Source organism: Dermacentor albipictus, chromosome 1 (assembly GCF_038994185.2).
Source record: "Dermacentor albipictus isolate Rhodes 1998 colony chromosome 1, USDA_Dalb.pri_finalv2, whole genome shotgun sequence".
Lineage (NCBI taxonomy): Eukaryota > Metazoa > Arthropoda > Arachnida > Ixodida > Ixodidae > Dermacentor > Dermacentor albipictus.
This window is the reverse complement of record NC_091821.1, coordinates 73,469,839-73,716,718: the sequence shown is the minus strand read 5'-3', so window position 1 is coordinate 73,716,718 and position 246,880 is coordinate 73,469,839. Positions and strand designations below refer to the sequence as shown.

General features: G+C 44.8%; 3 protein-coding genes and 1 long non-coding RNA gene across 11 annotated transcripts; 1 reads left to right on the top strand and 3 right to left on the bottom strand.

Moving 5' to 3' along the window:
* Nucleotides 1–25,820: 25,820 nt before the first annotated feature.
* LOC135903954 (histone acetyltransferase KAT6B-like) lies at nt 25,821–169,925 on the bottom strand. 6 transcript variants are annotated; one of them, XM_065434459.2, is made up of 22 exons: nt 169,598–169,925; nt 164,383–164,687; nt 147,313–147,786; nt 141,080–141,188; nt 139,138–139,253; nt 137,551–137,632; nt 131,305–131,440; nt 131,141–131,194; nt 117,627–117,727; nt 103,002–103,093; nt 97,433–97,551; nt 97,266–97,338; nt 96,530–96,760; nt 92,428–92,521; nt 92,185–92,331; nt 92,007–92,100; nt 91,769–91,916; nt 90,205–90,494; nt 80,241–80,476; nt 52,507–52,808; nt 49,539–49,745; nt 25,821–30,359 (listed from the first exon to the last, which is right to left on the bottom strand). In XM_065434459.2, the coding sequence occupies exons 2-22, from the start codon at nt 164,569–164,571 to the stop codon at nt 27,552–27,554; spliced, it is 6,102 nt and encodes a 2,033-aa protein (XP_065290531.1). In that variant the 5' UTR covers nt 164,572–164,687; nt 169,598–169,925; the 3' UTR covers nt 25,821–27,551. The 6 variants fall into 6 exon arrangements, with proteins under 6 accessions (XP_065290531.1, XP_065290532.1, XP_065290533.1 ...); XM_065434460.1 differs by lacking the exon at nt 169,598–169,925 and adding an exon at nt 169,412–169,580; XM_065434461.1 differs by lacking the exon at nt 169,598–169,925 and adding an exon at nt 169,136–169,254.
* LOC139054913 (uncharacterized) lies at nt 123,444–126,113 on the bottom strand. Its single transcript, XM_070532655.1, has one exon. The coding sequence runs from the start codon at nt 126,111–126,113 to the stop codon at nt 123,822–123,824; it is 2,292 nt and encodes a 763-aa protein (XP_070388756.1). The 3' UTR covers nt 123,444–123,821.
* Nucleotides 169,926–177,059: 7,134 nt separating the features above from the next.
* On the bottom strand, nt 177,060–228,220 carry MICU1 (Mitochondrial calcium uptake 1). 3 transcript variants are annotated; one of them, XM_065434456.1, is made up of 12 exons: nt 227,739–228,220; nt 226,021–226,201; nt 217,714–217,876; nt 216,331–216,368; nt 216,135–216,179; nt 207,979–208,087; nt 204,241–204,323; nt 200,522–200,716; nt 199,678–199,821; nt 183,306–183,414; nt 179,015–179,104; nt 177,060–178,652 (listed from the first exon to the last, which is right to left on the bottom strand). In XM_065434456.1, exons 1-12 carry the CDS (start codon nt 227,972–227,974, stop codon nt 178,498–178,500), a joined length of 1,548 nt encoding a protein of 515 aa, XP_065290528.1. In that variant the 5' UTR covers nt 227,975–228,220; the 3' UTR covers nt 177,060–178,497. The 3 variants fall into 3 exon arrangements, with proteins under 3 accessions (XP_065290528.1, XP_065290529.1, XP_065290530.1); XM_065434457.1 differs by lacking the exon at nt 216,135–216,179 and having other exon boundaries at nt 227,739–228,218; XM_065434458.1 differs by lacking the exons at nt 226,021–226,201; nt 227,739–228,220 and adding an exon at nt 222,768–222,921.
* On the top strand, nt 218,446–223,692 carry LOC135903953 (uncharacterized). The gene is made up of 2 exons (XR_010564971.1): nt 218,446–218,500; nt 223,396–223,692. It is a non-coding gene; the product is annotated as an uncharacterized lncRNA (long non-coding RNA).
* Nucleotides 228,221–246,880: the final 18,660 nt, after the last annotated feature.

Genomic DNA, 246,880 nt, shown 5'->3' with positions numbered 1-246,880 from the left:
TTTTCCTTCCGAATTGCCGCAGGCTGCCCCGTTCCGAAAGGAATAAAAGATGACTGCCGCCGATCGCTCAGGCACTGGCCACTCGCACCTGCCGAGGAGCATGGGTTTATTTGCGTGTAATAAAACTTTTTGCGTGGCCGTGTAACGTTTTCGAGCACTTTCGGCACGTTTACGACCTCACAGTGCCAACTCTTTTTTGCTGAGGATCCGTTTTAGCGTCATTCTTAAGCTTCCGTTGCATGCCGCCGCGATTGTCGACGAGCCATCGCCAGCTAAGTAAGGGAAAGCGGACCAATCACAGACGCCGGCACCACCCTCTTATCTGGTTATCGATTTTCAGTGCAGTGGCTCGCCACCATCGAATCCCTCTCCACTTGAGCGTGCTCCTCGCCTCTTGCGAGCCAATTAGATAAGACAAGCCGCTCTCTGTAAGCGATGTTATTCGTTTTTCAAGCAAACAAAAGTGACCTCCTAGGGAACGAGAAGAGCGTTTGATTGGTCTGTTGAGACAACCCTGCGGGTGACCGCCTGATGCTTGCATTGATGGTTACGCAAATTTGACGTCAGGAGATTGGAATAAAAACATTTTGGAATAGTTTTACGTTATAGGGCCCCAGGTCGCGGAATTCGATGGGAACGAAATGTAATAACACTCGTGTACTTCTGTTTAGGCGCACATTAAAGAACCCCAGGTGGTTAGAACTGAACAGGGTGCCTCAAAATCATATCGCCAGACGTAAAACGCCAGAATTTGTTTGGTTAAAAAAAGAAAAGAAGGTAGCTATGTCCCTCAGCTTTTTTAGAGGGGTGTAAACGAAATATTCTCGAGTCTGATTTCTGAGAAAAACATGTTACGCTTATCTTATATTTGATACCTAAATGTAATGCCGTTCCCCGTTCCCAACTGTACATCCGCTTAACTATATAAGCAGCTTCTGTATTATAAACGGCTGCTTCAGTATCATAAGGACAATAATGAAGCAATTAAAGGAACGGCATGCCTCACATACACGTAGAGGTATTTGTAAATATGCTGTGTTCGTTGAAGAAGATAAGTGTGGTACCACTTTGAGCACCCATTTTTAATGGGCTTTAATAAACGCCCCAAAGAGAGGCGTTTATAGTGAATGGCAACTAGGAACTTGTTCAGCAGAACCGAGTAGCACCCCTGCGTTAATGCTCTCAAGAACCCGCCTATTTCATTCTCGTGTGCTGTCCTCTGCCGCACGCAGCTGAAAACGTTTTGGAAGGCTGCCGGGGCTTTCACCGGTTGATTTGCGTACCTGCGCCCACGTTGAGTGCGCGCCGGTTCTGTGTTTCGTGGATCGCGAATCATTATTAATGGCTTCATCGAGGCAGGACGCCGTTCCTCGAAGCCACGTAGCACTCGCCGACTACTGGGTGAGCAGGCCTGAGTGCGCTGTTCTGCAAACAGTGCTGCCGATAAAGGCACGCTGAGTTCCATTTGCCGACACGGCTGCCTTGAAGTTTGTTGTCGCTGATTTCTGCACTTGGAGCTCGCTTTTTGTATTCTTTTTACACATTATTTAGGCATTTCGCATACTCAAGAAGTCTTCGAGCACAGCCTTCTGCGTCGGATTTATCAGAGCGATGCACTTGTTTACGTCGACACCCATAGCCGCATCTTCATAACTCACGCTAGTTGAGGGAAAGCGATAACTGCAGGCACTTCTCCTAGCTTGCGAACTTCACGCGTTACCGCGAATCGAACCCAGTTTGGTGCTAGGTGAGAGCCGTCGCTTCGATGGGTGCCGCCATGTTTGTTGACGCAAAGCTTTTGGGAACGCTATTTGAGCTCCCGCTAAATCGGTGAAATAGCGTTCCCAACGCAAAACCCAAACGCAGTTCGCGTCTCGCGCATGCGCTGTGGCTTCGACGCTATTTCTTTGGGGCCCCAAAACGTTTGGGGCCCCTATTCTGAAACTCTCTATTACTTCCTTCTAGTGCCCTCTCCATCCTCAGCATGTACACCATAAACAGCAGTGGGGATAAAGGGCATCCCTGCCTCAGTCCCTTGTTGATATCCACTTTCTCCACGCTCCTCATCCATTCCCATTTAACGCAAATGGTATTTTCTAGGTAAATCTCTCTCAAAAGCTGTAGACAATTGTCACCTGAGCTTTCCCCTTCCAGAATATCCCACGACATGTTGCTGTCTATGTTGTCATACGCTACTGTATGTCTAAAAAGGCCGCATATAACTGTATCTTTTCTAGTCTTGATATTTCAGTACACTGGGTAAGAACAAATAAGTTATTATCCAAACGCCTACCTATTCTGAAGCCATTCTGAAGTTCTCCCAAAATGCCATTATTCTCTGCCCAAGCTTGAAGCTTTAATTTGATTGCCTGCATTGTTAGCCTGTATATTACCGATGTAATGGTCAATGGTCTATAGGAGTGAATTCTATCTTTCTCCTTCTTGCCTTTATAAATTAAATTCATTCTACTTTGTCGCCAACTGTCTGGTATTCGTCTATCTTTTAAAGTTTGTTCCACTGCTTTCACCAGAGCTTCCTTACTTTTTGGTCCTAGTTAATTAATCAGCCTAACGGGAACCTCGTCTAGCCCTGTGGCTGTGCGCTCAGGAATTTTCTCTTTCGCTTTCTTCCAGTTGAAATTTGTCAGCACGAGCTCCCTTTCCACTTGGGTCTCTTTCATGCTCTTTTTTTCTTCGAATACAACCTCGTCATTGCCTTGGAAAGATTCGGCTGTTATTTTTCGGATGTAATTTATTGCCGCTTCTCCTTCCAGTCTGTTTTCATCTTCGTCTAGGATACGTTGTTGTATTGCTGTTGACTTCCTGCCTAATAATTTTATGTGGTTCCAAAATATTCTAGGTGCGGCCTTCTTTTTCTCACGTATTTCTGACAACCAACGTTCACTTTCACCTTTTAATTTTGCTTGCACCAGTATTTGAACCATAGACTTTTTCTCCCCGTATATTTCCCATTTACTGGTTACTTCATCCTGCGGCAACTGCGCCTTCTTTACCTGCCTGTGCTCGCGGGACGATTTCTGTCGCTCGGCGATCGCTTCTCGTGTCTCCTTGTTCCACCAGCTTTTCGGTTTCTTTTTTCCTTTCCAACGAACATGTTGGTTCTCTTTCCGTATTTCTGTCTTTATTACACTTATAAGCTCACCATATTCCCACTATTTACTTGACCATATGCCAAGTTCTTCCTCGACTCTAGTGACTATATTTGCTATTTGTTCAGCCTTCAAATTTGGACTGGCCATTTTGCGCTCCTCGCTTTCTTTCCCAACTACACATCCCATTTTTAATAATGATGCGTTTATGGTCACTCCCTATGCTGCTCTGCCCTTCCTCATCAATGACCATTTCTCTCAACTTATCATGAATTCCTTTTGTCATCAGACAGTAATCAATGGTCGATTGCCGGTTTCCCAGTTCCCACGTGATATGCCCATTCACACTTAGGCCCCGTATTCGCGATAACAAGGTTATGCTGCTCACAAAGGGCTAGCATTGACTTCCCGTTGTTGTCAGTATAGCCATCTAAATCCTGTATGTGAGCATTCATGTCACCTAATAGGACAATTTCAGCACCATTCCCGAAACCCTTAATATCAGCGCTTATGCATTCCACTGACTCTTTATTCTTCTCTGCAATTATTTCCGGTCCACAAATACGTAACGCCCAACCAAGTTTTTTTCCCCACTCATTGTACCTGATAACCAAATATGCTCTTGACATTTTGAATTTACTCTTTTCCATTTGGCTCCCTAATGGATGAGCATTCCGACTCCCCCTCCCTTTTTTTCCGACTTGGTTTTGTTGCACCCTTCCCAAACATAATTCTCAATAACTGGCGGCTCTTCTAAGTCTCTCAGGTGCGTTTTTGTAACCGCATACACCCCTATTTTTTCTCTATTTAACTGCTCCTCAATCTCTGCCCACTTTTCCTTTCTTCTGCCGCCCTGCATGTTTATGTAGCCTATTGCATGGCGAGCTCTCTTTCCTCCTTTTCTTGCTATCGACGGCTATGCTCTTCTGAGGTTCCCCTAGGGGACCTTCTTCATTACTATCTACTCTTCTATCTATCGGTTTGCAAAATAGTGAGCGCCATCTGGCGCACAATAGGCAAAGCTGCAGCGCTCTGCGTGCGAGAGTGTGTGGTTAGAGAGCGAGCTTCGTTTCTCGTTTTTCGCTTCTGCCTGGCCTCTGCCTCGGCAACCGTGTATGTTCATTGCGGCAAAAATAATTGAAGACGCCGTCACTCCGTTCCAGTTTTCGTACATGACATGGACATCCGACTTCTCGAAGCGTACCATTCAAACCGATCGCGTGTGGCAGTATCTGCTTTCTATAACTGCCACTATTCGCCAGGCTCATCGAGGCTCGGCACTGAAGGAAGAAGATTGCGTTAAAAATACCGTATATTCGGAGGCTGCTGATGCCATCACGGGACTGATGCGAGCGACATGCACTCCTTCAACAAAGAGCGGAGTGCACGTCGTCGAAACACACTGCCGATGTGTCGCCGAGTGTCCACACTTGGTTTCGCAGGCTGTAGGGGTTGAAGGACGGACTTCGGGATGAAAGCAACTTGGGAGTATTTATTTTACATTATATACAGAGAGGTGAGAGTCAATGAACCGTCGTACAGTCATTACGGGCCGGCAGCAACTCGGACGCTGCGGCCCGCGGCAAGAAGTTCGAGAGAGATCAATCAAGGGAATCAGGGAATGCTCTGGTCTTTCTGGAATGCTTCTTTTAAATCCTTCGAGGACTGGAAGTCGCGTCATGTTTGGCCAATGGGAGAGTCCGCTCAGATGACGCCATTTTCAGCCAATGGTTGGCGCCCGTATCGCATTGTCCGAGGGCCCACCTGCTCCCGGTGCTACGGCCCCGCTGTGGTAGCAAATGCCTTCTTCAAAGGCTACCGGTGCGACGCTGCCAGGCCTTCTCGGTACGTCACAGCAGTCCGGCTGTCACGGCGCATTACCGCCGTCTTGGTTTGGCACCCACTTTACTTCCAACAATGCCGTGCTATCCCCTCGCTTTCTGGAAGAGTCAAGCAGAGAATAGCTACCGGCGGCTTAAGAACTTGTTGGCTCGTGCGCTCCTCTGGAATGTGCTGCGATTCGATGTGGTCCAGGGGATCTCGAAGTAGGCGCAGGAAACAGCTCCATGTCTAACAAGGCTGGCCGCGCGGAGCGCCCACCGTGCTAGGCGGCTCGCCTTTTTTGCTCTTTGCTGCCGACAGAGTGTAGAGAGAACGAAATCTGTGTTCATTCAACCTCGACATAATTGTCCAGACGCTAAAATGCTCACGAAAATAAACGCTTTATGACTCGCGGCGTTTTCCTTGCAAGCGCCGTTGGCTACGGCTTCGACAACCGGGAGCTAGGCCTACCGGCTCAAGCGATCGGCGGTTGCCGACATAGTCAGCGCGCCGAGCCTGATATGCTCCGCTCAGGAGAGCTTACCGTACTAATATGGCCCATCTGCAAGAAAGCAAAGTTTCAAGGAAGTGTTTCTCTTATTAGGGCGGTCCTTTTCCGCGTACGGTAAATACGGGAAGGTCTCAAACGGCGCGCCGTTCTCTCGACTGTAGGCACTAACTGCCACCGACGAAGACGGTAGGCCTTGCTCGCTGGCCGTGGGCGTCGCCGGTTACGAAGCTTGTGCTACCAATTAATTGAACGCATAGTCTTTTACGAACTCTTTAACGCATGCATAAATATTAAGAGGCTAATTAAGTCAAAAATACATTTGGATATCTGTACACCGTCGGCAGAAAAGAGCAACCAGGAGAACTCCGTCGCACAGTGGTCGCTCCGCGCTGCCCGTCGGCGACACCAACTGTCCTCGGATGGTGTTTCGATCACTTCAGTGACGTAGTACTTGGCGCTGATTGTCATATGAGGCGCAATTTCAACATCGCTTTATAATATTTATTATAATTATATGTCAGTTACAACTGATCGTGTGACACCACTGCGCTTTGCGCTGTCCGTCCTCGTCCATTTTGAGCTTTGCGCATTCCCGGCAAAATGCGGCTGAGGGGGTCTCGAAGCTTGCAGGCTAAAATAACCTCACGGCGCTGGCATATGACAATTCAGTGGCGGCAAGTAGCGCGATGAGAACCGGCTCTGCGAGGAGCCATCAAGTTGTGTGCTGCATGTGATGGCATCTCCGGCCGTCGCTTATCCATGCTGCTTTCCTCGCCGGATAGCTCTTCTAGGACGGAAACCAAAATAAACTCGTGCTCCGTTTGCTAGTGAAACAATTTGTGCACAATACTCAACACAACTAGCCGGCCTTTTCACGAAAATAACGGCCGTTATCAAAACCACCACAAACCGGCGTCTCAAGGCACGCTGGGGCTGCGTTGGTTGTTCGTCTGCTTCTCGTATCGGAGCAACGCTCGTGACAGCCGTGTTCGCGCATGCGCAGCAGTATTTTTGCAAACCGTCCACTGCTTGTGATCAGAAATTTTCTGGAATAAATTGTCATGCTTAAACAAGGCCGTCCATTGTACGCGGCGCTGCCTCCAGATTAAAAGACATCAAAATTGACATTTTGTTTCATACCGTCTACCTTGGGTCAGCTTTTGGGCGCTCTAAGGTGGGGGGGGGGCAAAGGGGGTGCAGGCGATGATGTCGGGGGGGGGGGGGGTGTGGCCGTCCCCCCTGGCGCCGCCCCTGATGCAGCCACTGTGTCCTACGCCCCAGGTGCCACGCTTATGTTCCTGACAAAATTGCTGACAAAATTTGGTGCACGTACCAAGCTTTTCAGACGCCTGGCAAAGTGAACGCCTGAAAAACAAGGTTTCCTGAAGTGTTTCAAATGAAATGAGAAAGGACAATAAATATGCCTTTCTTCGAAGAACAAGAAAAATGACTGAACGTAACTGGAGCCTCAGATTTCAAAACAATTACCTGTGGTTGGAAACATTTGTTCCCACTTGCATAGGTCACGAAGTGAGAAGCAGTTTCATACATGATGGTCTCTCCGGCGGCGGCGGCGGCGTCCGCTTACCCCGACCTTTGTGTCGACAGCGTCTGCTCGTCTTTTGAGTTGTTGGTGATGAGGAATTGTTGTTATTGTGGGGGAAGGGCACGGCAGATGTCGCTACCTTTTTATAGAGGGACCTTAAACGACATTAATGTGCCTCGATGCGCGCGCTCCCCTCCGCCGCCGTGCAGGGTGAAGACAACCGCGTCGTCTGCTACGGCGTCCGCCATTATGATGCCCGCTCCGTAGGCAGTCAACGGGCGTCGCGCAGCTGCATGTACAGTTCGCTTTGATAGCGTGTGCTGCTTTAATGATATGTCGAGAACACGAAATTTTCGCATCAGCAGTGTGAAGGTATCACTTTAATATTCTGTCATCTTTATTTTTAAAGCGGAATTTCCAACTGGACTTGCTGGCAGCAGAAAACTGCCGTCCACGCAAGCCGCGCAGACCTTAAAAGAACGTCTTGTTGGGCTGGCTGGTGACTGTTCATCTTGGTTAAAGGCACGAAACATACGCAGGCACGAGTCCCGCCGTCTTTCGTTGTGTCTGAGTGTGAGTCTTGTGCCTTTAACCAAAGCGTAAAGACTGTTTGGCTGCCAGCTGAAACCCGAATTTGTTTAACAAACCGCGTGCCGCCACAGGACAAAAGAATAATTGTCATCGCACACCCTACTTTAAAATCTTGTTTTCGAATCAGTCATCAGTTAGAACATTTACGGCTGAATGCTGCAACGCTGAGTAGAAAGCAATGATCGTAACAGTCAAATAACCACTCTGCGGTTGAAACGAGGCCGTGTGTAAGTGATGTTCTACCTAAAATCCCTCAATAATTTCAAAGTATCGACAGGCTTTGATCCAGCCGACGACGCCAGTGGTAGGCTGAACGGTGACATGTGACCTTGCTCCGCCCCTTTGCCGCCATGAATGTTCCTGCGCCGGGCGAAGTGCGCGCGTTTCGCCTGTTGTGCTATGCACATTGCTGCGATAATTTCGTTCCGGGAGGGCCGAAATGCCTTGTTGCTGTGCGGTTGGGTGCCGAAACCGGACGAAGGATGGCAAGAAGTTATTTTGCATCCCGCGCGGCAACCAGAACCTAACCAGAAGAAAAGCGTGGTTGCACACAATTTAACCGAAGGACTTTGAACTGTCGCTAACTGCACGACTATGCGAGGCAAGTAACGTAGAACGATACGAAGGTGCGATAGAAAATATACACGTGCGTGTGTCGAGCTGTGATAATATTTCACTCTCGTGCATGAATGTTGATGTCCGAAGTTTGTGGTGAATATTTATTTTAGTTCGTTATATATGAGCCCGCTGAATAGCTCAGTATGACCTAGGATGCGAAGGAGCGAAATGCCTTGTTGCTGTGCGGATGGGTGCCGAGATCAGACGGAGGACGGCAAGAAGTTATTTTGCATCCTGCGCGGCAAACAAAACATAACCAGAAGATAAATGTGGTCGCATAGAATTGGACGGAAAGACTGAACCGTCGGTAACTGCACGACTATGCTAGCTAGGAAAGTAACGTAGCGATACGAAGGTGCGAGAGAAACTATACACGTGTGTGTGCAGAGCTGCGATAGTATTTCATTCGCGCGCATGAATGTTGACGGCCGAAGTTTGTGGAGATTATTGATTTTAGTGCATTATGAGCCCGTTGACTTAGCAAGTGCAGCATGACCTAGCATGCAAGTAAATAGTGTGGCAGAAGCGCATTAACTCGCTGACAAATATCCGCATTGCGTTACGTGCGCAATTTCAGCAAATTTCACAGCGAATTCTACTTTTATACTTTCCTGTCTTTGTGCGCGCGTTATTAACTGCGCTTCACAGTATGTCCAAAAAGTCATCCAACTCTGCATATCCTAATCGTATTTGATGCATTGCATATGTGAATAAATATATTCCTAAGTGCTTGCATTACTTTGCTTTTGAAAACAAATTCTGCATAGCCACTGATATCGGTCATCAAATAATAAAGTGTAATACAATATATCAAAGCAGATTACATACAGCTGCGAGCCCTTTCCTTCCAAGTTTCCCTTACACTCGAAGATGTTTCAATAATCGGCGAAGCCATTTTACTGATGAAAAACACGCAACTGCAAATTAACATAAGAAAAACGCCAGAACCGATACAGGATTGCCAGCAAAACACAGTGCAGTAATAGCTAGGGCAATCCGCGCGCGTTTCGTATAAGGGCCCTCTAATTCTTAGGGGGCTTTAGTGGTGCGCGGAGGCCAAAAGGCATAAACACAACAATGCGCGTCATAATTCAAGTTTACGTGGCGACGTCGCACGGTTCACGAGAAAAGTCAACCGCATTCACACACGCACACACACTACGCTCGATGTTGGTGTGCCGCGAGATTAGATCGCCCTGGCAGCCCGAACACGATCGAGGAGACTCGCTGACACGATACCACCGCTTCTGATTGTCACGACAGTTGCACTGCCTCGTAGCATTGAACCGCAAGACACAACAGTCATCGTGTAATCGCTACACGACAGACACACTCAGCGTCAAGAAGACTGTTGGCGCACTCGTTTTCACACACATACACAAGAAGTTTAGTTACCGTGAGGGTCGCACGTTTCAGCGACGTTATGTCGAAAGTTTTTCGGTCCAAGTGACTGTCAGCCTTCTTTTTTACACGAATTCTTCGTTCAAAGTAACAGCTATGTGTACGCAGCACACTTACAAGCAAAATAATTAATAGAGCAAACAGGATTAAGCGCAAGCAATCACCAAGGCTCGCGCGGTGATTGAGCGCAAACGAACGAAATGTAAATATGCGGAATCGAGGCGATCAAGCCCTCATTCCGCTCTCTTGAGCGTTTTTCTTTCAGCGCTCGTTTGAAATTAAAGGACTATATTTAGCAGTTCGGGCCCTTCTTCCGTTTTTCACCACAGTCAGGCACCAGTAGGTTTTATTTCCGCGCGTGTGCAGATATTTTTTCACCTCACGAATGCCGCGGCGCCGCAGTTTAGCGTGGGCGCCGTCTGCTACAGGAACTTCCTAGGTGGCGCGTGCGGCAGATGTTGCTACCTTGAAAATTATAGAGGGACCTTACTTCCCCCATGGAGAATGCCTTCCCCTTAACCCCGCTATTACATTAACGTTAAGCTAAACTTGCCAAGGTTGAAGACTGGGCGTGTTGGTATAGCATATTATTAGAGGTTGGATTGCGTAACATTTTGACGAGGCACACAGAAGAGAAACACTCACCACAGAGCGCTTGTGTGGTGTGTGTTTCCTTTCTGTGCGTCTCGTCAAAATGTTGCACAGTCCAACCTCTAATAGACGAGAAAACCATGGCCAGGCGGCGCTACTGCGCCTCTCCTGACAGCGCCCCAATGTGGAAACGCCAAGCAGCGCGGTCGCGTCGTGGCGTAGTCTCCGCTTCGTTTACGTTGGGCCGTCCGCGCTTTTCTTCGCTGCTCGTTCTCACGGCGCTCCGTTTTCGACGGCGGCAGATCGCCTGCTTGCGCAACAGCGATGCAAAGATTGCCGTGCGGTTTCAAGAAGGTTGCCGACGCCGACAGCTTTTTTTCGTGGCGGCAACCTCACGATAGGGGAGCGTCTGCTTCCGAACGTGTACGGCGTTGAACAAATTGTGGACGGTGATGTGAGAGTGAAAGCGAAGTGCGTGTCACAGGTGTCCGACAAGGTCGTAGACGACGTCGAGTTAGAGGTACGCACCATGTTCAGAAATTTAGCCACTTTTATTTCAATTACACCATAAGTCACACTGGCAGCAGGAACTTCTGTAGTCATACTACTCGATCACTGCAGATCCATTGGGCTGCTTCTTGACGGTTCCGTCACTTCACAAAGGCATGTTCTGGAGTCTGTTTCACACGTGTCTTGCTGCTGCTCAAGAGCTGCGTCGCTGCAGTACGAAAGCACATGTCCCGGTGGTGCTGACTGCTGAGAAGACTGTTGTGATTGCCATTGGTCTGTTTGGCGCCACTTCCATCTGCATCGAATATAAATGAAACAGTATGTGTGCCTATTTGTTGTGGGGATTAAATTACTCCCAATAATATGTTTGCAAAGGTAACGTTCCTGTGATTGTGTGCATATATTATTCTACAAGAGTCGTACCACTACAAGTTATGATACTTGCACACTTAGATACTTAGAAAGCATGGGCAAACAACAAACATAACGCGCACGTCTCGAGCGGCTGCTTTCCGATCTGCCGCTTCCCGACGCACGCGACGACCGCGGCTTGCATTAAATACGGTCTGCTACCACACAAAAGTAGCGCGCGGCCCCTTTCGTTACCTGCACAACTAGTAATTTAAGTTGCAGCGTTTGGAAAAGGGAAATAATTCTCTTGAGCTCGTCCATGCCGATCGCGAGGGAAGGCACAGTGCAATAAAATAAATTCGGGGGTTCTAAGTGCCAAAACCATGCCAAAACCACGAAATAATTATGAGGCCCGCTGTAATGGGGAGTCTCAGGAATAATTTTAACCTCTGGGGGTTCTTTAACGTGCACAAAAATCAAAGCACACGGTAACAAGGGTGTTCTTGCATTTTGCCCCTTTCGAAATGCTGCCGCCGTGGCTGGGAATCGAGCACGCGTCGTAGAGCTTAGCGGCGCAACACGCATGCATTTACCGCTAACAAATGGCGGGTGCCACCACAATTCAACAACGCGACACGACCAAACAAACGGCCGTGCACTAAAAACAGGCATATGACTATTCCGCTTTCAAGATATTACACGCGAATGCGAAAGTATGAGATCAGAATCAAGATCTGTCAGTGGATCTTGATTCTGACTCGGCCGCGCACTGCAGTTATCCATGCTTGTTGTCTGTCCTTCTCGTACCACTTCCCAGGAAATCTGTAGAACTTCACGGGCGGCGTAGGACCTTTCGTATTTTCGAGGCTGCTGTGGCAATCAACAACACATCAGTATTGCGTGCCACCTTTCCTGGCTGATGAGGTCGCACTCGGCATCGCAAAAACCACGCGCACGAGCGCTCCCGCCGTACAGAACACGGGCGCGCGCCAGCGCAGCGACGACCCTCGAAACTTCCATCGGTCCGCTAGGGGAGCATTCGGCGCTGGTGCCACGCGGGCAAACTTTAGGTTGCCTCGTCTATATGCTAAGCTATAACTGTCTAGCGTTTCCGAGGATTCCGACGCGCCCGATCTGGCGCGGCAACGTGCGCAGGTTGACGCAGCTCTCGCTGCCGCCCCTGTAGTAGTGGTGGTGCCCGCTGCGCCGGCCGCGGTCTGTGGCGAGCCGGAGCCGCTGACTTACGCCACCGCCGGCGTTCCCTGGACGCTGAAGGTTAGCAAGAAGCGTAAACAGCGTGGTAAGCACTCTGGCTCGGCTGCCAGGGAGGCGGCTGCGCAGCGGGCGTCAGACTCGGACGGCAGTGGCTCCCAAGGCTCGGAGCCTGGCCCTCTTGTACCTAAGCGCACTGCTGTGGCACCTTCAGACTCAGATTCGGAGACTGACGTTCCGTCGTAAAGTGAGGATAATTGTCCTTGTGAATACTGTAAGGGCTTCGGTTGCGACTGCTCCGAAATGCCAGATAACTCGTACGCTTCTACCAATGCGAGGTCTCCAGCCTTTGAGAATACCTCATAGGCAGTTTATTTATTCGACGAGTATCACTCAATACTAGCCTATTTTTCCTTTAGCCTTTTTCTAGTTTTTCCTTCGTTTACTTTCAGCTTTCCGGTAAATTTCTTCCACCCAATATGGCATCTTCTCTTATTATAGCTACTTTCAACTCTAGATGTTTGTATCGAGCATCACAGCAGCTAGAGTTTGTCAATTTAGCTAAATCCAACAAGGTAGATATTTTTGTACTCCAAGAAACTTATGTCCACAGGTTAGGTCAGATCAGCCACTTTGACAGGATTTTCCGCACTAGGTCTTTTTGGAGTTATGGCCAGTCAGGCTGTCAAGGTAGGGCCATCATTTTGATGGCGGATTTTAGCAGCCTTGTTCAACGTCATGGCAGGGATGCCAAGGGCCGTATCTTGTCAGTGGATCTTGATTCTGGCATTAGAATTAACTTTTACGCTCCACGCAAGGGTAAAGATCAGAGAGAGTTTGTCGCTGCATCACATTCACACTTTCTAGGCCCCTCTCGGTTTATTCTTGTGGGAGATTTCATTTCTGTCTTAGAGCAGGTAGATCGTGTATCTTACAGAGGAACTCCACAATTCAGAAATAGGGGTGGAGATGTAGTACTGTGAGATCTCGTCGATGGGCTGGGACTGGTCGACGTTTGGCGGGTGCTTCGCCCTTGGCAGTCAGGAATGACTTGCACAGGGAGGGGTGTGCAGAGCCGCACACTGATCGTTTTTACGTCTCATCGATGGCTACCAGTATAAATTCTTGCCGGTTGGTTCCTTCTGCTCTTAGCGACTACTGCTTCCTGATTCTGCGGTTTGCCGATTCGAACTTAGTCGCAAGGGAAGAGACCGTGGCTCCTAAATCAATGGCTCTAAAGGACAAGCAGGGAACCACAGGGATATCGACCGTTCTGTTTCGCTCGCTTCACAACAGAGAGAATCTAGAAGGCAGAGAATGCGTTGAAGGCCAGTGTGCGTGAGTGCTTCATGTCTTGGGGCAAGCGTCGAGCGCGCGAGGAGATTAAAAGCGTCTCCAACGCAATCCTCCTGCTCTCGAGGCCACTGTCTTGGGGGCCTGGTGTTGCTCCGGCGCTGGCTTCACTCCGAAAGGAACTTCGGATTCTCCTGCAGCGACGCTGGATTGGCTTGAGAGCCACAACCCGAGCAGAGCGGTGGGTAATGGAAGCGTGGTGCAGCAGAAATGTCTCCCGCAGACATATTTCAATGAAGAGCACAACTTTCTTTTCCTTAGTAGATATAAAAGTGATGGGACCGTAGTCGATTCACTGGATGGAGTTCTTAGACTGGCGAGGCAGTTTTACATGAACTTGTATGCTGAGCCAGCTGCCACTCCAGCTGTCCCTCCATTCGTTTAACCAGCTGAGACGCCGGAAGTTTGACTCAGCCATAGTCGAAGACGAGCTATCTTTCGGCTTTGAAGTCTATGAAGCACAATCGCAGTCCAGGATCCGATGGTTTGACAGTTGAATTTTATGCTAAATTTTGGAAACTGTTAGGGAAGCTGTCCACATCACTGGTGAACAGGCTACTCAGTGAAGGGACTTTGTCAACGTCTCAAAGAGAGGCGCTGATCGCTCTACTTTGTAAGGATGAGTCGAGAAGCACCGATCTAAGAGCATGCCGTTCTATCACACTTCTGAACTGCGATTACGAGCTCATAGCGAAGTGTATATGCGACTCACTCCAGCGCGCAGCACTGTTTTGGGTCCATACCATGTATATGTTATGTCCAGGGGTGCACCACTTAGCTGCACGGTTTAGCGGTAAGGGACCTTCCCATGTGGGCGATTGCCTGGAAACTTCCAGTTATTTTCCGCTACTTCGATCAGGAGAAGGCTTTCGATATCATTAGCCACAGGTATCTGTTCCGGGTTTTGATGAGGCTGGCTTTAGCATGGGTTTTCAGCGAATGGTCCAAGCTTTGTATTCTCGACCGACTTCTATTTTCATACATGATCGCGTCTCGGAGGCTTTTATTGTGGGGCGTGGTGTACGGCAGGGGGATCATCTCTCGCCTGCCATCTACGTACTCACTTTTGAACCGCTTCCCCAGAGGCTGCCCTGTGACAGTAGAATTGGCAGGTTCCTACTCCCACCAGGTTCCCCTCCAGTTGCACTTTTTGCCTATGCAGACGACTTGTCTATTGTCGTCCCGGACGAGGCATCAGCTGGCACCGTCTTCAATGTCATCGACGGTTACTGCAGGGCAACCATGTACTTGAATTCCACTCCATCCAGTCCGCAGCAAGTTCATGGTTCACCCGTGAAAACGCGGTTGCGAATTCGAGGTTTCCATTACGATCCAGACGGTCTGTCTCCTGAAAACTGGCGGCACGCTGAGGAGAAGCTTGAAACCAGGATTCAGGAATTCAGGGCGTTGTCATGTCGATTGACAGCTTGAGCGACAATTCATCGCTCACTTCTGTTTTCCTTTCTCACGTATGTAGCATGTGTGTCTCCTGTTCCAACCCGAACCAAGCTTATCTTGGAGAGGGTTCTCTTTCGTTTTCGTTGTAAAGGGGCAACTGCAGCTCGGCAGGTGCGTGCTTAAGTTGCCCAAGGATAGGAGAGATAACTTGGAACTCCCGACCTGGGTATCGTGGCTACTGCACTACACGTCAGGTGGACCCAGGTCGCTCTTAACTCGGACATGCTCCCGACTGTAAGCCTTACTTCCGTTATTCTTAGTACTCGACTCCGTTTATTTTCGCAAAGCACATTTTCTCACTGTGGGCCTTGCTCAGGTTCCCCGTGCACTATTTATGCAGCGGCTGCCAACTCTCTGGCACGCCTCCGTAAGGTTCACCCCGGCATCAATGTAGTTTAAACTCCAAGAACTAGTCGATATCCTCACCCCAGGCCTCCTCCCGCATTGCCAAAGGTACGATCTGTCCTTCCACAGGCAAAGCTGGAAGCTCATTACGGCGAGCTTCCTCGACGCCAGGCGATCTTTGTTCATGTACCGCTTGGCGCAGGGATGTCTGCCGACGAGTTACAAGCGCTTCACAGCTATCCCAGCTCGTGGAGTGCTCCCTTTTTGTGGTGGTCGGGATTATTCGGTTCATATCTTTTCGCAGTGTTTGCTTCCCGCAGCTATTTTTCAATGGATTGCTAGTCTTTTTAGTCTCCCAGGTGTTCCATATCAGACTGTTGGTTTTTTACACCCTTTGCCTAAGCAGGCGATCAACCAGTTCGTGCTTATTCTTGACGAGTTCTCATACCAAATTTGGTTAGCACGCCGTGGTGCGGTTTTCGGGTCGCGGGTACCGGGCCTCACTGAAGTGCTTGCGAAAGCACGGAAGGAGGTCTGATTCCATCTCACCCGGGAGCGGCATCACTTAGGCGACAAGTTTCTTGAAGTGTGGGCTCGCCCTGCCGTGATTTTTGACGAGTGAGGTGGAAAGCTCTCCATTAAGTTATGATGCATGCGTCTAAGGTGGCTCGACTTGGCCGTGTGTGCCAGTCGATCCACGGGGTTTTGTTTGGCTCAGTGGAACCCAGAGCCAGAACCGTTCATGGCGCACCCTCGTGCGGTCGCGCTGCCCCGCGGAATGCTTTGGTGGTCTCCATGGTTGTATGCCTTGACCTTTTCTGTGTTAAGGCAAACTGAGGGTTTGTTGGGCTCGGGTCTCGTAAGACCGACATGGCTCTTTGTGTGGTGAGCGCAGTAGCTCAGTTTGTGCTGCTCCACAGCACCGCCATGTCCGGGAAGGACCCTTGGCCCGAATCAAAGCCCCCCGCCCAGTCAACCCGGGTAGAGGGGAGGGGGGGGGGGCGACGCCGGTGTCAGTGTACTGAATGATGCTGGGTTGATGAGTACATGTAAGCAGTGGCGTAGCCAGAAATTTCGTTCGGGGGGCTCACTTTGCAGCTCGGCCTCCCCTTAATGAATTAGTCGAGGAATCAATATATATATATATATATATATATATATATATATATATATATATATATATATATATATATATATATATATATATATATACCTGTCATTCAACAGCCTTGTTTACATTTTCGTACATATGCAACGACCAGGGGAAAATCTCAATGACGCTGTCCTTTGTTAGAATGTATTGCACAGGAGCAGCGGTCACCGGTTGTGTATTACGAGTAATTGCTCGGAAATTATAGTCGCAACAGAGAGCACATATAAAAAGCAGGAGTTCTGCAAAATACACGAGGGTGAGTCAAATGAAAGTGAGACAATGCGAATATATGACACACGGGGTACTTTATTCAAAAGTAGTCACCATGAGTATTTAGACACTTGTCCTACTAACGAGTCGCGTTATTCCCGTCTCATAAAACTCCTTGGATTGCTGCCTCAAAAATCTGTAAATGATTACACGTCATCTTCCGACACGAATCTGGTTCACTTGAGCAGTTTCTTCAAATTTTACCAAATGTGGAAGACGCAAGGCAACAGGTCTGGGCTGCATGAGGGATGTTGCAGCGTTTCCCACTTGGACTTTGCCAGATTTGTATTAACCACATCAGCGACGTGGGAACGGGCAATGTCGTGAAGCAAGATGTTCCCAATTCTCAATTTTCCACCTCGTTTGTTCTTGATTGCGACACGCAGCCGATACGACCATTCACAATATCTGAAACGATTTAGAGTCTCCCCAGGTTTAGAAAATTCGATCAGTAATGGCCCCTAACGATCTAAAAAGAAGTCAACATATCTCCGGCAGAAATGACAGCCTTTGTTTTCCTTGGGAGTGGTGAATTCAAATGTTTACACTGTAAGCTTTGCCGTAATGTTTCAGGCTAGTAGTAGCGGCACCATGAGTCATCCCCGGTCACAATTGCAGACAAAAAGGCGTCACCCTCATCTGGGGTTCTTTGACGTGCACCTAAATCTAAGTACACGGGTGTTTTCGCATTTCGCCTCCATCGAAATGCAGCCGCCGTGACGGGGATTCGATCCTGCGACCTCGATCGTGCTCAGCAGCCCAACACCATAGCCACTGAGCAACCACAGCCTTTTCAATTGTGTTGGGGGTGATTGCACGGTGGCTTTGGCCCGGCCATGGATCGTCTTTGTAGCTTTCATGTCCTTTGAACAGTTTGCTACAACGCTTCACAGTGGCCAATGAAACGGAATGTTCAACGCATACGGCAGCCATACGGCGAATAATTTCTTTTTGGGAAACATCTTCATTTATCAAAAACCTCACGACACCAAGCTGTTCAACTTTTGGAGTGTCCATTATGTCACGCAACCATGTTCAACCCAGTGTATCAGAGCATTAAAGAACATTTAACCTCACCTCTGCATGTCACTTGTAAATGAGATGCGTGTGTGCTACGCGCATGCCTCGAAAATAATGAACCGAACCTTTATTGCGCGGGGCGGGTTGTCTCACTTTCATTTGACTTGCCTTCGTACATTAGAAATGCGGAGATACAATGGAATATACAAATGTGAAGCAACAGCTTGATACAGGGCAAAAAATTGTCACTGGAAACAAAGTTCACTGCGCATATACACAAAACCTCGCAACAAGATATTTAAATATACGTATAAGTCTCCAATAAATCTACGTACCTAAGAAAAAGTCACTATATATAATGCGTCAAACAAGGCAAATAAACAGGTTGCGCAACCACAGATTCACAGATCACAGCACCCCCCCCCCCTCCTTCCACTCCCAAAATGTATCGCGTGCGACGGAAGGCGGCGCGCTTCCTCCCCGCTTTTCTCCCTTGCGCACACAAGACTCATCGTCGGCTCCCCCCCTCCTCCTCCCCCCCCCCCCACGCTTTCATTCGCACATAGAGCATGCGGCTCGCGGTCACGATGTTATCGCCCTTGGCCTTTATTTATATGGAACATGAGGGCAACGGCAGGAATGCGCCTGGAGTCTTCATATAGCTGCTATTGCAATAATATAATAGTATCCGGCAACTGAAGCGTCCCGTGGCCCATTACTTTCCGCAAAAGAAGAAACAAAATCGAGCTTTCACCATGCGACAATTCGCTGCGCCGCAACAATGTCTTTTTTTCTTTTGTGGGGCGGGGGGCGGCGAAATAGAATAACGCAAAGGAAAGCATGTTGACTACAATCGAATGCCTACTTTGGCCACCTAGTGAGGCTACCGAAGGAATATCGAAGAAAACGTGTGACGCTTGGTCCACAGAAAACCATACACATACTGCTTGGTATCCTATACCGGCGAGACAAAATTTTCCGGAGAGGTTGCGCTCAAGCGAACGCGTTGCAATCCGTCGAGTCCCCGCAGTGCTGGCGGTGAGCGACTATGCATTGTTTCTTTTTCTCGTCTGCTAGCCAGAAAGCGTCCAAAACTCTGCCATGCGAAAATGCAGTCGGCCAGAGAAAAACGAACGCGCATCCAAGTGCGCAGCGCGGTTGTCGATGCAGCACGAGAAAAACGCATGCGCTCTGCCTGGATCGGCAGCCCGCGGGTTACAAGAACAAAAGGAAAAAAAAAAAGAGAAAGAGGCTCAATGTATCCTCGCGAATAAAAGTCTAGGTAGAAAAATAAATAAGAACTTAGTTACAATGGTGGATTTAGTGTCTTGACATGGATGCTTTGGCCCAGGTGGAAACAAAAATGTTCATATTCTTTTCTGTGACCTGACGGCACAAATGAACCACCACAACGCTTTGTCTCATCGGACCTCGCTGCGTGCTTTGTCAACTTGTCTGATAGTATGTTGATTTGGCTTGTCTCGTTGTATGGCCCGATGTGCGACTTTAGAAAAGTCGATGCACCTTTGGCGTCAAATGTTTACAACAGCTTTAAACTAGGGGTGTGCGAATATTGAAATTTTCGAATACGAATCGAATACGAATAAGGCGAAAAACTGTCTTCGAATATCGAATCGAATATCGAATATATGTGTAGTATTAAAAAATTGCAAAACGAGGTAACCATAGCTTTATTACCCTTTTAAAAATAATATTGCATTTTACGAGGCTGCTTCAGGTTAAAGAGGCACTCATTCTAGGTAATGCACTCAGGTAATGTAAGGTAATGCTCTGTCAAGTAAACGCTCGTTACAGATTATCGCGAAGGAAAATCGACTGCTCAACATGTTCAGAAAGTAAAGGCTCTCTATGCACTGTGACAAAATTGGTCCAGGTAACATTTTCTAGGTGCATATTTTATTGCGCATACTTACAAAGCCCGAAAGTACATCATATATTGTTATGAAAGAGCCCTGGAATAAAGCTTGGTGAAAAAAAAAATCGAAACTGATCGTGTCTCACGGGCCTGATGCAGATAGACTGGAACAGAGCGTACACATTCATAGTAAGGTTCGTTACAGCACTTACATCACAGCGCTGTAACGCTGTGTCGTCGTTTTGTACCTTCTTTTGTCCTTGTTTTGTGTTGCGCTGCAACGAACCTTACTATGAATCTGAACAAACTGGCCCAACTTGCCATCTTGATGCAAAGCATACAGATAATGAGCGGATCATGTGAAGCTCTCAGTGAATAAACATGTTCTTAGGAGAATGTGGAGCAAGCGTATAATTCGTTAATTGCTAAGTTATTCACAGTCTGTCCGAATATTCGCCGTTTCGACCATTATTCGGCCGTCCTCGAATATTCGGGAATTTACGAATATGCATTTCTCGAATCGAATACGCTTCGAATAAGGAAAATATTCGATTCGTATTCGAAATTTCGAATATTCGCACACCCCTACTTTAAACCCACAAAGTTCCGTAATTGAAGATCTAAAGCACGACTTTGGAAATGTCAGTGCACCTTTCGCATCGAAATGTTATGAGAACTTTATACCCACAATGTTTGAGACTTGAAATCCAAGCGCTCCGTATCTCCGCGGCCTCCGCGAGATGCCGACACGAGCCCGCTTGCCATCAAAGCGCCCTTGAAATTTTGTGCTCGATGGTGCTCCTTGCGTTACGATATGTGACTCCCGAAGCATGGGCGTTGCCGCGAAATCCAGCCCGATTTGGCAAAGTTCGCGCTAAAATGTTTTTTCGAGCGTGAATTAAGGTCATTCTAGACAAAATCGAGCATGATTTCCGGCGCCGGGAGTTTTTTTTGGTCGGCGGCGCATGACAGCACGAAAGAGTTTCGGGGTGGGGGGCTGAAGCCCCATAAGCCCCTCCCCCCCCCCCCCCCTGGCTACGCCCCTGCATGTAAGCTCTGGGACGCGGCACCTCCGGCTGTCAAGTTCTCTTCCCATCTGACAACGGCACTTAGCTGAGAAGTTCCTCGAAGTGTGGGCTCGCCCTGCCGTAATTTTTTACGATGAGTTAGGTGGAAAGCTCTCCATTAAGTTACGAAGCATGCGTCTAAGGTCGCTCGACTTGGCCGCGTGAGCCAGTCGATCGACCCACATGTTTTTGTTCGCTTTAGTGGAACCCAGAGCCAGAACCAGTTGTGGCACACCCTTGTGCTGTAGCGCTGCCACGCGGACGGCCTTGGTGGTCTCCAGGGTTATTTAACTTGACCTCTTTTATGCTAAGGCTATCCGAGGTTCTGCCGGGCTAGAGTCCCGCAAGACCGACATGGCTGTTTTTTTTGTTTTTTTTTGTTGAACACAGTAGAGTTCGAGCTGCTCCACTGTACCGCCTTGTCCGGGAAGGACCGCTAGCCCCAAGCAAAGCCCCCGCCCAGTCAACCCGAGTAGACGGGGGTTGCCGGGGTCACTGTATCGAATGAAGCTGGGTTGATAAGTACATGTAAGCTCTGGGACGCGGAACCTACGGTTGTCCTTTTCCCGTCTGACAACAGCAGCTTGCCCGGATAACGGCTCTGGCTTTTGGCTCAAGGTCACTTGAAGGTCGCCGACAACGGGAGCTAGAAGCATTTTATGCTTAAACAATGGCGAGGGTGTCGCCATTTAACCAATGTACATACCCCATGCTTTCCGTAGTCTGCCTTCTCCGCGTAGCGATAATACACTGAGCCACTGATAAGCTACGGTCCATCGCGGATTAAAAAAAATCCAGATTCCACGCACAACGCCACGAACTGTAGGAATCGATGCAAGCGAAGTTTTATGTTTTATTGCCAACCGTTCCCCCTTCTCATTCAGAACCACTTCTCACATTGACGACACTTGGCGGTAATGTTGACGGCATACGGCAATTGTCGCGAGATGTTAAGTGCTACCTTGCCTGTACCACTTATTTATATAAGCGTGTGTCTACGTAGTACACAGCACACTCAGTGAGACGTGTTTTCTCGAGGCGTTGTTGCGCGCCATTGTTCGTAGCCCTCGAGAATGTTAGCACAGTCATTACCTCACACGGCGCATCGCATCGTGGCTGAAGTAGGGTGGCTAGTAGAAATCCAGCTACCCAAGCTGAAGCGTTGTCTGGCTGGACGGCCACTTGTGTACTGTTTTCACGCTGCGGTGCTTTAATGCGGCTTTACGTCTGCACACGCTACGTCAATTGTCCTCATCGACAAACTTTCACGGCGTTTGTTTCTTAGAAATACCGGAAGCTTGCCGTACCATATCTTTAACTAAAATTTTAACAATTTGTCCGCAACAGTTGCCATGTCTAGTAGTGGCGTTTCCTTTATCGAAAACACCTCAAACGAAGCATGCTTTCTGACGGCGCCCATTTCCTTGTACCGCGATCCTCCCATTTATGCAACCTGGCGCGAGCGAAGAGTGGAGAGGCTGTTATTCACCTGTGTCGTCACGGCGTTGGCTTTATGTGCATTCTCTGTCTCCCCTTTCTACCATTCTATCTCCCCTCTGGGCTGTTGTGAGCACAAAGGTAAGTGCTGCAGCATCTGCTGCGCTTCAGTGGGGGGGGGGGAGGCTCATGCAGGTAGCTCCAGACACTAGCTCATTTTGGCGACACCTACGGAGGTGGAATGATCTCAGACACCCGTCCCGCACCACTGCCATGAACAAGGTCGTCCACACAGCGCAGTGTCCCTGCGTAAAGTCCCTCAATAAGCCCGCGTACCGCGGAGCGCCGGCTCACTGCGCGGCCGCGCATCGAAGCTAAGCGGCGCAGATGCACAGGGGCTTGAAGGTGGGGCCCGGTGAGGCTTCGTGTATTCGTTTAAAGTGCGGCCACACTGCGCCGTGTTCGTACTAAGAGTGGGCGACCCTGTACGTATACGTCGTAGGCGGAAATTCTTCCGGGAGGAGGTGGGGGCTCAGGCCCGACCAGCTTTACGAACTCCACATATATATATATATATATATATATATATATATATATATATATATATATATATATATATATATATATATATATATATATATATATACACCTCTGTCTGAGAGCGCAAACTCTTAAGCAAAATTACACCCCGAGTCGTATCACGCCAGACAACAATAATCGTCATCTGTCTTGTCCGCATTTTTATTCCTTAACGCTGCGAGCCCGGTACTTCCAAGTCACGAATGACATGCGCGTTACCAGCATGACAGAGCATTCTCGGCGCGAAAATAGCAGGCGCGGCGTTTTCAAGGAAACCAAGCAAAGCAAGGCAGATGACGATTATCGTTGTGTGGCAAGTATACACCACAAAGGGTGTACCTTTGTCTACGTTATACTCTCTTAGAAAAATTTACACCCTTTGGGGCGTATCTTGTCCCACAACGATAATCGTCATCCGTCTTGCCCGCGTTTCCTTCCTCTAACGCTGCGAGCCCGGTACTTCCCAGTCACGAACGGCATGCGCGTTATCAGTGTGACACAGCATTCTCGACAGGAAAGTAGCCAGAGCCGAGTTTTCAAGAAAGGAAACGCCAGCAAGGCAGATGACGATTATCGTTGCACTCTTAGAAAAATTTACGCCCTTTGGGGCGTATCTTGTCCCACAACAATAATCGTCATCTGTCTGGCCCGTGTTTCCTTTCTTTAACGCTGCGAGCCTGGTACTTCCCAGTCACGAACGGCATGCGCGTTATCAGGGTGACGCTGCTTCTCGACAGGAAAGTAGCGAGCGCCGAGCTTTCAAGAAAGGAAACGCAAGCAAGGCAGATGACGATTATCGTTGTGGGACAAATATACACCCCAAAGGGTGCAACCATTTCAAGAGTGTGTGGGACAAATGCACACCCCAAAGGGTGCAGCCGTTTTAAGAGTGTAAAATGTTTACGCCCTTTGGGATGTATATCTGTCACACAACAATAACCGTCACCTGCCTTGCTTACGTTTCCTTTCTTGAAAATGCCGCGCCCGCTACTTTCCTTTCGGCAATGCTATGTCATGCTGATAACGCGCATGCCGTTCGTTACTGGGTAGTACCGGGCTCGCAGCGTTTAAAAAAGGAAATGGGTGCATGGTAGTCAACTGGGACACCCTGTATGTATGTGTGTGTGTGTATATATATATATATATATATATATATATATATATATATATATATATATATATATATATATATATGACCTGTGCTTGCAAGTGACGATGTTTCTATCTCTAACAAATGTTGTAGATCACTATAATAGTTGTTTCTTTCTTGAGCCGTTAGCATTGCTCACAGGAAAGAGGTGCAATACTGGGAGACATATCATTCATGTGCATTTCACACGTCGTTGATAAGACTCTGCCGAAGGCGTCACTGAAGTCAGCAGTATTTTTTTAAGGGTCAAAAAAGCACGCAAAGCAATGTATAGTGAGGTGAACATACAACATATTCATTCTCTAGGCATATGCTACCAATTCATACCTTATAGACAACTTTTAATTGGCTACCTCCTCTTTCAAAAAGCATAATTAACTTTGTCCGGTGGGCATATTTAAAGATACTATGTATGTGCATGATGTTTACAGTGTAAATTTAAAACGATGTTGAAGGGAAAAAGTATGGATGAGGCAGCCACTGCTAGTACTTCTAATGCACTTGTCCTTTTATTGTCAGGGTTTGCTGAAATAAGGCGAAATTATGAATTATAAACTGTGTATTACGCGCCAACAATGATGCAGTAAGCTATTACCCACCGCTTCGTTTTGTCCCTTCTTTCGTCTCGTGTGTTCCTTGTGGCAACTACCCAAATCATTAGCCACAGTAATATTTTAAGTGGAAAGGTCGAGGCAAGTCAAAAGAAACCTCAAATGATGTCAGTAACCAAACTCTGGTAATGACATTCTAGGTGTGTTTGTGTGTGTGTGGGGGGGCAGCGGGGGGGGAGGCTTGGGCACCGCCGGGGGCGGGGGCTTGGGCCACGGAACCACCCCATAGTTGGCGCCGATGATACAATTTACATGTTCTCAACCACCCTCCGACACGATGTGCAGGACAGCAACAGCAGTAACAGAAAAGTTGAAGAGACGAGGAAAGCTTGGCTTTAAAGAAACAATAGTTACGAAGCTAGGGCAGCTTGTGGCATGATGAAACACGCTGCGCTAAGGACGGGCTGCTTTGTGGGCCACTGTATAACTGCAAGAACCGAAATATAGGTCGACCCCCCAAATTTAAAATTCTAAAAAAGGAAAAGCGGTATAAACCTATAAAAGATAACCGGTATACAAGACGGGTGTCGACATTTTCCTGTGGTCTTATGAAAGAAAAGTTCGACCTATATACCGGCGTTCACGGTATTACTGCGCGAAGAAATCTGACAGCATATGACACGGGGGTGCCAGCAATTCTGGAATGGCAAAATCTTCCACTCTTTCACAGTGAAGCTGTTTATGGCTAGGCTCTGGCGAATCTCGTCTCCATGGGCATAGGCTTACGTGGGCCGATCCCGAAGATAGTGAATGCCAGGCCAAGCCGCAGCGGCGGTAAAACAGGCGTTAAGAACTCCCCATACGGTAAGGTAGTGCAATACCATACATAAGGTAGTGCAATGCCGGGGCGACCTGCTGCGGAGGAGCAGTTCACCATTAAGGGGCCCACATTCACAGCTTCGCTGGTCATCCTTCTTCAGAGTGGGAGCGCACTGAATTTTTCACGAGAACGTAGCCATGTGCACGGCTCGTGTTGCAACCCATATAGAGTGCCGTAATACATAATGCGAATCATTGCGCAAATCGTTGCAGTCCGAGACGTGCTTTACGCTAACTGGACACAGCACTTGAAACTCTGTCAGCTGGAACCACACGCCGAGTCTGTCGTGCGTGAGAACGCGTCGCGGCGGCCATGGTGTAGCTGTGGCAGCTAATATCCGCTCCACCTATGCGCGAGCAGGGCAACCCGTCTCTGAGTGTAATTTGTGCACGTAGTTTTCAAAAAGCACTCATGTTCAATAGTGGCTTCAAACAAAAATGCTTTCCTCATTTGCTTTTATTAATTTGAACTGTAGTAGCTGTGCTATTACAGCAAAACCCGGGTATAAGAAACAGGCGACTCAACAATATTCAATTTGAGAGTCTGAGTGAAGGGGAGAACCTGCCTAGAACAGATGAAGTGCAAATGACACAGAGCAACAAATCTGCACTGAAAACAAAGAGAGATGACAGCCACTCCATTAGACCTGTTTCAACAATGACACATTCTATGCTCTCATCCATAATATTTCCAGTACACTTCACATCATAACAGTCACAGTGCAGTAAAGGGGGCAAGATAAAAATATTAAATTATATTTAAAAGGTAACGCAACCAAAATGGTTACATGATCACTGCAAGCCAACTATGAGCGTCACGACAGCTGCGAAATAAATAGTCACAGAGGAGCAATTAACACTTTGAATCTACAAAAATACACTAGCAAAGAACCGATTTTTCATGCATTCCTTAGGTGGACCAACCATCTGCCATGTCACAATTTGGCTGACTGTTCCCTACGGCTAGCACACTCTTATATACAAATATCATGCTCAAGGGGTCCGTAAAACAAATGATTATGTGCTCGACTTAGTGTGCTAAGTTACCAGTGTAAGAATACAAACATGGTTCCTGCACAACTATGCTTCCTGGTTAGTTCTCTACAGTTTTCTTAAATCGCTTAAATCCAACACCACAAGGCTGTCTGAATATGCAAGTTTTCAGCGTTGCACATTTCACAAACATCATGCAGATTAGTGCAGTATAGATGACAGAGAATGTCTCACCTATTGCAAGCAAATACTTTACGATCTTTTGAAATTGAACTTATTGAACACACTTGTCCGTATCCAGGCTTGTCAAAAATCAACAAGGCACTTGTGGTGTACTTTTAGCAAGTGAAGAAGTACCATTGCTTTTACAAAAATTAAACAGTGAGAAGTCAAATTCAGGCAACCCAATTTATAACTAAAGCGAAGTAGAAAATGACTGGCTGATTATGTGCTCGGTATAACACTGAAATGCATGATTTTGCCGAGACACTGTGTTTCCAGCCAGAGGTAGACATCACCCACCAGAGTATTGATAAATCAACAAGTGACTTATGCTCAACTGCATGTGTGACAGTGTTATGACCTTTATTGACAAGAAAATGCACAATTCTCCAAGCGCCGTTCCAAGAAGGGATTGACACTTTTTGGACAAGACTAACATAGAAAAAACTAAAATGTCATGCCTTAAGTAACAAAGCAGTAAAAATTGAAACAGCACTAGATGTGGCTACTGCAGCTGATCAAAAAAATAATAGAAAAATAAAGAAAATGGAAAGGCTGAAAACAGCCAGTAAGCATACTACAGTGCAAAACAATGCAAGCTTAGACAGCAACATGCATACTTAGTCAAGGGCCCCCATCGTGTAACCACTGCTGGTCTTAAAACAATGTCTGATAAATGGACAGCTTGTTTACCCGCAAAATACAAGTCTGCACATAAACTGGCCAATATGCCTGGTTCACTGCCAGGTTAACGCCAGCCTTGCCACACACCTCCGATGGAATTGATCAAAAACACAGAGGAGGTGGTTGGTCCATCCGAAGCTGCCAACTCAACCAGCACTAAAGCAAACATCTACATATGTACATATCTATGCCAACATGCACACTGAAGGGGCCGGCAGACAAGAGAAATCACAGGTGTATATATACAGGGCTTCAGCGGCGCATCATGGAGTTGAGAGTCTGGGGAGGCAAGCTGCCACTCAGGTAGCTATAGGTGTACATGGGGTTCTGGGTGGGCTCCTGGTACTGAGGCTGCACCATCTGCATGGGGGCTGGCTGCTGCAAGTAGGGCCCCGCAGGCGTCCCCTGCCGGTAGCCGTTGAGCGCTCCCTGGTAGCCTGAGAGCAGGGGTGCGCGCTGGTAACGTGGCGCGTACTTGGTTGAGCCGGCTGGTGGGGCCGCTGGAGGGGACCCATAGGGTTGGCCGTGAGATAGGGCCCGCGATGCGGCCGGCGCAGCAGGGGGAGTCATGGCGCAGGCTGCGGCAGCTGCGGCGGCGGCGGCTGCACTCTGCCCCGGAGAGCCCGGCGCTATGTCCATTATGCCGTTGGTCAGCTGCTGCAGCTTGGCGAGGCTGCACGAGGCGTTGGAGGCCGGCCCGTAGGCATAGCCGTGTGAGAAACCTCGCTGTGGGGGACCCGAAGCAGCCATCATGCCGCCCACGGGCACACCCATCACATAAGAGGGGGCACCACCCCCGGGTCCAGAGATGCTCATGTAGTTGGAGGCCGGTGGCATAAGCACCATGCCCTGCATCATGCCTGGCACCCCAGCTGAGGCCTGTGCCTGGGCCTGTGCCACGGCTGCCTGAGCCGCCACAAAGGCCCCCTGCGAAAGGGGCGCACTTGTCACCGGCCGGCAGTAGCTCTGCTGCGGTGTCTGCCGATGAGGCTGCGGCTGCTGCCGGTGGTGCGCCTGCGGGGGCCTTGTGTGAGTGCAGTCGGGAAAAGGGCTGCCCAAATGCTCGAGAGGCCCCTGAGGTTCCCCAGCCGCCAGGGATGAGGCAGGAGAATCCAGGCGCCGCTGGCCCATCTCCCGCAACTGACTGACGTCACACAGTGGACTGGCTTCACGCAAGGGATTCATGTCGCGCAGCTGGTTCATGTCGCGAAGCTGGTTCACTTCGTGCCTGTTTGCCTCACGCAACTGGCTTATCTCGCGCAGCTGGCTGGCTTCACGCAACTGGTTGACTTCGCGCAGCTGATTGACTTCGCGTAGCTGGTTAATGTCACGCAGCTGGTTGACCTCGCGCATCTGGGCAACTTCACGCATTTGGCTGACTTCGCGCATTTGGTTCACATCGCGGATCTGATTGATCTGGTTCACTTCGCGCATTTGGCTCACTTCTCGCATCTGGTTTGCCTCGCGCATTTGGTTCACTTCGCGCATCTGGTTCACTTCACGCATCTGGCTCATCTCGCGCATCTGGTTCACTTCGCGCATCTGGCTCACCTCGCGCATCTGGTTGACCTCGCGCATCTGGTTCATTTCGCGTAGCTGATTAATATCACACAACTGATTATTAATGTCACGCAAGTGGTTCACATCGCGTAACTGGCTAACATCTCGCAGCTGATTGATGCGAGATGTTGCTTCTCGCAGATGGTTGACATCTCTCAGCTGGCTGACTTCCCTCAGCTGATTAGGTTCTCTCAGTGCATTCATATCACGCAGCTGGTTCACTTCACGAAGCTGGCCAGCTTCTCGCAATTGTTCCATATCCATTGGAGTGTAACCACCACTAGACATAACACTGCTACTAGAGGAATCTGGAGTGTATACACCAAGACAACTCAGATCTGGTTTTGATGGGGCCGCTAGCCGGCCTGGCCGCATCATCTCCATGCGCGCCGTTTCCATGGGGTCCCCTCGGGGGCCCCTTGTCACCTCCCGCGGCTCCTGGTAGCGATGGGGCTCCACGGGTGGGGTGGCCTTGAGGCTGCTGGCGTCCATGGAGAGGTCATGAGGGGAACAGCCCATCATGCTGGCTGGGCTGTGGCCCAGCATGGAGTCGTAACTGCCTGCATGAGTACCTTCGTCCACACCACAGCTTGACTGATTTGAAAGGCAGGCCTGTTGAGATGGTGGATTAGATCCAGGAGTCTGGGGAGTGATTGGTGTTGGAGGCATTTGCACTTGTGGTGATGGGTTGTCAACCACAATGTCTTGACTCTCTTGGCTGCTTGTGCTTACTACAGAAGCATTATTTGCTATTGCATCACTTGGGAGCAATGTTACTGGAGGCTGAGGCTCCAAAGAGTCTACGAGATCGTTCTCAACACACTCTGGCACACTTGGCACATCTTGATGACTGCCACTTTCTTTTGGGCTCTGTTCAAAGCGGCAGGTTTCAATGACAGCCTCTTGCTGCTCCTTGGGTGTTTGCAATTCCCTATCGTTTTGCTCTTCTGGCTGCACCTCTGGCAGCGACGCAACTAGTACATCTGGACTGTCTTGGGATTTTTCCGCTACTGTTGGCTCTTCTTGTTCTTCACATATGAGCTGCACAGGACTTTCAGCACTCTGAGCTTCTGGAGAGGCCGCCTTATCAACAGCTGCTGCACTGCTATTATCATGCTTAGCTTCTTCAGCGACTGCAGCTTCCTCGTTGCATGCCGTTTCCTCTGGCTTCACACTGCAACTAACGATGTCGCTCTCTCCAGGTGCATCATTTTCAGAGGGCTGCTCCACGGCATCTTCCCTTTCTTGGTTACCTTCACTACTGGCCTCTGCGCTGGTAACGGCTGCAGATGGGTCGGTGCCCTGCTCTTTCACAGGAAGATCACTTGGTGATGATGGCTTAGAGAGAGCGTCTTTTGGAGAACATACATGCTTATCTTCTTCAGTCATGACTGGTATGTGCGTGTTCTCAGCTGAGTCATCAACTATGCTGTTCAAGTCATTGTTCTCTGAATTCACAGCATCTTCTGCCTTAGGAGATTCCACTGTAATGTACTGTTTCTGGGGGAGAAAAAAAAGCAAAATTTCAGATGCAAGGCAATGACCAAGAATCAAGGTTTGTCAATGCAATGAAAATGCCCATTCAGGCATGCCTGCCTGTTCTGCATATTGTCTATGTTTCACCTTTCCACGTAACTTCTGTTGGATGATTTAGGCAGGCACAACAAAAGATGATGTATTACATCTTAAGTTAACCTGTGTTGCAGAGAAAGTATATTCTAATTTTCCTTTGCAAGATATACTAAAAACTAATTTTTCACTTAACGTGACTCAAAAGAAGAGAAAACGCTAATGCAAGTTCAAATTGCACTAAAAACAACCAACAGTACTTACTGACACCAAGCAGCTGGATACTATCACAAGTGACAATACAAAATTCCGACATCTTCGGTCCAAATCTAAAGTATAAAGGACAGTACTCTCGGCAGACTGTGCAGGCAAAATGGGCAACCATTAACTACGATCATGAAACCATGTATACACATAGTTTGAGAAATCTCGAAAACACTTCCACATTCTTTACAAACATCAGATGTGTCTGTTGAAAAGTAATTTTAGTGCATTTCTTGTAGCATCAGCATTGCCTAAAACAATGATCAGTCGAACTGACTAAAAAAATTTTGTTTTATCCAATGATTTTTACTGTATCCAGTAATGCAGAGAATCCAACAGTTTCGAGCAGTGCAACCTTGATGCGGCCACTTCCATCGCAGCGTTGGAGACAGTAGTCTTTGTTGCCGTGTGCCTCTCTGCAAAGCATGCGCCGCCCCAGCTGCTCGTCCCACCCAACCATATTCTAGTACAATCTAGCTATACAGCGAGTTGACGTCGCCATCTTGTTCATCCTTCGAGACAGCCTTTTCTGTTGGATTACACTCAGAAGATCGCAACTCCGCTCAAATTGAGCAAAATACTGAAGAAGCCGTTTTCGAACATCCAAGACAAAGATTGCGTACTGTGACAGTGTATTGGCACGGTGCCAAGCTAGAACCATAAAATTGCTCTTGTTGCACTCTTCGATATCTGTAGAATCCTGTGACATTTCATCCAGCAAGATGTGTGCAGCCAGTTTATTAAAAATGTGATCAAATTATGTTTTCATGAACAATTAATTTAAACATTAATGGCATGGTGAACATAAAAACTGAGTTCATAATTGATATGAGCACATGAAAATACATAATCACTGAAGTTTTGATCAAAACACTTTATGTCTTAAAACCTCTTCCCCCCTTAACCACTTCATCCCATTCAAGCTGTTTTACGTTGGAGCAACTTTGTGCATTAGAAGATGAAAGTAACAAAAGATTTTTGTTATGTCAGCTGGCTGCTGCAGTAAAGCTATTGTTACATGTGGCAGGCTGAGATACTGTATTTATATGATCAAACCCCGCAAGCTCTCATTTGCATGCACTGTATACGTTACAATCAAGGTAGCCCAAGGATATCTTTCCTTGTGTTGTGTAACATTTTTTGAACCACACCTAAGGTATCCATGAATATTGCAATTCAACTGTTTTTTTTTTCAACAACCGTTTGAACAGCCGCATGCTTAAGCTGCAAGTTGCTTGTGTGCTTGCTGGACCTTTTTGTGATTAAATCTATTGGCTCCATTGTTACGCACGCAAAAGCTCCTATACATTTAACCTAGTCCACAATAAAATTTTGCACATTTATATTCACGCTCAAGAAAGTTGGATTGTGAGAAACCACACAGTGCAAGCACAATCCATGAGCCATATCATAAGCGAGTTGGTTTAACGTAATTGAAGAAAAGAGCACTACAATGACGCGGACTAAAAGAAGAACATGTTTGACGGACAGTGCCTGCCTGTCGTACGTTTTCTTCTTTTAGTCCGCGTCTTCGTAGCACTCTTTCCTTCACATTCATAATTGCACTCAAGATGTCAAGGATGGGTTTACTGGAATTGTTGATACAGGGAACCTACCATATTTTTATGTGCATAACCGGCACCAAAAATTTAAGCAAGTTGGGGTGCGGATTATATGTCAATTTTGCCTCTGGCTTTGGAATTTTGCCCCTGGAAAACTCGATCATGATAAGCTGCGCTCAACAGCCAGCACAGTGCAGCAGCATCACTGAAGAGGGAGGGGGGGGGGGGGGGGGCAGTCACAGAGCCTTTGGCCGAAGGTACAATAGGGATGAGCCATGCATCTGTGAATGGAGACTGTTTTTGCGAAGATTTGAGTGTTGTAAGCAGTTATTTGCGTGGCTTATCCGAATAATTCCTTTTTCTTTCTGGGGCTGTTGTAACTTGGGGTGCAGGTCACATATGTAAAAAAAGTACAGTATGTAATTTTTGAAAAAATTTGAGTGTTGTAAGCAGTTATTTTCGCGGCTTATCCAAGCAATTCCTTTTTCTTTCCGAGGCTGTTGTTAATTTGGGGTGCGGGTCACATATGTGGAAAAATGCAGTATATAATTAGTGCCAAGCTTTAAAGAAATATGTGCAACTTCTCGGATAAATAAAGAATGTACCAGGAATGTTTTTGTTCACAAATTTGGTTTTTAACCAGAAAGGGTCAGTGAAAGAAAATTTACCGGACAGCTAAGATGGTAATGGGAGCAGCTGAAAGCCTACATGGGCTCAATGCAAGGAGCCTCGAAAGATGAGGGTCACACATCTGCCTGCTGCCCAAGCAATCTACTTTATTTTCTTATTTGCATCCATTTTGCCTGTCGCTGTGATGAATGCTAGAAGCAGGGAGGAATAGTTGTAGTTGTAAATGGTGAAAAAAAGGCTGGACAATCAAAAAAGTAGGGTGTGTGCAGGTGTCGGGGCCGCCCTAGCCCAAGTCCTTTCAGTCTTTACGCTGTGGACATTGTGGTAGATTTACTTTGCCAAGTATACCGATGCTAACACGGAGTTTATCTACCTTGTCATTTTTTTCTGTATGCATTTGTTGGACCTCTTTAAAAAAAGAGTTCCACTCTATTTGTGCTCAGACATCAACTTCACTCTCTTGATTCCCCCATAGACAAAGCACTGTATAGTCTGTATCCTTACTTTAGACTGCTTTTTGAAAACTTTTGTTACTCCCTGTAGTGGATGCAACAAAAGTATTGAAGAGCATGATTCGCAGTCAACAGCCTGTTTAAGGACGAACAAAATTAGTGAAGCAGACACACACAAAGAGAAAGTGGTGAACTTGACATTGAAAATTATCCACCAAAGAAGGTGGAAGTCCAAGTATATATATACACACTCAAACCTTGTTATAACAAAGTAAATGAAATTCCCCTTGAAATCCCTGTAGAGACCCATGCATTTAAAACATCAATTTAACGAAGTGATAATGTCCCACCCAGTAGATCTAACGAACTAGAGTCATCTCTGAAACAAAAAAAAAAATACCCAACTGTTGCACCTGAAATACATGGCTTTATGCGGGGTTGGGCTCTCATTCGCCGCGGCTGTTGAAAACTCATGCGTCCTCATGTCAAATACAAATACAAATACAAATTTAATCGCATGCATGGCTGTGTAGTAGCTTTGCGGGCCGCAATGCCATCTTCCTATTTTCATGTTTACAATCGCGCACCTCATTGGACACATACTGCAGTATATGACAATTATGGATATAGCATAATTATGGATAATTATGGATATATTTTCCACTGCCACTTCCAACTTTGTTATAACAAGGTTCGAGTATTATACCGTATTTACTCGCATAATGATCGCACCCCGGAATATTGTTGTCAAAATCCGATTTTTAAAAATTTCTCCTGTAATGATCACACCCCGAACATGCCACGGTGATATGTTATGTGCCAAGTCTAGCTAATAATGATCGCGCTTACCATCTCTCAAATGCTACTCGAACGACTCTTCAAGACAAACCAAGCGGTCTCCACGCACCAAACATTCTTAAAGGGACACTAAATGTTACTATGAAGTCAAGTTAAAGTGATAAAGCAATGCTCTAGAACGTCTAAGGCATCAATATAAACGCGAACAGAGCTTTAGTAACCGAGAAATTGAGGTAAATGCATGACACGATTTGAGATCTCCAACAACATTCCGGTACTAGCCCGACGACGAAGGCACTCCTCATCATAATTTGTCACTAGTACTGAACTACTTGTATTAAAAAGATCATTTCCTTAGGTTATAAAACGGAAGAAAATGCTAGTTATCTACTTCTATTTGATTCTAACAAGAAATAACATTTTGACGTTACCCTTCAGTAATATGGTTAGTCGAAAGGTTACGTTTTAACGCGACAGCGTTAAGGAGCTCGTGTCGCAGAAAAGCCGGTGGCGTCGGCATCAGTGGCATTAACCGTGAGCGATAAATCCCAGAAGGCACTTCATAAATAAAAAACATCTTCCAAGATGGGCTGGTGGGAATCGAACCAGGGTCTCCGGAGTGTGAGACGGAGACGCTACCACTCAGCCACGAGTTCGTTCCTTCAAAACGGGACAAAATCGCCTCTAGTGAATGTGGTGTTGCCTTAGAAACGTGCCGTAGAAAGTTATACTGCGGTGCATATCGGTAATTGTGACGATGTAACTTACAGAAGTCGCAGTTTCACGAGTAGCGAAGTACGTTTCCGCTAAATTTCTTCTGCGCTCTGCGCACACGCAGAGCCATCTTGCGGCAAACACAGAAGACCCCCTCCTTGCAATGTACGGCGCTGCCCCGACACGTGGCATGCCACTCGCCCCATAACTGCGTCCACCTTCATGGCGTGTCGGGGCCCGGCTATCTCTGCCGATCGTGACGTTTGGCTGGCGTAGCGCGTTTGGGTAGGCGGTGCGAACGGGATGCGATAACGCTATCGCGTTCCACTCTTGAAGGCGAAGCTTAAGCGTCCACCAATTTTTCGCTCGACTCTGCACGCTCGACTCTGTGCCGCACGCACTTTGGAGTTTCAGCTGTTTCGTTATCGCGTTGTGCTGCGCTGGTTCTGCTGGCTCGCGAAGCTTGCATTTTGAACAAGCAGCAAGAATGCCACGTCCATGTGATGTCATGGGATGCGCGAATTCCGCGGAACACGGCCAAGGGCAGTTGTAGCGGCGAATCCAACATTACTTATCACTGTGTGCCAACGAATGAACCTCTCCATTTGAAGTGGTTAAATGCCGTACCTCTGCCACAGGGCGTTGGCAAAGAGCCGAAAAATCGTATCCTGTGCTCGCTGCACTTTCGTCCAGAGGATTACGAGTTCAACGCTGACTTACTGAAGTCGTGTGGAGTGCTTTTCAAAGCAATGCTTTCCCGTAGAGCTGTTCCCTCGGTCTTGCGTGCATTCTCCGAAGTGCAAGAACAACTGCAGGTCGAAGATGGGGCAGTGAGTGTGGCACTTGGTTTTCACGAAGCAAAAGCTACAAATGTGCGAATGTGTATAGCCATGACATACAGTTGCCGTCGTAGTAGTACGCAACGACGCCGGCAGCGCGAGCCCTCAGCAGCAGGTCATGTTCATCAGTGCTTAAATCGCTGAAGTCAAGCCCAGCATTGCGAGCCAATGTGTCGTTGTCAGGGTCATCCATTGGAACGAGCGTCAAAGTTGGCGTCGTAAAATAAAGAACCAGCTTATCGTCATGCGCTTTCCCTTCCGCTAGCCACCATAGTTCCGCTTACAGTGTACTAGAATAGGGGCAGTGTGCTCACTGCCGCATCTTTGCACCATGTCGCCGTGGCGCACTCAGCGTCGACTGCTCTGGCGCCCGCCAGAGGCACTGCCGCCTGTTTCTACTGAAAACTTCCCCTCGCTTCGAGTGAAGTGTGTTCTGTTGAATCGACGTGCTGTTGACAGCAAGTCCCGCCGGCGTTTTCAGCAGTATCCTCTGTGCTTGCTCTGTGCTTGACGCTTCACTCAATGTGCACTGCGAGTGAGTGAGAATGGCAAGCCGCCGTCGAAATTACTACTTTGCACCCGGGTGCAGAACTGGCTAGAGTTGCGTGAAAGATGCACCAAAGGCGTCTTTTTTCAGCGTTCCATGTGATGAAGAAAGGCAAAAGGAATGGGAGAGGAACCTCCACCATGTAGATAAGACACTGTATGAATCTTGCGTGGTTTGTGAGTTGCACTTCGAACCGCAATTCATAATTAAGGACTTCGTGCACCTTATAAACGGCAAAGAGGTGCGCATTCCTCGTGAGAAGCCACTGCTATCAGAAAATGCTGTTCCCTCGATTCTTCCGAATTTACCACAGTACCTGACAAAGACGACACCGAAGTCCAGGAACAAAAGGAAGAGGTGTGAAAGTGACAAAGTACCTGCGAAGAAAACAAGCCGATGTGCACTGGACAATAACCATTCGGAGTTTTCACCGTCTGCTCCCGGCGCTTCCGGGATAGACCACGACTCAGCACAAGAGAAGGGCGTTATGGCAGAGCTTCAACACTGTCCGTTGTTTCTTTTTGATCTAAAGACTCCTTTCAAGTATTGGAGTTCACATTAACTCCCCAACCTTGACAGCGTGCATTATTGCACGTCGACCAACCTAAAAGAAGGCGTTGTCACGTCCGATAAAGTAGTCGTGTTCCTCTGCGACAGACAACCCGATGTTTACTGCAAGGTATACATGAGGGGACAACTGATTAGGGACTCAGCCTGAAATCTCAGGAACAAGCAGAGAACGTGCTGAAAAGCGTGGATGGGGCAACGTAAAAATGTTTGCTTTAGTACAACACACTTCTGCGCTGCACGCGCCTTACCTGCCAAAAAAATAAAAATGAAGTGGTGGGTAAATTCGGCACGGTGGTGCTGGAAACCCGAATGCGCGGTCGTTGTGGCAAAACCAGACTCGCAATTTTATCTATTACCAGCAGAAAACACGCGAGTGTCCCTTGCTATGGTGACTGCAGCGGCCGTATCAAGCTATTAACAGTGTTAATAGCAAGGTTAGTTCATTCGTGCTTCCGGCAACAAAACATCGCCAATTATCTGTAGATCAACCGCAACAATAGTAATTTAGTTCAGTGCACACTGCGAAGGTGCACCAAAAGAAGCTTCGTGCGTTGCACATCGTGCATTTTACTTTTATTACGGTCAAAACAGCAACGCGCGATAGCCGCTTTACCGCAATGCGTAGGAAAGTTTCAGGTGAAGCTGCGAACCGCGCTGCCTGTCGGCGGCGACACGAAGTGGATCAAGCTCTGCCGCGTTGCGAGCGCACTATAACTTTTCTAGTACACTGTAGCTCCACTTTCGCGCTGCTATCGGCTCTTTCTTGGCTCTGTCTTGGCTCTGTCTCTGGCCGTGCATTTGAGTGTTGTGCAGAAAAGCCATTGCGCTGTCTGCGTGCACTGTTTTACTCACCGACGGCGCGACGTCGTTATGAAACCATGATGTCACCACTCCTCAATCGCAGGGCGGGCGATTTGAACTGCGCTAGAAGTACGCGGACGCTTTAGAACGCATTTTCTCTTAAAATAAGTCTCTTCTTGGCACGAAACAAGCGTTTCGAGGTTTCTGGGATGGTATTTCAACAGTCCACGTTGACTTAATATTGACATTTAGTGTACCTTTAAGTAGATGCCCCATTTCATTACTTTCATCACTTTCCGCACTTCCATGACAAGAAGAGGTACTACCAAACTTGCCTTTATTGTGTGTAGGCTTTATAAAGGTTGTGGTCAACAACAACGGAAAAGGCGCCTTTCGAGTCTTCTCATCTGCACTCGTGGGCCCGCAACAAATCGCGAGCGGCAACGATAGTAGCTACCTTTACCTGATACGTTAGAAGTGTACTCTATTCATACGCCGACGCTTGTAACACAGCTAAAATATTTGCCCTGTAGGGGTTGAAGGTCGGACTCCGGGATGAAAACCCAGAACTTGGGAGTATTTATTTTACATTATGTACAGGGAGATGAGAGTCACGTAACATTCGTACAGTCATTACGGGCCGGCAGCAACTCGGACGCTGCGGCCCGCGGCAAGAAGTTCAAGAGAGGTGAATCAGGGAATCAGGGACTGCTCTGGTCTCTCTGGAACGCTTCTTATAAACCCTTCGAGCACTGGAAGTCGCGTCATGTTCGACCAATCGGAGAGTCCGCTCAGATGACGCCACTTGCAGCCAATGGTTGGCGCCCGTATCGCGTTGTCACACCCGGCGGCTCCCTGCGGTCTTGCCTCGCAGTGGTGCAATGTGCTTCTTCAAAGGAGGAGAAGGGAAGGGGCGCTCATGCTCCATTGTCCGAGGGTTCACCTGCTGCCGGTGCTACGGCCCCTCAGCGTTAGCAATTGTCTTCTTCAAAGGCGATGAAGAGGTACGCTTGGGCCTTCCCGGCATGTCTGGCTGTCACGGCGCATTACCGCCGTCTTGCTTTGGCACCCATTTCACTTCCAACAATGCCGTGCTCTCCCCTCGCTTTCTGGAAAACTCAAGCAGGCAATAGCTACCGGCGGCTTACAAACTTGTTGGCTCGTGCGCTCCTCTGGAATGTCCTTTCCTGCTTCTGCATTCCTCAATTAGCTGTGCTGCGATTCGATGTGGTCTGGGGAACTCGAAGTAGCCTCAGGAAACGGCGCCATATCTAACAGCCCACCCTTAGCGGAAACATGCTGTATTAGGATAGTAGTGAAAACAGAGGTCGCAGTTTCCGCAGCATGCCAGCCATGTGTTTTATTTCAGTGGCAGCTAAGCGCGCCCATCTGTTGCTGTCCCCTCAAAGTGGACATGGCTATGTTCTTGCCGATATTAACAATATCATTCATTACTGATATGGAAGAAACTATTTCAATGCACATAATGTACTAAATATAAGAAAGAAAAAAAAAACGAAAAAAAAAAACGCATTCGGCGCGTTCGGCTTGCTCCGCTAGCTGCCATTTTTGTTTTGGTGTCCCGCACTACATACAGCGGCAGCTGCCCATTTGTTTACCGGTTTTCATCCCGCGGCAAATGCGGGATGAAGAAAAATTTTTTGCGGGAAATTTAACTCGCGTAATGATCGCACCACTGAATTTGCGTCAATTTTTTTTTACAAAAAAGTGCGATCATTATGCGAGTAAATATGGTAATTTTATCAATTTTTATATTTGGAGGCAATAGCTACATACCATTGAAAGTGTCTAACTCCACTGTTCCAACTTGGCTAGGTAGCATGATTAATATATTTTTGTATGTTAAAGTGCACAAAATCAAACATTTACACTGCTGTGGCCACGACAGCACCGATATCACATACAGTTAAACCTCGATATAACGAACCCCAATATTATAGAACTCTTTATATTAAGAAGTATTTGACTTTCTATAACCTTTGTCTATCGGACACTGCGTATTGAACCTCAGTATAAGTGTGTTTGTACACAATTTCAATATAATGAAATTTTACTGCCCCCCAAAGGAATACAGAGACAATAAATGGAAACTTCTGCAGATGGTCAAATGGTTTAATTACATGCAGCTGCTCGCAAATGCACCGCTCAAACTATGACCGAAGCAGAGCAGCACCATGTGTATAAAGTCTAAGTGCGATAAGATCCTATCATGCCCTGCACTGTGTGCATTGGATGCGAGTGAAAACTTGTGAGGGTGAGCCAAAAAGGATAGTGGTTTGGTGAGCGCAGTCTTCCCATGCGAGCAAGGAGAAAGAGGTGAGCAGCGAGCTTATGGCAACACGATTAAGTGGGTGAAGTGGTGGGGGCAGGTTGGCGTACACCTCCTTTTCTAGTGCGAGTTACGCTTGCATGGCAGTCAGCTTGGCTGAGTAACATGTGCAGGCCGCATGCCCTGTTCTAGCGGTAATCTGCCATACATGCAAAGATTGGGCGAATTCAGATGGTGTGGCATCTTGCGCTGTCTTCCCGCACGTTTAGTGCTGGAGGTTGTACAATCTCGAGTTTTGGAGATGCGCTGAAGAGAGAGGCAGGCGAAGCATTCGCCCCCCGCTCCTGGCATTTTTCATGATAGCATCGTCCTACTGCGGGCGACACCATCAGCCGTGGGGGCAGGCTGGATGCGAAAGTGAGGCTGGCTTCGTTTCGTACTGCAAATGCCAAGGTATCGTCGATACGGCAGGAAACTACCTTTCGTGGTCGACTCTCAAATTCAACAAATTTTTTTTTTTCTTATACAAATTTGCCTTTTCTGATGGCCCAATAATTCAGAAAACATGTAAAAAAAGATGCCCTGGCAAAAGTACTTATTTGCGTGAAAGATTGAATTGCAGTATAACAAAGCAAACTGCCAATTTTATCGACTACATTATATTGAGGTTTAACTGTACAATACAGATTAATTCACTAGACTCCCGAGCTGCCCTGGTGAGATAGGATTTTAATCACAGTAGTACGTGCGAATTACTTCCAGGCTAGTGCCCAAGATGGTTGATGCTGCAGATGCCCTAGTTAATGATAACAATAACCGTATTTACTTGAATCTACTTGCATCGTATTTACCCGAATGTCCGAAGCCAGAAAAAGGAAAAAAAAAAAAACCTTACCTCAAATGTAAGCTGAACAAAAAAGTGAGGACAGCATTGACAAAATGAAAACAGCATTTATTTAATATGAACATGCCGAACTCACTCTACATCATCATTGCTGCTAGCCTTGTACGCTTGCGTAAGTGCGCAAGCTCACGTCCGCACGGCGCGATCTCGGTGAATAGCTCCTGTCTGTAACTGCGCGTGTATCTTCCTTATCGCTGTCATCTCCTCGTTGCGATGCATGCGAAAAGTTGCCCCCTTCAACGATGGACGTTTTTCTCATCAGTGCCGAAGTCCCGCCTAGCTTGAGCATTTGACGATGCCTCTGCGACTAGCGCAACTTTTAGTTTGAAAGCAGCACTATAGTGGCATCACCTGTTTGGTGCCATTACGATAGTGCCACGCCGCACACCGATACGACACAGGTCCAATTGGCGACATCGCTCGTGTCCTTCAGTTGGCTACTGGCGTGGCTAGTAATGGCTATGATGCTGACTTTTCCAGATGGCACCATATTTATGATTTTCAATCACAAACTGGCGAATTTTTTAAAATCTTCGAATCTAAGCCAACCTTAGAGTTTCGTATGATATTTGAAAAAAAAAAATCATCGGCCTAGATTCGAATAAACATGTTAGCAGTCTGCAAAATCCAGGCTGTCTGCCTGGCTCTTGCTTTTGCCTGGCTGTCTGCCAGCACCACATTAGAACAACGCTTAAAACAAATCACCATTACTAAAAAAATCAGGCCCATCTGTTGCGGGGACGCTGGACTCTCTTGCACCCGCTTATTCATTTTCCCTGCATGGTCTAGTACCCATATTGATACTCGCATCTACAGTCGAACCTCGGTATATCGAACAGCGTGGTTATTGCAAAATACAGTCGAACCAGACTATATCGAACCCGTTTACATAGAACGATTCTATATATCGAACAATTTCTGGTCACGGTGTAGTTACAGTGAGTATATATAGTAAAGATTACGCTTGCATTGAACAAATATAGCAGCTACTCCCGATATGTCGAACGTCAAGCAGCAGAAAAGTGCCCCCAGAAGTTCGCTTTCCCTCGTGGTGGCATGGAAACCCAGCGGCGCGGCTCCATCCAACTGCTCTCCCTACCGTGACCGCGCTGCCTCGAGCTGCTCGGGCGAGCCGTCGACATCCCCCCACCGCAATAAATGATCCTGGCCCGCCTGCAGCGCTTGCTCAGACAGCCAATCAGAGGCTCTTGTGCTCTCATTGTGCAAGATGGCGAAAGGGCGAGTTGTCTCGCTGCATTGCAGGTACATTGTGTTTGCGTCTTGTGGCCCTTCTTTTGCAGTGTTGCCGTGATGAAGCGGCAGAATTTGCCTTTCGACGTGAAGCTTGAAATCATAAATCGGGTCGAACACAATGAGAAGTCGGATGTCCCCACAGCGTGCAAGATTCCGAGGACCACTCTCGGCACAATTAGGGCTAAAGCGGCCAGACTCGTGACTCGATGCCCGTGACGCCCGACGCGTACTCACAGCCGTGTACGAGTGGTTCTTAATACATGCTGGTTTCCGCGTTCTCGGTGATGACTGCAAATTTGGATGAAGGCGACGAAGCCGTTGCCATTGTTGCCAAAATTTGGAGCAAGCCGTCAGAATTTCTGGGACAAATCAACGGTGGACAAGTTTGTGAGTGCAGATGATAGTGTCGCGACCATAGGAGAGCCCAAAAACGTAGACGACATCGCTGATAAATCGTACCGAGCAAAAATATAAGTGGGCACAATGAGGAAAGCAACGACGATAATTTGTCCACATCCTTCGAAGTGATTGGTGCACTCGCACTAGTCCGGTGCTTTTGTGCGAATGCGGAAGGTTGCGGCCGCAGCTGTTCCGACTCCTTAGACAATGTGGGGAAGTGCGTACGTCGCAGGCAGCGAAATTACCCAAGCAGAGGAAAATGCAGGACTAATTTATGCAAAACTGTGCTAGTTTCATCAATAAAGTGATCTTATAAATGGTATGCACTTTTATGACATCCAATTATTTAGCAGGCTTATACAGAATTATGCTCTATATTGAACTGATAGGCGTTTTTTGAGAGTTCGATATAGCCGGGTTCGACTGTAGTTTGATATAGCCTGAATTCAATATATCAAATCATGTCAAAAATGAGTAAAAAAAACTTCTGCAAATCAATCAATGAACCAAGGGTGCGATCGGGGAACGTTGTTCGGAGCACGTATTTGGCTATGCTGTGCGCAATTGGCCTAGGCCAATCGCTATACAATCGCTTGCAGTGCAACTGAACACGCGCTCTCTGAACAACGATCTCCGATTGCACCCCAATTTTGGCACAGTAAATGCTCACTTAAAGGTAATTTATTTGGCTGAAAGCACTGCAGCAGTGTAGCCTGCTTCTTATTGACAGCCTTGTGCTTAAACACCGAGTCCTCATCATAGTCTAAACGATCCACAAGCAATAGACCGGCGGCGTTGAAGGGCCACAGCAGCTACAGCCTCAGTTGAAGTCGGGAGCGGGGCAACATCAGCGCTTGCGGGATCAACCTCAGCAGAGTCTCCGTTTGGCCGCGACTTCTGCTGCCATCTCCACGTCGGTCAATCGAAGCATTTTGAAACACGGTCAAGGCTAAACCTCATGAGAACGATTTTGAAAGCGACGAGCGATGGCTTCGAGCGACAAAACGAGCTGTCGCTTTAACAGATCGCTCGGTCTCGTCGCTTGATCGCTTGGTTCTGAAAATCGAGTATTCGTAGCCCAAAAGTGCTATGAGCGACTACGAAGCCAGAACTGGATGTACATCATTCAAGCACTACTAATTGTCATACAGAATGAGCACACGATTGAATTTTTACACCTGAGAAGAACCAGCTGCAAGACCTTCAGAAATATTGTATGCTGCTTTTTACAGTAAAACACAAAATTAATAAAGCAGCCGTCACACCAGTTTTAATGCATATTTGTTGCCCTCCTCTATCGGCAACACCGGGAAGACGTCGATCAAAATTGTCACTCCCATGGGGTACGACTTGTAGGCGACGAGCAAACGCGACAGCCATCTCCATCGCATCGCTTGTTGCTGTCGCACGCAAGATTGCTTGCATGGGGGTTTATACTTTAATAACAAAGTATTAAGCGGCGTCTGCCATGGCATCTATGAGTGAGCCCCCAGTGAGCGCGCGCTCTCGCTTGTCTTTGTGGATGCAAACCGGCAGTCCTCTGGACGAGCAGCAGGCGCAGAGTGCGGCACCTATAGCTGCACCGTGGAGTCAGTGCGACAAATGCAATGCGTCATTGACGTCGTTGAACTAGCCTAGCTGCTTCATACGTACGCCGCTGTGTAAAAATGGTGCCCTCGATGCGATCAGTGTGTGCAACTATAGTATGGTGTACTGGAATAGCTAGCTATACAGTAAAAGCTCGTTAATTCGGATCTCACGAGTCCGGGAAAAATGTCAGAATTAACCTATACCAAATTAATTAATGAAAAGGAAAAACAACAATAAAATAAAGCTGGAGAAACATACCTTTATTTACTGAAGGTATTATGCAATAGTTGTATGCTTTTTCGTGTGGATTCCGGCTGACATCACAATTTTTCTTAACTCTTCCGAGTGGCCAACAGCCTGCAAGCTGTCGGAAGTGCTCAGGCAAACGTCCTCCAATATCAAAAGCGCCTCCGTGACTTCTCGTGAGGTGCGATGAGGTCGCAGCTGCACCTCCTCACATTACTCTTCGTCTGAATCATTGTCTTCTCAGGCACCCGACTCTTCGTCTGAATCATTGTCTTCTCAGGCACCCGTGACATCATCAATAATTTCTTCATCAGTCAGGTGACTAATTGTGGCGACACAATCGTCAATCGCGATGTAGTCCTGAAGGGTCACATCTGTGGGAAGGACAGCATCAAAGGTCAGGCAGTCGTCATCGGTGGACTCGGTGGATGCCTCGTCGGCTATTGCCGCATGCTTGGGCCTCATAAAACTGCTGTGCCAAAAACAGTTGGCGATCACTTGCGGAGCTGTATTTTTCCACATGTGGGCGATGATGTGCACTGCGCCGAGTAAGTCCACTCCATACAGCTTTCCAACTTTTGAGCATAAGACCATTCGCCGTAGCAGATGCTTTCGGTACTTCGATATCGCGTAGTGAATGATACCCTGGTCGATGTGAGTACGAATGGGAGTTAGTGTTTAGAGTTTCGTTAGTGTTAGAGTTTCGGTACTTCGATATCGCGTAGTGAATGATACCCTGGTCGGCTGAAGGGCACATGTAGTGTTGAGCGGCAAAGAAATTACCTTGATGCTCTTCAATTCGACTGTACAGTTATGTGCACTGCAGTTGTCAAGAACCATAATTATCTTGCGGTCCTTAGACGTGAAGTGCCGACCTAACTGCTGCAGCCACCCTAGAAAAATGTCCGAGGTCATGCAAGCCTTCCTGTTCGCTCTGTACTCAGCAGGAAGGCTTTTGATGTTTTTAAAACAACGTGTCTTATGCGCCTTCCCGATGACAAGTGGCAAGCGCTCCGTGCCAGTCATATTGGCGACAAGAAGCAGTTATTCTTTACTTGCACTTCTTGCCACCAACGCACGGGTCCCCTTTGAAGGTCACCACCTTGTTGGGCAGAACTCTGAAAAATAGAGCAGTTTCGCTTGCATTGAACACGTCACTTGGCTCATTAAGGTGATGTGCTCAAGCAGCTTCACATTTTCGCACTGGTTGGTCACGCTTTCGTCAACGCTGGCCTTTTCACCGCACACACTTCTGAAGACGAGTTCGTGTCTCTCCCAAAACTTTGCAAACCAGCCTTCTGAAGCTATGAACGATTCAATGTTCACCACTGCAGTGTACTTCTCACCTTGTGCCAAGATGACAGGTCTGCTCAAAGGCAGATGCGCGATGTGACAGTCAGTAACCCACTGGAGCAAAGCTTCTTCGAGCTGGGGATGAGCTGTGGTTCGCAACCGCTTTTTGATGCATGAAACTTCTCGCTTTCGAAGACTTGAAGAATCTGTTGTTCATTTTTCACGTACCGTATTTACACGATTGTAAGTCGACCCCTTTTTTAAAATTTGAAAGCCTGAAGTTGGGGGGTCGACTTACAATCGAAACCAAAATATGGCCCCGCCAAAAAAAGCGATACAAACAAGAGCTACAACGTAGTTACAATTTTATGTTTGCTCTATGGCCCTACCCGTATCTTTTTGCTATCCCGCGTGTTTGTTCGCTTTTCGGAAGGGTTTTTCAACATTTTTGAGAGTCTTATTACAGTGCATGCAACACTCATGGGGGGGTGTCGATAGTTGATGGAAGCGCCGCTGTTCTCATTTGCGGCGGCACCCTCAGAACGGCGGCGCTTGCGGGGGGTATCGGTAGTTCATGGAAAAGCAGACGCCGCTCGCGGGTTTCTCTTTCTCTATTTAAAGGCATTGGAATTGGATTGACCAACTTTTTGACGTGTTCCACTTGACTGCCGGCTACGTGCTACTTCTATGCTTCCCTAGTCGTCATGAGTGCTGCAGGCCCACTAATCGTTCGGCACTCGTTCACAGCAGCGGGCCGCAATTTCGATGTTTCTAAATGGGTGGTGCGAGAGTGGCGACTGCAGCGAAGCGAAATTTTCACGCTGTGACGGCAAGTGACAAATTTCCCACGCGCCGAAGTCTGGACGCTTTCCGGAGCTGTAGGCTAAGCTTGCGGCGTACGTCGCTGAAATGCGTGATCGGTCCCTGCCATTGAAGTGCGACGTGGTCATGAAACAAGCCCGGACCTTCGCCTTAAGTTTAAGGTTCTGCTCTGCCTTGAGTACGAGTGGCTGGTGGCAGAAGACTGCAAAATTACGCCAACCGGACCTGTCAGAAGAGCCTCCGTGATGGCTGCGTGTGGTTGGGTGCATTTGGCGTGGGCTGCTGTTCTGCAAGATGTCCTGGTGCGGTCGTTTGCCAAATTTGAAATTTCGCTGGACCACGACGTGCTGTGGGAGAGCAACGATGACGATGGCAGCACTAGTGAAGACGAGTAGTCGAGTGACCATATCAGCTACTATTAAATTTTCGTTATCGAATACGCCCTCGGGTATGCTCTATTTTTTTTTTCCCCCGGTCAAGCGATATGGGGGGGTCGACTTACATTTGAGTCGACTTACAATCGTGTAAATACGGTACGTTCCCAACGTGCTCCGCTTCACGTGGTACTTGGTCGTAACGTGCTGTCACGATTCGTCGTTCTTCAAAGCCTGCAAAATTTCCACCTTAGTCTTGAAGTTCTTGGCTTCGTACTTCTGCTGCTTTGCCGGCGTTGCAATCACTGTAGTGCACGATGGTGGTGGCATGCAAAACACGGTCACAACAAAAAACAAGAACTCCGGAAGAAGAGATGATGCCTACTCGACAACACAAGCGAAAATGGCGTCGAAGGTGCAGTGGAGCGAAGAAAGAAGACACTGACGTTCGGCGACGCTGCGATTGATGGCGATGCCTCTCAGGTTTCAGTTTCACTCCTGTGGTGCCAGTGCTGCTTTACCACACTTTCGTGTAGCAGCAGCCGTCAGCATTTGTCCGAATTAAGCGGCGCGGGGCTGAATCAACGAAGGTTTGGTCCCATAGACTAACATGCACTTTGGCGGGGACCAATAGAGCCGTCCGAATTATCCGAATTTCCGTATTAACGGGTGTCAAATTAATGAGGTTTTATTGTAGTGTGCAGCAGTCAGGAACGCCCATCGTGCCACCACTATCTTTGAGTTGCGGGAAAGCTCACCGCCCGTCAACAGAGTGCATGTTGTCTGGGGTGGCGGAGTTTGATATATCCATTTCACGTCCGACCCCGTTCGAAATAAAAAGTAAAAAATGCATGCGATTTTCCAGGTGATATAGAAAGTGTTCAATATACGCAATAATTCTATATATCCATGTTCGATATACCAAGGTTTGACTGTACTTACTCTTGACGACAATCGCTCATGTTCATAGTCATGTGTACTTACACCAACGGGTACCCTCATTCCAGTTCACACTCACGTCTACCCACATTGATATGTATGGGTAGTAGTACTCACTCACGTCACATACGCTCACACTCACCAACACTAACTCCCATTCGTACTCACATCAACTTGTACCAACCGGCCCTCATTCACATTAAAGGGCCCCTCACCAGGCCCCATAGCAAATTTTGGTTATACGCTAGTTGTTACGTGTCCTCTAGGGAACGTTCTGCCGAAAAAATGTTTCAGGCCGGCTGATTAATAGCCGAGATCGAAATATTTCAGTGCTGCGAACTCATGATTTCAGCAGGCGCGCAACACTGCACAGCGAGACTCCCTCTCCGCTTGCCACGTCTAGCCTTCGCAAGCGAAATTCCTTCCCTGCGTTCTCCCATGCCAGACCTCGAGGATTGCGTGACACGTCACGAGCCCCGCCTTCACTTTCTTTTTTCTTTTTTCCGGCGATGCGATTTTCCGCTGGTGGCATTGCACGTGAGCTGCAATTGTTTCGTGCAGCGCACGATTTTGCGTGCTGTGCACAAGCACACATGACTAGCGGTATAATTCAGTGCTACACAAATACTGAGGCAGAACAAGCGGATCGCACAGCATGATAACGCGCTGGAACACGGTAGAAAATGGCATAATTTTGGTGCCTTTGCATGTGACCACATGACCGTGGGAACAAACAGTTGAAGCGGAAGTACATCTCTCTTGCTTTGGTGCGAAGTAAAGCAAATTACACGCATACATTCCGTTTGTGTGTTTTATTATTTCTCTAAACTTCAATTCGTAAATTCAAGCAACATACCACACAAATAAAAGTTGGTGCCTTGAATAATTCTCAAAGTCACGTGTCACCACGAGCGATGTCACACTGCGGACTAGAGTACGTAGGCGTAGGGACGCGAGGAGAAGGAAAAACGGCATTCGGTTTAAAATTTTAGATCTTTCCGAGGCGCGTAGCGATGTAATATTTTGCAGACACGATCATTATCACGCAATGTATACTCTGTGCTTGTCAGCTCAAAATGGCCAGACTTGGTGAGCGGCTCTTTAACACACAGGTGCTCACTCAGGTTCATACGTCCACGCCCGCTCACCGGCACTCACTCACATCCACTCACATGTACTCAGTCGTCTACCTAACAGTCACGTGCACTTACTCACGCTCATACTCGCATTCACTCATACTCTTTGTTGTTCACTCACACTCATGTCTTTGAAATGAGTGCAAGTGAGTTGAGTGAGTGAACTCATGAGTGCGTAGGCCGACTTACGGCAGATTGCACTTTCAAAGCTTGCATCAGTTGCATGTGACGTACATTCAGTCCAGGTGTCTTTCTCTCCCCCTTTTGTGTGCTAATGAAATCTAATAACTTTGATTAGCAGCGAAACTTCATGTTGAGAAAGCTGCTGAATAAGCCTGAAAATCATCAGCCTAAGCAAGTTCTGATCCTTTCTTAGTATTAACAAGCGGAATCATCCTTCAGCCATTCATGCACCTCAACATGCAAGCACACTTGGGTTATTGGGAATATTATGAAAGGCCAAAATGGAAGGGCAACTTGTGGTGGGAGGGTCATGCTGCAGCTCATGGATTTCTCGACAGCTAGGCAGGTCCACAGCAATGTTTCCTTATGGTGCTTAGGGAAGCGCTGAGCTATTTGCCCCACAACAAAGTTTAGGGGAGCTGCTGTCAGAAGGTGTGATTATGGAAACTACTGCCAGAAACTTGTCTCTTTCAAGCACCCTCAAATGAGTAGGAGACAGTCACCTTAGGAGGCCTGCCCCTTCGCAGCATTCTCTTGAGGCGCTTTGTACCCCTCCGTGTAGATGGTCCACTGGAGTTGCTGTTCTCAAATGCTTCCAACACTGGTGGCCTAGGAGCTTCTTCAGGAACAGGGCTCTTGACTGCTCTGACAGTGGGCGGTGGGGCATCCTCTGGAGCCAGCACAGGTGGTGCAGATTCCTCTTTGGAAACCTGCAAAAGGGCCAATGAAGGATTACTGATGGGAAAACGGGAACTCGACTTACTCAATAGTCAGATGTGCAGGGTGCTGTATCTCCTAGGCTCCTAAAGCCCAACAATATCTCGTGGACCTTTAGAGGGACCCTACACCACATGGCTTTACAACATTTGTTTCCCTGCTTGCCATCTCCTATCCCTCTCATTTCATTGCCACAAGTGCATCCAATCAGGCCCGGTGCTGTGCACGCAACACCCAAGATGTGCAAGTTACTCATTTGCAACAAAGTTTTAGGCCGCCATGGTTGCTTAGTGGCTATGGTGTCGGGCTGCTAAGCATGAGGTGGCGGGATCAAATCCTAGCCACGGCGACCACATTTTGATGGGGTTGAAATGCCAAAGCACCCGTGAGCTTATCTTTTGGTGCACGCTAAAGAACCCCAGGTGGTCCAAAATTCCGCAGTCTCCCACTAAGGCGTGCCTCATAATCAGATTGTGGTTTGGCACGTAAAACCCCATAATTTAATTTTTTAAAACAAAGTTTGGTGAATACGAGTGCTACAGCGTCTCTTTCAGTTCACTTAGGATTTCTGTGATGTTACGTGAAAAGAATGACCCGAAAAAACAATGAAAAAAAAAAAAAGAAAAAAAAAAGAAATTGCAGCCATTCCACTCTGTGAATGTGGGCTACCTGCGGAGCTGTAAAAAAGACAAAGCACGCCACTGAGTGTGGAAGTTTACTTGTTTTGGGCTTTTCCCTTCCACATATCTAGAATACTCTGCGAACATGCACAATTGCTACTAATAGCAGCTCAACCTGTCAAGGCGTCCATATTGGAACGCGCCAAGCATCTCAAGACGCTAGCTTGCCCGCAAGGAATTCAGAATGCCGTTCTATGCCGCTTGTTGATGCATGCATCCATGGGGTAATGGTTTCAATGTCGGGCTTCTGTGCCAGAGGCACCATGTTCAAATCTGGCCAGCAGATGATTTTAATAATGTTTGTTTGTTTATTTATTACAACATACTTTGGTGAAAATAACAAATATACAAAGTTGACGAGATGTTTTAAGTCAGAAGGACGAAGTTTAGGCAAATCTATGTAGTTCCCATTATTCCGATGCTGACTGAACTGCCCCGACTGCAGCTCCCGCAGACACTAGTGCCAGAGTTCCCTCTAGTAATTATTGTATGAAGCAATGTATTGGGTGGTTTCTTAGCTTCCTCTTGCTACACCAGGTGTCAGCACATGCCTTACTGGTTTGCTTTGCTTCCTCATAGAGGGCGCAGGAGCTTGGACTGGACATTGAAAAATGCATGAAAGGGTAGACATATGCAGCTCCGCTGTAAAATGACTTGATTTCAGCCAAAAACAAAATGTGAAACATCCTTACAAAATTGCACTGTGCCACAACATGCTAAACTCGCTTAATTCTTTTGCCTTTATTTTGTTACTTCAATATTGAATACTACTCCTGTTAAGTCATACTTTGCCAGTGACACCACTGTATTAATAATGCTGTTTATCATGGCCACAAAAGGTAGTGAAAAAAAATTATGGGTTTTTACATGCCAAAATAACGATCCGATTGTGAGGCATGCCATAGTGGGGGACTCCAGATTAATTTTGACCACCTGGGGTTCTTTAACGTGCACCTAAATCTAAGTACACAGGTATTTTTGCATTTCACCCCCATTGAAATGTGGCCGTCGTGGCCGGGATTTGATCCTGCGACCTCGTGCTTAGCTTCCTCCAATGAGGAAGTTGAAGGTAATTATTTGTTTCTTGGCTTGTATGCATAACTTTCACTGGTCATGATGAAATACTGTTACATGCTATTTGCCCAACTGAGGATACAGCCTTAAAACTTACGATTGTAATAACACATTTCTATTTCTTTTAAATCTTGATTGCCATGCACAAGTTTTCTTTTACTCGGGGACCCAATGCATACTTGGCAACCTGTAAACGTCAGAATTCATGTCAATCCAACAGACATGACAATGAAGGGTGGAAGGGGAATAGCACACATTTAAAAAAATGTTTACCTTGAGCACACACCTTCTGTGGGATACATACCCAACTTATACACACACACACAAACTTCAAACAACTGTGACTGAAAGCCAATGCATTGTTTTTACATCAGTGACTTCCCAGAGCTATTGCTGTTGATATCACCCGTTTCAGGAACTTGTCTGGGCCACGACTTTGTAGAGATGCCTTTTCCTGATGCTAATGCCCATAGCGCTTTTTCACTTTCGTGAGGGGTCAAGAGAAGCTCCGCCCTGGGTGGAGCATCAAACGCGGCCACTCACGAACACGAAAAGTGCCAAAAGGCATTAGCATTGGGAAAAGGTATCACTATACGAAATCGCGGCCCTGAATACACTTATCAAAGCAAATACCCCTCTGATGTCCTTTCACTGACTTCCAAGAGTGTTGTAGAGGATTGACGAGCGAAACCTTTCACAAACAGAATTATTTTACGTAAAACTTGACAAAACATTCGCAATATCATAGAGAGAGAACCAATTCCTCAAGCTTTTTAAAAAAATTGGAGCAGGTATCCCAATTCAAATATTTTTTTTTAGCAGTGCATTATAACTGGGACCCGTAAATCTGCACCTCATAAGAGGCTTTTCAAACAAGGACCCCCTCGTTACTTTTCCTTCACACTCATGCTGCATGCATTCCGTTGAAGTTTCACTTTTGTCCCCTTTGTCTAGTAGCCGACTATCAACACCAATGAAAGCAAGCAAAAACAACACTTGCCTCCACACTGCGGGTACGCCGAGGCCGTAGCTGAGGTTGGCTCTCTACACGGCTGCTTCTTCGCCTGGTTGTAGCGCCCACCAGCTGCTGCTGAGCTGCAACTGGAGACATAGTTGCTGCCTGTGCTGCCTCCTGGGTGCCCGAATCACTGGTGCTTTTCCCCTGCTGTTCAACAACAGGAGCTGCTTCATTTTGCTCCGGAATCTCCATGCCAATGAGACGGACACCACGGCGAGACTTTTTAGGCGGCAGCACCATGCCTTTGTGTCCAGGAATATTCCTGAGGTGGGTTGCCACTGTTTCTGCAGTACGAAGGAATGCATACGCTTTTGGCAGAACCAGCAAACTTAAAGCAACGTTAAAGTGCTCTTCAATGCTATAACATTATATATTAGAAACATGGTTTGTGTCATACAAAATTCTGTTCTTGTTTTTACACGAACGAGGGATTAAAAACTGAAGACTATTTACAATATATATTTATAAAAACAACTGCAGCGTTGGCCATTTCAGCCGACAGCTTGAGACCCAGGAGCAGTTCGTCTTTGTTGGGGCGCCCGCACGCATCGTCAAATAGAAACACGTAATATGTATGTAGCATTATCCCCGGTGGCAGAAGCACCATCCCGATGCATCTAAATATCGGTGCCAACAGGAGAGTAATAAGGTTTAAGACATGCGACATGCACATCAGTGGAATGCAGGGCATATGAGGCACTGGCATTAAGTGAGGCGATTTCATATGTAACTGGAGTCACAGCACGCAGCACTCGACATGGGCCTGTGTACCAAAACAATATTGACACAGCAATGCTAATAATATTGCTACGGGATAGTATTTCCAATGACGAAGAGCCGAGCAGGAAGAAGACGAAGACGACGATTGGAAGCTAGCGCGGGCTGTTGCCTCTTGGCCAACTGCGGCGTATTGCCTTGTAAATATACTTGTAAATAGCTTTTCATCGGTGTCTTCCTACATAACATATCTGGTGGAGGTGGACGTTCCCTGTACCTCGTCATGGAGCTTCGCAGTGGACGGTACGTCGAGCCTTCCTTCATGGCTCCCGGCGACGACAACCAGACTCCGCCGGCTCCTACACCTGCTGCCACTTCGACGACCTACATCACCCTCTCCGCTCCCTGTGTTCCTGGCGTATTCTCGGCTAAAGATGGGGAAGACGTCGAGAACTGGATCAGCCTGTACGAACACGTCAGCCGCAATAACCGGTGGGACCCTACTATCATGCTCGCCAACGTAGTCTTTTACCTCGGTGGCACACCTCGAGTTTGGTATCGGACGCATGAAGATGAGCTGACCAGTTGGGATTCGCTTAAGCAAAAGCTTCGCGACTTGTTCGGCAACCCCTACGGTCACCAACTTGCCGCACAGAAGGCGCTTTCCGGTCGTGTGCAGACGTCAACGGAGCCCTACGTCACGTACATTCAGGACGTCTTGGCTCTATGCCGCAAAGTTGACGCACACATGACTGAGTCCGACAAGGTCTCCCACATCCTCAAAGACATTGCCGATGACGCCTTCAACTTGCTCGTATTTAACAACGTGGCGACGGTGGATGCCGTTATAAAAGAGTGCCGCCGCCTGGAATTCGCTAAAAGCCGACGTATCGACCAACAGTTTGCCCGTCTGCCCAACACCCCAGCGACATCTCCTTGTGCCGACGCTCCTCGTCCCAACAACACTGGCAATGTTACCAGGATTGTCCGGCGTGAGATCGAGGCCGCCTATCCGGCTGCGTTCGACTCCAGCCCCTCCAATGCACCTGCAGTCACTGTTTCCCTGATCCAGGCAGTTGTCCGCCAGGAGTTCGCCAACATGGGTATTCACACCATCTGCTCGGCCCATCGCCCGTAACGATATGTACAAATTAGGCAAAGAAAAATAGGGCTTTTCTTCCTTTTAGTATTGAAATGCCAGCACGAAGAGAACATAATCATGACATTAGCTCTTTCATGAAGATCAGTTTATTTTGGGAGCACTAGAACTGAATTTTGTTAAGAAAATGGTAAACATCTAGTAAGAAAATACGTTTTCGGACACAGTGAGGTTGGGGCCAGCTGGGATGACCACCATCACGGAGTAAGACATATAGGAGGTGAAACTCCCGTCAGCGCGAGCGAGCGCGGGCGACCAGATAAAGTCACAATTGTTGCATGCGCCGACGCTACCCTATGCAGTGGCGGCACCATGCGGCGCGTCGTAGAAGCCGCAGCGGAAAAAAAAAAAAAAAGCAGCGCCCGGCAGGCGGCTCGGCGGCTTCGGCAGCTCCGGCGCTCACTCCGACGGCGCCCGCTCAAAGCAGACGACAACCAGAAGCTGCGTATCATCTTATAGCTGTCATGGAGAACGCGTTCTATTTTTTACTGTGCTCAAATGGCTGAAGCGTTGCAGCAGTTGCTCTTCGGGCTACAAGCGGTAGAGAAGCGCGCGAGAGTGCCCTCAGTAGAAGTCAGGCGCGCGCGGCCGAACGGGAGCAACACGCTCGACCGGTTGCCCTGGCAACCGAAACGGCGGTAATTTCTTCCCATGCCGCCAGGTGCCGCCAGCATGAAAATATATCCGCGGGCTTGTGACCTTTTCTGGTCGCCGCAAACAGCGGAGTTTCCACTCCTAAAGATTTCTTGCTCCGTGACCACCATGCACTAAGGGTCTAGCAGTCACTTTTGGTGGAGGCCAGCAAAAATGGCACCATATCCTAGAAGGCACAAAGGGAACTGCATGTCTTTGCACATCCATGTAATCTTCGCAGAATGGGGTTTTTTACTGCAGACAATACACTTCTGTAGAATGCAACTTTTCGCATGATGCTTGCAGTGAAGTACACATATTATAGTGGTTGGTCTACATAAAGTTTTGATTTTGTTATCTGGGCCACCTCGTTGATGGAACCTAAGAGCACATTCTACTAACGCAGTTGGCATGTAGAATTTGCACCAATGCTGGGAGTAGGCATTTGTCTGAAAGACCAACATCTGGATCAAGCACAGATTCGAGAAAAGGCTGACTATGTCACTTGGACTTATATATCTTTGTTTCGATTGTCAATTACACCCCATTGTATCAAAAATGGTTCAACACTGGCAAATTTTGTAGGATGGACTCCATATAGACAGCTTCGCAGTCATGAGAGGAACAATCTTTATCAGCCCTGTATCAGGAGGCTCACACGCAGTGTGAAGGGCTTTTCCCATGCTGGCTCTTTCTTTGCATGTTCTAGTAGGCTGTAAATCGCTGTCATCTGATTTGTCAGCAACTGCGAGACAATAGAAGTTCAATCGCCTTTCCACAAACTCCTAATACGAAACACCGAGCGTTAATTATAAAATCCAGCCCTTTAAGAACCTTCAAGCATGGTCGTCACTCTAAATGACCACCACCTTCAAAACATGGCAAACTGTAATAATAGAGCCTAGCACTACACTTTTTGCACGACATGAACTTTCCATGCATAAAATATGTTATCCTATGCATGCAACCTAGTAAGGACTGAACATGAGTTCAGGGTGTCTACCAAGTTGACATTTCCAAATCCTCCGAGTTTTCCAGGCTTTCCTTGAGCACCTTTGCAAAATTCCCTGAAGGAGCCCGAACTTTGTTTTATGTCAAGACAGGCTGACACCATATGTTGCCCAATGCTGTCACTCTCCAGTAAGCATGTTGAAAGAAAAAAAAAAGGACTTAATCCAGTTTGAATAGTAAGGAGTAATATTTATTTTATTTAAAAAGAAAACAGAAGGAAGGTGTTAGTAAAATGCACAGCGAAAAAAATGGTAAAGCCCATTCCAAATTGAGTCAAACATCTTGAAATACGAATGAAAAGGAGATGCATAGATAAGTAAATATTTTTGAATATGAGCTATTTCTATCAAGTGAGAGCAAGCCCATCGGTATGAGGCCTGAACTTTGTCACAACTAAGATTCTCTCTCAGCAGCTGGGAAGTCAACCTCAACTGTTCTGCCATACTCTCAGCCCGTACACGACATCGCAGTGTTGGGTTTCACTGCTTTAAAGAGTTTATTTTGGTTTGAATAAGGGACACCTGCATTTAGGCGTCAGCCAACACGTTGTTTTTTGAGCTCAAGCTCCTTCAAATAGGCGGCACGCTTGCTTTCCCGGTAATTCCTCAATGTGTCGATCCTTTCTGTTCTCACCATCGTTCTGCCACGTGTTCACCACATGGATCATTTGAAGCATCCTCTTGGTCAGTTGTACAGTCAACGTTTGATTTTTCGGACTTCCCAGGGGTCGCAAAAACATCCGAAAAATCGGGCAGTCCGCAAAAATGAATGCATGTCTTTAACTGCCCTTAAGGGCTAAAATTGCCACAGGCATGTGCGAAAAAGCTCTTAAGGCTTGCCAGTACACCTATTAGGCATATCGGTGCTCGTACTGTGACAGGGGATGGGGGTGCACGTGTGTATAATTAAGGAATACATACTGTGCCCCGTGACAATTGCCTCTTCCCACGCTTGTTATGCTTCACCTCACAACACTGTGTACTGAGGCTAAGCTAACTTTCGGAGACTGGAGTTACGCAACGCGCTGTGGTCTGCGAGCTTCGAAGCCAATCACGAGGATTACAAAGGCGGAGTCGGTGCCATTGCTGACAGCGGCTAATTCTTTCAATGAAAAACACGGCACCGCATGGCAAGAAGCTTAATAGCGAACATAGAAGCAGCTAGGCCTAACATTGACGTGGTGATGGCTACGACTGCCAGCGGATCTGCGTGCGAGAGTGCCGATTTGAGGTGGCGAGATAATCAAAATGGCGGCGGTGGTGGTGGCTTTGATTAATGCCATTTCAAGCCTGCAGTGAGGGCAATATACCTTGACTATATGGAGTACGTGGTGGTGCCGCAAAGCCACGCGAATTATCGGGCATGTCCGAAAAATTGGGCATCTGGAAAATCGATGAACTACTCTGCCAATACCTCGTGCCAACGACACAGCGTCAATGACAAGTCGTTGCGATTCCTCTGTTACTGGAGCTAGCATTAACACGACTCTCGTTCCCTTTCAATAAGGTTAAGCTATTTTTCCCTGATAGAAGCACAAATTCCCTGAGTTTTCCCTAATATTTCTAGACTATTCAATTTCCCTGAGAATTCCCAGTTTTCCCGGTTGGTAGACACCCTGGAGTTTCTTTTCCGACAACTAGGCTTGTGTGAATATTCAATATTTTCGAATATTTGGTTGAATATTATGCTATTCGACATTTGCTTTGGCTTGTAATTTCAGCATTCAAAGTTTTTGAAGCATTCGACATGAACGAATATGCATATTTTTCTGTGTATAAGGTGCTCCTATGATTACAACACTCCGGGAAGTAGAAGAAAAATCTGCGCAGTGGTGATCCAGCCAGTTTAGGATTTCAAGCAAGTTCTGGAGCAGAAAAAATGTTATTATGGAGCAGTTTAGGAGCAGCAACACCAGCATTTTGGAGCAGTTTCAGAGCAGAAAACTGTTTTTTTGGAACACTTGGAGTAGTACAGCAGTAATCTGTAGCCATTTGTCAAAGCTTGTTATTACTGTGCAATCAGTAAATGCCTCTGAACAATGAAGCAAGACAAAACCAATGGCAACCAATTATGCTTTGTTACGGTCTGCCTGTGGGGGTAGTGACCTTCGAACCTCTCCCAGCCCGCTGCATCGAATCACTTCGTGAAGCGAACAATGCATCTCCTTCAAACAGCCCCATGGCACCAGCGAGGCTAACCACGTTTGGCGGATCGAATATTGTTAGTTGGTTCGCTGTCGCCTTCACTGGCTAATTGGAGCAAGCAAACTCCTGGAAAAGGGTGTTTTACAGCTCACTCCCACAGACTCTGGTAATCGCCACGGTCATTTGACATACGTGGCTGCTAACTGCGGAGTCAGCTCTGGATTCAAGACGTGCCACCTTGAGTTAAGCGTGACAACCCGTCTACGAGGCCCCTCTCCGCTCGGTGTGTTCAGTGAAACAAAAGTGCAGAAGTGAGTGTGTGAATCCTCACCCTCAAAGGCGTGTCCTTCGACAACATTGAATGCTCCAATTGGACGAAGGTTGGATGGCAGGGAGGACAGAGGGGGTTTTAAGCAGCCGTCTTTAAAAAAGCTCATTGTTGTGCTTCCTTTTCAGTCATGCTAAACTGATGTAATGTATCGTTCCCCACCCTCGATGTAGATATTGTAAATAAATCCCGTATTCCTCGTTCTCGATGAGTCCGACAACGGCATAGGCCAGCTATGCCTTATTACATGCCAGACCGAAACTCTTACAGTAGGTCTCCCCACCCACAGTATATCATGCACGCTATGTTGCAAGCATTTTTACTTCGGTAGACAAGGAACTTAATTTTGTAAACAATAAAATTTTGTAGGCTAAAGAGAACAAAGATATGCACCTAAAGCTCTAAACAGCTCTAAAGCCCTGCCAGTACACTTACTAGGTGTGTCATTGCTCATACTGCAATAGGAGGTTGCAGGTGCAAGTGTGTACAATACGTAACCATACCGTGTCCGGTGACAATTGCCCCGTTCCCACTTTTGGTATGCTTCACCGCGTAACACTACTGTATTGAGGCGAAGCTGACTTTCTAAAACTAACATTATGCAACACATCGTACTTGGTACTTGGACACCATTGGCGAGGATTACAAAGGCGGAATTGGCGCCATTGCTAACAGTGGCGAACTGTTTCAATCAAAAACATGGCGCCGAACACCAAGCTTGGTGGCTAACGTCAAAGTAGCTAGGCCTAGCGTTGCCGCGGTAGTGGCTACGGCTGCCAGCGGATCTGCATGCGAGAGCATCAGTTTGAGGTGACCAGATAATCAATACGGCCACGTAGGTGGCTTCGACAAATGCAGTTTCGGACCTCGGGTCATGGCAAAAAGTCATGAAAACCAGACGGCGAAGTTTTTTTGTGACCGAAATTTCAGACTGTTTTATACATTGACTCTACGGGGTACGACGTGGTGTTGCCGCAAATGCGTCCGAATTTTCGGTCCTGAGCGAAAAATCAGTTGTTCACTGTATTTGAATGTTCACAAATCGTTTTGTACAGTAGAGTAGTCACATAAAACTACTGAAAACATTGCATTGACGCAAAAATGCAAATTATTGCACTTTTGCCCAGTTTGCACAAATTAAACTTAAGTGGGTGCACCAGGAGCAGGCAAGTCGAATTGTAGCAAAATGGCGCAAATGACACAGTTAAACCACCACTGTAAATACGATGCCAGGATAGTTGCAAAAACAGCTTCCCTTTGCGGGTGCCCACGAGTCATCCGCATCATATCTTCAGTTAGCTGCTCTCTTGCCCACCTCCTTTCTGTGATGCTGATGGCAGAGGACTTTGCCCTAAAAGTGGTTCCACGGTAGTGCGGGCTGCACTGCCTCGACCACACCTTGATGCAAAATTCTCGTATAACCTGCATCTTGATTTTACTGCTAAAAAAAAATTATACTTTTGTGCGCTTGCACAACCTCATAGGTTAAGTTCAGGTGTGGACAGAAAGAATCATGCCAAATTTGCACAACACAGCATAAACTGCTGGCATCGTGCAGTCAAGGTCACACTTCATTGCATCATGACGACACATGACAGGCAAATGCGTAATGCTCCAGTGGCCCCAACCACCACAATGGGAAAGGGCCTGTAAACAAATTTTTTGTGCAGCTGGAGTTCTAAGGAATCTTGAACTTGCATTTTTGCATTAAGATATCTGAATAACGGCAATTTGAAAACACACCTATTCTAAAAATGAACCTCTCCCTTTCTGCAACAACCAATATTTCTTATATTTGTCAACGTCTGACTTTGATGACACGGTTTTATGCAAATCCCACAATTTTTCAAACTATTTGCTTCGAAATTCTTCAACGCTAGTTACTACGCGCCTTGACTACGATTTGAACCAAAAAATTGATATACACAAGCCTACGTACGAGACTTTCGGTTTTAGCATTATCACATCATGGAAGTAATCGCGGTTGGGAAAAATTGTTGCCACGTGTAACACTGGATTCCAAAGGCAGTGCGCTACTGCTCTCAAAGTAGCTTTAAAAAGAGCGCCATTTCAAAGCCTACATGTGAGATTCTCACAGTGCTAGAGGAAAAAAATACAGAAAAGGTAGTCACCCCAGGTGACCACCATGCCGAAAGTAGTTTAAAACAGGGAGTAAACACAGCAGAACGATGTGAAGAATGCAGCGCTTCTCAGTTATGGGTGAAAGTTATTATAGCAGCTAAGGCAGAGGCTACAAATAATTACAATATTGCACTACACAGCTAAATCAAATGCGAACTTTTCTTCCAAGCTCATGTCTGCTTCATGCAAAATCTGTTCATATTGCAATACAGCAGTGCTAACAATATGTGCAAAGTAAGCAAAGAAAAGCTAGGTATGCTTTCGTTTTAGGAAAGCATACCTGGCTCATCAGCATCTCTGCAGACTATGCGTGCAACTGGTGGTGTCATTAGACGAAAGTCTCAGAACGTTGTGTCCAAAATTGTTCAATGCGCCGTGGCCACAGCTGGAGAAAAACAGAGACCAATCAGAGCATGTGCATCTAGGCTGCGAGAGGGCTTGTTGCTACACCCCGCGGTGATCACAGCATCTACGCTACGCAGTAGTGTGGCCCTCCGAGATTGCACGGGTGTGTCGCTGAAATCTCTGCGTTCATGCCAAGGAGCCACATGTTAGGTCATGCGCACTTCTGGGGAGTGACAATAGCGCTTTTTTCTTTTCTTTCTTTCTCCTCCCCCTTTTTTCAATTTCAGTATCAGAACTGAGTATATTTTGCAAGCTTTTCATGATGCTTCCACTCGCATTTCTAATGTCAAACATTGCATGGAGGCTCCTCTATACCTACATTATCTTACTTTTTTTGCATAGTCCAAAATGATGTTGCAGTTGGCCTTAAACAAAAACATTTGCATTCCAGCTTCTTCAACATATAAACTCAACAGTGCTTCCTTTATTAAGCAAGATGCCTGCTATGTGAGGACATAAATGTGGTCCCAATTCTTTTCCCTTTCCTTCTCTCTTCTATGGTCAGCTGCAAGCAATTGCAAACTCATCAAAATGATGAGCAATGATTGCGAACAATGTCTGACCAATTGAATGGATTAAAATGATGCTACTACATTCCTGCAAACTGAGTAATGTATTGTGATTTGGAGCAAAAGAGTGCCTTAGAAAAAAATTTAAGCTCCTCAAGCATGCTTAAAACAGCACTGCCTGTGAGCACCGTCTTCGTAATTCTTCTAAAATGCAGGAACCACTGCTTACCCAAAGAACAAGCGATGCAAAAAAAATTTAATTGGTAAAAACTCGTAAAAAAATTGACTTCGACATACAAAATTGTTCCTTATACATCATATAGAAACACATATCGGCTTTACAGTCGCCTTTACCCAAGGTTACAGTTGCTTTTAGCCCAGGTTAGCAACACTTTGCGTCAGTGGATATGTCAAGATCACTCGGGTCTAGCTGAAGAGGCAAAGAAGCTAGTTCACATTCTTTGGCAGTAGAGATTTTCTTTGTTTATTAACAGTCATTTAATTTGTACTTAAGAGGTGCTCACATGGCACTGGACGTCCTTTCGCCGGCTTGTCAACGCACAAGGGTGACTTCTGTCCTGAGAGACCCACAGGTACAGTCATAGTGGAAATATTAAAGGTCTATCTTGTTTCCTTTCTTGCTGTTTGAACAGAAACTTATCGATTTTGCTCATGTTACCTCAACCGAAAAATTGTGATAAAAATAAACTGCACTTAAGGCATTAATTGTTTTGAAGATGAATAATCAGTTGCCCAACCCTAATTGCAGGCCAATTAGAATTTAAAGCTATGGGATTTTTATGCAACTATTTGCCCTGTAAACCTTCAATATGACATCTGTACCTAGACATTTCTTGGCCCTTTACCAGTCATTTTGTGAACAGAAGTGGAAGTTGCAACGCTATCACAAAGCACTAATGGTGACTACTGTGAGCAATAAGGCAAAAACATCAATATAAAAATGTGCATTTATTGTAAAATGTGCATTTAATATAAAATGTAAATGTACAAAATGAGGCATGCTGCAAGACCAAAATCAGTGACACGAATTCTTCAGACAATTTTGGACACATTTGATTCTTACTGTGCGATAAAGCAAGGAGAGAGGGAAATGGAGCAAGTAGTCTGCACCAAGGTAGCTTGGCCGCCCCACTTCCATTCCTATGCAGAGTTGGGGAGAGAGGGCGTAGACCATAATCCTTTCAACAAGCTGACATGATGCAATGCTTCCTTAAATTTATGCCTGAATTCATGCTCAGACAGTCGAGCAAGAAGGACTGCTCTGCCACGGTGAGAGTTGATCCAACATGATTGTAACATGACCACCTGTCCTCCTGATCAACTATGGAATATGTAAAATCTGTTGCAGTCATACGACAGAACAAATTGACGATTCCACCCACAGACAAGTGGGATGTGGCCCAGTGGAACAAATCCCGCGGCTAAGAATTCAGTTCAGTTGAGCTAAAAAGAAATAAGTAAAAATAAATTGTAGGGTTTTACATGCCAAAACTATACACAGTTTCACACTACAAACTACACGGTTTCAAGTGGTCCATCTGCCTCTGTTACTTGGACGACGCGATTATTTTTTCTCCGACTTTTGCGACACAGCTCGAGCGTCTGTCGACGATCCTATCTGTTTTCCGTCAGGTGGGGCTACAACTAAATTCGTCCAAGTGCCATTTCGGTCGTCATGAAATTTTTGTGCTCGGGTATCTCGTCGATTCTTCTGGTGTACGCCCTGATCATGATAAAATATGGGCAGTCAAAGACTTTCCCGGGCCAACATGTGCCAAGGATGTTCGCAACTTCTTGGGCCTTTGCTCCTACTTCCGTCAGTTTGTCCGAAATTTTGCGAATGTTGCGCGCCCTCTCAATCAGCTCCTCAAGAAACACGCTGCATTCATTTGGGGCCCTGAGCAAGCTGGTGCTTTCACCAAGCTCATTGGGCTGCTTACGTCCCCGCCCATTCTCGCTCACTTTGATGTGTCAGCTCCAACAGAAGTTTGTACTGATGCCAGTGGCCACGGTATTGGAGCTATCTTGGCACAGAAACAACAAGGGCGAGAATGTGTTATTGCATACACCAGCTGCCTTCTTTTCTCGGCGGAGAGCAATTATTCTATCACCGAACGCGAGTGTCTGGCTCTCGTTTGGGCAGTGGGTAAATTCCACCCCTATTTGTACGGCCGCCAATTCACAGTCCTCACTGATCACCACGCTCTGTGTTGGCTTTCGTCCCTCAAAGGTCCTTCAGAGCGCCTTGGCCGCTGGGCTCTGCGCTCAGTTGTACATAAGACCGGCCGGTTACATCAAGATGTGGACTGCTTGTCGCGCCATCCTGTCGACCCTCCTGACGTTTCTGCGGCCGGCATACCTGTCACCGTTCTCTCTCTGTCTGCTTTTCATGACATTGGAGCCGAACAATGTCGGGACGCCTCCTTGCAAACACCTTATTCAACGGCTCACTTCAATGACGCCCGATCCTTCCCTTCGCATGTTTGAACTTCAAGATGGTATATTGTACCGCTCTAATATGCGCCCGGACGGCCCTGCCGGACTCTTCGTTGTGCCTGAGCATCTGCGTCAAGACTGTTCTCGCCCAGCTTCATGATGTACGGACTGCAGGTCACCTTGGTGTGTTACGGACTTATCACTGCGTTCATCGGCGCTTCTTTTGGCCTGGTCTATACCGTGACGTCTGCTGTTGTGTCGCTGCGTGATCTTTGTCGATGCAAAAAGAGATCACACTCCCTGCCGGTCGCCTTCAACCACTTAGCGTACCATCAGATCCATTCTTCCGTGTAGATGTTGATCTTTTAGGCTCTTTTCTTACGTCTGCTTCTGGAAACAAGTGGATTGCTGCAGCAACAGACTATGCCACCCGATATGCAATCACACAGGCTCTTCAGACAAGCTGTGCAACCGATGTCGCCGACTTCCACCTAGAAAACATTATCCTTCACCACGGCGCCCCTCGACAGCTCCTCACCGACCGAGGCCGCTACTTTCTTTCTAAAGTTGTCAATGACAATGTACACTCGTGCGCGACAAAACACGAACTTGCTACTGCTTACCATCCACAAACGAACGGTCTAACCGAGCGCCTTAACCGCACCCTTACTGACATGCTGTCCAAGTATGTCTCCGATGACCATCGCAACTGGGACGTTGCGCTGCGGTTCATTACCTTCACCTATAATTCGTCTCGCCATGATACCGCAGGCTTCTCTCCATTCTTCCTCTTGTTTGGCCGCGACCTTACGTTACCTTTCGACACCGTTCTGCCTGCTAGCCTGAATTCCACATCCGAGTACGCCAGTGATCCTCAAAGCACAAGAAGCACGCCATATTGCTTGACGTCGACTTGTGGAGTCGCAGGACAATCAGCGGTGCTTATATGATGCCTGCCATCATGACGTCCATTACACACCGGGCGCCCTGGTTCTCCTTCAGTCGCCGTCGCGACGCGTTGGCCTTTCGGAGAAGTTACTTTCACGCTACTCTGGCCCTTACCGTGTCTTGCGTAAAGTAAGTGATGTCACAAACGAAATCGCCCCTCTTGAGCCAACCGTGGCTCAGCATCGCTCCGACATGGTCCACGTCGCGCATCTCAAGTTGTATCACTCATCCGCCTCCTAACCAGCACCGAGCCGGTGCTTCAGCCGCCAGGGGTCATGTGACACGCTGATGAAAAAGATGTTTTAATCATCGTCGGAAGAAGACTATGTTCTGGTCTTTGCGCACTGTCTACCATCTTGTCAGCCGCTACGATTATTGTAAATATTCTGTAAATACAAGTCTTACTGTTTTTAACCCCGTAACAATATAGTTACGAGGCACGCCGTAGTGCAGGACCATCTGGAGTTCTTTTATGTTTTGTAGCACCAAATGCATGGTAAACAAGCGTTTTTGCATTTTGCGCCCATTGAAATGCATCCGCAGCGGTCGGGAATGCAGTCGAACAGCTCACAATGCAGTTCTGTGTCACTGACACATCTGTTTGTCCCTGAATTGGGTAAATGATATTGTAAGTCATGTGAATATGCCCATAGTAGCATGTTCTTGGGTGAATTTCAAATGTTGTCTGGCGTTACATCTCAACACCACAAAGAGCCACCACCCCTCCATTACGCAATAAACTGAACTAAGGATTAAGGGGGGTGCTACGGAACAACGACAGCGACCTGGGATTCGCAGTTAAGTAGACAACGCCAACCCCCACCAATCCATCAGTGCCTATACAGAGGTCAACGCAGCGTGGACAATGACTTTTGATGGGTCCACAAACGGCCACCACCCCCACTATTACCCGACAGCCTGAACTAAGGATGAAGGGGGGTCCCCATCCAATGCAACGCTACCGAAGAACGACGATACCATGCCCAGGCTCGCAACTGCGGAGTGTTGCGAGCCTGGGCGTAGTATCGCAATGGATTTGATGATTGTGATTTGCTGATGGACAGTCTTCAGGTTCCCTAGTTGACTCGCCTAGGGAAGACGACGGTATTAAAAGCGGAGACTTTTCGAGCAGGGGACAGAGGGTCCTGATGTGAATTGGGACGTTTAACTTGCTCCTGCATAGAGTGGACTTCCGTAAGTGGAGCCTTGTAACCATAGAGTTTCCTACAAAATTACTAGAGGGAACTCTGGCGCTAGTGTCTAAGTGAGCTACAATAGGAACGGTTGTCCCAGCATGGGAATTATGGGAAGTAAATGGATTTGCCTAAACTTCGCCCTTTTGGCTTCAAATGGCTTTGTGACTTTGTAAACTCGTCATTTTCAACAGTGTATTGCATAATAAATAATTAAATAAACATCATTAAAATTGCCCGACGGCAGGGTTCGAACACAGGGACTCTAGTACAGAAGCCTGATATTGAAACCATTAAGCCACGGATGCATGTATCGACAAGCGAATCAAATGCAATTATGAATTTATCGCGGACATGCCGGTGCCTTGAGACGCTTGGCGCGTTTCGATTTGGGCATATAGAAAAGCTCAATCGTTGCAATTAATAGCGATTGTACACGTTCCCGGCGTCTTATGCACTTCGAAGAATATAAATTGCGCTGAAATATACGACAATAAGATTTATATAGCGTAATATACAAAGCCACAAGAACGTCTGAATCCACAAGCACAAAGATCAGACAAATCCATGTACTTCCCATCATTCCCATGGTAGGACAACGACTGCAGCGCCAGAGTTCCCTCTAGTAATTTTTGTAGGAAACTCTATGCTTGTAACGAAGCCAATAAATCCTTTTTCCTTGATTCTTACAACCTCACGTAGCCGTAGATGGGCTTGGTGGATTCTTTGCCCTAACGCCACCCTAAGCCGCAACACTGCCTTTATGAATCTTTAAAGTGGTCCAGAACCATCCCTCTGGCTTGGTGGAAAACCACACTCTGCGGATAGCATACACTGCTGTGAACGTCTTAATCAAGTTTTGCAGTCTTGCGCGGTGCATGGTGCTTGCAAGTGGAGTGCAGTCACCTTTCTCTCAAATATTCTTTTCAACAGAAGCCTGCTCCTCACTCTTTTCTGAATGCTTTATTTCGTAATACATATAGCAGATCCCTATACACGGCTGCTATTGACCAATAGCTGACAGCACTCAAGAACTGTGTTTGGACCAGTGCGCTTCTTCCTACTGTTACTGTGTACATTGTCGCAGTTTAATACAGGCTAAAGTAACTGAAAATCTGCTTTCAAATTTCCATAATTATCGAAATGACCCTGCTTATTGGTGTCGTAGCCGCAGGGCCTTGCTACTTTTGACTAGTTTTGAGCATTCAATTAGCCTATAACCACACGAAACTTAAGATCAGACCACACGCATGCTTGCCAGCACGCTCGCCCCTGGTTGTTCCTGGTTACATGCCTTTGCAAACGTCGCTTCATACTGAGCTGTTGAAAGAGCTTCAAAACGCACAAGTTTGATTTGGCTACTATATGTCGGTCAAGCTGGTGCAGGACAAAGCCAGTCTGCACTATGTAGCAGGGCCAGATTAGAGCATGTGAGAGCGGGCGGCCACTGAAGCCCTGTTGTGCGCAAAGCGAATACTGCACATACACACTGCAGTTGCCTATAGCTACGGTCTGCTACGTAGCATAGATACCGCAACCGCTGTGAGGTGCCGTGATAAGTCTGCTGGCTGAGCACGGCTGAGCATTCTGACCATCATGTCCGATGTCATTGACCATAGAGATGTGTTAGTGTTACCTTCTGTGTGTTGTTTGACAAAAGGGATAGCCATTGTATCAGGTCTAGTGAGATTTAACAATGGTTCTGAGCTTCTCGCCGCAAGAAACAACACCCGAGAAAATTCTCCTTCCTAAAGGCGCCACTTTGGCTTGCGTAGTTGATTCCGAGCCTCTCTGCGTCGTTCCCCTTAAAGCGGCTACCTCTGAAATCACTTATGCTGGACATTGTCCCTCTACTTCCCCTCTTGCAGTCGTAATCAGCCCCAACTTGACCTCTTCGCAGACGCAACAGTTACTTTGTTGAAGAGCTATGCAACTTCATTCGACGCCCATTCTTTGGCATTGGGCCGACGTTCGTCACAACGCATCGCATTCAGACAGGCGGCAGATCCATCGTACGTCGCCAGCCATATCGGGTGTCTCTAGTCGAGCGCAAGATTGAGGAAAATGTCGCCGGCATGCTGCAACGTGAGATAATCCGCCCCTCTGCTAACTCTTGGTCGTCTCCCAACGTTTTGGTCAAAAAGAAAGCTGGCTCCGTGCGATTTTGTGTCAATTACCGAGCGCTCAACAACATTACGCGCAAGGATGTATACCCTATGCCTCACATTGACGATGCCCTCGATTCTCTGCAAGGTGCTGAGTACTTCTCCAGCCTTGATCTGTGTTCAGGTTACTGGCAAATTCCGATGCACGAAGACGACAAAGAAAAGACAGCTTTTGCAACCCCAGATGGCCTTTATGAGTTCAATGTCATGCCCTTCGGCCTCTTCAATGCTCCTGCAACTTTGAGCACATGATTGAAACTGTTCAGCGCGGCCTGAAGTGGAAAACATGCTTGTGCTATCTGGACAATATCGTTATTTTCTCATCTACATTTGCCCAGCACCTGCAACGTCTGGACGAGGTTCTCACATGCCTCGCTAACGCTGGTCTTCTCAACACCAAAAAGTGCCGTTTTGCAAGCAAAACGATCAAGGTGTTAGATCACATTGTGAGCAAGGATGGTATTCGACCTGATCTCGACAAAATTTTGACGGTGCTTTGCTTTCCTCGACCAAAAAAGACAAAAGAACTACGCAGTTTCCTTGGCATCACTTTCTATTGTCGTCGATTTATAAGCGACTTCGATTCTATAGCTGCTTCCTTACACAATCTACTTCGTTCTGGTGCTCCCTTCGTGTGCTCACCGGAATGTGAATCTGCCTTTGACCAGCTGAAGGGCACCCTCACATCTGAACCTGTCCTCTGTCATCTGAACCTGTCCTCTGTCACACGGACGCTAGCGGCTATGGAATTGGTGCTGTCCTCCTCTAGCGAGACACCTCTTTGTGCGAGAGTCGTTGCAAATGCAAGCCGCGTACTCGCACCTGCCGAGAAGAACTATACCATCATCGAGCAGGAATGCCTAGCTGTCGTTTGGTCTGTCCAGAAGTTTCGCCCTCATCTCCACGGCCGGCATTTTATCATCGTTACGGACCATCGCGCCTTATGTTGGCTGTCAACACTCAAGAACTTGTCAGGACGTCTTGGTCGCTGGATTCTTCGTCTGCAAGAATATGACTGAGATCATCTACAAGTCTGGTAAAGAGCACCAAGACGACGACGCTCTTTCTCGCTGCCCGCTTCCTACAGCCGCACTCATCAATGACTCCGCAACCACCTCCAGAGACGCAATCCCTGACGTCTCTTCAACGGCAATTTTGTCCTTTGCCACTCTTGACCATCTCACTTCGGACGACCATGAATCATTTTCGTCTCAACTCGCCGATTTGTACTTTTGACGTTGTGGGGATGCGCGACTCTCGCGCATCCCCAGATATCTTGTTTTCCCCCATCTCCTGCAATCCCGCTTCGCCGCGTGGCCTGCGTTACGCCCGCGGCGGTCGATGTGGTTGAGGCGCAGTACGAGAGATGGCGCAAGTGTTGCGCTGCTAACGCTGCCTCACAGCAGGGTTACTTGGGGGCGCAGGGGGGAACAGGCGGGCTCTTTCCCGGCGGGTCGGCGAACAGCGAGGAGGTCCCGCGAACAGCGCGGACCCATGCTGCTGCGAGACCGCCTCGCGTGGCCTGCCTTCGAACGCGCCACCGTTCACGTGACTGTACATGCGAACGACCAGGCGTTGGGATCCAGCATGGGGCGAACATATTTGCTCGCTATCCGGTCGCGGTGAGTCGGACTTCTAGATTTGTCGCGCGCCCATCGGCATGTTTTGTGGATAGCAACTCGGCTAGCAGGCATTGATCTATGAAAGGTGCAATAAATGCCCTTGTGATTGTTTGCACTACTGTGTTGTCGTTCCTTTGTCCCAAGAGCACGGAGGAGAACCTCGCAACGTATTATAGATCGCCTTCGTGGAACTTCGCGCCCGCCTAACGCCAGGCTCCGTCAACAGCTGACACAATTCAAGCTACAAAACTCCGTGCTGTACCGCCATATCCATCATCCTGATGGACAACGCTGGGTGCCCATACTGCCTCGCTGCCTTCATGCTCGTGCCCTTCAGGCCTTTCATGACGATTTGACTGCTGGCCACCTTGGCATCCAGAAAACTTATGACCACATAAGAAGCCGCTTCTATTGGCATGGCCTGTCTACCAGTGTGGCGAGATACGTCTCTTCCTGCGTCATTTGTCAGCATTGAAAGCGGCCAACATCAGCTCCTGCCGGGCAGCTACTACCGGTCTCGTGTCCTGCGGAACCGTTCGAGGTTGTTGGCATTGATCCCTATGAGCCACTTCCCATGACTCCAGCTGGTACTCAATGGATAGTTAGAGCCGTCGAACACCTCATGCACTATGCCGAAATAGCTTGTGTCAGTTCTGCATCTGCTTCCGAAGTTGCTACCTCCATTCACGGCGCCCCTCGTGTCCTTCTGAACGACCGTGGAAAGACACTTCTTTCAGAACTGGTAGGCAAAGTGCTCAGAGCCTCTGGCACAACTCACAAGACGACTTCAGGTTACCATCCTCAGACCAACAGCCTGACTGAGCGGTTTCATCGTACGCTCTCCGACATGATAGCTGCCTATATTCAACCAGATGACAGAAACTGGGACGCAATTTTGCCATTCGTCACCTTTGCGTATAACACCTCCGTTCAACACACAACCAGTTACTCGCGTCATTCTACCTTGTTTATGGCCGTTCACCTAGTTCCTTTCTCGACGTTTCTTTCTTTTCTGCCCCTGTCAGTCCATCTCCATCTTCCTGCGAAGAATATGTTTCCTGCCTTGACCATTGTCGCCAACGTGCCCGCTTCAACACCGAAGCCAGACAGCAGGATCACAAGGATCATTATGACGCATCTCATCGCGTAGTTTTCTACCAGCCCGGTGATGAAGTGCTGCTATGGACACCAGTTCACACTCCTGGGTTGTGCGAGAAGTTTCAGTCCCGCTTTATTGGCCCATACAAGGTCCTGGAAATGACTTCTCCCGTTAATTATCGTGTGACCCCTGTTCCCTCAACTGACTGCCGTTGCTCCTCTACCGAAGTGGTCCACGTTCCTCGTATGAAGCTGTTCACGCACCGTTCCCCGTACTTCTAGGCTGCGGCCAGGATGGCCGCTCTCGTGCGGGGGAAATTAGTGTGAGCATTTATTGTGCACTTCATCATCTGTGCATTATCATCATCATGTGTGTGCTCCTTTTCATTGTGCGGGTAATCGCATCATCATAGTGAACTGGGCCGAGGGTCCTTTGCCGCATCTCTCAGGCTCAATAAAGGTCGTCCCTTAACTGTGACGTCACAGTATGTAGGTAAGTTAGGTATCATGAGTTAGTTCTTTGCATACATCAATTATATGATGTCAAAATGATAAAATTTTGCTTCAAGCTCACTTAAAGGGCAATTTCTATAGCCTGATTTGGCAATACCAGTAGGAATCGTCTGCGTTTCAGAAGCACTGCGAATCAAAGCGAACGGAAGCATTTACTGGTCAGCAGTTGAGATAAGCAAGAGACTGTTAGAGTACTGATGGAGAAAAAAGAAAGAAGAGATTGATAACTGTTACAGGCACAAGTAGCTGTTCAATACTATATAGACAGCTTCAGTGAAGAACGAAAAGATCAAGATAGGCAAAATGCTAGATTGCAATAGATGTAAAATCTGGTTAGATCAAGGAGGCCATATGACTATGTCACTACCCCTACCTTGTTCAACGGAACGTCAATCAAAATCATAATTATGATCATTCATAGACTTTTCCTCAATAAAGATATTCTCAAAATTTAGCAGGCTGCTTTATTATTCATCAATGTGTGCAATAAACTAAGATTAATGAATTACTCACAACATTTTATATTATGGCCAGTTTTCTCAAAGTATCACCTCTCGAAAAGGCCATATTCCTGCAAGTTTTTAGTTTTTGATGAATATTTCCCCAAATATGCATCATGTTTTTTTATTCAAGTTTATTGCACAGCTCATAGGTAGCCCTACATAAACCCCAAAGAATTATGGGTAGAGCAAAGACATTAATTCTTTTTTTCAGACCTTTACGCCATAATTAGCATTAAAAGAGCCTAACCAGGGAGAGCAGTACCGTAATTTTATCTACCAAAATTAAATTTTTGACTGTAAAGTGTATATACCTTAACTCTTTCGTTACCGCGAGTTAATAGTAGCTTTTTAAAGGTCCCAGAAAAAAAGTTAGCACTACAAATAATATTCCAGCACACATTGCAGCATAGCATATTGTGCATAATGAAATGCTTTTCCAAAAACATACGTGGCCAAACAAACAAATTTATTAGGCAAAACATAAAAATTTTAGAAAGCGGCATTTTTGCTGCCAGTTGATAAAAACATCAAAGTAAATTCAGAATATACATTTCAGAGATAAATAACCCAGGAATACTGTCTGAAAAAATAAACGCTTAGTACACCGCCATCCTTCGGATACAAAAAAGAAACGAAGACTAGTCGATTCATCATGCGGTGAAGCAGTTCCTGGATTTTGTGTAGCATAGGTGCACATTGCACTTTTCCCACAAAACATCTGGTTTTTGTTTAACATTGCGGGCCTCGTAACACATTTTGCAGTTCTGCCGTTTCGGCATTTCCTGAAGATGGTCCGAAGAGAAGACCAAGGAACATACTTCATCAATCAGTCTAGAGTCATGCACCTCTTCCAGGACCGATCAAGCTCAGCATAGCTGGGCAACAAGATTATGTACCCAAGCTTATCTGTTAGCATTTTTGGATATTGTCTTTATCACCTCTGTAGAAAAGAAGAGTAGAAAGGAATCCCACGGCGGGTGTAAACTGTCTTGCGCTGATCCGTGGGGCTGGGCAGAGATGTGCTACAGGCGGCCTTCTTGGTGTGAACAGAAGTTTCTTTGTTGGCGATGGCAGCACAACATAACCAAGCAAAGTATGCACCTTGAAGATAATCGGTAGAGTTCTCAGGTCGTGCAATAAGATTGGCAGATAAGCGCACACAAGGAGACCGTAAAGGAAGCTCGCTGGTGAACAGATGCGGATGTCCTCATGCCAACTCAAAACATTGTCGCTGGCAGAGCTTGAATCTGTTTTGCTGTCATCTTATAACTCAAGTCCTCACCACTAATTGAAGTGCGGGTGCAACGCAGTTTCGCGCACATGACGCTTTCCTCGCGACGAAGCCATGCGGGACGACGCCGGAAGCGACTTTCGGTAACTGTGCAGTGACACTGGCAGCGCCCCGCCCCTTGCCTGGATTTTATGAGAAGGAAAACCGAAACTCTTGGAAACTGGTTGGAAATACAGTCAAACCTCGATATATCGAACATGGATATATCGAATTATTGCGTATATCGAACAATTTCTATATCACATGGAAAATCGCATGCATTTTTAATTCTTTATTTCGAACGGGGCCAGATGTAAAATGGATATATCGAACTCCGCCGCCCCAGACCAAGTGTGCTCTGTTGACAGGAGGCGAGCTTTTCCGCAACACTCTCGAAGATAGCAGCGGTGCGATCGGCGTTCCAGACTGCTGCGTACGACAGCTGCCCACATCGGTTGCGCCGAGGGCGCCATTTGAACGTAGCGGCGTACACACGCGACGGCTTGGAGCCAGCACGGCCGCCTCGATCACGCGCGCACCTATGCGCTCACGGCAGGGCAAGCCGCCTCGATCACGCTCGCACAGCGAGGCTTGCCCCCGCCGTGCGAATTTCTAGTTCCAAATCCATGATACGATTCTGGATTAATTTTGACCACTTGGGAAGCGCTACACATGAACTTTTTTGCATTTCAGCTCCATTGAAATGTGGCACCACCACTGGGATTTGATCAAGATTTTTTGTTGTAGCCATAAACTTTGTGGATAGGACATATATTGTTGTGGCCATGAACTCTGTGCAACCTCATTTGTATAGGGATGCCATTTGTGTGCCTTCTGTTCAACAAGGAACTAAAATAGAAATGTGAAGCGCGTGGTGCTAGCTTTCTGGCATTGCTTTCAATGACTCTGCATGATGTTGCAACCAGTATCCCAGTGTTATTTTTGCACAATGGCCATATATACGTCATGAACTTGTTGCTGAAAGATAGGGCTACACAATGATGCAATTCATATTACCATATTGCTAGGCCATTGAAAGTTAGAGTGAACTCATAGTTTAAATTCGTTTTTCTTAGCTTCATTTTTTAGGACACCACACACTGCCTTATGGGGGACATTCATATGTTCTTTCTAAGTACCAGCGAAATGTTTGGTTGGTATCAATATATTTGTGTCAAATGGATCTAGCCGGTGATGCTATTTATTTATTTCTAATAGTGTCGGCTAAACTTTAATTCCCACCAAATACAAATGAAAATTAGCAAAAATATTACAATTATGTTTACATCTGTTGTTTTTTGCGATTACAAGAGCACTGAGAACAATAAAAATAACATCACCGGCTAGAGCTACTCCCTGGTGTTCTGGCTGTATATAGTCACCGATAGATTTTCCAAACTCCAAAAATTCGGACATGCTCGATTACAGTAGAACCCCGCTGTTACGTTCCTCACTGCTGCGTTTTCCCGGCTGCTACGTCGTTTTCATCCGGTCCCGGCATAGCTTCCATAGGATCCAATGTATAAGGAACCCCGCTGTTACGTAGTAGCTGTGAAAACGTTCCCGCATGATGCGTCGCCACCCGAACCCGCCTGGGCTATAGTAGGCAACCGCTCCAACCGCCATTTTGGCTTTTGACGAGTTTTGACCGGGCTTGGCTATGGAACTGGCTGCAAGAAGCCGCACGCCAGTTCGAGAGGCCGCTACTAGGTGGCCATTCGTGAAAAATGCTCTCACTATCATCACTGTGATTACGGTCACCGCACGGTTTGTTGGATGGGTCAACTCACGGAGGAAGGAAACTCAGGAGAGGCCCTGACGTCACTCTTTGTGAAGCTATAAAGGGAAGCCGGAAGTTGGCATTGCTCCGCCTATCGGGCCAGCTCTCCTCTCTTGTTTACATTTCTCACGAAACCACGCCGCGCTACGCGCAACCGGGCTGCTCGGACGTGCGCGCTCCGCAGCAAGACTAAACAATCGTTACCACGTTAGCATGATTGCGCCAAAGAGGGCAAAATTTCCCGTGGATATTCCTTGGTCTGTTGCCATTGCCGTGGCGCGGTGACGACGAGGAGCACGAGCCGCATGACGCCGGGAAGTTGCGAAATCCTAGCTTTGGAGAAGCGGTGGCGGCTTTGGAACCCCTCCGCAGGTACGTCACACCTCACAGCGACGCTGACAGTAATGCGGCCTTCCAGGCTATTGAGAAACGTGTGGTGATTTCTAGCGAGCGAAAGAAACTGCAAGCCACCATTCTAGACTTTTTAAAGTCCTAAGCGCACTCTGTGGAAATAAATTGTCTATAGTTGAAGCTGCACTGTTTTCATTCATTTTCGGAGCTTTCCTCACTGTTGCGTTTTCCCGGCTCTTACGTTTTTTTCCTCGGTCCGGTGAAAAACGTATGAACAGGGTTTCACTGTATTCGGTCTGCTTCGCGGCACCGCCATTCTCCCCATAGACCATAATGTATAACAACTGATGAAAGTTCGGACACCTTGCAACCTGTCGTCTGATTTTTCGGACACTCCTTGAGCCAACTCGATCGAGAGCACCACGCACCGACTCTGACCGGTGCGTGGTTTGACTTGCTGAACGCCATTCTTGTTTTGAACGGAGCCTCCTTGCTGCCCCACGAAGTGGCGCTATTGCAAATCCCCGCTCATCATCATCGTTTCTGCCTGGTTCGATGGAGTGGCTCTACAGCAGTTCCGGTTTCAGCTTAGTAGGCCATGTCAAGACAATGCAGCAGCTCAGTTGTTTCTTCGCGCGCGACTCTGCGAGTAGGCCACGTTTTTCGTTTGTGCGACTGGTGTCGGCATGGTGGTGTTTGCTTTGTGTGCTGTGTCTAGGTTCCGGTGATCCAACGCGGCATACGGAAACATCGCGTCAAGTGTCTAATGGCGCTGACAGTGCCTGTGCAGACTGCACTGGGGAATGCCAGCAAGCGGGTGCCGGGAGGCCTAAGTTTTCTCACCTTCCAATGTGCTCCCTACCGACGCGGAAAATGTTCTGCCGAGACTTGCGCAGTGGTTGCATTGCGATTCCGGACATTGTCTCATTGGACAGTTTCATAGGTGCTGACACTGCTGTACTGACATGCGCAGAACTCGACGACAGCAAGATCATTCGTCAGGTTTCTGCTGCAACTCCGGACGATGATCGAGTCGGAAGATGACGCACCATGTGCTACGCTGCTGTCACATGCGGAGTGTGTACAAGCAGTGACCGTGCTTTCAGCCGCCTATAGGCTTATCAGGCTTATCTGACTTATTCAGGCTTATCAGGCTTATCTGACTGCGCGTAAACGGAACAGAGTGCAACGGCGCATTCACAATTTATTCAAGCCTACTGCTGAGCCCGAATAAGTGCGTGGAAATAAAGGATTTCATTTTTCCCCCTTAATCTGCTTTTTCGCACACCTGTTTATTCTGACATTTTCGCAGTCCTCGTGAGGTCCGAATAAACGGTCGGCGACTGTACTTTGTTTTTGCTTTTGACAAAGTTCTTGAAATGTCCCATAAGCAATTGACTGAATTTCCGGATTAAAAGCTTTGCATCATTTGTTACAAAATCTAATTACAGGGTGTCTACCAAGTTGACATTTCCAAATTCCCTGAGTTTTCCAGGTTTTCCCTGAGCACCTTTGCGAAATTCCCTGAATGAGCTGCAGAACTTTGTTTTAGACAGGCTGACACCTCATTGCCCGATGCTGTCACTCTCTAGTAAGCATGCTGAAACAAAAAAATGACTTACTCCAGTTTGAATAGTAAGGAGTAATATCTATTTGATTTAAAAAGAAAACAGAAGGAAGGTGTTAGTAAAATGCACAGCGAAAGAAATGGTAAAGCTCATTCCAAATTGAGTCGAACATTTTCAAATATGAATGAAAAGGAGATGCATACATAAGTAAATATTTTTTAATATCAGCTATTTCTATCAACTGATAGCAAGCTCATCTGTATGAGGACCTGAACTTTGTCACAACTAAGGTTCTCTCTCAGCAGCTGGGAAGTCAACCTCAACTGTCCTGACATACTCTCAGCCTGTACACAACATCTCAGTGTTGGGTTTCACTGCTTAAACAATTTATTTTGGTTTGGATGAGGAACACCTGTGTCTCAGCGTCAGCCAACACTTAGTTTTTTTTTAGCTCAAGCTCCTTCAAAAAGGCGGCGGCACCCTTCCTTTCCCGTTAATTCCTCAGTGCGTCGGTCCTTTCTGTTCTCATGCTCCTACTACCACGCTTTCACCACATGGATCATCTGAAGCATCCCCTTGGTCAGTTGTACTGTCAACATTTCATTTTTCGGACTTTCGGCAAAAAAAAAAAACGAAAAAAAGGGCAGTCTGAAAAAAATTAATGCATGTCTTTAACTGCCTTTAAGGGCTAAAATTACCACAGGCACGTCTGAAAAAGCTCTGAAGGCCTGCCAGTACGCTTATTAGGCATATCAGGTCTTGTACTGTGACAGGAGACAGGGTGCACGCATGTGTAATTAAGGAATACATACTGTGTCCCGTGACAATTGCCCCCTTCCCACGCTTGTTATGCTTCACCGCCTAACACTAATGTACTGAGGCGAAGCTAACTTTCGGAGACTGGCATTACGCAACACGCTGTGCTCTGCGAGCTTCAAAGCCAATCGTTAGGATTACAAAGGCGGAGTCGGTGCCATTGGTGATAGTGGCGAATTATTTCAATGAGAAACACGGCACCGCACGGCAAGAAGCTTAATAGCGAACATAGAAGCAGCTAAACCTAACGTTGCCGCGGTCGTGGTTACGGCTGCCAGCGGATCTGCCTGCGAGAGTGCCGGTTCGAGGCGGCGAGATAATCAAAATAGCGGCGGTGGCGGCTTTGATTAATGCCATTTCAGACTTGCAGTCAGTATACATTGACTATATGGAGTACGTGGTGGTGCCGCAAAGCCGTGCAAATTATCGGGCATGTCCGAAAAATCGGGCGTCTAGAAAATCGGTCGTTAACTACTCTGGCAATACATCGTGCCGATGACACGGCGTCAATGACGATTCGTTGCGATTCCTCTGTTACTGGAGCCAGCATTAACACGACTTTCGTTCCCTTTCAATAAAGTTACAGCTAATTTTCCCTGATAGAAGCACAAATTCCCTGAGTTTTCCCCGAGTTTTTCCCGACTGTTCAAATTCCCTGAGAATTCCCGGTTTTCCCGGTTTTCCCGGTTGGTAGACACCCTGAATTAGATATTTGCAATCAGCAGAAAAAAACTGAACGATACTGTTAAATACCATCCAGTTCACTCTAAAATTAACAAAATTGGTTTTGGAACCCACGTCTCCCTTTAACTTGCTAGGAGACATTTCATTACAAAATATTTATGCTAGTGCAGCGTAATCGTGTGCAGCATGCTTTGTTCAAGAGCGTGGCAGAAGGTGACAGCCACGGCTCTTTTCGCTACAACATACGCACATTAGTTCGCAAAAAAGTTCGTCAAAAATCGGAACATCGCCGGAGCGCGAAAATTTAAACTGATTCTGAAAGTTCAGTGCCTGTACTTACTACTGGATGGTCTTAAATGGATAAGAAACGGCTACAACATGTCGAAATTGGCGATGCAAAGCATCGGTCACTGGTGATTGATTTGAATAGGCTTGTAAAATTTTTGTAAAATATTTGCTCACATTATAGGCCTACTACACTATCCAGTTGTACGTTTCTGACAAAAAAACAAAAAAAGAAAGAAAGAAAGGAAAAAAAAAAGGCATTATTGTGTGCGGGGACGCTCCACTTTCACACGTCCCCGATATTGCATTCCCCGCATGGCTCACGTCTCATTATCCGGCTTTGCTGTGTAGCTTTGTCCTGGCTGTGGTCAGTGTGGTTGCAGCATGTTACAAGAGATGGCACGAGAGTTGCACCACTAATGCCACCTAAAAGAGGGGGCATGAGAGAGAGTAGGCTTTTCCTCTTTGACTTGAGGTCGGCGAGCGGCGCGGATGTTTCACGCACGCACCGACATGCTTCGTGCAACCGTCCGGAGAAGGCTCGGAAGCGGCGCACCGTGATGGACGAACACGATCATTCAAACATGACACAGTTGGTGTGACAGTACAATCGAATGATTATACTTTAATGTCCGGCATAGGAACGAACATATTCGCTCCTATCCAGTCATGGCGAGTCCGACTTCCTCGATTTGTTGCATGCCCATCATGTGGCATGTTCTATGGGTAGCGATTCAACTATAAGGCATTAGTGTATGAAAGGTGCAATAAATGCCCTTGCGATTGTCTGCACTACTGTGTTGTTGTTCCTTTGTCCAATGAACATGTTTGAAACCACACATGTGACAGGATAAGTAGAACCAGAGCTATCATAACTCCAAATAATAAAAAAACATTTCATGACACGTTCACAGTGATTATGGCAAAGACTAGATCAGTCAAGGCTGCTATAGGGTTCCAATCAAGCAAAAATAAATGCTCTATGCCATCCTGGAGCAAAGAAACGTGAAAAGATGTTTGGGCCAGTGTTCAGCTGCAAAAAGCAGTGTCGCCCTTTAATAAAAACCTGAGAACATACACTTGGGACTTTATAAATAGAAAAGGGCTACCAAGCAATTACTTGTCACACTTCCATGTAAATATGTGTAAAATGAGTTTGTTGCTATTCGTGTTTCAATTTCGGCTGACAGTAGATACATGTGCAGTGATCGCACAAGATGAAATAAAGTATGCAATGAAGTCTTCACTGACACTGGATATGTTATAGGCATAGTTTTCCGGTTTCAGTGAAATTGCGTAATTATGATCATTATGGTAGTGCTGACAACCTGAATTGTAATTCACTGTTGGTGCTCTCGGCCTCGCACTTATGCAAGCAAGCTCTGGATCACAAGCAGTGGGCCAGGGGTTATTACCAGTCGCAGCTCGTGGTGCTTCCACAGAGGTAGTGGGTGTCTGGGCAGGCTCCTTGGTCCTCAGCCTTCGAGCGGGCGGGTCTTCCCTTGGGGCATCTGGCTCAGCAGCCTTGGCTGCTTCAGAGAGGCGCCTTAGCTTCCGAGCAGGAGTCCTTGGCACCTCCGGGGTCACATCTGCTGGCTCTGAGCCATTCCCTTCCGCACTGTTGACGACTGCCTGAGGTACTCGTGGCACACTGAGAATAAGAAAAAAAGGGGGGGGGGGGGAGTGTCATATCATATGACACATTTAAAATGTGCCACACAGTGCATCAATGTACTTCGGTAAAACTGTTATGATGCCCTAAAATGCATGCCTCCTTACTTTACTTACTGTGTTAATGCCCAGGAAATATACTGAACCAAAAATGGCAGAAATTAATTCACTTGATGTGATGTCCAACGCAATACGTGTGCACTTTCAGGATACTGCCAAGTGTAAATCAGTGTGTTTACCAACTGGGAAAACTGGGAATTCTCAGGGATTTTGAGTAGTCTGGAAATATTCATTACTCATACTCATTTCTGTGTCATGTTTTTCATTGAAAGAATTCGCCGCTGTCAGCAATGGCACCGTCTCCGCCATTGATAAAGGGAAAATGAGACATCCACCCAAACGTAGCTGAGTCCTATAAAGGGAACCCATACGGGTTCCTCGAAAGGAAAGCTTCACAGTTAAAGAAAAATTCGTCCTGGTCCAGGACTCAAACCCGGGACCACTGCATTTCTGGGGCAGCCGCTCTACCATCTCAGCTAACCAGGCGGCTAGCAGATGTCAGGCGAAGTCGAATTTATCAACAACTCAGAAGCAAAGACCCGACTTTGACATAATAGTTTTGCAGAAACCCGCAAGGTGGAAAGAAGTAATTGATAAAGGGAAACTGAGACATGCACCCAAACGTAGCTAAGTGCTGTGCCTTTGTGGTCCTCGCAATTGGCTTTGATGCTTGGAAAGCGCAGTGTGCATCACAAAGCCAGTTCCTGAAAGTCAGCTTCTTCGCAATACAACAATGTTTTGCGGTGAAGCATATGCAAAAGTATTGCGGTGAAGCATAACAAGCGTGAGAAGGGGCAACTGTCATGGGACACACTATGTATTCCTTAATTATACGTACGTGCATCCACCATTTCCTGTTACAGTACGAGCACCAATATGCCTATTAAGTGTACTGGCAGGCCTTAAGAGCTTCTTTTGTATATACCTGTGGCGATTTGAGCCCTTAACTCTTTCGTTGCCACACCTATTCAAACCGATCACCGGTGATCGATGCTTTAAATCGCCGATTTCGACATGTTGGAATCGTTTCTCGTGCACCTTGTGCCATCCAGCGATTAGTCTAGGCAGTGCACTTGTAGAACAAGTTTAAATTTTCCGCTCTGGCGACGTTCCAATTTTTCATGCACCTTTTTGAGAACTAATGTGCATGTGTTGTTGCGAAAGGGGGCGTGGCGGCCACGCTTGAGAAAAAAAAACTGCCACTCGTGGTAATGCAGCATTAACATCAAGTTTTTGTGATCAAAAGACTCCCAGCAAGTCAAATATTGAATCATATTGTTGGCTTTGTTATCCGACGGTGTTGAGTGTTGATAATTACCCGAAAATGACGCCAGCTATTTACTAGTGAGCTTTGACTTGGAGTCCGTGTGGTTTTATTCCATGAAAACGCATTCCTGAAGGTCCGCCACATGTCCAACATGTATACCTGGCCTTTAAAGCCAGTTGGCAGCAGTTTTGGTTTCCCTTCTCTTGTTAAAAACGCCAGAGGACCGCATCCGGTGTTACTATATCATTACAACGCCAGTCGCTCCGGTCGCTGCCATAGCGTTGTCATCCCACGCGACTGCGTTGCACGGAAAGCGTTCTGCTCGAAAGTATTCTACACCCGCAGCTGATTTTAGTGACAAGGATTCGAGCTTCGAGTCGGAAAATGACAGTACCTCTGCTTCAAGCTCTGACAGCGACAATGTTTCCAGTCAGCCCGAGACATCCGCAGCTGCTCACCAGTGAGTTACCTTTACGGCCTTGAGCAGTCACCAGCGTCGCGCGCACTTATCTGCCGACCTTTTTGCACCAGCTTAGAGCTATTCTTGTTATCTGCAGGGTCCGTAGGTCGCTAGGCCAGGATGTGCTGCCACCGGCTCTGAAGAAACTTCAGTTCACGCCAACAAGGCCGCCCGGAGCACACCTCGGCCCAGCACTTCGGAGCAGCGCAAGACGTTTTACAATGGCGCGCGATTTCTTCCTCTTATTCTTCACCGCAGAAGTGATACATACTATCTCCAAGAACACGAACAAATATGCTTGGATGCATATTTTGGAGCTTCCAAGCTATGCTGAAAGAGATCGGACATGGAAAGAAGTGACTCCCAATGAACTAGTGCTGTTCATTGGGCTGCTCATTTATATGGGCATTGTGAATGTGCCACGCATCCACCTTTACTGGAATACCTTTCAGGGCTTCTTTCACGAAACGTTATGCCAAGGAGACGGTTTTCTGTACTTCTGCGCTCTGCAAGTGTCACTAATCCGGAGGTGACTACTGTAGCTTTGCACGGCAAGCTGCACCGCATATTGTGGCTTCTGCAACACGTGAATACTACTTCAGGAGAACTTTTTCAACCTGCGCGGAACCTCTGTGGATGAAAGAATGGTCAAATCGAAAGGAAGATTGGGTATTCGGCAATACATGCGGGACAAAATTGTAACAAATTGATACAAATTGTGGAGGTGCTTGCCGATTCACAGACTGGCTATTCCGTTCAATTTTAAGTGTACGCAGGCAAACGGGAACAGCTAGTGCAAGTGGACTTGCATTTGATGTGGTGATGCAACTGTGCAGTAACTACCTCAATCAAGGATACGTTATCTACATGGATAACTTTTACACATCTGCGTCTCTCTTTGCTCACCTGCTAAATCAGAAAACCCTCGCTTGTGGCACGACACGTAAAGATCGTTGGTGCTTCCCACCTGAACTGAAGGACGTGTCGTGGGAGAAGAAGGCAAAGAGAGGTGATGTACGGTGGCTCCAATGGGACAACATCCTCTATTTGCAATGGAAGGACAGGAAGGTTGCCCACATGATGTCTACAGCGCGCACTGCCAACAGGCATGTTACAGCCACAAGAAAAGAGAGAAGAGGAGGCGTGTGGACTATCATACCAATCGAGAAGCCGCTACTAATTGACGACTAATTGTGGGTTGCTTTGTGTTGATAAGTCGGATCAGCTGATTGCATCTTGTAACGTTTTGATGAAGTGCGTGAGGTGGTGGAAAGCACTCTTCTTTCATTGTACTGACATCGCTGTTGTGAATAGCTTCATTATTTTTCAAGAGCACCGCCAGCAACACCTCTTGACACCGGAATTTCAAAGGAGCACCCACTTCGACCAGCTTTTCAGATGGAGCTCACCCAACAGCTCCTCGAGCTTGATGATGAAGAGGTTGCCACCCAAGTAGATCCTGTCCCAAAAGAAGTGCCGCACTATCCGCAAAAGATGCTGAAAAGGCGAAACTGCAGGATGTGCTACCAGGAACGAAAAATCGACCAAAAGACGAACATTTTCTTTCGAAAACTGCGGAATGCGCCTGTGCCTCACGAAAACAAGGAACTGCTTCATTGCATGGCACGAGTGATGAAGCTGTTCCTGGTCTCTAGTTTTCTTTATGTAGCTGAAGAACGGTGTGGTACAGAGAATTAATTTTTTTAGTGTTCCTGAGTCATTGATCTTTAAAATGTATATTCTAAATTTTCTTTGTTAATAATGCGTGTGTAGATATTGTGCCTTTTCTTTCTGGTTTTTATCAACTTGCCAAGAAAATGGCTCTTTTCCAAATTTTTGTGTGTTCCCTAATAAATTGTTTGCTTTGTAACTTATGTTTTTGGAAAGAGCATTCCATTATGTGCAATTTGGCATGCTGCAACGTGCGCTGGAGTATTATTTGTACTGGCAAAAAAATTTCTTCTGAGACCTATGAAAAACGGCCATTTTCTCGTGGTAATGAAAGAATTAAGGGTAGTAAAAGGCAAGCATTCATTTTTTTTTTTAACTGCACGATTTTCGGACATTTTCGTGGCTCCTTGGGAGGTCGAAAAATTGGACCTTGGCCGTTCAACTGTCCAAGAGGATGCTTCAAATGGTCTGTGTGGCAAATGCACAGCGGAAGGAGGACAAGAACGCAAAGGACCTAAGCACTGAGGAATGAATGGGAAAAGATACATGCCGCTGCTTCTTTCAAAAAGCTTGAGCTCAAAAATAATAATAATAATAATAATAATAATAATAATAAATAAAAAAATAAAAAAACAAAAAAAAATAAAAAGAAAACTGTGTTGGCTGACGCCGAGCTGCAGGTGTCCAAACTAAACTAAACTATCCAAACTAAAGGAAACTCTTTAAAGCAGTGAAATGCAACACTGAGGTGTTGTGCATGGGCTGAGAGTATGTCAGGACAGTTGAGGTTGACTTACCAGCTGTTGCGAGAGCGTCTCACTTGTGACAAACTCATAATTACATTGTGAACTTATCAACACTGCCTTGGCGCTCTTTGGCCACACTTGGCCCTTGCGCCAATAAACACTACATATCATCATCATCATCACTTGTGACAAAGTTCGGGCCTCATTCTAATGAGTTGCTATCAGCTGACAGAAATAGCTCATATTCGAAAATATTTGCTTCAGTATGCATCTCCTTTTGATTCATATTTGAGAATGTTCGACTCGATTTGCAATGGGTTTTACCATTTTTTCGAAGATATCTTATTCGCCGTGCATTTTACTAGCCGCCCCCCCCCCCTTTGTTTTCTTCTGGAATAAAATAAACACTATTCTTTACTATTCAAATTGGATTCAGTAGTTATCTTCAAATTTTTTTAACATGTTTACTAGAGAGTCACAGCATAGCCCATCTTGACATAAAACAAAGTTTCCTGTCACTCAGGATATATTGCAAAGGAACTTGGGGAATACCTGGAAAACTCAGGGAATTCGGAAATGTTAACTTGGTAGACACTCTGGTAAGTGACAGCACATGGCTGTGGATATGCTCGCGTGGCAGTTTAGTCGCACTACACACACAGGAACTTGGTAAAGGTAGGCACTTGTGGTGTTAGCTCATTGGTCACAAGCAGATTCCACACACCACCACTTTCTGATAAGCAGCTAGCAGTAAAGACCTACGCAAATCTTCTGGCTAAAACTGTTATGCTGGTTACCGCAGCAGGTCATCAATACAGCAGTTGGACAACACGCAGTGCTTTACGCTAACACAGTTGCTCTCGTAAAGCTTTTTGACTTGTCAAGCTAGAAATGCAGCATTCAAAAACTGCAGTATGAAATCCAGTCTATATCACCAGTCAAGCTTGAACCCATCTGGGGTATTCCATGGCGAAACCATGATTTGATTATGAGGCACGCTGTAATGTGGGACTCCGGATTAATTTTGACTACCAAGGGATCGATCCGTTAACGTACCCCAGATGGCACTGGCGTTTTTGCATTTTGCCCCCATTGAAATTTGGCCCCCCTGGATGGGATTTGATCGCGTAACCTTGTGCTTAGCAATACAACACCATAGCCGCTAAGCAAATGTGGCGGGTAAGCTTGAATCAATCAACCAGACAACCTTTTACTTTGCAAAGGCATGTCCTTGTGGGCACTTTGCGAGGTGCTTTTAGCAGTACCCCGAATCATTGTAGGTTGTATGTTGCAGTTATCAGTTCTAGTGCTTTCTCTTGGTTTCTTGAGTGCTTCCAGCGTGTTTTTAATGCTCTCGACATAAAAACTGTAATTTACTGGTTGAAATTCTAAAATAAATATACAAACAAATCAAAGAAAAGATGACAAGTGCATACTTATCTAGCCTTCAGTCATGTTTTTGTTTGCACAGTGTGCATGGAGCATATACTAACAAGTCAGCACAACATTATAGTCTATAAACTGGCTGCTATCTCCAGACTTCTCTTGTGCTTTTTTTTTTCTTTTTTATTGTTAGTTAGCAATGTCACAGAGACACACACTTTCGAAATGTCAAAGGAAATGGTGGTATATGCCTTGAGCCATACCATGAAAGCATATTTGCAGTTAACCTCCTTTGGGACAATACAAAAATAGCCAAATTAAAAATGTTTATTTTAGAGCGCAGCTCTTAGGTGCCCGTTCCTGGGTTGAGCTCGGCGTCCCTCGACGTAACTACGCCCGTGCCACTGCTCATGCATTCGTCATCTTCTTTCCACAGCTGGCTCTAATGCCACTCATCATGCCAGCATTCCCATACTGCCCCTTGCGCTCATGCCACTGCTTGCCCGTTAGTTGTCCTCTTCTTCTTCCACAGCTGGCTCCAATGCCGCTAGCCTCATGCCATCATTCCCATACTGCCTTTCCATCCCATCTGCAAAGGCACTGATCGCACTGGCCCAATGCCAATCGGTACAATGATTTCGGTCTCGAATTCTGTGCCTCAATATACAGCGAAATAGAAATATGTATCGAGCTGCGCTTAAATTTCGCATTAGGGAGCACAGTCGCCGTCCGTTTATTCGGACCTCACGGGGACTGCGAAAATGTCCTAATAAACAGGTGTCCGAAAAAGCAGATTAAGGGGGAAAAAATAAAATCCTTTATTTTCATGCACTTATTCGAGCTCGGCAGTAGGCTTGAAGAAATCTTGAATGCGCCTTGCGCGCCATTCTGTTTGCGCGCAATCAGATAAGCCTGAATCTCGGAGAGGGTCGTACGGCATAGTCACTGTTTGTACACGCTCCACATGTGACGGCAGCGTAGCACATGGTGCTTCATCTTCCGACTTGGTCATCGTCCGGTGGTGCAGCAGAAACCTGACGAATGATCTCGCCGTTGTCGAGTTCTGTGCATGTCAGTACAGCAGTGTCAGCATCTGTGAAACTGTCCAATGAGACAATGTCCGGAATCGCAATGCAACCACTGCGCAAGTCTCGGCAGAACATTTTCCGTGTCGGTAGGGAGCACATCGGAAGGCGACACATCTTAGGTCTCCTGGCACCCTCCTGCCAGCACTCCTCAGCGCAGTCTGCACGGGCACTGTCGGCGCCATTAGACACTTGACGTGATGTTTCCTTATGCCGCGTTGGATCACCGGAATCTCGACACAGCAGACAAAGCAAACACCACCATGACGACACCAGTCGCACAAACGAAAAACGTGGCCTGCTCGCAGCGTCGCGCGCGAAAAAGCAAATCAGCTGCTGGATTGTCTTGACATGGCTTACTAAGCTGAAACCGGAACTGCTGTAGAACCACTCTATCGAACCAGGCAAAAACGATGATGATGAGCGGAAATTTGCAGTAGCGCCACTTCGTGGGGCAGCAAGGAGGCTCCGTTCAAAACAAAAATGGCGTTCAGTAAGTCGAACCACGCACCGGCCAGTGCATGGTGCTCTCGATCGAGTAGGCTCAAGGAGTGTCCGAAAAATCAGACGAGAGGTTGCAAGGTGTCTGAACTTTCAGCAGTTGTTATACATTATGGTCTATGGGGAGAATGGCGGTGCCGCCGCGAAGCAGACCGAATAATCGAGCATGTCCGAATTTTTGGAGTTCGAAAAATCAGTCAGCGACTGTAATCGTTGGACACTTTTTTTAAATCTAAATGTACAAAATACAGAGAGAATAAGCACATTCAAAGAAAAGAAAAAATGTGGAAACTTTATCAGCAATGGGAACAAAACTACGGAGAACACTGGAAGTAAGCTTCACCCCAAGCCACCTATGGCTTCATTTGGAACTTGTACAGACAGTTCTCATTGGATGTGAAACATAGTTGTGCAATGCATTTGCTTTAAGTAAGCTGTGTGATTGATACTACTGTAGCAAGAGGTCTTGCATTGGTCTGTCTTCTCTGGCCGTGCTTTCAAAATGAAGCAAGTAGTGTGCCAAAGTACTACTTTGTTATCCTCTGTTCCTGCTCTAATCCAACAAATGATGTTTCCTATCCTTCAATGTTGGCCGGATACATTTAGTCAGAAACTCCAGCCTGAATACTAAAACTAAAAAAAAAAGAACTTTTTTTTTCCAGCATACCCCCACAAAGGCAGCCACAATGGAACCACTTTATGGAAGAGTGTTGCCATAAAAAGTTAAGAGGAAAAAAAAAAATGAGAAAGGTAGGGGGCCTTAAGGGGGAAGAGGGGTTTAGAAACTTTTTCTTTATTTTTCTGGCTAAAATTTAATAAATAGTGTCACCTAGACAGAATTTTTCATGCTGATTTCAAAAATATAATTGATTTATTAAATTGACTGAGTGGTTCCAGATACAATTAAAATTAATCACCTATTGTTTATCTGAACAACTGTAAGAAGAGTATCAGCCAGAATGTTTATAAAGACATATGGCTGGATACTACAAAGTGTAAGCAACAACTGTAGGACTACTTTTTTTAAATTGCAGCTATTAGCAATTTTACAGCAATTTGAAGTTCGATCTCTAGACATGGCAATCACGTAGTCCAATTAGTAGCGAGGTTTTAAAATTTACAAAAGCAAAATTAAAAAAATCTTCTCCCAGCATTGTGTAGTACACAGATGTAGCTACATGCTGCTCTTAAAATTATGATTCTATGTGCCCTGAAGATTGAAAGCGCTTCGGCAAGATTAAAAAACACCAAAATTGAGATTCTGAGGAAACTTCAAAAAACAAAATGAATTTATTTTTATAACAGAACATCACAAAATATTTGCCTATTATTATACAAGAGCTTCTGCATTAGTAGCCTCCAGGAATGTAGTCTGTGTGGCTAGTGTCACTACGGTGATGCCTTCTGAGCACCCGCTGCAAGTTTTCGGCAGATGCATGCTCAGCAGACGTAGCCACCATCTCGTTTGTCCCGGCAGCAGTGTTGTCAATGTGATTTAGTAGTTCCGATTTTCGGTCAGTAGCAGGAGTTGGCGCTAAAGCTTAAGTTTTCCTTAAGCTCCACTGTCAATACACTGCAAAAATTCCGGCTGCAGAATAGTAGCATCGTGCCGAAACGTCGATGAAACGCAGCCGTTGTCAGGAGCGGCCTAACACGCCATCGGGATCTTCGGCGCCGCTTGATTGCTCGAGCTCACGGGAGAGCGCGCACATGTTAAGCCACGTTGGCGAGAACAACAGCGTCTACCGTTAGACCAATGGTTCGACACATTGGTGCAGACAGCGTAACCAGACGTGGCCAACGGGCTCCGACGTGCCTTGCGTTGAGCGACGCTCGTCCGTGCGCCGATAACGTCGGACTATAAACTCGCCTTATCGATGCCATCGGGAAGCGGCGTGGCGGAGTGTCGTTTCTCGACATTGTATGTTGACTTCCACTTCCTTTTTTTTTTTTCAATATTTTAACTTTGTAGCGAACTTCGGAGTCGAGGTCGGCATCGCTGTCAGCGTGGGAAACCTCGTTGGCACACACGGCGTGTGTGGAACAGCCGCGGAATGATGCAGACAACGCCAGTCTAGCCAATGCATAGCTAGCTGAGGGTCACGTGCCTTTGTCGACCAATTACAGCATGCATTGGGTCTTCCTTTTGAGGCGGAATTTCTTCACCGCCAATATTCCGACGGTGCCGGTGGTGGCGGGAAAATGAAGACGAGAGACTGCTTTTTGAAATGATGTACGGGTCGGCACAACCGAACGACTGCGGGGGCCGTCACGTGCCGTGGGAAAAGCACTTTTTCACGAAAACTTTGGCTTATATTTAGCCCACACTGGTGCCAAAAATTTATATTACGGCTAAAATATTCATTTAGAATGCGAAAAATTTGGCAAAGTGGTAGAACAATAGTTGGAAATTTCAAAAATACCGTTTTCAATATATTGTTTCTTTGCAATTTCTTGGTCTATAAAACCTGTGTCCCCCTTAAGTCAATATGCAGCTAATGTAAACTTCATGAAAAACGAAACCAGGGCACTCACCTTCTGGCTGGCTTCCTTTTTAGCCAGGGTATCCTACGCTTACGACGGCGGTTCGGTTTCTTTATGGGTGCAGGCTGTTTTTGTGCGCGTTGCTCTGCAGCCGCAGTAACAGCAGGTGACATCAACTTTGGTCGTTTCTTCTTTACCTCCTCAACTACAGGTGTATCTCTTGGGTGGTGACGTTGCTGGCGCTGCTGCTGCTGCTGCTGCTGCTGTTGCTGCTTTTGTAGCTGCTTTTGTTGCTGCTTTTGTTGCTGTTTTTGTGGCTGATGTTTCTGCTGCTCTTCCTCCTGAAAGGAAGCCCCAGCAATTTATATTATATAAGTGTAAACAAACATTACATGCCAGGAAATGCATATACTATAAGAACTCATGCACAATAACCCAAAAGTGCTTACTGCATCTGCCACTGCCCAAGACCACAGTCACGGCAGGGCTTCAATTCTAAACATAGTGCTCGCGAAAAGACTGACAGCGGAGCTCTCGTCAAAATGGAGCATGTTGTTACACAAGCAGACGGCGCTTACTGCGTGCCGGAAGTGCTTAAGTGTAGTGAGAAACTGTTCTTGTGCATTCTCTTTCTGTTACTTTCTTATTATACAAACAAATTATAAACACATTCTCGGTAATGAAACTTCAGCCAATTCTTTTATGGGTTACTGCCATACATGTCCAGCAGCCAAGTGCATGTTTAAAAGAAAGCTGCTTTTTAAAACAAAGCGCTGTAGCGATGTCATGGAGGTGCTGATACCCTCTGCGAGTTCTAATAAAATCATTCTATTGTGTTGTCACGTTTCTGCTTCATAAAATTTGGGCTGTGAGTATGCAAGAATACCATCAATTTCTTTTGCTTCCTCAGTTTTATGCATTAGAAGTTCGATTACTTCTCATTTAAATGTGCAACTTACACCAAGAATAAGCAAACCAACAAAAATGAAAAATAATTTGCCAAAGCTTTTGCCATAACACCAGGCAGAACCTAGAAGTGGGCTTCATTCCAAGCAACCTATGGCTTTACTTTGTTTGGAACTTGTACAGGCAGCTCTTGTCATGTGTAAACCATAGGTGCACATTGCATTTGCTTTACATCATGAGTGTCCTACCACTGCAGCCAGAGGTCTTGCATTGGTCTGTCTTCTCTAACTGGACCGTGCTTTCAAAAGAGAGAGAGCCGCATGCCAAACTTCTTCCTCATCCTGTGTTCCTGCTCTAAACCAACAAATGACACATGTTGCTTGTCATTAAGTGCTGGCCAAAGAGATTTAGCAAAACACTCTGTGCTCAATACGAAAACCAAGCAAGAAAAAAATTTCTTTCTGGTGTGTTGCCTGAAACAGTCGTCCATAAAGCAGCCTATCCTTAACTTTTTTCCCCCTTTGGTTCAGCTGGATGAGAATCATAATAATAATAATAAAAGAAGAAACTTGGCGCTGCTTGAGCTGACAGGAAAAAAGTGCATTAGATCATGTTAACTGTACTTAGACATGTGCAAACAAGATTAAAATTAGCAAAAGAAAAAAACATTGGGAAGGAAAAAAGCAAGGACATAAGAGCTCAATCAAACCTCAGGCTCTTCATCCTTGAACTGTGGCTGAGTGACCAGGGGCGTCCAGCGAAGACACTCAGGGTCCAAGATAATTCTCCGGTCCTTTCCAGAGTGAACCTTTACCATATGCTCACTGAGCATTTGTTTGTCGATGCTGATGACTATGCTGTAACAACACGGAGAGCAAACAAACCATAATGGTCAAACACCCCCAAAACCATTTTCTAGGGCAGTTTGCAGCAGTTAGTGCACTCACCGGCTTTTCTCACTACCAATTTTCTTGAACATGTTAAGATGCTGCAGTGTAGCTGCAATGTCATGAATATTAAGACCAGTTGACGAGGACAAACCTGAAGTGGATAGAAAAAAATAAAACAGTTAGACCCTCTCTCTCAAGAACAGAGAAACCAAAGAAAACATAGCAAGCGACGCACATTGAATGGAGATGTGGCTGTCCTTGTAGTTATTGAGGAACTCGAGCAGGATGCTTTTCCAGTAGGACATGTAGCTGATGCGGCCGAGGTCAGAGAGGGGTTTCTCGGGTGTCCCAGTCAACCCCTCCTTCCGAGACAGCAGGTAGCCTGCAAAAGTGGTTGGAATATGTTTCAGCTAAGCATTTTATGGGGCATGTATTGAAGTACAAAAAAAAAACAATAATAAAAAAATAAACATCTTACTAAAGTCAATGAGAAAGCGTCCAAATCCCTGCCTCTGGTACTGTGGCATGGTCATGATGCAAGACACATTGTATCTCTGCTGACAGTGCTTCTCCTTAAACAGAAAAAGAAAAGGCTGGTCAGTGCTTGGGAGAGCAGCAGGCACAAGAAGCAAAACATGCACACCCTATCAGTGTGTTATAGCTCCAAACTTGCCAACTTCTAAACTTTAAAATTCGTAAAAATCTCATGGTCAGGACACCCAGAGGGGTGGGGAATAGTACACTTTTATTTTTAAGCATGTCTTTAACACATGCCTATTATAAGACACACACAGCTTTGTTAACAGCAATTATCTTTATTTAGTATGATATGTGTTGTTCATTGACACATGGACCAGATAATTTACCTTTAGATGCAGCACACAAGCAGGAGCAAACTTGGAACAGAAGAGATTGAAAAGTAACACATTGTTTTATTATACAGCGTGTCTCAGCTAACTTTACCCACGGTTGAAAAATATGCAAATGCCACGTAGCTGTACAGAACCAAGGTAATGTTTGCTGTCGCTTGGCAGTACTCAAATTATTTTTTCATTCTGCCTAATTAGATAATTAGTCTTATTTAATCAACTTCTCAGATATTATAATTAGATGAAAAGTGTCAATGAAAAATTGTAGAGCGACATGAACTCCTGCTACAGGTTTCTGTTGCTCAATACGTGCCACTTAAGTGTTTTTCGGAGCATGAAAGAAGGCCGCAAATGCACGCAAAATTTCTGTGCGACTGGCCGCTCGAGGCACTTTGTGAGAATACCAGACTGCGTTGTGAGGCTGCGGAGATATTCAGATTTTCTCAAATCTTATGCTCCGTAAAACTTTATGGTTGACTACACCATGCAGCATCTCAAGTTTCAATTGCAACAGAGCTCAAACAATTGGGCCCAATTTTATAACAGGCCAGCAATTATTCAACCGTTCCCTAAGTAGAAAGCCTTCTATTTTCTAGACTTGATGAGTGCTACTTGTGATTACTTCAGCCTCAGCGCACACCAGCAGAGCACAGCAGAACAGTTGCTATGACAACGTGAATGCTGCTCCACGTGTGTGTGTCCATGCGATAGCACTGCAGCTTACATATTTGTACACCTTTTGTCACTAGCAAAGTACATTAACCAATATTTGAAAAAAAAAAAATGTTGAGTGCTATTACTAACCTACTGTCATGCCATCATGAGTATTTCTTGGTATAAGTAACTTGGCATCTTTAGCATGAAGCACAGTACAACAAAGAAAGAAGGCATAGTTCTGTAGTAACTAATTGCTCATACAATAAAAAGTGCATTCATATAGATTTAATGACCTGTCTGAAAATTACAAGACCAGAACACTGCACCAGCAAGTGAATTATAATCAAGGAACTAAGATGGCAGGGAACAATGTAAAATACTTATGAAAAACTGTAGTGGAACAAAAATCGTCGCATTGCGGGCAATTCACAGAGCTGTTGCGAACGGTGTACTTTACACTCACAAAGTCAAATGAGACAAGTAAATGTAAAGCGAGATGGGATGTGAAAATTTATCAAAGTGTCTGCCAAGCTGACATTTTAAAATTGCCCGAGTTTTCCAGGTTTTCCCCAAGTGCATTTGCAAAATTCCCTGAGTGACGCAGAACTTCGTTTTATGTCAAGACAGGCTGACACCATGTCGCCTGATGGTGTCACTCTCTACTAAGCATGTTAAAAAATAAAAAAAATGACCTAATCCAGTTTGAATAGTACGGAGTAGTGCTTATTTTATTCAAAACGAAAACAGAAAGAAGGAGTTTGTAAAATGCACAGCAAAAAAATATCTTAAAAAAATGGTCAAACCCATTGTCGGACATGCCCCAAATAGTCACAAAAGGGAGGTACATACAGAAGCAAATATTTTCGAAGATGAGCTATTTCTATCAACTGATAGCAAGCTTATTGGTGTGAGACTCAAACTTTTTCACAAATGAGATTTTCTCTCAACAGCTGATAACCTCAACTGTCCTGACATACTCTCACAGCCAGTGCACAAAGGCTCAGTATTGCAATTTACTGCTTTAAAAGGTTTATTTTGGTTTGTATTAGGGCCACCTGCACCTTGGCGTCAGCCAACACTTTGTTTTTTGAGCTCAAACTCCTTCAAAGAAGGGGCAGCGCACTTCCTGTCCCATTCAATCCTCAGTGCATAGGTCCTTTCTGTTCTCGTCCCCCTTCTGACGTGCGCTCGCCCAACGGACCATTTAAGCATCCTCTTGGTCAGTTGTACAGTCATTATCCCATATTTCGGACTCCCTAGGGGCCACGAAAACGTCCGAAAAATCAGGTAGCTGGAAAAATGAATGCACGTCTTTTACTGGCCTTAAGGGCTAAATATCCCCAGGCACATCCGAAAAAGCTCCAACGGCGAAGTTCTGCGTGCTCATACTGTAACAGGAGATGGCGGGTGCACGCATGTATAATGAAAGAATGGATACTGTTTTCCATGACAGTTGACTCTTCACACGCTAGTTATGCTTCACCGCAATACGTTTTTGTATACCTCACCACGTAAAATTGCTATTTAGAGGCGAAGCCAACTTTCGGGTACCGGCATTATGCAACATGCAGTGCTTTCAAGCTTCGAAGCCATTCGGAAGAACCACGAAGGCGGAGTCGGCGCCATTGCAGACAGCGGCGAATTCTTTCAATGGAAAACACGGCACAGAATAGCAAGAAGCTTAATAGCGAACGTTGAAGCAGCTAGGCTTAGCATTGCCGCGCAGTGGCTACAGCTGCCAGCGGAACTGCATGCGAGAGCGCCATTTGACGCGGGGAGGTAATCAAAATGGCGGCGGTAGTAGTTTTGATTAATGCCACTTTAGACCTGCAGTCGGCAAAAAGTTTGGAAAATTGGACAGCGAAGGGTTATTGCACCCGAAATTTCAGACGTTCTTGTACATAGGTTCTATGGGGTGCGTGGTGGAGGCACAAAGCCGTCCGAACTATCGAGCGTCCAAAAAATCGGTCGTTCACTGTACACTGGCAACTCCTCCAGCCGACGACACGCCGTAAAAGACGATTCGTTACGATTCCTCTGTTACTCGAACCATTCATTCCCGTTCAATAAAATTCCAGCTAATTTTCCCTGATAGAAGCGAATTCCCCGTGTTTTCCCGGTGTATTTCCAGGCTATTCAAAATTCCTGCGAATTCCCGGTTTTCCCGGTTGGTAGACACCCTGTTTATACCATTATGCAACAGCAAAGAACCAACAGTACAATACATGTAAGTGACTGGGCTAATTTACTTGTTCTCCAAGAACAAGTAAATTGGTCAGTAAATTGCCAGGAAAAGGTAAGCAGTAGGTACATGCTAAGTTCTGCTTTGATGAGCACAGGTGCTCGTCAAGGTACCACATGCCTGAATATCAATTTCTCTATTCTGCGATAGCAATTATGTTGACACCCCAAGCGCATTTCTGCCCTCGCCATATAAAGTCCAAACACCATAACATTGTCGCCGTGCGCTGTATGCGGTATATGTGAGTGAAAGCGGCTGCTGCTGCTTACAGCGCGTCCGCGCAGGCACCATATCTTGAAAGTGATCTGCAACGTGTGGAAGTGCGCCTAGTGCTGGTAGCTTCGCACACGCTGTGCTTTCGACGTTTCAAATACGTTGAAGTGAGAGACAGCATGAAAGTCAATTTGCTCGCTGCTGCTGTCATGATTCCTCACTACAGTCTTTTGACAGCGAGCGTGCGTGGTCATCAAGTGAGAGGTGACCACGTTTACCTGTGCGCACGTGACACTGTGCTTGTTAATTTAGTTGTAAGCGAATGTGCACAAGTTCATACAGCTGATAAAGCTAATATCCTTACTTCGTATAGCAATCTACTAATTTGCTATCGTAATCAGTGCTTCGCCTTTTGGGCGAAAGTGCGACATTTTTTAACAGTGACTAACCATCAAGAAATGTCTGCAGTACCTGTTATCTCTCTGTATTTATATGCATTTTGCTGTGCCAAAGAAAAAAACAAAAAAATACTTTCTATGCAACTATTTTGCTAACATATGTACAGCCAGAAAACAAGGACATGGAAAGCATATGCATACCTTCGAAAAGTATCCCACTAGGTGGCAGCCTTTTGCATCGTTCTTGGTGAGCACATAAAATAGAAAGGGCTCCACATCATAGTAAAGGGTCTTGTGGTCCAAGAAAAGCTTGGCTAACAAGCAGAGGTTCTGGCAGTAGATCTTGCTCACATTTCCATCGACCTCAAACACAGATACCTCACCCTTCCGGTAGATCTCCGTGGCAGGTGGGTGAAACCAGGTGCACTTTCGCTGGGTACAGAACATGCGCAGCAAAGAAAAGGCAAAGACATGTTTGGTAAAATTTTGCCATGTTACATGTCATCAGTTCATTTAAAAAAACATTCAAGAAAACAGGCATTTTTGGCCTTTCTGGGGCTGCCAATTTTTTCTCCAAACATGTACATGTCTCTGTGGTCAAGTGCACCACAGTGACACAGAGTGTGTGTGCTAGTACTGTGGGCAACATACTGCTCCACTTTAGCCTCCAGCATGTATGGTATGGATAAAGTGGGACAATTGTGAAGTAAAGGCAGTGCGACATCCTGATTATCAAAAAGTGCACTCTTACACAATATTCAAATATTTCTTACTGAATGACATTTGTGAATTTGGCCCTTTAATGCCAAATGAATTCGACAAATTTGTCCCATGTTGCTGGCCCTTTTAACAATTAATGGTATAGTTATGGAATTTAGCAGGGGAAAAACAAAAAGCCAACAGAAATGTTGGCCTTGCAGGAGACCATCAGTCTTACCAGGTGCCTTGACAATATGCTTCGGCTCTTCATGTACTTGAGGCAAAACTCGCAAAGGAAGAGCTTTGGAAGCCTGAACAAAATGTGGAAAATGTAAAAAGAGTTACTGCGGAGAACACTGAAAACAAAATTGACTGTAATAAATTTGCGATGGGCACTTGCCCTACCTGGCATACTCCTGGGGGTAGGGCGATGAGTACCAAGTCTGTATTTCGTACTGGCCGAACTCAATAGCAGCAGGGCACCTTGTCTGGTGGTCAGGTACGACTATATCCTGGCCCATTGTCTGTGAAACACAGCAGACAACACAACACCACGTTTTAGGCACAAAGAAATAAAGGTCAGTATGAAAAGTGTACAGCACTAAAATGTGAATTTGAAAATGTGAAAATGTGAAAGCTTGTTAATTCTGAAGTATTGGGCCACGCAGTGATTATTTCGGAGAAGCTGCAAGGCAATGCTAACATACGACGTAAAAAGCAGCACATATGAATATGTTGTTCTTTTTTTGTTTTCATGCCTAATGCAACGACATAGCATTGGCGTTATATTGACAGGACCCTAGTTGCTATTGTAGCAAATGTAGATTCTTTTACAAGAGTCGCTATGGCACCTGTAGCAAGCAATGGTTTCATTTTAGTTTTCTGCCAGGCAAAGTTGAATAAGTGCTACGGTACTATTAAGAATAGAAGGTGTTTTTATTGCAGGCTGTGTGCAACATTAAGCTCACCAACTACGATCTGATGGAGGATAAGTTGCGAGTTTGCTCAATGGTAGCAAAATAATATAGAAACAAGTATGGCAGTGAAGCACGCCTATTTGGATTAAAATGTGTGTCCTGCCACTGCCACACTATGATAAACGGCCCGAGGCCCCTAACACTTAAGGCTTATCACTGACAAAATTACACTTTATGTGCAGATTCTGCGCAGCAAAAATTAGAGCAACAACCATTCACTAAATTAAGCCATACTGATGCAGTAAACATTTGTTTATTTTCTTGGTCCATTTAATAATTTGAGATTCAGATAATTTGTACATTTTCCTCAGTCTTATATAATTTCAATTAACAAGCCTTTACAAATAGCTACCTTACGACTGGAAGAATGCACCTCAAGTGTGGTTTACGGCCGCTTGGGCTTTATGGTGTACCTTTTAATTATCCAGGAGCAATGCCCTCACACATCATCCTAAGCGTGCACTTTGCTCACCGAACATGGCATAGTAATCTATCTTAAGATAGAGAAAGACTGGAGACAAGAAGTATTAAGCATGAGAGTGTGAATATTTGAAAATTTCCAACACGAATAGAATAGTTTTGTTATTCGACAATTTGACACTGAAAATTTTGTCACATTGCGAAACGTTAATATGTACTTCGCTGCCCCAATAGTTTGCAAATCAAGGACTTTATACATATTAAACTAAATTTTGTGATTTCGGGCTTGTGCAATACAGCTTACTTGAACCATAAAAGTTCCTTTGCACAATTTTTTACAGATCATACCCGGTGGCATGACGACCCAACAGCAATCGATTGAGGTCTTATGGAGAAGCCGTTCAAGGACAGGGTTCAGTAACATTGTACCGACTGGCAGACATTGGATAAGTATTTATTTATTATTTATTATACATACTTTCAAAGCCCTAAGGCACTACAGAAAGTAGTGGTACATAACAAACCAATGTAATTCAGACAATATTAAGCGATAGCGTGGTAGACTGCTATTTTGAATGAAAATATATCCGTGATCTGAATGATGGAAGCAGGAAGGTGGTTCCAGTTGACACTTGTGCAGGGCAAAAAAGAATCATGATACTTGTTCGTTTGGCAGAATGGGACGGCAACTTTATATCTGTGGTCAGAACAGGATGAAACATAAAAAGATGGAATGATAAGCTGATTCTTGAGCACATGGTCAGAGTGATAAACCTTGTGGAATAGGCAAAGACGAGCAGATATGCGGCGCAATGGAAGATCTGGCAGATTCAGTTTTTTTTTTCATACTGTAACACTGGAATGGCGGGAACAGTTAGATAAAATAAAGTGAGCTGCTCGATTTTGAATTGCTTCAAGGTTTACGGTTAGTGATGCTTGATTGTTATCCCAAATGGCAGATGCGTATTCTAGTTTTGAGCCAACTAGGGTTTTGTAGAGCATCAATTTTACCGAAGTATCAGCTTACTCCAACCAGTTGCATCAAGCAAGCTTTGCTGAGCCAGCTGGCGAACTGGATCATGGCAGCATTGGACGAAATTCCATCATCCGTGCCGACCCATACTCAGTAACTTGTTTTCCATTGAATCTATTCTTATCCATCACTCTAGTGACCACTAGACTGATACATGCACTACAGTGATTGCAACGCCGGCAAAGCAGCAGAAGTACGAAGCCAGGAACTTGGAGACTAAGGTGGAAAGTTGGCAGGCTTTGAAGAACGGCGAATTGCGACAACACGTTACGACTAAGTACCACGTGAAGCGGAGCTTGTTGGGAACGTACGTGAAAAATGAACAACAGCTTCTTCCAGCTTTCGAAAGCGAGAAGTTTCATGCATCAAGAAACGGCTGCAAACCACACCTCATCCCCAGCTCGAAGAAGCTTTGCTCCAGTGGGTTAATGACTGTCACATCGTGCATCTGCCTTTGAGCAGACTTTTCATCATGGCACAAGGCGAGAAGTGCGCTGCAATGATGAACATTGAATCGTTCAGAGCTTCAGAAGGGTGGTTCGCAAGGTTTCGGGAGAGACATGAACTCGTCTTCAGAAGTATGCGCGGCAAAAAGGCCAGCGTTGACAAAAGCATGACCACCCAGTGGAAAAATGTGAAGCTGCTTGAGCACATCGCCGCATATGAGCCAAGTGACGTGTTCAGTGCAGACGAAACTACTGTATTTTTCAGAGCTCTGCCCGACAAGCAGGGTCTTTCAAAGAAGACCCGTGCATTGGTGGCAAGAAGTGCAAGTAAAGGATAACTGTGCTTCTTGTCGCCAATATGACTGGCATGGAGCACTTGCCACTTGTCATCGGGAAGGCGCATAAGCCACGTTGTTTGAAAAACATCAAAAGCCTTCCTGTCGAGTACAGGGTGAACAGGAAGGCTTGGATGACCTCGAACATTTTTCGAGGGTGGCTGCAGCAGTTAGGCCGGCCCTTCACGTCTAAGGACCGCAAAATAATTATGGTTGTTGACAACTGCAGTGCACCTAACTGTACAGTCGAACTGAAGAGCGTCGAGGTAGTTTTTTCGCCGCCCAACACTACATGTGCCCTTCAGCCGATGGACCAGGGTATCATTCACTACGTGAAGTCAAAGTACCGAAAGTACCTGCTACAGCGAATGATCTTATGCTCAAAAGTTGGAAAGCTGTATGGAGTGGACTTACTCGGTGCAGTGCACATCATCGGCCATGTGTGGAAAAATACAGCTCTGCAAGTCATCGCCAACTGTTTTCGGCACAGCAGTTCTGTGAGGCCCGAGCATGTGGTAGTAGCCGACGAGGTGTCAGCCGAGTCCACTAAGGATGACTGCCCAATTTTCGATGCTGCCCTTTCCACAGATGTGACCCTTCAGGACAACATCACAAATCACAATTGACGATTGTGTTGCCACGACTGGTCTCCTGACCGATGAAGAAATTATTAATGATGTCATGGGCGCCTGGGAAAACCATGATTCAGACGAGTCATGTGAGGAGGTGCAGCCGCGACCTCATCGCATCTCACGAGAAGTCACGGAGGCGCTTTTGATATTGGAGGATGTTTGCCTGAGCACTTCCGACAGTTTATGGGCTGTTGGCCACTTGGAAAAGTTAAGAAAAATTGTGATGTCAGCCAGAACCTGTGCGATAAACCAGACGACTATTGCAAAATACTTCAGTAAATGAAAAGGTGCTTCTCCAACTTGATTTTAATGTTGTTTTTCCTGTTCATTCGTTAATTCAGCATTGGGACATTTACCCAGTCCCGCGAGATCCGAATTAACGAGCTTTTACTGTATAGGCTTTTCTTAGCTGCGCAGATGTCTTCCAGCACTGTTATTCAGCTCTATGTTGTGGAAACCTGAACGGACCAGGGTTCACCGCATAATAATAAGGCTCATAGTGAGAGCACTGTTGAAGAGATGGCCACATGCCACCACCTTACGATTAATGGTAATTTGATTGATTCATGGGGTTAAATGTCCTGAAGCAACACCCATCCACCTTTGACTTGTGATTTGCCCGAACTGACACAAGAAAAAGAAAAAAGAAGAATGAAGGGACTGCCTATGCTGTAGGTGACAGGGTGCAGTCTCAGAATGCAGGAATCATGCCGACATGATTACTTCAGCCAGGATTAAGATGTCACAGCATGACAGCTATATAACTCTGGAGATGGTAGACGCAGAAATTTTATGAGGCCTTGTAAAGTGCTTGTAAAGGCAACAATATTCCTGCCTCATTGTTCAGCTTATAAATTAAAATGTTGGCTTTATCCTCTTCACTACCAGTGTCCACATTTGTGGACAGTTTTTCTAAAGCCAAATACTCCTGAGCGAAAACTAGTGGGTAATCAAATCATGCGCCTTTTCCTCTCTACTGAGCTTCCAAAGAAAGGCGCTACATTTCGGCTCAGACAGCTGTTAAAAAAAGAGAACAAGGCAGCAAGCATTCTCGCAAATCACACTGTTTGCTACCAGTATGCAGAACTAGAAACTTTTTCGAAATCCAAGTACACCTCAGCAAATAGTTCCAAAGCATTCAAATCGTGCGATTTATCAGGCAGCATCATGATTTACCCTGCTTTCAAAGAGGGCCCCATATGTTAGGAGAGGTGGCCATTAAAATAAAATGGGTGTGACCAGCTCAAGAGGCGTTTTTACAACTTGTGGACACAGCTTCTGGCTTCAAAATGCTTCTTATGTCACCAATCGTTTTCTGTGAGCCCCTGAAATAGTGCTAAATAAATTTTTAAGAACAGTTTGTTATTTCCTTGCCTTCATTGTTTTTGGTAGGGAAGAAGTTATAAGAACGCTTGCTTCATGCTGGCCAAACAGTGGGGCGTAATCAGTCTGGTCAATCATGTGCGTCTGCTAAAGTCACGGCAGTTGCTCTCCTCAGCAATTTCGGTTTTCATTTAATTACTTTGTACAATTGGCCACATCAGCTGTTTGTATGTCTAGTATAACCGGTTATGAATATTCTTCAAATGCATTGTATTAGGATCAATTGTCTGAATCCTTCAGCTGACTTATTATTCCATTTTTTATAATTACTTGTCTAATTACTACCCCATGGGACAAGTCAATTTTTTTGGTTAAGCAAAGGTTTCGTGGGGCAGCCGACCTGTGGGAATTTGAAACTCATTTTCTTGCCCATTTTCTATGACTCCCCCAGGTAAAACAAGAATTTACCTGACAATTTCATGACCTTTCCAGATTTTCAAAGTCACTAGACAGCCTGTAAAATGCACGTTCTTTCCTCAATCAAATGTCTTTTTTTCAATCGGCTTACATATAAGGAAAGTTCCTTTTTTTTTCTGGACTTACAAATTTCGGGGTCAATTTAGATTTGAGTAAATATAGCAGTAATACTTTACAGCTTCCCTGTTCAGGGACTTTTTTTATACAGCCAAACGCTTGTAAAGTCTGATAGCACTTGATGACATGAAATAGCACATGACTTTGGCAGGACCACCATGGCAAGGTCAAATTAACCTTTAACCTTATTAAACAAAAACATATGTTTCCTTACCTTTAATGCTATCTCTTGTGCTTTCTTGAATGTCTTCACATCTTTATCAGAGACAGATGGAGGCAAATCTGATGGTGTATCACGAGTGCTCCCTGAAATATGAAAAAGATTGATACCATGTCAGTTATGTGCAATAAACTGTAGCACTTTTGTAGTTTTATTATAGCCAGCTGCATTAGTTTGAACACTGCATATTCTTTATTGCAAAACTGCACTTCCCAGCAACGTTAAACTTACTACCACAGATTCTGCCACAGGTTTTGCATTGCAAGTATACAACTAAATCAAATGATAGGAGATTGGGCTTATAAGGGAGCATTATATTGAGGCTAACTCTGCTTTTCCTATTCAAATACATATGAAATGCATAAATGCTAATAGAAGGAAAATTCTGTATGCAGCCTTTCCGATACATCTAACTTGTACAAATCAAGATGATCAAGTTCCAGCTGTTAGCACTGATGGAGTTCAGAGGCATGCTTTGAAACTCTGGATCCATGAAGAATATACATATATGGTTACATATGATTACAGTGCAAGGTCTAACATCTTGGTTAGGTAGGACGAGATACAGTATACAACCGATTTTTCGGCCACTACAGTGCGGTGTTATGTGGTGAAGCATATGCTATATATTGCGGTGATGCATACCAAGAATGAAAAGGGACCACTGTCAAGGACACCACAGTACAGTGAAATCTAAAAATAACAAACTTCAGGGGACCGCGGCAAATTGTTCATATTCTGAAATGTCGTTTTAGTGAATAGTCAAAGCCTCAAAATACTTTGCTGTTCGCTTTCGGCCCACGCTGTCGCTATTTTCCATAGGTTCCGCCACCACACAACACCATACATAGAGTGTAGCGTGCAAAAGAGATGCTGACACCAAGAAAAACACCAACAAAGAAGAAGTTCCATGTCGCCTCTAAAGAGTACTGTTACATTTAGAGCGCATGTCTTAGGCGGCCATTCCTGTGACCTCGGCGTAACCGAGCAAATGCAGAGCACAGCGAGGATGAAAGATGACAGCGAAGAGAACGTGAGGAGGAAAGCAGAGAAGGAGGGTGCAGCAGGACCATGAGGTGGAAAGCAGAGGAGGAGGGTATGGTGAAAGCGCGAGAACAAAACCTTAGTGCCGCTCTGTGGCAACAATCGCTACGAGATGGCGCCAGAGTAGCGTGCCATTGTCTGTATACCAATACCATAGAGTTGGCAATATTCAAGTGCCACGAAAATTCCATCGTTATTACCTATATTTGTTATAACCGGGTTGCATGAAAATAAAAAATAAAAATGGGGGATGGCGTAACTGTTCCGAGAAAACTATTATGGCAGGGAGGCCAGTTCTCCCCGCCACCTTCCTCCATCAGGTTGTTTAGCTTGAACTCTGCTTCCCGCGCGCTCCGATCATGTGTTAACAAGCCACGGCTGTCGGTGTTCCAAGAATGGCACTGTAAGAACTGCAATGACGGGTCACGGGCGGCAAGCGACACAGGAGCTCCGTCGAGGCATCACTTTGGTGGCCCCAAAAGGCACCTTTTATAGAATGCGGGGAGGTTGCCGCAACAGCATCTCAGGTTGCGAAATCCAAAAAATAGGCTGGGACGTGATCACCACAAGCATCTCGCCACATACTTTGCACTGGCTTCCACGAGAAAACTGCATGTCCGTCAGCCTTGCTTGCTTTATGCGAAGCTTGCCGACATCATTCTCCAGGGCATCCTGGTGCTCCACATAGCGAAGCGGAAGGTCCCTTGTGAGAACAAGCCGATGAGGCACTGAATTATCTACAGGACCTTCCGTGGGGACAATGTTGAGGCAGCCTGCCATTCCGCGTCACTGCTACCATCGTGGCCGTCACTGTTGCTATCATATGCAAGCACGTTTGTGACAATTGCCACATCGGTTATAAGCACTGGAACAGTGCACTTTCTTTTCACCGGCAACGCCGTGCATTGCCGATGATCAACGGGCGGATCAGCCATCTTGCGTTTCAGCGACGAGTCCCAACGAACAAAGACCAGCATTAGCGACTTAATACATTCGGAGAATTGCACATAATAAGGGCCATAGATTAATGAACCAACTGTAAGGGCCTGGCCCAGCGAGTAATCTGGGTAGGATGCCCTAATCTGGGAGCAGCGCCGGCAGTGTTGTCAGTGGAGTTAGCACGGTGCAATTTTGTGTTGGACGGTGGCACGGTGCAGCGCTATGGGCGCAGCCCATTCGTGTTCGGAGGGGTGGAAGGGCGACGGGAGAGATGCGCATGACGCTGGCGTGCATCTCTCATAGAGAGAAGCGCGTGGCGGCAGTTGGGGTAGCGGGCGACCGTGCAGCGCCTCGCATTTAAATTTTTCTTTTTTGTTTTCAAGGATTTTGCATTCCATTACCTTTTGGCACGGACACCTAGCAGCCAGACTTCATCGTTATAACCGATAATGCAGCATGGGGAAATTGTAGTAAGTGGGTTATTGCCCCATAGAAAACAAACAAAAGTTCACGGTGCAGCAGCTTTTCTTGTTACAGTTGAGCACACTTATAACGACACCAGTTTTAACAATATATCAGTTATAACAATGAGAAGCTGCTGGACTGTCAACGTTTGTATCTTTTCCATGGTGAAATAACCCGCTTACCACAATGGACCGATGCCGCATTATCGGTTATAACGATGAAGTCTGGCTGCTGGGTGTCCGAGTCGAAAGGTGGTTAAATGCAAAATCCTTGAAAAGAAAAAAACAAGAAATTCGAGCTGCTGCACGATTGGCCGCTGCTTCAACAGCCGCCGCGCACTCATTTTTTAGCCATCTGTGTGCACCTCTCTCCCGTCGCCCTTTCACCCCTATGAACACGAATGGGCTGCGCTCATAACACTAAGCTGTCCCACCCTCCGAAACACGAATGGACCGCGTCAACTGCGCTACTCGCAGATTGCTTGCATGTTGCTCACTGGCTCTTCATTCAGCGCAGTTCTGCAAACAGCTTAATCACTCGCGTTCCGTCTTTGTTGGTTGCATCAAAATCGTTCCTGGCCATATGGTTTCTCAGCCTCAATTAGCGAATAGTTGGTTTGACGCGCCACCAAAACGGAAGATGGCTGATGCACCCGCTGTTCATCAGCAATGCACGGTGTTGCTGGTGAAAAGAAAGTGCACGGCTATAGATTCGGAAACTAAGTGCTTCTAACCGATGAGGCGATCGTTGTGAATATGCTTGCGTCAGATAGCGACGGCGAGGATGCCAACGATGACACGGTAGGGCAGGTTGCCTCGTCTTCACAGGAGGCCCGGCAGATGATTCAGTAATTCATTTTCACGAGAAACCTTCCACTGCACTAAGTGGAGCACCTGGAAGCCTTGGAGAAGGATGTCAACAAGCTCCAGGTAAAGCATGCAAGGCTGACAGACATAGGGTTTTCTTGTGCAAGCCAGTGAGAAGTACATGGCGAGATGCTTGTGTCGATCTCAACTCAACGTTTCTTCTGGATTTCTCAAGCTGACAGGCTGCCGCAGCAACCTTCTCGCATTTTTAGAAGGCCCCTTTTAGGGCCACCCGTGACCCTTGTTTGCAGTTGTTATGGACGACCGCGTGCCAAGTTTCATCCTAGACGCCAGCGCTCGTTTCTCCCCTGGCGGAACGATTTCATCTCTAACGGGTGTAGGTTTCCGCCGCCGCTTCCCTTAGAGGTCGCGCCTGCGCTCAGTTCGCGCTGCGCGTGAAACGTTTCTTGTTAGTGACGGCGCCTCTTCGGATGACCAAAAATTATTATTGTGTTGTTAACTGTCACGACAGCAATGTAAACACGAAAGGGTTGATGCCACCAGTGAAATTCTGCCGATTCACCACAAAATGGTACGAAAAAAGCAGACGACAGACATGGATTACTGCGGTGCGCCGAGCGAAGTAAACAACTGGCAAACGAAGCGAGCTCATTCATTGATCACTCCTGAGTATGACGGTTTTTATATGTAACCCACATGAATTTAACAATTGCTCGGTACATAATCCTTTTATTCATATAAAAACTGTAAGTTCTTCGACGAGCGCTTGTCCTGTCTTCTTTCTCGTGTTTCGTTTGTGTAAGCGCTGCCCAAGAATGGAAACCACTCCTGTTGTATGCGCTAGCAGTGGCCGAAGTCCACGCGAGCCGAGAAATCGAATATGTGCACGATGCATTGAACATGACCGGAGTTAATTCCCGCTTCACCACTGCACCGATCGTTCGAGTTACTGGACGATACACGCCCGCGTTTTGGTCGCGCCAGCATTGCTGAAGCAGGAATGATTACTAATACGTTCAACTTCCGTCTCTTGAGCACTGTTAAAAATGGCCAAGCTGTCTACATTGCTGCCTCTATTCCATATTGTAGGGTACGTACTAGGTAAAGTTGTGCGCGCATGTCGTGCTTGTGCTATGCAGCAATATTTTTTGTTTATTTCCGCACAGTGTCGATGGAAGTCCGTTGTTGTCATCAGAGACAACACGAATTTGTTTCAAACATATTGTGAGACACTGAAAAAATTACTTAAGCTCGTATGTGCCGTATGTATGTGCCGCATCGTATGTGCTGACGATTTTTCCGGTGGCACATACGATGTCGTTTCCAATTACCTGCTCAGCGTCACTGCCCTGTCGCTGTATTGCAGCCATAAGAATAATCGTCAAGCGTACCGATTTTCTTAAAGGCAACTAGAAGTGTGTACTATCGGCGTCAAATGAAAGTTGAACAGCGGAGCGCGTGGCCCAAGCATATGTGAAGATATAGTGCGCGCCGTCCAGTCATCACCATTGACAAGCGCGCACATCCGATTTGGCCGCACTGCGCGATCTCCCTCTAGTGAGATAATGTCGCTTCTGTCCTGGTTCTTACATTTAAAAGGGGGGACATAAAAAATAAAAACGAAGCTAAAATATTGCAGTTTACGGCGAGTCTTGTCGCACAGATCGCCGAAGCCACAAGTGCTGTCAGCGCGAATAGCAGTGCGCGTGGTGCAGTTTGCACCGTCATCGCAAGGTAGATTCGCCCGCGCGGTGCGGGCGATGACGGTGCAAACTGCACCGTAATCGCAAGGTAGATTCGCCCGCGCGGTGCGGGCGATGACGGTGCAAACTGCACCACGCGCACCGCTATTCGCGCTGACAGCACTTGTGGCTTCGGCGATCTGTGCGACAAGACTCGCCGTAAACTGCAATATTTTAGCTTATTTTTTATTTTTTTCAAGTGTAAGAACCAGGACAGAAGCGAAATTATCTCACTAGAGGGGGATTGCGCAGTGCGGCCAAATCGGATGTGCGCGCTTGTCAATGGTGATGACTGGACGGCGCGCACTATATCTTCACTTATGCTTGGGCCACGCGCTCCGCTGTTCAACTTTCATTTGACGCCGATAGTACAGTCTGTCTCACACTTAGGGGAAAACTATAACCGGGCGAAGCAATGGAGTCGTGATCTGCGTCGTCTGTTACGGCGGCGCGCACTGGCCGCATTGTCAGGAAGCGTGCTACTGTCAGGGGCAGTGCAGCGATTTCATCGGTACTGCGGGAACTGAGCTGATATTCTTTACTAAACGTTGTGCGTCGCCAAACTCTGAGCCTTCATTGGCGATAATGGAGTTCCACAAACTTCTTTTGACAGCATGCTTCTTTTCTTCTTTCCAGAGGCCGGGGTACTTAGCGTGTGCGCATATATTTCTTCACTGTGTGTGCTACTGTAATAAGCAGCGACAAGACGTACCAAGATGTGCGCGCAACGTGCTCAGTCTTTGTTTGACTCGAAAGCAAAACAAAGCACTCAACAATGATAACTATGGGGATCGAACACGATGAAACAAACGGATACGAGTAAAGGAATCTTTTAGGTTAAGACAATGAGCTGGAAGCGATTTTTCTCGACAATCATTCACTGCACCAAACAGAGCCTGCCCGGCAGTGGGGAACTGGACACATTACGCTCGGAACATCAGTTGGTATCTCATCATGTCCCCAGCGGCAGCGATGACAGCGCTCATCCTGGAAGGCAGTGAAGTGTAGAATGACTTGATAAGGAATGTGTTCATTCGCAGCACGTCTCAGTCGCTGACGATGGTGGATGGAAGCCTATTCTCGGGCGACTGATAGAGGGGATGGTGCGCCAGCGATACGTTCAACGAGCCCCAGATATTTTAAATGACGTTGGCGCCCGGGGATTGAGGCGGTCACTACAAGAGAGTGACTGCGCGCTCTTCCAGCAGTTCTTGCACAACACGAGCAGTGTGGATCGGCGACCTATCGCGTTAGAATATATAGTCGCCTTCCAGAAACGGGCCGTCAAGAATGTGTGGAATCAGTACGTCGTCTATGACTGCCCTGTACCTTTCAGCGATGAACTTGCCTTCGAGCCCCCTCAATGGGCGTTGCACAACGCTTGGAAAAGAATACCGGCTCATTCCACGCAGTAACGATGAGATCAGCGCCCTGCAACTGACAGTAGAATGTTTCCTGACAATGCGGCCAGCACGCGCCGCCGTAGCAGACGACGCCGTTCAAGATCCCGCCCCTCGAGCACCTGCGAGAGCTGCCGCCGCCGCCTGACTCGAGCGCTCGCCGCATCGCGATGCAATGGGCTCCGAGTATTCCCCTAAATGTGAAACAGACTGTACATCGCCCTTCGAATGAAATGTCCACGCGCACACACATAGGCACACACCGCGCGCGGCACGAAACGTGCCCAAACACGCGCAGTGCAGGAGGCAATCAAGGCGGTGCGAACGAGAGGTGGGAGAGAGGTACCACCCGCTAATAGAATTCTGCTTCGCATGCGGCGCTCTCAATGCCGGCGCAGCAGCGCCACTCTCGGTGCCGTTCTTGTCCATCACAGTGCCATTCTTTAACGTCGACAGCCACGCCTTGTTGCACGCGATCGGATTGCCCAGGAAGCAGTTAAACAAGTGAACACAATCAGCAGCAGGATGGAGGAAAGTGGTGGGGAGGTGCACTGGCCTCCCCACCATTATAGCTTTCTCACATCAGCTCTGCCATCCCCCTATTTAGATTTTCTCGTGCAACCTGGTTATAACAATTATCGGTTATAACAATATAATTTTTGTGGCACTTGAATATTGTTGTAAATGGGTTAGACTGTATTACCGATATATTGTTAAAACCGGTATCATTACAAGGGGCTCTGGCTGTATATGGAAACAAAGCACTGCATGAGCAGAGGTCTGTCTGCGGTAGCTGCTGTGAATCGTGCCCAAGCATCACCCATTCGCTGCCTGTCGTGATCTCCTAATTAGCGAGGCAGTCGCCCCACACTTTTCTCTGTTTTGAACGTGCCGCATGAGACAGATTGTCTGTGCCAGCCAATGTGTCACAAAATGAAAACACATATACAGCTGCGCTCAAGTTTCGCATTAGGGAGTATCACAATCGTCGGTGAATTTTTCCATTTTTTTGTTTGTTTTTAACATTCCTTGCCATAGACAGCACAAATGTTTGGCTTGAGGCGAAAATCCTTAACTATTCCAAAGTGCAAGCATATAAATGACAAAGTGTGACCGTTTAGCATCCCCCGTGAGCACGAGGTTACATATCTTAGAGCGCATAGCTGATACGACTGCAGAAAGATGAAGGCGCCAAAGGTTCGCTCGATAGCAGCTCTCCGACTGGACCAGACCAAGCGCATATTATTCACAGTATAAGAAGCCAAAAAACATTGACACCAAGGACAACATATGGGAAATTACTTGTGCTTAATAAATGAAATAAAGAAACTATAAATTAATGGAAATTAAAATGGATGAAAAAACTTGCCGCAGGTGGGCAACGATGCCATAACCTTCGCATTTCACGTGCGATGCTCTACCAATTGAGCTACTGCGACGCCGTTCTCTCATCCACTTTCTTGGGTATTTATGCTTTACAACTACAACTAACTCTGGAACTGTTACCTAGCGCCACTCACTACTCACAAGCCTCGACGGCGCATGTGGAACATCCTTTCTGCCGCAGGTGTCATGAGCACATGATCTTTTTGGGTGAAGGCAACTTGTCAATACCTACACATGCTACCTGAAGGCATCAACGTTGCCGAATTCAAGACCCTCATTATGTAATAAACGAGAAGAAAGGCGTTAACCGAGGGGTCCGATTTTTATTAGTCATATCATAAGAAGCCAACAAACACTGACACCAAGGACAACACAGGGGAAATTACTTGTGCTTAATAAATGAAATAAAGAAACCATAAATTAATGGAAATGAAAGTGGATGAAAAAACACAACCTTCGCGAAATGCGAAGGTTGTGTGCGTTTGTGCATGAAGCCACATCAACATCATTTCAGCGCCGTGCCAGAGAGCATTGTGGCGCCGTGGAAGCGAGGACTAGCGTCATGCAGAAGCTCGGATAAAATAGACGCCAAGTGCTCAGCATAGAAGAAAAATTAGACAATGTTCGTGTTACCGAATGTGACACAAAGAAGTTGGCGCTGGCATGTGACATGGGTCTACTCTTGACTACAGTGTGTGGAGTTTGGAATGTGAAGAAGTTGCTTGGCAGCGTTGCTGCGACTGCAGAGAGTTGTCAGTTACGAGGTTCGACTTTTCACCATCGTTGCCTCTGTTGTTGCCGAAGTGTCGCCTAGCGACAGTGATGAGAATGACACTAAGCGACAGCACAAGCGATTCAGGCCCGACAGTGGCAGAAGCTGCACATTACGCCTGCCTCATGAATGCAATCGTCGCAACGAGAACAGCACCCCACAATGAAAAGGTGCCCCGCAACTTCTGCAACGCTACCGCGCCTGTGAACGGAGAATATGCAACGCCAACGAAAAATCTGCCATGCGAGTGTTTGCCAAGAAGAGGGAGCTGGCTTTGAAAAACTGGCTCGCAGCTTCAGTAAGTCTGAGGCCGCTGTCATCGGTGCTAGGCTGCCATTGCATCAAACGAAAATAACACTTTGGTCGCGCAAAGTGAATAAATATTGCATGTTTTCTTCCCTTTCATTGCAGTCGTTCCGAGGTCAGTTTTTGTCAGGTAAGTGGGCGATCTCATGCTATTACGGTTAAGCAGTGCTACCCTTTAGTACGTACTTTTTCCAAGCTCCGGCCAACTAAGGTTCAACGAGGTTTCACTGTACTCCCAAGTTCCTTATTTATCACCAGCGAACAGAGCAACCTAAGTGGGTATAGCTCCCTCAACCAAACAACATTGCATTAAATTTGGCACAGGTTTTGAATCAGAAAAATCAGAAATTACGAAATAAAAAATCCAAATTACATTTGTGAAAATGGCACTTTCATAGTACAGTCGAAGTGACTTATAATGATACCAGTTCTAACAAAATGTCAGTTAAAACAACGAGAAGCTAATGCATAGTCAACTATTGTATCTTTTATGGTGAAATAACCTGCTTACTACAATGCCCCCATGCTGCATTGTCGATGCTGAAAGGTAATGAAATGCGAAATCCTTAAAACGAAAAAGTCGCAGTTTCGCTCAAAAGGCAAAGCGTCGATTACTATAGCAACTTAGCGGGCAGCTATACGAAGTAAGGATAGTAGGTTTATCCATTGAATAAACTTGTAAAAATACCGTAGTTATTCGAATATAGGCAGATAGTTTTCTTTTTCAAATAATCATATACAAAACTCTATGGTTAGCTTAGCGTTGAGGATTTTAAGAACCACGCCAGTCTGTGACTGAAAATGATAAACATGGTGCATAGCTAGCGCCATCTAGAAAAGTCAGTATCGCAGCCGCTATTACTGTATTTGCTTGCATAACGATTGCACTCGCGTAATGATTGCACCCCTGAATTTTGTCGTCAAAATTCGATTTTTTTTGTATTTCCCGTGTAATGATCGCACCCCGAAGTTGCCGCAGCGATATGTCGTGTGCCAAGTCTAGCTAATAATGATCGCGCTTACCATCTGTCGAATGCTACGCAAACGACTCTTCAAAACAAACCAAGTGGTCTGCACGCACGAAACATTCTTAAGTAGATTCCTCATTTCATTACTTTCATCACTTTCCGCACTTCCATGACGAAAAAAAAAAGCTGCAGCCAAACTTACCTTTATTATGTGTAGGCTTTATAATGGTTGTGGTCAACAACAACAAAAAATGCGCCTTTCGATTCTTCTCACCTGCACTCGTGGGCATGCAACAAATGAGAGTGGCAATGATAGTAGCCATGTTTACACTGATACGTTAAAAGTGTACCCTATTCATACGCCGACGCTTGTAACACAGCTAAGATATTCACCCACCCTTAGCAGAAACGTGCCGTATTAGAATAGTAGTGAAAACAAATGGCGCAGTTTCCGCAGCATGCCGGCCATGTGTTTTTATGTCACTGGCAGCTAAGCGTGCCCATCTGTTTCTTTCCCCTCAAAGTGGACATGGCTACGTTATTGCCGCAAACTTGCCGATATTAACGATATCATTCATTACTGATACGGAAGAAACTGTTTCAATGCACTAAATGTACTCACGAGAAAAAAAAAAAAATCGCGTTCGGCTTGCTCCGCTGGCCGCCATTTTTGTTTTGGTGTTGCACAGCAAACGCGGGACGGAAAAAAAATTTTTTTTCTTTTCGTGGGAAATTTAACCCGCATGATGATCGCACCCCTGATTTTGCGTCAATTTTTCTGACAAAAAAGTGCGATCATTATGCAAGTAAATACGGTAGTAGGGCCAGTATCCAACTGAACTACACGAGCGATGTCACTTTGACCTGTGTAGTATCTGAGCTAGTTCTTTATTCTGTGGTATCGGCGTGTGGCGTGGCGTTATTGTAATTTCACCAAACATGCGATGCCACTACAGTGCCGCTTTCAAACGAAAAGTTGTGCTATCCGCAGAGGCATAGTAAGCCAGGCAGGACTTCAACATCAATGAGAAAAAAGTCTGCCTTTGGAAGGGGCAATGGCAGATGCTTTTGCATGTGCCGCAATGAGCAGATGACAGCTTGGTGTCATGAGCGCACAAGCAAACATGAACACAACTCACTCGATGACCGCGGAATACATCTTACTCGCTGTCAAAATGCTGGAGCGAGGAAGTGAGGTAGCAGCAGCGAGATAATTAACCTTTGTGTCGAGTCTGGCATGAACGCGAATTAACACTTTCGCTGTCAGACCTTTCTGGCCGTGACGCCCCCCAGTGTCGGCTTGGTTCCAGGGAATGAGCATGACAGGGAATGAACATAGCAATTTATTTTTGATTATGATTAGGGGTGTGCGAATATTGAAATTTTCGAATACGAATAGAATACGAATAAGGCGAAAAACTGTCTTCGAATATCGAATCGAATATCGAATATATGTGCAGTATTAAAAAATTGCAAAACTAGGTAACAATAGCTTTATTACCCTTTTAAAAATAATATTGCATTTTACGAGGCTGCTTCAGGTTAAAGAGGCACTCATTATAGGTAATCCACTCAGGTAATGTCAGGTAATGCTCTGTCAGGTAAACGCTTGTTACAGATTATCGCGAAGGAAAATTGACTGCTCAACATGTTCAGAAAGTAAGGGCTCTCTATGCACTGGGACAACATTTGTCCAGGTAACATTTTCTAGGTGCATATCTTATTGCGCATACTTACAAAGCCCGAAAGTACATCATATATTGTTATGAAAGAGCCCTGGAATAAAGCTTGGTAAAAAAAAATTGAAACTAATCATGTCTCACGGGCCTGATGCAGATAGACCGGAACAGAGCGTACACATTCATAGTAAGGTTCGTTACAGCACTTAAGATCACAGTGCTGTAACGCTGTGTCGTCGTTTGGCACCTTCTTTTGTCCTTGTTTTGTGTTGCGCTGTAACGAACCTTACTATGAATCCCAACAGACTGGCCCAACTTGCCATCTTGATGCAGAGCATACAGATAATGAGCGGATCATGTGGAGCTCTCAGTGAATAAACGTGTTTTTAGGAGAATGTGGAGCAAGCATATAATTCGTTAATTGCTAAATTATTCACAGTCTGTCCGAATATTCGCCGTTTCGACCATTATTCGGCCGTCCTCGAATATTCGGGAATTTGCGAATATGCATTTCTCGAATCGAATACGCTTCGAATAAGGAAAATATTCGATTCGTATTCAAAATTTCGAATATTCGCACACCCCTAATTATGATTGATATACAAACAACATAGTCAATGCAATATGCACATTTCAGTGTTCTGCAGCTGTTGTTAGTAATCATCATCATCAGCCTGACTATAACATCCGTTCAACATCTGAATCTGGCAATGCGGAACTCCTTCCTCACATCAGACTGTCCGAGTCTGAATCCGAGCTCGGCTCGTTATTCTGAATCGGAATTGAGCCACCGCTCCAATGAACAGACGAAGGTCTGCGCGCTCAGCCATCCGAAAGTAACTGCGCGTAGCAGAGAGGATGCGCTTTCAAGTCGAACGGAGAAAAAAGAAAAATTAGAAAAATGGGACGTTGTGTGATCAAGAAGACAGAGGGAGATGGAAAAAGGCTAAAACAAAGTTCGAAGAGCTTTACATTTACTGCTGCAAGTCGGAAGCGAGGGTGCGGCGAGGGAGTGAAAGCAGCAATTGAGTCATGTGTCGGTCTCTTTTCGGAGAGGCAACAGCGCTGCATGCCCCTGTACTTGACGCGCCGCGCCGTAGCAGACACACCAACAGAAGAAAAATAAAAACCTTCAAACCAGCGGAGATGCCAGAACAACCCTTGAACCCATAACCACATGCGCGCGATGCATGATACAGCGAACACGGAGCCACCGCGCCACTCAGCAAAGAGAGAAGGGCAAGTGGCAGTCGCACAGTACTCTTCAATACATGTATTAACACAGGTCGAGACGAAAATACGAACTCGTAGAAAGAGTCAACAGATGGCGGGGCCAGTCCAGGAGCGCCAGCTTTGTGCTCAGGCGCGAAATTTTGAACGCATGATAGAGAACGTACCGGTACGTCAGTGACACTGTGGGCGGGAAGCGCGAAGACGCACCAGTACGTTCGTGACAGCGAAAGGGTTAAGCTGCCGAAACACGGGGTCTGTTCCGATTCGCTTGCACCACTGTGAACCAGTTCACAGCGGTTCACGAGAAGTTCAGAAATTGTGCAGCTTGATTCCTGAGGTGCAGGCCCAGTGATACACCCAATACGAATGCAAAGGTGCAGACACGGTGCAGGCGGTATGTTATGTCAGAATAATGTGCACGGAGCATGCAAGTTTGACGTCCTGAACTGCAGGTATGATCGGCTTCTGGGGCGTAAATACACACTACACTTGAGTAGACACATCAGACGTGCGTAAACGGGGTTTTCATGGTGCTCGCTCCTGGGTGCTGCGTCATCTGCTGTGCCACTCCTTCGCATTTGGGGTGCGATCTTGTATGCGTTCCAAAATCGAAGGGAGGCAGTCCGTTCATTACGTCACGAAATAGGCGGTCCGTTCCGTTGCGTTCGTACAATAGCAGACGACACGGACTGATTGACACAATTGACGTCATGGCGTTCGTCACCGTTCAAATTGACCAATCGTGTGCGGCTCGGTAGAACGGACCGCCTCCGTTCTATTTTGGAACACGTACAAGATCGCACCCTTGCAGGCCTGCACCAAGTTGGCACCAACAGTGGAGTGGGTGTACTAAAATCATGAACCAGCCCTGCACCTTTTGAAATGAACATCGTGGTTCAGAGGGCACCACTGCTACACCGCTGGAACGAATGGCAGGGTGCAGCACCTTGTGAACTGGTTCAGGTGGTGTAGGCGAATCGAATGTACCCACAGCATGCGGCAGATTGTGTCCCCATCGCAGATGGCCTTTAAGATACAGCGGCCCGAACGGGCGCGTGCAGCCACCCGGGACATCTGGAGTAGAATGCGCCGTCACGCCCTCGTGCCCTCGCGCCCTCCCTCCCTACGAACCCTCACGCGACGGAAGCAGGGAGCCTCGTGCTTCTCATCTTTGTGCATGCGAGATTGAGCCGCGATCACTGGCTGACCCTGGCACGCTTTTGCTAGCACATACAGCATGTGGTATGCAGCAAAGATTTTATTCCCCTTCGACTTTATACAGAACCTTACGGTGATGCCGACGGCAGAAATGCACCTGGAGTGTCTGTATAATTGGCAATAAGAAGAAAAAGAGAAATTTGAGCTGCTGCACGATCGCCCACCGCTCCAACGGACGCCAAGCGGTCATTTTTCAGCCTTCTCTGCATCGCCAGCCTTGCGCGCCTCTTCAGTCACCCCTCCACCCTCCAAAACATGAATGGACTGCAGCAACTGCAGCTGTGCTGTTCCCAGATTGACCGCTGGTCCCCTATTCTGTGCATTCTGCCAACAAATTAAGTCACTCGTGCTCGTCTTTGTTGGTTCCGTCGAAGTTGTTGAACATGCAGGAAACAGAGTTAAACAAGTGAACACAATCAGCAGCCAGATGGAGGAAGGTGGTGACGACAGACACTGGCCTCCCCGCTGTTATGGTTTTCTCATAACAGCTCTGCCATTCCCCTGTTCTGATTTCTTGCATGTAAACCTGTTATAACAATGGAATTTTCATGGCACTTGAATATAGCTGTACGTGGGTTCGACTATGTTTTCGAGAGGTGGGAGGGGGGAGGGTTGCAAAGGCAATGAAAATTACACTTACGTGTCAACTTTGAAGTTTCCTTTTTTGAAGAAGATCTTGATGTAGTAAGACAGTTTGCAGGCCGCCTAGCTCTCAGTGGTGCTGCCAGCTTCACATCTTTCCTGGTTCCAAAAGTGCATGACAAATGAATGAGAAAACATAAATGCAATAATTTTTCTGTCTGAAGTAAGCACAATAAGTTGCAACGAAAGAAAGTGAACAGAATTTCAATGGTACAAAGGTCCAGTGGGTAATTTTAAAAAATGCTGCTTCATTTGCAATCATTTGGTTCCGCCATGACACAAGTTTATACGTTTTTTTTTTCTACGCAGCTGCCACTGCTACAAGTAGAAACCTACACAGCAGTAATTTAAATCACGCCTAAAGGCAAGCAGCAAGCATTCCTAAACTGCCCTAGTTGCGATCTGTCGCAAAATGGTTTTAGAGGTACGAGAAACTTGCACATATTCTTACAGTGCCACCACATAAGCACCCATTAAAGTGAATAACAGCAAATTAGCATTGTCGTATGTCATTGAAGAGAATGCTTAAATTAACACAACTTAAAGCAAGGATGACCATTCTAGCCTAGAGCCTTCACATGCAGGATTTGCAGCACAAAACATTTTTAATCCTGACTCACTTATAGCTAATTAGATGTCTAGGCTTCCAAAAATTAGCAGGCATGATGCTTGTAATTCTCACAAACACAGGTTCAAATCAGGTTCAGGATAGCAACTACTGAACAAATTTGTGCAAGTTATGTGCTGGCCATTTACAAGGAATTATCCTGGCTGCTAAAGGGAAGATGTTCATTAAAAAAATGAAATGATGATTATGATGCAACCTGAGGCAGCAAAGTAGGAACATTTATAAAACAGATGTTCTAGCAAATCATAAAGGGCCAACCATCAGCCAAACTATTGTGCTGTCAAATAATGCAACGAGCCAAATAGTGGAATAGAAAACAAAAGAGAACTTATCATTAATAAATCAAACATTGACTTATTTTGTAATTGCACTCCAATTAATTTCATCGCAGCAGTCCAGGTAATTTCATCGAATTCATGTGCAATTGCGTTTCATCAAAAATCTCCCAGGCAGCAGTTCTGCACAACATTTCGTAAGCACATAACAAAGATGGCATCAGTCGTTAGCTGGTACTCGCCCCCCACAGTGTTCAACAACCTTAAACGCCTCCTGCAAACTAGATGATGGCCTTCTGCTCTTTGAGTGCGAGCTTCTGCATCAAAACCATGGCAAACAGAGTCTGAGCATGATATCCTCCCAAGACCCAAATACAGCTATTCTAAACAACTCGATTCTAAGCAGCCCCCACTATCTTCGCAAAAACATTTTTTATTTCAACATACTGTCAACCCCATGGGGGTTATTACAGGAGTGGGTAAACAATTTTGACACATATGTACATTTGCAATCCTGGCTTAAGAAAATACAGGATAGGTGGAAACACATACAGAGACGCAAATAATATCAATAAGTAAAAGAGAGGACTGCCTTCTCGGCAAGCTCAACAAATTTGGATAACGTTTGCGCAGAAACACACAGGTTCAGTTCATTCCATTCTCGTACAGCCTGTGGGAAGTAGGAAAACAAAAACGCGTTATTATTGCAAGAGAACTCTTCTAGTCTATGTGGGTGCATCTGTCGAGTCTGGCGAGTGGATTTAAGGTTTATAAAGTCCGAGTAGTCTAGATTAAATGAGTTATGGAGTAACATATACAAAAACTTCAAACGCTATAGTTTCGCTGGGCTTGCCAGAGTGTGAAGGCCAGCGCTTTGCGATAGCTCACTTGGCGAGTCGGTACGCTTATAGCGGTTATAAAGAAAACGGACGGCTTTCCTTTGAATCATTTCGAGTGTGTGGATGTTATTTTTCGTGTGCGGAAACCAGACTATATTCGCATATTCTAAGATCGGCCGAATAAGTATGACATAGGCAACGTATTTAGTTTCAAATGTAGAGTGACACAAGACTCTCTTGAGAAAGAACAGTTTCATTGCTTTCCTGGTTACCTGTTGGATGTGCGCAGTCCATGTCAAGTCAGAAGAAATGATGAGTACTAAGTAACGATGCTCGGAAACACTTGGGATGATGGCATTATTAATGGAATAAGGATAATCTAATTCTCGTTTTTTCTTTGTAACCATCATTGAAACCGTTTTTTTCTGAATTGATGGACATCTGCCAATCCTTGCACCATTTCCCAATTTGACCTAATGTGTTATTGAGTTTAATTTGGTCATCAATGTTCAGGACTTCTTGGTAAAGCACGCAGTCATCTGCAAACAGCCGGATTTTAACATTAACTTCTTTCGGGACATCGTTTATGTAGAGTAAGAATAGGAGGGGAGCCAGAACAGTGCCCTGAGGTACACCGGAAACAACTGGAACAGAATCAGAAAAATGGTCTCCAAGATGCACAAACTGTTTCCTATTGGACAAATAATCACTTACCCAGCAAGTCACTGGCCCATCTCCAAGTATGTTCTTAAGTTTGAAAATTAGTTTCGCGTGAGAGACCCGGTCAAAGGCTTTTAAAAAGTTTAGAAAGAGCATATCGATTTGAGACTGGTTGTTAAGGGCTTGTGCAAGGCCATGGGATATTTGTATTAGTTGCGTAACAGTGGATAACCTACTACGGAACTACTGGTTTGGATGAAGGATTTGATTAGTTTCTACAAATTCTGTAGTAAATTTCAAGATAATATGCGCAAGCATTTTACAACAAGTACAAGTCAGTTTGCTGGCGATGAAGCTGCTCCCGATTTATGCACTGGAATAATTTTGGCAGTTTTCTACTCTGCTGGGAGGCTACTTTCACGTGTTGATTTTGAGTATATCAAATGCAAGTACTTGCTGATAGGCTCTCCATACCGCTCAAAATTCATTCGGAATTCCATCAGGGCCGCTACATTTTTTTATGTCGATATTTAGTAACATAGAAAGTATACCAGTTTCGGATATAGTTGGAGAGCCAGCTAGTTTGTTCTGTTGAGAACCAAAGGTAAATGGGTACGGGTATGTTGAGACATCTGCGTCACACGTAAACACCGATTCAAAGTAGCTATTAAAGGCATTTGCTCTGTCTTTATTTTCCACTGGGGATGCTTTGCGGTTGCTGTTTTGATAGTGGATGTAACGCCAAAATTTATGGGGCGAGTCCTGGATGAAATGTTTTAAAGTGGTGCTACTGAAATGCTCTTTAGCACCATGAATTCCGCCTTTTAATGAAGTCGTAAGAGAATGTAAACGCGAGCTGTAGTCAGAGTATGTGCATAACTTTTTAGTTTTCCTTAGCCTCTTGATTCTACGCTATAAATGGATTATATCACATGTAATCCATGAATGTGTTTTCTCGTCACCTCTGGTATTTTCAGAACAAAACAGTTAATACAGTACATAATATCTGCCTGAAATTTCAGCCAGACATCGTCAATATGTGACTGCTCGTCAGTACAAAGATTATAGAAGTTATGGTATTCATGGGTAAAATACCTCATGATAGTAGCATCATTTGCCCTATTAAAGGGAAACATATATTTGACAGGGCCCTTCTTCCGAATAACACATGCCATGGGCAAAGTACACAGGACAAGTTTGTGGTCCGACAAGCTGTCTAAATACTTCTACATGGGTATTGGTTGTCACGAAATTATCAGTGACAAAAACTAAATCTAAGACAGAGCTGGAGCTTCCCTGTTTATGAGTAGGCGTTAGAACAAGTTGTTTAAGGTTAAATGTGAACATAAAATCTAGAATGCGATTAGTTTCTGCCATTCTCGGAGAACTCCAATTTACATCAGGAAGGTTGAAGTCGCCAGCCAAGATCATACAGGGGATCAAAAAAATCATACAGGGGATCAAGATAGGTTGCTTTCACGCTTGGTGGTCTATAGACGGAGCCCACGTGTACAAAACTTTCTCGGAGATAAATTTTACACCATACAGCTACTACTTCCGGAACGGCGGGCATTACAGCATAAGTTATGCCTTTTTTGACGAGAATAGCAACTCCCCTCCCTTTGACCCTCTGTCCTTCCGCTCAATCACATAACCGGGTGGAACAATTTCGTCATCCGAAATATTTGTGTGCAACCATGTTTCAGTTAAGGTGATGATATCGGGTTGAAGTGCTAGCAAGATAGCCTCAAGATCTTGAGCATTGTTGATAATGCTGCACGCATTCAGATTTATCAAAGTAACTGTCGTCGCGACCGGGTGGATCGTCGTTCTGCATTGGTTTCTTCTTCGTTTTTTGGTGTCAGTTCTATGATGTCGTCGCTATCATTGTCCCAAGCGAAAAGGCTAAAAAATTTGAAAGAAAGTTTGCATGCGAATCTACGCACTTCCATTTTTACGAGAAAGAGTGCATAGCGAAGGCTGCTAAGCGTGCTTGCTCACTCTGTCGTCAAGCCGGAGCTGCCAGTCGCGAGGTGGCACGGTTTCATCGGCATGATCCAAAACTGCGTCATCTGAATTCGTGCCACAGTCATCATAGAGTCCGAACAGTCTTCCGTTACGTTGATGATTACTTAGTTCTCTGTGATGGCCGTGGCAGAAATTCAGGTGACGCAGTTTTGAAGGCAGTGACGCGCTTTATTCATGCGCTTTAGCCACTTGCCAATACCCACGAAGTCCCCACGCAAGGGTCTTTGAGATTCCTTTATCTCAGACTCGAGCTCTCTAGGAGGAAGGTCTGCTGGGCCTATGAACCCGGAGGCGACAAGGCACCACTGCCATTCCAATCAGCGCACTCAAAACTGGTGAAAAGAGCCATTGCTAACCTTTGTCTAACAAATGCGCTTAAAAAACTATGCATCCACGCAATGGAACAAAGTTTTTGTCGACAGGTTGACCGCCTTACTGGGGCTGGTTACCCGTCGCACTTTCTTGTGTCTGTTGCGGAACGAATGAGCAAGAACCTAAAACTCGAGCGTGTCAATGGCAAGCAAGGTGGCGAGAACACAAAAATTAAGGAAAAGCAAAGGACCGTGGCCCTGCCTTACGTGCACAACGTATCTCACCGCTTGAAAAAGATAAGGAGCAAAGCTGGAGTTAATGTTGCGCTTACTGCCTCGGAATAACTGAAAAGCCTCTGCCGACGCGTCAATGCAGAAGAGCCGATAAAGCAGCAAGAATGCACGATAAATCACCAGAGCTGTTTTATGGACTGCACAGAAGCCGTGGTGTATTCGATACCTTTGAAATGTGAGAAAAAGTATATAGGGCAAACTGGAAGATGCACGAATGAAAGACTAAAGGAACATAAACTTAGCGTCGAGCAGGCAAACAGGAATCTAGGTATCAACGTCAGGGATGGCCCCTCTAAAGCTTGTGTCGCAGAATTCAGACGCTGTAAAATGCTTAAAAAAAAAAAAAAACACGATGACCAGCTGGTTCGGGAGATACCTTATTTACTCGCATAATGATCGCACACGCATAATGATTGCACCCTGAATTTTGTTGTCAAAATTCGATTTTTTTTTAATTTCCCGTGTAATGATCGCACCCCGAACTTGCCGCAGCGATATGTCGTGTGCCAAGTTTAGCTCATAATGATCGCGCTTACCATCTGTCGAATGCTACGCAAACGACTCTTCAAGACACACCAAGCGGTCTGCACGCACCAAACATTTTTAAGGGGGGATGAGGGGATCGGAACAAACTTTTTAATTTTTTATCTTAGAGTGATGAAATTTGGCATACAGGTTCGAAATAGCATCAAACAGACAGCTGCAAAGTTTCACAATAATATCTTCAGTAGTTTTTATTTTATCATGATTTATATATTGCTCACATGTTGCTTGCTCGTGGAAAGCCTAGCGTGACAGCAAAATGGGTTATGGGTCTGTAAATGTTTTTAATAGTTACTAAGAAGTATAGTCTAAGTCAAGATTCTCTTAATTTCTTTTTAAATTTCTCTGCTCTTCTTCTAAACGATATAGTATGCACCTTCTCTTTATGTTTAGAATGTATCATGCTCCAATTATTGTGTAATAAAAAAATGGTGAGGCTAAATGGTAAATCTGAGACTGTCTTGACATAAGGCACACTTCAGCAATTGCAGCAAAACAAACAGGATTAGAATCCGTGCTCCCATTGCCGTGCTATGCTTTCCACGAGCGAGGTGATAAGCCCAAAACAAACTTTTGAGAAAACAAGCCTCAAAGTTCCATACTGGCACACACTGTCTAGAATGCTCCTGCATTGTAAAACTTGGTGTCCTTGGCAGCAGGTGACTTCTTAGCCCTCTGTCCTTTCAGGAGATGGACTTTGCGTGCCTTCTTCATTCGCTGGGAGTCTTTCTCGACAGCCCGCTGAAGAGAGAGGGCACCACGGCGCAGGCCCAATGTTGTGCACAGGTCTGAATAAGCTTTCAGACTGCCCGAGTTGTACTTTGAAATTGCCTCGTGCACTGCTGTTTCCACGGCAAACAGTGAGGCATGCTGGTCTTTTGATACTAGTGACCATATCACTGAATGGAGACTCTCAGCCGCGTTTTGAGTTTTGCCTCCTCTGCACCGGGCCAGCAACTGAGGGTCTGAGAGGCGCTGGTACACAGGCAGGAGTGCTTCAGCAACTTTAGCTGAAAGCTTGTACTTGTGAGCTGGTGCTGGCTGCCCTTCTGCCTCAGCTGATCGGTGGTTGCACCAGCTAAGGGGGCCAGGGGGACACAGCTCATGATGGGGCTCATCGTCTGTTGATGTGATGTGGTAGTACGTCGCCATTACTGCCCTTTGCATTTCCTCGACTTCTGAGTGGTTCCGCAGAGCAAGGCCATAGTAGTTCGTCAGTTTTTTGATGAGCTGCTGTGTCAGGCCCCCCTTTCCACCTAGTGGCTCTCCTTTCTTTGCCTTGGCCACCAATGAGCGAAGTGCAGCCCCCATTCGTTTTTTTACATGATTTATGCAGTCCTCTTTAGATAGCTGCACAAAACCATAAACTTCTTCATCACATAGAGTGCGAAACATGCGGCTGTCCCCATCACAAACTATATTTGTGTACCGTAAATCATTTCTGCTCAAGGAGCGCCTGAAGAGCTGTAGTGCAGCCTCAACCTCCATTCTTCCAGAATTCACATCAGTGTTTTTCTGGCACTGGTGTTGCTGCTTCCATTCAGCATAGTTGGGGTCACTTTCTGCTGGCTGTCGGCTGCACCCAAGGCAGAAGTTGGACAGAACTATGCAGTCCAACACAAGCCCTGTATGGAAATCAATTATACAGCCTACGCCGGTATGGGAGCTGTGGCCGCGTGTCAACCATGTGCCATCATACACTACTGTTATGTTCTTTGAAAATGTTGTCTCCATTTCAGTGTACACCTTTTTCACTGCCTCTACAGCCTCTGTGAAGATGTTGTGTGCAGCTGCCGCTGCGGCAGGCTTGAAAGTCTTTTTGAGGTGCCCATCATATGTTTTGTGGTGTAACCCACGATGCGAGACATTCATGGTGGCCCAGAAGTCATTAAGAGCAGTTGGTCCTTTCCCAATGCTCTTTATTGCTTGCATAGCTCTGATGTTGACCTCGAAAGCTCTAGAGCCGCTCTTCCTTCGTGAGGACCACTCAGACTGTAGGGTACTACCACAGGAAATGCATGAAAGTACCATCTTCACAGCTAGTCCCAGTTCAGTCTCGCGGTGCACTGCTAGGCCGGGCTGCTGACAAGTTGGGCAAAGCGGGGAACCAATCAGCGAGTTCAAAGCAGCAACTTGAACAAGCATAAACTCCTCTTCTGGAGGTGCGGGAATGGCATTTTCCTGTGAGCCAGTCAGCCCGAACTTGCGCTCCGTTGCTGAAACCGCGCGAAGCGATTCGCGAACTCTCGACGCTTGCAGTTCTGCAGTTTCCGCGGACACAAATCGTGTTTCCAGGTGAGCTTGAATAGTGCGACGTTCACTGGGCGAACAGTCAACACTGCGATGAGCGGCAAGGTCGGCCGCCGGCGCATCCGCGGCAGCGAGCGTGCCCCCGCGTTGCAGCTCCGTCGAAGCGCCGGAACTCGTCGATGGCATGGGACTGCCTTCACTGGCGGTTGTTGGCTGCGGAGACATCTCGGCGTTGAACGACTCACCGCGGAAGCGCGTCTCCGATGCTCTGCAGTCGGGCGGCGATGACTGCTGCAAGCTCACTCCGTGATCTGTGCTGGACGAACTTGCGACGGGACGCTCGCGTACGGCGAGACTCACTGGCATGTCGATCGTCACCGGTGAAGTAACACTGCGCCCGCGCTTCGACGGCAAAAGGTCATGGTTCGTCTCACTATCGCTGGCTGGTGCTCGACTCGGCGCAAGATCCCGCAGCACGTTGGGCGAGAGATCGCACAGCACGTTGGGCGCGTACTCCGCCGATTCTGAACGGACGCTCGGCTCGGCCAAACCACCTGCTGACAATCGCAGCTTCTTCCTTGCTGTGACGGGCTTGCGTTTCCGCTTCCCGTAGGCATGCTTCGTCCGGTACTTCTTTTCGAACGTGCGCGGATCCATTGCACGTGGTCGACGTCCTCGAAACACAAGAGAAAGAAAGTCCAGAAAGGCTTCCCAGCAGCGGACAAAAGCAGACGCTCCTTGCGCTCCTTGCCTCGGCCGCCATTATGGCGCGGCGTCGACCAATGAGGAGGCGCCTTACAACGAGCCGCGGCGCAGAGCCAATCGGGGCGCGGCAGCCATTGGCTGCTCCGTGCTGCCACTCTCCTGTTTTTCTTTTTTTGTGCGCTTGCTGGCTGGCAGGGGAGGAAGGGAAGGGCTGGGACAAAGAGTCAAAGAGTCGGGCTTTCCAACGATACCAAAATGGCGGCGCTCCGTGGCGGGAAAGCCGAGCAGTCGCGCGTTGAACTTCGCGGCTTTTTCGCGATTTCGGGTGGATTTGTGGACGCCGGCACCGACAAATATATTTATTTTAAGTGCTTAGAGTTTGTTTTTCGGTGAAATATTTCAGTACAAGATAGAAATGATGCTGTAGATTCTGAAAAGCTTACTTTTCAAAAATCGATTTTTTTCGCGAAAATCGCGATCTGATCCCCGCTTCCCCCCTTAAGTAGATTCCTCATTTGATTACTTTCATCACTTTCCGCACTTCCATGACAAAAAGAGGTACAACCAAACTTGCCTTTATTATGTGTAGGCTTTATAATGGTTGTGGTCAACAACAACAAAAAAGGCGCCTTTCAATTCTTCTCATCTGCACTTGTGGGCACGCAACAAATTGCGAGCAGCAACGATAGTAGCCACGTTTACACCGATACGTTAAAAGTGTACCTTATTCATACGCAAACGCTTGTAACACAGCTAAGATATTCGCCCACCCTTAACGTAAACGCGCGGTATTAGGATAGTAGTGAAGACAAACGCCCGCAGTTTCCGCAGCATGCCCGCCATGTGTTTCTATGTTACTGGCAGCTAAGCCCGCCCACCTGTTTCTGCCCCCTCAAAGTGGACATGGCTACGTTATTGCCGCGAACTTGCCGATATTAACAATATTATTCATTACTGATACGGAAGAAATTGTTTCAATGCACATAATGTACTCACGAGAAGAAATTGCGTTCGGGAGATTAAATTGCGTTCAGCGCGTTTGGCTTGCTCAGCCGGCCGCCATTCTTGTTTTGGTGTGCCACACCCGCATCCCGCAGCAAACGCAGGATGAAAAAAAATTTCTTTTTTCGCGGGAAATTTAACCCGCGTAAATGATCGCACCCCTGAATTTGCGTCAATTTTTTCTTACAAAAAAATGCGATCATTATGTGAGTAAATACGGTAAGTGTACTAGCAGGCCTTCAGAGCTATTTCAGACATGCCTGTGGAAATTTAAGCCCTTGGGGACAGTAAAGGGCATGCATTCATTTTTTCAGACTGCCTGATTTTTGACATTTTTGCGGCCCCTAGGAAGTCTGAAAAACAGGGACATTGACTGTATTTGAGTAATCGCTTCCAAGTTAGTTTTGAAAACATTCGCAGACTATTACGCTATTCCCTAATGTGAAATTTGAGCGCAACTGTATATGCGTTTTCATTTTACGTGAAATTGGCTGGTCCTGACAACCTGTCTTGTGCGGCACAGTGCAAACAAAATGAAGTGTGGCGCGACTGCCTCTCTAATCGGGATATCGCGAGAGGCAGCGTGTGGGTGACGTGTGGGTGCGATTCAAAGCAGCAGCCGCAGACAAACCTCCACTCGTGCAGAGCTGTTTCCATATATGGTATTGGTGGCATCATCGGTGAACAGACGATGCACGCTACTCTGGTGCCACGTCGTAGTCATCGTTGCCGCAGAGCCAGTCTTGCATGGCCCTACACTTTTCTTAGGCCTTTACCGTACCCTCCTCCTCCGCTTTTTGCCTAGCGCTCCCTTCACTATCAGTCTTTCATGCCCTGCTGCACCCTGACTTTGTATTATGCTTCGTTGTGTTCGTTCGCTCAGTGACGAGTGATGCCGACGGCCTACACATGCCGCAGGAACGGGTGCCTAAGATCTGTGCTCTAAAAGACTGAGGGCAATGTGCAGGGGGTCTTCATGCCAGCGCCGCTCTTCATGCCATAAAAGAAGCATCCTCACATACCAGCATAATGTCACATTTTCTGTTTTTCAAGGGCCCTTCAAGAATATACTTCAAGAGTTGACGAAGTAACAACCTAACCACTACAAACCACAGGAACATCAGAAATTCCAAGGAAAAAAATAAAAGCTCTGCGTCTCAGTCATATTCCATTGGTCCTTCAGTATGAAGTAGACAACCAACAATTTGCACTTAATACACAAGCCCAGTATAAGCTTTTATAAAAAATTTTGCAGAACTCAAAAGGCAGTGGCCAATACCATTTTTTTATTTAAGCATGCCTTCTGCAACGTGTCTACCAAGTTGACATTTCAAGTTCCCCAAGTTTCGCAGGTTTTCTCCGAGTGCCTTTGCGAAATTCCTTGAGTGACATATACGTTTGCTTTATGTCAAGACGGGCTGACACCACGTCGCCCGATGTCACTCTCTAAAAGCTTGTTAAAAAATTTAAAAATAAATGACTTAATCCAGTTTGAATAGTAAGGAGTAGTGTTTATCTTATTCAAAAAGAAAACGGGAGGGAGGGGTTGATAAAATGCACAGCGAATAAAATATCTTTGAAAAAGATGGTAAAACCCATTGCCAATACGAGTCTAACATTCTCAAATACGAATAAGCGTAGACGCATACAGAAGCAAATATCTTCGAACACGAGCTATTTCTATGAACTGATAGCAAGCTCATTGGTATTAGGCCCGAACTTTGTCACAAGTGAGATTCTCTCTCAACAGCTGGTAAGTCAACCTCAACTGTCCTGACATACACTCAGCCTGTGCACAATGCCTCAGTGTTGCGTTTCACCACTTTAAAAAGTTTTATTTTGGTTTGTCTGAGGAACACCTGCATCTCGGCGTCAGCCAACACTGTTTTTGATCTCGCGCTCCTTCAAAGAAGTGGTGCATGCCTGTTCATACCTCAATACATAGGTCCTTTCTGTTCTTGTCCTCCTCCTGCCGCATGTTCGCCCCACGAACTATTTGAAGCACCCTCTTGGTCAGTTGTACAATCAATGTCCGATTTTTCGGACTTTCTAGGGGCCGCAGAAACGTGCGAAAATCGGGCAGTTCGAAAAAAAAAAAAAAATGAATGCATGCCTTTTACTGTCCTTAACCCTTTCGCTGTCATAGACGTACCAGTACGTCTTCGCGCTCCCCCCCCCGCAGTGTCACTGACGTACCGGTACGTTCTCTATCATGCGTTCAACATTTCGCGCTCGAGCGCAAAGCTGGCACTCCTGGACTGGCCGCGCCATCTGTTGAATCTTTCTACAAGTTCGTATTTTCGCCCCGCACCGTGTTGGTACATGTATTGAAGACTATGGTGCGACTGCCACTCGTCCCTCTCTCTTTGCTGAGTGGCGCGGTTACTCAGCGTTCGCTGGATCATGCGTCGTGCACATGTGGTTATGGGTTCAAGGGTTGTTCTGCCATCTCCACCGGTTTGAAGGTTTTTATTTTTCTTCTGTTGGTGTGTCTGCTACGGCGCGTCAAGTACAGGGGCACGCGGCGCTGTTGCCTCTCCGAAAAGAGACCGACACATGACTCTATTGCTGCTTTCGCTCTCTTGCCGCACCCTCGCTTCCGGCTTGCAGCAGTAAGCGTAAAGCCCCTCAAACTTTGTTCTAGCTTTTTTTCCAGCTCCTTCTGTCTTCTTGATCACACAATGTCCCATTTCTCTCAATTGTTTGGGCGACTAAAAGCGCATCCTCCCTGCGCGCGGTTACTTTTGGATGGCTGAGCGCATGGGACCTTCGTCTGCTCATTGGAGCAGTGGCTCTTTCGGTTCAGAATACGAGCCGAGTTCGGATTCGGACTCGGACAGCGTCCCATACGAGGAAGAGATGAGTTATGCATAATCAGATTCAGATGTTGAACAGATGTTATAGTCAGGCTGATGATGATGATGATTACTAACAACAGCTGCAGAACACTGAAATGTTCATATTGCATTGACTATGTTATTTGTATACCAATCATAACCAAAAATGAATTGCTATGTTCATTCCCTGTTATGCGCGTTCCCTGAAAGCAAGCCGACACTGGGGGTGTGTCACGGCCAGAAAGGTCCGACAGCGAAAGGGTTAAGGGCTCAAATCGCCACAGGCACATACAAAAAAAGCTCTGAAGGCTTGACACTTATTAGGCATATCGGTGCTTGTACTGCGACAGGAGATTGTGGATGCATGCATGTATAATTAAGGAATACATACTGCGTCCTGTGACAACTGCCCCTTCACACGCTTGTGCCTCGCTGCAATACTTTCGCATATGCTTTACCGCATAACATTGCTGTACTGAGGCGAAGTTGACTTTCGAGAATCAACTTTATGCATTGCGTTTTTCTAGCTTCAAAGCCAATGGCAAGGACCACAAAGGTGGAGTCAGTGCCATTGCTGACAGCGGCAAATTCTTTCAATGAGAAACGTGCCAGAGAATTGCAAAAAACACCTTAATAGCGAACATCGAAGCGTCTAGGCCTAGCGTTGCCACGGTGTTGGCTACGGCTGCCAGTGGATCTGCGTGCGAGAGTGCCCGAATTATCGGGCGTCCGGAAAGTCTGTCGTTGACTGTACACTGGCAACTCCTCCAGCCGACAACATGGCGCCAAGGATGACGTGTTACAATTCCTGTTACTTGAGCCAGCATTACGGTGACTTTTCTTCCCTTTCAATAAAACTAAAGCTAATTTTCCCTGACAGAAGCACTAATTCCCTGAGTATTTCCAGACTATTTCCAGACTATTCAAGGTCCCTGAGAATTCCCGGTTTTCCCAGTTAGTAGACACCCTGCTTCTGTCAACTTACCACGGCTTGAGAACATTCTTCAGTTACCAATAAAAAAAATCTTCCCACACAGCAGTTATTCAGCAGGCACAAAACTAAATTACATGTATAAATAAGTTTGTACAACTAAAGCACTAAAAGCATGTGAGTACCACATAATGGCACCAGCTACGTACCTGTTATGCAACTTAGAGCGGCAAACCTTCACACCATCTGTGGTCGCCCTTTCACTGTGAGGCATCGCACAGAGTAGGCAGGAATGTAAGTAGCAGGCAAGCATTTTATCCCACACGCACGAAGAAGAGGGACAAAACAGAAGAAATGCGAGTCTATTACTTACAGTGTAGTAATCTTCTGTTTCCGCATCATGCCATTATGAAAACGTTTGTTTTTCTGCTTGATTTTTGATGCCAAGTTATTTACAAAGTTGATGCTCTTCAGCCTCTTCCTTGAGCAAGATGCACACTTCCAAGATCCTGTTAAGGAAATCAAAATGGAGTCAAAAATAAAAATTAATTCAATTTTGGGGTTTTACGTGATTAAGAGGCATGCTGTAATAGGAGTCTCCGGATTAAAAACACAGCACAGAACAGCAAGAAGCTTGCTAGCTATAAACTGAACCAGCTAGGCCTAGTGTTTCTGTGCTGGTAGATGTGGCTACCAGCAAACCAGCGTATGAGAGTGCCGGTTCAAGGCTGTGAGATAATCAAAATGGCACCGGTGGTGACTACGATTAATGCTGTTTCGGACCTGCAGTAATGGCAAAAAGTCTGGAAAACTGGACAGTGAAGAGTTTTTGCATACAAAATTTTCAAATGTTCTTACACATTGGCTCTACGGGGTACAGGGTGGCGCCATAAGTGTCCAAATTATCGGGCATGTCTAAAAATTGATTGTACAGGAAAGCAAGTCTCAGGTGTTTATGCCACCAAAAAGAAATATGCTTCACACTGCATTAATCTGAATTTATTTTCTGTACAAGGAGTCCAAGTAAGAAAGCATAATAGAGAAATCAATATTCAGTTTTAACTGCATACTGCGTGTGCAAGGTATTTGAGAACACGGCTTCAACTTGCCATACACAAAAACCTTATTATTCTATCTGTTTGGCACTTTGTTTTCACCAACCCCTCTTTCACCTATCCAGCACATTTATTTGAGGGCGTCGGCTTCCAGCCTGACAGGAGATAAAACCCGTACGCTGTCCTAGTCACCTTACAAATAAGTGTTGCCAGTGGTCAAACGCAATTCAAGCATTTGAAATTCTACAAAAGATGGAGGTCATGGTAAGTGAGAGCCCTGAAAAGCCAATTATGGCAATCATGGAGAAGCATTAAGTGGTTTTCTGTGCACAATGCCATCACGTGCCACTCTTTAGTAGATTTAGTTACTCCCACAAGGCCTGCACAATCCAAGAGTTACTGGCAGTGAACTTGAACAACCACATCACTCTCAATGTGGCGTCCTGGTTACCAATACACCTGCTACACTGCTTCATATGGGTAGCACCATGAAGGGGAGGCTCAATGTGGCATCCTGGTTAATAAATCTGCTACCCTGCTATGTATGGGTAGCATCATTAAAAGGGAGACTAACGAACAGCCATACCATGCTTAAAATTGCTAAAGGCTGCTGTTGTGGAACCACTGCCCAGCATCAACATGCACCGTCTAATCCGAGCAAGCAGCCATTATCGGAGCCAAATTCGGTCAATAATCGAGGGTGAAGATAGTTTTATTCAACACAATCAACATTTCTATTAACCCATTAAGTTGGAATGAGACTCCTTAGGCCCAAAATATCAATTTTCTGATTTTGCATTTTTTTGACAATGCATGCCTTTAGCTTTCAAAAAATATATTGTAAAACTTGGGAATGCACAATTTCTAGAAAACATACCTAATTCATTTTAGTTGTCAAGTCGGCTGGAAAGTGGGCATGCCCCTGTCATCAAGACTCAATTTCATATGAAGCTATTATCACATAGATACAACTTGTGTTTGATATAAGTTTTGGTTTTGCCACTTTCTTTTTCTATCTAGTGCATCTTACGGTCATTTGGGAAATCTCTGTAGCTCTCCTGTACACTTCTTTTGTTTGTTTATGGAGCACATGACACATCTGTGAAGGATCTATTTGGTGCCCTTCTCAGTGTTGCTGATGGAGAGAATGCAATGACTGAAATGGAAATGACATTATTATGGCAAAATGCTACAGTGAACATGTGCTAAAGCACCTAGGGGTCACTCCTGGACATTTGCGTGTTTTCATGTGCACACCATCGGTGGAGTCGAAACAGGTAAAAAAACGACTTCTAACTGAAAGCCGAAGCAAAACAGCAAAGAACTGCAAAAAACAGAGAATGGATATATTAATGCTCATCACGAGAAAGACTAATCTTGAATGTTTTTACAAATCAAGCAGTTTGACACCAATTTATCTGCATCTCACTGGGAGGGCAATTTTAGAACACTTTTGTAAACTGCTGGGTATATGTGAACTAGCACAATGCGTTGGCGGGCTAGTTGGTGCGAATCCATAAATACTTTGTTTAGAGCAAAACAACAGACACAAGAAAGACGACGGAACAAGGCGCTCAAACAACAAGGCGCTTTATCTTGTCGTCTTTCTTTTGTCTGTTGTATTGTGCTAAACAAAATATTCATGGTATGTGAACTAAATTTTCTGAGCATTGCAGTTTGTGCCTGGAAAAAAAAAACTTTGCCTTCATTTTTTTTATGTATCTACGTAGTTCTAGTTCCAATTGTGTGCCATACCACTGCCCTTCGTTTTGCAAAGTTCGAAAGCTCTGCAATAAATACTAGTTCTGAGAAAAATGGTGAAATTTATAAAAAATCAAGAGCAAGAATAGCTAAACATGCAATACAGTTTTACGAAGATTTTGAGCATAATAGACAGCCAAATTACAGTCAAATCTCGATATTTCGAACTCGAAGGGGCCCAAAACAGCAAAGCTGTTTATGCGGACCTTATGGCGTCGTTATCGGACTTCGCCGAAACTATCATCGGTAATGGCTCGAGCATTGTCTTCTTCCTCTACAGATGGCTCGTTGGCGCCCCTTGGTGCTACTGTGTGAACGCGCTTGTGCCAGTGCTCCTGCGTTTGTCATCTTCTTCCACAGCTGGCTCTGTTGCTGCTCGTCATTCCACCGCAGAATTTCACTTCTCCTCTGTCGTAATTGGGAGGCCACATTTACAGGGTTATGAGCCATTCATTGTCTTACGTGACGGACAGATTTAATTTTGGAGCAATTTCATTTTGAAGAATCGCAAGTGGCAATGCTGGGCAGATGCTGCTCACCACGCCACCAAGCAAACTCGAGACATCGAGTGCAAGTGACAATGGCAGACTGCGGGCATACCGTCACCGACTTCCTTCTTCCCATCACAGCTGAAGGTGTGTGTAACCTCACTAAGAAACACAAGACGTCTGTCGTCAAACCAATCCAACCAATCGTCAAAATGATTACAGTGCCCTCACTTCCAGTGGTGGGCCTTGCGCCCGATATAAGGAGCATCGGATTAGTGGTTCCGCACATACTATCCCAACTACAACTATGGGAAGACCACGAGTAGTGCGTACTGCTGAGGAATAAGCTGCCTACAGTGAGCATCAGCTAGAGTTGGCTCGCGAATGGGCTCGCCGTCGTAGGGCCTACCCTGAGCTGCATGCCCAAGACGCGAAAACACATCTGCAGTGCCGGGAGGCCGACCCCAAGCTGTGTGCCCGAGAAGCCAAAGCTCACCAACAGCACAACCCAGCTTTGCTGTTCAACCATATTCACAAACTGGAAGGGGTGGTTGATTTTTGCTACCCAATGACATTTTCACAACTGCATTGTGAAAGTTTCATGAATTATGCTTACAATGGCATTCTTTATAAGGTACACTGGGCCTTTATGTGAACAAAAGCTGATGAAGGTCCTCGAACGGATGTTATATCTGGGAATTTCTTGAAGCAAAATGCTTACAACGAAGAGCCACATTAACATTACACAGGTCTAGTTACTTCCTCATTGCAAACTTTGTATTTTAGTGGTAATTATGATTTGTTAGGGTGATGTTTTTATTGTTCCAAGTGTGTACGGCATATCCCTAAGGTAAGCAATAGGGAAAATTCTGGTGCTGCTGTCTGAGATGCACGCAGTGCCAATAAATTTATTTGATAGAGATGAGGAAATTATATTTCGTGATGGATGCAAACATGTGAGACAAGTAATTATTCAACATTACTCGTAGTCTCTTCTGCTATGCCAGTCGATTTCTTGCATTACAACACTGTTGCATGCTTTGCTGAGTGATATCCAAATAAACAATATTTGTTAGACTTTTCTTGCCTATCATGAGACGAAACCAGCACTGGTTCTGACTCAGGGTTACTGAACTTTTGTTATATAGCTCATCTCATTTAACCCTTTGAGGGTCAAATTATTTTGAAAAAAACTTTCCCACGTGGTCAAATTACTTTATTGCGGATCTTGAATGTACAAAATTTATAAAGTCGGGAATAAATAGTAAAAAAAATTAGGAACAGTATTTTGGTGTCGGCATCACTCAGAACTGCAAAATGTCCAGTAGTATTTCAGAGTGTGGTACTCCTTAAAACACGGTTCTACGCACAGCGCCTTTTCGCAGTCTGCACACCTAAAATGCATGTTTGTTCTCCTCTTGGAGTGACGAGTTGTGTTGGCGCACACATGACATCTTCTCTGCGTGCGGCTGCCTTGGGTAGAGGTCTGAGGCACCTTCTCGCGTAAGCACGTTGCCGCAGAAAGCGAGAATACCTCGTGAGCGGCGGTGATAAACAAACTAAGAGCAGCGCCAATCAAGATAGAAATCAACTTCCGCCGCCCGTGAAAGAGAATGCCGACAAAGAGAAAAAATCACGTTTCGCGCGCCTCCGTTGCGATCACGCGGCGGAACCGAAACTGCGAAAGCGCGTTGCCGCTGAGAGCGAAAATACCTCGCGGACGCAGTGATAAGCTAAGAGAAGCGCCAATCAAGACAGAAATCAACCATCACCGCCCTTGCAAGAGAGTGCCGACAAACAGAAAAATGACACTTCGCGCGCCTCCGTTGCGATCACGCGGCGAAACTGAAACCGCAAAAGGGGTGTTGCCGCAGTCTGCGCGACGCGCTGAAGCTAGAAATCAGTTCTGTTTATCTCTCCGAGAAGGTAGCACAAATTTCAAACGCTTCTTGTAAGTCCTGAGAGGTGGCAGCACCTCCCAGTAAGCACGGATCGTCATTATGGCGCGAAATTTCAAACAGAGGTTCGAAACCGTACCCGTACGGCAAAGACCTTGCGGGACAGAAAACCGCCGCCGTGCATGTACGGCGACAACCTTCAAAGGGTTAAAGAGCAATATACATTGTCTTTGCATTCAGTTTTCTCTCCTACTCACTTTCCAATGTGTAATAAAATCATGGATAAATTATATATATTTACAAAAAACCACATATGACATATAAATTGTTTTTGATTTACCTAAATTCACTGTAAGGTTGTTCACTATTATAATGTCTGTGAATACAGGTGCATCACCATCTTTGTCGATGGAAAGAAAAGAAGCAATAGAAATAATATTGACCTGACCCGTAATCCCTATTTATACCTACAACTGTATAAAGTTTTTCTAGCCAACGAAAAAATATTTTGGCGAAATAGATGTAGAAAATCGATCATATATGCTTTGAGAACAAGCAAGCCCTTATAGCATACACAAAAACCCAGCTTACTTTATAAAGTACATCTGCATTAATTTTCTAGCAATGTTATAATGATGTACAGTAAATGCAATGTTATGATTTCAGCATTTATGGCATTCTCTCCTAAAACTTGCACATAAAATTCAGATTCCAGAAGCAAGTACTAAGCATGATAAAAAATAACTAGGCTGCACACACAGCAGTGCCTGCTGTGTTTATTACTTCCCTAAGTTAGGTGATAAATAGATCACAGACATGATACAGCTGACAAAGAACTACAATGCAGTCATCTTGGCAAGGCCCTTCCTAGCAAAATGATGTACTAAGTAAAACAATATTTTACACGAACAAAATGTAAGAATGCTTATGTATAGTTGCCATCACCGTTGTAAAGAGCGCAGGAATGTCAGCCTCTAGGGTTAGACATCAATTGGTTAGACATCACTGGCTGGCACCTGAGTGCCTCGGAGGCTGCCATTTCCACGCTCTACGCAAGGGTGACGCCGAGTGTACTTAGATTTAGGTACACGTATTAAACACCAAGCAGCCAAAGTAGATCAGAAGTCCCCCACTACGACGGTGTGCCTCATAATCAGATCCTGGTTTTGCACATAAAGCCCCTAAATTTAGTTAAATTTTTTAGAATACACCCGATGCAAGCAGACTGTAAAATGATGCCCTTGTTACTGCTAATCCCACATGAACAAGTTACGCCATTCAATTGCCAAGAATAAAATATATTTATGCCAGCATGTGGTACACATGATACTTTACAAGGCTTCTAAATAAACGCTACTGATCCCAGTCACTTAAGATCTACTGCAGTCCTCATAAACATGTACAATAGAGTCAATACCTTTTGGTGCCTTGAGCAAGGGTGGCTTCAGGCATCGAAGATGAAAATGGGAATCACAGATTTCACAACACAGCAAATGCTCCTGAAAGACAAGCAGCAGAACACAACACCATGCCGATGAAACATATCTGTTTTGTTACAAATACAATACTGAGAGCCAACACTGACGTGTTATACCTTTAAGACAAGCCTTGTTAAGACAAAATTTTCTGACAGGTTGAGCAGTTCAACCATCTGTGTGACTTTTGTTATGATGAAATTATAAAATGAAAACATTTCCAAGGTTTTCTCATTCACGTCTCAAATGGAGTCTACTGTCTACCCCCAATTCAGCAAGCTGACAATTAGGGGTGTGCAAATACCAAATAGTAGATTCCAAAATGAATATCAAATCACAAATTTTTTTTTATTAATTTGAACACTTACAAATTTTGGGCGAGAAAATACAGTGCTGCACATTACTAAAAAGTCTCCTACCATTGCATAACAGTAATGTCGCAAGCTATGAGTAACTTTGGTACATTATCAGGTTATACAGTACGGTCTAATCTTATTGAAGGGAACACCAAATTAATATGCCAATACTGAATACAGCTCAATTCTAGTATATGAAGATCTGGAAAATATTTTTTAACATTGCAATTTCTGTTTAATTCAATAGTGCTTTTTTTTTTCCTTTCTGAAACTTAAATGAATTAGCGACATTTTGTTATACTAAGAACCTCATTGATATTCAGTACAAAAGTGGACGGGTTTTGTGGCAATCTTTTATTTATTGCACAGAAAATTTTCCTTAATACAGTTTTTCTCCAAAATACAGGACTAAACCAACATTACACAGTTGGGTTATCCTAAGGCCAATCTGCACAACATACGAAAATACTGCGTGTCACGTGACTTGATCACCATTCCACATGATCACCGCTTTGACAGTAGGAGCAGGCACCATCTGCACAGTTTCATCGTCAGGTTAAGCATGATTTGCCACCTGTCAAAGAATCCAAAATCTCGAGTCATAGCAAGTTTGTGCGATGCTTGCTACCCCTCACTACCTCCGTCCACATCTTGTTATCATTTTGATCGGTCCTGTCGACCCGGACGAAGCTTGTACCAACAGAGGCGGCACCGGCCGACACAGCGCCACTATGCGGGTTGCAGCGTTTGGGTGCTATGTGTGTGCAATACTTGCACTGAGTCGACATGAGGGAGCGCTCGCAGTGACAAAGTCTGCTAGTCTGCTACTGCATCAGCCGAGGCAGTGCGTCCGCAGTGCGCTCAGCACTCCTTTTGAGCCGAAAACGAAGTGAAACGCTCGCCTGGGCGGCAGCGAGCACGAGAGGCTCCACAGCACATGCGACACTGCATGTGTCTCTACAACGAATATGTTGAATATTCAGGAAATCGAGTGGTAGATATTCGACTTGCAAATCGAATTATTCGGACATTCACAACTCAATTCGATTAGGTGATACCTGAGTATTTGCACACCCCTACTGAAGAGACATTGCACTTATAACCTAGAAGTGGGGATAAAAAGAAAGGTTACAGTAGACTAAATTATTGTCACAAGAAGGGCCTACCACTTACCCCCTCTTTCTTGTTACCACAATGAGAACACATCCTGCACTGGGAACACTGCCACTTGCTGGAGTTTAGAAGAACCAGCGCCAGCTCCTTCGTGTGCTTGAGACAGGACGGATGGGCTGAGATAAAAGTGAATGACAAAGGACCTTGTTAAGCGCACCTTCATATCACACTGAGTCGTAGTGCAAAATAATCACAAATTAGTCATAATCTAACATCACAACATGTGCAGTATTATGAGCTGCATTCATGCCTCGGGAAGATTTCCATAATACAGTCAAGATCATTATAATTAAGTCTTAGCTGCCACTAAACACTACTTAATTATATCAGATATTCGTTATAAAAGTACACACTAATATTGGTGACAAGAGAAGTCAGATTGTGTCTACGTGAAAATAAACACAAGCATGAAGCCTTGCGTCGGCATTGCAAGCCACCCAGCAAGTGCGGTATTCTCGGTCATTCACTTTCAGAGATAAAATAGCCTTTCATATATTTCACGTGACTGACAACTGACTCGTTGCTGTAGACGGGTGACAGCATCCTCGTGGCATTGTGCCAAGCATGCCGCCCGACATGACTAGCAACCTGCCGCAACATCGGCCACTCGGTGCCATGTGGCTGATCCCAATTATAACAGCTGTTGAGCAGTGTGCCAGTCATGTCAGAGACCAGCAAAACTAACGCCTGCCCGCCAACCAATCAATTGCATGCAAACATCATGCGGTACGACCCGTGAACGCTACCACACATCTGAACATTACTTGTTGCAATATCTTTTTTTTTTCCACGTGACTATTGAACCGACTATGGAAGGTGCATCACGGGGAACCACGTTGTGCACTTGGTGGAGCACGATCAGTCTAGAGTGCGCGTTTGCTCAGACGCCAGACGAGCACTCTGGACAGGCAGTGACTTAAGTTGCGGTTAGCCAGACACATTCAACAATGAACGACCACGCCACTGCTACGAGCACACCTTCGCACAACACACGTAATAAACTGCTGCACATGTTGGTTGGCAGTTGGTGCACTGCCTGTACATATATTCTAGTTCACAGCACCCAGGAGCCGTATTCTTGGTCAATTCCTGCCAGTGACGCAATCCCTTTTGCAAGACTTCATGTGAGTCAGCACCGGAAGCGTTGGCATCTACAGGCTATAGCACTTCTCGCACGCTATCTTGGCACTGTGCTAGAAATGGTGTTGCTCGTACATGGTGCCAAGTCACGTGAAGGCGATCATATCCCAAGGAATTGTTGACCGAGAATACCACTCCGAAATGCCTGCCTACCAAGAAACATGCTTTGACTTGCGAGTGAGTTTTGGTTTTATTAAAGTCATAGGTTAGCCCATTGAAATAAAAAGTGACAAATCAAATTTTTTAATTACTACATTGTATTCGATAATTTATTAAATAAGTGTTCCATATAACAAGGTTTGAGTCTCACTTTGAAGCAAGAACTACAAAAATTTTACAGTTGTAATTCCAAATAACATTAGTCTTCAGTGTTGTCTGTTACATGATAAAAAAAGCATGATAAAGAATAGTGTGCATTGGTTGTCCTTTAAGTGCACCCAACACTCAGTACACAAGCTTATTTTGCCGTTTGCTCTGCTTGAATGAAGAATTGAACCTGTGAGTTTGTCAGCAAAATGCTATAGCCACAGAGCCACCACAGCGGATAAAATAAAATTGAAAAACAGGGCTACACACTTCTAATTAAACTTCCCATTCCGTTCACTAAGGACTACCACCCCCATCATCCTTTGCAACAGCAGTGGTGGTATTAGAGAAACACACCACAAGGTCGATCTGTTAAAACATCTTTACATTTCAAGCATTTTAAATAAGCAAATTAACTCCTTTTTCCTTTCGTTTTCTGGAACGTTCCTTTCGTTTTCTAGGCCTCAGCCTAGAACATGGCAGGAGTAGCACTCACCAGAAAGTGTGCATGAATGACAAGAAAGAAGTTCCTCAGCCACTCCATTTCTGTTGTTCCTTGATGTTCCATGACAAACCGAGCAGCGTCCCTGGAGTGCTGACTTCCTCTGCATATAAATACGTGAAACTTAGCACATCATTTGCAAAGAATATTTGGTTTTACAAAGCTCTCCACCTGATCACTCTGAAATTGCATGTAATATACTGGTAAAACCGAAATCACATTCAATTTTCAGCACTAAACTAAACATAAAAGAAAAATAATGACATCCTTTTATTACATCTAAGGTAAACAGTACCATATAGATCCCAATACAGGTTGGGTGGGAACATAGGTTAACCCCTGCTTAAGGGAAGGGGGGGGGGGAGGGAAACAATTGATGAAACAAGTTTATTCTCACAACGGCGCTGCAGCTATGCAGCCAAATGAATTCATTGTCACTGGTAGCGAGCACGCATGAAGCTCCCACACAAAGCCACAAGTGCATCCAAGTTTTGGATGCACTGTACGATGCCCACGAAATAATGTCCTAAGGCCAGGATACATAGAGCCGAAAACCAGCATCAAAGCGATGAAATTCGCCCGGCAGCGTCCACTCAACCCTCGACATCCAGGTGGTGGTGGTAACAACTTTATTGAGATTCTGCTCAGTTCTAACTTCTAACTTCACTGGTCAGTACGCACACGCCTAACCACAACATTGACTTCAATAGTGTACAGTGAATGCTCCTGTCAAAAAAAAAAAAAAAACATTTTCAGCCTGTGTGCCTGTGCTGGCACATGACCGCAAAAAAAAAAAGTTTTATTATTTGCTTTTTTAAATTCTAAAATTTCTGTCAGCAAATGCGCTTAAAATTATGTAGCTAGTCCCAACGAGATTAAGCGATACCTTGTAGGGCATCTCATATTTCAACCACAGTTATGGTTGGGCTTGATGGGGCATGTGATCGTGGTGAACAATAGTACAACTATAAACCAAGAGCTCTCATCAAGCAAAAAATATCAATCAATATTGTGCAATGTGCTTCTTTGGAAAAGTCAGCAACCAGTGAGCATAGTTTTTAACAGTAAGAACTCTCTTGTCAATCCCAGATTAAAGGGACACTAAAGCAAAACAATAAATCAGTTTAGACTAATTAAACATTGTTTGAGAACCCTGCAGGCAGTCATTTCAAAAAAGAAAAAGGTTTGATTATTAGATGAGAAAATGAAGGTCTAAGTATCAGTATTTGAATTTCGCGCCGAAACCCCAGCGCCGGTACGTCAGCATTATGTCGGGGATTCCAAAGTACGTTTTCGCATTTGGGCCGCATTGGCTGAATGAAGGTTCCCGAAACTTGCCATGTTTAATATTTGGTTCCTTTAAAACACAATGTAGTCAATCTGTACCGCTATATATAATTAGTGGGCCCTAGAAGATGCCATCAAAATCCAAGACGTCACAGCCCCCAGGTGTGGGAACTTAAGTAGGCGTCGCCACCCGTATTTCGTTCTTGTGCTTTTTCTGGCTTACCAAACGTCTTATAGTTGTAAGAGTGGTGTTTTTGGTGTTATAGAACAGTAATTTACTGGTGCAGAAAAAATCATTTTTCACTTTAGTGTCCCTTTAAATATTCTTGTTATTTTTTAATATCGGTTCAAAAGGGTTATTTGAGGCCAAACGCACAAGACATGAAGTCGATCTCCATAAATTTACTTTAAAAAGTTCTGGCTGACTGCAATGCTTAGTAAAGCACATGCCTATAACATTTCTGGCAGAAATTTTTAACTACCTCAGCTCCATTAAAATTTCACAATGCAGGGAGATACATGGCGCAAAGAAAGTGTTAAATATTGCACTTAGTTTCCAAATGAGAAACATTTTGTTGTGAAATTAGAGAAATTGCACTTCGATGTATGCCCCCTGTTATTGGCTTTTATTCTATTTTTGCTGCAATTTTGAATCAAGAAGTACAACTTGAAGCAAGCCTGAAGTTTATAGAACTTTTATGTTTGTTCACTGTCATTTTATTATCTTATATTGGCTTAAACATAATTGGATAATTGGTTTTAAACATAATAATTGGTCTTCATAATTGGATAAAAAAACGCTTTGCCATGGAACAAAGACAATCGGAAGAAAAAAATGAACCCGAATTAGAGGAAACGGCACTTTTGCAGCATGTTCTGCTGTAGCTGGCACATTGTCGCGGGCCATCTAAAAATATCAGTGATAGTAAAAGCATTTTTTATGCAAAAAAGAAAAGAATATTTAAAATTGGGTCACTGCTCTACCCAGTCATTGATCCGCAGTAAATGTTCACTGCAATACACATCTTAGTCTGGAGAGCCATTGATGTGTTCACAGCATTTTTTCGAACACAAAAGCGCTGCAGGAGTGCTGGACATGTGGCTGCCATCGCACTGCCACTTACTTATTCTTGCGTTTTTCAACTAAGCGTTGAACACTTGCAGTAGAAGTCTGTGCTGCAATGGCGCTATTTGCAAGACAAGCTAGCCAAGACCACTATACACAACCTTTGCCACAATATAACTGCTAAGATGCCTGCCTTAAAGGGCCCCTCACCAGGTCTGGCCATTTTGAGCTGGCAAGCGCAGAGCTAACAATGCACGCCAACGATGGTGTTTCCAAAGAATTAAATCGATACGCACTGTGAAATGGTCTGAAATTTCAGTCAATTTTCCCTTTCCCTCACGGCAACCGTGCTCCAAGCCTAACGGTGACGTCTTGTCCCTGCGCCTATGTGCTTGTGTACGCAGTGTGACGTCGCTCATAGTGACTCGTGACTTTGATAATTATTCAAGGCAACATCTGTTACTTGTGTGATCTGTTGCTTGAATTGAAGAATTGAAGTTTAGAGAAATAATGAAACACATAAATGGAATGCCTGCTTGTTTTTTTTTACTTCGCACCAAAGCAAGAGAGATGTACTTATGCTTCGTCTGTTTGTTCCCACGGTCGTGCAGTCACGTGAGCAAGTACCGAAGCTATGCCATTTTCTACCGTGTTCCAGCATGTGATCGTGCTCTGCGATCTGCTTGTTCTGCCTCAGTATTTGTGTAGCACTGAATTATACCGCTAGTCATGAGTCCTTGTGCACAGCCCACAAAATTGTGTGCTGAGCGAAACGAGACATCACAACAGCTCGCGCACAACGTTGTCAGTGCACAGTGCCAAAAAAAAAAGCAAGGAGAAAAAAAAAAAATGAAGGTGGGGCCTCTGCCACATGCGTCGCCTGATCCCCGAGGTCTGGTATGGGAGAACGCAGGGAAGGAATTTTGCTTGCGAAGGCTAGACGGCGCGAGTAGAGAGAGTGTCTAGCTTGGCAGTGGAGCCCGCCTGCTGAAATCATAGGTTCCATCACTGAAATATTTCTATCTCTGCTGTTACTGAGCCGAATTGAAAAATTGTTTCGGCAGAACGCTCCCTAGAGACATGTAACAACTTCCAGCATATAACCGAAATTTCCTATGGGACCTGGTGAGGGGACCTTTAACACATGAAGCGCAATCTGAGGACAAGCTACTAGACCGAAAAGCAGAACAAAGACATCATACCATGCATTTTAAGGCGTTTTCTTGTGGCTAACGGATTAAACTGAGAGAGTTGCATAGTTTTATGGTTCTAAATGCTGCTTAAATGCGTATCGTAAAACGACATAAAATTATTAATGCAGTGGCAGAAGTGTCACCCACGGCTAAGTTGACTACCGCTAATTTCACCTCGGCTAATTAAACTTTCTGCTTAATTTGAATGCACTAAAAAGTACCAGAAAGAACACATATATGGAAGGAAAGCTCGCTTCGTTCCAATACAAAAGCATGTCGCATCGAATTGATCCAATTACTGGCCCTCGTGCACCAACAGCAGCCCTCATCCTTTTTATTTTTATGCTTTAGTGGCCGATGCTTCTTCCACCCGTGAAGCCATCCATTCCTGCTTGTTTTGTGTCATGTCAAGAGTGCGGCTGATTCTGCGGCTACGGTCAATGCTGTCAAAGGTTCCTTTTCAATCAAACGCTGAGGTACTGTTTAAACATACCAGTGCTCTTTGCTATATGCTGATTGAGTAACACCTCAACAGCACCAAGCAAACTGACATTACAGTCGACTTCATGCAATAAAAAGATACGAATTAATTTAATTTTTTTTTCTATTTTTGTAGTTGGACTTTCTAGATAATTTAACCAAATCTTGTGATCCCACAGGGGTCAAATTAACAGGAGCCAACTGTATTAAATTAGGCTAGCAGTCCCAGGTTGGTTGATTTAATAATTGGAAGTTGAAAAGAAGTGACAATATCTGGAAGGCTGAGAAACCTGCTGCCAGCTACTCAAAATTAAATTAGCCATCCAGCATAAGGGCATTTTGTGCCACCAGCATAAATTTCAATGCAAACAGAAAAAAAAAAGCTGATCACATCTTTTACAGATAATTGCACGAAAGGGCGACAGTGAATCACTAATTTCTAACGATATCATTTTCGTCTAGTCATTTTCTAAGGATGGTGCAATCCTAAATGTACATTTTGTAGCTTGCATCAAGACAGCATTACAAATGTAAGCAATCTAAAAAACACAAACACATATAAGTTGCTTTCAACCTGTTCGCATTTAAAGTCATAGTAGACTCGCATAAACATTAACAAAACTTGCTTCCATAGCAATGATTTTGTAAAAGTGAAATGTGCCATACTTCGTGTAATGAATGCACTTTTCCCCCAAGGCTAAGTTGGAGGGCACATTTATATGCAGGGCAAATTTAATGGGGACTTTTTCAAAACAGCAAAAATCTAAAAGTGATACTGTAAAGACAAAAAAAAAATGTGCTAGATAACTTAGCTTCGCAGTAAATATACACATATACTATTCGCCAACAGAGACAGCTTTCCAGTCTCTGACAGATGCAGCTTGTGCTGCATCTGTCAGTAGCTTTTAACATGGTTCTTCAACAGGACTTCCAATGCAAAAATACCTCCTGGCAACATAATTCCCATGATGTACCGCATACTCCCATGACTTTTGACTTAAAACCGGTCATAAACTAGAATTACAGGCCATCAGCCACAGCAAAATGCAAGATAGGTAGAAAAGCAAGCAACAGGTAATGCTGTTACAGATTGGCAGTCTTGGAAGGGGGAAAAAAAAAAAAAACAAGATTTTCCACTGTGGGAATCGGTGCAAGTGAAATTTTGATGAGCCAGCAAGACAAAGCTGCACATCATGATAATAAACACACAGCAGATAGCAAGTTTTGTTTAAGCCTGCCCTAAGCACCTATTTTTTGTGGAGTGCATGCACACTTTAGATTAACAATGGTTAACCTTTGTAAAGGTTGGACAGCTTCGCCGGAGACATCGTGCAGGCATTGAAAAGTACACAGGAGGCTATATGCTTGCTGCATATGGCGTCTTGCAGTGCCACAAGAGTGCGGTACAAGTAGTTCAGTTCCTTCTTGCATTTTTTTTTCTTCTGCAATCTTGCAATCTTTGCAAGATGAGGTATCTTGCAAAACTTTAAGAACACCTTGGCATATATAACTTCTTTAGTAAAATTTGGCACAACTTTTGTAAAATTGCAGACCAAGCCTAAATTCATAGACATTACAAGAAACATAAGAGAGCTGGGATAGCTAACAGTTTGATAAGTCAGCCAGCATCATGCAATGGTGGCTTATCAGCTGTTTGCACAAACAAGAGCAGAAATGCATTAGATATTTCCATCATGGCTGCACACATGCAAAGCACAAGAACTTTGTTGCAAATGTTGACTCTGCCTGAACTTTTATTTGGATGTTCCAACTTCACCCTTATTTTGAGCATGACAATAGTGTGCATGATTCAGGTTATGACCACAAAGGTAAGCCATAGAAATTGACACTTCCACTGTTGAACCGTAAGCTTTACTTGGAATAGAATTGGCATGACTTCCAAGTGCCACTTTGGCAACATAGTCCCAGTTCTTACAAATTTCTGCACAAAACAGCACACAATGTAAAGCTTTTAGATAATCTAGATTTACAGATATAGATAATCGTTCTACTTAAGGCTTGGCTAGCTGTATAAGGACTACTTTAATGCATACTTTGCATTGTTGGCACCGCAATGACCTTGAAAAATTCCAAAATTACAAATTAATGACTAGGGCTTAATAAATAAAGCCAGAAGCACATAAAGCAACAACTGGTGCTATCATACTTTTTTTCAAGCAAATGAAAAAGTTCAACCCTACCTTGTGGCCTGTCCTTCCTGCAATGTCCCCATTCTTGCCTACTCCCAGACGGCCACTGGCATCAAGTTCATCATCAGAGTCACTTTCAGACTCATCACTCTCACTGCCTGGCAGTCGGTAAAGACGACCTACGCGCACCAAGCGGCCTGCTGTGACAGCACGCTTCACAGCAAGCCGCAACCGCACTCCAGGGTCCAACCGCAGTGCCTGCCGCACAAACTTGACGATGGCACGAAAAGTTGAGCCACCTTTCTCCCCAAGGGCGCGCACAGCCTCGACTGCAGAGTGCATAAGGTCCGTACGCCGGTGGATGCCTGCACCGATAGCGGCAGCAGCCGCTACCGCTGCAGCACGGGCTCGCCCAGGGCCGCCGCCAGCCGCTGAGGACACAGATGACGTAGCAGCACATTTCTTCTTAACGGTAAGCTTCAATGTCTCAGCATCCTTGTACGAACATTGGCCCTTGTTCATTACCTGCCAAGGAGAAATACCCACAATTGTCATTACTCCCTTGATGACAACAACACATCTCATTTATGCATATTCCACAGAAGAGAATTTCACAGCAAGTATGAAAGCTGCTGCTACACAACATCTCTACAATTCCCAATTTAACTATGCTAACAAATAAGACATCTGTGACCTGTTACAATGTCCATCCACTTTATAAAAACATGCAAGAGAATTTTAAAGGGCCGCTCAGCAGGCCCTGCTGTAAACTTGGTTACATGCTGGAAGTTGTACAGCTCCATCTGGGGAACATTCTACCACTAAAATTTTTAGAAAAAGTTCAATAAAGATGAAGATAGAAGCAAATATTGCACGGCCATGCTGCAAGTAGGCGAGCTGGCATTCCATAAGGAGCTCACTCCTGTTGCATCAACCCGCGTCTGCAAGCAACATTCTTCTGCCTTTCCCCATGCATTAGAGCTGCAGGCTCACACAACTTACAACCTGAATTCCACCTCCCCTCTTCTTCTCATGCTGCACAACTCATTTCAGGAGTGATATTGTGCACTCTGCAATTCGCAGGAATTAAGAGTTGTCACAATGCTGCTGGCTATATCTGCGCTGCAGGTGTTATGTAGGTTACACGGAAATGGTACACATGTGATGTCTATAATGGCAAGGAAAGCAGCTCATCCGAGAAGGGTGCATAGACTTTCATTTGAATTTTGTGCCATTTTTGACGTACATGTCAGTGTAATACTTGGCAGACATGATTGTCCCCTCGTGATCTACATCCATGCTTGTTTGTTTGCAATGCCTAAACCTTGAGAGCAGTTCGTTAAGACGGTTGCTCCAGAACTGAAATTATGCATGGCTGCTCTGTCTCTCTAATGCAAATTAAACTTATCCTAATAAATTAACAAATGTGCACCCATAGTGAAAAAGCCTCTCGACAAAAAATTTAACAAGACAGAACTTCACAGCTTTTTAATGTTTAACTCAAAGTCAAGCATTGACATAGATAAGAATGATGAAAGACAATTGCTTGTCCTTTCTCTTTCATGTCTTTTTTTCATCCAGCTTCTATATAAACCTATACATACCTCTACCATGTGACCGGCTTCCCACACTTCCCACACTTTTTTTCCACTTTTCCACTCCTAATGCTAACACATTAAAAACATCTTGGGTACATACTGTGGCCATCCTATAAATGAATTTTATTTGATGGAATCTTAACGTAATATTCAAGGTACATGCATAGACCTTTTTTTCATGGACGCTGCCATATTGTGTAGGCAAAGGTTCCATCTATGGGCAGTCAGCATGCTGGCTTAGGCGAGCACTCCGTGATGTATGCCAGCTATATGCTCGGTGGCAGTTCCTGGACGCTGTTCTTCCACTTGTGTGGTCTATTAGTATGACATGGCGTCTTCCATGTGGGGAATGTTGCTTTGAGTCATACTGAACTGATTTAAGTCGGCACAGCCGTAGTTTCTGCTGGCACTAAGGCAGACGGAGCACTCCGCACTATGTGTGCACGCATGTTCGAGCCTTCAATCAGCCTCGGAAATCAGTTCTGTATTTCTGAAAATTCATTCCATGAATGTGACCATACTGCAGCATTCTCAAATTTTATGCTGTGGTTTGGCAGCAACGAGTTCTTACGAAACATGAGATGATCATAATAGTGTGTAACGTTCCGCTGCAGAATAAGTTGTGCTGTTATTTTGAGAGGTTATATATACATTGCGTAATTATGCCGTTTGATGGACAAGGTGAAGGCACCTGATAAGAGGCCTGATAAGTGAAAATACCGGTTTCCGTCAGAGGCATTATTTTTCTTTGTCATTAGTATTTTCAAAGGTAGTTTCACTTTCGTGAGAGACTACACTAGACATGTCGAAGTACAGAGCTGACAGCGCTTTTGGCACTTGCGATGATAGCAAGCAGCTGGCACAATGCCAGAAAACACTGTTGGCTGTATACATGGAAACATTCGGTGCCGAGTCACCCAAAGACTTGTAAAAGTGCAACTATCTCTGAAAGTGATCGCCTCAGAATACCAACACATGTGCCCATTTGTAGATTTTTTCGTTATGTTTGTTGTGGCATTTTTCAGCAATGACTATTGATCATTCCAGTCAACAGCATTCGTGCATGAGGTGTGGGAATCCAGGCCCCAAGACGGTCTGCCGCGGCAAACGTCAGGCAGGCATGCCAAGTACGTGTGGGAAGAGGAAAAAACCTTCATGAGGGTTGCGCATGAGAGTCACGAGCGTTATCAGCACCACCAGGCACGTCACGCGAGGTCCCTCCGACATTGCCAGTTTCTTTGGTCTCCAGCCAGCAGCAAGTGTGGAAGTCTCCACCACCTCTCCCGTTTTCTCGCACATGGTTAGTCAACCATGTTTTTGCTGTGGCAATCGCAGCCGCCACCTGTGTCCTCAGCTGGCAAGTCAGAAGCCCCTCTTTACCTAGCGTATTATTCTCTTCGAGGGAACCTTCAAGTGATGTAAACTATAGCTAGCTGGCCTGCTCGACATGTTAGTTGCAATCATAATAAATGCTTTCAGAGTGTACACATGGTTATTGTCCACTGTTTCCTCAAGCTTGTACCAGACCATGGTTGATGAGCAGGCGTGCCCCAATCGTGGTGCACGGTGTGCCAAGGTGGCGCGCGGTGTACCGAGGCATAGAGCCATTGGCACCCCCAGTATCCCTACAGAGGGCAGCACCTCATTTACACTACACTAGAAGAAATTTGCATACGCTTTTCGTAGTATGAAGTATGGTATGGGGTTTTACATGCCAAAACCACAATCTGATTATGAGGCATGCCATAGTGGGGGACTCCAAAAATTTGGACCACCTAGGGTTCTTTAACGTGCACCTAAATCTAACTACACAAGTGTTTTCGTATTTCACCATCAAAATCCGGCCACCCTGGCCGGGATTCGATCCCACAACCTTGTGCTTAGCTCTGAAGCACCAAAAGGATGGCTATGTTTTCTCTGTTGGGGGCAAGCTCCATCACTGGAAAAGCTGGCGCCACCGTCGGCGTGACATGGCATGAGGGATCAAGTGGACACAGCGGCCGCGTTGGCTGCTTCAGAAGCGCCAAAGCGAACTGAAAGTGAAAGTTTAAAGTCCCACCTGCGCTGCAGTTCTGATTAAGTGGTGAGGTTTTCCCACCTTGGGTATCTGGTTGACAGCATTTGAAAGTACTACAATAGGTAGTGGCTGCTTTTGGAGGCATGCAGCATGGTAGGCACTGCTCGGTGCCACAGTGCTAGACGTACGCAACAGAGCCTGGTGTCAGCCTTATTCACACGTAGCTACAAAACAAGAATCTACGTAGAGCTTGGCTCGCGAAACTTAAAGAACCGGCAAACAGCGATCGGCTAGAACTCGGGCATGTGGCAAGCACATATGGGAGAAAGATTTCTGTTACAGTGTCGGGACTGTGATGTTCGGTAAGTGGCAGAAAATGCACACCGAGATGCTCGCCCACATCCACTGCCCGGCTAATGTCATGACGCTTTATTTGGTCTATGAACTTGTTGACACTAGATTCTGGCAAGTTCACTGGAATGGAAAGGGAACGGTAAGAAGCACATAAAAAAAAAGGCATGGCACATGGTCATGTTTGTGTTATGAATTAATGTACTTGATTACGAAAAAGCAGCAACAAATCGCACGCCGAGAAGACCGATAAACGTACGGTGCGACACAACTTGAGAAGTATCATTGAAACGCCCAAGAATCTATAAGAAAAAAAAAAAATTGCATCGTCGCAACGGCACATCACAGTCGCCATAGGCGTCAAAGTCTCTATAACGAAATTACTTTTAAACAGCTCTGATAACGTCCACGCAACAATGGTTGCTTGTGTACTGTCAAATGCTCATACTGCGGCCTAATGCTCGCGGCACGGTACGAAAACGCGCTCGCAGCGAAAGCAAAGCATTCTGCATGGACATGCATGCAGACGCGTAATCGTTCACTGTGAACCTGTGCAATCGCTGCGTTGAGGCTTCATTCTGTTATGCTCCATTCGATTACACAGTTAGCCCAAGAACATATTTCACATAGTTTACTCTCAGCGTTTGCCTACCTTTCCACAAGAAGCCGGTTCGGGAGACTCCATCATGGCGACCACGCGCAGTGGTGTTCACTGTACATATTCGGTGAAGAGATAGCGTCTGTAAACGATTCTATGCTTTCAGTTTGCCCAAGATTATTATTTTGACAGTAAAAAACTTCCCTCATTTTGAGCGTACTTACAGAAATGTCCAGGAGGGCTGCCACGTGGTGCTTTTATTGAGCTATAAGGAGCGCGCCGCGTTATCCCTCATACTACGCAAGGGAGGCGCTTCTGACAGATGGCGACTCCATAAGTCCTCGCCCCCAATACCCTGTTTCACCCTAATTTGGCAAACAGCATAGGCTGCTGGACCTCTGCACTCCACACTGTAGAGAGCCATCTGCTTATTAACATAGTTTACAGAACATAGTTTGTGTGTTGCTTTTTTTATTTTATGAGTGTCTCTTTGTTCAAAACAATTTGTGTCCTCATCACTCATTTTTTCTTTCTGACATGTACATGTCAGAAAGAAGAAAAGGTCTTGCACAAGGCCACACAGGAACCTAAATACAGCAAATTACTTAACAAAAAGCCATGGATTATTTGCATTAAAACTTGACAGTGCTCCTGAGCTGACAAAAAGACTGAATAAAAAAATTGTGCCAGAAACTTCGGCAATGAATGTCAATGTAAGCAAATAGCTGAATGCTTCAAGAAAGCTAATTGCCTGATAAAAGGAATGATGCACTTGAAGACGTATATTTGTTGCAGTGAGGATATTAAGGTAGCGTTTGTTGTTTCATGGCGTAATTCCACAGAGAACAGTCATTAAGCAGCACATCTGTAGCGGTTGTAAAAGTGGCTTTACATATAATACCCCTGCCACACGGGCACCCGCGAACTCCGTTGAGCATGAAACTCCGTAACGGAGATTGATGGCAATGGAGTTGCGGCCGTGCTACACGGCACAGTGCGAGCTTTCGACGGGCGCCGCACGGGGTAGAAACGGCGCTGCTGCGCTTACTTCCACGTGCAACTGTTCACATATACAGTCGTCGTTAAAGTAAGCTATGTGTATTTTTTTTAACGCAGTACGTAATAACATAAAATCACAGCGAGAAACTTTGCGGCACGTTACCGCAAGACTTTTGTTTTCCAAGCATAGCGAAGTTGCAAGCGATGCTGGCCACACTGCGCGTTTGCTTTCGTGCGTGGGCAGCGCGGGTAGGGTGGCTAGAAGGGGAGGTGTGAATATTAGCGGCGCTTTCCTTCGGGCGCGCATGACCCCCTTGCTCACCGATGCCACCAGGGGGAACGTGGCGCTGCTGCTCGCGGCGTGGTATTACGGTGCGGTACTCCCGCGCTGGCCTGTGCCCTCCGCTGTCAGTTGGTCTCGTCGCCTGTTTTGGAGTGTTCCTCCCGACATTCCGTCATTCGAGGGCAAGATGCTGTGGACCACCTAAGTTATGTTGAGCACCGCAGCGATGCACGGCTAGTTTATTACATTGCAGGTTATGCGGCGAGAAGGCGTGTTTTTCCCACACATTGTGAAGACTGCAAAGCACCATAAAGGCAATATCCCCGGAGAGCTTCCACTAGAGGCATCCAAAGAGTGGTACCTTGAGGGCCTTTTATATCCCTCAGAATCGTTCTATAAGCTGGACAATGCCCTTGAAAACAAACTCACTCGCTTATTCAGTATAACACCCGCCGTGGATTCTCAGTGGCTATGGTGTTGGGCTGCTGAGCACGAGGTCGTGGGATCGAATCCCGGCCACGGCGGCCGCATTTCGATGGGGGCGAAATGCGAAAACACCCGTGTACTTAGATCTAGGTGCACATTAAAGAACCCCAGGTGGTCAAAATTTCCGGAGCCCTCCACTACGGCGTGCCTCATAATCAGAAAGTGGTATTGGCACGTAGAACCCCATAATTTTTAATTCAGTGTAACACGCTGGCATGCCAAAGCTGTGGCTGAGATTTTGCAGTCAATTGGTTAAACGTCAAAGATTGGTTGCCTAGACCATTCTGCTACCCTGACAGCCTCAGTTATACGTTTTTACTGCCTCACAAAGATTCACTTTTTGCTTAAAGGTGTCAATCAGCAGAGCAGTGAGAAGAAACAGAAAACACTGAAACCTTGTGTGTTGTAAATTTTTTTCCTCACTTGTAAATAAACGATTTCATGACCAGATCTGTTGCTTCACTGTCTGCAATCATAGTAAATTGCTTATATGAGCGTCAAAATGACATGCTACAGACAAGCGCAGACAAAAAGTGGTTTGTAAACACGCCCAGACGTTATCAGGTAATGTCTGCAGTTTACAGGTCTTACGGCACGCATAGGGTGATTGACTGCTGATCTCGAGAATAACGGTCGCATTTTCAGGGAGGCGATATGCAAGGCGCCTGTGCGCCGTATGATGTCAAAAAAAAAAAATTATGGGGTTTTACGTGCCAAAACCACTTTCTGATTATGAGGCACGCCGTAGTGGGGGACTCCGGAAATTTGGACCACCTGGGGTTCTTTAATGTGCACCTAAATCTAAGTACATGGGTGCTTTCGCATTTCGCCCCCATCGAAATGCGGCCGCCGTGGCCCGTATAATGTCAGTGCGCGTTAAAGAACCCGAAGTGGTCGAAATTATTTCGAAGCCCCCCACTAGCCCCTAACACCCAAGCCAGCTCACGAAATGCGCACAGACGAAACGCGTTTGAATCTCAATACAGTGCGAACTGGGCCTGTAGAATTTCACAGGAGTAATGATGTGGGCTGACATAACATTGTTGTCATGATAAAGATTAATTCTTTGACGCTCGCAGAAAGCGCGCGATACCCGAAACGGGCTCACTTTCATTTCGGTGGTAGAGATGCAGCCGACGCGAGGCTGGCGAGGCGCTCATTTCGGCTGCGTGCTTACCCCGCCTTGGTCAACAGCGCCGCCCCGCAGTATCGGTGCGCTGTGGGGTCACGTTTGCGCCGCCGGTATTCACACCTCCCCTTCTAGCCACCCTAGCGCGGCTCCCGTTGTTTGGCCGGTGGGCTTCGAGTTGTGATGCCGCTGTGTAATCGTGCAGGTCTGCGTGTTTGCGACGATAATGCGCCGGGATCGCTCATGATGCATGTCACCCGGAGAATTTACCCGTGCGGCTTGAACGACACCATGTGCGGATCGCAAGCATATAAGAACAAACGAAATGGCGGAACGACGTTTCCCGATGCGGCGTGGCGAAGTATTGGTGTAGAGGGTACAGTCACTGATGCCCTTAAAAACAAATTAAACTTCCATTATGTGGCATATATCTCAAGGCAAAAAAAGAAATAATAGTGCTAAAACTTATAAATTAACCAGTTACGACGATTTTACTAGCGTGGTTTCTCTGCGGAACTGTAGCTACCTGGGAACGAGAGTACTCCATCCAACCGTAATGGTCATTGCCGAACTCCCTTCGCCCAAAATCTCCATTTAACTTCCTTGGCGCAAGGGAGACCGTGTGACAGGGAGCGGAACTCCATTGGCTTAAAGACGAAGGAGTTCAATGGAGTTCGCGGGTGCCCGTGTGACAGGGGTATAAGCCAATTCGTCATGTGCGTTGTCTCCACTGACATGAGCACCAGTGTGAAAGGTGACCCTATAAACATTTAGACACCTAATTTCTCAAACGACAGCATGTGCATCTTGCTTGGCGGCGAACGCAATCCGAAACTTGGTTGTGCAATAGTATGCGCACTTAGCATCGGTGCCTTTGTATCGGTGGCGAAGTCTGACCCCTGACTGCCAACCGCAAACCATGGACCACCAACCACAAAAATAGGTCAAAGAGCTGTTCTTGTGGTTAAAGGAAGCTATTCAATTAAAAAAAGAAAAAGAGGCCCAGATGCTTTTTCGTGCAGCAAATAGTCAAAACAGTCACATTGTGCAAAAACAATTCAAAAGCATTATGTCACTTCTATTGCACCTAGTTCAGTTGATATAGCAGTGTGATGAAAAGCAAGCACCCAGCTGGAAAGCACTTCATTTCAGCTATTATTGGATGTGAGGACCGTATCGTGGCACCGCTTGCCATCAGTGCAAATATGACATGTAAAGTTAGATTTGCTTCGGTGCCATTGTGCGCTTCGTTTTTCGTCATACTGCCACAAGATTTCAGTCCATCGTAGGAGTTTTACTCAGAGCGCTTGTTCCTTGCTATGATTTCAAGGTTTTATATGCTGTGTAAGAATATACAGTGTTTCTCTATGCCGATGTGCATCAGATTTTGCTTGACATATCGCAAAAATAGAAAGTATGGTAGTTTCTACAGAAGCCCCACAGTTGTTAAATTCTTGGGGGAAATTTTAAAGAGTGCATATACATCTATGAAGAAACAACGTGTGAAGCTCAGGAATACGTGAAGCGAGGTACAAGCGGTTAATGCAGCCAGTCATATCTTGTAAATTGACAGCTTTTAGTTGGTTTGAACACTGTGATGGGATCTTGTCGTAGATGTTCAGAATTTAACATCCACACATACCTGTATTGCATTGTTCAGATCAGTCAGATCATCATCTTTGGCCATCTATATATAGGAAATGTGGCTTAGTTATCTGTGTAACGATGCTGCAAGTATCATCCTCGAACACTTAAAAGGCAACTCCGGCATTGGTTTTTTTTTTATTTTTTTAAACCAGATTGAGATACTGTCACTTTCAAATGGCACTGATTGTCCTGTCACCTGTAGGGTAGTTCAATTTGCTTAGAATTTCATCAATAATTTTAAATAACGAATAAATGTGATACCAAAACCGAAACAGGTAGCTGCTTTGTGTGACGTCACGATGAGTCAATGATGTCAGATCCTACACTACCATAATGTAAACACGCAGAATGCGTGCTAAAAAAGCAGTATGCGTGGTTCTAACAGCAAAGAAGCGAAGCTGATGATGTCTCCTGACGACACAGGAAGCTTTTACAGAGTTTCCAAACTAGATTGTGGCGATCTAAGTGACAATTTCAGCTACAGTGGGGTGTAGTCTCAGACTTCGCAAATGCAGGGTGGCTAGTAGGAAGTCGCAAGTCGGGAACGCAACCAATTTTTTTTAATTCACTTTCAGGAAAACTAGACGACTTGCAGCCATATAGTTTGACACAGATAATCAGTATGCAAAAGAGAACATATATTCAAAATTTTATTAACATCAGTGGACATTGAAAAATCGCCGGAGTTGCCTTAACCTACCAGATATATTGTTAGTTGACAAATTTCTGTAGCAGTTTAAGTTCTGTTGCCATACAATGCAGAGCCTTCAGGTTCAGCACACACTTTTATTAGCCTGCATAAGAAGTGCAACATGACACATAATCATGTCTGATTTGCATGCATATTGGTGCATGACGATGCTGTGTTTAACAATGGGGGGCATGACAATGCAGACAATATCTTGTAAGTTTCTGTTTTTGTTGTAGAAAAGGCTTGAAGAGAACAAAAGAAAAAAAAAAGCCCAAAGCTCTAAAGTGAGAGGGGGGTGGAGAGGTCATATTTTTGTTTTGTTCAGAAACTTAACGTAATAAGCAGCCAAGGCCATCTTTATTTACACTGCTGATGAAAAAAAACAAACAAACAAATGAGTCAAATGCTCCCCCGCCCCCCATGGCAAACATTACCAACAACTGTAACCCAGACAAATCTTGAACGCTCACAACCTTTGAAAAACGGTTAACTTCCTGAGATAACTAAATTCCGAGAAGTGATCTCTAACCGATTAAGGTTGTTGAAAAAAATCTCTGATCACTTTACTCTTGCATAGACCATGTCTTGTTGCTGCATTCTAAACAAGCCATCTGGCCAGAACAAGAACAAATCCCAGCCTTGGCTGGTGGTGTACCGCGATGAACGTATTAGAAAACATTTATTGCCCCCCAGAGCAAGTTTTCTCTCATTCTAATACAAGTCAGTACTATCCCGTGACAAGGGGAAACATTTTTGAACATTCAAAATAATATAAACTACCTAAATCACGAAATATCACCGTGCGCACCCCTTGCAGCAAAGGGATGTCACATAATCCCACATTCGAAGCAAGAACAACTGCAGCACCAGTGCTCCCAGTGGTGGCCCTCATACCCAATAAGTCTCTCACCACCAGATTTGATGGCCACGAATGGCAAACACTGAATAGTTTATTAGTACTAACATGCCTGCCTCCTGACACGACACACTGAAAACCACACTAATGGTGCTCAGTATACAAGCTTGGCCTAGTTGGTTTGACATAAGGAATGGTAAAACAGCGGGAAAGAAATGGACGACAGGGAAAACTCTAGACACATACAAGCATTGTATATGTCATGGGTTTTCCCTTTCACCTTTCACATTGCTCTACTTTTCCCACTGGTGCCGCCACTTCTAAAATGACAGCAAGCTCGTGTGCATTTACAAATGAGGCAGCATGGCTGAGCCACAAGTGCAGGCAATGAATGGATAAAAAAGCTCCAGAGAAGGTGGCCAACCTGAATTTAAAATTGTTACGCTTTCTTTAGTTTCATCCCAGAATAAAAAAGATTGTAACATTGTGGTTCACAAAAAAACAATTGGTTTTAAATTTTTGGTTCAGTTCTGGTTCAATACACTGCAGGCAAGATCCACCGAATGTGGATATCTTTTTCAGCCATCTAACACTCGGATAATCCGACGTACTGTGGCGCAACGTATAAAACCCATGGGGAAAAAAAGAGGACAAAAAGAACAGCGCGATTCGCCAACAGAGTACTGTGCTAAAACATAACAGTCAGATAAATGCAAGAACAACGCTGGAGCCACAAACAAAGTCATGAAACTGGTTCTACTTTCCACTGACAGCAGAACTCTGCACCAAGCTGAAGTTTGCACTACCCACCCAAATTCATCACTATCAGACTGCACTACTGTATGTTCAAAACTCCAGTGCAAATGCTCATCAAACCAAATCCGCATCACACAGTTTTTCACAGGTCATACCACAGCTGTGTTTGAGAAAAGGAAAGTGACCCAAAGCTTAGGCAACTTATTTGGGAGCACATAATGTAAAGGGCCCTGCTGAATGCGAGTTTGATGCACAACTTTTTAAATACTTTTAGTTTTATCTAGCTTCATTGTAATCTTGCAAATTTACATTAGTTATAGTCACAATGACATGTGGATAACAAAGCTTGCGGCAACAATAAACAGTATGCATCATACATGCACCTCCAGCATGCAATAAGACATGCATTATCTTATTCAGACCAATGCCAGAGCTTATAGCATCCAAAGGGAGGATGAAATTTTATTGACTAACTGGCTGACGAAGGTAAATATTACTTTTGGCAGCTGATTCAAAAGAAACACCTCGGCTATGAGAGACACTGTAAAGAAGCTCTTACTTATGATTACCTGGGTTCTTTAATTTGCACTTAAGCATAAGCACATGACCATGCTATAGCCAGCACAAATGATGAGGTCTTTAATTCTTACTACAGATTAATTATGAAAAAAAAAACAAGAAAGAAAAAAGAAGTACTTTCTTTAGGGTGAAAACTTGGCAATCTGTGTCAGTGCCATAACAGAGCTTTTGAGTGAATTTCAATAACTGCTGATTAAGTGACAGCATATGCAGTCAGGAAAATCCAGAATGGAATTCATAACTTTGGCCAGACGTACTCCATTCCAGACACCCAAAAGCCTAGGCTCCAAACTAAGATAGTTGTAAATGTGAATTTGTGACACAATCTTAATTGAGCTGAACTGCATGAAGCCCTTACTGAATTACCTACTAAGCATAAATTTAGTTTGTGGTGAGTGCTACCACTTTAGTCCTACATCCTTCCCAATCACAGGAAAAAAAAAAAACTGCATTAGTTTGGCATTAAATTTACTATATTTACGATTGATTCTTGTACAGTATACAGTAAAATTTCTTAAGAATCTCACTTTTTGTATTGCAAAATTTGACAAAATTTTGTCAATTCACAGAGTTAGAAATATAAAATAGCAGTTACACATGACGTACACGTAAAAACACCAAAGTAGCATGCAGAGAAATGATCAGACATTGCTGCTATATATGGTTATCATAAAAACAGTTCAGCGACTTTAAAAATGGTCCTTGCATTTCATGTGGACACTACTATCACTGGAAAGCATCTTGGTAGCCTTCATTCAACAAAGAGCTGTCATGTCCAACAGAGCGCAAGACATTTCCATATTTACACTATGAAATTTAACTGGATAAGCAATTTCTGAGAAGTACATCATGCAATGAAATGAAAGGTAATTTTGGTTTCTTATGGAGCAAATTATCAAAGCTGTAATGCGCACTTCCGGACATCACAGAGCAATTTAACCTTGCAAATACATTAGGCATACGGAACTTGGAAAGCTCATTGGGTAAAAAAAAAAGGCAAATAACTTTTCTTCTTTTTTAAACACAAAATCCTTTTGCATTTATTTTTATTTATTTTTTCTGTAAAGGTTTTTTTTTTTTCAGTACTTGAATGCCTTGAAAGAAGAAAAAGAAAAGAGGCTAGGGGAAAATGCAGAGGTATGTGAAAAATCAAAACTAGCTGCATCTTGGAAAAATCTGATGTGGTCCTGAATCACCCCTCGGGTTTGGTGAAAGATCAGTCTGCGGTGAGCATATGCTTCAGTGAACATCTCAGCCAAGTTTTGCAGTGGTGTGTGGCATGTGAAGCTCACAAACGGAGCGTGAAGTCACCTTTCTTTCAAATGCGCTCTTTTCAACAGAAGCCTGCTTTTCACTCTTCCTGGACACTATTTTGTAATATAGCAGATTCCCATGTGCGGCTGCTATTGGCCAACAGCTGACATCAATCAAGAAGGGTGTTTGGATCAGTGCACTTCTTCGTATTGTTACTGTCTATATTTATTGACGAAGTTCAATAAACAGGCTGAAGTAAGCAAAAATCTGCTTTTGAATTTTTATAACTACGCACTTCCAGAAGAAGCCGACTATCATCTGCTCACGCTCGACTGCGACTGCAACCACCCGCGTAGGAATTAAAATTTGGTCATCCTGCTTATCAGTATCGTAGTCATCCGGTCTCGCTAATTTCAACTAGTTTTGTGCACTGAATTAGCTTTGAGCTGCACGAAACTTAAGGTCAGACCACATGCATGCTTGCTAGCGCACGCACACTCACTCCTAGCCACTCTTGGTTAGACACCTTGGCAGACTTGCAAAATGTGCAAGTTGGGTGTGGCTGCTATTCGTCGGTCAAGCTGGTGCAGGACAAAGCCAGTCCGCATCACGTAGCTTGGCCAGATGAGCATATGAGTGCAAGCATGCACTCTAGCCCTGTCGTGCACGAATCAAATGCTGCACATAAGCACAAGAGTTGCAAGTAGCTACAGTCTTCTATGTAGCGTAGATACCGCAGCTGCTGCGGGTTACCACGACAAGTCTGCTGGCTAAGCGCACTGCAGCTTGCCGAGGACAACCGTGTTTCGCTTATGTTTGGCGAGTCATAGATGCCAAAATCATAAGTAGTGGCGTCTACGTGAACACCAAAAACAAAATTTGAACTGCACGCCAGATACAGTGACGTTCAGTAGGCATGGCTTTGTGGGCATGTCCTGATCCGCTGTAGCCATAGCAGTGCAAGGCATTGAAGAAGGACCGGAAGCACCATGAAGGGTGTATTTGATTGCCAATAACTCTGCTTCTGCGGAACACATTTAAGTACTTTTTCAGCAAACCCTATTTTAACTTCAAATGTATTTCTCCACTTCAATAAAAAGTGGTTCAGGGCCCCTTAAACCACCCCTTAATGGCATTCAGTAACTTGGCAGCTACTTATATTACATAACTGACCCCGATTTTTTTCCGTCTTATTACAGTAAAGACTAGAACACCACTCACCCACAGAAATACCACCAATGACTAAAGTACTATGCACCATTTTTCTTATCATTGAGTTTGCTTCTTCATGCTGCACTATTGTGAAACTAATTGTGGCACCAGCCGCTGCTTAAATAAAGGTGCAAGCTTCACAGGCCAGCACTAACTTTCACATGTCACAGGGACCACTCGACATGTTCTACATCCGTAAACATGCTACCTATCTGTTGGTTTCGAAATTAAGTTGCGTTGTCATGCTGACAAGCTGCCTTGTGGAAAAGCTGATAATTAAGAAAAGGACACAGTTGCAATACCTGTCTGGCAGGCACAGTTCAATCATTTTGGATAACATTGTCATGTTTACATCGCACATCGTGAATCATGTACAGCCTTTGTTAAAAATATACAAGCTAATTTGTACCTTAACCATATATGTCATTCAGCTATGTGGTGCGATTCACATGGCATCATTGACACTTCTGGAACTCTGCATGGCAAGTACAATAGTTCATTCACTAGGGAATAATAATTTAAGCCATGATACATGAACTGCCTTAAACAGCCTGTAGTCAGCATGGGGGTCACAGGCAACATAGCCCGTATACTTTTGACCAACAGTATAATTTCTGTATGATGGTCACTGTATGAAGTGGTGCTCAGCTGCTTGAATCACTATACCAAGTGCAGTATGTAATATTTTGTGCTACTGCACTCCATTCTTGCATCGCTTTTTAATGCAAGACTCACAGCCTTTCTATTAGACGTCATCATTATAAATTACACATTTCACCTTCAAACTTCAACTGAAGCAATTGGCTTATAAGGTGAAAGCATGTGACAAAAAGTAATATATCAGAGCCCATGAAAGCCCCACAACAATTGCATTCGTGAGAAAGGTCGTGCCAGACACCACAAGCATGAACTTACTGCACTAATGAGGACCATGCATTGTAAAGGCTGGAATTGGGGAAAAAGTCAGTTATTCTGCCAATTGCTAAAACCATGCGGCCATGCTATAAATTATGCCTCTTGCTCAGTTAGGACAGTTTGTATAATCTCAGGACTACCATAAATTGCCAACTCACAAAAACCATGTAGACTATGGTTTTTCACGTACTGGGTGCGTTGAGGCAGCATTAACAACTATACTCTGACATGCCTTTTTCTATGCCTACTACATCAAGAGTAATTGGCGGTATTCTCGCTCTATAGCACTGGGCACACACGTATGTAGTGGGTTACCAAAGATTTATCTTTGCAACTGGACTGCAGAACCACTTACTGTGTTTAAAAAATTTACGGCGCTAAGATGGGAGCCTTGTTATCAAAACGAACACAGCATGTGTATATGTGATGCAAGCAGCGAGTAAGATGCCATGGCCCTTTGGTGACCCCTGTGGGTATATATAATGTTGCGCTCCATTGAGTCACACTACAAGAGAGTCAGAAAGAGAGAATAATACCCCTGTCACATGGCCGCCCGTGAGCTTCTTTTAACTCCCGTCTTTATCTTGAGTGACATGCTCTTAGTGTCACACAGTCACCCTTCTGCCAAGAGTTTAATGAAGCTTTATTTTGTTGAAGGGAGCTTGTTCAGTGATCTCCTTTGACAGCTTAAGGGCTGTGCTTAAGATACAACAAAAAAACTAATTTTTGTTTTTGTTAAGGCTTTTGTTTGTTTATGTGCCGCTTGATCACATTTATGTCTACTGCAGCTCTATATTCTTCACCCAGAGCCTCTTGATTGACATAGGCATTGGATTTCTCTTTTTCATTGCAAGATTTACTGATCGCATCTTGCGATCGTGCCCCATCACATGCAACATGAACAATGCAGAAGCTGGGCAGGGTCCATAGCAAGGAACACTTGTGAAACTGTCAGGCACAATGTTGCGGTCAGAGCACCCGAAAAAAGAAAAAAAGGAAAAGAAATCAGTAGCCACGCCCTGCCATATTCAAAACATGGGTGCGCACAAGGTTGCCAGCATTGCTTATGTTTATCTAATGCACTTTACTTTTTTTTAATAGTGATAGTGAATTTCTTGAATAAAGTTCTTATAAAACCTTTCTTTACTGAAGGACCATTAGGTTATTAGCTATAGGCATAATCAGATGTGAAATTTTTGTGCACATATGTAAACAAAACAGTACCTAATTCCCCCCTGGCGGCTTTTTCTAAAAACTTGCTAGTTCACGTGTGACAAGCGCAACTTTCTTGAGGTCAACTCCTTTAGGAAGTCTCACGCTCCATTACCTTAAGGGAGTCAAAATGTGCGTGTGTGACACAGGTATAAAGCAGGGCAATAGCATATCATTAACAGATGCCTGTAAAGGTCATATGTTGACAAATATAAAAGAACTACATGCCTTATCGCAATCATTTGCGAGAATAGATCTGCAAAATCTGACAATGAAAACGCCATTCAGAAACTAGGTGCAGTGAAAGCGAGCAACAGTGCTCAAGTTTGAGTACCGACAAATTCATTGACACATTCATTGACACAGTAAGCACGGTGCTTGAAACGAGGATGCGGGTACAAAGTGTACAAGTCAGCACTGCAACGTGCAGCAGTGACAAGTCCACCATTGTACTCGTATTTCCTCCTTTTGCATGCAGTCTTTATTAATAATGTTGGGCTGTAAAGGACCTTTCTAATCAGAGTAAAGGGCAACACACCTTGAGGACAAAGCCCTTGGCAACTGCCAGCTCCAGCTGACGCTCCACCAGATCTGCACGATGGCCCAAGGCATGGCCGATGCGCTCAAGTGAGGGCCGCTGCTTCTGGCTCTTTATTTTGCGGATGACCTCAATGAGCCGCCGGGCCTGGCCCAGGGACAGGCCGGCCTCGTCCTGCTGCTCCCTCATGGCCGCCACTCAGCTGGCGTGTACCACATGGCCCAAAAGTGCCAGGCCCGGCGAGACACGTCCCTCTGCCACCGCAGCCCTAGCCAAACTCCATGCCCCCAACAAGGGGCTCAACACTGCAGATACCCAAACACAGGCATGTATCAAAGCCTACAACATATTTAACAGAGAGAGACATTGAGCACAACAATCAAGAAAAACAGCTCAATACAGAACTAGCTGGTGAATTTTATGCAGGTATAACACGAAATAACACAAACACAGACAGCCAGATGCTGAGATTATGTATATACAACCTTAGCAAGTTTTGTCCCTTTCTTTGATGCTATATGTTAAAGAAAATGCCGCAAAAAATAAAACAAATAAAAGAAAGAAAACCGCAGTGTTCCACAGAACTGATTCCTTTGTACGCAACTCATTCTGCAAGGCATGTTGTTGCCTCTGTCTAGAGCAAGCTGTGAAACGAGCCAGTAAAGTTACAGTAAAGCCTTGCTAATAAATATAGTAAAACTCTGGTTTAAACATCTGCTGGAGTTGCCAACTTAGTACAGGGGTGTTCCCTTAGATATTGGCCCACCTTTACGACCACAATTTTCAACAGGTTTGTGTACTATAATCAAGCTGACATCATTACAAACTGTTTCTGGTTTCTCACCCTTTTTGTTCCCCATAAGTGCACTGGTGCAGAAAAACAGTACACAAAAGTGTTTTCAAGGTGGAGGTAAGAAATACAATCGATCACTAATGGGTGACTTGTTCAGTCTTGAAGCAATCTCATTCAGCAAAGTAAGATTACAGCGAATGTGAAAACCTCAGCATAAGCAGCTTGTCTTGATTAATTTACAGCAAGCAAGCAGCAAAATGCGATATAAAAATGTCACAGTGGTGCAGTCAGCTTTAGTGTAGGCGAGCAAAGCAAGTGTAGGCAAGCCACCCCTATTGTTTAACATGTGCACATGAGTTCATAATTACTTCACATTTTGACAAAACATACCGGCACATGTTCTGGTAAAAGGCAAGGAAAGTTTAATATTTCATAAACATTTTCCAAAGTTTCCTGAAAAACATACTTATGAATCGTATAGCAGAAAAAAAGAGCACAAGTATTTCCACCATACTTCTATGCCACAAAGAGCATGTTGCAACTGCTTTTTTATTAAATAATGCAGCTCGACTTTTTAAGGTTTGCTGCTTCTATTAAGGCAGAATTCCTTGAATTAAAGCAGCCTTCAGGCATCTTTCATCAAGACAAAACATATATGTGTATCTTTAGAGAGGAAAAGAACCGAGACTTCAGACAGGATGTCAGACGAAGTCGCGGTTCTCTTAAAGGTAAAATATACGATGGCTGTAAACCTAAAGCACGTTTTAGAATTTAACACACACAGTTGTCACAAACCTGATGTGCATAGCATGCCTTTTGGCCATGTCTTATAAGAGAAATTGTAATTAATGGTGGTGCTTTCATAGCATCTCTCATATGCAGCAATGTTTCTTTATTCAGTTGTTCATAAAAAAGATAACTGTCGTAATCAGCATGTCATGTTTTCTGTTACAAAAGTTAAACAAATTTCAACAAGAAAAATACATTGTCAATATAATTAAGGCAATAAATGTAGAGAAAACTACTTCCATTCATGAACCAGTGTATACCACTGCTGACAACAAAACTCTAGAGATCCTCCCATTACAAGGTGAACGGCAGCCCTGTACGTTATGAGAACCAAAATTTTAAGTTGTGAGAGTGACTGAAGAAGCCCTGACAATAGAAGATAAATTACTTCTTTTATAGTTGCACCAGTGCTGCAGTGCATATCAGAGGCAATAATAATACTAACCAACCATTAAAGTTCCCAACATCCACACACTATTGGCAGTACCTGCAGCTTTTAGTATATCAAGGGAAGTGCAGCAAAGATCTTGTCCGGGAAAACAAACAGCATGATAAAACAGGTCACAGGAAGGGGACATATCCATACAAGGCTTATGTCTTTGCCACCTTAGTATGTTCCACATCAGTGCACTGCAGAAGCTGGTTTTCAAAATGTACCAACCAGTCCAATTCACAACCATAGAAATCTGTGTCCATATAACACATGACTGTCTTCAATCAAAGGCCTAGCAATGGTATGCTGCAGCTTGGGACTACTACCACTGTGTGCCCAAGCCATGCATCCCCACTTTGCACAATTTGTATTTTAAGTACACATGCCATGAGTACAAATGCATCTTGTGCACTCGAAAACAGTTTCACCAACATGCACCAATTTAAAGCGATGTTAACTGAGTTTAAGATAACTTCAAGTATTGGCATAATATTTTCTATTCAACTTTTTTTTTTGTGTTAAGTGAATTTCCCAGAGCTATAAACTCTATAAAAATACTGGCGAGCCTTATAGCACCCTAATTTATTTAACGCAATAGATGTTCTACAACCAGTTTCAGTTTAGTGGGAGGCGATTGTTGTGACGACATGACGCAGGAGGTCGGTGGCCACATGTGAGCAGGACATCACAACGCTTTCGCGCTCATTCCGGCTCGCTCGGTCGTCTCCTATGCTGCTACTTGTTGTGAGGCCCCATGTAGCGGCACAGCAGACGACCGAGCGAGTGTCAAAACATCGCGATGTCTTGCTCCCACGTGACCACCACCTGAGTCATGACGCCACGACAATCGCCTCCCGGGAAACAAAACCGAAACTGATTGTAGAAAAGCTATTATAAAAAATGAATTAAGGTGCGTCAGTATTTTTAGAGTTTAGAGGTATGGGACGTTCATTTAAAGCACGAAATTTAACAGTCGAAAATATCAGGTCAGTACTCTTTAAAAGCGACAGAAACCCTAGAACCATTTCCAAGATGGAGAAAGCAATCACAGATAAACCATGTAACTAAGTTGAAGACAAAATGTCAACCCAAGAAAGGAATATTTTGACCGACTTTAAGGAGAGTAAGAAACGATGATTTTAGCAGCAGTTTATGAGCACAATGCAAATTCTTGAGACACGCTGACGCTACGAACGATACAAGCACCTGGCACCGTCGTTTTGCAGGACTGTCTCACAACACAATCAACAAGGAAGTAGTTGCGGAACTGCTGCTTCGCTTGTAAGCGTGAACACAGCACCACACACACACACACACAAAAAAAAAGCAGCATGGTATGCTTTAAGCAATAATGCTCATCGCCAAGTTTTACGAATGATCACTAACTGTAGATTTGCTCACGTCGCATTTTCAATCAACCACGTACTGCAAATCGTCACAGGAATACATTACCCATAGGGCTTTAGTCACATTAAGTGTGCAAAGTACATTATGCATTAAGTGCGCGAAAATCCAGGAGCAAAGGTTGCCGATTTTTCCACTGCAACACCAGGCCGTCAAAAGTTTGTGTACGAAGAAATCTCGTAAAAACACTGCAAGAAGCTGTACTGTACACTCTATCCGCATTTTTCGCAGTGGCATATGGAAAAACAAGCAGCAGTTAGCAACACGAGTTAACGCATCGCGTTGATTTCGAAGACAACAGGGCAGTTAAGGCTCCCGCGATTGTGCAGTTGCCTCACATGATGGAGCTCTCCAAAATAATGCACAAAAAAGAATAGACCAGCCCCCCATAAATAAATACGCAGGAATCGAGTCTAAGATGACAGAACTGCGCAGAAGCCTCGCGGGAGGGAAATGTGATGCGTGGTTTGTCATGATAGAGGGAAATTGCGCAGTGAAGACGTCGGCAAGAAAGGGTGATGACATGAAACAACCGAATTGTCGGTAATCTTGCAGACTTCAAAAGTAAAGCCACACCCGGCAAAGTGAGATTGATAGCATTATCGGCAAGGAATCCTTTTGGAACAAATAGAAGTTTCAGACATTTACCAACACATATTCTCATGCCGACATTGCCTTTATATAACTACTTCTATGAAGGAAAAAGACCGCCGCAATACCGGTGCCTTGGAGCGACGAGCGAGCGGAACGCAGTGGGGTCAGCCGTTTAGCGTAGACAAAAGCGCTCGTAGAGACGTGTTTCAAACTGATACATTTCGAAACCGCCAGCAACAAATCGATCCATCCGCACGGAAGCGAGCGCGAAGGTCTCCCGAGAAGTCGCGCTTAGCCGTCGGCAAGCTACACCGCGAAACGCCAGATGCCATTGCGGATTCCGTACGCTTGCATACCCGCGAATGACAGGGACACGCTACCCGCCGGTCACTAATCCGCGCCGCTACAACCACTACCACCTGCCGCCCAAAAGACAGCCACGGCTCTATTGGTATTCCAACGAACCTGCACGCCAAACGCAAGAGAATGAACGCGTCCTTTTTCTCCCCCGACGTCTCGAAACCTAGTCACTCGGGCCACACATTTCAGTACACACTACCTACCGAAGATGGACGACAGGCAACCCACAGCGACACATAATTTCAATGACACGAAACATCGCTTCCCCTCTCACTTATATTTTTTTTCCCTGTCGTTCTCGCGCTGGTCGCAGCGAAAAGCTGAAAAACAGCGCAGCAACGAATAGGCTTAATTTGAGTAACGGCAGAGAAAGCGCCAACCATTTTCTTTCGAATCAAGCCCGGCCTCAGAATCGTGCCATCCACATTGCTGTCAGTGACAGATAAGGAAACGGACCTAGGCGCATGTTTATGAGTTCACAAAGACTACTTCTCTTTACTAACTAGCCGAATCCCACGATTTCACGCCGATCATAGCGGCTTAAACAAGAAAATGGCGGACAAAGAAGAGACAGTGGTAACAGTCATGTGGAGTGGTTAAATGTTAGACGATGGCGACACGGCTTAAGTTACATAAAATATTTTCCACAGGCTCACCTGGAAAATGCGACTGAGCTGTAGTGCAAATCTTCACATCAAGTGCCTTCATGGGAACAAATAGTGACATAAAACCCGCGAACATCGACCCGCGAGCGCAGCGGACCGGACCGTGTCGCCCGTGTTTGCCAGTTATTTTTAGGGCGTTCCTCACAACGCATGCAAAACCAACAACGGTGTACTTACCTCTGACGATTCCTGAATCTACGCAGAAGTATAACAGAGGAGACCCACGCGTAAATCAAACGTAATTCGAGTAAAAACACAGCCAATGTAAATATGGCTGATCAGAAATCAAAACGAGGCCATTGATGTTCCTTTCCCGGCACCAGGGGAAAAGTTAGCGCCACCGTAGACATTTTCTCGCGCGGCCGTCGAAGCCGGTGTTTTGATAGTTTTTCTTTACTGCCACTGGTGGTTTCGCGGGTTTCGCTTTTCAGAAGCACGGAGCTGTATGATAAGATGTAATGCCCGATGACCATTTCGTAAGCGTTAAGAATATCTTAGCGCCACGGCTGGCAGTGCTTGCAGGACAAAAATGCATACGTCTGGTGCGGCATCACAGGTGGTATCGTATGTTCGCCGCATTTCTTTACATAGATTCAAACACGTCACTTGTATTTGCAGTTGAGTTCCTAGCTGCTTCGTTACCAATATTTTGTGCACTACTAGTGTATATTTTGGCGACTCTAAAAGTAAATAACGTAAAATAGCAACGATGTTGCAATTTGTAGTTAAATACGCGAGAAAGTCGCGCATTTACAGGAGCATTTGTGATGTACGCAATTTGGACTACTTTGGATACATCAGCGGCTAGACTTTTGGTATCTTCCGATGTTTGTCGTATTTCTAACGTCCACTGCTGCGAACACTTCGCGTTAAGTTGCGCCAGCAAAGCGTAGTCGAAAGATGTAGTGCGAACACAACAAGAGAAAGGAGACCAGTAAAAAAAATTGCTCAAACCAGGAGAGCACGTTGTTGAGCGAGTCGGTCGTACATACCTAAAGAAGGGAATTGCGCTAAAAAAGACACGGACGAGTAAGGACATGGACAGGCGCCCGTCCATGTCCTTACTCGTCCGTGTCTTTTTTAGCGCAATTCCCTTCTTTAAGTTTGCTCAAATCAGTTGGAAATTTCCAGTTGTGCTTTGGGACACCCATTGGAAAAATCCAACAGGTCCAATTAGTTTTTTAACACAATTGGACCCAATTAGCTTCTGAATTAGACTTGGGACCAACGTGAAAACCGAAGGAAGGGGGGAAAAAAAAAAGCCTAGGTGAGCCCTAACCTTGATGTGACACAGATATACTTGAAACTCCTTTCGAGAAGCATACTCGTACATAAACACACTACAGCAATTCTCATCATTGACATACCCAACACTCACCACTTCAATATATGAGAGATGCATGTCAGCTGCAATATATGTGAGGAAAATTTGGTTGATTAAGTGGAGCCAGTGGTTTATGAGAAATTGGTGAAATTTCAAGATAAATATTCAACTTGACAGAAAGCTAAATGCTTCTCTCCATTGATCACACCAAAATGCAAAGATCTTTCACTTTAAAACTAACCTTACCTCCACCTCGGGTCGGCCCGGCATTGCACTATCTCCGGGATAGGCCCACATACGGGGAGTGCTTAACGCCTGCTTCACCTCTGCCGCACGTCAGGCTGGTATTGCACTATCTCCGGGATTAGCCCATGTATGGGAAGTTTTTTATTGCAACGACACGAAAATTTCCTTGTATGGTATACAGGTATACAGCTTCGCTGTAATTCAGGCTGGTACTCGCAAACAAATATTCAACCTTACAACAATATGAAGATGACATAGAGGTAAGGAATGAAACCGTAACTAGGCTGGCTTCACAGGCAGCAATTGAAGTGGGAGGCAAGGCACCAAGGCAACCAGTAGGCAAGCTCTCCCAATTAACAAAGGACCTAATAAAGAAATGACAAAAAATGGAAGTGTCCAACTCAAGAGACAAGATAGAATTCGTGGACTGTCAAAACCGATCAACTAGGCTAAAATAAGTGATACTTGAAATTATAACGTGAGAAAGACTGAAGAAGCTGTAAAAAATGGACGCAGCCTGAAATCATTGAGAATGAACGTTGGCATAGGACAAACCAAGATGTATGCACTGAAAGATAAGCAGGGTAATATGATCAGCAATCTCGAAGGTATAGTAAAAGCAGCGGAAGAATTCTATACTGACCTGTACAGTACCCGAGGACTCGGGATAATTCCGTGCGAAACAGTAATTAACAGGATACAGAAACTCCTCCTATAACCAGTGGTGAGGTCAGAAGGGCCTTGCAAGACAAGAAAGAGCGGCAGGAGAAGATGGAATAACAGTCGATTTTTTCAAAGATGGAGGAGACATAATGCTTGGAAAACTGGCAGCTCTCTATACAAAGTGTCATCGACTGGAAGGGTGCCAGAAAACTGGAAGAATGCAAACATTATACTAATCCACAAAGAAGGAGACAATAAGTAATTGAAAAATTATAGGCCCATTAGCTTACTCCCAGTATTATATAAAATATTCACTAAGATGATCTCCAATAGAATAAGGGCAACACTGAACTTTATTTAACCAAGGCAACAGGCAGGTTTCAGGAAGGGATCACATCCATGTCCCATCCTACAATGGATCACATCCATGTCATCAATCAGGTAATCGAGGAATTTGCAGAGCACAATTAGCTTCTCTATATGGCTTTCATAGGTTATGAAAAGGCATTCAGGATTCAGTAGAGATACCAGCAGTCATAGAGGCATACGTAATCAAGGAGTACAAACCACTTACGTAAATATCAGAGAGCAAATGGGTATAGACTATATTCTAATTAACATTAGGAGAAAGAAATGGTGCTGGGTAGGTCATGTAATGCGCAGATTAGATAACCGTTTAACCATTAGGGTGACAGAATGGTTACCAAGAGAAGGGAAATGCAGTCGAGGATGGCAGAAGACAAGGTGGAGCGATTAAATTAGGAAATTCGTGGGCGCTAGTTGGAATCGGTTGGCACAGGACAGGGGTAATTGGAGATTGCAGGGAGAGGCCTTCGTCCTGTAGTGGACATAAAATAAGCTGATGATGATGATGATGATGCACTGCAGCCCAAAATTAATGTCCCATAGCACCTGCCAGATTCAAAGCATGGCACTTAATATTATATAAATTGTGTGTCAGTCCTAAAGCACAAGCACTGTCTATTAAGCCTAGTGGTTATAGACTAGGATGTCATTCTTCGCTCTACAGCATACTGTGAAACAGATTAATGCTGTATAGACTGGTTCAATGATGGCTGCACATGGCAACAACCTAGCTAATGTGGGTTACAAAAAGACTGTTCATTTAGTTTACCCAGCCCATTTTTTGTAATCATTTATGCTGTGCTCATGCAGCACAACTCTCTCACAGGGCCTGTGTTAAATTTACCACAAGTGGAAGTGCTTGTGTTCGGCCTGTATACATGAAAGTAATTCCCCAGAAGTGTGCGCTCAGCCGAGTACAAATTTATTGAAGCATTGCTTAAAACAAATGACTAAAAGCAACACTTTTTTCCCAATAACTATTGAAAAAGTGCAAGCTCCTGATGGCAAAATATCTCAGCAGTCTCATCATGAAAAAAAATTTTAAGCACAGAGAGTTTTGCATTTGTCTGATGTTTGTTTGATTTTTCTATGTGTATATGTCACACAGGTGCTAATGAAATTAGGGAGTCATCACAATCGTCATCAGCCTATTTTATGTCCACTGCAGGACGAAGGCCTCTTCCCGTGATCTCCAATTACCCGTGTCCTGCGTCACCCGATTCTAACTAGCTCCCGCAAACTTCCTGATTTCGTCGCACCACCTAATTTTCTGTCGTCCTCTACTGCGCTCCCCTTCTCTTGGTACCCATTCTGTCACCCTAATGGTGCAACGGTTATATAATCTGCGCATTACATGACCTGCCAAGCACCATTTTTTCCTCTTAATGTCTATTAGAATATGATCTGTACCTGTTTGCGCTCTGATCCAAACCGCTCTCTTTCCGTCACTTGAAGTTATGCCTAGCATTCTTCGTTCCATCGCTCTTTGCGCAGTACTCAATTTGTTCACAAGTTTCTTTGTCAGTCTCCAAGGCTCTGCCCTTTATGTCAGCACTGGTAAAATGCACCGATCGTATACCTTCCTTTTCAATGATAATGGTAAGCTTCCAGTCAGAAGCTGGCAATGTCTGCCGTATGCGATCCAACCCATTTTAATTCTTATGTTAATTTCCTTCTCATGGTCAGGGTTCCCTGTGATTAGTTGACCTTGGTAAACATACTCCTTCACAGACTCTAGAGGCTGAATGGCGATCCTGAATTCTTGTTCCCTTGCCCAGTTGTTCGTCATTATGTTTGTCTTCTGCATATTAATCTTCAATCCCACTCTTACACTCTCTCTGTTAAGGTCTTTAATCATTTGTTGTAACTGGTCTACAGTGTTGCTGAATAGAACAATGTCACCGGCAAACTGAAGGCTGCCGAGGTATTCGCCGTCGATCCCTACTCCTAAACCTTCCGTTTAATAGCTTGAATATTTCTTCCAAGCACACACTGAATAGCATTGGAGAGATTGTGTCTCCTTGTCTGACTCCTTTCATTATAGGTATCTTCCTACTTTTCTTGTGTAGAATTAAGGTGGCTATGGAATCTCTGTAGATATTTTCCAAGGTATTTACATAAGTGGTCTGTACTTCTTGATTATGCAATGCCACTATGACTGCTGATGTCTCTACTGAATCAAATGCTTTTTCGTAATCTATGAAATCCATATAGAGAGGCTTATTGTACTCTGCGGATTTCTCGATAACCTGATTAATGACATGGATGTGATCCATTTTAGTGTATCACTTCCTGAAGCCTGCCTGTTCCCTTCGGTGACTCAAGTCCAGTATTGCCCTTATTCTGTTGGAGATTACCTTGGTGAATATTTTATATAATACTGGGAGTAAGATAATGTGTCTATAATTTTTCAATTCTTTAATGCCTCCCTTTTTGTGGATTAGTATAATGTTTGCATCGTTCTAGTTTTCTGGGACCCTTGCAGTTGATAGACATTTCGTATAGAGAGCCGCCAGTTTTTCAAGCATTATGTCTCCTCCATGTTTGATGAAATGGACTATTATTCCATCTTCTCCTGCCGCTTTTCCCCGTCTCATGTCTTGCAAGGCCCTTCTGACCTCATCTCTAGTTATAAGAGGAGTTTCTGTATCCTGTTCATTACCGTTCCAAATGGAGCTCTCCCGAGTTTTCTGGGTACTGTACAGGTCAGCATACAATTCTCCCGCTTCACAATTATTATACCTTCGAGATTGCTGATGATATTACCCTGCTTATCTTTCAGTGTATACATCTTGGTTTGCCCTATGCCAAGTTTCCTTCTCACTGATTTCAGGCTGCTACCATTTTTTACGGCTTCCTCAGTCTTTCTCACATTATAATTTCGAATATCACTTATTTTTGCCTTGTTGATCAGTTTTGGCAGTTCCGCGAATTCTATCTTATCTCTCGAGTTGGACACTTTCATTCTTTGTCATTTCTTTATTAGGTCCTTCACTAATTGGAAGAGCTTGCCTACTGGTTGCCTTGGTGCCTTGCTTCCCTCTTCAATTGCTGCCTGTGAAGCCAGCCTAGTTACGGTTTCTTTCATTACCTCTATGTCATCTTCATGTCTCTGTTCTAAGGCTGCATATTTGTTTGCAAGTACCAGCCTAAATTTGTCTGCTTTTACCCTTACTGCCTCTAAGTTGACCTGTTTCTTCTTGACCAATTTTACTCTTTCTCTCTTCAAATTGAGGTGAATACTAGCCCTCACTATCCTATGATCACTGCACTTTACCCTACCTATCACGTCTACATCCTTCACTATGCTGGGATCGGCACACAGTATGAAATCAATTTCATTCCTTGTTTCACCATTAGGGCTTTTCCAGGTCCACTTTCTGTTGCTACGCTTCCTGAAAAAGGTGTTCATTATTCTCAGCTTATTCCTTTCTGCGAATTCTACCAGCACCTCTCCTCTAGCGTTTCTAGAATCGACGCCGTAGTTGCCAATTGCCTGTTCATCCGCCTGCTTTTTCCCCACTTTTGCTTTGAAGTCACCCATTACTATTGTATATCGAGTTTGCACTTTTCTCATTGGTAATTCAACATCTTCATAAAACTGATCTACTTCCTCATCGTCGTGGCTGGATGTTGGAGAGTAGGCTTGTACTACCTTTATTCTATACTTATTAAGTTTGATTACGACTACGGCTACCCTTTCATTAATGCTGTGGAATTCGTCAATGTTGCTTGCTATGTCCTTATGGATTAAGAATCCTACTCTGTATTGCTTCTTATCTGGCAGACCTCTAAAGCAGAGGACATGGCTTTTATTCAACAACGTATAAGCCTCACCAGTTCTTCTAACCTCACTAAGGCCGATGATATCCCAAACAATGTCTGATAGTTCCTCGAACAGTACTGCTAAGCTAGCCTCACTCGACAGAGTTTGGCAATTAAAGGTTGACAGGGTCAGTTTCCTTTGGCGGCCTGTCCAGACCCAGAGATCCTTAGCACCCTCTGCTGCGTTACAGGTCTGAACGCCGCCTTGGACAGGTGCTCTGCAGCTGCCGAGGACTGAGGGCCATGAGTTAATTGTAGATATCATTGGGGAGGTTGTGGCCGAATACTGCACCAGGGAGGCTAATTCCTGTTCTGTTGAGGTAGTGTCTTTGCTCAAGCTTAGTGGGCCTTCCTAATTTGGTTGTACCTGGATTAGTATAGCCCCATTTGCTCTTGGCATTTTTTGTCGGTGTCAGACGCCACTCCAAGCCTGCAGATGTAGTGCACTGGAAGATGTCATATGCAGATACACCATTGTAAAAAAAAAAAAGTAATAGGACTATTAAATTAAATATTTTAGGGCACTCTGAGGTTTGCCAATATTTTTTCTAGGGTTCCGAGTTTCATTTAATGCAAAAAATGAGTAAAAAATATAACACCAGCATTTCTTTTAAAAAACAGCAACATTCAAGCATGTAACATGGCAAATATTCGAAGTCATGGTTTTCAAAATATAATACTGGCATAATTATTTCACAGGCCATACCTTGTGAAACACGATTTTGCAGATTTCAGTGAGCAACAGCTTCACAACAATCTCCTCCAGTAGACCTTTATATCTCTCTTGTGAAGTCAAAGATAGGCATAAAATGAAACTCCTACGAGGTTCCTGAACCCCAGTCGTTCCTTATACGGTCTCCAATTCACTTCTAAGCACTACTGGTGAAGTAATGTTTGACTGACAGCCAGGCAGGATTTGTTTTACCATCCACCCACAAAGTGCGCAGACAGCAGTGCACACAGTGTGTGCATGTTCACATAAATGTACATGACACCAATCACATAACCGCACTAATTTCACCAAGCTGTCCATGCCACGACTCTCCTTCAATTGTAGGAGTACTTGACGTCAGACCAGAGAGCTTCCGCTTCATAAAGCGAGATAATGCAACTATAAAGTCAGATTTAAGATTGTCATTGACCATATGCATGTCATGCAAGCACTGATGGCATTTGTAAATGTGAGATATTAACTATAAAAAGTTGACTCATTGATCTGAGGCAAGAAAGAAACTTTATTATCACATCATTGTCCAGCATTCACCTCCAGTTGGTTGGTCACCGACCAGTCCTTGACCAACATGTTTATAACTTGCCAAAGAAGTGCCAGTAGTGGCTGGAGGGCAAGGTGGAGAATGCTGACTGCTTTTGTGTGCTGAATGCAAGAGCACTGTGCTCTAGGGACAGCTATTCTGCACACTTCAGGTATTTGGGGCCCCTAGGAGTGCCCTGAATATGGTAACGAAAGAGAGGGGTCAATATCAAGTTGGTGTTGCAGCTCGAAGGACTGCCCCTTGCTCTAAAATATCCCTCTTGTTTTCTGCTTGAAAATGATTATAGTAGACTCCCGTTAATTCGACATTCGGTTAATTTGACTTTTCGCTTAATCCCTGTGCACTGGCAAGTCCTCGCCAGAAACCATGCAGTACTATGGGTGAAAAACCCATTTAGTTTGAACAGGATAGCATGCTGCTTCAGTTAATTCAACCCCCACTGACACTTCCTCATGCACGCAGCAGAACTAAAAGCTTGAAAACACCAGAAATTTAGCAGATGGTGCTACTGTTTCCGTTGGCGGGAAGCTGTTTTAATTTTATCTAGTAGTGTCTGGTGCTCCTACATCCATTCCTACTTGTTTCGTGACGTGTCATGTTCCCATATTCAGCAGTCTGCTTTGTCTATTCAGCATGGCATCGTGTGGCAATTACACAGCGCCACTGAAGGACGACAACATTGTCAACTACATGACAGCCCGCACAGACTGTAGTGATTGAGAGCGACACTGACAATGTTGCCGACAGTGCCCTACTGGAGCCACTGAGTGCAGTTGATGTTGAGGCTGGGCTCAACAATGTGGAATTTTTCTTTTTGTCTGATGCTGAGGCAGCATTTAAATGTGTAAGTGCTCTTTACTGCACGCTAGTTGAGTTGCAATTCAAGAGCAAGAAGCGAAACGATATTGCAGACCACTCAAAGCAACTAAAAGATTTGAATTGGTTCATTTTGCCACTGTTTGATAATTCGACAAAATCTTGCGGTAGCAAAAAATCGAATTAACGGGAGTCGACTGTATTAGGGCACTGCTTAATTGGACTGTTCGATGTAGTTTCCCTTTACTTTCTATACTAACAAGAAACAGCTTTTTTTTTGTCTAACCATCTCAGAACAACATTCCAATGACCTACATAATTCTTGCACATAGCATACTTAAAACCAATCTGAAGTTATTTTCAGAATTTTGACTCGCAAATCACTTGATCAGGAAAAAATATTTCACACCAGAACTCTCGCAAACAAATGATTTCACAACAGGAAACACTCAAAAAGGAGCATGCATTCATATTCAATAAAGATTATTTGGTAATGCTGTAGGCAACTGTCACAAGCTAAAAACAATGAATCATATAAAGCCACACACAAAACCGAGCCTCTATTATATGTCAAGAAGCACTGGCTTTTTCAACTTTGCACACTTCCATGCAGAGTTGATGAGTTTTACGAATCCTGTATCCTTTGGCTTTTCAAGACCACGGTGAAGGCGTTCTTTCATCACTGAGACAAATTCTTTGTTGCTTAGCTGACCGTCCACTGCAAAGCAAGCAAGATTATTTGAAGATAACTTACACACTGTGCATCGATTTAGTAAGAGAATACATGTACATGTATTCTCTTGCTAAATCGTGTTCATTTTATCAGACTCTGGATAGATGCCTTTAAAAAGTCACCAGATTTGTTTTACTGACCCGTTATACTTGACATTACACCTCAGTACCATTATATAATTAGCATTCTAAAAGCCTCAATACTGTTGCAGATGGTAACCATTATCTAGAACAACACGCTCATTATGCAAATAATCTATTGTTCACTGAAACGTAGAACTTCGGGCAATGAAAACTTTTATAGCTAATGTGGCTATGATAGTACATAAGGCAACATGATGTACTTACAGTTTTCATCAAACAGAGTAAAGATGACATCAATGACGTAGTCTCTGAGGTCCACATGAGCAACAGTTCTCGCCACATGTTTCAAGGTAGCTTGAAGAAAGTAAGCGCAAAAAGCAGTACTCATTTTTATTCAGCACATAAACACCAAAAAAGAAACAGTATGCATCTAAACTTCTGGACTTCTTTACATGACCCATTAGTAGCTATAACATGGCATTAGTAGCTATAACATGGCACAGGCATCTAAAGGAGAGATGCGAGTAGAAAAATTGTTTTTCTTTTTAAAAATCATTTTTCAGATATTGGTTGCAATATTATAATTCAATCTATCCATTCTCATTTGGAAAAAAAAAATCAAGGAGTTTCTCCAACTGAAAGACGGAAAAATTATTCTAATTGAGGCATAATAGCTATAGCAGCTTCATTTTTCCATTCACACTCGACCAATGAGGATCACAACCACGAGTTTTACCTAGATGCCGAGTTTTCCTCGTGAAAGTACAAGCAAGCACTAGCCCTGGCTGAGTTGACAACAGCTCATTCTCCAATTTTCACGAATTCTCAGCCGAAGGCCATGCTTTTTGCATATTAGAGGCTGACAGATGAAAAGCTGTTGTCTTGTTGTGTTTAAAGCAGAATCCAAAATGTGTCCGCATCTCTGAACAGTGAGGTTTGTTTGCTGTGCCCAAAAGCAAGATTTGCTTCATGCACTGTTGTGGAGATATAGTAACTTCTATAGCCATCCTGTGGTTGAACAAGAGCCACAAAGACTTCGAGGAAGCGGATAGGGGTTCTGAAGGTATCACCTGTGCAGAAGGAGAATTTCAGTTCTAATTTACTTCTGGAATAACTAGTCCCCTTCTCGGCAAATCTCATGTAAACTGATCATCTGCAATAGCAATAAGAATGTGTAGGAACTTTCAACTTCATAATTTTCTTTTTTCAATCTTCGGTTGTTTTCATTGCTTGTGCACAAAAATTCTTAGACCACTTAATGTGACTCAATCTGAACCAGACATACGATGCACATCCACAAGACTTTGCAGAATGTAAGTATCTAGGTTTTATTGTAATATACAGCAAATACCAAACCAATCATCAATATTTAAATTATGGGGTTTTACGTGCCAAAACCACTTTCTGATTATGAGGCACGCCGTAGTGGAGGATTCTGGAAATTTCGACCACCTGGGGTTCCTTAACATGCACCTGAATCTAAGTACATGGGTGTTTTTGCAATTCGCCCCCATTCGATCTCGCGACCTCGTGCTCAGCAGCCCAACACTATAGCCACTGAGCAACCACGACGGGTGTGATCAATATTCTCGATAAATGTAGTCGAGAGGAACAACTTTTAAAGAACCAACAGAATGCTAGTTTACTTGCAATAAATTGTCCATAAGGAGCAAAATAGGCAATTTTATAACACACTCCTAGGCCTAGTATGAAGCCCCAACCTTGCATAAGAAACCATATTTACGTACTTTCTGGGGGGCACGGAAAAAATAAGCAGATAACATACTAAGAAACTAAAAACACATTCGAAAATAGTATATTAAATTCTATACTTTGTATAAATTTCATCCAGTTAGCTTTATTACTAATGAAAATTGATCTCTTAGGTGCATCTCCTCCCAAGTCTTCAAAGTTGTGCTTTAAAGAAAGTCTGCAGTGTTGTGCATTGAGACTGTGCCACTGAATCACCCCAACGAAATGCCTCTGTAACAGCCTAACTTTGAAAGTATTATCACAAGCAAATTAGAAACAACATGCCTAATAGGCAGGGTTTGGGGTTTTCCGTTAAAATTGAAAAACACCAAAACCAAGACAGCTGTGTATTTTAGAACATGATAAAGGAAGAGGTAGATAGTTGGGGACGTCATAATATTAAAGATTATAACACCTGAACAACTCCTTGATCTGGCAGAGGGTTGGTACTCATTTACAAATGCTTAAAGATAACATTTCTGCTTATTACATTACATGCTGGTTGCAATCAACACATGAAAAACTAATGGGTTCCTTGGTTCATGTACATGAGATGGCATGAATACCCACCTCAACATTTTAGTGCATTAAGTAAAGCTCTAAGTACCAGTTAAGCATACTCTTTACAACAGTCAATGCATTGGCACATTTTAATGCAAGCATTATTTGGCTCATTCCAGACACTTTACAGTAGGTAGGTTCCTGTGCTGCCTCATTTCAATAAAAAGAAAATTCAAGTGTTCAATGGTAGGATCAACCCTCTGACTCTGAGCACAGCAGCCTCCTGATGCTCTATTAGGCCACAATCCGATGCTTTCACCTTTCGTGCTAATGCCAACTAGCTCTTAGAGACAACTGGTGTGTGCATCACATGACATAGCACAAGCTAGAGCACACACATGCATGCAGCTTTCCATTAGACCAGAGACAATTTCCACTGTTTTTCCCTTGCGTCACGAACGGGAATGAGCCAGTTTCTCCAATTCTTGCTTCATGGCAGTTAACGATTTGAGATGCTGTGTTACACTGCAGCACCTTTGGGTTCGGCCCATGCTCCTTAGTCCTTTCCTTGTAGCTCATAACACTACGAAGACACTGTGCGACGTTATGCCATGTTTGGGATCGACCCAAGTCATAACAGAACAGGTTGTATGTTTCTTCCCATGAGTAGAAAAAGAACTGTCGTGATGCTCTCGCCATTGTCTTGCTTCTATTGTCACACACAGCCTCACATCAAACACATAACTGCTTGATTCCTCTGGTAATTCGTCGAACAGCAAACGGTACTGGGTAGCCAGCTACCTGCAAAATGCTTCACATGATGTTGATTCCCACAGTATGTAGGATCTGCATACTTTTTTTCCCCCGAAGCACTTCTCAGCCCCTATGCGTGTTTTTTTTAATGTGTTGTTTATGCTACATATAAGCTGGTTTTTCATAATCACTTTCTTCCATTTCAGTATTTGTGAACAGTTTAATAAATTCCTTTGTCTGTCATAGTCTGGGTGGGTGGACCTTCCACACTAACCATGGCCAGTTTTATCCTCAGCCCCAGCGACTTTTTTTGTGTTTGTTGGTTCAGCAGACATTTCATGCTACACAGAAACTGATGCCCTGTTTTCAGTTTCTTTTGATTCAGAATTCATCAAAAGTTCATAAATCTCCTTGTATGTCAAAGTGCAGACAGACCTGCCACACTAGTTCACCATGGCTGCCCTGCCAAGACAAAGCAACACAGCACTGAGACATTTGCTCCAGCAGTGGTCAGAAATTTAACTTGCAAGCATATTGTGTGCTAACACAACCTCTCTATAGATGGCACTAGAGGTATGCTATGTTCTTTTCTGCATGACATGCTTTGCTTCTGAAGAGATGGGGTGGGGCGTGTGCTGAAAATACAAAGTGAGCATACTGTGGAGAAGAGTTGCTGAATGGCAACTTCAGTGTTGAATTGATTTCGGATCATACCACATTTTTAAACACCAGGAGGGAATAGGAATGGGATGATGACACCAGTCGGACAGATTGAATGGGAGCCTGAGTTTCTGGAATGGAGCTGGAATGGAATATGTACATAGTACTAGAACTGTAAATGTCAATTTTGTGCGACACAATCAAACTGGTAAATTTGACATTTGGACTAAACTAGACATGGCCAATATGCAGGGTGCTATTTTTTTTAACCCATACAGAATTTTTTTTTAATTGCCGAACTGCAGCAATTAATTGCCAATTTAATTGCAGAACTGCGCTGAATGAGGAGCGAGCGAGCAATGTGTGAGCAGCGCAGTTGGCATGGTCCGTTCGTGTTTCGGAGGGTGGCGTGGCGCAGAGCTACAGGTGCAGCCCATTTGCGTTTGGAGGGGTAAAACAGCGACGGGAGAGAGGCACACAGAGAAGGCTGGAAAACAAGTGCACGGCAGCCGTTGGGGTAGTGGACCATCATGCAGCAGCTCGAATTTCTCGTTTTCTTCTTTTCTTTTCAAGGATTTCGCATTTTGCTACATTTTGGCTTGGACACCCAGCAGCCAGACTTCATCGTTATAACCGATAATGCAGTATCGGGGCATTGTAGTAAGCGGTTTATTCAAGCATGGAAAACATACAAAAGTTGACGGTGCAGCAGCTTCTAATTGTTATAACCGATATATTGTTAAAACCGGTATCGTTATAAGTGGGTTCGACTGTATGATCATCCATACACTATACCAAAGCATAGATTATTATCAAATTCCCCAAACTTGCAACTATCAAGTCAGCTGAATTCTCAGTTTTGCAAGATCTATTAGAAATTTACACATACCTTCATCAATGGAAGCTCCCGCTATGTGATAAAATGTCAGTGCAGTGTCCACTTCTGTAATGTTGCTTAGGAAGTGGAAGAACTGGAGGTAGTCTTCAAGACTGATACCCTGTGTTTAAGTATAAGGAAGCAAGCATGCGAATAATGTTAAACATCACTGTTAAAAAAAAAACAATAAACAATGAAGAATTCTAGAAAATATTAATGTCACATCTAAAATGAAAACAGATTGCACAATATTATTGTCATTCATACACAGATGAGGATATGACCTTAATTATGCTTCCTCGTAAATGATCCAAAATAAGCTGCAAGATTTTCAAATTCTAATTTTCAATTATTAACTGTGTAAATCAGTAAAATCTATGTTAAAATCCGGTGTTGCTGAGCACAATGTGCAGGAAGAACTATTGCTCAGATACAAGCAACAAATTTACTACTGCTCTTCACTTTTTGTCACTTCATGTGGCGAAAAGCAAAACGAAGCTTTAGTTGCAGCACGTTGAGGCAGGTATCGATACATGTTTTGCCTGGTAAACATTTGCTGCGACGTGCTGTATCAGTATTTGCCACAATGTGCCATCATTCAAACTTCATTATGCGCTTCATCACAGGGAATTTCCACCCGACATAATTGCAGGGCTGCCTTTCCTGCACTCCCGGTGTGTTCGGTTTCAATATTGTAACGTAAAATGTAACATGGATTGAAGACGAAGTCTTACAAAATAGACGCTTCTCTTTAATGGCGGGCCAGAAGATGAGTATGTAGCTTACAACACGCTTCATCGTCTTTCATGGTGCCGACCTTTGCGTGCATCATACCATAGTGTGGGAGCCCCACATCAGTGTCAATTGCCCCCATGCGAAAAGCGACCGTCTCGGTCACGTCAAAAAGTTCTTTCAGCGACGACAAGAAATGGAGCGCCTCAGGTGCATCTCGGTGTTCATGCAGGTGCATAGTAGGGTTTCCTGTTACTACATGAATAACTTCAGCGCAAGGACGACGACGGAGCGAATCGGGGTCAGAACTGCAGGGGACGACTTCGTAGGTCACGTCACTGAGGCGGTGTGTAACCTTGTAGGAACCAAATACCGGTGGATCGACTTTTCCTAGAGTCCACAGCGATGGATGGGCATCCAGGCCCACACGCAGGTGCCGGTATCATAATGGACGTCGCGTCAACCCTGGTTGTACGAAGGCTGTCGGTAGGCTGTTAACTCCGGATACGATGCCGAGCAAGCTGGCGTGCTTCTTCAGCTCTTTGTACGAACTCTTCCATGTGTTCATTGGTCGGGCTATTATCGGCCAGAGGTAGCATGGCGTCAAGTGCTGACGTGACGTGGCGCCTGTATACAAGTTTGAACGGCGTAAACTGTGTAGTCTCCTGTACAGCAGTGTTATACGCGAAGGTCACATAGGGTAAAATCTCGTCCCACATCTTGTGCTCTACGTTGACATACACGGAGAGCATATTAGCCAGCGTTCTATTCAGACGTTCCGTTAATCCATTGGTTTGAGGGTGACACGCAGTGCTCTTGCAGTGAGAGCTATCCATCAGCTGGAGAACGTTCTGCAGATGTTTGGCTGTAAAGGCTGTACTGCGGTCGGTGATGAGAACAGACGGTGCACCATGTCATAGAATGATGTGGCGTACAAAGAATTTGGCCACTTCATACGAGTTTGCTTGCGGAATAGCTTCAGTTTCGGCGTACCGGGTTAAGTAGTCGGTAGCGACGACTATCTATCCATTGCACGATGAGGTCACTGGGAATGGCCCAAGTAGATCCATTCCTATTTGTTGGAACGGTGCTTGAGGAGGGTCCACAGGGTGGAAAAAGCCAGCCGGTTTAGCTGGTGGTTTCTTGCGGTGCTGACAATCGCGGCAGGTCTTCACATACCGTTGCACAGAAGAGAAAAGCCAGGGCCAGTAATACTTCTGTCATATCATTGCTAATGTCTTAGCGAATCCCAGGTGTTTCGTGCATGGCTCATCATGGCAGGCTTACAACATTTCTTGGCGCAGCGCCGACGGCACGACAAGGAGGTACGTATTTGGACCGCTTCTGCAGTTTTTCCTGTAAAGGACGTTGTTGTGCAAATAGTACGATGATAAGCCACACACGAGCGAGCAGGTTAAAACACCTTCAACTCCTTAAAGGTGCTCGATCAGCGGCAGCAGCTCAGGGTCAGCGCACTGGTACTCAGCCATCTTTATGGCATCGATAACGCTGACAAATGGCAAGTCATAGTCAGAGTCCGATGACGTCGTAGGGAGTGATGTGCGTGACAAACAGTCAGCATCGCTGTGCTTCCTTCCATACTGGTAGACAACTGTAATGTCGTACTCTTGCAAGCGCAGGCTCCAACAGGCTAGTCTGCCTCAAGGATCCTTGAGGTTGGCAAGCCAGCACAGAGCGTGGTGATTGCTGACAGCCTTAAAGGGTCTACCGTACAAGTAGGGTCGGAATTTACTAATTACCCACACAACCGCTAAGCAATCTTTTTCAGAGGTTGAGTAGTTTTTCTCAGCCTTGGTGAGACTGCGGCTTGCATAAGCAATGGTGCATTCTGCACCAGCTTGCCACTGCACAAGAACTGTGCCGAGACCCACATTGCTGGCATCAGTATGACAGTATGGCATCAGTGTCAGCATCTTCGTCGAAATGAGCAAGTATTGGGGCCGCTTGCAAACGCTTGCACAATTCATTGAACGACTGCTGCTGCTCGTCCACCCAAATGAAAGGCACATTGTCGCGTGTAAGCCGTGTCAGAGGCTCAGCAATTTTGGAGAATCCCTCGACGAAGCGCCTATAATATGCACATAAACCAAGGAAGCGTTGGACAGCATTCTTGTCTGTGGGTGGTGAAAACTCGGTGACGGCAGCTAAGTTGTCGGGATCTGATAGGATGACTGCAGGACCAGGATGACGACATGGCCAAGAAATTTGAGCTCTTGGAACCCAAAGTAGCATTTTTCAGGCTTGATGGTAAGGCTGGCAGTATGGATTGCAACGAGGACACTCTCGAGTCGTGCGAGATCTTCATCAAACGTGCTCGAGAACATGATAACGTCGTCCAAGTATATGAGGCAGGTTTGCTATTTGAGTTCAGCAAGCACGGTATCCATCATCCACTGAAAGGTGGCAGGTGAGGAACAGAGACCGAAGGGGAGAATCCTGAACTCATAAAGCCCGTCAGGTGTCACAAACGCTGTTTTTTCACGATCCTGTTCATCAACATCGATTTGCCAATACCCTGATTTAAGATCCAAGGAAGAAAAAAACTTGGCATGTTGTAGACGATCCAACGCGTCGTCGATGCGTGGCAATGGATAAACATCGCGCTTGGTGACACGGTTCAACTTTCTGTAATCTACACAGAAGTGTAGTGTGTTGTCTTTCTTTCTGACTAACACTACAGGGGAGGCCCACGGGCTTGTGGACGGCTGGATCCCGTCATCTTGGAGCATTTCCTTCACCTGATGCTTGATCGCTTCCATTTTCACTGGAGACATTCTGTAAGGATGCTGACGAACAGGACGTGTGGACTCGTCCGTAATAATGCGGTGCTTTCTGATGGACGTGCGCCGTACTTTGGATGGCATTGAAAAACAGTCCGCAAATTCGTTCACGAGACTCAGTAGACGGTCTTTCTGATGGTCTGGCAGAGCAGCGTTAACGTGAATCCATTCTTTTAGGCTGGTAACTCAGATTGCAGAGACAATGCGATTTCCAATTTGGCAATGTCAGTAACGTCAATGATTACGCGAAAAAATGTGATTGTCATTCCTCGCGGTACATGCCGATACTCGTTGTCAAAGTTCGTTAGCAAAACGACTAAACATTTGTTTCGCACCTCTGGCTATGCAAATGTGGCGCTCAAGCAGCAGGGGGATGTTTGCCTCAGCAATTCCTTTGGCATCGTCCTCCGTGTCGCATCGGACAATGGCAAGCACGCTGCTCTTGGGCGGCAACGTGACGTGATGGTCAGCTACGCGAAGCGCGATGTCACCATTACTGTTCGCTATGGCTTGCGTAGTAGCGAAGCTGACTCTAGACTCTTGCAGGTCGATGATGGCACTGTTCGGTTGAAGGAAATCCATGGCGAGTATAAGGTCCTTTGAACATTCATGAAAAATGACGAAGTCGCCGATGTAAGTGAAGCCCCAAATATTGACTCGTGCCGTGCACCGGCCCATTAGAGTTATGAGGTGCCCTCCTGCAGTACGAATCTGAGTTCCGGTCCATTGTGTTGAAAATTTGTTCAGTATACGCACGAGATTCTGTCTCATAACAGACATGTTCGCACCCGGGTTAACGCCGTGACTTCGTGGTCATCTATGGTAACTGGTACGTCGCAAGATACTGACACCAAAACTACACTGCTTTCTCTGCATCTCAATTACGTCATATTGTGGTCATCGTACTGGAGGATCTTCAGTGTTCACAACGTCAGCAACCTCACCTGCACAGGTCGCTGGACTCAGTTTTCCCGGGAGGCAGGGCTGGGTGAGCAATGTTGTTGCGCTCGGCGTGAAGAGGGGGCTGGAAGACCTGTTTCGGGCGGGTGACAGTGACCAAGGGTCACGGAATTGTGGGGCAAACGAGGTCCTGGTGTCTTCGAGGTAGGCTTAAATCTCCAGGGGGGCGTTCACCATTGCGCGGGCACAGCGCATTCAGTGAAAATCCACGGAGCCCAGCTCAGTGGTCAGGACACACCCTGTAGAGGCGATCGGCTTACCGCAATGAAAACACAAGGGTCTCCGGTCTGCAGTGCGCCATACATCGCTCTTGCAGGGTGGTCGTGTTTCAGCCATGAATGGTGTGCGGCGAGGCCTGAAGTCGCCAGCTGCTTGTTCAATGGCGTGCACACCATGAAAGTCCGGGACGTCGCTCACATCGTGAAAAATCGAGGACAACGAACTTCGTGCAGCTTTCGCATACTACATGCGAGGCTGTGGCTGCCGTACCTTGTGCTATGGTGTCTCACTTCACTCTGGGACTTAAACTGCCTGCCTGATTTCCTCCCGGACGACCTCAGCCAGAGCGAGTTGCTGCACTGATGCCAGAGCCACCTGAAGCTTTAGGAGCGCTTCTCGAACAACAAGCCTAATGAGCTCCCGCAAGGCACCGGTATTGTCCAAGGGTATAGCAAGGGGTCACGCAATAGGGTCGACATGTCGCCATTGTACTGCCTTGTTCACTGCTGCAGTGCCTTTTCCATTGATATGGCTCCTAAGAGAAACTCTGCAACGGTCTTTGGTGGGTTGTGTACTAGGCCACCGAATAACTCTTGCTTGACACCACGCATCAAGTTCCCGAGCTTCTTTTCTTCCGGCATGGTTGGATCCGCGCGTCGGAAAAGTCAGCACATATCTTCAACAAACATTGCAATGCTTTCGTTCGGCCTCTGTACTCTCGCCTGAATTGCAGATTCAGCTCGCTCCTTGCGATCGAGGCTAGCGTATGTGCTGATTAGCTGCCATCGGAATTCGTCCAATGTTGATAGGGCCTCCTTCTGGTTCTCAAACCATGTCCGTGCATAGTCCTCGAGGGCAAAGTAGGCGTTGCGTAGCTTGTGCTCTCAAGTCCAGCTGTTGAGTTTTACGACACGCTCAAAGTGATTGAGCCAGTCCTCAACATCCTCGAAGGTTTCCCCATGGAAGGACGTGGGGATTCGAGGCTGGTTAAGGACGACCTCGGTCAGTGCGGTTGAGGAAGAAGATGGAACCGATGTACTCATCCTTCTGACTCGATTGGGTAGAGACTCATGCTCAGGTGGCAGTCCTTGAAGTCGACGGCTTGTCCATACGTGAACAGGAGTCAGCTCGACCGGACTTCGTACTGGGCTTGTAGACGGTGTTCGATCTGGGAGTGGTCGCATGTACCCCGCACCTCCACCAGAAAAATGTAACGTAGATTGAAGATGGAGTCTTACAAAATAGACGCTTCTCTTTAATGGCGGGCCAGAAGAAGAGCGTGCAGCTTACAACATGCTTCATCGTCTTTCATGGCGCCGACCTTCGCGCGCGCCGTCCCGCGGTGCAGGAGCCCCACATCAGTGTCAATATCGCCTGGATAGAGTGTTGAAAATTTTCAAATAATTTCGAATTAGGTGCAATTTTCAAGATAAAGAAAATGGGAATGCACTCAAATGTGACTGCCTCTAAATTTTCTATATAAATTAGTGCCCCCATGGTTCTAATAAGACATGAAAAAATTTTGGTTAGTTTTCTGAATCGCATGTTATTAGTGGCAAAGCATGTCTCCCTCTCCTTACAACTCCTCTGCAAAACTGTCACGATCACTATGCTCATAGCTGTTTCATAAAAAATCCCAAACCAGGTCGAAGTTTTTTTCAATTGCGAAACTTTCTGAGAAATCTATATCAGAAATCTATAGCTTAGTGCCACAGTCGGGTGGGTGACAATTTTTTCATTAACTTCCCTCCACTTTGCTGGCTGATTCGTCATTTTAAAAAAAAGAAAAAAAAGAACATTGTATGTACAGTGTGCATCACCCTCGTGTAGAGTGCGGGAACAGCAGCCGCCGAAGTGCTCCGGAGACAGCCAGCGACATCTAACAGTAGCTGCTGGGCTCGAGATAAGAAGTGTCTGGGCATGCGCAACTGACGCATCTAATCTCGGGCCCAGCCACTATTGCTAGACGTTGCTGGCTGACTCCGGAGCGCCTTGGCGGCGGTCAGCGTTCGCGCGCTCTACACATGGGTGATGTGCAATGTATATGCAGTAGATACTCCTCTTTTTTTGTTTTTGCTGGTAATGATTTATATTGAACAAGCTTCCGAAATGCATAGGTGTCTTTCTGGCACACTGCATTTCAACAAGACTTTCTTCCTGTACATTAACTATTTTTTTTATGTCTGAGGCTTATCCAAATCTGCTATTCCAGTTGTATAAGAAAAAATTGTCATCTACCTGACTGTAGCATGAAGCTACTAAGGAAACCTATACAGGCTTCTCAGAAAGAAAGCTTTGTGGTTCAAGAAAAAATTGTCTTGGTCTGGAAATCTAACATGGGACCAATGCCTTTTCAGGGTAGTTGTAGAGGCATACGCAAGGAGGGGGTAAGAGTTGTAAGCAAGTCTAACTGAAGTTGTAGCACATATGTGCTAGCTGCTGCAGCCAAATCATTGAATGAGCAGTAGTGGAGAAAAGAAGTGGGTGCAAAGAGTAAGAACATCTGGGCACTTCTCAAGGAAAATCTTGGCAAGATATTTCTACCCTAGGTTTGTTGCAGTTGGCTCCACCTTGACAACATACTAACCTATTTTGCATCATTAGTGATACTGTTCCTAGCCACATCTGAAGTCCTTGGTCTCAATGATACATATCTTCCATCAACTTTCTTAAAATTTCTAATATGGACATGACTGTGGAAAATAAGTTCCACAAGTGTTGACACCATAAAAACTGTGGTTGCACAAATCAAGTGGGTCCCAACGAATTCTACACCTTTTATGAAAGGTGCATAATGTGTCTGATATTACAGGCATCTCCTCTCCAAGAAGAAAGCTACATAATGTGACTTATATTAATGGAACTCTAACGCTGCCACTGCTGTGTTTTCACAACCTTTCTGTCCTTGTTGTTGCTCCTAGAGTGAATTGTGTACACGAGAAGCAATGCCCACTATGCTTTGCCCATCATCCTGCTAAGCTTTCGTGTTGGCATGACCTTGAGATTGGATACTGCAACACTACACCACACCACCCAGCTTGGTGGCAATAGGATAAGTTCAGCAGTATCGCCATTCACTACCAGATGGCACCACAGCATAGGCGCCGACTACGGGGGGCTCCGGGGGGCTCCCTCCCTCGGCGATGCTGAAGTCTCCCACGCGCCCACCTAAACGTGTCATTGCCAGAGTTTTGTCACCCACATCATTTTAGATATTGTTTTACTTGCCTCGACCTATACACTAAAAATTTTATTGTGGCTAATAGCTTACTGCATCATTGTTGCCGCAGACATGCTCGAATTTCAATTCATACTTTCCTTTATTTCTGCAAACCCTGACAATAGAGAACAAGCACATTAGAAGTACCAGCAGTGGCTGCCTCATCTGTGTTTTCTCACATCATCATTGTTTTAAATTTCCACTGTAAACACCATGCACATACACAGTATATTTAAATACAGACACAGGAAAATGTTTATTATATTTTTTGAAAGAGAAGGAGGTAGCCAATAAAAAATTATTTCTAAAGGTAGGGATACCCTATGCTCAGAGAATGAATATGTTGCTGTGTGTTAACCTCATTTCAAATTGCTTTGTGTGCTTTTTTGACCCTGAAACAAAAACCTGCCAACTTGAGTGGCCGCTTCAGCAGAGTCTTTTATCAACGGCAAGTGAAATGCACGTGAATGATATGTGTCTCATTATTGCTTCTCTTTCCATTAAGCAATGCTAACAACACATGAAAAACATCTCATAATTTACGACATTCATAAGGAATAGAAACATCGTCACTTGCACGCAGAGGTCATAAATATATACACGATGTCCCAGCCAACTAGCATGCACTTGATTAAAAAAAAGAGCTATTGCGTTACTCGAAGAAAACCTAGTGCATATTGTTTCCGGTACAGTAGAGTAGCTGCCAGTAATTTTTTTCATTACTGAGATTTATTTAGGTAATCGTAACTAATTTTCTAACTCAAGGCGTAATATCATAATTATCAAAGTGTCAGTGAGGCATTTGTAGGCAGAGCCAAGAACATCTAAGTGCGGTATTTTCAGTGATGTACAAATTACGTACTAATTTTTTTCTAACGATACACAAACCCCCCGAAATATGAAGAATACTACGTGATTCCGCTCCCGCCCACATCATAAAGCAGTGTCCTCGAACAAGCTCCCTCTGAATTAGCCATAACAAAATAAAGAAAAACATTGTGATCAAGCTAGTGCCTTATCTGCCGCGCCTCAGCCATAATAACACGTCGCATTTGGTGTTAGTTGGAAAGAAGCTGTGATAGCTGTTGCCTTAACGTAGATAAAGTGGACACATGGTTCTTTTTTTTTTTGTGCCACAAAAGCTATCACGACCGAAGTGAATTCACAACAACAGTGCAAATGTTTAAAGGTGTGTTTTGTTTTGTCCCAGTCACCATGTCTTTCTCTAATGACCAGAAGGTAAAAATTATCCTTGCCTTGGGAGCTGCAAATAATGACAAGAGGAAGGCCGCAACTATATATCAGTCTTGGGAAGTATGGCCGTAGATTGACCGCGTGGCCTACCATCAGAAATGATGAATACTTGAGACAAACCGGCAGCTTCAAGAAACAGTGGCGTAAGACTCCATCTTTGAGCTCTAGCCTACGCACGGATGTTCTAGCATTTATGGACTCAAACCCTTATGCTAGCATGTGGGACGTGGCTGCCCAGGTACCAATTTTCAAGTCATCAGTTCAGAGGATTCTAAACGACGGCCTTTCAGCCATACCACCTTAACCAGCACAAATGCTTGGAAAATAGGGACCTGTAGAATTGTCTAGATTTCTCAAACTGGGTCCTCACAAAAGCCGATAATTCATTGGACTTTTTGAGCAACATCATGTGCACAGATGAAGCCCATTTTTAGAGAAACGCCCAGGTAAATTTGCATAATGCACACTATTGCAGTCACTACAATGCACATTGCGTAAAGCGCAATCGGCAACACCAGTAACAGTGGTCGTTCAGTGTGGGGCGTGGAATTTACGCCGGTGTCCCACCAATCCCACCTTCTTCGATAACACACTGACTGGACGGCATTACGTGGATGAAATCCCTGAAGGAGTGGTGGATGAGTTTCTCCACAAAGTCCTCCTGTCAAGTCTTCCACTTCTGTGGTATCAGTAAGACGGAGCACCAATACAGAGCAGCAGCCGAGCACGAAACTGGCTGGATGCGACTTTTAATGCGCAATAGATTGGAAGGCACGGGCTTGTAAATTGCCCGGCTAGGTCACTTGACCTCTCTCCACTCTATTTCTTTCTTTGAGGTTATGTGAAAGATCATGCTTACATGATCAAAATGGACATCAGATTAGCTCAAGGCAAGGTTAACAGATGTCTGCCATAGAATTCGAGCATCGGTCATCAAGAAAGCCACTGAAGATGTGATAAAGCGGACGCAGTACTGCGTAGCTGCAGAATGAGACCTATTCGAACACATCTTCTAGGCAGGAGCTGGTGTTCAACAGCACTTACGATTTCATAAGATAATAAGGGCACACTGAAATCGGATGTTTCTTTCTTTTTTTTTTCGTGCAGCCGTCCCAATTGCCGATTCCGATAATTTAGAAGTGGTACATTTAATTTCTTGAACACATCGGTTTTGCCTTTTCTCTACACATTGGTCGTTTCCCAGTCTGCTTATTTCGCTTTTATTTTTGGACGCGAACCTGTTTTTGCAGCACGAATGCACTTTCATGAAAAATAAAACACTCACTTTAATTTGGCTTTCGTCTGAAGCTATTAGTTTCTGGCGCGAAATATAGCTGCGTGCACACTCTTTCGATGCAGTGTGAGCAGAGCCGGGATTTTGAAACATTCTATGCACATTCCATTGCTTTTTGCATTTCGTGCGTGGTCAGAGCCCACGAAACATATTAATAACACACGCACGTGCACACACACACACACACATACATACATACATATATATATATATATATTGTGACGAAGAAGATCGGCAGGCTGGAAAGCCCCGTTGCCATCGCGTGGTTCGTACCCAGTTCGTTCGCTGGCTGCGCCCTACTTGCTGGTGCTGAGTTTGTCGCTGCTGCTCCACGAGCCGAATAAACCCCCTTACAATTGGTGGAGCTGTTGGGTACAACTGGAATTCTGGAACTTCGTAATCGGACACTGCAGCCCGTCTTCATAATGCCGGAAGAAGGACCACCACAACCACAACCCGCTGCCCCGGTGCCTAGCGTGGTCTGCCCCAGCTCGTTGCGTTAACGTGACCCACCCATCTTCAGTGGTACCGAAGACCATGACGTAGAAGACTGGCTCGCTGACTACGACCGGGTGAACATCCACAACCACTGGGATGACACCAAAAAACTGAATTACGTGTAGTTTTATTTGAGCGGTGTTGCCAGCGTGTGGCACCACACCCACGAACATAATCTGACAACGTGGACGGCCTTCAAGACTAACGTGACAGTGGTATTTGGGCGCCGCGCAGTTCGCAACCTTCGCGCCATGCAACGTGTGCGTGGCCGTGCGCAACAGTGCGGGGAGACATTTACCAGCTATATAGAAGATATTGTCGACCTCTGCAACTGTGTTGACGTCACAATGGCTGATGCCGAGAAGATCCACCATATCTTAAAAGGCATTGAAGACAACGCCTTCCAGATGCTGTTGGCAAAAAATCCGTCGACAGTCTCTGAACTCGTCAGTCTCTGTCAAAGCTTCGACGAACTGCGCAAACAACGCGTAGCTACCCGCCCATCCACCCCTCAGGCCACTTCAATGTCGAGCTTGGCTGCTGCCCGGGATAACACTTCACTGCTGCTACAGATCAAGGAGTTCGTCCGTGAAGAGGTGGCTCGTCAGCTTTCCTTGATTCCACTTACACATGGCCAGCTGAGTACTCCGTTGGCGCCCACTCTCCTATCTGTCATCAAGGAGCAGGTAGCCGACCACATTTCCCCTTTGCTCCAGCAGGCTCCGACGGCCACTCCCCTGACGTACGCCGAAGTTGCGATGAGGCCTGCGCCACAGACCTACAGCCCCCTTCACCCACCTTTGCGCCCAGCCGTATCTCCTCCAGTCCGTCCACTGGTGCACTATGCACGACCTAAAGACCATTGGCGCACGGAAGACAACCGTCCAGTTTGTTTTTATTGTGCCCGTGCTGGACACGTGGCATGTCACTGTTGCCTACTTACACCGAACGCCTCCAACAATGTGCGTCCATATGCGCCACATTTCCAACAACGCCGCAACTATTCGGACACCTTTGAATCTCCTCCTGCCGTCGACACTGTATTCTCCGCCGCTCACCGTTCACCTCCTCGCCGCCGCTCCCTTTCCTCCATGCACTTGCCGCAAAGCCCTCTGCGCCAGGAAAACTAAATATCGCAGTTCTGGAGGCGATAACTGCGGTGTCAGCGAAACGTATAAGGCCTCACACTTCGCCGAAGAACGTTATCGAAGTCGCAATAGAAGGAACATTGACGCTAGCACTTGTCGACACCGGCACTGCACTTTCAGCAATAGATGCCCGTATTTGCCGCAAGATGGGAAAAGTGATGACGCCGCTTTCTGGACTCTCTTCGAACTGCCAACGCACAGCACATCGAGCCATCCAGCGCCTGCACTGCTCGTGTCGTAATCCAGGAGGTCCTCTATATCATGGAATTCATCGTGTTGCCATCACCTTCACACAACGTCATATTCGGTTGGGACTTTCTCTCCACACATCATGCGATCATTGACTGCGGCCGCGCCCAAATCGAGCTGTTTCAGTTTTCGACCGATATTATTACTGATCATAAGGACCATTGTCACAAAATCGCCGTTTCAGAAGACACCGTTATACCTGCCTGGTGTTCCCCTCTTGTCAGTATCTCTTGTGGCTCTGTAGATGACGGCACAGCACTCTTCGCTCCGTCTGAACTCTTAGTTCGCCGCCATTCACTACCACTGCTGTTCACTGTCCTCGAGTTCAAACCTGGCGCCTCTCTCATGTGCATCTCAAACCCATCGGCTGAGCCAATTACTTTACGCCGCCGTGAAAGCCTTGGCAGAGCAGAGCCACTGACCTCATATTCAATATTTGACACGATGGACGACTCCACTTATCTTGCTGCTCTCGAGCCATCGCCTCCTCAGTCACTGCCGCGCTCTTTTACGCCAGCTATTGCCAGTGACCTTACGACGACGCAGTGCGACGAACTTCTTCGCTTGCTCCAAGGCTTCTCTTCGTCTTTTGACTGCCAAGCAACATCACTCGGCCGCACAACGACTGTTTCGCACACTATCGATACTGGGAGCCATGCACCAATTCGACGGCGTCCGTACCGAGTATCAGTAACTGAAAGACGCGTTATCAATGACCAGGTGAACGATATGCTCAATCGCGGTGTCATCCAGCCTTCTAGTAGTCCCTGGGCATCACCAGTCGTCCTAGTTGAAAAAGAAAAAAATGCCACCATAAGATTTTGCATCGTTTATCGAAGACTTAACAAGATTACCCAAAAGGATGTATACTCATTGCCACGTATTGACAACGCACTTGACTGTTGCAAGGAGTTTTTTTCCTCCTTAGATCTGGCACCTGCAGTAGCTCTGGCTACTGCAGGTGCCCATGGCTGACGTTGACTGTTCTAAAACCGCGTTTGTAACACCAAACGGCTTATATGAATTCACTGTAATGCCGTTCGGTCTGCGCAATGCGCCCGCCACCTTTGAATGCATGATGGACGGCATTCTCCGTGGCCTCAAGTGGCATACTTGTCTCTGCTACCTTGAAGACATTGTCGTGTTTTCCCCTGATTTTGCGACCCATTTTCGGCATTTACATCAAGTTTTCACCTGTCTCCAGAATGCTGGTCTCCAGCTTAACTTAAAGAAGTCCCGATTTGCAGCTCGAAAACTGACTATGTTAGGCCACATTGTCTCCAAAGAAGGCATTCTTCCTGATCCTGCTGTACTTCGTGCCGTATCCGAATTTCCAAAGCCCACTAACTTGAAAGCACTACGCAGCTTCATTGGCCTATGCTCATATTTTCGACATTTCGCTTGCAATTTCGCTACTGTGATCGCACCACTAAACCAACTTCTCCAAGGCGACAATGAACTTTCTGCTTGGTCGGAAGCCTCTGATGATGCCTTTACGACTCTTCATCACCTACTCACGTCTCCGCCAGTCTTGTGCCATTTTGATCCAAGCGCACCTACAGAACTTCACACTGATGCCAGCGGTGTCGGCCTTGGTGCTGGCTCGCACAACGCAAGAACACTAATGCCGAATACGTAGTCCCTTATGCCAGTCGTGCCCTCACGAAACCTGAGGCCAATTACTCAGTAACAGAAAAAGAGTGCCTGGCTATTGTATGGGCTCTTCGAAAATTTCGTCCATATCTCTACGGTCGATGGTTTGACGTGGTGATGGATCATCACGCTCTTTGCTGGTTGTCTAACCTAAAAGACCCGTCAGGCCGCCTCGCTCGGTGGGCCCTCCAAATCCAGGAATGTGATATCCGTGTCGTCTATCGCTCTGGACCCAAACACTCTGACGCCAATGCCCTCTCGCGCTCCCCAGTTAACTTCAGACAGCAGCACTTCTACCTACACACATGACATCTTACCACTTGACACCCTGGACATGGCATCGGAGCAATGAAAAAACCCATAGATCGTCATGATATTCGACTTCTTGTCAAATCCTCCGGCAACTTCGGCACCTCGAGTGTTACACCGACAGGCGCAGCATTTCACAATCCGCGACGGACTTTTATACTGCCGCAACTACCACAATGACGGCCGCAAATGGCTATTAGTAGTGCCTCCCCACCTACGATAAGATTTATGCTCCGCTTTTCATTCTGACCCGCAGTGTGGTCATGGCGGAGTGTCAAAAACCTACACATGGCTTCGCCTACGATATTACTGGCAAGCGATGTACACCTTCGTCCACAAATACGTACGCTCCTGCATTGCCTGCCAGTGACGCAAATGTGTCCCGCATCTCTCCACCGCACCTCTCTAACCACTTCCCTGCCCAGCTCAGCCATTTGACCGTGTCGGCATTGATATATATGGGCCTCTCCCATCTACTGGCTCTGGCAACTGGTGGATTGTTGTCGCCGTAGATCATTTGACACGGTATGCTGAAACCGCCGCCTTGCCTGCTGCATCAGCAAAAGACGTCGCCTTGTTCATTCTAAACAACTTCGTTCTACGCCATGGCGCACTTCGTGAACTGTTGAGCAATCGGGGCCATGCATTCCTCTTGGACGTCCTGAATGCCAAATTATTCACCGCACTACTACTGCTTATCATCTACAGACCAATGGCTTAGCAGAACGATTCAACAGAACTCCTGGTGACATGCTACCAATGTATGTTGCATCTGACCACTCCAACTGGGATCTTGTACTTCCGTTCGTCACTTACGCATATAACACTGCCTCTCAAGCCACTACCGGATTCTCACCATTCTTTCTGCTTTACTCCAGCACCATTGATACGGTTCTCCCGCATCGGCCGGACCCTGCTGAATGCTCACCTGTTTCTGCGGTTGCTAAGCAAGCCGAGAAATGCCGACAACTGGCCCGTTCTTTGATGTCTGCTGAACAGTGCCGCCAAAAAGAGTGTCATGACCTCAATCCTCCCCCTCACCCCTTCCCCGTCAACTCACTCGTGTGGCTTTGGGTCCCGCCTGTCGCTGCTCCTGGCCTTTCGTCCATGCTCCTACCGAAGTACCAGGGGCCCTACCGCGTGGCCGCACAAACGTCACCAGTGAACTACGTGGTCGAACCTGTATCGCCATCCCCCGATCTGCAGCGTCGGGGGCGAGAGACTGCACGCATTGACCGGCTGATGCAGTATTACGATCCGGCCACCTCTTCCTAGGTCGCCAGGATGGCTACTCTTCAATTCCGGGGGTGATTGTGACAAAGAAGATCGGCAGGCTGGAAAGCCCCATTGCCATCGCGTGGCTCGTACCCAGTTCATTATATATATATATATATATATATATATTATTAATATGGGGTTTGGAAAGCTGGTCCCCCCTACCCCCCTCCGGAAAAGTGAACTTTCCGCCTATGCGCCACAGTGATGAGATTTCTCTGCTTTTTGTTGGAGCTTAGTCATGACTTATGAAGAAATCTTCCCAGTAGCCATTGTGAGCACTCTTCTGTAAGAGTAAGGAAAAAAAATGTGGCAGGGGTTTTGAAAAGTTGGAAGGGTAGGCAGCATTTTAAGCAACATTGTAGGCTCCCAGCTGCATGTACAAGAATGATATTTGGCTCTGATGTTTATGGCAGTATTGCCTAGAGACTAATGTTCAGAAAGTAGTGTAGGGCCCCTTTAAGAAACAATTGTAACTGCCCATTGAAGCAACCAAAGTCTGAATGGAGGAGTAAGGTCACTTTGCACAGCTATGATAAAAATTTCCCTTAATGCTTTGCACTTTTTTGTCCATTTTCTGTCCACTAACGTTATTGCCACAAAGTGCAAGCCATATTTATCAACATAATGGCTGCATCTCATATAAACTTTGTCATAGCTTGAGTGTCTCTGCCTTGCAATAATAAAAATGGGGCTCAACATCCCAAAGCAACACCTAAGCTAAGAAATAAATCAAAACGACTGAGCAAAAATTAAATGGAAGATCACATACCTCTGACTGGCTCTTGAACTTTTTTTTTATACGTTTGATCATACGAGACTTCTTTTTGTCATTGAGTCCAGCGTAAGTCAACAGCAGGTCAGCAAAGTCCCACTCTCTAATCATGCCTTGTTCATCAGGCTCTTTACGCATGAACTGAAAGTTAATGCACAAAAATTCAATGGCACACCTGGCAGAGCACTCCATCTGCAGTGTGCCATCCATGCAGAGTACAAGACATAAGTAGAAGGGAAGAAACTCTGTTGGCAAATGAAGTTAAAGGTCCACATTCATTTTGTTAGAAGCTTTTGTGAGCATTTTTTGCCTCAGGCAGACGGGCTTTCACCAATAAATTTTAGAAGAAACATAACAATGAAAGAAATTAGACATGAATCTTCCTCTAGACCTATGCTATCATGAACAACATAAAAAACGTAGAAGAGCCACTTTTTGGGCCTGCTGATACACATTCAACAAAGGAATCATTGAAAAGACATACTGATGAGTCACAGAAGCAGACAGGATGAGCATTGAAACATGGTTGTGAAAAAGAGCCTGCACAAGAGTATGCAACATGCAGTAAGAATAACCATAGGCACATCTATTTCATAAAAGTTTAATCATGCCCATTTTAATAAAATCACTTAGTTGAGCTGACATAAATAATCTGTGATATCAGAATGCTAATTTCTCATGGCTATCTGGATGCTACAAAAGATAAAAGGGTGACATAAAGGTAACAGATGATAGCAGAGCAGCAAGAAGCTTACGAAGCCACATGGGAAAGTGAGTTATCATTCTGACCCAGAGTGATAGAATCCAGAAAAATAAATCCGCAGAGCTTCTGTGCACTTACCTCTAGAGTGAGGATTTCAGTCTGCAACTGCCGTTGAAAGTTCAAAAACTTTTCTACTGTGAGCTTTTTGTCAAGCTTGGGGCCAAAAAAGTAGTTGCAAAGAGCACTGCTCACTCCCCTATAGATGCTGCCCGTTGTCTGGTGGTCCCTGTGCCGCATGCCAAAGCTAGTTTGGTGCCTGATTATTGTCTGCACCTGCATTCAAACCATTATGCATGCTGTAGACATCAAGCAGGCTAAACAGTGTCACAGTTGCCAGGTAGCCCTTACCAGACAACAGCAACTCCTGTGCTAAAAGTGTACAATGATGAGCACTAAGCTCTATGGTCATGCATACTAGCATATTAGTATCATCGTCATTTATTAGCAATGACATTTTAGTGAATGGGAACTTAATATGCCACAAACACCAAATTATGTGCCCTTCAACTACTGCCCTGTGCTGACTAGCCTGTACATGAGTGGTTTGCGATATCACCTGACTACTACTTTCAGTTTTCGTGACATATTGACATTTTCAGCTTCATGTCCGAAATTGCATTTAACAGTAGAGACTTTTAGCGTGTCCGGTATTCGGGCAAGCGCGGGCGGTTTTCCGGTTTAGCGGGGGGCGCCAACCTGAGCAGCCAGATTGGTGGCGCCAGCTGGTGGCGCAAAGCTCAACCACACAAACACAGAGCTAATTACTATATTCTGCTTAGCTGCTGGTGTAAATTTTCGACAGTTGCGTAATCGTGTTCACAATTACGCCGCTGCCAAAAATTTGCACGGGTGGCGAAGCAGGATATGGTGAGTTACTGCAGTTTTAGCTCTGCGTTTGTCTGGTTGAGCTCTACAACACCAGGCGGCTTCACCGCTCACGTTTACGCCCCGACCATCCGGTAATCCGCCCGAACCGCTCCCGTTTACCGGAATAGCGTACAAGCTAAAAGTCTCCAGTTATGCAATTGTTTTTGTTGCTGCTATGGTTCTATTGTGGAATTCAGGCATCAAGCCGGAAAAAAAGCAGCAACAAAAGTGTGACAGCATGTTTGTGTCAATAAACCTTTAACCCTGTAATTTACCATGTATCCTACACACTATGCTCCATTATTAAAATAAAATCAATATTGCATGAGAATTTGCAGCCAAAATGCTTGGAGCTAATGACGAAAATGCTGCCTTCCCCATACTATAGCATCCACTAATTTATTTTGCAAACTGATGCAACGAGCAGAGCATGCATGCATGCAAGTCTCCCATCTCACACAGGTATACTTTAAGCAGTGGCTATGTCTCATTTTAAGCTTGAAAATATAAACTGCAACTGTACCTGGGAGAATATTAGTTTATTATACCTAATGTCTGCCATAAAAGTGTATACATGCCGTGGTGCCAACAAGTAATGCATAGCCACACCTATTTTGTCAGAATGTTGTTCCACATTACAACAGGCAAAACCTTTTTTGCCTGAGGTGAGCTCTGTTTGTTATTAAAATTAGCTTAGACACACAAAACACATATTTCTGTGCACAGGATGACAGATATACAACCATTATGAGCAACTTTTGGGACATTTTGCATCTTGCTTACATTTTTCGAGCTGCAAAGAAACAAAACTCTGCCTCACTATAACCCATACCCTTTTGTTTTCGGTTTCTGAATAACAGAACAAAACTCACTGGAATAAAGCAATGGCCAGGTACATTTTAGACTTGCTTTACTGCATCTGACAATTTGTTTTAGTACTGATGTTTGACTATATGTGTACAGCCTTTGTCAAATGCATACAGACCACACTACCTGTGACTGCAGCAGTTACTGGGCCATCAATGGGGGCCCCTATTGCATTTTCACAACTCCAAGGTTATGGAAGATGAAGACAAGATAAATGTTTTCTTAACTCTCTAGGATGTTACAGCACTATGTTTGCATTAAAATCCTTGCTGCTTGGCTTCACCAGCCAGGACCAGTGTCTGCTCTGGTTGGGTAGTGGGGCTTAAACTGCATGCTCTTGGCTATCACGACAGACGGGAGTGCCAACTTTGCAACTGGTGATGCAGTTTCTTTCACGGCGATGTCATGCACATAGTCTTTGCTGTGACTCTTCTAGCCTCCCAATTTCCAGACGTTGAAATAGTATGGACTCCAGGACATGAGTCCCTCTGTGGAAGTCAGCGTGCGCATGCTGTAGCCCAAGCGCATGCCTCCCGGCCGCCACAAGAGAGGGATATGGCCACATATATGCTGCCTGTACCTTTACAATACAACGCCATACTACAACACCACAGACTGAAAATAGGAGAATACCCACCTCCACACAAGACCCTCTCATGCGAAGATGTCGTAGCATGGCGATAATTACAAATCAACACATTTAAGCAGACTACACGCAATACACCATACACTATACTCGTACAAATATCTCTTTTGTAACGACTGTGCCTCCCTGTATCACACCACATAGGTGTGCCCCAACATAAAGGCTGCCCCGAAAATACCCAACCCTACACCCGAGCAGTGGGTAGCCATGCTAACTAGCTCAGACCCCCATGACCAGCAGCAACTGGTGCAGCTGGCCTGGGAGACGGCAAGAGCCGCAGGAGTGCTGGCCTGAGGGCGCCTTCCTGCACAAGCAGAAAGACACCTGCTTGTCTTTTTTCTTTTTTTCAATAAATGTTTGATCTTCTCCTCCTCCTTGTCTCACCACCTCATTTCTCACAGGTTAGCAAGCCCTTTGTTTACCCTCATACTCCTTGCAACAATTGACAAGTTGTAAAATTATTCCTATCAACACTCGATCAAAAATGACACACAGCAGTAGCAACGAAACAACACCATGATGATGCACAGAAACACTAATTCTTTATGCATCTGCAGTGGAAAGTGAAAATAATAAACTGCTGCATAAACCTTGCATCTGGTCCAACTAGCATTCACATGCTTAACTGCAAGTCTCGCATAATGCTTGCCCTGAATGGCATGTGAACTATAAATTTTATCAATGCCTTTAACTAATATGAGTAGGAATAACATAATGCATCACTGATGCAACAAATATTTTGTTTTTTGTATTGGCAAGAAATATGTGCTGCCTGATGATTAGGTGCAAGTGTGGTTTTAACCAATCAGCCACTACAGCGAGTGTTCTCATATTCATCATGCACACATGCAAGGATGCACACACAGACAGAGAGAGTAGTGTTGGATTGAATCCATATGGCATTGTTTTCCAGCCATACAGCAGTGGTGTTACCTATAATGAAAAAGGCGCATTGGACAATGCAGACCAAAATATGTGATTGAAATTCAAAATCTGAGCAAAAACAAAGCAATGGTAAGCACATGATCATTAACATTGTTAGAATAAAAACACAGATCAATGCATGTACAATATTATGCAGGCATTCACATACAGAATGCTGTTTATTATGCAGAAATTAAGCAAGGCAAATAAATCTATCATGGTACAAGCACCTTGTGGCCACTGCTAGCAGACGACAAGAGCTTCAAGGCTGCAGAAGGCATGGAGCACATGCGAACAAACAGGTGGCACATGTACATGCAGTGGCCATCATGCTGGACAATTCTGAGTGCCGCCATCTAGGAGAAAATCCAATCTGCATGGCCTTATGAGCTGACGTGCATCAGCCGAGTTCCTGTCTGTCTTTACTTAATGTTCTCCAAGAGAAACTCTATTACAATTATCATGCACAAGCAAAACACAGCACAATGACTACCTTTTCAAACTCATCATAGTCCACGTTGCCATCTCCATTCAGGTCAAACATCCGAAATGCAATCTCGAACTGATGCTTTGATGCTAAAAATAAACAAGTTTGAAAAATTAATTATGTTATATTCGGAGTGCTTTTACCATGTGCTTGGCAAAATAAATATGTACAAAGAGAACACGCTATGTAATTTGTATACAAAGATATCCATGGTTACACGAGCCCACATAATCTCGGACAAAGAGTGAGGCTTGAGAACTGCGGTTGCTTTCAGACAATGTCAAGTATGAACTAGACTTGTTACACTAAAATAAAGAACTACTGTGGATGTATTTTCACACGACCACTTTTGTAATGTTGAAATGATCACGTAGCACACGGCATGTTGTATGATTTGAGTGTTTTTTTTCTAAACCAGCCAATAAGCACGCACTGAAGGTGATCCCTTACAAAATTTTTATAGAAAGCCTATAGACAGTCTATAGACTGTCTATAGGCTTTGAGACAGTGAGACAGAAATGGCCTAAGTTACCTGAAGTTCAAATTAGACGATATGCTTCAAACTTAAAGTAAATTAAACACTGATCTACAGAAGTGTCTCATTACGGTGGTGACTACCTGTAAAACCAGGTATTCCAAAAATGATTTTACATGGCTGATACAGAGAGCAAGGCCTTGCTCACATCGGCTCGCTGTGTGAAAAACCACCCTGCAAGAACCTTTTGCACTCAAGATACAGTTGCTTGTGTCCTAAATTACTTAGCATCACTGCTGCTATCATCCTGAATCTCACATGTGGCTTGGCACATGCTTTCTTTGCGGCCAGTGGCTGGCCGACTTCAATGTTTGCTTCAGTGTTAGTATACTTCTTCAGGTCAAATTGGCTCAGAGCCAGCTCAATTTTAATGGGTGACCACACGGCAAGCTTTCCACGCTGGTGCATGTGAATGGGAAACCACCCTTTTTCATACATTCCAAAACTGTTGATGGTTTGACAGTGTTTCCACATTTGTTCAACCATCGTTAACACTTTTGGAACAAGTTGCACCATTTACAAAAAATCAAGTACTCATTTCCACTGTAGTACAAAAAATTAGAAATTCGGGATTCAAAGTAGGAAGTAAGGCAGAAAACCACAGAGTGAAATAACACATGACAAGTTAATCGTTGGCTATTGTACATGCCAAAGAAAAAGTACTAAAATTCTATTTTGTTTCTCAACGTCCCTCAACAGTTCAACAAAATGACAAGCATTAGCACCACCTCAAAATGTTAACATCAATAGTTGATGCAAGTGAAGTTGATTAGAAAGAAACTGTAATCTCTGATCTGACAGTAATATTGGATGATGACAGATTATGTAACAAAGACACACATTATATATTTTGTCAGGCTTTCAAATACTATAGCTAATAAACTACTGTATTATAACACTTCTCTCAGTAAAGTTAAAATGATGTAACAGTCTACGCTCATTTCAACGAACCCGCGTACAAGAGATTTTCAGATATAACGGACCATATTTCAGCCTTAGTTTGTTCTACCTATTTCATTAGAGAGTTTTAGAATAGGGGCCCCAAAGAAATAGCGTCGAAGCCACTGCGCATGTGCGAGATGCAAACTACGTTTGGGCTTTGCGTTGGGCAGGCTATTTCACTGATTTAGCTGAGCCCCAAAAGGTGCCCCAAAAGATTTGCATCAACACAGCAGCACCCGTCGAAGCTACAGCTCTAACCTAGCACCAAACTGGGCTCAATTTGAGGTAATGTGTGAACTTCACAAGCTAGGAGAAGTGACTGCGGTTATCACTTTCTATCAATTAATGTGTGCTATGAAGATTGATTCTTTAGATACCGCTGATTCCGAATTCGATTGTCGATTTCATGACTCATAGGCCTAACACAACTTAGCTTGGCTGGTGAAGGCACGTAGGGTTGGTCACTCAAAACTAAGTGCAACTAATTGCTTGCTACTCATAGAATAACCTCTGAATTGTAATTAAATGCAATAACACAAAATCCAATTACTCTTCTTATCATAAAATGGTATATTTTATTTAATTATTTCTAATAGCTTTTCTTTGACGCTGTAGTGGCACTGTCAGCGCAAGACGCTATTCGCAAATGCAAAGCCCTATTCTAAAACTCTTCATTCCTGTGTGCCACTACGCTAAAACACGCAACGCTTTTTGGGGCCCCGAACTTTTGGGGCCCTATTATAAAACTCTGTATTAATGCAATGAAGTTTGCTTTTAACGGACTGCGCTACAATGAACTATCAGCTACAGTGAATGAAATTAGCATCAATTTGAGTCAACATTGGGCGTATAAAATGGACTTTTGCTGTGTTGACACGGGCTGGCATCTGACTTGCGAGGGTCAGCCGACGATCGCGGCTCAATACCTTGCGCGCGAAGGAGGGAGGAAAGTGGGGCGGAAGCACGCAGTCTCTTGCGTGCGAGGCACGGCGGGGGGGGGGGGGGGGGGGGTCTACGCCGATGGCTGCTGTTAATGGCGCGGCTGCGCGGGCGTCGTATATTGAAAGCGATCTGCGTGCGATGTGGACAAAGTGCGCGCCCACGCGGGCGCCTTATCTTGAAAGGGATTTGCGATGTGAACAAAGTGTGTGTCTGCTCGGACCTCTTCTTCAAAGGGATCTGCGATGTGGACAAAGTGTGCCTGGTGCTGGCAGCTTTGTATGTGCTGTGCTTTCGACGTTTACTTTGGGTTGGAGCGAGAGAGAGCACGAAGGTCAATTTGTTCGCTGCTGCTGCCACGCTTATCTTGCTTAATTTGCTATCGCAATCGATGCTTCGCCTTTCGGGCAAAACTGCGAGTTTTTGTTTTTCACTTTGGACGTTCGTCACTCACTCTTTGCAATAAAGTTGTTAGGCATCACGGCGAAAGTTTTGGAGGTGAGGCATTTCAGATATTACGGAATAAAATTGACGTTTTTGTTGGATTATCAGGGTCCATTGTAATGAGAGTCGACTGTACCTACATTGTTTTGCAGAGGTTAGACACAGGATGCTACAAAAAGCATGATTACATGTCATACTAATGTGCTTTTGATGTGCAAGGTGACTGCTTGGGGTGGTTGGTGATCCATTATCGGTGGGGGGTACAACGTTAAGGTTAAGCAGCAGCCAAGACAAATCCTCATCCTTGTCTTGTTTACATCCTCATTTACCCTTTGTGCTGTACCCCCACAATAATACTCCTGAAGAATTTGGCACTGAAGGAAACTGTTGCTAGTGGTAGCTCAGACATGAAGAGCATCATTAGACTTGTACAAATTAATATCTCGCAGCAGAAAGCCTTCAAAGCACCTACACAGAACATATTTCAGTGTAAGGTGCACAACTAGCATTGCACACAATTATTCTATATATACACACTGCTTTGCACTCGCTAAAACTAGGTATATTTCATATCATGCAGGAATATCAGTGTAAGAAATGCTAAGAAATATTCTTTGATATCTACCTATTGTTGATAGACAAGTTTGACATGAGTTTTAAAAAGAGCTGGTCTGATTCATCTCTTGATTACACTTTTCAATGTCGCATGCAAATAACACATAAAAACTTAAAATGCAATGCTTTTTTTTTTTCAGTGTAGAATGCATGTGGCATCCCAAGATGAAGTGCTGTTTGTGTTAAACTAAACTTTCATTACATGCATATCTTGGTGTCTCCCAGTACTTGCTTAATTATTTTATATTATGGTGCATCGAGGGCCTCACCTGACAGTATGGTGAGCAGGAAAATGTAATCCGAAAAGCTGATCAAGCCAGACGAACTCAGCTTGTAAAAAATGCTGTCTTTGCTTAGTCCTGAAAATACTTTCTCATCCTGAAACAAATGGTGGAATGCATGTAACACTCTTATTCAATGCAGTGTCCTTCAAATACCTAAAGAGCTTGGGAAGTCAAACAAAGACACAGCTAGACAATCTCCAGTGCTTAAACAAAATTTGAAGGTTCTGTGTTTACCTGCAGTGCAGAAAAATAATGCACTAACAGAGGTCAGGTGTTGTGAGACGCCTTCACTAGGAAGTGTAAGAAATAGGAGACCTAAAGTTAGGAGACACCATTAGCCAGGTGCACAAGAGTATGCAAAGAGAGTGCAAAAGAATGCAAAAGGCATACATTTTGGTGTTTGGGTATGCAAAGTCACTTGGGTATGCCATTTCTGGAGCTCCCTATTGTAAGACTGAATGCAGAATATTTGTCAAAATTGCACATGCCACTGATGGGACCAAAGCTGCAATCAGGCCATATGTTGGTCTCTCATTGCACTACTTGTGCTTATATGGATTTCAAAGATAAAAATAGCTCATAATATTGCTGCGATTCTATCTGCGCCGAACCATGTTGATTACAAGAACGACACTGAGCATGCAAGCAGGTTCAAGAGAAGAATAAAGACAACTTAGCCTGGGTCTGCTCTTGCAGAACAACACACCGTTCTCATAATTAAAGATCTCTGTCCACTTCTGAGCTCAGTGAACCGCAACAATATGCACAGCCTTCAGTTGTTTACAACACGATTTCCACTATGCAACCAGGTGATAAAGTTTCAGCATAACATGGCAATCTGTATACTTTTGATTAAAATCTTTGTGTGCTTTGATACTAAGCTAATATTTCCTGCCTCGCCACAAATCAAGAGGAAATAACCAAGTGGCAGGTAATTCAGTTTAGCACCACATGCGCTACCAGTAGCAGTTCATATCACTGAGCTTTGAGTTCTCATCCCAGCTGAACAGTCAAGTTGAACTTTTTTTACTGCTATAAAGATTGTTAAAAGCCATTTCATGCAAACATACCTAATATCACAATAGTTCCATGTTTTTTCCAACGTTTTACTCCTACTAGTACTTATAACTGGCAGCACAAGATGTCTGTATTATAAGTGCCTATATTACGTATTTTACATTCCTATAAAACAAAAAACTTATACCCTTATACAGAGTCTGTCCTGAAAGTAAGGAGACAGCCATGCTGTTTAAGCATAGTTCTAAAGACGTGACATAGTGTGCACGTGCCTTGATCGGGAAACTGGTGTGGGCAAAGGTGGGGAACCTTCAGCTTCACAACGCGATGAGCTCAGTTGGCTTCGACAGGTGAAGCAAGTCTACATGCTTAAGAGTGTACCCCTATTTTGTCACTGCGTTATGGCAACAATGGAGCGGACTTTGGAACCACGCCATGCAGGTTCTGCACCACGACAATACTCCATCGCACGTATCACTCACTGCCAGGAAGCTTTTGACCGGACAAGGCATAATCACGCCTCTCCAGCCACCATACAGCCCTGACCTCTCTCCCTGTGACTTCTTCCCATTTCTGAGAATAAAACATGCATTGAAAGGTCACCAAAGATGTCCAAAGGGCTGCAACAAAGGTGCTCAACAAGATTGCAGAAAAATACTTCCAAGACGCCTACAAACAGTGGGAAACTCACTGGGCTTGTTGTGTGAATGCCCAATTAAGGTTCTTATTTTGAAGAATACTAGGTGTATTGAAAGATTCTGTCAAATAAAGTGTGTGCTATACTCAGTCTTTTTATTTTCAGGACAGACCCTGTATGGTCAAAACTCACCCCATAATAGACAGGGGTTACAGGGCTTTCATGCTATACAGACAGTAGTAGATGTTAACAAGCTGCAATGCCAATTTAGGCAAATGGAAAACTCCTGAAATTGCATGATATTTTACCATGCATGAGCATGCTCAACTGGCTGCCCAGAATGAAATTTTGCAGCCATAATACGGCAGCAAGCAATTTTTTTTCCTATGAGGCTGGCCAAGGGAACAATAAACATACCAACCAGCAGACCATGGAATAACTGGAGGTGCAAACCTGAGATGCCCTCCATGAACATTCCAGCGCAGTTTCTGTGACAATCCATGGATGCTATACTTGACTGGTTGCCCAAAATTGTAGAATTTTAACATGCAAAATTCGTTTCATGAATGCTCACTAACAAATTTGCAAGTTACTGAAAAAGTTAAACAGGCAGTGACTTTCCTCACACCCTGTATACACCGAGAATCCCGCTAATTTCTTTTCCCATTCATTAGTTTCAGCCCAGCAGAGCTATCATACTTGTAGTTATTGTTTTGCAAAAAGCTGAAAATTTATTTTGCAATGTTAGAGTCTTGTATTAAAAACAACAGTGTACAGCCAAAGTCATGCATGTTGAGCTTATTGGGCATCGGTAAATGCTGCCTTTGCACCCCAGCATGCACTGTTCAAATGTTTTAGATAGCGTGATTGGGGCTAGACACAATACATTCATGGAACCTCAACAGTCAATTCTGTCCAAGCAGCAAATAATACAGGTACATATATATACACTTAAGTAGCATTACAATTATGCTCTCAAACGAAAATTTAGTTTAGTATATATATATGTTTCTATGATGCTGTATTTAAAGACAAGCCAAATACATTCACTTGAAAGCTTTAGGACTACCTTAAGATTTTGTTTCTTTTTGTCCTTTAATGACTACATTTTAAACACCTTGATTTATTCAGCTCAATGAACTTCAATCTCCAGATAGCTTCATCCACATTCCATGTAAATTGAATGATACCTAACTTTTATGTCTTGCAAGGTGCTCAAAAGAAAATGAAATAGAAAACATGCAAATAACAGTGTTGGTTTCTGGCTTTTGTAGGCAGTGTAATGAATCATATGCAGTTAATCTTTTGAACACATTACATTTGCGTGAAATATAATTTTGCCAGGTTTAGTAAAACTTTTTCTATTTAGTTTACATGCTTAAGTGAAAGCAGACACAATGGAGTCAAATATATGCCTCAATAATGCTCTGGGATATGCATTATTGCGAAACAGTGTCGCACAGTCAATTATATGTAAAATAGCGGGCTTTGCTTTAATACAAGTAGACCAGAAATAAAGTGCAGTCAAGTTAGTGGCCAACTACACAAAAATAATCTTAAACACACAAATGTATTCATACATCACAAAAGCATAAACATTTATGGAATGAAAACAAGTTAGTGATAACAGAGATATTTGCTACAATCTAATAAAGCGTTAAGATAGATTAATATCTAAAATGCGCTAAGAAACACTACTATGCAATCAAAGCAGGAGAGAAAGCAGAAAGAGAGAGTAAAGAGTGATGGGCAGTTTACAGCAAATTACATAAACTGAAAGAAACATCTGTGAAGTGACATGTGCTTCTATAGTGCTAAATAGGTGCTATCATCTGACGATCATTTCCCATTAGTGCTTGCTTTTCAAAGTGACATTGCTCTTATAAAATAAACTGGGCAGTAACGATAATAACTGCAGTTCATCTGAAAAAATTCAGCGATTTGCTGATGGGTATTTTCAATTTAGCATGTTTCCACTAAGAAAATGACAGAAAAACTGAATGCGTGTTACACAAGAACCCTACTTAATAAAGTTGAAAGTGATTTCTTATTTCTCAGAGGCAATGAATACTTCCTTCAATGACTGCCAAAATATGGCAGTCATTGTGTAGCACAATGGTGTTTATTTTAAATTTAGTGTAAACTATCAATACATACTACAATGGCAAAAAATGTTAACAGCCATTTAAGTATGTAGGCAATGCACACATATCAATTAACCTGCCCTCTAGAAGTAGGTTACCAAATGCTTGTTGGCCCTAGGTGCTTAAAGTGCGACATGAACAACATGAACCGTAGCTACGACTGCCGTCTTCATTCACACCACATAGCCAACCCAACTTGCATGTACCATGTGCATTAAGAATGTATCACAAGAAAATCATAACATCAACCAGTATGTGAAAATACATGTGCACTGGTGAGAGAAATTGTAGGTGGAGAGGTCAGCCGAGCAAAAGGCTTGGCATGCTACTGCAGGTTTAATACATGTAAATAAATATTAAAGGACAAGAGGGAAAAAAAACAAGCACAAGCATCCACTCGCACAAAAACTCGAAGCGGGGCAGCATCTGCAGGAGCAGCATGAATTTCAACATTAACTCCCAAAAAAATTACAGCAATGAATACTTTCCCCTTATTGGCTCCTATAGTTTTTATAACATCATTATGAGTCCCACCAGGGTGACTACTACTTCCTCAACATTAATCGGCCATATACTGTGCAATTTAGACAGAACAACCAGCAAGTGCAACATTTATGACACAGTAGTTTCGGATCATTACCTGACTATTATTTCTTTTCCCCGTACTGATAACACTACCCAACAAACAGCAACTTATTGAAACAATTGATCTTCGCATTTTAAAACATCGCTTTTTAGCAGTTAATGATATTGTGCCAGATTATACAGAAGATGCACACTAACAATATGGCATACTATTAATTTTTAATATTACAAAAGCCATTGCGCAGTCTACAGTCACAAGCATGAAAAGGTATCATCATGAGCCTATTTGTCCGCGGATGACCAATGCTATTTTACAACTGATAAAGAAAAAAAGACTGTTGGTACACCAAAGTTAAACAAAATAAAGGTAACTCATACTACGAAGCTAAATTCCGGGCAGCCCAAAACAAGGTGATGCGAGTCAGCCATACTTGTAAGAAACACTACTATTCACAGCTCATTGCTAAAAATTCTAGAAACTCAAAAATAACATGGCAGATTAAACTCTGTAATAAAACCAACCCCTAATCAATACACTATGCTTGATATAAAAATTATGGGAATATCATCCGACCTAATAGTTTTTACTTTCCGTCATTATTTTTGTAACACTGGTAAAGAAATTGCAAACTCCTGCCGTGATGTCCCGCTCGGTACCGTTCCAAATAGGATTGTCAATTCTTTTGAATACATCGACATGACTGCCGAGAAAATTGTCACAGTCGTTAATACCATGCCATGCAAACGTGGTGCCGGGTGTGATGAGGTATCACCATTTATATTACAAAAGTGCACGGAAATTCTTTGTGCTCCATTGGCTACAATCTTTAATCACACATTTTACACAGGTACTTACCCAGACCCCTTATATCTAGCCGAGGTGATTTCAATACACAATAATGGAGACCATAACCTTCTAGAAAACTCTGTCCAATATCTGTACTAAGTGCCATTATCACAGTATTTGAAAAACTTATCGCAAGTAGGTACTAAATTTACTTGATTGAGAATCTGTGTAAACACCTAGCCAGCATGGTTTTCGGAGCAAGAGATCAACCTCCACTGCAGTGTTATCTCTTTTAGATATGATAAATTCCTACCTAAACAACAATGTGATTGTAATTGGTATTTTCATTTATATTAAAAAACCTTTCAATTCTGTTCATCATAGTATACTACTTAAATAGAATGCTATGGCTTCCATGGGGGGTGTGTCTTGAATTTTTCAAACTACCTTATGAATAGACAACAAATGGCTTGGTTTTTCAATACTAATTCAGATTTTCTCCCAGTTACATAGGATGTCCCCCAAGGATCAGTGTCGGGACTCATTTTATTTTGACTATATGTGAATGACCTTCCATTAATGCTACATAACTTCACTCCTGTCATGTATGCAGATGACGCTGCTCTCATTTGTGCATGAGTCCATGGCTGAAGCTTTCCGTGCAGCTAACGAAGAAACGATGCTAATTTGTGATTGGTTTCATGGTAATAAACTGCTCCTATACATTAGCAATACAAAATATATGGGGATGCATTCTTCTCATAAAGCTACAGCAATGCACTCATGTGTGCTTCAGGCTGAAGGATAACCTATAAAAAGAGTCAGTAACCTAACATACTTTTATGTTGCATTCTCATTGTTGCATACTCAGATGTTGCAAAGGTTGGCATTGTCTGCTTTACGCTTTTCAAATTCTGCCATTTCTTTGATGTAGTGACATTGAGAACGATCTATTTTGCCCTATTTCACAGTCAAATACATTATCATATAGAATCTTGGGGCAATACATACGATTCTTAGATAAAACCACTTGTATTCCTGCAATAATAGTAATTCTACAATTATGTGACCTCTACCAAACCCCTCTTTTCTCAATACCAAATCGTGCCCCTACACCTGCTAATAAATGACAAAACTACAAGGATTGTGTATGGGTCTTTAACTAGTAATGTGCCACTTCACCATTAAGTTTTTACGCCTTCCCATTTCAAGACAACAGGCTATGAATGTAGTAACTTCTTGAAGCTTCCAATTAAAGATGTCTATAGAAAAAGATGCCTTTCTAGTGTTAGTTGTTCTTTATGGAACAGTCTTCCTGTTCAGCTAAAGAAACACAAAGCCTTTTTTGTGATGCTAAACATTATTACAAAGAACTGCATTATTTGTTAAACTTGTGTTTTTTATGCCGATCTTTTATGCTGCTAAGCTGATGTATAAAGGTGTCTCCTGCCTATATGTTTATGCATGCATTGTTGCTACAATATCTGCATGGATCCACATTAGCATGATACTACGGATCCAGATGCTTCTCAACATGTTTTTTGTATGACCTTATATTTGGTCTAATAAAAATTCAAATATATTAAACCTGTAGTAGCATGCCCAGCCTTTTGCATCAGCATGCACATATTTTCACATACTGAGTGGTATATATGGTTTTCTTCCGATACATTCTCGGATTACACAAATTATGTGCACGGTTGGTGGACTATGCGGCGAGAATAAAGTAAGGTGGCAGTGCGTGTTCAAGGGACTATTGCCCTACACTAGCAGTCGGGCATAAGGCAGCACCAACATTCTGAGCAGTTTAACTCACAGGATCCAAATGCAAAATATCATATCTTTTCCTTCACTACTGTAATTTGAACTTGACTTGTTGGCATAAATGCACCTGACCCAAATGGTGACCTGGTCGTGACCCCAATGGCGGCAGCATCTGTGTTGGTGGCACCAGAGAACAGTGAATGCATCGAAGACATGTTATCTCCTGATAACAATACCTATTTTCAATCTACCCTAGGAAGATCTTAAATTGAAAATGGCAGCTCACAACGAATGATTATCGTATTTACCAGTTTATATTGTGCACATTGTTTTTTACCCCAAAAAAGCTGGTTCAAAATGTGCCTGTGCGGTGCAGTTCGATACAAAACCATGTTTGTAATGGCCTATCATCAATATTTCAATACCGTGAAAGGGAAATGTTGTTGTTGAATGTTAAACATGTGGTAACATAACTTAAACCTGCAAAAAGCCAGCAGCACGCGGCACGAGTGCAATGCCACAGATGCCACGAGCAGCTACGGCACCCTGTGCCCCTGATGACAGCGCCACTGCAGCAGGATCGGCCACCCGGCAAGCTTGGAGTGGCCAGTTTTCACACCTTCCAGTTCTAGCCACCCTAATGCATAATGCAAGCATGCATGCATGGCTTTCTACAGCCATGTGTTAACAAGAGGCCCTCATCCAGTTTTAGCAGGCCTAATTTGTATCCTGAATCCCAAATGATGGCTATTTATAACCACTATTTTAGTCGAACTTGTAATTATTACAAGGCAAATTTCATGCTCACTTACATAATGCAGCTTCGGTAGTTTTTTGCAATGTCAATGTTGATTGTGCACTCTCCAGTGCTTCTTGAACAAATAAATGTATTTATATAAAACAATATTTATGTGTATAAACAAAGTACCAGCACGGTTAGAGTATACAATTTCTTTTCTATTTCCAAGTCTCATTATGGCCTCGAGTAAGCTAGTACACATTTCAACTGTACATTAGCCAGACACTAGCTACTCGGAACAAAGGCCAATCAAGCATGTTTGTTGAAGTATGACTACATTCTAGACATGACTTATTTGACCAGAAAAATATAATTCCCAGATCAGTACCTCACAAAGCCATCAGTGCCCATCACTGGCTCTAGAGAAAGCAGATAGGAAGGAATGGGGAAGGAAGATGGCACACACACCATGTCAGCAGACACCTTGTAACTGTTTCCAGAAGCATTATCAGTCTAAGCAGCAAGCAAAGAGAAAAGAACAAGAATGGTTAATGGAAGCGCCACCCATCCAGTTAATCAAACACAGAAAGAGCTGTCAGCAGAAAGGCTACAAGCAAGTGTATGAACTGTCATCTAAGCTGCGACCCTCTAGGAGGTTACTTACACGTATGTCGATTCTCTTGTACTGGTCAAGTCCATAGCCTATGAGGTGACAAAAAGCATGGGATGACAAAGCGAACAAGCAAGCAAACAAACAAATGAAAAAACAAGAACAGTGCTGTTTATTGTCACAAGGCTGGGCTGTTTCTTGCACCCTAAAAAATTTGATGTCTAAAAGCTGTGATGCATGCAACAAATGTAGCATTACAATGGTAGTCGATAACAGCTGCAGAGATGTACCTGACTTCACTTGCAGCACTTGAGCATAAACAGCAGTGCTCAACGATCAGTACAGTTGAACCCCGATTTTAGAAACTAAAAGGGGAATGTTAGACCTTCATAAAATCAGAAATTTATTAAAATAAAAAAACATAAAAATAGTAGGCAACAGTAAATTCAACAGATAGTAAGGGCATCAATACTCGCAAAAGCGATGAGAGACTCTTCCCCTCCTTCTCGAGACCCAGCAAATCACCTGGGGAGGTCGATGATGTCCATGACCTCGCTAACTGTCAGCATACAATCTATGTTTGCGTCCATGTCGCCACGTTCTGACACTTGTTCTGCATCGGCAACAAGCTCCACAATGTCCTCGTCACACAAATTTTCTGTTGCGATCATGTCTGCTGGCATCAAGGCTTACATAGTCTGCAAAGTCGATGCCTTGCAGCATTTTTGTTGTTTCTCTGCCTCTTTTCTTCAGGGCAGCTTCGTAATATCGGAAGCAACAGAAGTGATTTCTTTTGCAAAACCGAATTGGTAAATACATTATACATAATGGAAAGCATTTGGGGAATTTGAATTTCTTTGTAAAATAGAGAAATTCATAAAATTGGTTTTCATAGAACTGGGATTCAACTGCATAACCAAAACAATATTATACTCAAACTTAAGGAAGCCGGGAATTTTCTGGGTAGTGAAGATTAAAGACAGCAGGTTTGAGGCATAACAATTACATTACCCATAGCGTGAGACAATGTAATTGACATATCTTCGCATACTACAACATAATGAAATATGGGATCTAGCATAACGCCAAACAAATAAGGTTAGAGTGTAAAAGAATATCCTCTAACAGGCACTAAGAAAAGGTACAACAAGAACACCAGGTGCCATCAAATGCTAATTAAAGGGCACATGTGCACCAAATCAATTAAGTATTAGCTAACACACTTTCATGAAAGGTATCCTTCTGGACAGCATATGCAGAGAAAAAAATGGCAGTGCCTGCACCAGACACAAAGCCAGAAAATTATTTGCCCTACAGCAGCAACACAAATCTATCACCACAGGAGCATGTGTGGCCGACATATCTACAAGTCTGCTCCACACTGGTGCATTCAAGACTGGTCAGAGTTGGCTATGACAACAGGCCAAACTTTCTCACCTTCAGGCTGCTTGGTACCAGGTGTTATAGAACGAAGGAAGTCTTGGGGTGACATGAAAATTTCAGAATCGCCAGCCTCATTGTAGACTCTCATGGTGGCAAAGTAACGAAATATTTTGTCTGGAGTAGAGTAAGCTCGAATACGGTTCTCATACTCAATAATCTGCAGTTAGGAAAATATTAAAGACAAGTTAAAAAACAAGAACTCACTCTTGCAGAAAGCTTCCAATTTTCAATGTAATGCTCCTACATACAAGTTTGCCTTAAGACACTGTGGATATGGGTCAACTCTAGCAGGTAAAGAGCAGGACTCCTTACAGTGGTGGCCTTACATCTAGGCCAGCACCAGGCAACCAGTCTTAGGTCATTACAAACACAGTAGAAAAAGAAATTTAACTCCTTGCTGTGTAGTTGGTTCACATGCATGAAGACATTGTAGTGCAAACTAACACACAAAGTGTGAATGTTTTAATTTGCATTACAATCTCATCCTTGCACAGTAGCTAAGCATTTGTAAAGCATCTGCACTTGCTCAGCAGGCAGTCTTAATTTACTCCCATCTTTTACAATGTTAATTGTGCTCCCCCAACAGAAGCTGCTTACCACACAACTTAATCAAGGGCAAATTATATTTTGCATTGCAGACAGTAAAACCAAGGACTTTCCTTGTAACATGTTTGTAACAAAATATGTGAGTTGTTAATTACCACAGGCAACATGCTTTACCCAACAAAGCTTTGAAGAGAGAAATACGGTAGCCTCTTGGACAAGAAGTGTTTTAATAAAGGTACATTTCTTTAAAAAGTTATCAACCTTGAAATTCTTGAATTACGAATGCATAATCACAGAAGTAATGACGACTATAAGAACATATGCCACATTTATAAACATCGTCTTTTTTAAACATAATAATAACAACCAAAAATACAGATCAATGTTTACCAAATAAGGCCTTATATTACTATAAAAAAAAAGAATATGTGAAAATATTGTATTAACATACAATATTTTCAGACAGCATAATGCCGTCATGAATGGAGACATACAAGCACACATTTCATGCATTTCTCCCCCCTTAACATTTTTTTACTGATAAGCCAATGGCTTAATGCCATTTACAAGTTGGAATATGCCTAAAAGACCCATTTCTTTTTTAAAAAATAGTTTATAGAAGCTGGATAATGTATTTTTTACCCAATTCTACACTGACAAGGGCATGCTTTTTAGGAACTACTGCAAAAGCAGATCTTGAAGCAACATGAATAAGTTTAATATGCTTTCGAAACATTGAATTCAAGAGTATTAATTGAGAAGACTTGTCAGATAATCATGCATAGAATCCAAAAGAAAATCTTAACTTTATTCGTGCTCACCAAGTATTCTAGCGAAACACAAAAAGGCACAGCTGAAATGTCATCCATTCGGAGATATGCATTGTCATGCATTGGGAACTCAATACAGAATATATGTAAAGTGCCTTGTCAAATAGCTGTTAATATCCGAAACTGATGCATGAAACACTATCCCACAATGCATCACTTTTATGGGATTATTTATTATTTTAGGCCATTACTATAAAATATTCATCTAAGTACATGAACACATTCCCTTAATGAGTTATCAATATTCACAAGGATAGCATAAAAAAATATGTAATAATAATAATAATAATAATAATAATAATAATAATAATAATAAAAATAAAAAGAAAGGAGAGGGGGGGGGCAAACAAAACCTCCAATATAGCAAACAAATCACCTTTACTAGTAGCAGACGCTCGGTACGCCAGAAAAGTGACAGACGGTGAATAATGACTGTAACGGCACTTTAAGAGCAGTTTATCACAAAGCCACAAGCTGTGACAAGTGGATGACACTAGTTAAGTGATGCTTATAAAAAAAATAGTCACACTGTGCTCAAAAGTAAAAGTTAACTTCACAACTCCTGTACATTTCCTATGTGACTACGTGAGTGCCTTCATAGCACTCAGCAAAAGAGCCATGAAATGAGCAACACTGCTACATAACCAGTAGCCCAGTTAGTGTGAAAAGAATTTGAGCAAGTGAAATTTGTGTTTTATGTCAAATGTTTCCATTGAAAAGCTGCTGCCTCTATCGAGAAAGTGCAAATACAATTGTGAAAGAGGTGTTTCTTCAAAACTGCACATAAAAGGCATACAGGAACCTCGAAATGTCCAAACAGCTATTCAATGATAGCAAGATGGTGGCCAATCTCAATAATACAATGAGCAAGAAGTTGGCTCAAGCACACGGTTAAAAATTCGCCGTGATGCTTGCCACACATAGCGCATTTGTACACATCTTAATAACTATGAATGAGGGACAACTAGAAGCAGTGCTGCTTTATGTAGTGTGTGGCAAAAATTTAAAAATTTTTCAGCTGAACAAGGCTAGTTTTGCTAAGAACTCGAGTGCCTTAAGTTTACTGTCATTCATGGTACGGGGAATAAAGCAAATAAATTTGGCAGAATGGATCACATCATTCTCAAAGACGAGCCACACCTCACCCTTTGGAAACCACAAAGGTGCTAAAAAATGGCAGGTGCTGTTTTGTTAATTCAGTGAAGACAACATTTTTACTAGCATTGGAAAGCATAACTCACACCTACGTTATACTTTCATACTCAAGTTATGCAGAAACACAATTTTGGAGACCTGAAACCAAAAATATATATTACTCAGCCAATCTAAGTTGAATGCCACCACAAATAATTATTCTTTGCGGATATCAAACAATCACAAAACTTGTATGTATTTGTATTAAATATATGCTATTAAAATTCATCATAAGGAAAAAAAAGGTTTGAAACTACCAAAACATAATTGTGATTAAATCACCACACATCCTCTACAATTTTGTTCGATCATTTTTCTAGTACGAACAGTTTAATAAAATATTGCATCAAGAATACAGTGCAATTTGATGTTTCATGATGAAAGTAATGACTACCTAAAGAGGCAGTCATTACTTGCACCACAACCTAGAATATCCAGGAAGCTAATTAAGATGACTTACTAATAATCTCTTTTTCAACTGTTCCCTTTAGGACACATGATGAAATTGCCAAATTATGGTTTCACTGCAGCTTTTGCATGACTGGTGATCACACATGGCCTTGCTGCCGACTGTCGCCACAACTTGCATGGCAACAAGGAATGCACTGGGAATACGAGCTTGCGCTTCAGAGAGTGTGAATGCTGTGGGCACGCAGGGCACAGCTACATTGCTTAAAGCATTGTAGTTTATGGGTCCTCAATGCAGTAATCTTGATGCTGAAGCACTTCACAATCGCTTAACGGGACACTAAAGTGAAAAATGGTTTCTTCTGCATCAGTAAATTACCGTTCTACAACACCAAAAACGCCACTCTTACAACAATAAGACGTTTGGTAAGCCAGAAAAAGCGCAAGAACGAAATATGGGTGGCGACGCCTACTTGAGTTCCCGCGATTGGGGGCTGCGACGTCGTGGATTTTGATGGCATCTTCTAGGGCCTACTAATTATATATAGCGGTACAGATTGACTACATTGTGTTCTAAAGGAACCAAATATTAAACATGGCAAGTTTCGGGAACCTTTATTCAGCCAACGTGGCCCAAATGCAAAAACATACTCTGGAATCCCCGACGTCCCACTGACGTGCCGGTGCTGGGGTTTCGGCGCGAAATTCAAATACCGATACTTGGACCTTCATTTTCTCATCTAATAATCAAACTATTTTTTTGAAATGGCTGCCTGCAGGGTTCTCAAACAATGCTCCATTAGACTAAACTGATTTATTGTTTCGCTTTAGTGTCCCTTTAAATTTGTCTGAAAATGGCGCAGGTTTCAATTATTTGTTACATGCACAAATTTTTTACGTATAATCTTATTCATACATCTAGCTGCTTTGCAATTCCATCAAATTCTGTATATTTTTGCCCCACTGTTTATAGCTATGGTGACTGAACACAAATCACAATTCTCAACTTAGCAAACTTAATCTGCTTAATGGCCTTAGGAATATGTTCATACTGATGAAGTCTGTGACTCTCCAATGTTGTTCCATTTAATAGAGCTCCTCCTCACGGACACAAGTCAAGATGTTTCTTCCCTAAAGTTGCAGTCTGTCCACTTCAACATGGAGTGGTGTCGCATATTTTAAAGGGACACTAAAGAGAAAAATGATGTCTTCTGCATCAGTAAATTACCTTTCTACGACACTAAAAACACCACCCTTACCACTATAAGATGCTTGGTAAGCCAAAAAAAAGCACTAGAACGAAAGATGGGTGGCGACGCCTCCTTGAAGTTTCTGCACCTGGTCGGTGTGACGTCATGAATTTTAATGGCATCTTCTAGGGCCTACTTACTTATATAGCGAGACAGATTGACTACATTGTGTTTTAAAGGAACCAGATATTAAACATGGCAAGTTTCAGCAACCTTTACTCAGCCAACGCAGCCCAAATGCGAAAACATACTTCGGAATCCCCGACGTCACAACCGGCGTCAGGGTTTCGGCGCAAAATTCAAATGCCGATACTTCGACCTTCATTTTTTCATCTAATTATCAAACTATCATTTTGAAATAACTGCCTGTAGGATTCTCAAACAATGCTTTATTAGTCTAAACTAATTTACTGTTTTGCGTTAGTGTCCCTTTAAGGAGGCATGATACAAGCAGGTGACGGTAATATTGGCACTGCGCATAATTTCGTTCAGCCTTTGCCTTTTTCATGGCTGCAGGTCAGGTCAGATGTCCACTGAGAAGTCCTACAGTTACGATGCCCGCGGACCTTCATTTCCTGCCTCCTTTTGTCCTTATTACAACCAACTACTACTGCAGCACAAATTATGCTTGATGGCGCAGGTAATGGCTATGAAAGGAGAAAACAATTACTGTTTCAAATAATGTAAACTATCATGTGCATCAGAAAAAGAAGTTTTGTTCTTTGCAAATTACAGTACACGTTCCAGACCAGACACAATGATCCACAGTAGGCTCTTAAATACTGTTAGAAATTGACACACTTGTAGCTTTTTCACTCACCATCACCATGATCCATCATGCTGCTCTTTCCATTGCCCCATGCAAAATAGCTGGCTTAAGCACTGCACTTCATGCTGACCTATCTGCTCATCTTCTCAATAAACCTTCTTCCTCACATGCATGGCTTTATTTTGTTATGCCAGCTGGTTACACGCGATCATTGTACATGAAGGCTTTTTTCTAGCAAACCAAACCTAAATGCCAAGAGTTGTTGGTGATAATGCTACACATGCCGATTTTGTAGCCTTTAATTTGCTCTACTAGGCTGGCTATTTTTGGTAGCATGTTACCCACTGAACAAAAGCATTAGAAAAGTTGAGGCACCACAAACATTGCATGCTATTTGCAATAACACCAAATTCGTCAAAGTGTAGCCTCATTTGATAATATAATTGTCATGAAAATACTGCTTTTGATTTTTCAGATATAATACTAGGTGCAATTGGGAGCTCTAATTTGCTCTACTAGGCTGGCTATTTTTGGTAGCATGTTACCCACTGAACAAAAGCATTAGAAAAGTTGAGGCACCACAAACATTGCATGCTATTTGCAATAACACCAAATTCGTCAAAGTGTAGCCTCATTTGATAATATAATTGTCATGAAAATACTGCTTTTGGTTTTTCAGATATAATACTAGGTGCAATTGGGAGCAGTGAAATGCTGCAACAAGGACACATGCATTTTACAACAAAACAAAAGTGGCTGCTGTCGTGCACGTGGTGGGAAGAAAAGCATGCATAGTGACTGTGCTGCCAGAGGGAAATACGAGCTGAAAGGTCTTCATTTTCTAGAACCACTTTATCTGCATTAACAGCTGCCAAAGATGGCGTCTGACCTACAGCAACATCGCACTGAGTGCCTGGTTGTTAGGCACTCAAATCAAGACTACTCAATAAAACCGACCTTATGAATTTTTGGAGAATCTGGTGCTTATTTGGAAACTCTGTGCAAAGCTCCATAAAGGCTGATGTGCGAACACTCTGCAAGTAGGCTATTCTACAATACTTGGGCACCAGCATTGACAGTAGATGCCACATTCAAATATGGGAGCAAGTTGGGGTTCGCTCACTAAGGAACAGGAAGGCAGCATGTTCAATTGTGTTCCTTAATTTTCACCTGCATTAAAATGTGCACTGTCATCTTAATGGTGACATTCAAGTTATGTAAAATAAGCAGGCTTGTGGAGTATTGCATATAATTTAAGCAACAAATTTTTTAGCATTTTAAAGAAAAAAGAAAGCTATAAATTTTGCTCTCCACAATTATTAAGGTTTGGACTTCTATTTAAGCAGTACTTGCCAAAAAAGGCTGCATTGTGAAGCGACATGAATTCGTGTTTTTATACCATTTACATGAAAACCGCTTCGGGCACTGTAGTTTGACACGTTTTTCCTCCACATCAAATTAGTAAAGCCTTCCAACAAGAACGTGGGGAAAAACGATTTCACATTTAAAAAATTTTCTTGAAGTATTGACAAAAACATGTCGTTTCTTTTATTCTTTTCTTTCCTTCTTTGGGTAGATGTTGACTCCTTACTGATGGCATGAAACATCAATTTCTTAAAAGCACAACAAATGATTACATAATGCCAAGTGCGGCAAGACTTGACACATAAATCAGGAAAGAGGTTGTATAACAACCTGAAGGTAGTGGTCACATGGTACTACAAACCACTTATGTGCACACTAGTCAGCCCAGTGGAATGCTTCAAGGCCATACAATGACTATGTCGCTGAAAGCTGGTTGCATGCTGAAAAATCAGCCCTTCCATCCTTCATTCTGCATTTCTATGTATTTGTTCTGGTCCTCTGCTGCTGCTTTTCTGATAATCTAAAGGGTGCTTGGAACCATCTGTCCCCTTATCCAATCGAGTGCTCAATGGACTTGGCTTCTGAAGGAACATTCAAAGTGTGGACATGCACATCAGTGGTACGCAGTAGAATGTGACTAACACTAGTTTCCATGACATAAGCAGCCTTCTGCTTCACATCTAAAGCCATGCTGAACTTAGTGCGTGTTTTGAACCAGTCACAGCAAAAGCTAATGTAATTAGGAATGGTAAAGCAGCACAAAAGGCATGGACAAAAGGAAGACGCAAGACACACACACAGGCACTAACAGCTTTATTTTATTCGCTTGCATGTGTGTATAGACCATATGTCCCATGTAACTTGTACCAAAATTTAAAGATGTGCAAGTGCCACATAGCTGGCAAGGTAATGTTGTTTGCCGTTGCTTGGAGCAAGTGAGACTATTTTTTGTATTTTGCCTAACATCATAATTTGTTATAATTAATTAATGAACTTTTCAAATATTATACTCAGAGCAAAAGTATAAATGAGAGAATTGCAGACCATCCTGAAAAATTCACGATCCAGCTTTCTGTTGCTCAAATATGTTCTACATAAAAGCTTTTTCCAACCTTCAAAGAAAGCTCGCAAAACAAAAACAAAAGTGCTACGTGACATGTCATGCGGCATGCAAACACACGGGCCTGCATTCTTTTTTGCATTTTGAACTTTGAAATGCAGAAATAAAAATGGGAGAAAATTTAGCAAGTTAGAAACTCTTGGAATATGATGCTTTCAAATGCGATGCACAATTTTACGTTCAAGCTTATGCAATTATGCCAGTAATTATTAATTTAGGCAATTAGATTTGTCTAATTAGGCAATCAATGATAAAAAATTCACCAGCATGCACAATGCGAGCGGAAACGACACCGTTGGTCCTATCGTCCTATCTCATAGCTATTTTCTTCCCAACCACTTGGCCCATGTTAGCTGGGACACACGATACGTATGCACAAGAAAGCAAATGAAGTTATTCAGCACCCGTGTGTGGTCTTGCATCTTCCATTCACCCATGCGCTTAGCACTGATTCATCTTTCCTAATGTTGAACCAACTAACCCAAGATTCAAACCTGGTGTAATTATTGCTTTGTTGTGCTCTTGATTAATTGGGGCTTTATGCCATAATTACATGGTCAACATCTATAATGAAAAATTTGTGCTGGTGCTTTTTTCACAAAAATTATCTCCCTAAACTTGACAATAGGTTGATTACTGTAATCAGCCTCAGATGTTAGATCATAAAATATTCTCAGAACATAAAATAAAAATTACACATGCTGATCATCCACATCATTAAGAATGGTACAATGTTACATATCAGATGTGAACACAAGCATATCTATTTATTCCTGCTTTTATCATTGAGTTCTTTTTTATAGTTAGCAATCAACTTGCTTTTCTGTCGCGAAACCCAGGCTTGTCTTTCTTTTTCTTTCCTTTGCTTTTTCCTTTTGTTTCTTCAACATCAGAGTCCTCTTCACCCTCACTACCACCAGGATGTGACACACTACTCTCTGAGGATACACGAAAGTACTTCCGAACCGCCTCAATCCCATCCTCCATCTTCTCACCAAGCCTGAAAGGACAGAATTTTAAACAGGACTGAATTAGGAACTTTAGTGCAAAACTAGAAGCATTGTGCCGGTAGTGAAAAAACGAAGTTGTAGTAAAACAAAAGTAGCAATCAAACTGTCGTATCTAACTTCGATTTGCACAAACATAACACTTATTAGTACATAGATTACCTATGATAACATTGTGACCCACATTTTTTGTTGTTTTTTTGTTTTGGCAACTGTTCACTTTACTGTTCACTTTGCAATTACGGTACAAAGCCTCAATTCCTTGAGAGCACCACAAATAATTAATTACAGTGCATTTTATACAACCTGTTCGAAATCTGCATCAAGTGCAGAGGGGCTGGACCTTTTCACATGCCGTGCAGCTGTGGGCGTGCATGGCAGCATGGCACGTCAGAAAGGACTCATTATGTCACTGAGAAGGAAGGTAGTGGTCATATGGTATCACAAATTAAAGGAGCCCACTAGTCAGCCCGTTGTGGTGGTAGAAGGCCATACAATCACCATGTGACCAAAAGCTGCCAAATCAGTCCCTCAAATATTTGTTTGCTTAATTTTCTTGGAAATGTAGGAGAACTTGCTCTCCCTTCTTGTGGCGTGGAGTGCTGAATAGAGTCGGCTTTTGGCAGGACAATCCTATTGTATGTGCATTTCAGTTGTATCTGGAATCACAAGACCACTGCATCAGGTTTCTATAACGTAAATAGTCTCCTCCTTCACTGCCCAAAGCCATGCTGCACTTGGCGCACATTTTGAACCGGTCGCATTAAAAGGCAAAGTAATAAATTATTAAATGTTCCACTCTCGTGGTACTGAGGCTCCATAGCGCGATTGCTGGGTCGACAGCTATTCAATTAAGAAATAAAACCAAGACTATTTTTCTCAGTATACTCCTTTAACCCCACAATGACCAACGTTTATACTTGATACACCTAGTTTGATATATCAACACGCTAATTGAAGCGCGGAAAGCATAACATAAATTATATTATAGCAGCATATTTTATATGCTGTAGCGAAGCTTCAGTTGTGGATAGCTAGCAAACCAATTACCAATTAATACCATAACTAATTTACAACTCAATAACATTTACCTTACTTTTTGTGCATGGTACATGGTAAGAAATTAAGATGATCCAAGTTCTATTTCCCTTAAAGCGGAATGATGAATGGGCTTTCTGGGGTTAAAAACCTAAGCACTTCAGTCATGTTAACGCTGGTTCTTCAGAACACTTGAAAAGTTGTGCATGAAGCAGCAGTCATGGCAAATTGCGTGCCTGTGGCGATGCTTCAATATTCAAACTTGATTACGACATTGTTTTAATTATGCCAATTGTTTATTAGGGGAAAAAGAGAGCATCATATAAAAGAGGTTTTTCTTGCGCAGTTGCTAAGTTATGTCCATTGCGTAGCGGATAACTGCAAGTGTATATGAACAATGTGAATATCGAATATTAGTGGCGTATACATGTAAGAAAAAGCACTAGATTAAGAACAATAACTGCTAAAACAACGAAGCTGCAGCGCACTTACGCCTCGTAGTCGATGAATACACAGACGGTGCCCAAGAAGACGCCGAAACAACAGATGTATTCATACATCGGTGTTTTCCTCTTTTTATGGCCAAAATCATAGTGAGTTCTTATATTGTTTCGGTCGAATGACGAGCCCACAATAAGTATTCGATGAGCGTCAAAAACATAACGGGGCGAGCAGCTATACCGCAGCCTCGCAGCTATGGGAAGACTTCTGCGCAATAAAGGCAACATCTCTGGCTCTCAAGGCAACGTCGCTTAAATATCGTCGATGGGCCAAGGTCGCATAATATGGAACCGAAAGTTGCAATCTCTAGCACAGCTGTAGCAGTCGGGAATCGCGTTAGCGCAACAACGAGGTTAAAGTAAAGCCGAGGAACGCGAGAAAACTACAGCTACGCAAAGGAGGCATTGGTAGAGTGTACTAGACTACGGTTGAGTGGGACGAGCGGCTTGGGCGGCGGATGTTTTGCAGTGAGGCGCGCGATGATGAAAAATACTGTGGCGGCGCTGCGATCGATGTGAATTGGGCCGCATCAAGGTCGCGCCGTTGGAAACTGCTGGCGTTACTTCTAGAAAGGGTCATTCGCACTACTTCGCGCGCTGGTTTGAGCAACATGAACATGCGTTCATGCTGCTCAAACCAACGTTGGCTCAAACAGTGTTTGTAATTTGTTATGACACGCATTTATGCCTTAGGAATAGATGCCTTTCTTTCTCTTCTTTATTTCATTTTATTTTCTTTTTTTAATGCCTCTCGGTGATTGCGCGTGCATTGCGGCCGCAGTGTCGGCTTTCAATGTACTATGTAATGCTAAAGGATAGAAAGTTGGGCGAGTTGGTACGGTAACATGATCTTGAATTGTAGCGCGAAGCGACACAGACAGGATGAGAGCTCGTCCTGTCGCTTCTAGTCTCTGTCTGTGTCACTTCGCGCTACAATTCAAGATCATGTACTATATGTTGTTGTACGATTCCCTTTGGAGAGAGAGAGAGTGAACTTTAATGACAACCAGCATATATGATGAACCACAACTACAAGGGAACCGAATAAACTACTTTCTTTACACATCCGACATGCTTCTGCCCATGTTTTTTTGCGCACACCTGTTTATTTTCCCGATGTCCTGCGTTCACCTTGGCACACATCCAAACCAAGACATCCAAACGCGGGCAAGACAGATGACGAATATCGTTGTGGGACAAATATACACCCCAAAGGGTGCAACTGATTTTAGAGTGTACACTCTACACTCTTAAAAAAATTACAACCTTTGGGGCGTATCTTGTCCCACAATAATAATCGTCATCCGTGCTGCCCGCGTTTCCTTTCTTTAACGCTGCGAGCCCTGTACTTTCCAGTCACGAACGGCATGCGCCTTATCAGTGTGACGCAGCATTCTCGACAGGAAAGTAGCGAGCGCCGAGTTTTCAGGAAAGGAAACGCAAGCAAGGCAGATGACGATTATTGTTGTGGGACAAATATACACCCCAAAGGGTGCAACCGTTTTAAGAGTGTAAAAACAGTTGCACCCTTTGGGGTGTTTTTGTCCCAGAACAATAATCGTCATCTGTCTTGCCCGCGTTTTCTTTCTTTAACGCTGCGAGCCCGGTACTTCCCAGTCACGAACGGCATGCGCGTTATCAGTGTGACGCAGCATTCTCGACAGGAAAGTAGCGAGCGCCGAGTTTTCAAGAAAGGAAACGCAAGCAACGCAGATGACGATTATTGTTGTGCACTCTTAAAACGGTTGCACCCTTTGGGGTGTATATTTGTTCCACAACAATAATCGTCATCTGCCTTGCTTGCGTTTCCTTTCCTGAAAACTCGGTGCTCGCTACTTTCCTGTCGAGAATGCCGCGTCACACTGATAACGCGCATGCCGTTCGCGACTGGGAAGTACCGGGCTCGCCGCGTTAAAGAAAGGAAACGCGGGCAAGACGGATGACGATTATTGTTGTGGGACAAGATAAGCTCCAAAGGGTGTAAATTTTTCTAAGAGTGTGGGACAAATATACACCCCAGAGGGTGCAAACAGTTTTTAGAGTGTACACTCTTAGAAACATTTACACCCTTTGGGGCGTATCTTGTCCCAGAACAATAATCGTCATCCGTGCTGCCCGCGTTTCCTTTCTTTAACGCTGCGAGCCCGGTACTTTCCAGTCACGAACGGCGTGCGCCTTTCAGTGTGACGCAGCATTCTCGACAGGAAAGTAGCGAGCGCCGAGTTTTCAGGAAGAAAAACGCAAGCAAGGCAGATGACGATTATCGTTGTGGGACAAATATACACCCCAAAGGGCGCAACCGTTTTAAGAGAGTAAGAACAGTTTACACCCTTTGGAGTGCCCCTTCTGCCACACAACGATAATCGTCATCTGCCTTGATGTGTTTTCTTTCTTTAACGCTGCGAGCCCGGTACTTTCCAGTAACGAACGGCATGCGCGTTATCAGCATGATATCATTCCCGACAGGAAAGTAGCGGGCGCGGCGTTTTCAAGAAAGGAAACGCATCAAGGCAGATGACGATTATCGTAGTGTGGCAGAAGGGGCACTCCGAAGGGTGTAAACTGATTATTGTTGCGTGGCAGAAGGGGCACTCCAAAGGGCGTAAACTGTTCTTAGAGTGTAAACTCTAAGAACAGTTTACATCCTTTGGAGAACCCCTTCTGCCACACAACGATAATCGTCATCTGCCTTGATGCGTTTCCTTTCTTTAACGCGGCGAGCCCGGTACTTTCCAGAAACGAACGGCATGCGCGTTATCAGCATGATATAGCATTCCCGACAGGAAAGTGACGAGCGTAGCGTTTTCAAGAAAGGAAATGCGGGCAAGACAGATGACGATTATTGTTCACTCTAAAAAAATGTTGCACTCTTTGAGGTGTATATCTGCCACACAACGATAATCGTCATCTGCCTTGATGCGTTTCCTTTCTTGAAAATGCCGCGCCCGCTACTTTCCTGTCGGGAATGCTATGTCATGCTGATAACGCATGACATTTACTCTGTTTCCAGCTGTGCAGAATTTGCTGATTTGTTATGACTGCCCCAATGCTTTTATCAGCGTTTCCTTGCTTCTTGGGCGAAGTTCATTAATTAACTTGATTGGAATTTCGTCTGTCCCCACGGACGTGCATTTTGGAACATTTGCTTCCGCCTTTTTCCAATTAAGATTGGTCAGTTCTGAGCTGTTTTCTATTATGCTATCCTGTGTTGCTCCCTCATTTGGGGCGATTACCCTATCGTCTTTCCTAAATGACTCTGCTATAACTGAAACAATGTAGTTCACAGCGTCATCTCCCTCTAAACAATTTCCTTCGGCATCGTGAATCTGTTCCTGCTTTCTGTGATACGCTTTACCCAGCCAACTTATATGGTTCCAAAATAAGAGGACTGCTTTATTTTAGCCTGGACGAGGACCTGCACTTGTTGTTTCTTTTGTCGATAAGATTCCCATTTTTGGCCTATTTCCTCTTCAGATAACTGCGCCCTCTTTGCTTCTCTGTGTTCCCGTGATGCCAACCGTCGTTCGATGGCCTCTTTAATTTCCTTATTCCACCAACTTTGGCTTCCTCTTTCCTCTTCAGCGGTTTACTCCTTTTACTTCTTTTATTTTTGTACTAATGAGTAGTTCTAACTGATTATAATCCCACCTTTCCATGGGATGTTTCTCTATTGCTTCCTCTATGCCGGCCGCTATTTGCGCTATTTGTACGTCATTAAATTTTTCGTACTCTTTCTGACTTCCCTGCATTTCTCTTTTGAGCAGGGCTCCCAACTGTAGACTTATACGCTTATGATCACTTCCGAGGCTGTACTTCCCCTCTTCGTCTATTTCCATTATTGCGAGCTTGCTATACAACCCCTGCGACAATAAGCAGTAGTCAATGGTCGTTTGTCTGTTACGGGACTCCCACGTGATTTGTCCCTCACGCTTAGTTTCTGTTTACTTTAACTACACTCTAAGAACAGTTTACACCCTTTGGCGTGCCCCTTCTGCCACACAACGATAATCGTCATCTGCCTTGATGCGTTTCTTTTCATTAACGCTGCGAGCCCGGAACTTTCCAGTAACGAACGGCACGCGCGTTATCAAAAGGGGCACTCCAAAGGGTGTAAACTATTCTATGTCGATAACGCGCGTGCCGTTCGTTAAAGTTCCGGGCTCGCAGCGTTAAAGAAAGGAAACGCATCAATGTAGATGACGATTATCGTTGTGTGGCAGAAGGGGCACGCCAAAGGGTGTAAACGTTCTACACTCTTAAAACGGTTGCACCCTTTGGGGTGTATATTTGTCCCACAACAATGATCTCCATCTGCCTTGCTTGCGTTTGCTCTCTTGAAAACTCGGCGCTCGCTACTTTCCTGTCGAGAATGCTGCATCACACTGATAACCCGCATGCCGTTCGTGACTGGGATGTACCGGACTCGCCGCGTTAAAGAGAGGAAATGCGGGCAAGACAGATGACGATTATTGTTGTGGGACAAGATACGCCCGAAAGGGTGTAAATTTTTCTAAGAGTGTAGGTTGTGTCGTTCACTGAAGTCTAGCATGAACTTCCCATTACAATCTGTGTATCCATCCAGATCCTCGATGTGGCCATTCATGTCACCCAGCAGACAAATATCGGCATCTTCTCCAAACTGCTTTATATCGTCATCGAGACACTTCACTAGATCCTTCTTCTCTTGCCTGCATTTGTACCCTGTCCCCAAATAAACTACTCCTAGTCATGTCTTTTTACCGGCAATTGTACCTGATACCCAGATATGTTCTATGGAAGTTAATTTTATTCTTTGCCAATTTGTTCCTTGATGTATCGGCATACCTGCTCTTGTTCCCTTCCTCTCCGGTGTTGTTCTATTGCTCCCTTCCCAGAAGTAACCTTCAATAAACGGTGGGTCTTCTAGATCCCTGAGATGTGTTTCGCATAGCGCGTATACACCTACTTCTTCGCCCTTTAACTGCTGTTCTATTTCTAACCACTTCGCTTTCTTTCTACCGCCTTGCATGTTTATGTACCTGATCCTGGTGTTAAATTTCTTTTTTGTAGTTTTCTTCCTGGACCTCCTAGTGGCCATTTTATTGGCGTCAGCCTCTATTGTTGCACTTTCTACATTGTTTCTACCTACCCCTACGCCCTGAGGCGCAGTGGACCCCCTAAAAAAGCTAGTGCCCGACCTGCCAGGCGCCAGCCCATCTCGGCTTCTAGCCTCCCATTAAAGTGGATGCCATTTCGTGTAAAGCCTCTGCCAAAGCCTTCTCTATGCACTTCTCTGTTTATGTCTGCCACTTCAAATCCTTTCTTCTGGCTTAGCTTTCTTATGTCACGATTAACAGCCACAACGTCCTTGGTAATTTCTCCGTTCCGTCCTTGCACCTCCGGCACTGTGCATACCATGATCTGGAATTGCTGTGCTATCGCCCTTAAATCGTCAACTCCCTCCGCTAATCTTTCCACTACTTTTGCGGCTTCACCATTCAAGACATCATTTAGCCCTGCCGCTACCATTACCAAATTGCGCTCTGCAACATTCTCAGAAAGCTCGCTTTTTGTTTCTCTCAGTACTGCGTCCATTGTCCTCCTTGGCAGGCACGTACCCAGGGGGGGGGGGCCCGGGGGGGCCCGCCCCCCCCCCCCCCCCCGAAATCAAGTGGCATACCCCCCCCCCCTCCCCACCCACGCCACCACTCCTCACATATTCCTAAAGCGCCGCCAGATTAATGTTGAGACTTGGCAGCTGTTCATCGGTCACCCTTATGCTGCCTTTTTCACTCCTTTTAGATGCCGGTAGTTATCGGCACCTCTTGTAATGTGAAGGACAGTTTTCTCATAGATTCCGCACCCGCGCGATTAACTCGAGATGCGTTCAGTTGTCACCATCTATTCAACCATCACGCGCATAGCTGTTGCTTTTGTTAGTTCAACCTTCTTTGTTTAGGCTGATCCTGGGACCAGGAGAGGGATGCGGCTGTTACTTAGCTGGTCTGTATACTCTCATAGAACGAGTTGCGGCCGGAGAAAACGCCAATTGCGCTTAACTTCTCCCTTTGCTTCATTATTTCCTTGAGTTACGGCTCGCCGCGACGCTGGCAGATGCCCGGAACCATATATGTACGTGATATGAGTTAGATAAGGTGGGAAATAAAATAATGTGAAAGAGCGTCCATCATGAAACCTTGCAATAACCCTTAAACCCATAAGCAAGATGACTGTCTCCCGCTACCTCGTCTGTTTTTCCCTAATTGTATAGCACTTTTCGTGCAAAATTGGCAACTGGAAACAAAAATCGCAAGGAGTTGAGAAATTAAGCGATCTACTAAGGGAGAGAGCCAACGCAACAACCAAAAATGTTGACCGTTGTTTATGAGAATATTTATGGATCAACATCTTATATTAGAAAGGAAGTAGAGGAAACGCCGCCGGAAGTGGAGAATAATTGCTTTGAATGACGCTTCTACAGTTATCGGTCGAACCACCTCACGTAGCCACTTCTCTGCTGTGCTTATGTGGGTGTTTTTCTAACCTTTCTCAGGGAGCGCAGTACGTCTAGAATCGCAGAGTCCTGCGCTCTACGCGGTTGTATGGGACTGGCGGCCGCACAGCGTTACGCTATTCGCGGAACTGTCAAAACTGACCCACAAGACGAAAATGATATTCGAAACTATAACATGAGAAAGACTGAAGAAGCCGTAAAAAAATGAACGCAGCCTGAAATCAGTAAAAAAGAAACCTGGCGTAGGACAAACCATGATGTATGCACTAAAAAATGCACTAAGATAAGAAGGATAATATCATAAGCAATCTCGAAGATACAGCAAAAGCAGCGGAAAAATTCTAAGCTTACCTGTATACAGTACCCAGAGGAGTCACGATACCTCACTTAGAAACAGTAATGAACGGAATACAGAAACTCCCCTATAACTAGCGATGAGGTCAGAAGGGCCCTGCAAGACATGAAACGATGAAGAGCGGGAGGAGAAGGTGGAATAACAGTCCATTTAATCGAAGATGGAGGAGACATAATGCTTGGAAAACTGGCGGCTCTTTATACGAAGTGTATATCGACTGCAAGGGTCACTGAAAACTGGAAGAATGCAGACATTATACTAATCCACAAAAAAGGAGACGTTAAAGAATTGAAAAATTATAGGACCATTAGCTTGCTCCCAGTATTATATAAGATATTTGCCAAAATAATCGCCAATAGAATAAGGGCAACGCTGGATTTTGTCAACCAAGGGAACAGGCTGGCTTCAGGAAGAGATACCTTACAATGGATCCCATCCATGTCATCAATCAGGTTATCACGAAATCTGCAGAGTACAATAAGCCTCTCTATGTGGCTTATATAGTTTACGAAAATGCATTTGATTCAGTAGAGATACCAGCAGTCTAGAGGCACTATGTAATCAAGGACTACAGAACGCTCACGTAAAAGGCTTGAAAAATATTGCTACATGCGTGTGGTATTTGTTTGTTTGAACGAGGTGCGTGGGCGCCATCACTCCAGAAAAGAGGAGGAAGAACGAACTGGGCTCGCGCTGTGAATCTACACGGTCAGCGCTGCAACCATTGTTGTAAATACAATCTGTAAATAGTTTCTCGTCTTACTGACTCGTCCTTCGCGTAAGAATATATACAGAGGTTCTACAGCTACCTTAATTCTACACAAGAAAAGCAGGGAGATACCTATAGAGAAATGGGTCAAACAGGGAGACACAATTTCTCCAAAGCTATTCACTGCGTGCTTAGAAGAATTCAAGCTATTAAACTGGGAAGGCTTAGGAATAAAGATCGACGGCAAATATCTCAGCAACCTTCGGTTTGCCTATGACATTGTTCTATTCAACAACAATGCAGACGAGTTACAACAAATGATTGGAGACCTTAACAGAGAGAGTGTAAGAGTGGGGTTGAATATTAATATGCAGAAGATGACGATCATGATAAATTGCCGGGCATGCTCACGTGGACCTAGAAAGTAGAATAAAATTAGCACGACGACAGAGGCAAATAGGTGCTCTTGTGACATTAGACATTTCCAAAGCCTACGACAGTGTAGAACACTTAATTTTATTAGATATATTGCGAAATCTAGAGATTCCAAATTATTTTTCAAACTGGATTGGTGAATTTTTAAATGGAAGAACATTTTACTGCAGTCTGAGAGGCGTTTCCTCTAGTATATATAATCAATCACGAGGTGTTCCTCAAGGAGCTGTCACTTCACCATTACTATTTAATATTCTGATGTGTTCCATTCCTCTTCATCAAGATGTACAAACATACGTATACGCGGATGACATTGCTTTCTTCGCATCAGACAGTGATATTCACTCTCTATATTATCGACTACAAAACTACCTCAACGCCATAGAAACCTGGTTAAACAAAATTCGCCTTTCACTTAACGTTAGAAAATCCTCGATATTGGTTTTTCCTCTTAACAATCCCGTTAATATATCGATATCTTATCGCCTCGAGACTATACCTCAAGTGGAGTCGGTGAAATACTTAGGTGTAGTATATGACGGTTCCCTCAACTGGCTCGGCCATATCGACCATATCGTTAAAAAAGGAGTACGAGCAGTTGGTATGCTACGTAAGCTGTGCAATAGTCGGTCCGGAATGCGGAGAGATCCACTTTTAATGATATACAAAATGTATGTGCGGCCCATTTTAGAATTTGGATGTGTTTTATTTTCTGGTGCCCCAGCTTATAAATTACGTCCCCTTGTTCTACTTGAGCGGGAAGCCCTACGACTGTGTTGCGGATTACCGAAATATGTTGCCAATAACATATTACACCAAGAAGTCAGGTTGCCCTCAATATTGTGTAGATTTCGGTTACTGACGGTGCAAACAGTCTTGAAATTGTATGAATCCCCTATTAGAAGATTGAAATACATATTCATTTCCCAGCCTGCACTTTTCTTCGGAGTACACTGGCATCGTTTTCATACACCACAGGTGGTCTTCGTACAAACATTGATAAACCCCTTAAATGTACGTCTTTGGGAGGTATCGCCTATTTGTGAGGTGCGAGAGAACCTAAAAATTATATATGATGACATCTACCCAAATAATGCAAAACATCTTCCTTATAATATATTAAACGGCTTATTACAGGACCATTTATTGGGTTTATCTATAAGTACGGTCATTGCGACAGACGCCTCACAGTGTGAAGAAAAATCTGGAATTGGCATATTCTCTCCCGCTCTAAACTGGTCATTTGCAATCAGGATTCCGGACTTTTATTCCGTATTTTTGGCTGAATTTCTAGCTGTAGTCCTAGCCTTACGCAAACTAAATTTCTCAACATCGGCGGTAGTAATTATAACAGATTCTTTATCCTTATGTTCCTCGCTAACAGCAAATGGTGTCACTAACCTTTTACGTACATTTCATTTTCTAGTACCTGCCCACATAAATTTAATTAGATTGCTTTGGGTGCCTGGACATAAAGGATTAGTCATGAATGAAATGGCTGACAGTCTCGCGAGAGCGGCCCTCAGTGGCCCTGTATTACCATTACTTCCTACAATAGCTTACCTGACGACTACTAGATTCAGGAGATATACAATTACTCAAGACTTTTTGAACCCAGCTGTAGCAAATTTTTCCGAGTATCGACACCTCCTATTCCCTTGGCCTAAAAATTCCTTTCACACAAGAAAAACTGAAGTCATCTTTACCCAATTACGTTGTCGAATACCAAAATTAAACTTTTATCGTCACAGGGCTGGTCTGGTGCCCTCCCCTCTGTGCCCAGTCTGTGGAGATGATGAAACAATCGATCATTTTTTCATATTCTGCCGCCGTTTCACTTCTTTAAGAAAAAATCTAGAATCAAGATTTACAGCTTGGTTTGAGCTTTTCAATTATAAATATCCTTTCTCTAGGAGCCTCCTCTCTTGGACAGTGCCACAGGGATATTTGCTCAACCGTGGAGGATTTTATAATTGCTACGAAGAGGTTGTCTTGAATTCTTAAACATTTTATTTTTGTTCTTTTCCTCCAGTTAGCTTTACCATTTTCAGTTTTTTAATAAAGATAGCCTAATTTCATCCAAATCTTGGCCAATCCCCCACAGTGGGTGTGCGCCATCGCTCAAGGAATACCATACCATACCATACCATTGCCGGGCAAAGGAACAAGAGATCAGGATCGCCAGTCGGCCACTAGAGACTGTGAAGGAGTACGTTTACCTAGGTCAATTAATCACAGGGAACCCTGATCATGAGAAGGAAATTCACAGAATAAAAATAGGTTGGATCGCATACGGCAGACATTGCCAGCTCCTGACTGTAAGCTTACCATTATTATTGAAAAGTAAGGTGCGCAATCAGTGCATTTTGCCAGTGCTGACATATGGGGCAGAGACTTGAGAATGAGTTAAGGACCGCGCAAAGAGCGATCGAACGAAGATTTCTAGGCATAACGTTAAGAGAGAGAAAGAGAGCCGTTTGGATCAGAGAGCGAACGGGTATAGACGATATTCTAATTGACATCAAGAGGAAAAAATGTAGCTGGGCAGGTCATATAATGCGCCGGTTAGATAACCGTTGGACCATTAGGGTTACAGAATGGGTACCAAGAGAAGGAAAACGCAATCGAGGACGACAAAACACTAAGTGGAGCGATGAAATTAGAAAATTCGCGGGCGCTAGTTGGAATCGGTTGGCGCAGGTCAGGGGTAAATGGAGATCGCAGGGAGAGGCCTTCGTCCTGCAGTGGACATAAAACAGGATGATGATGATGATGATAATGGAGGTGGTGGGCCCCCCCCGAAAAAAAATCCTGGGTACGTGCCTGCTCCTTGGGAACCTCCCGACTGCTACTCGCTTATCACCCTTTGCACGTTCCATTATAGCTCTTTTGCACCTCCTCATATTTGAGCACCAACCGATATGTACTAGGGCATTCCCTCCCTCCCTCCTAACTTCCAGATTATGTTGCCTCTTATCATTGGCTATGACCTCATTCCTTGGGGTTAGCGTGTTCCCCTCCGCTCTTCGCGCCCGCAGGCGCCCCTGTGGCTGCAGCGTCGCCTCACTCGGGGCGTGTTGCGCTGCTTCACTATAAGTATGCCGATTCACCGACCACCTGCTCTGGCTCCCTGCCTCCCACTTCGCCTGTAGGGTTTACCCTACTTTCTGTGCTTTTGCAACGTACCGGCTTGGTGTCCCGACCCATCCTTCTCCACTGCCCGCGTATCAAGTGCATCGAGCCGCCTTTCCAGTTCTGCGCTCCTTTCCTTCTCTTCCCCAAGCTCGGCCACGGTCCTTACTAATTGCGCGGCCTGGACCGCTTCCCACCTTGACCAAATCGCCAACTTTCGCCTGCAGTGCTACCCGGCCGCTTCTCCCGCTCCTCGCTCACGTCTACTTTAAGCTCTTCGAACTTGGCTGTCCAAGTTACTTCCAGTTTTTGGACTGCTTCCCGGACACCCTCGCACAGCCTGCACGTAAAGCTAAACCCCTCCGCGTCTGCTAAACTCTGGAAACTGAGGAAGCACCAGCGCAGGCACACGTACGTCGCACTGCACTTGCTCCCCGTCCCCCGCGGCCTTCGCTTTCATCGCTAGGCCTACGTACCTAGGGTCAACGAGCAAGTCCGCTGTTACGTTTCGCCTACGACGCGCGGTATAGCCGGCGCGGATGCAACGGACGCCGGGGCTTCGTTTAAAGCGGCGGACATTTTGGCCCGTTCGGAGCGGCCGCAACGCATCCCCGCCAAGCGCGTCCCGGCATGTTCAGTGCCACGTGTCTTTGAGTGTGCGTGTGTGTGTGTGTGCCCACGCTTGTCAAAGCGCGGCAGCCGGGGAGAGGAGCTCCCCAAGTGTGAAGCGAGGAGGTCTGACCGGCGCCGGCCCGGCTGATGCGTCACTACACTCGTCTCAACATGTCTCTCAGCTCGTACGTGCCTCGCTGTCACGTGGCCTCGACCCGTGACGTTCCCTCTTGCCCTCAACTCCGAGAGTATAAGAGCAGCTGCCCCCGGACGCCAGGAGAGAGGCTCCGAATTCTTCCGTCGAGAAGCGTGCTCTCCCGTCTCTCCACTTCGGTCGACCTGACCGGCCGCTCTTTTGCGATGCTAGAATAAACAAGTTGTTCTGTTAGCAGTCGCCTCATGCTTTGCCAGGACCTTCGGATGCTTCCAGTTGTGCCCCAGGCCAACGCTACCCTTGGGGCTTGCGACCCATTTGCAACAACTCGTGCCAGCGGTGCGATTGCAATAACGGGTGTCAGCACTGAGGTTCCAACACCGCCAAATCACTCAAGCAAAGCCGACCTCGACAGCTATCCCAAACAAAAATAAAAATTTAGCACTCCATACCCCATGTAAGAATCACTTCGAAGAGCTAGCTGAGATAATTAAATAAGCATATCAAATAGGTCCCGCCTAGCACCTAGGCCTAACGGGGGAAACCGCCAGACTTAGACAATTACTACTCTTACCACGAATTCTAAATTTGCGCCCCTACTCTATGCAAAAGAAAACACTTCAAAAACACCAGCTAATAAAAAGAAAAGAGTACTTACGTACGAACGAAGTCGTTGAAGCCTCGAGCACAGGAGAGTCCGCCGGTCCACTGCAGTGCCATCTGTCGCTGCAGCCCGGAGTCATTACTGGCAAGAGGAAAAGTTATGGTGCAACACAGGGCCACCGGGACTGGCAGTTATGGTTGTCGCGGAGGTCATGCATGTACGTTTGGAGCTCGCCGATTGCTTACTGCGGTTTTTCCTGCCGCCTTCGCACATCCTTCATCCTTTATGCGCACGGCAAGCGCTGGGTTTGCAAATGTACTTTGTGCGTGTGTGCGCGCGTGCATTGAGGTTCCTGCATAACGACCACAACAATTCCGGGCTGCTTCAGATCGGGCACATTGAGAGCATTGGCTGTCTTGCCCTTCAGCGCCCTTTTACAGAGCGAAATATCTAAACGTTAGCGGCTGCATTCGTCATAGACCAGTATATATTTCTTTTCAGTGAAACCTGCCAACCGCTTTTCTGGCTGATACAAAATGAAAGGAATCCCGTGCAACCGACCAGGCACAGTGCAGGTGCTCTTTCCGGACTTTTTATTCTCGTGTGTTTCGAAATACTAAAAACATATGCGTGCTTACCGAACGGAACGAGCAGACGATCAGGAACTGCCTGATTTGTGGTCGGAAACGTGCAAGTATAGACGGTGTTATTGATGTATTTTAACATTTTGAATAATTTATTTTTTGCATATGTAAGAACTTCAGTTGTGTTTTGAGAGCGTTTTAGTTTATAAATGCAGAAAGTTTTGAACATGTTCATATTTCGCGCGCTAGGCACGTCGGTCGATCGCAGCGCCCTCATTGCAGAAGCGTCCCCAGCTCCCATTGTTTTTCCGTACAGACTATCCACTGCCCCATTCCATACACCATACTCCCGCTAAATCAGTGAAATAGTCTTCCCGATGCAAAGCCCAAGGGCAGTTTGCGCCTCGAGCATGCGCAGTGGCTTCGACGTATATATTTAGGGTCCCTGTTCGAAAACTCTCTAATATAAACGCCCAGTTTTGAGGAAGCTTGTAAATCTGCTCGGTTAAAAAAAAAAAAATTGAGTCCAGTTGGATTTTTTATTCGGACCCAACTGGTTCCAATTGGACGCCATTGGAGGCCCAAGTTCCATTGGACATCATCATGAGCAGTCTAGTTGGTTCCAGTTGGACAACACTGGATCCAAATGGAAGTTGAGTAATTTAGCCAAACAACAGAATAGTTGAGAATAATAATAGCACACTTATTATGTTAGTTTTAAAGCAAAATATCTTTGTATTTTGGTTTGATCAATGGCGAGAAGCATTTAGCTCTAAAATCTAAAATGCTCTAACTAAATATTAAGCTCTAAATTTAAATCTGAAATCAATTGATCTGAAAAGACTCTTAAAGACACCCTGTGCCTGCTTCTATGTTAGTGAATTTCCTCCCCTTTTGCCTTTTTTCTTTCAATCCCCCATTGCCTTTCCCCTTGTGCTAGGTAGCAAACTGAATGCGTCTGGTTAACCTCTCTAGCCATATGCGCCAACTACGGGGGGGAAGCGGGGGCTCCGGGGCCCGAGCCCCCCCCCCCCCTTGCGATGCCTCCTGCCCTCACACACACCTAAAGTGCCATTAGGAGAGCTTTGTCACCCACATAATTTGAGGTCTCATTTGAATTTCTTCGATCTTTTCACTTGAAACTTCATTGGGGCTAATATCTTGCTGCATCATTGTTCGCACGGACGTGCACAACTTTTAATTCATACTTTCGTTTTATTTCTGCAAATTCAACCATCGTGCCTTATTTGATTTATATTCAATAAAGTTTTTACTCTCTCTGACAATAGGACGGGCACGACTTTTAATTCATACTTTCGTTTTATTTCTGTAAATTCTGACAATAGGAGGACACGGGCATTAGCACTAGCGGTGGCTGCCTCATCCGTATTTTCTCACTACAACATTGTTTTAAATTTCCACTGTAAACATCATGCACATACAGAATACATTTAAATCTACATGTACACAGGTCAAAGTTTATTATACTTTGAAAAGAGATGGAGGTAGCATACTAAAAATTATTTCTAAAGGTATGGATAGCCTACGCCCAGAGAATGAACATGTTGCTGTATGTTCACCATGCTTCAAATTCCTTTGCGTGCTTTTTTTACTATGAAAAAAACTTAGTTACCTCATCGGCAGAGTCTTTTATGAATGACGTGTGAAATGCACGTGAATGTTGTGTGTCTCAGTATTGCTTCTGTTTCGAGTAAGCAATGGTAACGACTCATGAAAAAAAAAATAATTTGTAATAATTTACAAGATTTATTAGGCATGGAAATATCGTCACTTGCATGCAAAGGTCATAAATGTATACAGGGTGTCCCAATTACCTATAATGCACTAAGATTTAAAAAAAAGAGCAATGCTTTAGTCGAAGAAAACCTAGCGCATATTGTTTAGAGTACAGTGGAGTAGCTGCCAGTAATTGTTCGTAACTGAGAATTGGGTAATTGTAATTATCTAACTCGAGACATACTATCCGAATTATCAAAGTGTCAATGAGGCATTTGAAGGCAAAGCCTAGGTACATCTAACTGCAGTATTCTCAGCGACATACTAATTGTGTACTATTTTTTTTCTGACTGATAAACCCCACGAAAAATGAAAAATACCACGTGACTGTGCTCCCACCCACATCATAAAGGAGCGCCCTTGAACAGGCTTCCTCTGAGTTATCCAGAATTAAATAAAGGAAATAAAGGAAAACATCGTGATCGAGCAGTTCCTAGTCTGCCGCGCCCTGGCCGAAGTAACACGTCGCATTTCATGTTAGTCGGAAACAAGCTGTGATAGCTGTTGTCTTAGCGTAGTTAAAGTGCATGGATTTTTTTCCCCACAACACCTATTACCACAAAAGCGAATTGACGTCAGTGCAAAGGTTTAAAGGTACGTTTTATTTCGTCCCAGTCACCATGTCTATCTCTAATGAGCAGAAAGTAGACATGATCCTTGCCTTGGAATCTGCAAATGGCAACAAGAGGAAAGCCGCAAATATACATATCAGACATCGAAGTGTGGCGATAGTCCAAAGGCATCGACTATCATCAGAAATTATGAAAACCTGAGACAAACTGTCAGCTTCAAAAAACAGCAGCAGAGGACTCCATCTTTGACTCCTAGCCTACGCACGGACGTTCTAGCATTTATGGCATCAAACCCTCATGCTAGAGTGTGGGACGTGGCCGCACAGACACCAATTTCCAAGTCATCAGTTTGGAGGATTCTAAGCGACGGCCTTTCATCTTTAGCACATTAACCAACACCAATGCTTGCAAGATAGGGACCTGCAGAATCGTCTAGATTTCTCGAATTGCGTTTTACAAAAGCCGATGCTTCACTAGACTATGTGGGAGTTATGTGCACAGATGAAGCCAATTTTCGCAGGAACGCCTAGGTAAATATGCATAACGCACACCATTGGAGGGACTCCAATCCACACTGGGTAAATCCAATCAGCACCAGTACCAGTGGTCGCTCAATGTGTGGTTCGGAATTTACGCCGGTGCTACATAATCTCTCCCATCTTCGATCACACACTGACTGGACAGCATTACGGGAACTAAATCCTTGAAGGAGTGGTGGATGAGTTTGGCAGCCAAGTCTTGCTGTCACGTCTGTCTTTCACTTCTGTGGTATCAGCAAGATACAGCACCAGCATACAGCAGCAGCCGAGCACGAAACTAGTTGATGCATCTTTTTATGTGCAATAGATTGGAAGGCATGGGCCTGTATATTGGCCGGCTAAGTCACCCGACCTCTTTCCACTCGATTTCTTTTTGTGGGGTTATGTGAAAGATCGTGCTTACATGATCGAGACGGACGTCAGGTTAGTTGAAGGCAAGAGTTATTTCCTAACTGGGCCACACAACAATGGAAAGACCAACTCCATAACCTCAAACTGACTGCAAGGATAACGGATGTCTGCCGCAGAATTCTCTCAACATGTTGGTCGCTTCTCGGTCTGTTTATTTCGCTTTTATTTTTTTACACGAACATGTTTTTGCAGCACGTATTGTTGTGCCTTACTGCGAACATTACGTGGTGACTACGAGGCGACGGGAGCTGCCATACTACATGCACCACGTGGCTACCACGAGGCGACGAGAGCTCCCACTTCTCAGTCACGAATCAAGAATTCGACACGGGAGGCGACTTCAAGCGGTGCCCAGGCATCTCCGCGATGAATCAGGAATTCGATGCGGGCGAGGTCATCACCCTGCCTCGCCTGGTTCCTGCCAACGAGAACTCTCCCAAACCGGTTCCTGCCGACGAGGTGTCGCCGAAGGGATTTAAGGGAGAACCGGCCCATTGTGAGAACAGAGAGTCGCTTGCAGCCATCCAGTCGGTTTGATGCCCTCCTACTGCTACCTCTATGCTATCATCCACTATCTGTAAATATTGTATCAAGTTTTTTGTTTCTTCTTCGTCTACGGAACGAGTCCGTCTTTCGTCCTCCACTCCGAAGTCACAACAGTGGACGGCAAGCTGTGGGATTCGAAGCCAGATAATGCCCGCTACACCATTCAATGACAGCCACGAGGACCACTGGCGTCAGCTACTTTGGAGGGGGTGAGAGCCCAATGTTTGCCTTTCATATCGCCAGACCTTTGTCGCACACGTAAATGCTAAGCAGCATTGCTCCAGTATTCTGAAAGGGTTGTAGTGCTTTTGTCTTAGTTCGCTTCAGGCCTTGCATAGATTTCCGGCTCTGGACGCAAAGCTAATTTAGAGGCAAAACCGGAGACGAGCCATCAGATCGCGATGCAGAAGCTCAGGATACAAGACCTTCTTGATGTTTGTTAGGAGATGGGCATCTTGGTTGCTGCGGCAAGGCGAAAGAAAGCCATTCTTGACGTTCTGAGGCCACAAGAGGTAACTGAGGAGGAAGTCAAGGAGGTTTGGGGAAAAATTCTTGAGAGAAGTGAGAAAAAAAAGGCTCGAGCAGGGAGACGAGCAGAAAAGGTGCGATGAGGCAGAGGAGAGAAAAAGGCGTGAAAAATGAGATCATGCTCTTAAAATGAGAGAACTGGAAATAGAGCAAATTTGAATCAGCTCGGCGTGTTCAAGTCCCCTTTCCGGTGGAGACGACACGCCTAAACTGAGAATGCAGGACCTAATGTTACCGTACAGGATAGGCGGTGATATCACACTTTTTCTCGTGAATTTCTAATGCACGTGTGAAAAGATAGGGCTGGACGAAAGCCTTTGGTCTCAAAAACTTCTTTCAGTTGTCCCAGGAGAGGTCGCAGAAGTTCTCGCACGCTTGTCTAATGAAGACTAAGAGAACTATGGAAAGGTAAAAGCCATGCTTCTTCGCAAATACCGCCTCTCTGCGGAGGCATTTCGACAGCGGTTTAGACAGGCAAAAAGGGGCAGCGAGTCGCACACTGAGTTCGTGTACGAGTTAAAGTCCAACTTAAAAGAGTGGCTTAAAAGTGCAGAAGTGTATGGCAACCATGACAAGGTGCTTGAATGCATAGCACTAGTGCAGTTTTACCGATTTCTTCCAGAAGTCAGACTTTGGCTGCAGGACAGGCTCCCAGAGGTAGACCTAGAAAAGGCAGCGCAGCTCGCGGAGGAATATTACATGTGCCGAAACTTCCAAGGAAAACCTATTCAGGAAGATAGGCTAGAAAAAAGGGACTATTCTGGAAAGCGGTTTTCCCCTCACAACCCAGTTTCGCCAAATAAGAGATCATCCACGAGCGACGAGTTCAGCAAGGGAGTATCGACTAAAGCTGAGGTGGTGAGGGAAGGGCTAGCAGAGACAGTCCAGTCAGCTGGGGCTGCTAAAGCTAAGGCAGACCTAGAACGCGTTCGAGGCTCGGAGACCAATTATCTGCTTCCGTTGCTGAAAAGAAGGTCATATTTTCTCAAATTGCAAGGAGCAAATCTCGTTCGCCAGCATTAGCTAGTCAGACGAAAATCTGAGGCTGCTCGAGCCATATATGCAGGATGTTGTGGTAAACGGAAAAATGTGCAGGGCACTTTGTGATTCCGCCGCCACCATGGATGTTACTCATCCGTCCTGTGTTTCTCCCGGAGACTATACAGGGGAATGCGCCTGGATCAGACAAGTCGCAGAAGAGAAGAGTGTGTGCTTGCCAGTTTCCAGGGTAACCCTCGAGGGTGCGTCTGGAAGGTTGCAAACGGAGGCAGCCATGAGTCCAAGTTTACCCGCACATTTTTCATATCTTTTTTCAAAGAAATCTGAGCAGCTCTTAGAAAACGAGGGCCAGTCGTTCTCTGCCAGTGTCGCTTGCATAGCATTAAAGTGATCGCAGTCATGCGCCCTCTCAAAGAAACGTGAAAGCACATCTTCAAATGAGGAAACTGGCAATGTAATGTTTTCACAGCGGCAGTCTAGGCCGGGAGATACGGCTGGTGAAAATCAGATGACTCAGACTTGTGATGGATCAATTACCGTATCAGTGACAGTGGGTCAGAAGCCTTTCGAGACTCAGGAAAATGGGGTGCCTAGGGCTGAAGCGGAAGGTTCACTGCTTAGTGCCGCCTCCTTTTGCTGGGAACAGCTAAGTAGGGTTGAACAA

Coding starts and splice junctions, on each gene's coding strand:
- LOC139054913 (XM_070532655.1), bottom strand. CDS start 126,113: ATGGATCCGCGCACGTTCGAAAAGAAGTACCGGACGAAGCATGCCTAC.
- MICU1 (XM_065434456.1), bottom strand. CDS start 227,974: ATGTTGCCTTTATTGCGCAGAAGTCTTCCCATAGCTGCGAGGCTGCGG. Junction 183,415..199,677: donor AGTTCAAGAGCCAGTCAGAG/GTATGTGATCTT, acceptor ACTTAAACACAG/GGTATCAGTCTTGAAGACTA. Junction 178,653..179,014: donor TACTCTGTTTGATGAAAACT/GTAAGTACATCA, acceptor CTTGCTTTGCAG/TGGACGGTCAGCTAAGCAAC.
- LOC135903954 (XM_065434459.2), bottom strand. CDS start 164,571: ATGAGGGAGCAGCAGGACGAGGCCGGCCTGTCCCTGGGCCAGGCCCGG. Junction 103,094..117,626: donor GGAAACTTCAAAGTTGACAC/GTAAGTGTAATT, acceptor TTCATATTTCAG/GGAGCACTCGTGATACACCA. Junction 96,761..97,265: donor GCATATTGTCAAGGCACCTG/GTAAGACTGATG, acceptor TTCTGTACCCAG/CGAAAGTGCACCTGGTTTCA.